This window comes from Cyrtonyx montezumae, unplaced genomic scaffold (assembly GCF_038088225.1).
Source record: "Cyrtonyx montezumae isolate F1298 unplaced genomic scaffold, pur_monq_1.0 scaffold_6, whole genome shotgun sequence".
Classification (NCBI taxonomy): domain Eukaryota; kingdom Metazoa; phylum Chordata; class Aves; order Galliformes; family Odontophoridae; genus Cyrtonyx; species Cyrtonyx montezumae.
In genome coordinates, this window is record NW_027072067.1 from 9,267,633 (window position 1) to 9,555,990 (window position 288,358).

At 36.7% G+C, this 288,358-nt stretch overlaps 1 protein-coding gene across 12 annotated transcripts; it reads right to left on the minus strand.

Moving 5' to 3' along the window:
• Window positions 1-18,819: 18,819 nt before the first annotated feature.
• Window positions 18,820-231,108, minus strand: ATP2B2 (ATPase plasma membrane Ca2+ transporting 2). 12 transcript variants are annotated; one of them, XM_065749605.1, is made up of 25 exons: window positions 230,383-231,108; window positions 173,777-174,259; window positions 124,840-125,037; window positions 105,250-105,507; window positions 104,154-104,279; window positions 99,193-99,318; window positions 97,488-97,520; window positions 95,914-96,009; window positions 89,889-89,930; window positions 88,068-88,232; window positions 85,645-85,859; window positions 83,759-84,001; window positions 68,886-69,127; window positions 68,076-68,310; window positions 62,563-62,742; window positions 61,458-61,545; window positions 55,247-55,353; window positions 54,338-54,529; window positions 45,778-45,991; window positions 42,779-42,990; window positions 39,733-39,840; window positions 36,281-36,463; window positions 30,594-30,765; window positions 26,841-26,896; window positions 22,804-22,890 (listed from the first exon to the last, which is right to left on the minus strand). In XM_065749605.1, exons 2-24 carry the CDS (start codon window positions 173,973-173,975, stop codon window positions 26,889-26,891), a joined length of 3,642 nt encoding a protein of 1,213 aa, XP_065605677.1. In that variant the 5' UTR covers window positions 173,976-174,259; window positions 230,383-231,108; the 3' UTR covers window positions 22,804-22,890; window positions 26,841-26,888. The 12 variants fall into 12 exon arrangements, with proteins under 12 accessions (XP_065605670.1, XP_065605669.1, XP_065605671.1 ...); XM_065749598.1 differs by lacking the exon at window positions 26,841-26,896 and having other exon boundaries at window positions 18,820-22,890; window positions 30,679-30,765; window positions 95,914-96,006; window positions 230,383-231,105; XM_065749597.1 differs by lacking the exon at window positions 26,841-26,896 and having other exon boundaries at window positions 18,820-22,890; window positions 30,679-30,765; window positions 230,383-231,105.
• Between the last annotated feature and the right edge of the window lie 57,250 nt (window positions 231,109-288,358).

Sequence of the window (288,358 nt, forward strand, 5' to 3'; positions counted from 1 at the left end):
AATTTCTAGTGGTGATCATAGATTTCACCACTGCATTTCATACAGTGTTGCTCTGCAGAATTTAAAGGTGAACAAGTAGCACAATAATTGAAAAAGTGATTGTAGCTATCTGTTTACCATGGAGAAGCAGTACTGTTAAAGAGAGGGTCTCAAGAATTAGTACATCATGTATATCCCTGTGCTTTCTGTTTAAGCTTAATTTGAGAAAAGGTAATTTCATCATTGAAGTTTATGTGCTATCTTATAGATCTCAATATTTGCCAACTCCTGATTTGATCTGTGTCATATTGATAATGATTCTTGTCTCTTGTGTTAATTATTTCACTCTCTTAACTATAAAATCTTGATATTTTCTGGTAACAGGAATGTTCCTACACCCATTACATTACTTTCTGAATCATTCAAATTTAGACATTTATGAATCATGTCCATGCATCCTGAAAGTAGTCAAGCTCCATACAACACAGCCATGATTCTCACACTTTTTGGTTTGCAATTGTTTCTCAGTAAATAGGAATAAACATGTTAACTGTGTACAATTCCCAGAGTTTTTCCTATAATAGTGAGTCTGAGCCTGAGATGAGTTATACTCTTGGAAAGTCATTTTGTCTTAGAATTGACTGTTGTCCAAGTACTAACCAGTGGCAGATATGGCTGATGCTGGGCAAAATAAAGTGCAGTGAGGACTGTAGTTCAGGAAGGCAACTCAAAAATGCCACCTTTTAGTCCCATCTGCCTCTGACACCATAGGTCAGTCTAGTAAGATAGGCATTACCTTCGTATTGCCTTTATTAAAGCAGGTACTAATTCCATCAGGTAGTGTAAAGATGAAGTATTTTGAAGTGAACAAAAAAAAATGTCATTTATATTGAAAAACAACCACGCACTCTTCCTGTATACTGAATTTTAAGAGCCCCAGAAGATAATAAATTGTTTGAAAACTGAAATAGTTTGATTCTTCAATTGAGTAAATTATCTTAGGACAAAGCAAGACTTAAATTAACTGTGTGTTACTCAAAAACTCATTGACAGAAGGCAGTGACCTTTCCATTAACCAAACTGCTGTGCTGTTTATTTTAGACAGTTGGTTTAATTTTCCTTTGCTTTCATTTTGATGTATCGAAGATCTCAACCCTCCAATATGTGCAATTTAAATTTTCATTGCTGATGACAAGTTTAAATTGAAAATAGTTTTGTAAAATTATTGGTGTCATTACGGGTAGCACAGAACAATGTAATTATCTGCAGAACAAATCATTAAAGCTACATCAGAAAGAAAACTGAAAATCAGCTGCAAAAGCAGACGTGCCTTACGAGCTCTGCAGCCTCATGAATGACTTAAATTAAGAGCTTGATCTGCTAGCATCACAAACTACTTCATTGTAAACTTCATCGGTCCTTTGTAATCCTTTAGTATATCAACAGAGCTTTGTGTAACTACTCGAGAAACCTGGAGCAACAGTACAACTGTATTCCTTTGCAATTAATTCATATAAGGCTATATTCAGCTTCTCTTGCTCCATTCTTATTTTTTAAAATTTTTTTTGGCCATGTTTTGTGTCATACTGGACAGTGTAGGGTATGCAAAACATTATGATTGTTCTTGACCATATTTTTTTTGCTATGAATTTACTTGTTGTAAGGTTCTGTAGTGTATCAGCTATCTTTAGGGTCCTGTAAGTTTCACACAAGAACTAAAAGGTAGCATTTAAAGCAAGACAAAATTTACAGCTTTTTTCTCCCTTCAGTCTAACATCTATCCAGTCAAATTGCAGAATGAAAAGAACTAGATGGGATGTTAAAATAAAAGACAGTATTTGTGATCAGCTTTCTGTAGGTTGGTGGGTGTGACATCTAAAACCATTTTCCTCCATCCATTTTGCTTGGGTTTCTCTTAAGCCTTAGCCCAGCAAGGAGTGAGGCAAGTTGGAGCATGGCTCATGGAACTGGGGATACAATGTCAGACAAAAGATGCTACTTCCTTTAGTTGCTCGTGGTACTCCCCTGTTTACAGTATAAATTTGATGTGCTCTAAAGAACAGCAATGGCTTGTACTACAAAACAGGGACCCCCATGAAGCAAGTACATAGACATCAGATGAATTGCCACTATACTGAGCCCTGTAGGCTTCGTGTAACTCCCCGCTTTGTGGGTATTATGCAATTCTAAACTTTCCAGTTTTTCTCCTTGTCAGCACATTCAATAGCCTTTGAATATACAAGCCCTCATGGCTAGGTTACTGGGACAGGAAGAAAGGCACAGTTTTCCCTGATGGCTTTGCTTCTGCCACCTACAAAACCATGCGCTTTGCACGCAGCTGGAAAGCATATACTTCTAAAAGAGATTTGAATAACAAAAAATTATTTTTCAAGGAAAACAAATCTTTTTTAGGACGTACTTGGTTTCTGTTTTATAATCCAAACATTCGATTATGGTAATGTTACTAAAAGAGCTAGTAAAGACCATAATCCAACATCACCCCCCCGTAAGCCTGAGGTAACAGGATTTTATACTTATTCCCATGCTTACATGTAGATTGATGTAAATATATATAATGTTGCGATTTTTGCTGCTTGAAAGGGCCATCAGAAACATCTACCTCAGTTTAACAAGGAAAAACAAGAGTGATTCAAGTTAGCTCCAACAGAGGTCTTATTCTTCAGCGAAATAAGATTGGGTATGGACTTGAATAAATTCAGCTTTAAACTCCAGCAGCCTGTGGGAGTCTGTGAATGGCTCATCATGTATTCAAGACACACTGCTAGATACAAATGCCAACCAACAGAGCTACAGTATACAGACCAGGATATTTTTCCATCTTAAAGCAGTGATTTACTTTCTAAAAATTGTACTAAAAGAAATCCTTCAAAGTCTGAGTACTCTACTTTGTGTTTTTTTCTTCATTTAATAGTATTTTCTTTACTTCCGCTTGATGTACTGACAGAATACTGGGATTTTTCATAAAATGTTCACAGAGAGAATTGAAACGATGGAGAAAAATTCTAGTTTATCTGCTGTGACCTTTCAGTTCTCTTCTAACTGGGTGAAATTAACTTTGCTGAGATTTCTTTAGAATGTCTACATGTAGGGAGGCTGCACTTCCCCACAGGAAAAAGCATGTGTTGTTTTGTTCCATGTTAATCAAGATTTTAGTACCAGCAGTACAAACCACTGCTAATCACCTGCAACATGCTTTAACATATGAGTAAAATGAAGCAGCTCCTGCTGCTGCAGAAATATCTGAGGTAGATTCCATAACAAAAGAAGAAAAATTAGACTGCTTTATTTATGAACTGAGCATGCTCCACTAGCACTGCATATCATATGATTCCTTGTTTCTAAGGGAACAACTATGATGCTGAGCACATACTTGCCTATGATGAACGTGGGGTGCTGTTTTTTCTATCAGAGCATTTCTTAATACATAAATAGGAAATTATTTGCTGCAATTGATTGAGATTGATTTGTGTTTGCAAATCTAATGTTAACATACGATGAGCATAGAAGGGCTTATTAATCTGCGTTGAAATTAACTGCAACAAAAATATATGCTTTGGCAGGGAGTTGGACTAGATGATCTCTAGACGTCCCTTCCAATCCCTGCAATTCTGTGACTCAACAATATGGTCAATTTAATTATATATGGGATGGAATTCCCTGTTTACAAAGGAACAGTGATTTTACACAATATATTTATATATTTATTTATGAAGAGCTATTCAAATTGTTCTGCTTCCATCAGCAGCTGATTCCAGCAAATACATCTAGATCACCTAGATCCTGCAGGTAGGGTAGCAGAGTAGTGGTGTTGCAAAGACAGAAATAAGCTTGATAGAAAGGATGACACCTGTGAACAAGATGGTACTTCTATCTGTCTGTTATTGTAGACTTAAAATAAAGAGGAAAAGATTTCCACTGGCATTTAACATAGTAGTTGACATGTGTCCCTCCCTGATTTGCAGGTGAGCTAATGATTAACTCAGCAGCTCGTAGACCTTCAGCCTTGAAATATAAAACAAGAAATAGTTTTTACAGTGTTAAAATTGTAGATTTGCAGTAATTAATTTGAATTAGTTGCTTGTTGAGATTTTGCATGCAAGGGACTGTGGGATTTCATTTATTTCCAGAATGCTCTGTCTGGTTTTTGTTTGTTTGTTTTGTTTTTGCCTGGTATGAGCATCGCTAGTACAATAAATGACATTATTAAATATTCCGCAGAGTATTAAATTAAATTGTAATTAAGGAGAAGAAACCTATTGAAACTGAAATAAATTGAAACTGATCATGAACTTTAATGAGTCTATAGCTCTGAAAAGAGACAAATTTACAAACCCTATTTTTAGGAGCATTTGTTAAGTGGACTATGAGGTTATCCAAGTATTCACTTATTTTAACACAGCATGTTTACAGCCTGAAAACAAATACTGTCAAGATCACTGTATCACCAAGACAGAAGGAGAAAGTAAAATTGAACCTATAACTTGGCAATTTTTCCATGCAGAAATGGACAGAAAGTGGGATGTCTTCCTACTGAATGGATCTGTTTTGGCTTAAAGAAATTTCTGCCTGAATAATGTTTCTGTTCAGCAATCCTAACCTGTGGTTCTGACAGCGGTTCAGGTGGTCCTAGAAGTAAACATATTCCTAAGGGTCAGCATCAACTGACAGAAAATCTGATCAGAGCTCTAAAGATAAGGAAGCAGTGCTTTTGTTTTACCAGGAGATGAAAGCAACAAGTACCAGTGTAACACCTTTGACCACTCATGAGAGTTGTAATTAAATGGACATATACAGATTTAGAAGTAGCTTGGACTTGCCTGTAAGGTTAGAAATCTGAAGGAAAAGCTTTTTCTTAAACCAGTGTTAGTGGGTGAGCAGTCATATCCTATTGGACGACTAGTGCTCAGAACTGAATGCAAAAATAGATTACTGGTACAGGTCTCAAACTGGCAAGAGAATGGGTAATGAAGTGGGTAATTACCTCATTTGCAAACCCAGACTGACTTGTTCACATGAAGATAAAATGCACTTGTTTCACTTGGCTCAGCCTGGGCTGTACTGAAGCCATCCGGGTTTCTCCAGACTCGGACAGCTGGGAGATTCTGTTCAGCCACACTCAGTGTGAGCCCACAGGGAAAAGGAGGGTTGCATCATTACGTGGAACGTGCTATAAAGGAGTCTCTCTTCTATTTTAGCTGTAAAAATCAGGAATACCTTGTAAAAGGATTCTCACAAGCACAGAAGTAGTATGATAACTAGACTTCTTTAAGACATCTTTAGTTGCCCATTACGATACCCTGATAAGAGCTGACTGGCACTCATAAGCCAAGCTGATGGCAGACACCTACTTGAAGGTAACATACTACACATCTGAAGGTGGTTTAGCTCTACCCTTAACTTCTACACCAAGATTTTTTCCTAAAAGGCTTTCTGATGACTTAAAAGGCTTTCTAACTGACTCAGAATTTTATTCTCCTCTGCTCTGTTCCACCCCCTTTCTTCCGTCTTTAAGAAGATACTTCCTAGTAATGTCTTCTACAGTAGGAAGGATTTTAACACACCAAGCAGGTTAGTTATGTTTGCACACAATGAAAATAAACATTTCTTCATGTATAATCAAACATAGCTCTGCACAAGTTTGAGGTTGATTTAATTTCTATTTTACAATACATGGATTCTTTAGCCTTAGATTTAGTTTTCTGCCTTACTCTAAGAATGATGAATGCTGCACAGGAGGCTATTAAATAAATTAATATCTGCCAAGAAGTCTTAGATTGAATTTCTGTTGTTATTGTACATCACATCTGACTGCAAACGCTTCCTGGCTTAACTCCAATTTGAAAGTTGATGTTGTAGTGAATATTAACTGCACCCTATTAACTAGTAGTCAGGGAGAGAGAATTATATCATTGCTTTAGGAAGGGACATTGAAGTCACAACACACATATAATCTTTAACCATACAGTTCATCTATTGTTCTCAGTCAAGGTGTCTGCTTAGATCAGGCCATCTAATTAAGTTTTCCTCTGAGTAAAGAGCCCCTCAGCAAGTTCTCTGTTTATTTTAAAGCCTACGTGATGAGTATTATAACATCTTTTATGGATAAGTTCTTGCTTCATTATGTTCTATTCATAAGAAGAGAATGTGCATGAAATTTAGAATATTTCATGAAGATCTTAGAAATATTGCTGTAAACCTTTTCACCTGAAGTTACTGGAGGTTGAATGTTAAAGTAAAAGCAGAGAATGATTCTGTGCAGTGGAATGGAAATCAGAAAACTCTTCAAAGCTCAAAACTTTGGAGTTTTTTAAGCAGTTACAGCTGCAAGATAATTACTTGCAGATTGATAATTCCATGGAGAACTGCAATGACTTTTGTTTTGCTTTGTTTCTGCTCAGAAATGACCACGTAGAAAATTTAAATGGGATTTCAACTGCTTTCTATGTAAAAATAAGTAAAAGCTTTCCCGTAGAAAATCTTATGCATGGATGTAATGCAGTAATAACTGAACTTGATGTATATTCTTGTAGGAAAATGTATTTCTTCTCCCTTTCTTTCTTATACTAAGAACATAATGCTTTCCTGATCTATAATCACAGATGAGACGTACTAAGATATGTGTTGCAGGAATAGACATTCCCAAACATTTTATTTTTTTACTTAAGGGTTTACCAGTCTTAGTAATTACTGAACTTTTAAATTATGAGTGCAAACAGAAATAGTCAGCTTTCTTTACAACAATATCGCCAACAGCAAACTGTACTCATTTTGGCTTTGCAAGAGCCCTCTGTCAAAACAATTATCCTGCTGATTGTTACCTTGAATGATCTTTAAACTACCCAGTTTTAAGAAATATACCAAATCTGGATCACATTCAGAACATAGAGGGAGCACGGACAGTTCTCAAGAACTGGTGATGAATTACTGGAAGACACCTGGAGAGTTCTAAGAGGGAAAACTTAATTCCCTAGCGTCTCTGAAATCAACTATACTGCAAGACTGGAAGTGCTTAGATCTGCAAACACTAGGCCTGCTGCATGGTTTTCTAGATAAGAGCAGAAACACTCAGGTTGCTACTGTCTTTTTCTCTTATTCTTCATCATGTTTTCTGTAAGCGTTCTTCTAAGATATACTTTAATCAGAGTAGATAACTCAATTTCTTCTCACTATTCACAAGTATTGCTCAGAAATGCTTTAGATATATGCCTTATATGTATATGTAAGTAAAAACAAATAGTGAAGGATAACCTTTTACTCTTCATACAAAAAGACTCAGTTTTGTAATTGCAACTACTCTTAAAGACTCCTCCTTTAAGAATTATCTTGTTTATTATATATGAGGCTTTTTGCTACATATATATTAACTACAGCTTAGAGCTGTTCAGTCTACCTGGCTGGACAGGCTGCAAAAGAGTCCAAACAAATCAAGCTGTAGAGAATAGGTTGAGTACTTGAGCAATTTAGGAATGGCCAACAGGTGTAAATGGGAATCAGTGAGAAAGCTAACAAACTCACTTGTTTTTTGGAGACTGCAATGTAGGAAAACAGAAATGAGCTTATTTCATATACATCAATTTTTCAAAATGAACTGCAACAAAAGCTTGGGCATACAAAAATTACCAAAACTACTTCCTTTATTTAACAAAAGCACACCCTGAACTCTTTGCCCATGAACAATAGCACTCCTGCCATATCTTGTGAGTGCTGATCAACTTTATAATACGTATTGATTTCATGTTATTTGAAACTCGACTTCTGGTAACTGATTATATTTATTCATTGAATATGACATTTCTAGTGACATCTTAAATCTTAATTCTATGCACTCTCATTTTTCTCCATACTTAATGTTTTAAGAATATTCATTAATTTTTAGGTATAATCAATAGCCTGTTCACTGCTGCAAATAGACTATAAACTTTCAGACACAGAGTACATAAATAATTGTGAGTTGTTATGTAAATCCAGTTTTATTTGTTTTTAGTAGATGAGATTGGAAGAACCTAAGGAGATAGTATAAAGGAAGGCTAAGCAGCCAGGAAGCAAAACTAGTGAAGGCACAGCTTCTGGGGACAAAACAGTACAAAAATCCCTGAACTTGTCTCAGACAGCTTTTCTGCTTTGCTTCCACCACTCCCAGCAATTTCATTGCAACTAGGACTTAGCAAGGGTATTTGTCTTATTCATTTTCAAGGCAGCCCAACCCAGAACAACAACAAAAAGCCTGGTGTGAAGGTTGGGGAGCAACCAGGCAACCCAGAGCAAAACAGAGAAGTATGGAGGCAAGGAGAAAGCTGAGTTCTGGGCTTAGCTGTGGTGAAAATGAAGGGCTACTCAGGCAGGAGTGGAGAAGGGAAACAGACCAACACTTCAGAGACAGAAGACGACAAATACAAGCTGATGGAATTGGCAGCAGGTACAGGAAGATAAGTTCCTTGTGGTCATTTGCAGCTCAGGTATTTTTTCAGAGTTGGATTTCATGTGATCAGACTTCCAAGAATATCTTGTTGCAGTTTATGTTTCAGTGATGCAGTTAACCACCATTCAGTGGACTTTTGCTCTTGCCATTGCAAACTCAATTGCACCATTTTCTTTCACCAAAAATATATCATTTGAGGAATAGCATCATTGTAAATTTAGTTTTTATAATTATAATCCATTATTATCATTTTCACCATTTGTATACCCTGTAGAGTGAGGATATCCATTGAATCTCAATTCATTCCATATCTACATGTTCATAACCTTGTGCCTTGCAACTGGATTTTAAATGCCACCATAATTTTGGATGAAACTTTTCTGGTATTTTGGATTTAGGTATTTTCATTTGGATCTCAAAGTTACTTTGTAATTTTGCTTTGGGTTTAAAACTATGTTGAAAATTGTCAGTCTTTCAAGAACTTGTAATATCTGAGACTAAATTCGGACTTTAAACACTTCATTTGAAGTCATCTGTCCCATATCAAATGATGATAAGGGAGAAATGCAAACCCTGAAATACAAACCAATCTTGATTCTGTACACTTTCAGAAACCACAGATAAGAAAATGAAATATCAGATACTGCTTTGGAATTATTTTGATTCTTCACTGGAGTAATTTATGGGAATAAATTTAAATACATAGGCTTTCAATTATACATATGTATACCTTCAGAATAAAAATTACGTTTCAAAATCTCACACACACAAAAAATACTTTTGATATGCAATCACTAGAAAACCGAAACACCTGCATCAAATATGAAGATTATAGATGCCAATATCTCAAGCAGAAATTATTTTTATTGATGATGATTGGCATGGAGTACTGAGATGTCTCTTTACAAAATGCTAGAAACACCTGAAGACAGCAGGATTCTAGCTACTGACATGGCAACAGGATGAAATAGATACCCCTGAGAAGCTTGTTAACTTATTAGGAAGTAGGAACATTTCTCAAGACTATTTCTAGCACAGCTTCTCAATGGTAGTAATTAGGCAGAATGCTTTTTATTAAACTTTTTTATGGTCTAGGGTGACACTATGTGGCTAATCTAAGCAGTGAAGTTTTAATTGCAAGTTATCTCTTGGAATAACTCAGAATGAAAGTGCTTAGCAGGCAAGGTTAGAGCACATCAATATTAAAACTGAAGCATAAGACAGTTATGAAATCTCAGATAAGCTCACTATCATCTTCATGGAAAATCACTGGGCTTTGAAAACCATGATCCCACAATCCTGCCTTACAGCGTATGGAACACTTAACCTGTGGTCTGACTCTAAGAAAAGTATTCATAGAATTTCTTGAGTTTATAAAGTTGTTCTGTTAATTCGACATAAGCTGTGCTTTAATGAGTCTAATAGGAAAAAACAGGAGGCACTATTCCTTGTCCAGCATCTTGATTTCTTTCTTCTCAGCACTAAGCTTGAAACTGATTTTCCCTAAACTGTGGTCTGAGTTATGTGCATTTTTTTCCCCTGGAGTGACTATTTAGACCTTTGTTTCTTTTATTTGTATTGCTTCCGTCTCCTCCATTCACAGAGATGCATACACTCACTATCCAATTGTACTAATAGCAGGCTGTGATCTTAGCCTATGTCCAGGGAAAATTCTCTTTATGTTAGTAAATACTCAAATCAGTTCCTCTTTAAGGTTTTTAAGCACACATCACTGTATTACCTGGAGAAAAAGGTCTCAGAGTGCATCCTCCAAGTGAGTACTGCAAGAGAGTCGCCATCAGTTTAAATTCCCCAAGCCTTGTCTCACAGCTTCATTTGCAGGCATGTGCTTTTAAAGTTCGGAGCATAAAAGAGTTTGAGCCTGCTACAGTGTCTTGTATCACTTAATACAGCAGTGTGTAATTCTGCGGTTTTGTATCACAGAATCCTGCTTAGTTTTCTCCTCCACCACCTCTTGACTCAAACTATGAGTGAGACAAATGTAATAGTGTTTATACTACTTTGCTTTCCCCAGAAGGTTGCTGAGATGTAAGATTTCCTTCAGAAACAGTGTGTCTGTTAGGGACTCAGAAGCTGCCCTAACCCAGACTGTCTCCCCAGCTGCTGCACTTGTTCTATTTTGAAACCACTTAACCTGCAGCTTCCTGAGCTCCACAGCCTGTTGCCCTTGCCATGCCTCTGGATGTTCTGTAACCATTCTTTAAGAAGTTATAAAATTCCTTTCTCTGGAGTAGTATTTGAGGTGTATTTATGCTACCAGAAGATGCAGTGCTCCTGCAATATGACGTGAATCACTTGCAGGAATTTCTAGATATGAAAAGGAGTATTATTTCAGTTTCATGTAAAAATAAGAATGACGTGATGAGCTTGCTTGTTTTTTCTTATCCTCGGGGTAGATAATTTCGTGAACTTTGGTGTAGAAAGTACAGAAATATTGAAGTCTTACAAATAGATCACTTTGTTAAGCTTTTCTGCAACCACATTTAAGCCAATTGGAAAGTGAAGATTATGAAAAAACAAATTGTTATCACTGCCATTTATGACCATCTGCATTGGTACTGAGCACAGCATTTTTCAGGAGAACAAAAATCTCCTGAATAAGTGCTTAAGCTAATGGTCTAATTTTTCTGTGTTAGTTTTATCTTGATAATCCATCTGCCACAAGAATAGTAGTAAAACAAACAAACAAGGCAAACTAACACAAAAAAACCAAAAACAACAAAATCCCACCCACATCAGGTTAGAAAGAAGTAAGAGGAAAATAAATAGAAAACCAAAGCAACTAGGAATTCTTAGTAGTTCATCCTTTTGATCTGAATAACTTTACCATTAAGGGGCTGTTTCAAAGCTCTGCGGTTTTCTGGGAATTACTGAAGCTTGAGCGCAGAATGTTTCAAGTGATAATCTGCTGGTTTTGTGATGGTGAAGGACTGTAAAAATGACATTAATGAGATTCATTTCTGATCTTGAGTGCCTTTTGTAGCTGTATTTTAACCTCTGCTGAGGGCACCAAGAATAGGTGAAGACAATTTCCATTCTATATAAATGAATAAAATTTGTTCTGAAATTGAGACTTGGAAAATTTATAGATTACTTATTCTCCATATGAAAGTGATAATGGAGAAGTAATTACTATAGGTAGGGCATTCATTAAACCTGCAGAGGAGTAGACAGAGAGAAACACTTGCACTTCAGTAACAGTGCACGGTAATGTTGTGCTACGTGGGCTGTAGAACCTGAGGAGAGTTTGATTGCTACTGATTTCACACTCTTGCTATGCATCATTATTTTTAACATATTCTTCGAACCTGGTGATTTGCTACCAGATCTATTTTCAATTCAATCTGAAAGGATTGAAACAGACCATTAACATTGCTGAGAATGCCCTCTCCCCTCATCAGTGCCTACACTGAAGGATTGAATCTGCATCTTAAAAACTGAGTGTGGGGAATCCATTACAGTGGTACAGTTTCCATCACAGCATCACCGTAGTGCCTGTATCCTGGAGCATTACAGCTATGCAACACTGTACAATACTCAAAAGAACTTGATAATATTAAAAAATTATTATCACCCAGCCATTGTTCTTTCAATGGAGCATCAGATTTTTCTCCTGTGGCTCTCAGCACAGCCTTGATATAACATTAGAAACATATGCAATCCAAATCTCCAGAGAAAAAGAGTTTCTAAAAAGATCAATCTCTAATTCAAATTCCCTTCAGTGCCCCTTGTACACAGAGAACCAGTTGTTGTAGGAAGTGACAGATACCTCGTAGAGGTTAATGCACATTGTTCAATGAGCCCTTGTGCCAGGCTGTGCATAATACAGCATCGGGTTTTTCAGTCACAAAGCTCTGAGGAACAGGCAGAAAGCATGGGGACAGAAGTAGGTTGCTATAGTTCTTGGAAATAGAATATTGATCCTCCCCTCCCTCCCTCAATTTTCCATGTCAAACAGTACATCTGTGTGTTCTGTCCAGAAAAGAGCTCTTATTTATTTATTTTGTTCAAAAATCCATTCCTGGTGTTTCTCTCTGGAACCAACACGTTAACCCTGTGCCAACAGTGAAAACTGAACTGCATACTTTCTTCATTTCTTAGTTTTAGTCTGAACAACAGACTGAAAAATGTAACATAGAAGTTCCTCCAACAAATAGAATATGACTTGGTAGGTTGAATTTGAATAACATCAGTGCCAAGAGAAGCACAAACCCACTATAACTGTTAGTTCCGAGAAAGAAGAAAAGGAAACAACCACCCACCTTTTCTACATCATTAATCTATGCTTCGCTTATAATCAATTATTACTGTTAGTTACACAGCACGGCTTTTCATGTTGAAAGTCTGTGCTTCCAAAACAGTGAGGATATCTGAGAAAGCAGCCAGCTAGGAAATTAAAGTCCAAACTTTAATGCACCCTGAACTGGCTTTCTGTCTATCGAGCAACATGACAGACAACATGAATAAAAAAACATGAATAGTCAGGGAGTCTTAAGTATAATGCCAATGAGAAAGCTTATGCTAGATTGAAGTTAGAGAAAAAACAACTACTAAAATAAGACATTTATCAGATCAGATGTGAAATAAAGAGAAACAGTAAGTACAAGATAGCTGACAGTGTACCAATATACAATAAAGCAATAAAATAAGAGACAAATTAAAAAAGCAAACATACTGTGTGAATTAAACAGGGAGGGGGCTCTATTGATGCAGTTACAGGATTTACAGATGTCACCAGAACGCTGCAGTAGCATCTTCCCAGCTTGCTCATTAACACACTGTGCATGTTAAAACTAATCTCAAAGGATAGATGTTTGAATAGATCTGAATTCCTCCCATGAGATTTTCCAAGAAATAAAAAACTATATGCCCTCATTTACCATGCACTTAATAACTTTACCTTGTCTTTAAATCAGTGCAGAGCTGCTCGTGCTGCAGTAGGTTCATTAGAGTAGCACAGAGTAGAATTGTTTTCTTCTTGCTCCATAACACACTCTCTGTTAACATGCTCATTTGCTATTTCATCAAGGCTTCATCTTAAGTACCTCCCATACCTGCAACCACTATTCAAGCCACCCTTCAATTTTTGGTGGACTTGAATCTTACTTTATCTGCAAAGTAGATAATTAATATAGCTAGTATCAGGCAGAACAGACCTCAGAGGTTTGGTCTTGGTAATTGCTTATAAGTACAGGACCATTAACAATACTTTACATTCTGGATAGCCAGTGCTTCTGCAGAGTATGGCTTCTAAAGGCAGCCATCTTGCACCTGCTCCTTGTGTTGATTAAGAAGTGCTAACAGTCCTCATGACAAGACTTCAAACACCTGTACTTTTGGCTGTAAATGCTCTTAAGCCACTGAACTCTTAAAGAGCTAGTGACTGCATTGGTTTCTTTAGTTTGCTTTTCTGTGCCTCTTCTTTTTACTGTGTTGAAATTGTCTTGGTTCAGGTCTGAACTGTGTTAGTTTGAAATAATATAGAACATTTTAAGAAAGACAGCATTTAAATGAGATGAGAAAATTGCTTTTCAATTTTCCACATTTAATAACTATTAAAACTGTGTATGGTATAAGGTATGACAAGCTCAGGAGTTTCATTCTTTGTTTGGTGTGTGATTCAAATAGCCTTTCAGCTTATAAACACCGTGAAGATATTATTTTTAAAAGATTCACCAAAAATAAAAAAAGAGCAGTAACCTAAATTTATAAAGGATTTAGATGAGAGAAAGATGCAGTTTGAATTCTTTTTTAAAGTAAACAAACATTATTTCAGAAATTTTGCAAACTGAAACTATTTAGAAATTTGTTCAGAGTTCATTTGTGTATTGTTTCAATGATTTTCAAAGGAGCACAGTAAGGGGACCAAATGGACAGTGCCATGCTGACACCATTTAATTGCAGCCTCAGAAGCAAACACTGTTTTATAAACTGCTGTCATGGTAAAAGCAGGATTTCTTCTCCCCTTTGTACATTATCACAACACTTTCTTTGTGATAAAATCTTTATGTATGAATTAGCTGTTTTCTGAGCCCAGGATAACATGATAACTAGGTGCTATTTTGTCAAGCTGTACATTTTTTTCTTCCTTTGATTAGATTTTTTTGGATGATGTTTTGTGGAAATAACTTCTAAGGAGAGGTCACTCAGTATGAGGTTTATTTCAGTTCCCCACCAAGTATCAGATAGCAGGAGATCTTGAAGAAAGTCTCTTTTAAATTTTTAATAAAGATGTGATTTGTGCAATATAGCAGTGCCTTGTATGAGCTACTGAACAGCATCTCAAATTGTAACAGCTTTGTCCCATTTCAGGATACAACAGAACCGAACATTTGAGCATAGAGAGTCTGTGGGGTCTTCAGTTATAAGCATGAATCTTAAGCAATCATTTCCTTGACTGTAAGTGACCAACGAAGTATTATTCCTCTGAATTCCTGAGTGATAGTTCAAAGTTGTATCAGTGCTGAAACTTGTAGTACCTGGTGTTTGAAAGAACGGCAGATTTCCTCTCTGATGTACTAACCCACAATTAGCATAGGAAAAGCTTTGCCAGAAGCAATAGCATAGATCAACCTGCACGTTTTATGGAACAAAATGTAATGAGAGCATCAGCTGGGCAGGAACACTAAGGAGACAAAGTGCTCCATCATTATTAGGTGGTGCTTCTAGCCTTAAACATGAAAATGGAAAGAAAGGCAACTGAATTATCTCTAAAGCATACTCAACCCATACATTTTTCCTTCATGTAATTTCATATAGGGAAAGTACAATTTTACCCAGGCTTCATGGGATAGAGGAGGCAATTGGGAAAAGATGCGTATTTCACTTAAAAGCATTTTCATCACCTTGGCTCATAGGAAAGAGCATAGAAAGTGTAATAGAAAAATAGTGAAAGCCACCAAATTCCTCACAAGAGGAGAACAGGACAATAAAAGCAACTAGAATTGATTTAATTTAATAGATTAAACCTTCCTCCTCCCCCCCCCCCCAAAAAAAAAATCCAAAATGCATATATGTAATCATAAATGGCTTTTGCAGATACAGCTGATGTAATGCCTCCTACTGTATTATTTTGTCCACAACATCAGAGGCAGATGTTGGTGGTGTAGGGGTGCAGGCCGAACCTTGCTGCCAGTATTCCATGACATGTGGTTACCATACAAGAGGTAACAGCTGAAGGGCAGTCTGGCAAAATGGTATCTGACATGGAAGTGTGTATGGAGCAAAGGTGTGTCAGTGAATTTCTCCTTGTGGAAAATATGGCACCCATTGGCTTTCATTGAGAATTGCTGAATATTTATGAGGACCAAACAGTGGATGTGAGCACAGGGGACTGCATGGGCCACATTTTCCCAGCAATTACACTATCATAGCAGCTGTGAAACAGTGGGTCACCTCCACTGGTGCAGATTTTTATGAGCATGGCACACAGTTATCACTGGTGAAAATGCAGAGCTAATGGTGTTGACTGTGTTGAAAAATACTGTTTCGTGGCTGAAAATTTGCTCTATCAAATAGTGTTATTGTGCTCTTTTTACATGATCTAGTTTCCATGTGAATAAATGGGAGGTATTATGATCGGAGTGACCTACGTATATCCTGGAGATCTGTGAGGAAGTGTATGCCCAGCCCTGCTCATACTTTTGGCAAAAATGCCAGTTAAAGAGAAGCATGTCAGTATTTTGTATTAGGCACCTCCCTAGCAGAAAACCAGCTTGCTTTACAGCAGCCATCAAGCAGTTTTGTGACTCTGCATTTTTTCTTTCAAACCATAATTCTCTGTGAGGCACTCGGAACCTTAGCAGTAAGGCAGACACTACTAAACGCTCTGTCTTTTGCAAAACAGACTATAGACATCTGTTCAACTCCCTTTGCTGTAGGCTTGCTAGAACTGCCATTTTAATCTGAAATAACTGGGGCTTTATGTTTTCCTGTCTCCATCTCATCAGTTTTTGTTGCTGGTTCTGTCCTGGCTCTAGCCTACAACAAACCATATGGTAAGTCCACCCATGAAACTGCCTGGAATGCAGCTGAAATTTTACAGCAGCAACAACAACAGTTTTCAGCAGATTGTGTGATCCAGTTCACCACGTAACTGCATGAAACCCTAGATCTGGCACATGAGGGAGCTTGTTAAACGTTTTGGTGGTATAGCAAGATCTCTGTGTTGAAGTAGGTTTGTATTGCAATCCTAAGTATTTGGCATGTTTGTGATACAAAGCGTTCTATTTGAATCCATTACCAGCCAAACTGAATACATTACTTATGTTCCCAATGGCAGGTAGTCATTGTAACTCGTATAAACTTCAACTTTTATAAAAGCCTTCCAAAAGATTATATTAATAATGATCATGTATTACACCTATGCAAAATAAGCATAAGAGGGCCTTCCTAGGTGATGTACTTTGATGACAAAGTACTTGCAATTTATTCATATGATTGGTCACCAAATAATGTTTATCTTATTTGATCTTTTTAGGAAATTATTTATATCTGAGATGACAGAAATATTCTATAAAGTTTTTCAAGAAAACTAGATAGCTTGCTTCTCAACTTTTCATAATCTCAATCTATGTTGTAAAAAATAAAGTCATTTAATTTTCTAAGTATCAACACTGCTTGTAACGGCTCAACCTGTAATCACTGTAAAACACACAAACACAGAGAGGAGAGGGAGGTGCTCTGTTGCATGGAAAGCAGAAAAAATTCATCACAGGTAGAATAAGTAGACAAGTACATTCCCTTACTAGGAATGTAATATTCCATTTGGTACCAGGCAAAAATGGTGTCCCAAACTGGCAGCATAAAGTAAGTTATTCCAAGTTCATTTGACGATACTGAAGAAAGCAATAAATATTCCCTTTGTTTTGTCTTTCCACATGCTGTCTTGTTTAATATATAAGTAGTTTGATTATAGGTACCAACCAATTATTATACTATAGAACTACACAAAATTAGACTGCAATATAGCTGTTAATGCCTGTTTGTAAAAATGAAAAACCCACCCTTTCTCTCTCATTCAGTAACTCTCATCAATGTGTAGTTGAACAAAACTGTGCATTACCTATGCAGATTTCATGTACTGATATTAGACACATGAATTGGTAGTTTATAATCCAAAGCAATTTACATGTCAGCCTGGTCCAGATCTGGACGGTGAACAAATTGTATTCCACCCTTGCCAGTGTCTCCTACTGCTGCAGGAGTACAAACATAAATAAGAAATATCTGCTGCTTACCTTTTTGCTGTTTCTCAAAAACAACTACAGTAATACCATGCAGCCAAAAGGAAGTGTAGTGTTGAAGCCCAGTCTCCCTACAGCCTGTGTTTGTGCACTGCTTTGAAGTTAACCAGTACTACAAGTTGTGGTATTTATTTTGTATCAGAGAATAATTGAAAATTTGGAAATCTTCTGGTTAGTCTTCTGGTCTGATTGTATGTTATGGGTAATAGCTGAGCAAGAGTTTTTTAGATCAGGATTTTGCATCTGGATGCCTAAACCTCACTTTGGCAACCTCAGCCTATTCATGAATTTGGACTTGAGCGGGAAAAGACAGAAAGCACTACTTCAGTATCTATTGGATTAGAACTCAATGACTCAATTAAACCAATAATAACCACTTAAGATTTTATTTCATTTCAGTATATAGTGAAATATAAATGCACCTGCTTTTTTTTTTTTGTTTCTCCTTCTGTTCTTTTTGCTTCTCCCTCACCTATTATTTATGAACTGTTTCCTCCAGCCCATCTCATGCAGCAGCACTCAGTGTACCAGCATACATGGTCAGTACATGATTTTCTGTCATCTAGGAGTGTATGACTACCCTCATTGACTTCCCAGCAGGATAGTTAGTATGGGTAAAAGAACTGCAAGAATAAAACCTGTAATCTTTATTTTGAATGAGGATGTGAGTTCCTTGTTATGTGCTAATAAGTTAAGTGCTTATGTACATTTCTGAATCTTCAGTTTGGTGCATAGGGAAAGAATCCTGCATATTCTCCTGAATTCATGACTCACTTCTATGCAGTGTTAAAAACATGTCACACTCTTGAAAAGGTACAGTAGCTAAAACAGATATCTGAAACTGGCAGAAGCTTAACATATATATGCATTTGTTTAGAACACTGAACAAGCTCAGTTCCCTTTCTTCCAAACACTTCAATACGTGGAAATTCTGGGCTGAGACTGAGCAGCAAAACTGGAAATCCAACATTTTTCCCTTGTATTATATATGCAGACATTTTAGGACAGGTCTTATCTGGCAGGACATGACCACTGGACTTAACCTCCAGTTTTTGGAGGTTTCAACGCTCATTTTTCTGATGGCAACAGAGAGGGAAAAAGATGCAAAAGCAGTTACGAGTAGAGGGTATGTCATATGGGCCAAAGTGATAGGAATACAGACTTAGATGCTCATTTTAGGGCCAACACTGAACTGTTTCATACACAAATTGACAGGGCCTTTTTTAATCCTATCCTCATCACCTATCTTATTCTGTACTTAACTAATTTCAGCTAAGTTCACTACAGCATTCACATGAGCCACTCCCACCACAGTGCACCACCACAGCATGGGGCAAGCTTTGTTCCACTGACTCCAAGTGAGGGAGGTACACAAAGCACTCCAGGCAGACTTAGCAACTGGGTGTAAGGAAGGCCTAAGGGAGCCAATGCAACCTGACTGGTAAGGAGGATTCTTAAGAGCCAATCCAGAACACATATACATGTTTACATTGTGCTAGTGGGAATCCAAAGCTAGAATTAATAACTTCAAATATTGAAGGTGACAATAAAGAAAGCTGTTACGTTCAGACCATTATTGTTCATGCTGCTTTGTGAATTTATTTCTTTAAATTTTCCACTTGTGCTCCTGCCAAGAGAGATCTATTAGACAGTAAGCAGCAAGAGTAAAACTTTATCATTTTGTTTCAAACTATAAAATAATTTACATCACATATTTTACTTACTTTTGTCTTTTTTTTTGTTGGTTTTTTTTTTTTTTTTTTTTGTTTTGAAACCACAAACATTCCAGCATCACACTGTAGGAATAAGAATAACAATAGAAAGCATAACCTTTTGCATAGTATTAAATGAACAGACAGAGTAAGTTCTTTATTTACAGTTATTGTCTAGATAAAAAAATTCATAAAAACAGATGAATGAACATATATTAATAACCCCTAGTGGGATGGATTGCCAATGTACCACTGTATTGTTGTCCACAAATCTCATGCTGCTAAGTACAGTACGTCGAGAGCGAGCATTTATATATTGCAGGGAATTTAACAAACTGATCATTTTGTTTTTTGATCCATTGTTCCCATCACAGAGAGGTCAAGCAATAAAAGAAAGGAATTGTGATGCACGACTTGTAGTTGAAAGGTCATAGCTATTCTGCTTTAAAAAAAATCTATTTTTTATCATATACATAAAGCACAGTCTCTGCTCACAAAAGCCCAAGTTATCTATGCATCTCAGTTTATATGTTTTACTATATATACACAGAATGCAGTGTTCATTCTCTTAACAGTTTTCAAGTCTGCAAATGGTACCTTAGGGAGGGATACTCCTACAGGAAAATTAAAAAAAAAAAAAGAAACCAAGAAAAAACATGAAGTTTGGAAAAAAAAAAAAAAGGCAAACAGTCAGTGTTAAAATGCTGAAAACAAATTGTTCCAGTATTAATAACTTTTGTAGATGTTCAAGTCCAAAGCTAGAGGCTTCCCTGTAAATAGATAACACTTTTTTTTTCCTTCTGAATATGATATCCCAAATAGGCCATAGAAACCCAATACATGTTATACAAAGGTTAGTCACCGTATTTACAAAGCAAAGAACAATCCTGACTTTCGATCACTTCGTTGCTAGGAATTAGATAAAATAATAATGTTTTCATGCTAGCTTTTTACTGTCAAGAAACGGGTAACTCTATCTGCTGAAAACAGTTGTATGCACCTCCCACGACCTGTTCTGTTGTTGAATGAAAAGTTTGGATCAGATAGCGAACTACGAGTTTGAGCCAAAAACATTCAAGCTTCTACACAAGAGTCCGGAAGCTGGCAATTCAAGCTGATTTGAGCTTTACCTGGCTGAATAGTCTTGATGCACCCTGAAAACATTTTAGTCAGTTCAGTCTGCAGTTTGGCCATGAGTCTAATCCTGATTAGGAGAGTTCTGGCTTGGTTTAGTTCTTGTGACTGCAGAGATGCACCATGTTATTAGCCAACCTTAAGACAACCAGTAATACCTTAAAACAAATCAATTTGTCAAGCTAGTTTGAGAGTGTTTTTCAACACATCTGGCATAGTCAATGGTGTAATTCAAAATACCTTTTGCACTGTACAATTATGGAAAAGATTATATGCTGAAAAGTCTCCAAGCAAACTTTATATTAAATACAAAAATTATTTATGAAAAATCTGTGATCCACAAAGTGCTTAGCATTCAAGTGGTTGACATAGCAATTATATAAGCTCAGAAATTTTAAGTTATTAGGGCTGTTACCATCTTGAAAAATGTATGTCACCCTCCTTACTGCAGGTTTTCAAAGTAGCTTTCTTTGTAGAAAGCTCAAAGTAAAACAATGTACTATGTTACAGTATACTGAGTGACTACAGGAAGACAAACTTGGTAAAAAAAAAATCACACTAAAAATCTCTCAATATACAATTAACAGTGTTTCATTCAGACCTAATAGTGCAGAAATGATATTTTCCTTAAAAAAAAAAAAAAAATCAAAGCAACAACCTACAGGGATTTTCATCCAAAATGCCAACAGCCCGTACCTCATAAGTAATAAGGAAATAAATGCCTATATTATAACTGAAAAGGATTAACACAATATGTCACAATATTTAAACATTAGTTTGATCTCCATGTAGACAAACCAAATATAACTTATTTTAAATCTGTTATTTATAAACTCAACTCAGTTTCACATATTATCTGTCTAAAAATATTTTTGGAAGCCATTGCCATATGCTTAAGGAATGAAACAGCCTCCATTCTCAAATGTTGCACCAAAACAAATTCAAGCAGTTTATCAGAGGAAAAAAAAAAAAAAAAGGAGAGAACCTGATCATTCTGATTTTTATTTGAAACAAAGGAAGCCTGTTTTACCTCCCTGTATATAGGATCACAATGCTACATCCAATGTCTTATTATATTTTGGCTTCTTTCTTATTTACTATCAATATCTACAATATTTAACAAAAAAAAACAAACAAAAAAAACCAACAAAAAAAACCCCAAAACAACAACAACAACAAAACAGGCAGAAATCAGAACGTGGTTGCAATAAAATATCCAGGGTGTGATATTACAGACGTTTTCAATGAGCTGAGCTGAGCCATTTTTATACTACTTCGGCAGGAAGTGCTTTCTTAACCCTACAAATAGTTAAGGATATTATCTACAGGTTTGTAAACAAATTACATTCTTTTTTAGGACATAAATAAGTTAAAATAGTCAGAGCAATTTGAGCAGAAACAAGGCAACATGCCAACAAAGAAACTTTATATATATATAACTGTATATATATATATAGATATATACATATATATAATTAATTATGTATATACTTATATGTATATATCTCTATATATAGTCTCATAAATGTTTAAGTTCCTCTGTCCAACTGGTGCAAATCTACTGTGCAAGTTAAGCTTTGCAACTTCAAAAAAGTTCTTTAAATTAATCTATACAATTGAGTCCATGCCACACAAGCATTTCAAAAAACTCACAGACCAGTGAATTGGATAAATAGCCGCAGAAAGAAGTCCTCTGCAGTTCCTGCTTAAGGAGGAAAAAATAAAAAATGGAGAAGAAAAAAAAAAGAAAGAAAAAGAAAGAAAGAAGGGCCAGAAGTGTGTACAGTACATTCATGCAGGATTTTTTTTTGTTTTGTTTTCTGAAAGGGAACAAGAAGGGGTATGTAAATCAGCCATTCATTCCTTCCCCAAAACCATTGTGATTAACAATTCATTCACTTGTCTCAGAGTGAATAAGAGTTCAAACAGCTTTTCAGCCAGCAATGTTTTTTTTAATATATATATTTATAGATTTCGGTTGCTGTGGTTGTTTATTTTATTTTATTTTACTTAATTTTTTTTTTCTTTTTTGCAGTGACCTTTTCAGCTAAAGTGATGTCTCCAGGCTATGTATTGGGCTTCCTGGACTAGAAGAGGTAGCTGATTTACTTGTGTCAGTTGTAAGATTTATTCCACTGTCGATAGCACTGTTGTTCTTGTTCAGCGAAGACGGTGGACTCGAGTTTTTCTTGAGAGCAGGGTCTTCTTCTAGGTCTGTGTCATCAATGAGTGGGATGTGGGGCTGGGAATCTTCTATCCTAAACTCAGGATGAGTCATAAAGTTGTGAATAGAGGTTCTAGATTCTGGTTTTTCTAAACCTTCATAGAGAGAGCTACGGAATGCCTTCACGACGCGGATCTAGGGGGAGAAAAGGAAAGAGGTGTCAGAGGTCACAACCTTTAAGGGCCAAAATATGTTAGAGAATACTTTGTGAAAGATGTAGCATATGGTTAGGGCAGTGCAGGCAGCTGAAGTCCATAGTCTCTGGATGTTATACGCATAAACGAGTGGCTCAGTTATGTGCATTTTGAATATCTGTATCAACTGCAATATTAAAATAAATCAAGTTTAAAGCCATCAAAGAACTGATGGGAAGTACTGGTTAAAGAAAGCGAACATCCACTCGTGTGGTACATCCCTAGTAAAAGACAAGCCATGTTAATTGTAATGCAAATGTAAAACCATGCATGTTGATAGTTTTGCAGTGAGTAAGTAGGAAGGCTTTTTTATTTAAAAAAGTCTCTTTTGTTTTGTTATAAAAAAACATTACATATAACAAATCACACTTCACAAACAGAAAAGCACAGAACACAGACACAGTTGGATGGGTACATATGAGACACACAGGAGCCAAGTGTAAAAATCATAAGTAATACCAATGTTTTAAAGCAAAATCTAAATGAATGCAGCCAAGAGCACAAAAAGCCAAGCAGACAAAATACTAAGCATAATCATGCTACCACAGGGAAAAAAAAAAATCACAGTTACCACAGAGATAACTTGCACACAACAACTACACTTGGAAGCCTGGATAATGTGAACATTGTATTGTTGAACCAACTTTTTTTTTTCCTTCATGCATATGTGAGGTAAACACTCGAGTATAGACCCACTGTTCTAGCCATTTAATATATAGAAAACATAATAATGTACTGATTGTTGGGTTGAATTGAATTGCATTGTTAAACAGCAAGCTCTTTCATTTTCTGTGTCTCAGTCGTAATACTCTTTGTAAAGTTAAAAGCTGAAAGTGACACAATTTATGCCATATATGCAGTCTTTAAACTAGGTCAGCAGACTTATGCCAGGATAAATCTAATGTTGTTAACCACCTGACAGTAAGAACACAGGTGAAAATAAACTACAAGGCTCAGCCCATTAGACTGTGAACAACAGTGCAAATTGCTTTCTCAGTAGGAAATGAACGGAGCAGTGAGGAGCATGGCAGAGTGGGGACACTAGTGCTCTGTGAGTGGGCAAAGGGAGGGATGCGGTCGTATCCCAGTGACCTACGGTTCTGAAGAGATGTGAAGGGTTGTGCTATGTGTTACTACTGAAAGAACATAATTGCTTGGAGGGGAGTGGGGGGGGGGCAGAGAGGAAAAAACAGAATGGCAAAAACGTGATCTGTTGGCAAATGTGTTATGACTAAATATGAGTTCTATCCTTCTACTTCCATGTAGTTCATGAGTGAGTTTTTAGCATTTCTTAAAGGGAAAACCAAAACACAGGCAGAGGCAGAAAAGGTGCAAGCAGGCATTGTGAAAGCTTTTCCAGGCACATTTGAAATGGTTGGTGGTAGGTATGTGTGTCATTTTACATGTGATTATGCTGCACATTTGGTTGGTTTAATATACCACTAGTTTGTAAAGCTTTATTTTCCCTCTATACTTTGATCTCTTTGAACTTCGTTCTTGTTTGTATTCTCTAAATTTCAATGTTCATCGTCTTTCAAAAATCCTAAGAGCAGAAGTCATGCCACAGAAGAGCACAGTTTGTGCCCTGAAATCATAAAGTGTATATAACATCTTATTTGAGGGAGCACCTGGAATTATAAATCAGGGCTTCATGCAAATTGAATCACTTTCAATTGTGCTTTTCTCTGTGATGGTTCTGTAGTGAACCAACAAGAGATTAATGTGCATTAGTAAATATATACAATTTGAACTCTTATTTCTATGAGTTGACATACTATTTCCCTCATTACCTGGGCCTTTCTATCTTCTATTTGAAAGTGCAAGGTAGTTTGTCTAAATGATGAAAATGTAGTGTGTTTGCCAAAACAATCGTTAAGGCATTTTACCAAACTGTCCTACTTGAAGTCAGGAATTTCTTTGTAACATGCCCAGTTTATAACATGGGCTGATACAGGGGTGTTTTCTGCATAGCTACCTACTATTTCTGCTATCTGAATGAAAATAATGACCCTCTCATTCAGTTGCAGCTTTTTGCTATATCTGATTAAACTAACAAAATATTTCATTCTCTTGAATATTGCCACATTTTATTGCACAGATTTAGGTTCTATTTGCCAGCTACATTCTTCTAAATAAAAGTAAATTAAATTTTCACTTAAAAATACAGGCTTGGGTTTTCATATTATGCTTGTAGAGATTTTGTAGAATTGAATAAAAGTAAAGCAGTGCTTCAGGCAACACAAGCTGCATTTAAACCTTTGCAGGCTAGCAAGTGAGGAACTTACTTCCATACAAGACTACGAGTTCAGCAGTAAAGAAACAACCACTGAAGCCACTGATAGTCTGCTTAATAAAATTGCAGAAACTGACTCAGAAAATGATACTGTAGGGAAAGCATGGATTTTAACCGTGCATCTATATTGCATTTATTCCCAAGACTGGGAATCTAAATTACATTTAATACCAAGCTTTTAGTCAATGTAAGTAGCTTGCTTGCATCTTACATAGCTGAGAGAAACCTACAGAATCAGATGGTGTTTGAAAACAAGTAGTGAAAACCTGCCCACCACGACCTGAATTCAATACTCTGCAGGGTCTGCTGTAAACCCACTGAAAGAAAACACTACAGTAACATCGTTTGGTTGGACTACATGTGTTTACACAGCAGTCTGCAAGTACATCATTTCAGAATGTACAATCAGCCAGCAGCTGCATTACTCAGAGTGGAGATCTCTGACAAGGTTTTGTCATGGAGTGTTCAAGTCCTGGGGGACCATTTAGATGTCACTGGCAAAAAGTTGACATGTTGATAGTGATTTTTAGTAAAACATAATAGCTTCAAACTCTTTTATAACTACTGATATATAAGTAGCTCATCTGATGAATACCACTGTAAAGTGCCAAATTTGGGCAAATCCCTAAAGCTGAGAATATATGAAGCTAGCTAGTTTTCTTCTCTAAGGATCTCTAGAAAACTGTCTTCTTAACATCCCTCTACAGTTTCAGAGTTTTGTATAGGTTTTCCATACATATTCAGGGTTTGCCACCTTGAATACAAAGTTGGCATTTTAATTTAAATACAATAACACTACCCTATTTAAGCTTAAACTGAAAAAGTACTGCTTACCCAGAGTTACATGGCCCAACAGCAATATATTTGTTTAATACACGCTTAAGGAAATTCAAGGTTACTTGAAGTAATACCTAGTGTTGAAAGGTTTAGGGACTCTGCTGAAGCAAAGCCCACAGTGTGGTTATTTTTTTTTGAAGATAAATTATAGCTGATGAACTTCAAAAAATGTTATGGTTGTACAGCATGTAAAATCAGGGACATACCCATGATGGATAGAACTGAGAGCATGTCTTTTTATGAACTACGTGAAGCTCATGTAAATGAGATTTCTTTATGATGCTGACAATGCCAAGGGAAGACAAACAGTGTGATACAGCTCCCTTTTCTCACAGTAATGGAGACAACAGAAAAAAATGAACTGCTTTTAAACGAAAGACTGTGGGAACAACAATTCAGGACATTTTTGACATGGCTCTAAGTTTCCACTTCTTTCTTCTCTGTAGCTGTAACAGAAAAAACTTGAGTTTCATCCCACCTTGACAGTTATATTTATTATACTGCATTAGGCAAGAAAAATAAAAGAAATAGAAATTTAGATACTACAGTTTTTTTTCCCCATCAGAAGAAAAGATGAAGTTCAGAATGTCACTCAAATACAACAATGTAGGCAAAATACACAAAGCCTCTTTATCATCTGCAGATCTGTTATGGTTGGTAGCGTGTGGGCTTATACTCGAATGTTTACCTGGCTTCATACAAGCCAAGTATCTTGAGTTTGGTTCACATTCATTTCAGGCTCAAGGTTAAAGACTCACAACCTCTTTTTATTTCACTCTCTCCTGCTGAACCCTTTTGTCCAATGTTCTCTAGCCCTCTGGGAAAACAAACACATTTAATATTCAGACAGTAGAGAGTAGGGCACTGCAAAAGCAAATAAATTCTAGACTGAAAGATCAGTAAAGTGATTAGTATAATATCGTAAACAAGAGGTCAGTTTTGCAAAGAGATGCCAACTCTTACATGTAACTGATACTATTCTATATTAAGACTATAATTACACTAATCAGAGAAAGTTTGGTCAAGTACTTTAGGATATGTGAAGCTTGGAGATACAAGGCATATCTGCTGTATGTTTGTTCTTGTTTATTTTGGATTCCTCTCTGTTTAAAGTGTGTAACATTAGATTAGGTACCCAAAGGATAAGATACTGTATGTATAGAAGTCACATGTAAATGTGACTATGATGTTCTGGATGCTTTCTCTCTATATAAATATGCCATAAATCCAGTAAGCATTGATGAAAAGTCAAACCACACACAGCAAGAGCGGAACAGAATAACCACGTTGTCTGTGAAAACCTCACTTCACAAAGTTTCACGTCTGTCACTCCACTGAATTTCAGAGCATGAGATCAGAAGTATGGCTTCCACTTTCCATAGCATCTCTCCTGCATTATAGAATTGATCCAAAGTTTTTTGGAGCCTAACAGTTTTTATCAGATTTTGTGAACTTAAATATAGAATACAATCCTTTTAAATAAATGATTTCTCTTTTAGGACTAAATTTTCTAGCCACAATGCATCCAATTGAGGACTTGGCTTTATATTTAGACTTAAAACATGGTTATTTTTCCTAAAGGGTACACAACAGTCAATTATGATTTTAGATTTGGGAAATCTTTGTGATAACCAGTGGAAACTTCAGAATTTCACTGTGATATCTCTGCCTCTATCAGCTGACAGATTAATAATGTCCCTAAATGCTGAAAGTTTTATAAACATTTTAGCTGCAGGTTTCATGTTCTGCTTGCTCCATTTCCTCATGTGACCACTAAACCCTGTTGCTATGGAAAGCATGTGGCAATTTCAGTAAGACTGGTTTGCCCAACTTGATCATCTGTGTTCTGAATTTAGGTCACTACTGGACTACTGGATTAATTTTGCTTTACATTTATTAAACCACGTGTTTTTTAATTAATAAAAATTGCTCCTATTTTTCTTCATGAGAAAATCTGATCCAAAGAATCTTCTGAGTTTTAGTTGTAAAGGCTGTTCATCTCTATCATTAGATTTATAGGAAACTAAATATGTAGGAAATAAAATATGAGCAAAAGCTGCTTAACAGTAATAATTTCTCAGCACAAGAATATCTGATTTACATGCACAACAGATCACAAAAAGTTAAGCCAAACTCTCCCTTTAAAAATATATATGTTAATGGAAGTATTATAATAAGCACTAGAATCAAGATTTGTGAATGATCTGTAATGAAATTTCTGGCAAAATTTGCAGATGTTAATGCTCACATGCCACTCTGAAGCAAATGTAACAGATGTAAAGCTTCCACCTAAAGACACAGCTTCCTGGCACGTCTGAGCAATTTTGGGTACTTACAAATTAAAGAGACAATGAAAAGCACCTTAGTTTTACTTGAGAATTAGTCATACTTTTCAGAAACAGTATATCCCTCCCCAAAACGTGAAACAGCAAAAAAGCAGCTTTTACCACACTATGCTTTTATTCCTTTTTTTTTTCTTTTTGGCTATAAAATGCTGAAAAATACACTTAAACAAACGTCGGAGGCCTGTATGATGGAAAAATACTGAGAATACTTCATGATAATTTGGTAAGATTTTAATTGCCTGCTAGAAACTCTTGAGTCGCCACTACATCTGTGTGTGCCATCTTTACAAGTGGCTTGTTTGATGTCATTGCTGCTAATGTTAATATTGCAAAAATTTGATACAGTAAAATATCCACTTCTAAAAATCTCAGTCAAATATGATAGCCCTCAATGGAACAAACCCAAAGGAACCTGAAAGCACAAAAACTGCAGCAGGCTCATGGTCTGGGAGGTTTCTTGTTGGTGTAGTTTTTCTTTTGATTGTTTTTCCCCAAATATATCCTATACTTAACAATATTTCTTATTTATAAACATTAAAGAAAGTGTTTTTGTGTATTTTTTTGTTTGTTAGTTTTAAGATTTCTGCAGCTTCTTCCACTTAGGAACATTATTAACTATATTGTCTATACAGGAATGGAGGGAAGGATGAAGAGCAGGGACAAAGGAATATTAAATATGTATCTTTCTTGGAAATTTTTAGCAATATTTTCTTGAAGAAATTCCCTAATGAAAATATAAACAACATTTGACAACTGAGTAAAAATAGATGAAGAATAACTTGTTTACTTTGTGTACAGTTAGACCCTCTGTCTAATTAACCCATGAACTAGCAAAGGCTTTAAAAGCATATACATGATTTTATACATAAGCTAACCATTGGTGTTCCAAATTTTGAGCTTCTAAAGTTAAAAAAACAACATTCATTTCCCCATTTCATCTGATTTTGCTTTCTCAGAAGAAAATGCATAAAGAATACACATTTTTTCATTCAGCAATTTTACTTTCAATCCTCAAAAGCTGGTAAAGCATAGCCTGGTATCCAAAACCACTTTTAACTCTGCCATGTAAGCATTTTCCAACGACAGAAGACAGTGTGTACATGTATGCATTCATGCATACAATACAGCAAAACCTGAGAAAATGGCCAGGACCATATTGAATACAGGCCCTTATTATTCTCATGGTTTCAATTTCCATAGTTTAATTAGAAATATTAGAATTTTTTATGGTAAAGCACCATTGGATGCTCTTATTTCTGCAGAATGTTTATATTTTGGACACCCTAAACTATGACTGAAGTATCCTTATAGTTGCAATGTGCAGTGCTCAAGTTCTCTGAGAATGAACAGCATCTCATACTGGGCCCCCTCAAGTATGATGCCCTTTTCTCTTTTCTATACTTTAAGGTTTTCCCTTGATATATGATATCTACCTTATTTTAAAAATTCCAAGAGATATGGAATGGCTTTACAATCAGAGATACAGTTATCCTACTATTCCTCTCATCCCACAGGAAAAATGTATTTAGAGCTTAATTCACTCTGAGCATCTGAGTGGAAAGAATTCAGTCCTGTTCTACTACGTATGTTTCAAGTGAGGAGCAGAAAATTAAACATATATGATCACTCTGTAACTAACAGTTTCTCAGAAAATGACAATTAAAAATATTTCAATTAAATTTGGATTTGGAAAGGTTTACCAGGTTCTAGAAGAGATTTAAAATATGAGCTTCCTCCTATTAACTTCAGCTCATAACCTAGTAAGACCTTTCTCAAGAAGCAATACTATTCAATTCTTAGTTGCTTTGCTGCAATGGAGAGAAAAGGAGGAGGATAAATTAACTGTTTTATATTTGCTAGATTTTGTAAGCAGTAGAAAAATATACAGAATGGCATTAGGAAAATATAACACAGAAATCTCGAACAGAATCTCCATGTATTGAACAAAAAATGACTAGAAATTACTGCTGTAACTGTAACTTAACATTAGCTTGGAATGAATGATTAAGAGCATCTACTGTACACAAAGTAATCTAGTTACGTGTGTCTGGGTATGTGTAAACTAATATAACATGACAAAATGGGAGAGTGCAAAGTAGCTCAGTCTCAAATGACTGCTACGTAAGTTGGCATCTCTGTAGATCTGATGCATTAAGAATACACACTCACGCCCAGCTGCAGCAGCAGATGTGCTGGTAGGAGAGGAAAGAGCATTGGATAACGATACGTGACTAGGGCTAGAAATATTGGTTACATCCTGGGTCTGGCTTGTGACGGAGGACTGTCTCCTTAGAGCCCCCTGAAAGGAAGTGCCACTCTTGAAAGTATTGACTACTTCGATCTGTAATGGAGGAAAGAATGAGACAAGTTGCTTAAAGTATGGATACAGTTGCAAAACTAACAGGAATAATAATGAAAAACAATAAATCAACCGTGCACACAGTTTAATTTCTATGGAAATAAATACTTTTCTAGGGTTCTTCTTAACGTTTTAGACATGAAATGGTCCAGTTTTTCTGCCTGAATAAAATGAAGCAGCTTGATAGGAGGCAATGAAGCTGCATGAATTTAAACGATTAGAAAATTTGAAATGAAAATACTAAAAAATGAAACCATTTTATTTATATGGGATAAGTGAATACAACTGGAATACTTGAAATAGCTAATGTCAACATTTTCCTACTGAGAATAAAATTGATTTGCTATTGCTTTTTAGGTGTTCCTCCAGAAAGAGAAAAGTTCAGTTCAAGGGAAGGGGGAAGCCTATAGAAATATTACAAATAAGACTGAATTTTGTCTACAAAACAAAAAAAAAACAAAAAAAAAACAACAAGGTTATCAGTATACTATCTTGATAAAATGTAAAGTACTCTGATAGTATACATTCTTCTATAAAGAAAGTTTGAGTAAATCAAACAGTGATAATGAAGGATGGTCAATTCTACTTACATAATGTAATTAATATTTTTTCTATATACAGTGCTTAAAATTAGACACAAAATTATGTTGAACCAGACTGAATATTCCAGTAAACAGAACTACCATTTTCTACTGTTATTTCCTTATGCATGTTGTAACCTACTGTTAGATGTGTCTTTTAATCATCAATTCAGAAGATGAGTTAAAAAAAAGGAAATTTCAATATCGTCTCTGTCACCAGAACACAGTAAAAAACAGGCTATAAACATCTGATGTATTTAAAACCAGGGATTGGCAGTAGATAACAGCTACAAAGCCCTAAATAACAGAATGTCCTCTTCATCACAGTAGTACAACCGCAACACAACAAAACAGTAACAGAATCCATTACAAGAATTCACCCATCTACATGTAAGAAGAAGGCCATTGTTTCCCCATTTTATCTTGCATCACAGAATTTTTTAAGAAATACAGCCTAGAAAGTAGTTGGGAAAAGGTAAAGTTTATCAACATTAACTTATTTATCAACATGAACTGCACAAACCTTGGTATAACCCCTCCTAAATTTTCTAAGTTGAGAGCATTATAATAAATTTGCTAACATTTTCTACTACAGCCAGTCTTATTAATAAATAAATTCATATGGCTTAATCTCTAATGGTATGGACACATCCTCTCCCATTGTCCTAAGTCTTTGGAGATCATTATTTTCCTTTATGTTTTCACAGAAATAACCACGTCAATGCCATCTGTAAAATGAATCAAGGGTTACTGGTACACAATCACCGTGATGTACTTCTACTAGACAAACATGAAACAGCCTTGTTCACTGACTCTTTGTTTTCCAATGAGAGTCTTAAATACAAGGTGCATTTAATGTGCACGCTGATGGATGTACAGGATTAAGCAGTCATGACAACATTTTGCAGCTTTCATCTCCATCTTTTCTGCAGCAAACTTCATTTTGAGCAGTTTTGTCCAATAAAAAGTACAGTTGCCATGTGGAATAAGGATGCAAGTGAATCAGTGGCATTTTGAAAACAGCATATGGTTCAAACCACTGGTTATATATGAAAGCATGTGAAATACTCACCTGAAATGTTTACTATACAAAAGTAGAATTACATACAAATCCTGAGATTTCATTATTAAACATACATAACAGAGCACTTTTCAAAAGAGAACATTCAAGAAAGATTTTAAAGGCATTCACTAAGAGCATGAACTGCACTGTGGAAGATAAAAGTGGTAGATCCTAAGCTGCAGATGTATAAATGGCTTTCCAATTTACTGAAAGACTCTAGTATGTAGGAATGAAAAGATAAGAGAAGGTCTGTATTTAGTAGTTTCTCCAGAGAACAAGAATTACAGGTGTGTAGTTTACTTTTTCTCCTGAAAGAAGTAACTACAGATCTTCATGGAGTGAATCTATAGGGAAAAAATGCTGACCATTTTAGAATTTTAAAGGTGAAACATACAGGGATGTATTCTGCCTGAAGCCAATGAAGAAGAAGAAAAGATCTTGGCCTCCAAAAGAGTTTACCTTCCAAAATCAGGAAACAACAAAGAAAGAGTTCACCCCAATAAATAAATACATAAAGAATGCATTTTACAATGAGATGCTTTTGTAATAACAGAAGACTGAATTTATTTAGAACAATTCAGATTGCTAGAAATGAGAAAGAAAAGCTAAGGTCCTGTATCATTTCAGTAGCAGTCTAGTTACATTAATTTCTGAAAAAAAAATAGAAGTATTTCTGAGCAGTTAACAAGACATATATACATTTGTCTTGTTTTTGTTCTCATTTTTAATTCTGTTCTTCATTTTTAATATTTAGGAAGCTTTTATTCCCTTTCTTTAGCCACATTAAGTAGATAACAAACTTTGTACTATAGAGAGAAAGAGGCTGAGGGAGAACACAGTCATTGTATTATGAAAATCTGATAGGTAACCTGAAAAGTTTTCAAACCTCCATACTTAACAATTTTTCCCTACTCTAGCATGAGGTAACTATAGGAACTTTTCAGTATACAATTTAAAAAGATGAAATGAACTTGTAGAATTTCAGAATGAAGAATTCTTGAGAACTGCAACAAAGAACTGGAAAGCATTGCTGAAATCTAGCAGAAAGAAGTCCTGACTTCAATGAAATTTGAGACCATTTCGTATCCTTATGAAGCTTGCAGAACTAGAACGAGTAATGCATGAAACTTCACATATTACCAGTCTTCTGAGAGAACTGTCTAATAATGAAACACTTCCAATCAGAAGACATCATGTGTTCACCCAGAGAGGACATAAATTTTAAGAAAATAAGATATCTAAATGAACAGAAGTAGACAAAATGAAAATAAGAAATACATAGTCCCTGTGACTTAGGTATGTGCATTTCTCATGCACTTTATTTCATGCATGTGCAGCATGAAATAGAGACATGTCTGGCATTTCAGTATGAAGAATCAACTGAAAATTCTTTCTCTAGTGCCTAGAGGAACCTGTGCATTGAGAGTATAAAAAAAAAATAAAAATCCCACAACAAAACCAGAAACAAAAAAGTCTTTATTATTGCAAAGTTTTTGTCAGTTTGGATGAGGTTTGTAACTTTCTTAGGAGTGAAGGTTTTTGTTGAATGCTGGAGCTTTATGTCCACAAAGGTCTGAATAGAAAATAAAAAAATAAACATCACCTATTATAAAGCACAAGTGTTTGACAGAAACTGGAATTTATTGAGATCTGTGTCTATGGCTTATCCCTAACCTTAACTGTCATCCTCTTATAGATAAAAGTGAGGGGATGCTCTACCTTCTTCTTTTGCATCTCCAGAAGTGCATTAGACATCAGAGGATTCTTGCAAATCCTCCAGCTCCCCAAGGATGCTACAGACATCCTCATCTTCTTCCATCAACTCTTCTTTAGATGGCTTCCTGGGAAACGTAGTACAAGTGTATGAATTCATTTGGATGGGCCACAACACACAGCACATCAAGATGCGCTCAAGGTCCATCCAACAGGGTATCTAATTTGACATGTATATAGGTTCATCACTCTCCAGTGGACATCTGGAAGCTGCATTTGGAACTCTTTTTGAGTGTGTTGGCCCGTTTCCTTTTTCCGTTATCATTCCACAGATGTGAAATGGATGTAAAAATCAAAGTCACTGAATAAACAAAATGAGAAAAACAATCACAGAGCCTTTTGGTAGGAGAGGAAGTAGTACATCCTACCAAAGATACATCTACAACTAAGAGCAGAGCAGAAACTAAGATGGATGTTAGCGAAGAAACATAATTAATTTCATTTTGTTTTAAGTAGTATAAAAGAATAATAATTTCTTTTTCTGTGAATTTAGTGGACAAAGATATGCAGAAGAACTAAAAGCTAGCTCTCAGACTAGAAAAAGAACTGAAAGGATGTAATTTTCTTTTTTGTGTTTGCAGTTGTTTACACTCACCACAACCAGAAAGACATCCTGACAGAAATGCCAACAGGCAACACTCCTCCTACAGCCATCAGGAAGAAAAGAATGCACATTTAGAGGTCATCTTTCCAAAATGATCACCACTACCAGGGCACTTGTTTTTAACCTTTGTGATAAGAGGAACTGTGACAATTCGAATTTTCTCTACTGATGAGTGCTCCTGACTCAATACAGGACTCAATATACATAACCCTAAAGCTGAAGATCCATATTTAATTACATAATCAGAAGCTCAGGAATTTTCTGAAATCCTTAACCTTTCTCTAACAGCAGTTTCCACTCCTTCCTTCTTCTTTTTGCTGTAATTCACTAAATAGATCTAACCATCCTAGTTTCAGTTAACTATCCCATTTTTCTAAAAGGCATGGCTGCATCTTTTCTCCAGGGAAAAAAAAAAGTAATACATATAACTGTATATAGAACAAAGGAGAAAGTACCATCCATCTCAAATTAAGACCAAAATGTCAAACACAAAATCTTCTTTGATATAAATATTTTTTAAAAGATTCTTTAAATAAAAACAGGAAGTACTTTCTTAATTATTCACCTCTTACTTTCTTGTAAGTATTATGCAAAACGTTCACAGAACCATCTGATATCACCAGGAACGCGTATCTTTAAAAGTTGCTCTCTTCTGCAAGCTGGTAGAGGTGTTAGAAAGACTAAAATGCTTTAAAAAATGCTACTTCACTGTAATAAAAAAGTGCAAAACAGTTCAAATAATTTTCTAGCATTTTTATCTAATAGCCTAAACTGCACTAAATCTAACAGTGTGTCTCAGTACATGTATTTAGTATAACATTCATCTGAGTCCTTTAATTTTGCTTCAAAAACATCATGGATTTTCGTATTTAAGGAAAGCTTAAAAAAACCCTCTAGAATATCATCCAGAGTAGCCAATGCATCTATTTCAGCATTCAATGGATGCTTAAGCCCTTACTACTTTAAATCCAGGAAGGACTAAGTAATTCCTGTTACATATATATATATATATACATAAATGTAACAAAAATCAAGAGATGCTTGACACTTTAGACCAAATATTTTTCCCCTATTGCATGAGGGGGAACAACAATACATTTTAAACAAAATAAAATGACACGTTTTAGAAAGCCTTCATACCATTTTGTTAGCCATAGCGAAAGCTAGCATTTTCCAAGTAGCACTGTTTTTTTCAGCTATCATCACTGAAGTAGAAAAACAAACGTCCACAGTAGTATCCAAAATGGTATTCCTATTTTTGAATATTATCTTTTTTATAATATTTACAGTTCCACTATACACACACTTTAGAAGTGTTCACCTATTTTACTACCTCATGTGATGCTCCATTGAAAACAGTAATTTCCAAGTACCATCATTCCAACACAGAAGCATTCTCTGTGGCTTTCTATAGCATCATCTTGTTTTGATCACAGATAACTCCTAGATCGTGGGGGAATTTACTTTTTTGCATACCTGGGTTTGGATTCTGTTAAGCCCTCTGAACCAGAGAATCTGTCCACGTCGAAGTTCTCTCTCTGCATGATCAATTTCTTCAACATCTTCATTGAGTTCTTCTTCAGGAACCTCCTCCTTTTCAGTGAGCCGCCCTGCCTCCTTTAAAAACTTTAGCCTACTTGTTGGGATGGTTGCAATGACCTAAAATTACAAAAAGCTGCTGAAAACATAAACCTAATTAAATAACAATAAGCTGCTAATTAAAAAAGAATCCCTAATTAAAAAAGAATCCTGATATTTTAATGTGATTTCTTCTCTTCCAGAAACGCATCAGACTTACATATTCATTATAGCACTTTACATTCATACAACTCCATTTTGAAAACAATCAGCATTATTTGCATCACTGAACCACATCAGAAATACATGGCTATGGAGCAAGTTTAAGGCTGGAAAGAAGTGATGTCTTTCCACCAAAAACTAAGGGAGGATGTGGGTATCTGAATGTAATTATTTAAAGGAAACTTCACAAAATGGATACAGTTGCAATTAGTGTTCAGGGATTGCTAATGACTAAAAACAGTCTAATGGCTGTTAATGTAAGCTGAAAATTAGCCTTATCTCATGCGTATAAGACTCTTCACACTAAAACTGGTTCAGGCATTCAGTTTCCCTTTGATTTGGAAAATCAAAATAGTTTTCTCAGCATGTAACAGAAGTGAGGTTTCTAATGGTGTAGCTCTGAATATCTTCCCGTGAGTTCTCTCTTACTTTCAGTCTTCATTAGTAATAAATTCAGTTCATGTCAGCCTATTTTCTTAGTCATTTTGGCTAAGTGGTCACTGGAAGTAATTAATAGAAGAGATGGCTCCTGAGTTTAGAAAATTGTAAATAGCAAAGTCAGACTGTGCTGAATATGATTGCTGTGGATAAATTTAAATGTTGTTATCTCGAGTAGTCATTTTTTTTTCTGATTTCTTCTGTCAGCTTGAATAGAAATAAAAACAGATGGCCATCTAAACATGACATTACCTAGAACAAAAAATTCTCTTTCAAAGTTAACTATTACATAGTTTTTAAAAAAATGCTGTAATTTTCTTATTTTTTCTTTTGTTTCAGTAGTGAGCAATCACATCTCTGAAGCCCAAATATTTGAAAATAAATGGAGTAAGCTGGAACAGAAAATAATTTTGAAGGTAAGAAACTACAGTTCTGGGACATTCAACAATGATGGAAGTTGATGTCTGGTGGATGAAAGTCTTATTCAGTTTGTGATAATGATTTTTTGGAGCCCTCTGGCATGTGGTATTGTCTAGACCACATAAGCCACAGCACAAACTAAACTAAGGTATTCAGAAAATGAAGAGTGTTGAAGGTACTCTATACAGCTGATAGTTGAAGGAAAATTGATGAAGAAGCACCTTATGCCTTTGGAAAGATGGAATGTATATTGCAAAGACACACAACAAGGCACTGTATATTTTCAGGATGAAAACAGACTGCTGATTTTTCTGAGGGTCCCTTTGAACTTTGTATACCACAACTCTATTTTTATTACATAACCGCTAAAGACGCATAAAGAAATGCCCAAAAGCTATGAAACCTTTTAAAATGTATTTTGGGCTGAAAAACATGAAAAGCTTGAAAAAGTAGTGATTGGCATGACACAAGTAAAGACAGCAGGAGTGAAAAAATAAAAGGTTAAGTGCTAGTCATTGCAGTGCTTTCTGAAACTGCTTTAGCTTCCCAGCTTTCAAAAAAATTTTATGTCAGTACTCTATATAAAGAAGTTACTTGCTATCTGATGAAACTGGTGTGGATGAAGGGCTTGCGAGACAGCATTCATAGAAACAACCATATTTGGTAGTGATTCTGTGCAATAGAACATAGCTCTCCTTTAGCCAGGCTGAATCCGCTGTAATTCTTCCCTTAGAGTGTTCATGTATTTTTTTGTTTGGTGCTTATTTTTACCTGCAGACACCAGCCTTGTTCAGGCAATGGCAGACTCAAGAGACTCAATGCAGATTAAGAAACTAAGTATTATTCTCAAGAAAACTACCATTTTGAAAAGCAATCAACAATTTTCAGAACATAACTTGAAATGTTCTAGAAGGACTTTGTTTTGAGAAGTCTTGCAGGCTACTTTTAGAAATCATTGTCACTCAAAGCAATGCAGATTTGCTTTCCAGAAATTCCTTTTAGAAGTCTGCAGAAACTCTTTTTAGATGTCCCAAATTTTACATCTAAAATTGGAAGTCTTGATTGGTTACAGTGGATTACAAGAACAGCAGGGTTAGGAGAAAGTGTTAGAGCAAAGGGCTAACAAATGTGTTATGCTCCACTGCAGAATTAATCTGAGGAGGAAAAGGCTGGCAAAAGGGAAGCACAAACTGTACGAACAGGACAAACAGAACTTTCCAAGGTTTAGCAAACTGATTTTGTACTCCCCACGTAACTTAATAACTTAAATTCTACCTTCAGATAGTAACTACATTAGTACAATCTAATAATGGTGATTTTCAGCAACGTATCTCTTAAAAGCTGTTGTGATTGAGCTTAATCTTTCAAAAAAAATCTGAAGTCCAGGCATCCTAAAAGCTTATGTAGTTGTTTTTTTCTCCATAATATATCAGTTTTGAAAGCTAGCATTAACTCATTACAATTCAACCAAATCACTTTCGTATTCAACAGCATCAGCAATTTCATGCTTGGCAAACTACCAGATCTATATGCATCTTTATATCTGAGAAGCAAAATGTTAACAATTTTTTCACTTTTGAAGATCTGTCAGGTGGCATCCACTTAAAGACATTAAAAGTACATTCAAAGATTAAAAAAGTACTATTATTACGTGCAGCCCAATTTTGTACATAAAATAATGTAATACTTTAACAAAACTGGTTGTAACTGTACTATTATAGATAGCTAATGAAACAACTTATCACATAGACACTTGTTTTTACATGTATATACAACTTCATACCAGCTAATGATGACACAGGTTTTAGCATAATTCATAAATGACATGTGAATAGAACTGGAATCTCTTTTCATCTCTTTTCACTTTCAAAAATTTGCCATGGCCAAACATACATTGCTTTGAGTCCTCTATAGCTGGGAAGCTTACAGTGCATTTGCTAAATGGTTTTATGTTTCTAAGTTGTGAATCGAATGCCTTTCACACAAAACACCGAGGATGATTTTTGTGATAGCACACCCTGCATAGGGAAAGAAAATATATAAAAATTAACAGAAATTAAAAGGAAAAATGGGATAAAATAGATTTATTTTTGAAGTAATTAGAGAGCTATTTGTATTTCAACCTGTGAAAAATATGATGTTCTGAGAAGGAAAGGGTAAAGTAGGATTATGAACTGTTTTTTGGTTTTTTTGTGTGTGACTTATGGCAAAACTTGTTCTTCGATTGGCTTATAAAAACAAAAGATATCTGCATATTCCTGGACGCTTACCTGACCCCATACAAGTTCTCCTAATCCAATAAATACACACCACATCCACTGGTCAAGCTGCAGGGGAGAACAGCTGAATGGTTTTCCTCCGAACTGGACAATTACTATCTACAAAGAAATGCAGAGAAGAGTTGTGGTGAATACTCTGCAGGAGTAGGGGATCCTTTCAGTGATGTTTTACCTGAGCTTTTTCTCTCACTTTGTATGCTTTACACCTCTGGCTCTTTGATTCCTCTGCCTCCTTGATTCCAGTAGAATAGTGAAATGCATCATTACAATTATTTACTTGACTGAATCTAAGGAACACTCAAACTCTAAATATTATCTTAAATTCCTATGGGGTCATTTTACACACATATATGGTACCATTTTAAGCTATGAGAAGTACATTTTTTTGAGACCATCCAGCAAAAGCTGCAGAATTGAACCACACAAACTTATGCACCCTGGAAAGAAGGTCAGAAACAGGCGCAGTAGTTCAGACTAAGGCTTCCTTGCCTAAGGACAGTCATATGTGAATGCCTTGGAAAAAAGAAAACAGGACTGCCCCCAGCTACAGCTTCTGAATATTCTTAGCCAGGGATATGTTAACACAGATGTAGTTTATTTTGGAATGGCCACCGCACAATAAACTTTTCTCTATGCCATTTTGTACACTTAAAGACATGCTATCATGATAGACCGGCACTATGCCAAAATTTAGTCCTGCTGGAGAAAGACAGTGGGAAAATCACACAAAGGAAGCACTTACTTATATTGTGCAGCAGACACAACCAGCATCCACAGAACCTGAACAAGTTTCTAAGCCTGGTTAGACTGAGAAGGTTTTGCTAACTGAAAATCAGATATTATTATTTTTTGTTAGCAGCGTTGCTACAAAATAATGAACCTTACAACACAATCCAGAGATTTAAACACTCAAGAGCTGCAAAATAATAGTTAAAAATCATTAGACTAGTCTGGTAAACAAACAACTAACGAACAATGAACAGCAACTCTTTCTATGTGAAGTGTAAATACACAGGAAGAAGGAAGGGAACAGAGAATGATAGGCAGTGGACAGGAAATGTTTGGACATAGTAAGGAAAAAGTAGATAAATAAATGTGAATATAATCCTAAACTTGAAAGAAACTACAATTTCACATTAAGAATTTTCCAGCAACTCTATGATAGTTATTTCATATTCTAAGCCATCTTCCTTCAATGCAAAAATCTTATTATTTTACTCTGAAAGCAGAAAAAAAGGATTATAATATAAAAGCAAACTACTTCTTTTTTAAGGAGAGGAGTGATAATTATCCCTTTATTTCTCAAGGTGCTATAGTGCTTCCAGAATAGTTTTCTAATTGTTAGGATGCTATGTTGTAGTAGACTCCATTTTTTTCCTCTGAACATTTTGCAATGCTGTTGATTTTTTTCAGAGAGGTTTTGGACAAGGATAGTTAGTGGAACTGCTGCACTCAAAGTTAAAATAAAGCCAATGAGCCTCTAGTCAGCAGAAAGTACAAAAAGGAATAGTAAATCAGTGTAAAATACTTCGTTGCTGTTTGTACTTCAAAAATATTTAATAATTTGTCCTAACAAATAAACACATATGGAATATAGTAAGTTTTAAGCATGAAATAAAAACAATTCTGCAATGTCCCATATACATCTAAATAGATCAAGGTGCTGGAGTTAATCAGCTTCTCTTTAGAACAAAATGATTGGCCCACATAGTTAGATATAACAACACAGAGAAAAAATTAGTAACTACTATTCTGACATTAATTCAGCAAACAACGAAGTTATATTTCCATAAGAGAATAAACAATAGAAAGAGTAACCTTTTATCACGCCGAGGAAAATTACCTGACTTTAAGACTGAAAAGCAAATAAGATTCACAGCCTGAAGTCTTAAACCACAATTTGCTTTTTAATTCACTGTCAGATTGCTAATCTATTGTTGAGAGCTGTGCTCGAAATACTTCAGCTGCTAGAAAATCAGTGAGGGATGAGTAAAATTTGTAACTGAAATGTGGCTGGTAGCTAGATAGCATTTTTTTGTCAGCCAGATAAAATTGAGTACAGTAATGACTACAACGAGGAAAACATTCTCAAGCATTTCCCATGACAAATAATGTAAAGATGCCTCTGAATTTGTCAGGCCTCTCCAGATGCATTGTGGTTCAGATTAGTAAATCCATGTTTTTGAGCTCACTGTTAAAGACCATCACTATCAAACTCTACCACCATACAATATTGTCCTTTCTTCCTTCCACATTTAGTTTACTAACTGGTTCCCTTTCTGTTTTCAAACTACTGCGGCCCAGATTGAAATTACTCTTTCCTTCTCCTTATTCCTTTAATGAGAAAAGTCGTGATACTGATGCTTTCCAGGATGCTGCTGCAGAACTGAGTGCTATCATCAACACATAAATAGTTCAATGCAGCAACTTTGAGGTCTGAAACAATGTCAAATCGAGTCAAGTACACGGTAGAGGGTAGTGAATGGATGGAGACTAAGCAGAATCAAAAATTAGGTCTTATGAAAGAAAATTTCCAAATGTTAAGAAGTGTATATTTCTGTAATTATATTTACATATGATTGGGCCAACAACCCTATGAGATGGACGTGAAGAATTACTATCATGGAGAAGTGCTATGAGAATAGCATTTGCCAATGACATTTAACTTCAGAAGAATGGATTAAAACTATATAATTGCAGCTTGTTTTTCTATTTATGGAGTGAATTAATGTAAAATACTTTGTTGCTCTTGGTTAGGATCATATTTAATAATATCTTCAAAAAAGTTAACAAACCATGATTGCTACTGTTATATCTTCAGATTAAGTTTTGATCTGGTGATAATGATCAACATTCATGTTGTATTAGTATGTCAACATAACATTTTCCATTATTGACAAATGTATTAAGAAAGTACATGAATCCAGTTGGTTTTATAATTACTGTGCCTCCTACATCTTTTCTATTAAATAGGCATAGAAAGAAGGGTCACCTAAATTTCTTTTGAATAGCTATTAATTCCTGACCAAATCATTACCTGAATAGCAAATGTACCCAGTACAATAGTGCAAAAAATAGGATTTCTGAAGATGCCATCAAAGACATTTCTCTCTCCATGGATTTTGCGTGCGTTGATTTCATTGAAAAGCTGCATCATGACAAAAGTGTTGAAGATAATGGTGTAGTGCTCTGAAGGAGGAGAGTGGAGTGGTGCATTCCTCCCACTGTCAATTTTAAACATTTTCTCACCTAGGTATAAGAGAAAAGTAAAGGTTTCCACTAGAATATAAAACAAAAAATTTTTATTTCCTTTGTTTGCTTTAGCTAGTCGCCTGCTTTGCTTAACTTTTACCTGTTGTCTTTCTGACCTTACTATCTATAGGCAAAATTCTGTACTCCAGAAAGCAAAAGACATCTAAAGTTCTTGAGCAGAAAGCTTTCCCAACGCTAACTTTTCTCTAAGAACTCAGTATACCTGCTCTCATAGTTTTCAGTAGTATTTTTTCTCTAACAAGCAGATATCCTTCTGATGTAGTGAGCACTTAAGACCCATTGTCAGTATTCTTCCATTTTCTCTACTATAATTAGAAGCAATCACTCTTCAACAGTTTTTAACCCATTTGCTAATACACTTGCCATAACTCATGGATATTAATGATAAAAACACAGGTACTCTTGATTGTAAATAGATTTGATTATTACTGTTCTGCTAAATCTGTTCTGAAACCAGAACATCAGGCACTGCTTTTTATTTTGATAACTTGATTTTCACTTTTAGATCTGACCTATAAAGAAGCAGGATACAGAGCATTATGAGTAATAGTAAAACAGAGATAAAATTTGAAAAAATACCTCATGGACCTCACTTCATATTGAAAAAGTTTGCAGACAATACACAGTTATTGAACAAGTTGTACACATGAAGTAAGAATTAGATGTTCATATGAATTAGAAAATAATGAAATAAAATAAGAGTAGAGGTTATCACACTATAACCCACTTTCATAACAAGTGCTGTATTAATAAAAGCAAATAAAAACATTAACATTTTCTGCTATCCCACTAGCACTATAGTCAGAATTTCTGAAGTAGGAAGAAAAGGTTTCTTAAGGTTTCCCCTTGACGTCATAATTCCATCAGCTGAGCTGACATTGTTTTTTTGCCTTGAGATATTTGAGCAGTTCATGTTGAAGTCACTGGGAATAATGAGCGTGGTTCCAAAGCAAGAATTTGGCTTATAACCTTTTGATGGAAAGTAGATTACTATATCAAAAATATATCAGTAACTCAATATAAGGCCACAAAAGTTGGACTCTGAGAGAGTAGAGATTTTTAAGCAGATTATAATTCTCCGAGATTACTAAATATTGGAAAATACACTCCTTAATAAATATAAAAGTTAATGACAGCAAACCATTTAATATTTTATCTTATATGCAGAGAAAAAGTCATTAAATCTATTTGTTTTCATTCAATATACACACAAACATACAAATAATTTCTTGAGAGAGTAGCTATCCTTAAGTTACTTATTGCACTGTCACTTAAATGGCATAGCAGAGGATGCTGCTACAAAAACAATGCAGTAAATCAAAATAGAAATTGTACTTATTAATTTGTGATCTATTTATTGAAGCACCGAATTTAGAACATCTCAGTAGAAAAATGACACTCTCAGAGCTCAGAAAGAAAAAGGCTGCACTTGCTAGGCTTCTGAGAAAATTAGCAATGGGTTTACTAGAGAAACACAAAAATAATTATGATAGGGGGAGAAAAGCCTGTTTTTCTTTTCATTGAGGTTCTGTATAAAGTATTTTAAGTGTTAAAACTCAACAAAAGATGAGTTAACAGACTTTTTTTTGTTGTTGTTGTTCCAAGATTGGAATCAAATGAATTAAAAAGACATTCTATGCCTGCTTCAGACAGTTTTTCAGACAGATGTCCTCAAAATCCACTGTAAGCTTTTCATAATATTAGGAAGCCTCTCTCTCCAAAACCTGGCACATTGATTTAAATATCACTATTGTAGATAGACCATCACCATCACCTCCTTTGAGGTGACATAAAGGGCCAATTTTGGGCAAGATGGAGCAAGGCTTTCAAAACAAATTAAAAAAAAAAAAAAAAAACTCTTAACATTTTCAGGACCAGAAATTTAAATTTACAGCTTACATGAAAGTCTGTATATAATGGAAAAAAAATAATCATCTGAAAGACAACACATGCAATTTAACCACAGTGACATCCTGTCAAGGACAAAATGTCCAATTGATACAATTATCAGCCCTTTGGGCAATTTCACTCATTGTTGTGGAGCAATAGTGATCTATTTTTAGCCCCTACACTTGCAACAAGAAACTACTCTGCAACAAGAAACACTCCTCCTCCTTCCTCTTTCACTTGAAAATACAAAGCATAAAAAAACATCAATTTCCAGCAATGTTTGAAAAGGAGTTCAAGATGAAAATAAGAAATTAGTTGTTTTTGTTTTTTTCAATATCTGTTTTCAAATTAAATGCTATAAAAGACCGTTATTTTTATCACCTAATACTGGTTACTGGCTTATCTATAAGACTTAAGATCAGCTTATTTCTTGACTACGTTTTGTTCCCTGATTACAGCTTCTCAAGACACTGCTAAAATGGGTCTTGATTTTGGTTGCTTTGTTGTTGTTGGACTTGTTCTTGTAGGTGTCCACTGAAGATAACAAGTTTCAAAATGAAATCCCAATGTAGGAGGAGCAGACTAGATACTCTGATTAAAATGTAACCTTCAATGTGACATTTTATAATGAAATTCTCTCAAATCTACACTTCGTTAGTAGGCAAAAAAAGCCATCTCAACAAGAGGAAAGAGAAGTGACTAAATCTCTCTATTGGGTCTCTACTGTTTCTCCTGATCCTAATCTCTTTACACAGTGCAACCCTGTTAGCTGTATAACCATGTGTATGTCCATTGAGTGGTTACATTTAAAGCCTTCTGACACCAGGCTACATGATCTAGATGCTTCTAAACCATGCAACATGCCTAACTTACCAACAAAAAGAAGTGTAAATATTAGAGTAAGCTGGTAGACAGCGTGGCCCAGAATGTTCTTCATCATGGTACGGGATATAAGAGGTTTATTCCTGCCATATGGCTTTCTTAGCAATAGAGCTTCTGTTGGAGGTTCAGTGGCCAAAGCAAGTGAGGCAAAAGTGTCCATAATTAGATTGACCCACAGCATCTGTACAGCTTTTAGAGGAGAGTCCTGTGGAGAAAAAATATAAAGTTACTTATTTCCTTGAAAAATAATTGTTGTCAGGTCATTTACTGTGACGTCATTTCCTCCTGTGCAACTGCAAGAAGTGCTGAAGACAAGATACTGAAATACTTGGACCTTTGGTTCACCTTACTATGACTGCTCTTTCATTGCCCAGACAAGATCAGAATCATAGGAAACAGTGATCAGAGCAAAAAGAAATTATTTCTCTCCAGTTATTTCAATCAACAATATTTACAACGACACAATTTTTATAAAGTCTAACATTAATAATTTATAATACATTTCATAATGCTGAAGTACGTGCTTCAAATTATAACTGAGTTTATGTAACTGCATAACACAAGTATAGCTTTCTTCCCTGGAAGAAAAATCATACTGAAGCAATTTACAAAGGAATGCTTCATTACTTGCATCTCACACCTGTACAAAAAAAGTACACAATTTTGGAATTGGCTTGAAATTATTAAAAAAATGATGAAACAATGGCTATGACATTTGAAGATGTTGCACATAAATAGGACCTTTTAAAAACATTTTTGATGAAAACCTCTGACATTTGAACTTAAAAAAATAATCAGAAACTCTTTTTTTTCCTTTTTCAAAAAGAAATCCTGAATAATCTATGGAATAACTGGATAGCAGATTAGAAAATACAGAACTAGAAAGAAAAAAGCATTTCTACTTATCAAAATAAAGCATCTAGTTCTTGAAACAGATCACCAGCCACTAGAAGGAGCTCTTTCCTCATTTAATTCAAGATAGAAAGCATCTACGGTCTTATTATAAAGGACTTTACCTTAAGTTAAAAATAATAATAATAATAATTAAATAACACTGGTCTCAGAAGAAATTGTAGATGGCTATTACACAGAATTATTTTTAATTCATTTGATCCGCTGTAAGGATAGGTTGTTGCAATTGCTTCAAGTGTCCTATCAGGAAAAATTAAGTCTGTTGCTTTTGGGTTTTTTTTGCTTGCTTGTTTTTGTAACAACTTCATATGCCTTTAAACAGAATATAAAATACGCAGCATTAGTTAAGACATGCATTCTCTTTCAAATAGAACCTTTACATGGAAATAGAACTCCCAAAGTAGTAAGATATCAGGATGACAAATTTTATAGTGGAAGGGAGTTAGTATAAAGTTTTAAAGTCTGAAGATCGCTATTTTTATGAGCACTTTAGCATCACAGAGTACTGAAACAAAGAAATGAATGAAGCAGCAAATAAAATAAATCAAATTCTAGAAAAAAAGCTTTATGAACTCTGCCCTTTTCCTCAAAGAGTTAAATATTCCCCTCACAACAAGAATGACATGAGTTTTACCTGGTGTAGGGAACCTGCTTTGTCAGGGCCGTTGGACTCCAAGGTCTCTTGAGATCCTTTCCAACCCCTGATTCTATGATTCTATGAAGGCCCTGGAGCGTGTCCAGAGAAGGGCAGCGAAGCTGGTGAAGGGCCTGGAGCACAAGTCTTACAAGGAGGAGCTGAGGGAGCTGGGATTGTTCAGTTTAGAGAAGAGGAGGCTCAGGGAGACCTTACTACTATCTATAATTGCCTGAAGGGAGGTTGTGGTGAGTTGGGCATGGCCTCTTCTCCTATGTAACCAGTGATAGGACTAGAGGGAAAGGCCTGAGGTAGCACTGGGGAAGATTCAGGTTGGATGTCAGAAAGAGTGGTCAGGTGCTGTAACGCACTGCCCAGGGAGGTGGTGGAGTCACCATCCCTGGAGGTGCTCAAGAAATGTTTACATGTTGTACTGAGGGACAGGGTTCAATGGGGAAATATTGGTGAGAGGTGGACATCTGAACTAGATGATCATGGAGGTCTTTTCCAACCTTGGTGATTCTATGATTCTGTGATTCCTTATTAATGAAATATGATTAAAGTATGAGTGCCAATATCAATTCAGTATCTCAAGAATGCATGAGGAAAATGGTCAGGTCTGTTGCGGATCTGGTTTATATTCCGACTCTCTCCTGAGTTAAGGTATTATTTCCTCTTGAAAAACATTTTTTATAGTCTTACAATTAAATATTAAAATTAAATCCATTAAAAAAAATAAACCCACCACATTCTTTTTTGGTGTATTCATAGGGATGGAAAATAGCAACCTGCCCTTTTATTCTTACAGCTTGAGTACACGAAGGATGGGTGGAAGATTAGCATTAATAGATTCTTGCCCTCTTGGTCATGGGTTGCATTAAATGGGCTTATCTGGAGATTCAGTTATTTATTTGATATGCAGCTGCAGAAAGAGGAAACATCTGTATCTAAAAGGCTAAAAGCTAAAACCACTTTTAGGAAAAACCTTACAAAAATTACGAGACTTCATTTATTTTAATTCATACTAGTTCACCTGCAAGTGTAGCAAAAGCTTCCAGCTGCCAGGGTTCATAGACCCTAGCCAGTATGTGGAGAAAAGGGAAAACATTTTCTCCTGAAGAACTGTCATATTTTTGCTGTTCTAGTAAGTGACTTTTCGCAGGAAACATTCCCTACATTGAGGCGTTACAGAAGCTGAATTTGCGAACTTCGTGTGCTGGCATATATGTCAGTAAAAACCGAATTTGTCTGTTATGCTTAATAAATAAGAGTCAAATGATCAGATGTCTATCAGAGCCTGACACATTTCTAGCACAATAAAAACTCAGATTCTTTCAGTCTCTAGATCACACAACTGTAATTGGCAGTCATCAGTTTTGGCAACAACACGTTCTCACCATTTCACACTGCCAATCACCTTGGGTGGCTATAGTGCCTCTAATAATTATCTATTATAGGCAGTGCTACACTGTTCAGTCAAGTGTAAAAGCTCATTCTAAGCTGAAGCCAAAACATTAAATACACATTAGTCTGGGCAGGAGGTGGAATGAAATTTCCACTGCAGCTCTACCTGATTTCTGATTAGTTGGTGGAAACTAAGGAAAATACATATCAGCTAAGGAGCCTAGTCTTTCATTACAGATTTTATTCACTTATGCTGCAAAAGAGGAAGGCAAAGCTAATGTCCTTTTTGCTGCATTTTAGTCACTGACTGGCTAGCAACGAATTCTTCATTTGTTTTCTGAAAACTATGGGGATGAAAGCTGTTTAAACTGCAAACCTCCCAAAATCATGACTTATTTGTCAAATTCCTTTCCACTTGACCTTGGAATAGGTTAGTATTGGCCTAGAGGTAAAAGGAAAACGTCCCTTAAGTCAATGATGTTACACTTCATCTTGGAAACACTTAGAAGTACAAATCACAAAAGGCTGGAAATAAACTATAAATGTTTTGTGACACACACAGTCTCTAAAATGTTAGAGCTTGTTACTTTTGATTTAGATGACAAGCTGTATGGGAATAAAAAGGTATTTTTACCCTTGCCCCTTTATTTCTACTTATCACAGAACACATGTATCCATTCATAAAAATAAGTACTTCTGGTAGTTTATGCATATAAATGTAAAAATAAAACAAACTCTTGCTTGCACTGCTAGCTCATTCTGTCTGTTAACTGAATGAGGTGACCATTGCTTCTGTGCCTTCCAAAAAGATTAAAATACCTAAAGTGTAAATACTTTATGCCACGCCTTTAAAAATTTTTCCAATAGCATTATTTTAGGATTTGTCAAATACAATTCTGCAGTAAAACATATAAATTGCTGTCTTACACATGCAAATATACATCATTCCCCTTTTTTAATAAGCTCTATAAAAACAGTAGGTGATTCATGCAGTAGTTCAGTGCTGCAGTGCTTTTTAATTAACATTTAATCTTCCAAACATAATGTCCTATAGAGTCACTGTTTTCAGTTCCTAATGTCTTTTAAAAAAATAAGTCTTTCTTTAGTACAAGAATAATAACTTGAATACAGAATGTTAAAACATGGTCTTTGTTCTATCTTTCTTAAATGCAACCTTTTGGAATAATTACATTGCCTCAACAGTTGGAAGTGGGGATAAAATTCTGCATAGATTTAAATTTGTTAGCTTAATACTTTCAGTAAAAAATGTTTCCACTTATCTGAACTACAATCTAAAATCTTATATTGTACATAGTGGTTTTTTTCTAACAGTTACAAATATAACAGCCTAAATATTTGCTTGATATTGTGAATGTTGGGGACTGGAAACAGCATGAAATTTCAGATGGAAATCTATGTGATGCTCAGAGATATGTAATAATGACTCATTTAAAGTACAACATTCACAATTGGTAGGGAGAGTTCCAAAAAGAACCCTCACTGAATGAATCAAAGGCCTTGCAGTCAGATTTTACCCAGAAATTGAAGTCAGATTATAAGAGTTTGTAGCTCATTAATCCACTGGAAAAATAAATCAATTGCTAAACTGGAAGAAAAACTACATGCAAACTGTTCAGGATGGCCATGCCCTAACCACTTAAAACACATGCATTGGATTATACACAGAGAAGGAAGCAATAGGTAAATTAATTAGATTACTTGAAAGATTAGGTGAATTAATCCTTCTGAGCTGTTCTGTGCCATGGAAACTGCACTGACCATTGCTCTGTGCTGTGTACACAATGGACACCTATGCAGCCACAGACTTAGGGATCTTGATTCAACTTTTAATCAGAGACTTTGTGAAGCTGAGTTTTCTTGTATGACCTACATATCAAAGCATTCACAGAACCACAACACAAAATTTCACGTTAACAGAACTCTTGTAGATTAAGCTGCTGTAAGCTGATGCAGGACACAGTCTAAACTACATCACTCTAAGGAGCAGCATCACTTTGGCAGCAGTCATTTAGGACGTGATTTCTGTCATTACGTAAATTCATGTTGGGACTGATGACGTAGGATAACAAATGACCATTTCCAGTAGTCCTATTTAGCCTGCATAATAGATTGTTCAATAGCCTGGTCCTTTATAATTCCTTTGTAAAATTGGAATTACATTGACTATCATATACATGTTGTATATATGAGTTAAACTACTGCATCAACAAAGGAGCACAAAGAAATATGGTAGGTAGTCTTGGCCAGTAGCACCTTGCTGAAGCAGGAATTGGGTAGATGAATAAATTAAAAATATGTTTGTTTGGCATTAAAAGAACTAAAAGCTAATCCCTGAAGTATAACTTGGCAAATTCATTGGTTTCATTTAGGTATATGAGAAAAATAATGCCTTGGATTCTGAAAACTACTTAAAACTACTAAACTACTGTTCAGACCCTGCTTGAGACGTTTCTGCTTGCCTCTCCATTGCACCCCTAAGGTGCTCTGAACCAATCTGATCAGCTGGAAATGCTCACTGGAGGTCTAGTTTTACTAGTAATAGTATTCAGACAAGTGGACTCTTTCATTAATACAGCGTTGCTGTAGTTTCAGGAGGATTTCTGCAGCCATGTAACCATATACACAAATTTACATACACACCAATGTAACTGCAGGATGAAGACTAAATACAATTCAGTATTTAGTTGTAAAACACAAGGCAAGTGAAAGAAAAATCAGTTGAAACAAAGATCTTATTATCTTTGCACTTCCTTTTAGTGCAAATAGAAAAGTCAAAGTAAGCATAAAAGAAGCTTAATACAGCTCAGTATCTCTGTGTGCTGTTTCTGAACTACAGAGAAAATTTCTGAAGAGAAGTTTTATCAAATTTCTCATTCTAAATTTGATAAAACCCACAAAAGGGAATCCTGGGTAATACTCATTAACCTGAGTGTTAGTCATGGACTAAAGTAAAATTCTATTCTCAATGTCAAACAAAGCCAAACTGACTACCTGAAAGCAAAGTAAAATTCAGTCTACTTTCATTTTGAAAATCGTAGAAAGCTGTATTGCTTTTTGGAAACACAGGATTTCAACCCTGTTTATTAAGAACGATTCAGTAAAAATAATTTAATACCTGTGTACAGTTTTGCAGGCTTCTATCCATGCACATCTAGCCTATTTTACCCGTGATTTTTCAGTACATTCATGCATTCTGTGCTAGAGCTATTTTCATAGCAACGAGAGAGTGCAGTATGTTCCCAAGTGTAATTTATAGTAGAGCTTACGAGCCAAACAAACATAATGCCCTTTCACTGCCTAGAATCTTAGAGTCAAAGCCTAACATAATAATGTTCATTCGTAAGGCAAGATCCTTGTTGAATGAGACTGAAATGAGAGCTGCTTGAGATTATCAGCAGTCAGCCAGTTCAGTGTAAACAGAACCACAGTGGAAATAACTGCTGCCTTTTTCCTAGTTTCGATTTTAGCTCCTTTCAGATATCTTCCTTTGAATTTACACTTTTACTGCCAAATTAATGAATTACATAAGAATCTCTTTGTGCAAAAATACACAATTCTAGGAGCTGCAACTAGAAAAAACGATCAACAGAAACTGTGAACTTAACAGTCTCAGTGATGGTCTTACAGACCACTGAGTTAATACAAACACACTGGGCCTGATCCAAATCCTTTTGGAAGCTGATAGAATGATTCAAAGGAAGAAAAAAGCTCTGGAAATAGAAAGAAGAACATGCTTGCATTAAACATACACTACACAAATACTCAATTTAAAATACTCTTTGTGTTGATTCAATAATATTTTCCTCTTCAAGAATGGAACAGAATTTTTCTTATTTAAGAACGCAAATTAATTTCTACTAGTGCTTTCAGAAAGCAATGCAAAATCACTGGACACTAACAAAAAAATCACCTTACATAAGTGTGTGTTGGCAGTGACTTAATGTCTATTAAAAAAAAGGCTCAAAAGGAATCAATCCCCTCATTTCAATTCTGGTACACTTACCATGTTGCTATTAGCACAGTTTTGTGTATTATTTAGTACAACTGATGAAATCTGGGAGGATTTACCTTCCACATCTTTGTTACTTATTCATGTAATTTCTGTTAGCAGCAAAAACCACTTTATAGCTGAACATCTTCGCAATATTCTTGTAAGCATTTTCCATGGGAAAATGAAATTTCAGACTTCTGCCTCAGTATCAGCAATTTTATCCCCATAGCACAGACTCAGTTGTGACAAGATGCATCATCAAGACATGGAGGCAGCATGGTAGGATACTTGTACTTAACACCTTGCAATTTTTACTTCTCAGAAAACCAATGTATGGAGGTTTCAGTGCTTCCTTTGTATAGAGTAAAAATATTTATTTCATTAGGACCACTTCTGCTTGCTTCAAAAAACAATTTCTGATTTCTCTTATAATCAATTAGTTCAGAGGAGAAAAATGACAACAGTTGCATCCATCCAGATGCTGTGTGGTGCCAGCAGGAGCTGGGAACTGGCAGTCTGCTCATATGCAGCACAGATAAGGCCTATAAATGTCTGCTAAGGCTTAGGAGAAGCCTGACCTCATGGTTTTACAAAGGTACATGAGTTTCTGGTTTCAAGAATTAATTCCATGATTGCAGTGTAAGTTTACCCCAGAGCAGAGCCAATAACTTATTCATTGTTCTGCTCAGGTGTGCATGAGGTACAATTCACCTGCTGAAACAGGTTATGTGTAGCTGCATGATGTACAGTACAGAAAAGCACCAGTGCATCTCAACCAGAAGAAGCCTTTTTTAATAGTATCTCTCTGCAGCATCTGAATACACATTAATTTACATGTGGGGGAGTCATAGCATTAAAAAACTCCTGGTTTCCTATTTTCTAATGAAGGACAAACCTTCACAATGCTCTAAATACCTCAAATTTTCTTGACATGTAAAAGAAAAAGAATAATCAAGAAGTTGCAATTTGTAGGAAAAAACATGGCATGCTTTTGTGAAGCAGCAATGAAAGACCTGTGCAGCAGGACTGCGATAAGACATTATTGTAGAGGGAGAAAAAGAGATCAAATTCTAATTGTAGGCATCTTTTAATTGCATTATTATTTGCACCTAAAATTAAAAAGACTTGCCTGAAAGCTACAAAATAATTATCCTTCAAAATGCTCCCTTGCTGGGATTACTTCTGTGTACTGCTATCCTTGAAAATAATAATCTTGTTTTATAATCTATCATTAAATACATACTTATTAATTAAGTATTGTGAAAGGAAAAGCAAAGTCACATAGCCTCTCTTTCCAAACCTTGACAGTTTCTGCCCTATCATCACAGACTCAGTCACAACAATAATATGTAACCAAAACCAGAGCATTTTACTTCCAAGATAAGATGGATTTTCTCACTTCCTTTTGTCAACAGCTATTTAACATTTATCAATTTGACTCTAAATGTATTAATTTTCAGAAGAACTTCAGAAAGAATGCTTTGCATTGAACAAAGTAAGAATTAAATGTATATCATCTTCAGTTAAGGAAAGATGTAGCTTAAAAGGATTTTGCCTCATGCTTTTAGTAAGGCTGAGGTTATCCTTACCTGGGTAATGCATGCTCCAGTGAAAGCCACTATCACAGCCACAATGTTAACAGTGAGCTGGAACTGCAGGAATTTGGAGATACTATCATACACATTACGTCCCCACATTACAGCCTTCACAATGCTACTGAAATTGTCATCTGTTAGGATGATATCTGAGGCCTCCTTTGCAACATCTGTTCCAGCAATACCCTGGAAAAATTGAGAATAAAATTACCAGAAAGTACAAAGACAAAACACAGATCTCTACATACTCAAAGTCATGCTTGCATAGAGTTACCCTACACTGTAACAGGGACTGCTGAGTATATTCTGTGCTTCATACTTCCTAAAATGTCAGCTAAATGAACTTACTTTTGAAAGTGAAAAAGGAAGCAGAAAAGGGCACTGATACAAAGTAGTGGAATTCCTATGATAACACTCCTGAATGCTGTGTATTATCAGCTTATTGACAAGCTAACTTTTGAGTTTTTCTTGTGCAGCATTTTTTTAATCACTGAGGATATCCTATTAATACATATGAACAGAAATGATGAAAATATAATTACGTATCTTAATATAAAATCTGTATTAGTATATGCTCAGAGTATGTTGGGAAGACATCTTTATATGTAGGACTGGATTTTAGCAAAGCAAATTAGTACTGCACTTTCAGGAAGAACATTGAGTTCATTTTTCTGTAGAGGGATTGGGTTCTACATAGTCACTATGCAAAATATTGATAAAGCATGAACACAAGCAAGTCCTATTAATCTATTATAGGAAATTGAAGGATTCTGCAGGAATGTAACCCACCCTCTCCAATATATTGCTTCATTTAGTATCTTTCTCAACACTTCAATAATGAAAAACTTCTTAACAGCAGATTTATGATGACACAGACATCAATGAATAAACTCAAGATTATACCATTGCAAAGCCAACATCAGCTTTCTTAAGTGCTGGTCCATCATTGGTTCCATCACCAGTCACAGCTACAACCTGCCTCTGCTCCACCTGTGTGCTGTCAATAATACCTGTAAAATACATATGCGTTTGTGTATGCATACATACATATATATATAACAGTTAGCAAGATAAAACTTCCCTGATATTTCTAAGCAGCATCTGTGTATCATAAACTTCATGATGCTACATAAATCTTACAGAGAATAGTTGATTTCAAGGGAAAATAATGATGAAAGGCATGTGATCAGTATTATATTCAACATCCCTATTAGCATTTTTATGAAAACATCTGATCCACAACCATCAAAACAACAACAAAATTTGCACAGACATCAAAGCATATATGGTCAGCTCATTATCTTCTTCTGGAAGGTTTCTATTATAGCTATGTATCACAGTAAATCCATTTCAGCCCATCTTCCTGATTAAACATCAGTGGAACTTTTTTGCTAAAGATTTAAGTTCATGTTGAAAGTTTTCCTAAACTGGCTCTTAACGATATTGTCTGTTTCACTGAGATGCCTTCTGGCAATCAGTAATCAGTGAATTTTATCAAGCTGGAACCAAATGACAATGATATGAGAAAATATAAAATAATTCTCTGAATTCTGAAGCTAAACGTTCTAATAAACAGTCGTACTAAAATAATTTCCACTTTCCTTTTGACAAATAATTTCAAACTGAAAATATTAAAGCAGCTGTGAATCAGTTTTCACCTGCCACAAACAAAACTATTTTCTACTTATTCAGAAGGATTACATACTTCTGCAGTCACAGAAGCAGCTCTGTGTTTTAAGAGGATGTAAATAATTACCTGCACATGCTTTTATTTCTGTGTTAGAATCTATGTGTCAACATATTAGGAATACAGGATTTCTGTGTAGGTAGCACAGGGGGAAAAACGACAACATTTCTTTTGCTAAAAATTTTGCACAAAGCCATACCATATACTCTAAAAACAATTATCAAAACCTACCAGTGTGAAAACCTTTCAACTGCTCTGGAGCAAAAATAATTCCCATATCTGAGAACCATCCAGAAATAGGAAATTGCAGATTACACAGCAATAGCAATCTTCTGGTGAAGTTAAGCCTTATCAGGCACGCAGAAGATTGCAATGCAGTATGGAAGCATTAAGTGTTCTGTATTTTTCTGTCTTATGAAAATCCAAAAAAAAAAAAAAAAAAAAAAAAGAGCATTCACTTTCTATTGGCACTATGAACTCAAATAAATGACATATTATTCTGATAAGATCTTCTAATGACAGCTTTCAGTTTGTTGGGGTGACTTGCTTTTGGTATTAATAAACAAACAGGAGTAACAGCTGCCACTACTGTTAAAAACATTTTTCCTGTCCTTCCTTCTTGCTATTGATATGATCTTTGATTTTAAATTAATTGTTTAAGCTTCTAAAGAAATTCATTAAAACCTTGACACTTCATGCTATTAACTGCTCCAAACAGGTAGAGTGCGTCTCCTCACAATTAGATTCCAAATGAGAGCACAGCCTTCATGAAGCTGAAGGGCTTTCAGGAAATGACTTCCTAATGGATATAAGCTGTGGCCGAATGTCAATGATCACACTACTCTGCTGCACATTTTTATCCATAAAAGCAAACTATGCAGCTGGGATGAGCCAAACACTCTCCAGAACACAGAACTGTATAATCAACAGTCACAGAAAGACGGAGATAAAATGTTCTTGGAGATGGTGGGTGAGATGCTGATGGTAACCATCTCAGTGACACGGTATCATCAGAACTATGTCAATATACGGTACAAAAGTATATAGCACTATTCATTCAAAGAGAGAAGGTCTTCAAGGAACTTCTCCTTTGTACATCAGACAAATTTCTAAAATGAAGCAGTAGCAATTATTTGGGATTCAGAAGATTTACCATAGCTACTCACAGCTATAGCCATGCTCCTTGACTTCTCAATATTATTTTAAATCTGTTTCTCCCCCTTTCTTCCTCACATCACTGTTGCACTCTTTTTTTTTCTTTTCTTTTGATGTCCTTTTTAATTTTTTAATAGTTATGATACATTTCAACAGTTTCACCTCAAGTGTTTTCTTCAGTATCAAGTAATATCCTAATAGAGATTTTACAAAAGCTGTAAAGACATAAAAGAGGGATGCCAGGGAAGGACTGCCCTTCTGCAGTCTTGAGCCGTGGAGAACGTTTGCTTTAGTGATTGGTGATCAGTGAAAAGTCTAAATAAGGGTATGACCTGACAGATTGCCAGTCACAGAATGCCCATTTCTACTAACTCATAATGGCCAAAAATAAACATCAGTATTAACTTCTCATGCCTAACAGTCAGGTAAATAGTACAAAATAAACTGTTGTACTCCAGTTAAATGCTTGCATACAGTATTTTAATCAAACACCTTTACAAGGTATATCAGGGGAATTCATAAATATTGGCAAAGCTTTCTCCCAAAACAGCTATTCACTGATCTGTGCTTTCATCTTAAGTTGTTTGGACACAATATTCTCTGCCAAAATTAGTTTTGTTCGGCATCTACAGGAATATACCTAGAGAATAACATGACAGTCTCTTCCACATACTAATTCTACTGATGCTGCAGGAATTTGGGAAACATACAGTGAGCTTCTTTAAGACATCCATTTGCCAGAGAAAGCAACTTGTTTCTGATGAGGGAAAATATTATATTTCTGGTTTTTGAAACAACCATGTATAGCCAAGAGGATCACTGTAAGTACAAATGTGCTATAAAAGACACCAGCACTGCATACACAGCTGGAGAGCATTCAAGGTGTACATGTGTTCAGGTGTTACTGATGCAGGAAAGTTGATCATCCCATACACATAAGCATATTTATCTTTGACAAGCCAAAGAATGACAGATGCAGTAATGTATTTTCATAGGCTTATGCTGTTGAGATTATTGTTTTATATTTCCTAACTTTCTCAAGCCTCATGTTCATCTAACAAGAATTTAGAAAATCTGTCTGTAAGAGAAAATTTAAATTCACTTAATTCACTTACTTACTTGCACAAACAAACTTTACAGGTCAATGTGAAAGCATTTAAAATAACACTGCAGACAGAATTGCTAACTGTTAAGTGAATATCATTGTTCATGACAGTAGAATATCAGAAAAAAATATGGCACAAATGCATGGATTTTTGTTCTGAGCATGTACCTTTATATCAGCCCTCTGACTGAATCATGAAGTTGAGAACTTCAAGTGATACAGTTTTTCTGTTTGTTTTTAAAAAAATTACTTACTGTCATAACATGTCTTAACTAAGGGTAATAATTTTTTTTAAATCTTTTTTTCTTTAAAGTTCTCTTTCTGCTTTTTAATCAAACAGCCTTACAAGAAAAGAGAACAGCTGGTTTTATTATCTATCATGGAAAAATAATTTCAACCAAATTTAAACATATCGGAAATCACAACTTCTTTTAACTTGTAAGCTGTATTTATTTTATCCTCTGTATCTTATGATGAGGGTGTTGTTTCCATCAGTAATAATCTGCTTCTTTTTCTTGTTTCAAAAATTAATATGACAATATTGAACTATTTCAGTAATACTATAGCAACACATGAATACAAATGACAGGCATTTCTATTTTTATATTTTGAAATAGGTTAAATGATATGAAATCATACACAAACTCCATAAGAAAATGCATTTCATTTGGATTGAAACATCTAAGAGAAATGTTTTTGTTTCTCTGAAACACTTTGTGATGCTAAATCACTTTGACATTTTTTTTCAGTCCACCTCTACTTCAAATACATAAATATTTGAGAGAACACTCTCTCCCCAGCCTTAAATGCTGAACCATGTGTTTCTCTAGTCCCTTAGCAATAGTAAAAACAAAAATGTAAAAGAAAATAATCCTTTTGCTGGGTGGGACTGCACTGTGTTATAGAGGAAAAAAAAATCCCTCCAGCAGTCCTATGTCATTAAAAATTAAATATAAAAAAAGTTTATTTTGTGATATGTGTTTTTACCCTAAAGCAGCTAGAATACTTCAAAGAAAAGAAAATTCTCTTGATCCCTCAAGTGTCTGAGAAAAACATAACATTTTAACAAGAAGCCCAAAACTAGAGAACATTTAAATAGTTTCTTGTAACTTTTAATGGCCCTCAGAGTATTAGCATCCAAAAAATTCCATCATGATTTCCATAGACTTGTTCTTGAACTTTGTTAGATATTTAATTGCTTTATCATTTGACCTTGTCACACCTTAGCAACATTAACAGTACTTACTGCATAAGGTTTCAGTAGTAGTAAATATATTTTGGATCGTCAAAGAACATATACTAAAGAATATCAATAATTTGTTGCTTATTTTTCTTTAGCTTTCATTGATTTCATTTTCTCTGGCAAAGGTTCTGCTTTCCTCTTAAGGGAAAATCCTGCATGATTCAAATAAGTCCTTCCAGGGGACTTTTTTAATCAACTCAATGAAACATAAATTGTTGTATGTTTCTGGAACAAATAAAACTATAATAGGCTTTACAAGTCACATCTATAATAGACATCTAATCTAATCACAGCTATAAGACAATATATTGCATGCAGTAGGGCAGCTAACTTAGTGCTGTTTGAATTCTGAAATGTAGAGCTAGTCATTATGTTGCCCAGACTAACCATCTCCAAACTTTTGATTGTGCAAAACTATCAGTAAAAACTGGAGCAAATGGCCCCAAAATATGTATATCATTTATAAAATGCACTCATACACTAACTACTATGCTAATATGTTAGACACATTAAAAAATACACAAAACATAAATTGAAAGTGATAAGATAGAGATGAAATGAACTTTTTTATTTATAAATGATAAAAGAAATATTTTCTTCCTACACCCCAGAGTTTGCCCTACGTTATCCCTGAGACAGGTGCACCCCACTTTGGAGACCACTGTTCTCAATGATGTGTCAAGAGGGTGAGTAACAGCAGTCTGTTTCCAGCTGCCTCATCTTGTGTGCTATACCAGAGCTTACATTTATCCTGGTACTGCTGAATGAACTTTGCTTCTTGAGTTCTTCACATACAGTGGTCCCAACCTCAGAGCCCAATTGATCCAATCTTCAAATTCTTAAGGGAGCATTTGTCATTCAGGCATTAAAAAAAATTACATCCAGATCAAGAACTTCTGTAATCAGTCACATATGGAGTCAGATCAAGACAATTTTGGCATATCAAAAGGAGAGAGCTAGAAATGATTTTCTACCTAAACATGAATTATTTAAGCAGTCAAGACAGCTGAAAAATCTTTCTGTGTCCAGAAATGATGCTATTCCTGATCAGAAATTTTCTGACTTATTAAGCTTTTGATTGTGAGATTAAAGATCAAGAGAATAAAATGTCAAGCCAGCACAAAGCATGAGATTTGAAAAAAGCTTCATAAAGAATGCTGCAAATAAATTCCTCTTTTAAAGGAGCATCCACCTACAAATGGCATGGTGATACAGTATGGATTCTATGGCACAGTTTTCATAGGACAAAAGCAGATTCTACAAAAAATACAGATGGAAGTTTAAAGGAAGCCTATGCAGATCCCACAAGTAGGAAGAAATAGACACCATCACTCAGTTTATGCCTACTGACGAGAATTCAGAAAGCTATTATTGTAATAAGAAAAGTTTTCATAGTTGAACACTAAAAATAACTGCAAAAACTGAGAAGCACAAAAACTGAGTGACAGTTGATTTACTCTAAATGAACTTGTTCCTAGGTTATTGTTGTTGGTTTTTTTAAATAAGTATTTTCAAAGAGAATCAAATCAACCCTTCCCTGTATTTGTAAGAAAAACTGCTCATTTTTCAACAATATTTTTCTAGCCAGCATAAACTCATTTTCCTTTCCCCACCAGATCCTCGTTCCAGTCCAATTAAAAGGTCTCAGGGCAAATAAGGGAATAATTTCACTTTACAGGAGGTTTACTGGTATTTCTGTTATTCCTTTTATTTTCCATTTGAAAGTTTAGGTAGAATATAAGCATAAGGGACGTATGTACAAAGAGATTTTTTCTTGCATTATGAATACAGCAGTGATGTGTAGTTGAGTCAGATACAGTTTAACAGTAAAATTTTTACAGTGTAAAAGATGTGTTGAGCCTTCTTCAGTAACTTTGGCATGACTTTACACACATGCTCACATTGGAAGGTGGTCTTCACTCACCTTTTACCAAAGTGTGTTTGTCTGTGGGAGATGACCGAGCAAGTACTCGAAGCTTTGGCCAGATTTTGTCAATCCGCTCTTGCTCAATCTGGAAAACAATAACACAAACAACAACATAACTGTTTGAAAAATGCAAAATATACTCGTGTCCGAGTAGAGGAGGATTCATTTTGGTAAGATCTGTATCTATTCTCCAAAAGCACAAAAAATTACAACAGACATCAACAGCAGCGGGATGAAAAAAGTCCTTTTATGTACTATCAGAAGTCATTTATTGATTAACACAGGTCAATTTTGTCACTGTATCTTATCTGCCTTATGCTCTTCACAGATAGTACCACTCAGAAATGTGGCGATGTAGGATGCTACACAGTTTCTCAAAGCTGATCAAACATGTTCACAGCTAAAAATGTGTTGTTTTAGTCTTCATTATAATCTAAGTTCTTCATTTTGTCAGTAATCATGGCAGAATTTTCTCTGTATACAGCAACTAGGACAAACCTGCAGCACACCCTTATGCTCCCCAGATTTCTTCAATGTAAGGAGTAAATGACTGCACTCAGATGTACACTAAGATACAGCATAGAGTTCACTTTTTCAAAGCTGGCTTCAATAGTCTAAGTCTTTTATATATGGAATTGAAAATTTGAAGAACATACTAAATTATTCAAATTGTTAGAGTGAGTGAAGGTAGTAGTACATGAATTACACAGTGTTATAAAGTGAGAATATCTGGTTTTCAGCATTTTCATGAGACTTAAACCTGTACAACTGACTTCCTTCTCCTCTTAGCTTATAAGCCTGTTTTTCTTATGCTTAGTTCTGAGTTTCTTGAAGGCTAGTGCTATGGTTCTAAAAAGTGCTGAATAAGTATAGCACATAACTTAGAGTGGTTCTGCATTATAAAAAGTAAAGATGGGATTTTTAAAAGTCTTTTTAAAAGTCTTTTAAATTGCAAAAGAATACTGCTAGAAAGAAGTACCAGTCTCTCCAAGTAGTCTTTATTGAAACAAGGTACACATCAGCACAGGATAAGGAGCATTTCAGTATTCTCACTATTGTTATGACATATTCTTAATACATATGGATTTTGCATATGAATTACCTCTCCTTTCTCATTTCGGATCCTTCTGTTGAACTCCTTCCCTTCAAGGCAAAGAAAGTCTTCTCCTGGATGAATGATTCCACATTTTATGGCAATGGCACGTGCTGTGTTGATATTGTCTCCAGTGACCATGCGGACCGTAATTCCAGCACGCTGGCACTTTCTTATGGCTTCTGGGACCTACAAAAGTAATATAACAGGGAAAGAAAATGTCAGATCAGCTGCCTAAAGATCTTTTGATTTTAGTATGACCAGGTGCATTCTGTAGCTTTTTTTTTCTTTTTTTTTTTTTTTTTAGCAATAAGGTACAGTATGAGGAGCCTAAGATATTCAATACGCATGAAAACATATACTGAGAATACAGTTACTTTGTACAGAAAAATAATATAACTTCAATTTAACTTCTGATCCAAATTTCCTCTCAAATAAGATCAAGTTTTTATAATTCAGCATTATTACTGTAATTTATGCATATCACCAGGTGGAATTATGGATATAAATGACTTCAGTTTTTCATGAATCATTTATTTCAAAAATTTAAAAACGAAGAATGATTTCACTCAGTTTTCTTCATGAAACTAACTTCTATTGTTGCACAGAATACATATCAGTGAGAGAATTCAGTATGTAACAGGGTATGTGTGATTAACATAAAAGCTGTACACTTACTTGATATCAATTTATTTAAAAATAAAAAGGTTTTTTTTTAATGGAAACATGTAATGAAAAGAATTTTCAATTTAAAATAACCATTAACAATTAAAAATAAAAACAAGACAACAACAAACCTTCTCAATTTAAGAAAGAACATCAAAATGAATATTGCTGACTACAGTACCAAAGTCTTCCTATAGTCAAGTGTTTAAGTTTAGTGCAATTTACTGATTATGACCTCTATCATAATGCTGAAGAACTCATCACTAATTAGGCTGGATTAACCTTGTCCATTACTGCAGAAATTATCAAGAAAAGGAGCCACCATTTACAACTGCTAATTTTGTGCTTTGCTAGGCATTTTCAGTTTCCCTATAGCTACAATGGACACTGCTGGGGGCAGCAAATTGCCTTTGATTGACAACCACCATTCTTATCCAGCGTGGCAAATACTCTATTTCTAATGAGTTCATGGGGCCAGAAAGGCTATACATATTGGACTGAATGTCGCATTAAAAACAAATATTATATACCCTTAAACCATACTGGAGATAATGATTATTCTAATCAGTGAGTACAATTTTCACACCATGTTTCTGCATCTCTATTAAAATACTTTTTCCTCAGGAAAAAAAATAGTGCTATTCACTTGAATCACTACATTAGAAATGCCTCCAACACTTCTAAATCAACTTAGCCAAATGCACATACACAGGAAATAATGGTGCATCTTGTCAGTTCTGTTCATTCCTCGTTAATAAATGAGAGGCAGTTAAGTGGCATCTATTTTCCAAAATTCCTTACTGAACACCTAGTTGAGGAACAGACCAATACCTTTCTCACTACTGTGAAAAATGCTTAATCCTTGGACTACACCCCCAGAAACACGCTGTTTGCAGAATGACTTTCCACACAGATGACAGAAGTAAGAGTAAAATTAAGGGTCAGAGGTTTATCTTCCCATTCCCTCATCTCTACTATCTGTAAAAATTCTTCCCATGACTTGCGTCATGGAAAAATTATTTGAACCACCTGAAGCCATTTTACATTATAATAGAGAATTCTGTGGGACAGAGACATCCAAGTCGAATATATTACTTAAGCAAATGACTTCTGATTTACCCAGTTTCCACAATAGTAATATTTAATACATCCCATTTGCCAAGTTGGAGTACCCTTAATATCCACTTAACTGTGGTGACCATCATGCATATAGGGTCACGACAGATTTAGATGACTGCCTCTAAATCCAGCACAGTATATGAACCATGAAGGAGAAAAATAAATTACAGTACAAACAGAAAAACAGAAATATTCACATAAAGCACCGGTCCTGTTAACCAAGGTCATGGGAGGACAACCTAGTTTCAAATACACCTCAAACTCACATATAGCTAGGGAAATAATTCCAGCTCCTACTTCTCTCATTTTTGGACAGCTGGTGGGTGGTATCTGACTTCCACTGTGTACAGTAATTATGCCTAAAATATTGTTCATATTTTTTAATGCTGTATGGATTAAAGAGTCTTGGCAGATAGAGTGGGCTGTGGAAGCAGATATTTTCCATCCGTTTGCAGAATTTAGGTACATAATTCAAATTTTTAAATTTTCCTTCTGCAAAGAAAACCTTTTAACGTACACATGCAAAGGTTATCTAGTGAACAAACACCTATCAAAATCAGGTGACAAATACATGAAATTTAGAAGCTATTTATATTCAATGTCTATAAGTAACAGATTGGAAGCATACCTTGACAAACTGGTATTAACCAGTACAGACTCATTATAGCCAATAAAGGCTGACAAAATAAACAGAAAAATCTCTGTAGGCACAAGGCATCATTTTGTTGGTTCTTTTACTGTAGATTTATCAAAGGAAAAAAAATGTAAAAAAGCAGCTAAATAGCAAGCAGGTAGTCCAGTGCTCGATACAAGTCACTGCTAACAATGCATCAGCTTGAGCCTGAATTTCATCAACCTAAGTAACCAAAGTATGCAAAATTCATGGGTGTCCAGTGGTTACACTCCAGTTAAAGCTTGTCAGTAGCCGGATACCATTGTTGAATAATTCAGCTTCTAATGCGTGGAAGGAAATGCAATGGCAAGAAAGACCCTGCACTATAATCAGAAATGGTGCAGTACTCTTACCTCATGCTAGCATGGCAATGCTGACACTATGGATATGCCAAACATGAATATTGGAACAGAGCCAGGGTGCATATGGCAAATAATCTTAAGTTAAAAAAAATAAAACAAAAAATCAAGTCTTTCCTAGTTAAAACATTAATGTAATTTAAGGGACACTGAAGGCTTTCAGGAGGGTAACCATAGATTGCTTTACTGGAATTACTTAATCTGCCATTTCTGACAGAATATATCCTGATATCCATGAATACTGAGAATATCCATAAAACAGAAGTAGTAATAGTAGTTCTTCTTTTTATGCTTTTTCCCCTTCAGAAAACACTTTGATAATTCATAAACTCCAATGGCGTCTCTATTTAATAGATGGAATTAATCCCAGCAAAACAATGTCATTTATTACAGCTCAATATCTTACTATTCACAGCTACAGTGGTAATTTGAGTGATACATAACTCCCACTAAGTCAGTTGTATCGTACAATTTTCTGAAATTCATGTTTTTATGCTGTCCTGGAGTTTTTTTTATCATTAACATTATAAAACATTCAAAAGGAATAAGGATAAAGATCCCCACAAAACAAAGCCCCCCCCAAAACAACTACAGATTTGTCCAACATATGGTAAAATTCTAAAATGATAAACACTTTATCATATTTCTTGCAATGAAAAAAAAGAAGTGTCACTACATATTTTTTACATTCATCTACAAGAAATTCAATACATTATTCAGATAATTTTCTAGAAATAAAATGTTTTACTACCTTGATCTTCTTTGATCCTTTAAATACTTTAGACTTGATCTCCTTGTTTGTATGAACGCTATTCATTTTTACCTCAAACTCCTAAGAAATTATTGCCTATGAAATGAGAGCAGCTTTCTCATAAAGTATGTTCATAGTAACCACATGAAAGGATAGTTTGCATCTATTTTTTAAATTAACTGCTAATTCTATTGCTACCCATTACCTCATGTTATACATAATCTGACTTAAAACTATTTTTGAACAACATAAACCATTTATCAGTTTTGGAGGTAAGGGGTTCATTGTTCCACTGGTCACTGACAGTTTGAAAACTTTCTGAGTTTAAATGCACATTAGCTAGAGCATTAGGAGTGGAATCCATGTACACAGAATATTTTAAGATTATTTTTTAATATTTTTCGTGATGCAATATCAAGTGTAGGGACAGATGGATTAGCAGCAAGAGACCATCTGATGACAGCTAAAGTGAATGCTGTTTATCTGATGACTGCAGAGGTAAAGATTTTATCATTGTTTTTGACTAATTAAGACTTACTTGATATGATACATTTCTCAATACCAAAAAAAAGCCAAGTATATCCATTATCATTCATAGTGCAGTAATGCAATTAGTGCCTGTAGGTGTAATTATATCATGCTAGTTACCTTCATTTATTTTCTAAAGTTACAGCACTCAAAAGTGTATAAAGGCCTAATTTAAAAATGACTCAGGGAAATAATTTTCCTTGCATGTCTAACATTGCCACCATTTCTCAGTGGATCAAACACAAAGATTTAGACATTATTAAAGAAAAAAAAAGCACCACGACAACAGTAAAAAAGACCAGAACTGGAACCAACATATGTTATGCAGAATCAGAACACCCCCTTTTTGTATAGGGAATTATGAGTAATCATTCCACGACCTTATTCCAGAGCAAACCCACAGTCATTAATCATCTACTGAAATAACCACACCCTCTCCAAGAATGATTTTCCTGGAGCAAAATGGGAGAGCATTTAATCACGCCCTCTCACCTGCAGTAGGTGTTGGGACTGATGCTCTCACATCATACTGCACAGCTGCGTGCCATGGTCACATGCTTCATAGTTGAGTCAGTGAATAAAAAATCAAAAGAAGATACTGCAATTGGCTACGTTTTGCGCTCTGCACTTTAAACTTTGGGGCTCAGTCATTTGGGGCTCAATATGCCATGACTGTAAAATCAAACTGATTCTCTACTGTCAGAATTAACTATCAAGGACCATACATTTTGATCAGAAACTAAGTTTTTACCTCCATGTGCCTTTTGTATTATTGTACTAATATAACTCACAAGTGTAGTAGTAGGTTAAGTCTCATTAAATACAAATATAGAATAATTTTCACCTACTTCTACTGTGCACATACCGATTTTCTCAGTTTACATGAATTTAAACTTTAGGCCCATCTTTGTAGCCATTTAAGAATAGCACTGATGAAATCTACAGTGTGTCCACAATAAAGCTTTTCCCTGTCCAAAGATAATACTTTCAAGTTTTCCCGAATAGCTATAAGTTACATTCTTAAGACAATTCACAAAGTGGCAGATGTTTTAGTAAAACACAAATCTCCAAGACTACACGTATTAACTGTGGAAAATATTGCACTGCAATTACAATCATGGCTATTAAAATCACTACACCTATTTGTTTCCACTTGCACCTCACCACATTGGTAGCACAATAAAACTTATGCCAATAGTTCTTCTGTACGAGAAGAACTCATCATGTACTCCTCCATGAGAGATACTTCAATAATTTCATTCCTCTAGCTCACAAAGACCTGTATTGCTAAATTTAAACTGAAGTTTTATCAAATTAATTATTTTTTCTTAATTAACTAAAGCTTGTTTTCAAAGTTCGCTACCATCTTTTTTGATTCATGTTTCATTCTCTAAGGAATACTTCATAATATAAGCATTTAATTTACCTCTGGCCTTACTGGATCTTCAATGCCAACAACACAAATGCAAGTCAGATCAGATAAAATGTCATTTTCATTGTCCCAGTCAGGTTCTGGGCTGCTGTTGAAGTCTCGGAATGCAACGCAGATAGTTCTCAATCCATCACAGGCCATTGGTTCAATCACTTTCTTCACCATTTCATCCCGGTCACGTGGTCTGAAGACACGAGGTTCACCAGCTGCATTAAGGATCCTGGAACATCTATTTTATTTAAATTAAAAATAAAAAATAAGGGGTTATTGGTTATTGTATATTTGCATGACTACTGAAAAGTACTTCTATGTATCAGCTCTTTTCAATCAACATCTTTCTTTATGTGCAAATTTTTGGATTAAACAAAAAGGATTCACTACTGAAACACTGTCAGGAAGAATTTGTCTGTTAGTTCTCATGGAGACACTAAGACCATTTCATCCATTACTTCCCCAAAACTCGTGTTATTAATGAGCTTGCTAAGAAATTGAAATATCCTTATTTTTCAAATATGTTTATGATCTGCTAGAAACTATTCAAAAACAACTGACTGTAGATGAAAAATACATCAAAAGATTAAAATTTCATGTTAGCCATTGGTAAGAAAAATATGTCAAATAATTTTGCAGGTTGGAGGTGGGGATCGAGGAGAACAGGAACAGCTTTATGCTGAAGTGTGTCATTTTTCTACTGTAATTAGCATATTACAAATACCAGAATTGCCAGCTATATCTTATTAGCATCAGATTGTTTTGCATCATTAAGATTTTGAAAAAACACGACAAGAAATCCATTGAACTTACTTCTTCAGAACAATTTCAGAAGCTCCTTTGCTGTACATTCGGAAACTACCATCTGGCATTTTAATGACGGTACTCATTGACTTTCTCACAGAGTTGAATGTGTAAACTTTATAAAGTTTCTCTTCAGGGATGAGGTTCCGAACAGGCTCATAATCCTGCTTCAGATCTAGGACAAACCCCAAGAGACCACATTCTGTCTTATTGCCTACCTGGCGAGGCAGGCCACCTTCTTTTTCTGGTGGCTGAAAGAAGAAAATAGCAGATATTAATTTCTATAAATCAGCTGTTCATAATGTTTTCTACCCAATTAATAACAAAGTTACAGTGTACAGTTTAAAATCTAAATTTTAAGTATGCAGTCATGTCCCTTCCAATTTCTAAAAACTACCCAAATACCTATGTTTGCATTTCTTTCCTTCTAAGTCAGCCACGGACAGCTGAAGAGATTCCGATGGCAGATCATTAAACATTTAATAACTTTCTTTAGGAACAATATAATCAATTCTTATTTATCACAAATAGAACGTTTGCTGTTTAGATTTAAAATTGTTTTGATGACTTTTGTTGATTTTAATGGTGAATTAAAGAGCTATCCTTTCTTCTAGCAGACAGTTCTTCATAGAAATTAAAGCTACATCTAATCATAACAGTAAATGTCCATGAAAATAGCATTTCCAACAACCTACTGAACAATAATTCTACTCTTAAAAACACTTGGAATCAAGATATGTTAGTGAACTGCTTCAGACAGTAAATGATTTATATGTTAAGAAAAAAAAAAGAGTAGGTTAATAATTCTGTAACTATGTTTTTGAGTACTTACAAGTATGAGGAAGGCTGTACTTTCCCATTAAACAAACAAACATATTTCACATAGAACTTTCTTAGAGGTGTAAATATCCCCAAATAAAAACTTCCTTTGTTATCAAGATTCCAGATAGACTTAAGGGGCTCATTTGTGAGCACTAAACTGATGATGATTTCAAATTTCTTCTACTCAATAGAATTAGAAAGGTGTTTACTTAAGCTATGAAAAGAAAAAAGTTCTTTCACAATTTTAATTTGCAAAGTATCATACCACTGCTAACTTTTGCATTTGATAAGAATAAACCATCAGTTTCAGTGTGACTTAAACACATGCCTCACATTTTGCAGAATATGAGCTGCATGACTATATTCAGAATTATATCTATGTTCTCACCATAAACTTTTAACTTCAGTCTACTTGTGAAATATCTGTGCGATGAGGAATAACACAGGGAATGTTAACTGAAATTGCAAATCTGTAAGCCTACAAAGATTTGAATTCTCGTAACAAAAGCTGCCACAAAGGGGGGAAATAGGAATTTTAGGGAATTATTAGTAAACATCCCAGATAAACACTTACTGCGGCTAGTTGAAAAGTGAATGACTGATAGATAACAATAACAGACCAGTATGGGAAAAAAAAAACACAAAACCACCACAAAAACAAACAAAAAAACCACCAGATTTACACAAGAACTGTATTTCCATCAGAAAAAAATCTGTACCTAGGGACAGATAGATTAATATTATTTCCTTATCAGGGAGAGTTGTATCTAATGCAAACAATACAGAACAAGAGTTAAAAATCTGGTCCCAATAAATTTATTCTTTCAGAAACAATTGCAACACTGATAGATTATATATGAGCCATCACCTCATCCATATGGGTCAGATTTGTATTACTATGACATTTTAGCATTACACCTCATGGTCAGTGTAAAACACACTTAAAAATATGCTAACATGGTACATTAGTTTTATTATACAGTATAGAAGACACCCTGCTATAATCCCATCACAGTGTGATGCAACTTCCTTTTGGATTCTTAAATTCACTTGGCAGAATCCCTGCCTTAAAACCCAATACAGTTAACATGCATTTCAAAGGATTGCTAAATTCAGTAGATATAAAAATTTCAGGTAGGCATCAACAAATTACCTTTCAAATACTATTTCATTTGAAGAAATTAGGTTAATTGTCGTAACATTGCAGGCATACAGTTCTTGAAACCTGCTAGGATCTTGAGGTTATTCAAAGTAGTGGATTTAATCAACTTCACTGCTTGGGTAGCAATGCTAGGACAAGTCAATTTCTCTACATATGTTACATCAAACTTTTTATTTTAACTCTAAATCCCCAGTAATGTTGAATTTTTTCTGCTGCTGAAGACAGTGAATCTTGATAATGACATAAATGTGAACATCATCAAGCTACTAGGAAATCCACGCTGGAAACCAATTAAATACATATAGATTTCTTTCCAATACAAAAACAGAACTGTACAAAAACCAGTTAATTTATACATATGATTTCATCATAAGCAGCTGTGAATGGATACTGAGAAAAAAAAAGTTAACCTATATTCCTCAGTATATAAAACTACTGAGAAAAAAAAAAGTTAACCCATATTCCTCAGTATATAAAACTACAGTCCTCCTAAAATTTGTTTTTGTTTGATCATGGAGCAGATCACATTTTCCTCAACTCAGTGGTCTAAAAATAGACTTCTTTTATTGATCATCTTTTGAATGCTAATACGTAAGTAAGCAAGGGGAAAAAAATACCAGTGAAAAGAAAATGAACAGACATTTCAGACAGGTTTCAAAATCTGCTAACAAGTGACCACCTCCCTCTAGAGCAGCTGCTGTCTCCATACTCTTTGTACGTTACATTAAAATAAAACATATGGTGATGAGAGCTGGCAAGTAGCACTTCCTTCCCTGTACTGTTTCAGCTGAAAATCTATAAGCCAAAACTAGTTTCCTTGAAGACTGTTCCTGACAATCCTTTGCAGAAGCTGCTGGCTGTTAAGACTTCATACCATGCTATATCTAAATGTATTATTTGCTGAAACCTGCAGTTCATGGCACCTGGAACACAATTAAAGGCTGCTCAAAGTGGTTACTTTTGAATTATTAACTAGGAATCAATTCATTGATTCAGAGAATGAAAATGCTTTCACACCATATGAGAGAAAGCCTTTGAAATGTGATTTGCAAAATAAAACAGAATGCAGTGGTTTTCCTGAGTTCAGCTCTATTGGAAATGGGTTGATCCAATGCTCCAATAAATAGTTACCACTAACCATTGTAAAATTTCTAATGTTTCTTCCAAGTCTTTACATTATTTATGTAAGAATAGTATTTCAATTTTAAGTATGTACTTACATGTAAAACAAAGATCAGGCAGACATTTAAAAATTTGTTAAAATAATCAAAACAGATCTCTAAGTCAAAGTATACCAACCTCAAAAGCTAGTATTGACTTAGTACTGAATTTGGATTTAAAAAGAAATTTTCAAAATTATTTCAATACAAAATCACTAGTAAAAATGGGTTAACAGGAAAAAAAAGATAAAATAGAGAACATATCTTATAAAAGTTTGTCATCTTTTAAAAACATACTAAGAAATTAGAAGGCTTTTTTTTTTTTTTTTTACCATGAAGCCTACTAAACTTCATTTTCTCATTGCCATTTCGATGTCATGCAAGTAAGGCCCATCTAGCCTTTCAAAATCAAAGTATTAGGGTTTCATTTATTATATGAAGTCTTCTATTGTTTCAGGTTATGCTTTTCTGTTCTAGAATAATGATGATGATAAATGTACCAATTTTATGAAAATAATAAACTAACTTTGCTAGTTTTGTCCTTACTGAATTGGACACAGAATAGACATTCACGTAGTCATATTCACAAGAGACAGAGGAAAATACATTTTTCAAATTAGGTTGTGAAAGATTTCCATTCTGTACTTTATTCAAAGAATCACAGGCTAGCTGATGTTTGAAGTGACCTCCAGAGGTCAACTTGTCCAGCCTTCCTTCACACACTGGGCCACCCTAGAGCCACTTACTCATCACCATGTCCAGCTGGCTTTAAATACGCCTGACAATGGAGAATCCACAACCCCCTTCAGTAACCTGTTTCAATAGCTCAGCCACCCTCCCCGTTAAAAAGATTTTCTGTTGTTCAGAGAGAACCTTCTGAGTTCCAGTTTCTACCCATTACCTCTTGCCCTGGACTGGGCATCACTGACAAGAGCCTGGCTCTATTCTTTGCTTCCTCCCTTCAGGGACTGATTAAGTGAGATGCCCCCGAGACTCTTCCAGCTGAGAAGTCCCAGCTCTCTAAGTGTTTCCTCATAGGAGAGATTCTTCAGTCCCTTCAGCATCTTTATGACCCTTCACTAGACTCTCTTCACTGGCAAAAATGTCTCTTGTACTATGGCAACCAACACTAGACAAAGCTCTCCAGATGCCTCAGTGCTGAGCAGAGAGAAAGAATCACCTCCAGCCTGCTGGCAAGACTTTGCCTAAAGTATCTGAGGACACCATTTACTTTCTTTGCTGCAAGACTTCCCACTTTCTGGGCAGACTACAATTCCATATTAATTATCCACATGACTAGGACAATACTAATTTAACCAAGTGCAAATATTTTATGAGAATTCTTTAAAAACCCTTTCATATAGGACAACAAACATATAGCATCCTGAAGATAAAATTCACTACAAATAGCTCTCATCAGCTCTATACTGTCAAAATGTTATGGATTTATTTAGAATAAAATAATTAAAAAAAATTAGAATAAAACATAGGTCTTTGTATCTTGTGCAGATTCTGATCCTTAATCTTCTTGAGGACAATTCTAGAATAATTAAGTGATGAGGAAGATCACAGTCTGTCCTCAAACTGTTTGGAATCTTAAGTAGTTTTTCACAAGAATGAGTAGTAAGTTAACTCTGCTTTACACAGAGCACTGAAAACAACATGTTAAATTATAGAGAATGCTTTTTGATAATATATTTGCCATTCGTAGTTACCACTGCAAGGTACAATCCTGCTGAAATTCAGTTAAAATAAAAAGTCAGTTTGAATTGAGGTCAGCATAAAGGGATTGAAAAAAGAACTTTTAACTTCTTTGAGCTGCTTGCATAACCGTTTTGGCATCAGAAGAAACAGACTGAGCTAACCTTATGTACATTCTGGTCTCACTCACTGGATTTAAAGCCCAACATTTAAAACTTTTGTGTTTTGTTTTTTTTTTTTGAATGGTTAAGTTAGATTAACGTAAATGTTCCCATTCATTTATGATGTCTGTTCATCAGAAAATAAAATTTCTCATTTATACCTTCAATAGGATTTTAAATACTTATACATTAAACCAACACAGCTCTCTTCCTTTTCTTCCTTTCAAACTCAAGCAGAACATTTCAATTCTACCCAATTTCATCTACATCCCTTTAGAAGTCTGATTTTGATCTCTTTGCTCCTAAATACATCTTTTTTTGTTGTTGTTCCATTACATAGTCATCATTTCAAAGCTTCTAACGTTACGTAGATTTGGGATTTGGTTTAGGAGAAAAAAAGTGCACCTCTTAATACATACTGTGTATGTTCTAGAAGCAAAGGGTGACAATCTAGATAAACTAAACCAAAAGCACTTGAAATGTGTTTCAGTAGTCTCAGGAGAGATCAAATCTGATGACTAAGATTAGATATGTAAACAATATTGTTTAATAACAGTTGTGCAGTTGTAAGGTGTTACTTAATACTAGTGGGCAGCAGAGCCCACTTTTCACTGAACCACACACTGTGTCTCCTTAATTACTACCTGCTAAATGCAGCCAGCAGTATCACATCACTTTGCCTGTCCTACAGTAAAACTGTGTATTGATATTGTCAAGCCTAAGTCAGGACTGTAAACCTTCTGCCAGTTCAAATTCTTAAAGCCATGAGATTACCTCCATATCCCTCATAGTTACTCACCAGGACAAACTGCTGAGCTCAGCTGCACTAGCAGAGTAGGAGAGAAGCAGTTCAAAAGACTGCCTTGTGACTCATCAGATGTGAGCTGCACCCTTTAGCTGACAAGAAGCAGGCTCCTCAGATGAGTGACAGCAGTGCCATTCAGCAGTGTGCCCAGCAAAGGACCCTACCTTGTTATTTAATCACCATTTAACTAACAGATCAGTTCAGGCTTTCTACTGAATTAGTTATAGGATCTTTTGACTCGTTACTGTATAGGTAATAAGAAACAATATATATGTACAATAGCTTCCCGCATCGGATTAGCATCATAAGTATTTAACATTTTTTCCTATTCTCTGAGGAGAGAGCTTGAAATGCTAAAAAAAAATTATTTAATTAATGCAATACCGTGGTTTCATGTAATTCTCATTTCTAGCACTTGAGATAGATACAGATTATTCAAACAAAACACGATATAAAACCTGCATATTTTTACATCTCTTGCTGCCTCAAATAATAGCAGTGCAATCACTGTATTAAAAGGGGCCAGCAGTAATTATGTAATGCAGCAAGCAGCATGACATTTCCTATCAGCACAGCAAAGTTAGGAGAGCAGCAGTGATGTGGCTCAGTGAATATGGACTCATTCTTGCTTCAGCTCACATAAGAGGAATAAGGAAAAAATGATTCTACCCATAAATTCCCCCAAGAACGTTATGAAAGACAAAATCATGCATGAAGAACAGACTGAAAGGCTGGTGTGACAGCCTCTGTACTCCCTCTCTGATCGACTGTTAGCCATTTTAACATACCAAAAGAGCTAATTCTTAATTTTAATAGCAAATAATTAAAATATCCTTTTAGCTTGAAAGACAAATTTACTTCTGATTCACTTGAATACAAAAGGCTACAGACAAAAAAATACTATAGCAACCATGAAAGATGTTTCTTCTTCACACTAGTTAATAGATTGATATAGCAGTCCTTTTTTTTTTTAACAGAAATACAAATTATTTGAGGCAGAAAGGTACTAGTCTCTGTTCTCAGAGATCATCTCGTCCATTACCATTTCCAAAACACTTCACCTACAAGCAGGTTTCTCAGGGCTGTGTCCAGTGATGTTCTGAATGTCTCTAAAAACTCTCTTGGCATCCCATTCCAAAGTCTGACTGTCCTGACTGTAAAGTACGTTTTCTTATCTTTAAATGATTTTTTTATTTCTGTGTTCTTCTTTCTGTGTTCATCACAGACACATTTGTACATTACATTACTGAGTAAAAAATGAACTCTTACTAACCATGAATAACACTACTGAATAATGATACACTTATGATTATGATACTCTAGCCTCAGTTTTTTTTCTCCACATTTGCTTCAAAACAGTCTTACTATATTTATTACATTGTCAGATCTTACTTGTCTGTATGAAAAGGCTTCCTCCTGTTATTGATCAAAATCTTTCATATCTTCCATAATAATCCAACTGAATTAAAATTTGACTCTCAAATTTTGAAAACAATACATTCAATTTCCAAATCTGAGACACTAAAGTCTCCACTCCTGCTTTTTTGTGCAGTCACTTCACAGGGAAGTGGCAATTGCTATATTTGTACCAGTGCTATTCCTGCTTTGTTTAAGCATAAGAACTGTTGACGAGTAACCTATATAATCAAAATAATTAAACACAACAATTGTTATTAACTAACTTTAATTAACAACTAATTTACTTTAAATATAGTCTAAGTACAAGGTTTCGCATAATGCTAGCTATTAAGAAAGATGCAAGACTATGCTTCTCCCCTATTAAGAAAATCTTCAGAGCACACAGCTGAGTGAGGAATGTGCCATTTCTAAACCAAAACTCAGCGTAATTAAGAACAGATTAACAGATTTCATAACTCTCAAATAATTTGTTCCACAATTTAGGAAAAAGTAGCTATATTTTCATGAATGACGAACAACTTGAACATTTTTCTTCAAATGCAAAAGAGAAATTGCACTTAATTGAAGAACTCTAATGTGTACCTCCATAATGACAACCAAGCATCTGTTACCTTGTTTTAGAACTATTAGGCTGAGGGCTTACTGTGTGCTGACATTAGACAGGTTTCATGAATCGTATGAACAGTTGCAGACATGGAAAACAGAAACAGGAGACAAACTACACAGTGGTGAGCTTATCAGACAGTGAGAATTCAATTTCAAGGAAGTGTCTGCAATTTAAAAATGTTATTTCCAAATTAGAAAAATTACTGGCAAATTGTGCTTTTGCTGGTATTAATAGCACTGATACATTGATGTGTTGTAAGGCAAGAACCTCATTTTTTAGCTTTGAGAAAGGAGAGAGACATTTTCTTTAGTTTAATAATGATCTCACCAGTAATCATCGATTTGGAAAACATCTTTCGAGTGTTTTTGATACAGGCTGTAGTAACCTATCAATGGTTCTTTCCCTAGAATTACAGGGCTTTCTCTCACCAAGGCTGTTTATGAAAACCTTACTCAGTGTTTCTGAACATGACACTATCAAAATGTTAATCTTCCTCCCTTTAAATTAAGGAATAAAGAATTAATGAAAGTTATATCATTGAATACTCTGAAATGCATCACCATCTATTCCATGTTATCTGTATACATACTTCTTTGAACTGGCATAACCTTCTCCGTGCCTTTTACTAAGTCAGAAGAGGGAAAACTTGTTGTGTGCTCTTGACATTAAACCATTGTTTTAAACTAAATTATTATCTGTAAAACCCTCACTAGAGAGCTGAGATAAGGATCATCCTGTCTAAGTATTTCATAATCACATCAAACAAAAGAAAATGCATGCCCTTTACATTTAAACATCAAAAGCTTTAATTTCAGAACAGAAATACAACTGTTTACTGGTAGCTGATTTGTGCCAGCAGTCTTTATCAAAACTTGCACAAGTTGCCAATACTTGGAAATTTCTACTTCTGCCTTTTAAATATAGCGCAGATAGAAAAACTGAACACTCAGAAAGACTGAGCCAAAGCAAAAATCAGTTTTACTACTTACTTTTTGGTTGCAGCATAAAAAATGTCAATAGTTTATGGAACTGAATTTACTAATTGTAAAGCAAATCTGCCCACATAAAAGGGAGTTTTTTTCACTTGACTTAAGCTACTGATTATAGCTTATCATAATTATAGATAATGTCTGTCAATAGTATTCATTTTCAGAGTAAGGAAAAGGGTTCTTGAAGCATCCATTTCTAAGTAAGTCTGAAAAGACTAGCAACAGCTATTTTGTTTATCAAACAAAATGTATTCATCCTCTTTATCCTTGCATGTATCAGCTGAAAGTATTTTTAATTTGGCTTTGGTTAGTTAGGGTTGTTGTTATTTTTTGGTTAAGCAAATGCATGAATTCAAGTGAATATAATACATTATAGCAATGCTTATCTAATATTTACTCAGAGGGATTTTTTTGCATGATTGATGGGGTAACGTTTGATATACATTATAAATTCTGTCCTCTGGCCAGTTCCTCTCCAGGATACCATGAATGATGCCTTTGCTGGGCAGAACAGCAGGCAGAGAGACTGCAGCCAATTTTCATTTGATTGTTCATTCAAAAGGAAATGGTAAAGGAATGATGGAGAGCTCGAACATCTTGTCCTTTCTTACAAGAAAATTCTCTAAGGACAACTTGTCCCTCACGTTTTAGAAACACAACTAGCAAACCATCACTGAACATTGAAATTCTTCTCTGGAGTGAAGGGAAGGTTAAAGTAACTTAATTCTCTGCTCACTTGAATGTAGAAACCACAGAAAAATATCACTGATATAAGAAATATGCACTGGAACTTTTTAACACACTCAACACTTTCATCCAGTATTTTGAACAATGAGCTACACCTACTGCCCTGCACTCGTTCATTAGCTCAGATGGATTTAAGTGCCACAGTACCTTCTTTAGAATTGCCAGTAGGCAGACATACTCTCACTGCGTTTGCCTTTACCTCTGAGACAGGTTAGAAATAGTAATAGGTTGGGATTAAAAAAAAACAAAACAAAAAAAACCTTCCTGAAATTTTAAAAACTTCCTTCGAGAAGCTGAATTTTCCCATGCAAAGTGTCTGCCCAAACAGATGTGTCACTTCTTCAGTGATGCTAGAGAACAATATAGTTCTGAATTTAAATACTCATGGAATCTTTTGAAAACCTTAGGAGTTCCATCTGCTGGACTCTTGACTGCAGAAAGGACTTTATGTAACATTCTGGGAATAAAAAGACAACCTACCCCAAACCGCACAATATATAACTATGTAACTTCTGTACTGAAGAGAATTAATGCTGTATTTCATTATGAAACACTATGTGGTGATTTGTCTTACAGTATTTTTAATAAGCCTTTTTGTGCATTGTTGTATGCTTATAAAACCACTGCCATTTTTATAAAGCTGGTATTATCACATGAAATTATTGCATTTCTGTTCCTGATGATAAGGAAAATCTACATTAAAACAGATTAGAGATTGAGAAAGTAATCTATTTCACAGAATCAAATGTGCCTGAAGTAAGTGGTTTATGTCCACTCACATAAAAACAAAAGCTCCCATCAAGAAAATCTGCTTTCTGATAACCCTATGAAGCGATAACTCTGTATTCTAGCCAGCATTAACTATGAGCTCCAAAGTGTGATGACTATCCCAGGGGGGCATGAAAAGAAGTACATATTAGAATCGTTCACTGTGCAACCCATTTTAGTAAAATAATTATTTTTAAATGGGTCCTAACAATGATCAGACTACTATGAGTAGTATTTATGTATCTAGATGAAAACACTTTGTAATACCATGCAGAAAAGGGGACGTCTAAAGCCTGCTTTCATCCACAGGCATGTTTGGAAATACCTGGCATTTATCCATATAAGTGAATCATCCTGCACCAGTGCAGGAACAGGGGAAGAGAAGAACATGAAGGTAACAGAAATAATGTAAAAGAAAATCCTATGCAAGGTAATAGAAAAACCTTCATTACAAGTTGAAAAAACTAATATACTCATTCTCATACAATTAAACGGAACCCCCCCCCCCAAAAAAAAAAAAAACCAGAAAAGAAAGAAAACAGCTATCATTCTTGTAACAAAAAGCTTTTAAGTGACTGTCTTGTTTATAACTGTGTAGTGATTAATTATTCTGACAGGAAAAAAATGACTCTGTAGTTAACAAATTGCGAAGGCAATCAAGGCTAGTATGAATAAGGCTTTATATATTCCTGTTTTCTCTAGTATGAAGAAAGAAAATAAATTTAATTCAACTGTATCATCAACTTTTAGCTAGTATGTCATCCTGCACTGTTCAGTGTAGGACTATTCATCCATCTTCTTTTCCCATATACATGTGTTATTAAAGCACGACAGTCATCTTTGATAAAGAAGAAGATAAGGAACTAAGGAAAAGACTTGTCTGCACTCACAGTCTGTCTATTGCCAGGTTCCTTTGTAACCATAGTTTACTGCATAAGAAGCACTTAGGAAAAGTAACTAGCTCTATCAGAGTGTTTGTAACATCCTCTGCATACAGTGTTTCAGCCATACTGTGGGGAAACCCAGCTTACCTCTGCCAACCCAGCCAGAAATGAAAAAATCCATCCTTCCATAGAGTGTAGCAATGTCAACAGCAGATTTACAGGCTGGCCCTGCTCTGATCTCCTGATCTCTGCTCCCTAATCCCACTTTGCCTAGGCAAATCCACCTCAAAGACAGTGGTGAAGGAGCTTTCTGTGCAGCTGATGCCATTCCAGTGCCCCACTTACAACTCTGAGGAGGCTTTATTAAAAAATGTCCTCTGCTCATGGGACAACACTCATGCATCCTGACTGCAGAAAGTGCACCACGGGGATAACATATCCTGTGCTGTACACATCCCCCTGGTCTTATCTATACACAGTTATCAACTCAGTAGCTCATTTTCTAAAAAAAATTGGCTGGAACTCTCGAAAAGTGGATTTCATGCTCCTCTTAGAAATAGAGAGCTTTAAATTGAGCAAGTAACCACCCCTTCACTTACCATCACTCACCAGTAAGATTCTAAACTCCTGTAAGACTTCATGTTTTCTTTCCTCATTTACCCAATCACCACTGCATGGCATTTGTACAACATTGCAAGAGACAGTTGCTGGCAGTGCTATCTGAGAAGTAACTTTGTGTAAGTAATACTGTTTATTTTCCACATCAGTAGTCAGATTGGCATTAGCCTTTTAATTTTAAATGGATCAAATGCAGCACTTAGCTAGAGACTGAGAAATGCTCAAGAAAATATTTTAATGCCATCACCTGAGCTCTTAAGAAACAAGAGGCTAAACAGTTTTGACAAATTTCTGCTACCAAGACAACACACTGAAAGCAGCCAACGACAGATTTACATTCCCAGTGTACTCTATAAAACACAGGAAGAAGGTTCAGGCCCCTTGCTCCAAGTTCTTGGCTGCAAAGCCAGCTGCCCAGGAGGCAGTCCCCAGTGCCATCACATGTGCTACGTTACAGATATTTCTGCTGTTTCTGATAGGTGCTTCTTACTGTTTACTAATTTCCAGGATTGTTATGTAAGGATAAAACAATCCATAGATCTGCCTTCACACAAAATGGCTGCCAAAGAGCACTCCTCCTGTGCCTGACTCAGTCTTAGAGATACTGAAATCTTGACTCTATATAAAGATGGAATATATTTTTGAGCATTGCCGGAGGAAAGAAAGCCAAGGCAAGAAAACCATTATAAAGGATGATCTGCTCAGACTGTCATCAAAATTAACTGAAATCCCTCAATTCCAAAAATACTCATAGAAACCTCTCTCAGGACAACGCATGAAGAAACTGCAATGCAGTAAGGTTGGGAATGGCACACAGCACAAAGGAGAGCACGCTGACTGTGCAGCAAATTACATAGGCAAACTCTCCTGCAGCAACCAACCACTGTGGTCCAACCACAGTCTAGCCACCTTTTTTTTTTCTTACATTCCAGGTTTACTCTTTTCCCTCACACTGTGCCCTCATTGTGACATTCTGCTTCCTGGAGTTCACATCCCTCCCTCCACTGCCACTTCTTCCCCAAACCTGATCTGCTTTTGAATATATCAACCCCTCCTGACAACAGATGAAGGAATAATCATTCTCACAGCCTTATTCAAGTCAACAGCTGGAGCTGCCAGTTATATTTGCTGCTTACTATTAATGGCAGGAACTACAGAAGGAATAATATAGAATTTAGGACACATCATTCACTCAATTTAATTTTTATTTTTTTTAACCATTTCCTTCCCCATTCTTAGCTTATTTTTGTATGTGTGTTTGTTGGGCAAGTATCTGTTTTAACTTGGAACACTATGAGCAGTAACAGAAGTTACATATAAAATAAGATCTAACATTCATATAAAATAAAAATAAATGGTGATTTATCTGTATTTTTTAATGCAAGAAACAAGTGCTTATGAAAAGGTTCAAAGAAGACCACAAGTAAAAATGTTTTTCCAATTTCCATTACCATAATAACTAAAACCGTAGCTAAAGGATAAAAGCTATGTTCTTATGGTTCTCAATAAAGAAGGGAATTCTAGTGACTTCCAACTGCAGTTTCATTGAGCATGATTGCCCTTGGCAAACAGCTGCAATAAACTATGGGATATTTTGCTGTTGCATCATTAAATACAAATTCTGCTATTTTCCGTTGTTAGTTATGGCATAATCTGATTTTTGGCTTTTGAGCCTGGTGTAAGAAATTAAACAAACAATCTTTCTTTAATTGTTAGGGACTCTTTCTATTCTGTTTTGAATACAAGACTTCACTTTACAGAGGATGGTGGACCTGTTGGATCCAGAGTGCATCCATTAAAAACAATTATATAAAACTATGCTATCGTTCAGTTAGAATAATTTCTTTTTAATTTCTCAGGGAACTTCAAATCTTGTTTTCAAAGCAGTGGTATTTTCTTTTTGTACTTATCGATGGTTCAATTGCCCCTTAATCAAAAGATAATGCAAGATGAAACACTTCCCATTCAGCAGAGAATATAGGTCCCATATTTGATCACTCTGAACAGTGTACAATTTACAGTGTACACATAACTACATAACTAATAATAGAATATGTAAAATTCAGTCATTATGACATATTATCATTCACCCTTTGGTTCTGAGCTGATACTCACTATTTGATTAAATATGCTTTAAGAATGAGTACACAGGCATGTGTTCAGTATTAACAAGAGAATAATTCTGCACCCTTTATCTTACTCCCCTCTGTATTTTTCTTCTATAAATTGTAGTGAATAACAGGTTAGAAATAATGCTTTTTATTTTAAACTTTAGCTTAAGCTTGCTATGACAACCACCTCCCCTGATACTGGAGTATTCTCCTGCAGTCCATACATCAAGGTTTGACCTTCTGATGCTGTAATAATAGCCACTAATTTTATACAGATATGTTCCAGTCATCACCTGATATGCATTCAGAGCAATTGTGATTTCCAGAGAATAAATGGTTGCATTTATTAATTTTGCATAGAATTGATCTCTGTGCAAAGTAATAAAAGAAAAAATCTATTGGAGCTGCAAAAGTTTTCAGTTTCTTATTAGCCATATACAGAAAATTCAAATGGTACATGCCACCAAGATTTTTCCATTTTGTTATCCTTCAATGAGTAAATGAAACACTTTGGGTTGTAATTCACTTGAAAATGTAATGAAAAAGAACTATGATCTCCACTAATTTAACCAATCCCATTTGTCTTCCTGAAGAATTAATTTAAGATTCTCACACACACAAAAATAATTGTACACATAGGAAGCCTCAATGAAAACAAGTTTTGTAAGTATAAAGATACCCGCGTGCAGACTGGACCATCCCAGTCTGTTGGTGGTAAAACCTTTGAAAATCTAGCACAGTCTTGTATGTACAAGTACAATCCTACTCTCAAAGAAAAAGCCCATGTATTTTTACTCTGCTCTCATTTTGAGGAATTCAACAGCATTTTACAATTCAAGCAGGATGTTAAGGAATTAATAATATTTAACCAAGTTACGACTCCTTCTACCATGTTTCATTTTATTGATAGAAAAAAAAAACTACTCACCAGAATTTTTGTAGTGTAAGCACTGTTGATAGCAATTGCATTAACCAGCAATTCAAGGGTCTTAGCAGGTACAGAATCGGGGTCAGGGATCTCTTTGTAGTGCACATCACCAATATAGGCTTGGACGACTGTCATCCGGTTGGTTGTTAGTGTCCCTGTTTTGTCAGAGCATATGGCTGTAGCATTACCCATAGTTTCACAGGCATCTAAGTGGCGGACCAGATTGTTATCCTTCATCATTTTCTGAGAAAAAGCAAAAAATGTAACTTCAAGATTTGCTTTGGCAAATCTTAAACATCAGTCATACAAAGAAAGAAAGTGTATATCTTCTTCACTAGCAGGTAATGCTCAATCCAAACTCTGTGTCCAGTAATCAGTGCTCTATTTACAGACAGTCAAGAAGTGAGCATCCCTGAAATAATTAATCTGATCAAATGAAATAGTTTCATCCTTTTTTCGTGGATATGTATCTTAAGGAACATGTAGAACAGCAAAGATTAGCTCAAGTACTGGAAATACTGAAGATAACTGGATTTTAAAAACAGTATGATTTACGAATATTAGAAAACTATGCAATTTTGTATACTTCCTTATTTTTTCTATTTTTTTTTTCAGCTGAACTCTTAAACCTACAAATCGATCAAGAATACTTTGTAGCATGAATAAGGTGACCTGGTAATTTAAAAAAATGGTATATGCACAGAATATGAATGGTTTTTGAGAAGCTATCCTGTAGATTTATTCATATTTATTTACTTTAACTTTGTGAAGTCTGGTCAAACTTTTTAGCCTTTATTTAATACCACTTCAAATGCCTATGTTATTTTGCAGCATACAGAGTGACTACACACCTTGCAAACCACCCAAACCAAAATAATCGGCGGTGACTAAAAAAAGCCACCACCATTCCACACTGCAAATTTTTCACAAGATGCACAGTCCTCCTGGAAGCATGTGTTGCCCTTATTAAAATGTTTTCAGTATTAAAAACCTCTGTGGCCAATCACCTGACCCTTACTTCCAGAGCAATATCTTATACTCACAGGAAATAGTATCACCAGGTGAAGGCAAAGATGTATTACTGACTGATGCTGCACACATAGTTACACAAGGATGGATGTGCTGCATTTATTGTGTGAAGGGCATGAGGAGAATGGGAAAATATTTTTAAAGCAGTTACACTCCTTACTGGCAAAATCACGTGGCCAAGATCTGCTCTTCTTATTCCTAATAAGATTTGACTACCTATAAATCAAGGAATTTCTTCATAATGTTCACATCTTATTTATCTGCTAAATGGACACAGACTACAGAACTTTCATCTGGGATTGCTATAGGGTTTATATAAAGCCCATGTGAATAAATTACTTTAGCAATCTGAGAAAACTCTTACAAAGAGAATAGAGTAATTCACAAATTTTAATCTTCTTTAATTTCCTGATAGAGGAATTTACTTTTGCTAAAAACAACAGTAATTACAGTTAAGAATTCTACTTCCTTTAAAAATAGAATCCTGAACAACTTCAAATCCTTTTCAAAACTTTTTACTATTGCAAAAGCAAGTTTGAAGACAACTGCATATTAAAAGACAACACTGTTTTCAAAGTAAACCCTGTTCAATAAATACCTGGTAACTTTGTAAACTAAGCAAGGATTTCTGTTTGAAATTTCTGCACTGTGTAGTTTTAGCAACTTGAGTTAGCGTACAAATACATTTTTATCAGAGGTACTTTCAAAGTAGTAAAGAAAATTTACTCTCAGTATCATTTTAATGACATTAATTTATAGGCCAACTTCAATCAAACCTAATAAAAGCTGACAAATAACCCACTAGTAAACTAGACAGAAAAGTATTTTTCTCCTGTAATTATTTGAATGTTTCTTACCTTTACAGAATAAGCCAAAGAAATAGTGACAGCAAGTGGAAGACCCTCAGGGACAGCAACCACAAGTACAGTAACACCAATAATGAAGAATTTAACAAAATACTGAACATAGACAGGAGTGCACTCGGGTAACCACTGTTTCTTTTTCACCACAAAAGTGTCAATGGCAAAATATAGTACCAAAATGATTACAGTGATGGCAGACATCACCAAACCTGTAAACAGAAATGAGCAATTACTACAAAGTAAGACATAGTTAAAAATATATGCAGTGAGAAATTTATATTTATTTTATACAAATTATTTTCTCACTCTTCATAGGAGTTTACATTACCACCATTACAAATAATGATACATTTTATAATGTAGAGTAAAATATTACTGTAGTACATTTACAGCAGAAAACATTATTACAGTAAGTTTACAAGAGCCATACACTCTAGTGAAGAGGGAAGTACTGCATTCTACAGAGCAGCTAAATGCTGCTACAGTAATTTCTGAGCACTGTCTCACTGCTGCCTTTAAATCTTACCAGTCAGTTCACAGTTATGCTGTTGCTTAAGCTAACTTTTTCAAGTTTAGTACATCACTATTCTATACATATTCAAACATCAGTTCATCATCTCTCTTTTTAAATACATTTATCTTAAGAGGCTTAAGAAAAGAAGTCTCTTCCTGTGATTTGCTGTTATCTCAAATGTTTCAGTCAGGGGTGTCCAGTTGGATACAATGAGCTAATATTGCAGAATTGTCCATTGAACAGTTATTTAAGTGGTCTCCTTGAAAATTTGATTAATACTAGTTCTTCCAAGGTTTTCATTTTCGAAGGAATATATGCAAATAGTGCATATTTTTGTAAAGAGAGGTTCAAAGGCATACAACACTGACAGTATTCCACAAGAGAAACTAATAAATATTTCGCAGAAGTCACAGAAGATCCTGGCTGGGAACTAAATATGCTCTCATACAGACTATGGTATGAAAGCATTTCTCATGCACAGTTTTGTTCCTGGATTAACGTGAGAAATAAAAACCAACTTTGCCTTGCTATTATTACTTTTTGACGTGCTCTGATGAAGAATGTAAGCCTGTTTTTCACAGTAAATTAATTTCTCCCTAATGAGATCATGAAATGAAAGGAAGATACTGTGAAATTTCATGTTGCGATTGAAGTTATCAATCAATCAATAAGGTAAATTAAAGGATTTTAAGGTTGACAGGTACATATTGATGACTCAGGGAAACCACCACTTAATATCTGAGGATAAAGAAAAATCTACTAACACATTATATAGGCAAATCCTTATAACAACTTAAGACATTCCCATAGATTGCCCAGTGTAGAAGGAAAAATAAGACAAATGAGATCATAATTTATTAACTTAATTCATATTACTTGCCACATAATTGTTAGAAAGATAAGTACAATTGCTTGAAAATTACAGAAGATACGTAGCAGTACTTAATGAAGAAAAATATGTAATCTAAGAATTTAACAATCTCAAGAAATCATGAGGTTTTATATCAATGTATACTGTTGTACAGCCAACAACAAAACAAGAGAAGCTTGAGGAATATGAAAGTGGGCAAAGCATGAAATTGAATACTTAAGAGATTTAAATGTAGATTCTGAGGCATATTCTGTTCAGGCAAAAAGACAGAAGTGGCTTTTTTTTTTATTCTGCAATCAAAGAAGTGTAATAAACTAAAAAGGAATTAGAAGGAATAGTAGGGATAAAAATCAGACTGGTGAAGAAGGATAAAGGTGGTTCAAGAGAATTAAGCTAGGAATGTGCTGTAGGACCACGGCCATGTATCTGGATGGAGATCGAGATCTCTTCAATGTCACTAGAAAAAAACAGTTACCAAACATTACAATGTTTTGAAAGACCTTAACTTTCTCCCTGCAATGGTGGAGAAGTGCCACTTTTTAACAGCATAGAGCAGATGGTACTGGGGACAACAGTCAACAGATGCATTACATTTGGATAGAAGGTTTAAACATGGATGTCAAGAAATAATAAACAGAATAATTGCAGAATTCATAAGTGGGAAATATTGTGAGAGTGACATTTTGAGATTATATTAGACATTCTATAGCTCTGTACTTAGAAGTTATAAGAGAAGAGGAAATTAAAATAACGTAATTATTGCATTTGGGAATATCAACTAAGCTACATTTCATTTTGATTCATATACTCATTACAATCCAAGTTGCCCAAAGCTTTCGGTTCTCGATTGTTAAATTTGAACTTTAGAAGATAAAAGATCTTCAGTACCACCTACTATCCTCAGAACTGTACTATGCCAGCCCATTTCTAAATGTTGCACTAATAAAGCACTACTCTTTCAAGAATAATTTGTTCAAAGCCCTTAGTGCTTAGTAATGATATACTGCTATTCAGTCAATTATCTCATCATACCTGCTTTGCCTATCTGGACTGCCAGCTTGGTCAGTTTTCCCTGAAGGACAGATTTTTCTTTCTTGTGCATGTTGGATTTCTTCTTGTCTTTGTCATCTCCTTCTCCCCCCTCAGCACTCTTCAGGGGCTGCATCTCCATGGCAGCAGCTCCATCCTGCTGCTTGGCTAATAATGCAGAACAAAGCTGTTACTTCAAAACTGTATTCCATTCTTTTTCTCAGTGTTGACAATTACTGAATTAAACTAGCAACAATCATTGTTGGAGCTGATGAATATAACTTAGCACAGAATTATCGTGTGCTCCCACAGCAGACAGATGCCCAAGTGAGGACCCAAAGAAGTTCCAGAGAGACACAAATATACAAGTGTACCACATGCCCTTCACAAAGGGGAATATGTATGTAATGCACTATCAAGTACAATGAAAATCACTAATTCTGGGTTGGTTTCCTTGTTTACCACCAACAATAATCTGTATTATACACATATATCGCTTAAAGTGTTCCAGAACACTTGTCAAGTAACAGTACATCAGCACTGCAGGATTTCCTAGAACAGCAGATCTCCAATATTTTGTCATATTGACTGACTATAAATTCTCTAAATTTTGGTCTATCCCGTAGACTACAATACAGACTTATAATCTTACTTTTAATTAAAGCATTTTAAAGGCAATGTGGATGCAGGGATGATCCATGCACCTGCTGCTCAATTCCATCTCAGTGACCAGTGGACCATAATTTGTGAATCACTATTCTAGAATAATACTAAACTTCAAAAAAAAAGTTTCCTTAGCATTCGTCATCAGATTGCCTGATCTGACCTTCAAGTCAGACAGCAATACCATCATCATTCTTCTGTAAAAAACAAGACCATAACTTTAAAGGCTAAAGCATCCTTTCTTGAAAGAATGCTAATGCTAATACAAGGAAACTTCAATTTAGTACCAAAGAGAAACAGATGCTTTTTAAAAGCAATGATGCTCTACAATTTGTTTATATGTATATGTCTCTTTGGTATAGAAAAAGAGAGAAAAGTAAATTAAACAGAATGAGATGAAACTGATCTGCTCAGGTTTGACATTCATGAACAATTTGTAGAAAATTATGCTTATTTGATTTGGAAATGTAACTTGTCTTAACCTTAACCCATACATATTTAGTATGGCTGTTAAATATTTCTGTACAACTAACAACGGAGTTTACCTGTTCTGTTTCTGATCCATTACCTTTGCAAAGTTTAGAATTTTCCAAGAAGGTTATTTGGCATAACCTAAAGAAGTCATGGTATCTGGTGTCTCTTATCTAATAAAAATGAAAGTTTAGTTTTGCTTCAGAGGAAGCAAAATCTTTACTTCCATGTCTTCCTGAGATTGTATAGCAAATAAGAAACACCTAACATTCTTAATCTTTCTTATCCTTATAGCAAACTTCTATACTGCAACATAACCCAAGGCATTACACTTCTATTTGTTATTTTATCTTCTCTGTATAAATAAAAATGTTTACACAACACCATTAAACAACAAACTCAACAAGACATATCAAAGAGAAGCTTGGAAACTCACTAATGATACATACCATACATAATTTGCACACAAAAATGAATTCAAATGAGCTTTGTGACATGAAAGTACCTTATATAATGATATCTTTCTTTCCTAAGAATCTGATACAACAAAATTCTATAAATTACAATGTCTTTGATAGGGCCATTTGTACACGTATGCAAAAAACACAGAATTTCATTTTATTTTTCAACAGAATCTAACTACATGCTAAACATAAAATCCACAACCTGCTTAATAGGAAAGAAGATTACCTTTGTTCTGGCTGTTCTCCATATTCCCATCCTGCATTTTGCCTATATGATGAAAAATTTCAACAGACAACAGACGGTAAACAATCTTCACCCAAGACAACATGAAAATGGGAATTTAAATAAAAAGGGCAGACAAAAGTAATGACAGTGTTACAGATACTATTTTATGATCAGTAGCCTTTGTTACATGTTTACTTAGAAGCATGGACAACATAAGGTGGATACATTAAGCAACTGCAAGTCAAGTTTAATGGTATAACATAAAATACTAATTATCATTAACTTTTGGAGCAAATTGTGTAAGTAGTGAGGATGAAGCTAATAAAAAGAATCCAGTGGAAAGCAGTGGAAATTTTCATAGAAAATGATAAAAAGAAATCCAGTGGAAAGTTTAATAATACTTCTGAACTGAAATTTCAGACATCTACAACTTAATAAAAGCAGAACTAAAAAACTGGCAAACACCACTATACAGCATGACCTTCTTAACGTCCACCAAAATTAAAATCAATTATTTCAGTAAATTAAGATAACATAAAATTATGTGTTAATAAACCTAAGCATAAAACTGTAAAATAAAATCTTTCTTATTTTTGCTATATTATTTAGCAAGTTACTTGTGTAAATATGATCATCCAGTATTGTCATTTATTCTAAAGAAATATGTAAAATTATTTCTTACTTCCAGTGTAATAATTTAGCTACATTTAGTTTTACCTTATTGAAACCATTTTGAAACTAGCTTTAAATTAAAAATGGCACAATACCAGTTAGAACACAGGAAACTCTGCTTTTAATAATAATTGGTAAACAAATTAAAGAGTATATAAAATTTACTGTTGGGATACCTTGTGAAACTTTCACAGTGATATAAAAATTAATCTCGTGTAATAAACTTCAAGTGTCCTGAATGGATGACATCATCACTTTGCAGTTAGTTATAATGCTCAATAAAAAATAGTATTAAGAAAAAGTAATAGTCAAAATATCTTAACAGGATTTTGACACATTCTAGTAAGAAATGTATCATAAAAGCTTGTTAAAACTCTTGGAATGTCACTGAAGACTCAACTGTCTTAAAAAGAGCAGAACTTTCTAAAAAGACTGAAAATGTCTATGACATTTTACCTCATACTTATTGGCATGATGCTGCAACCACTGAGAAATTCCAAAGTTTAGAATTACAGTAAAGGAAAGGATGTTTTGCTAAATATAATGACCTCAGTATTCATAAGGATTATAAAAGTATGCTGTTTAGCATGTCTATTTTTATCCTTGTTCTCACCTTGGATGAAATATGATTTTAAAAAACACGTGATACCCTTCTTCCAAAGACCTACATCTTGTCATAAGACATGAACCTATGACTATGAGCAAAATCAAATTTGTTCTCATTGTGAAATATGATCAAAATTTGTCACTTCATCTACTTATTGCAGTACAAAAAGAAAAAAAAAAACCCAGAAAAAAAACCCAATGAAACGAAAAACACCCACAAGTGCGTGGTTGAATTCGAAATCTCCCTGACTGCTTTTTCCCTGCCTGATGCTCTGCTTTATCATTCACTTCTCTGAGTACAACTAAAGCACTCTGATTACAGATTCTTTAACTAAAAAAATACAGTTTCCAATGTGCATCATGATATTTTGCTGTTGTCTATATTTGCTGTTTAATAGAGGTGAAATAACAGTCATAATGTGTTACACTAATGATTCCTCTATCCTGGCTACCTAAAAATACAAGGACAAAAAAATGGACCATCAGCGAACTCCTATTTAAGAGCAGCTACTGCACTTTGGTTAATATTTCAGGGACTGCTAGGGAGAATAAAGTGAGTTATTAGAACTAGTTATATTCAAATTACTTAGATAGAAAAACAAATAGATAATTATGGTAAAGAAAATAATACAGTAAAGGGAAGTAAATTATTTGGTTCCTCACATTCCCTCTAACTTCTTGAATCCTAAGACTGCAACTGACAAGTCTTAAGAAGGAAGTAAGAAATTAATGTGACAGAATCATTGCTATTGAGAAATCTTTTCTCCTTTCTGCTTGTGCTAGGACTAGAAATATTACCTGAATTGGGTGCAAGATTTAGAAAAAGAAAATTATACATAAATATTATGATTTTAATATGATTTTTAATATAAAAATCCTCAAAACCATATGTTTTTAACATAGTTTTGCAATTTCCTCCCCTTTTTGGGGAAATATGTAAATAAAGGTGACAGTGTGCCTTGAAATCTGGGGCAATTACTCTATTTTCCATGCAAAGATGAAAAATCAAAGTTCAGAAAAGACTACAGAGCCTCTTATATTTGTATTCTGTTGGTGCTTTGAAGCTTTTGAATTTAAATACAGAATGTTTTGCATGTTGCTTTTACCTCATGAAAATTTTCATCTCTTCACTTGGAACATACCCATGACATTACTACTGCCAGAGTTCTTACTCTAAAAAAAGTAAGCAAGAAAAACTCCCCTTTAACTACTACAGCTATTAACAAAGGAAGAATCAGTGAAACTAAATAATGAACTCCTACTGCTGGTATTAGAAGTTGCATGTTCACTGGAGGAACTGCTATAAAACACAGAGAGAAGCTAATCTAGTTTTATTCTCATGTACTGTGGTGAGTGAAAAAATACCTTTGATTTTCCAAAATGTCTCATTGTGCAACAGAAATGAGTTACAGCTCTCTTAATGCCAACTCAGTTATATTATACAACTAGGAAGAACAGATGTACATTGCAAATCTATATATAGGGGGGAAAGTGACGTCAAACAGACTTGAAGTAAAAAATTAGGAATTCTTTCATGAAGTATGATGACCCAATGCATTACTGTAACTGAGATTAACTATAAAAGAATAAACCTGATTTCACTGTATCAAGTGGGAGCTTAATTCTTTCATGCAGAGGGATCTAGGAATAATGCTGGCCTGTAATAAACACCACTTTCTCTAATCAAATCATATTTGTGATAACCAAGCTCTAAACAAACAGAGGTTGTTGCTGCCCATATTTAAAAAAAAACACACACATATATATATATACTACTTCTAAGCACAATACAAATATAAACTCGGGAATTTTCATGAATTATATCCATTCTGTAAATTTGTATCCTTTTAAGAACTGAGAATATTTGCTGGAAATACATATATATACATATAAAAACTAATAAGACCAAACTAACAATTATACATTTTTATTTCAACTGCTAGAACTCTACAGAATGTGCAGCAGTTCCTTCTACACAGCAGGAAGCCAACAACAGTATGTGTCAAAAGCCTATACGACTTTATCACTGTAAGCTCAGGGACTGCACATAAAAAGCATTTTTTCTGGGTCAACTGTATATTCACAAGTAAGATATAAATCAACTTATTTTAAATTGTGATATGTTGATTCTCAGCTAACAAGTAATAGCAGTTCTTGTGTTGTGTACTTATTCAGGTATATAATACGCCTTGGAGGATGACCTGCACAGGGGTATAAGCCATTAGGTACAACTGCTCATTCCCAGTTATACCTCAGGGAAAACTATAGGCATTATTGAAAAGTTTTGTTTCGTCTAGACTGGTTACAGAAATGTATCTCCTTCTCTTAGAATTTAATTCTTTCCTTTGTTTCTTCTCTCCACACTGCAAAAACACAACTATGATAGATGCTCTGAAAGTTATGCCTCCTATTTTAATATGTTGGCCCACAATGTCAGTGGCAGATGTTGGTAGGATGGCAGTAGAGGTTGAACCTTCCTGCCTATATTCCACTACATTTTGTTGCCATACAACAGACGGCAGCAGAGGGGCAGTCTGACAGAATGGCATCTGACACAGAAGTGCTTATGAAGCAAAGGAGTGGAACTGAATTCCTCCATGTGGAAAAACTATATATCCATTGACATTCTCTCATACTCAGTGAACATTTATGGAGACCAAACTGCAGACATGAGCACTGTAAGGTGATGGGCAGCAGTGGCAACAGCAAGAGTGTGTCATTTTGGCTGGTGCGGATTTTTATGAGCATGACATGAAGACTGCTGGCAATCACTGGTGAAAATGCAGAGCTAATGGCAGTCACTATGTTTTATAGCTGGGAATTTGCTCCATATTGTGCTCTTTCTATCTTTTGTAGTTTCATAGAAATAAATAGGAGGCATTTCTTTCAGAGCTACCAACATAAGTATTTTCTAACTCATTAACACTGCTGGTTAGAAAAATATATAATATAAACAGAAACCAGACTTGGGCAATTTCCTGGGGAATTTCAAAGAATTCAGATCCAACCATGCTTGCAGTCTCAGCTCTCCTCTGAACATACTGTCAGAAAAGTTGATTTATAGAAAGTTTCTTCTCTCCATGCTGATCAAAGATCTGCAGAATTAATCCAACTACCTTACCTTGGAGAAGTTAAAAGCAGAAACATACACTGTTCAATTACTGACTTCAACACTTTCCACTGAAAAGAACTGAGTACGTATCTTTTCCTAACTATAGCCCTAAGATAAACAGGGGTAGTTACTATTGTTTCCAATGGAAGAGGAGATAGAAAGTCCCATAGATACTTGATTCAACACACTGATTTAATATCCTTTGGCACTCAATTTCAATACTCAGTTCGGACACTAAGACAAAAAAATACTAGATATTTGTCATGCAGTAAAACTGTACTAACAGAGAGACTGGGTCAGAATAAATTAAGACTCATTTCTTCAGCTTACTGAACAGTGGTTTCCATCCAGCAAAGCAGTTAGGCAAATGCTTAACATAGTGTTCAGCCACTGCAGGCCTGAGACTAAATTTAATTCTGCAGTCTCCAGTGGGACAGAAGAAAGCAATACGGTAAGACTTGGTTTTGTGGGTGTTTTTGTTTTATGCACACAAAAGCGTGTAAGAATTTTAAATAAAGGAATACGAAAGAGTCCTAACTAATTTCCTGGTTTTCTGAGAAACCTGAAACTGTGGTGTTGGAACTAGGACCATCTGGGGATAAGAGAGGGATGGGACTTGTAGGTTTAATATCTTTTCTGATTTTGTCAAGTTATCCCACTAGTTTATCTAAGTAACTGTTTAGTACTTGCTATGTTAGAAACTAGCCTTACACAAATAACTACTGACCTGTAAAGGAAAAATTTCTGTTATCAACATGACGAAAAAAACAATGACTCATCAGTGTAGTTGGTGCTCTATCAGAGGGAAAGGGCTCTATAGCAAGCAAAGATTAAATGTACTCAATGAACAGAAAAATACATCTGTTCTAAGACTAGTATTCTAGACTAACACTGACCCAATTCCATTTAATACTGGAATTAGACTATTAGAAAAGTCTGAAATACCTGCATGCTACAAATGGGATCAAGAAGCTGTAGAAAGAGACAGAAAGAATTAACTACATATTTATATACTTAATCAGTGCAAACTAGCTCATAGATGCTCATGAGAGCATTTACAAATACCCACATGCTTCCCATTTCAGTCAGCCTCTTCTCAAAAAAGATGCTGACAGCAGCAGCTTTTTAATAAAATCACTGAAAGTTAAAATTGAGTCAGATTCCTGACCCCAGCATTATTTCTCAAAACTATGTGAAGGCTTTATGAATACTTATGAGAGTGCCACAGCAGAAGAAAAAGATGATACAATCCCTTCATCATGGCATTCTTCTTCAGGCCTGTGCAGATCAATGCATAGTTTTACAATGAAACTTTATGGACAGGCAACTCAAAAGTTTTGAAAATAATCTTAGTTAATTGAAGCTTTTAATTGCAATTCTAATCAATAGCAAAGAGTTCACAGTTTCTATTTGTTCCACCTCCATGCCTTATTAATTCCATGTGAATGAAATAATTCATTCATAGCATCTTTGTGGCATCTCTTATAAGCTATTGTAGAGTTTATGGAACAGGAGCACTCAGAGGGTAATGACATACACATAAAACATCTGTGTAGTTCACAGAGGAAAAAGGAAATCTTATATAGTTGGGAGAGAGATCCATCAAATAAAACAAGCTAGGTGATCTTGACGTACCATTGACTAAGCTGGCATTTGCATTATCAGTGGCATTTGCACCTGCTGCACCATCTGTAGCTGAAGGAGGGTGGGAGGAGGGATGGGAAGAATCTACTGAATAATAATGGATAAAAAACAAACAAAAAACAACAACAAAAAACAATAAATAATAATAACAAATGCACATGACAAAAGCAAAAGCATTAATGAAATACTGTGGCTTTGTTTTTGCCAAAATCAGTGTTTCAAATTAATCAACTTACTTGCCAAAAGCAAAACATCAATATAAAAAAAGCAAAAAAAAAATCATATATAAAAGAACAATAACCATTAAATAAACAAGAAAGACATTTAACAAAGCTGAGTATTGGTGAGAACTGACTATACATAGCATTATGTATGGTCCTTGATTTGACATTTTTTACTTAATTTAAAAAGATATGCAACTATTAAAAAAGGCTGAAATATTTCTCTTGAGTAAATGAACTTATGGGATGCATCAGGATTTTAAAAATGTGCAGCATACTACACAGTATATGCAACGTGACAGGTTGTATTTGATGTAACATTGCGTGCTTCAATACATTACTGCTGGCACAGCCTAGTTTTACATGGGCTGGCACAATCCATGTCATGTCATCATCAGTAAAAATATGCACTGATTTGAGTAGAAACACTAAGTTTTCCATACCGTGTGCAGAAATGTAGAAAAAGTATGGGGTCTTGGAAATTATAGCTTTGTGGAGAATAATGTGGTGTTTAAATTCAAATAATACACATTCTATAGTTGCCAGTTTTGAGGTAAAATGAAGGAAGTAATGGAATATGAAGTCCTCATTTTGTTTTCAGCCATTACCTGCATATTAGAGAAACTGCTCAAGCAACAGGTGGATGGGAAACTGGTAACTTTTTATTATTTTATTGTGGACTTTTAGAGTACAGAAGATGAATCTCTGTCCATAATAAAGTAAGTTTTACTTTGTTTCTGTTGGTCAGTTGATCACTAGTCATACACAAGTCCTACAATGAGTCCAGGCCAAGACTCTTGTACTTCCTCAGCTCTTAGCCTATAACGACTGTTCCATGCTGTACTGGTTTATTGTTCAAGAAAAATCATTTCCTTTTATTTAGAAATGGTAAATTGAGAGAAGAAAATAAACAGCATACAGGATTTAAAAGCACACCCTGTGTAAGCAATTCATGAAAATTTCAATTGAAAATGATTATTCTGATGATAACAACACTGTTTTGGTTACTCATACTTATTTTTCATTCCATTTGGATACTCATACTAACCAGCACAGCACGAACTGCTAATAGCAAATTACGCATTTCAGCATTTAATAAACTGTAATTTACACATGGAGATTAACTGCGTATTCAAGCTTAACATTAAGATTTGCAACATCAACAATGTGTGCACACATTAATGTTTGCCATGAGCAATCCTGTTGATTTGAAATTGTTCTTTAATTTAACTGGACTGATTAAAAGACAGTTATTTTGATCATTAGCTCAACTCTGATTTTCACCAAAGCTTGCTGGCTAAAAGCCTCATCCTTTCATCTGATGTGGTAGAATGCTTACTCTACCTGGAAGCTGATGTTCATCCTCCCGTTTCACACCTGTATGATGATTTTTACAAAATGTTAATGAACAATAAAAACATAAATAAAAACCCACATAAGACTGAAGCAAACAGTTATGACTGGTAGGATTTCAGAGAATTGAAGGTTTATATATGAGAGCGAAGGATCCACGTTTGGGCCTCAATCAGCAACCACCTTTGCATAGACACTTTCACACTAGCACAAATGTACAAGTAACACTACAAAATGAGGAGGAGCGTTCTTGGCATTGCAGTTGTATGCAATTGGATTAGGTGTCTACATGAAAAGATCTTACACGTCTCTTTCACTAGGCTATCCACAGTGAAACTACTAGAGAATCATCAGTGTCCTGAGCCAAATAATGGATAGCTAAACAAAGGACCTTAGGGCAGAGAGCTGTTTATGTTCAAGCAGATACAGAAGTTGCTCCTTCCCATCACCAATATCCTTACACACTGCCAAAACACATGCTGCCAGCTCTTGGACAATCTTTATCTGGGAGGCTTGCTTCAGTGACAGCAAGCTTAGACTAGAAGCTAGTCTGACACAAAAATGTTTTACTTTGGGAAGCCTTGGTCTTTCCAAAGTTCTGCAAACTTATCGTTCCTACCAGGGATTGTGCGTTTCTGTGTTTCAACACATAAAATGGGATTTCTGCAGAGAAACAAGGAGTAAAGTAAAACTGCTCACTGCACCTGTGCAGAACAGAAATCTTAGGCCATGAAAACAGTTTTGCATTGGTCTTCCTATCTTCGGCTACAAATCAAAAGGGTGGAAAAGAAATAGTAAAGGTGGAATAGCTCTGCCTGATAGGTAGAAATAAAACATTAACTAATGGCTGAAAGTATTTTATTGACTTTGAAAAGCATTAAAAAGTGAGGGAATGTTTAAAAGAAAATCATACTAATGGGCCCTCAAGCACATCTGAAAGAAAAATATTCTTAGAATAAAAATGGTTAAAAAATTAAAGTAGAAATAAAGTAGAAAGAAACAATTTAGGAAAAGACTGCATGGACTGGAAAGAACACATTGAATCACATTTCTGTTTAGTGTTCAACCTATAAATTAGCAATCACTTGTAACTTCTAACTATAGTAAGATCAAAAGTCTGAAGAAACTCCTTTGTCTACTGATACATGAAATCAAAGTTAAACTCTGTTAACTTTTACTGCTGTTTACTTCATTCTCTTATACTATTCTTAGTCTGATCTTTGGAAATTGCCTACAGTTACAAGTTAGTAAAAAGCCACATCTTCATTTTATTTCTGAAGCTCAAATTTCCTTCTCTGAGTTCTTAAAAGGAATAGTACATAAAAGCAAATGCAAAAGAGCAAAACCATTGCAAATTTAGGTGATTACTATCTATGTAGAAATATATGACAATGAGAATATGCCCATGTATTCCCTTACATTTAATTATATACTGAGAGTCTGCAATTTCACACTGGAAAAACACCTTGTTATCCAATGCATATTATTGGTTAACAGCTTTTGCTGTTTTTCCATGTGACATGCAATGACAAAAATGGGTACAAAAAAGTTTTTGAAATCTTTTTTGTTTGTTGGTGAGACTTTTTTGTTTGATTTATTTTATTCTGACAAGAATTGAGATTTCTGGCAACAAAAAGAAAAAAAGGACTTCTCGAGAGCTCGAGAGCATGTGCAGTGTTCATGTTGAGAAGTTTACCTTTTTTGTCTTTCTTTTCTTCTTCTTCTCCTCCAGCACCTAACAGAGTAAAGATGATGCCTGTCTGAGAATTCACACCCACAGCAGTTACAAGCATTCGTCCAGAGCCTTCCATGACGTGAGTACCTGAGAATATGGAATATAAGCATTTTTTATATATACACATATATTAACATACACACACACATGCATATATATAATATGAAAATTATAAAGAACAACCATTAAATACATTGTGTACTGCTTTTGAGAAACAACACATATTGAATTGAATTGAAAGTGCTAATTTACAGTTTTTATTCAAGCAAATGTAAGGAGCCTCTCAGAAAACTTCTGCTGTGAGTTGTGGAAACATAAACAAACTAAAGCTTCTTAGAAAGAGTCATGAGTATTTTGATCTAACATCTTGGGAAAAGATGTTATAACACTGGGTATTTTAAAAAAATTTTACAATTAAGGACAATGTACTGTTATGATATGTACTTAAAACCAATTACTAATAGGTTAATAATAATTAAAGCAAAAAAATAAAAAAAATAAAAATAAAAAGCCTGAAACCATATTTATACAGAGAAGAATTCTCAAACAGGTTCATTGCAAACTACCTCAGAATGGATTATAACATCTGAATTATGCATTTGCACTACTGAGCAATTACACAACGTTATTGATTTCTGATGGAGAATCTTACAGGTCATTCACATCTACTAAGCTTAAATGGGCATGGAAATATTTGTTCTCTATCCTTTTCTTAAAAAAGCATTTCATGGCATTAAATCTCATGTCCATGAATTTATTTCAATCAGCAATCTCATAAGGTGAAAAAGGGAACATTTCTCATTAAATAGATAAATATTAATACATATTTTATCTCTTCATAACCTTCTTTTGAAATGTTTTCTATTACTGTTCATTCACAACATCGTAAGTAATGCAACTGTATGTTATCAAAATCATTAAAGCAGAAACACAGAGCACACCTGTCAACATTAACCCTACTTTAAGAGCATAAATATCACAACATTAATAAAATTCAGCAGAAATGAGAAAAACAGTAACAAAGCCATTACTGATCAGATCTAACAGAAAACATGTATCTTAATGCATTGAAAAATGTTTCCATTGCTTTTCTGTGATACAATTTGTCCCTTTCACATGGCAGAGCAAAACCACAGCCACCCAAACAACCGAAACCAACCCACTTTTAAAGTCAAAAGAGCAGTAAATATCCTTAAGAGTTAGAATAGGCTTGAATGTAGAGGCTGAAGAAAGACAAAAAATGCCTGAAACTTTACTTGTAGCTTAAGAATGTCCTGGAAGGCCACCATTTAAAAATAACTTGCTTTTGTATACATATGTTTTGAAGCAATCTTCTATATTGGATTACAAAGGTGTACATAAATTATTAAAAAAAAAAAAATACAACACAACAAAAACAACAAAAAACAATGGGCATGAAAAACAGCTTCATTTAGACAACCACAACCCAGTACCATTTTCCAAGCTTACATATGCACAGCTGGAAAAGTATTGGAAAAGTATAAACATCTCAGGCTAAAATGCTTTACTGAGCCTTATAAACCTTTTCTTAGTCTTGTAAACATTATTCTAAAAAGTTAAGTTGCATAAAAATAAATGTACTCAGTAGTAATTTATCAGAAGAGTACATTTTGTTAGTGTTGTTGGAAGATTTATTTAGTACCTCAGATAAATAAAAGAGCTGAATTTCCTTTCATCTAAGCCTGGCTACTATGTTATTTAAGTGGTGCTATAATTCATTTACATTAGCTTGAATGGAGAAGAGAGCTTAATGAAATTGATTGGCTACTGTAACATGAGCGGAATTCTGCAACGAATGAATGTTTTTCACTTACTCTGTTCACTAAACATGTGCTTCAACTTCACGTGGAACAATTACATGGAACTCTTTCTCTCTTAAGGCTAGTTTTTCAATGTTAATAAAAGACATTTTTCCATGTGCTAAGTATCTAATTTAGTTGATAAATATTGAATATAGATAGAAAGTGAAGGAGAAAAGTTCTGTGAGGAAAGACATAATTAGATGACACAGTTAAGGAAGGTACATTGCAGCACATATATTTTCAGATTAAAAATGCAGTTAAATATGTGACTGCTCAGAAACCCTCAAATCAAGCAGTACTAGTGGAAGAGGTTAAAAACTGGTTCAAAAATAATAAAAAAGAATATGCCACTTTGGGGTGTTCATCTTGCTGCTTAGCTCCAGGAAGCTTGTGGTGAAGAAAAATTCTCTATCTGCAAGTCTAAAGAACTAGTTCTGGAAATTAAGAGGTAACTGAAGTTACTAACGAAGTGAAACAACCATCACACTATTCTCTACAAACAAATAAGTTTTACTGCAAAAACTCATCTGTATGTAATCTCAGCATATCCAAATAGTCTGGAACATATCACATTAGATGCTCTGTTCTGAAAACTTCTGCTTTGCAAAGCAGAAGCTCAGCGTCAAATATTTTTTGGCAAAGAAATAAGACAGAATCAGAACCATTTTTCTCCAGGCAATAACTGACCCGATTCCTTAATCAAGCTTCCTTTCTATTTCCATACCCTAACAAAGAACCATGACAAAGAGATTCCTTTATTTATTTGTTTCAAAGAAACAACTTTTAGATGTCAGTACTCAGTGCTGAAACTTAGGATAATGTAAGGTTCTACCAGTCTCATTTCATACTCTTTCATACCTCAATAAAATTAATCTAAGTAACTGCAAAGGCACTTCAAACAATTAACGTTATACTTTTGAAAATATTAACTATTACCACATGGTACTCCGAAATAATTCACTGTGTGCAACACTGAGGCCAGACTCATGTTAAGAACTTCTGTATATCGGATTTTGCTGAATTTCAGACTGTACAAAACTTCAAGGGTCTATCAATTTTCATCAAAGCAGTTGAGTATCAGGCAGTTGTTCATCTTTTGGCTGATAGACACCCACGCTCAGTGCAAAGAAATTTAACGTTATCACTGTTTTGTTAATGCTGATGACTGTTGATATGGTTACGTATGCTACACTATGTGTGCAAATCTCTATAATAGAGACCTCAAAGGAGGAAAATGTTTTAGACGTAAGTACAGTGGATTGATTTCAGGTACATTAGTGTTTATAATGCTATTTTTGTCTTCCCAGGTGGTACCAAGTGTAGCTATATACAGATGGAAATGAACCCTCTGGTTTAGTCAGCACTTGTACTCTTAGCATTGTTTCTCAAGTATAGTAAATGACAATCTGGATAATTAAACAGGACATTAAGCACAGAAACTCATTTAGTTTAATTATGTCATTTAAACCAATAGAATATTAAAAATCTTGTTTCAGGTGCCTACAGTGAGAATAACGCTTTCTGATTCAGGGTGTTAATCTGTCAACAGATTTAGACTCACAGAAACAAACTATGGCTGCCACTCAGATGGAACCTTTCTTCAGCTGTTCCCATGTCAAACCTGAACTGTTTTCATTTCCAGCAGATGACTGAGGGACAACAGTGGCAAGCATCAGCCCAATCATCTTTTTCTAAATTTGAAAGCCTAGCTGGAGGGAGCTCACCAATGCCCTCAAGTGTAAAGAAGAGAGGAAAAATGGAGGCCTCTTTACAGGAATTTTTGTCTCTTTATTTTATTTTTTTAATTTTTATTAAACTATGGGCCTATGCTAACATCCAGCAGGAATTCAATTTTTAAACTCACTGGGAAATATGTGTGGCATGGTGGATTTCCACTTTTTTTATTTATGAGCTATTTCCAGAGAGCATATCAGGTCCAGTATCACTGACATTAAATTTTGAATTTCATCTCAGAAGAAGGTGATGTTTTACATTACAGAATCTCAAGTAATCATATCTACTCATAAGCAAATAGTGTTCAAGGATTTTCTAACAGAGCATGAGTATAATTTCATTAGAAGTATGGAACAGAGGGTTGTGTAGCTCTTGTTAAAATATCACACTAATCATCTTTTTTTTTTTTTTTTTTTGTAATTACAATAGTGAAGGAAATTCTATATAAAGACAGAACATTTTAACAATGCCATAAAACTGCAAAACCAAACTTCTCTCATTCTAGCAAGAGCTCTGAAAAGCAAGAAAAAACCTAACTCAACTACTTTCCCTTTCTCTTCCCTTCATGTCTTTCAGAGCAATACCTTTGTGTTTTTTCCACAGTAAATGAACTCTGGGTATCCAAAAAGATATCATTTAATTCAGGAATCTGTGAGAGTAAATCAACCAGATGGGAAAGAGAAGTCTTCCCATGAATAGAGTTCAAATGTACTTCAAAATATTATTTCAGATAATAATATACTGATGATCATGGTGAAACCAGCAGACTGTTATTTTGAAATCAAATTCCAGCTGAAATCTATTATCAACCGATCCATTTAGAATTAAAAACAAATGAACAAAAAGCATTTTATTTAACTGATTTATTTGTATTACAAAATGCAAATATTATGAATAACGAACTTATCTCAACCATTATGGACCATAAATGTGAATATTTTAGTGTATTTCAGGTTTTTTTCTAACCACAGTTATCATTTTTTTCCCTATTATTTCTAGCATAAATAATTTTAAAGCCTCTTTCAAGAGGCTTTAAAAGGCTGTAAAACTTAATGGTTAAATTAAAGCTGGTATACAATGAATTGAAACAATTTTTACTTCCTAGGATAATGCTTTCTTTTTCATCTAAAAATGTTCATTATTTTCTCAATTCATAAAAAAAATGCCACCATCAGAAATAATTGCATAAAATCAAAAAGTAATAGCATGTCTCTTGTTGAAAACAGGCAAGGTCAATGTCCGAGTTCAAAAGATCAGCTGTATCTAGGTTACCAAAACTTGATGTTGTGGAAAAACACATCAAAACCAAACATGAACAAAGCAGTGCATAGAAGATAAACTCAGCAAGAACTGAAGAAAGTTTACCTGACAGTAGCATTGGATCTTTGTCAACAGATTTGCGGACTTGGTCTGACTCTCCAGTCAAAGAACTTTCATCAATTTTAAGATCATTTCCTTGAATAAATATCCCATCGGCAGGTAGGAGATCCCCTTTAAGTAAGAATATGGTAATGGAAAACCACAGGATTTTTAGTAAGTGTTTTTATAATTACATATTTTTAATGTAAAATTACAAGAAACAATAATCATTTTAAATGGTAAAATGAAAGCAAAGGTGAAAGAAGTAAAACCATAATGGTCCATGTTAACCATGTTACTGCAGTCCCATAGGGACAAGCACTTAGATTGCAAATGCTTCTTGCTTAATGCGACCCCAAGAATCAGAATGCATTACACTTAACATATGCTGAACATAATCATCAGTGAGACTGAGAGGAATGATCTTTTTAACATGTCAACAAGGTTTCTCTGCCAGACTTCATAAGAACAAACAGCAGTAATAGACAGCCTTCCTCTCCCAAGAAGCCTGCAGCTAAGCCCAGGAGAGATTTGATGCCTGGTGGAACAGGCCTTTTTCTGGGCATTTTCCTATAATGGTCTTCCTGCTCACTGGAGAATGGCAGGAGGGGAGGCCCATACAGTATATGATTATAAGGCATCCATCCACTAGTAACACTCAGTTTGGGGAGAATTACAGGATCCACAGTTTTGGAGAGACCTACAAAGAATGCATAAGGGCACAATTCCATAACAAAGTATATAAAAATACATCCTCATATTCATAACTGGACATAATTTAAAAAATCCAAATATTCTAAACATGCATGAAAGAGAATTATCACTGCATGATCAGTTTTTTGCTTGTCAGGGAAAGAAAGAGAAGATTACAAAAATAAAATTTATTACCAAGCGCAGTTTTATTGCAAGTACCTTGGGCTGAGTTATTCTTTTGCCCCAACAGTATCATTACTGTCATACTATGGACAACAACGACACCAAATAATCCTGTCTTTTCTATTAGTTCCAGTGAATGATTCCCAAATATACTTTATTCTGTTAGAAAGGGGGAAGAGGAATATATAAACTTGAAAAAAATAGTCATATGGTTGAGAAAACTTACCATATTTCACCTGTGCAATGTCACCAACTACTATCTCTGCCACTGGGATTTGGATAACCTGTCCACCTCGGACAACAGTAAATTTCTGTTCCTGCTCAATACGACTTTGAAGCCCACGAAACTGTTTCTCCTTGCTCCAGTCATTAAAGGCAGTGACAAGTACAACACAGATAACAGACAGCAGGATGGCAGCACCTTCAATCCAGCCAGCTTCAGCCTCACCTTCATCTTCAGCTCCTCCTGTTGCAGTGCCACACCCTGCAAAGATAATTTTAAGAATCGGTCAGGCAAGCAAAGATCAGGTTTATCACATTTATCACAAGGAAATCTTGCTGTGAAATGGCAAGATTTAAGGAAAAAAAATTAAGGAATAGAATTATTTTTAAGTACTATCTGCTGAACAGTGAATACAGAGTAAGAGAATAAGAGAAACAGAATAGAGAAAAAGTAGAAATAAAGTTGTTTGAGGAAATGAGTAAGAAAAAAACACAAAATAAATATTAGATCTTTTAGTTTTTCTACTAAGCAAGTAGTTATCCTTGGTAAATACAGAATAAACCAATGGATAAAGAAGGCATAGACTCTGCTACCTAGGAGGACTGAAAACTGAAAGCTTACTTTTGGAATATTCACCACCTGTCACTCGATGAAATTAACAAGCACTTTTATTTCTATTTTTAATATATAAATATTTTCCCATAACATAAGCATCATAATGCATTAGCCAGCTAAATAATTACCATGTGTGAACCGTAACAAAATTACTAAAACAATCAGGTATATCAAAGACTGAACATCTACTAAATGATCAGGAGAATATTAAGATAAACTTTTTTTTACCACGTTTGCTGTAATTTAAACTTGGACCTAATCTAAATGTAAAGCAAAGGACTTCTTCCCAAAAGAAGGCTTTCTTTGCAGGGTTGCCCTTAGACTGATGGACCACATCTCTATACGCAGTATAAAATTATAACCTTGAGCTGCTCAGTCAGACTTGCAATTTGCAAACTTCCAGGTACAACTTCTTTATTTAGCACATACTACTTGTGGGAAAGACAAATGAAATTTGTCCTGTTTAACCTTTAAATCATCTTAAGTGGTCCATGTTAGATGTTAGATTTCTTATCCAAATCAGTAGATTCACTTTTGCCTCAAGTAGATTAAGCTGTTTCCCAGAACATATAATTCTGTTTTAGCAAATACAAGGCAAAATTTTACCACTCATTTTCCACTAAGTATGATTCAGAAGTATTAAGAATATCCTTTTCTTTTTAACAGCTTGCTTCCTCTCCTATTTCTCACAAAAGAAACACTGCCTAATCAAACCACAACGACTGATCTTATCTCCTTTCTGGATTTTAAAATCCTCACTGGTTGAAATTTAATCCAGCTCGTATAAAAGTGAACATAAGCATTGTTTCTTATCATGATCCCTTAGTCCAGGGTAGCTAATGACAGTAATAGGCAGATCAACTCTCAAGGGTAATTCTATGGGGTGGAACTTGTTTACCTTATTCTGTAGCATGCCTTGCTATGCTTTCACTGAAAACTTCTTTGATTTCTGCATAAAGATTACTGATACAGGATGAAGTTCAACAAGACCAAATGCTGGGTCCTGCACACTGGACACAGCAACTCCAAGCAATGCTACAGGCTTGGGGCACAGTGGCTGGAAGACTATTTAGCCTGGAGAAGAGAAGGCTCAGAAGAGACCTTATCTCTCTCTACATCTACATGAAAGGATGCTGTGGTGAGGTGAGTTCAGCCTCTTCTCCCATGTAACTTAGTTAGAGGACTAGAGGAAATAGCCTCAAATTGTACCAGAGGAGGTTGAGGTTGGATATTAGGAAAAATTTCTTCTTTGTAAGGGTAGTCAGGTGCTGGAATGAGCTGTCCAAGGAGGAGGTAGAGTCACAGTCCCTGAAAGTGTTCAAGAAACATTCAGATGTACTAAGAAATATGGTTTAGTGGGAAATACTGGTGGTAGGTGGATAGATCTGGATGATCTTCGATGTCTTTTCCAACCTTAAGGATTCTATGATTGAACTAGATGATCTTTTAAGTCACTTTTAACCCAAGTCATTTGATGAATATTGTTCCCAGTATCTTTGTAAAACCAGAAAAACTAGTCTAACGCAGAATGTAAATAATATCAGACGCTATCATTAAGATGAAAGGAACCATGTTTACCTGTCTCATAGATTATGCACAAGAAGAGAACATGCTTCACTCTCCGTTTATGGCAGAAGAAACATTCATAGGAAAAAAAGAAATGTGGAGAAAACAGACAGAACTTAAACCTAGTTCTTTGAAAGCATCCCTAAATTCAACCAGCTTCTGTACTGAATGATGATTCACAATTCTAGCTTTCGAAGAGCTGAGAAAATTCTCCTAAACCTTATGGAAATCATACGAGTTTAAATGCGCTCCACTTATTTTCTGTTGATTCAGTCAGACAACACTAAGTTCAGATGGAAGAAAGTCATGGAAGGAATTATTAGAGAGAGAGGCAGGAGTAGGGAAATTAATTGATACACATGGTCAAAACCAGAAGTTAGTATTATAGGTGGATGGAAGAAACTGTTATTTAGCTTATGGATTTTAGAATCCTTATTGGTTGAGATTCAGTCTATTTTCTATAAATACATTATAAGTATTGCTTCTTACAGTGAACCGTTTGTCCATGTTATCTGACATAACAGCACATACTGTTACCCACAGAGGCAATAGTTAGCAAGAGGCAGAACATTTACACTGTACTTATTTAATAAAACTCAAGACTATAAAAGTAAACCAGGATTACAAGGAACATAAATTGATTTCTTTTTTTGTCAGAGGACTCGAACTCAGGACCACAATTTTAAATACCATGACAAGGTTAATGGTACAGAAATGGGCATCTCACTCATTGACATGCTGCAGTACAGCCCACAGGCTGACCAAGACACTGAAGTAGCATGAATGAGCATATTCTTGTCTGTTCTCACTGATTACCTTACTTAATCCCAAATATCAGATGAATGGTGGTTCTCATCTATCAAAAGAAAAAAGAAAAACAAAATATGCATTCTGTAGTCTCAAGCATCTAATGCTTATTGTAAAGGCTCACATAACCCCTAAAAACTTGGTTAAGATCTAAGATTGCTGTTATGCTTTCACAGGAGAGTACATGGTTCCTGATGTTACTGAAAAATATGCCTGTGATTTCATTTTGGAAAGGTGCAGAACAGAAAAGATCACCCATGTATTTTTAATGCACATATGTGTGATTTGTTATAGGGTTTTATTCCAAAACAGTAAATACTGAAGTACTCATTTAAAATTATTTTTAACATGGGTCCTATCTGTAAAGAAACAATTCCAAAAATGTAAACAATGTTAATTGATTTTAACATGAAGCTGTTTTCTACCATAGCTATGAACATATGCTGTATGTGTGTCATTGCCAAAAGTCTCATTCTCATGAGACGGAAAATACATACTCAGTTTGAAAGTGTGATTTCACAGATTTGACTGCAAGTAAAGACTGTAAAGGGTTTTAACTTCCTCAGCAGATGAAGTCACAAAATGGATTCGTTTATTCAGAAAGAGAATGCAGGAACACACGAGTGAGACAAAGCCCCTGCGGAGCAGTGGGAGGACCTGACAGGATGGCCTCACAGAGCATTCAGAGATACAAAAAGGGATTAATATTACTGTGACCTTCAGAAATTTTCTCAGAGGAACGTTACCAGAATTTCGTTTAAAAAAAAAAAAAAGGAGAAAAAAGGGAATTTTCAGAGATTAAAATCTGATGAGAAATAGGTCAGCAAAAATGGTTGAAAGAGTTTTCTACAGAAAAGAGATGAAGAGAAGATAGAATCTGAAGGTAAAGAAGATTCAGGAAAATAAGGGGGAAGTAATTCAAACCAGAACATGTGGTGGGTTCACCTGAAGTTGCAGCAACTTGGGTTTCAGTCTCATCAGACTGCTAGTAACCTGGGTGCAAAAGCTATGGGCTAAAAAAGACACCTGGGAGCCTGGAAAGCTGAGCACTCAGCCTGTGCTGTGCCCTTTGAAGCATTTACCTAAATGCCAGTCACTTCAAAATTAGCCAAACGCCTATTCTGCATTTGCTTGATTTTCATTGTATGGAACACTTCAGGAACTGAAAACAGGACAGAGAGGCACAGGGTATTAAAAGGGAGCTGTTGGACAGAAAAGATTTGAATACAGCGGTATCAAAAGGAAAAGGTGAGAAAGGACACAGATGTACAAGAGGAGGTTAAAGCATATAAAAAAAAGAAAGCACAGAACTTCCCTGTGACCAGCAGGAAAAAAATTATTCAACTGATATTAATCACTTGAATTTGGTGAAAGCAAGAAAAGAGGAAAGGAAAAAAAAAGCAAAAGGCTACACTAGTAACCAGAGAGTCATGAAACCTGCCATTCTAGCAGGCTCATTTCCTGATGGAATGTTTTTAAACTAGCTAACCTCATATCAATATAGATATTTCTCAAAAAATCTTCCAAATCGGGGCCAGTACTAAAAGATGCATATAAGCAATGCAAAGGTAAAAAGATATGTCTCTGATTTGTAATGAGATTCCTAATAGTCATGAGGAGTTTCTTAAAGCCACTTTGAGTACAATTATAATTACAAACCATGTAGTCTTTCCATAATTCTTAAACTAAAAAAAAAAAGATATTAAAAAAAAACAACTCCATGAACATCTGTATTCCTGTCCCAACCTACAGCACATACCTCTCAGTTACTCATTTCAACCTACACATTTCTATTTTTAAGCTGAGAATACCTTGTGGCATTTAAATTCCCTAGGAAAATCTCATACCACCCCCAGAAGTAATTTTTGTCAGTCAAATTGGTTTTGCCATCAAAAAGACAACAGTTGCCAGGATAAAAACTTGCCATTTAATACCTTTCAGTAAAAGTCATTTTTCCTCAGCTGAGATTCCAGCACTGATATTACTAAATCAAATTGAGTAGTTCTAAGTTACAGCTTTTTTCATTAATAGAGCTAACCTCACTACTAACATTGTAAGTGATGATTCTTTGTTTATCATATTCAATCAAATAGGAAAAGGAACAAAAAAAAATTCCCAAAGTATTCAGTAAACATCCAACTCCATTCACGTAGAAGGTTTTCATGTGTAACAGACACTGTAATGGTTATTTCAAAAAATCTCCTTCCTGTGCCCTATCATTTGCTGCATCATGATTCCAAAGAGTGACTGCCATCCACCAAAGGACCAGCATCCCCCTCCCAACATCTCGTGCACCCCCAGCTGCTGAACTGCCTCCAACACAGGCACAGAGCAGGGCAGAAAGGGCACGGCAGAGCCATAGCTAACAGCAAAGATGCAGAAGTTATTACAGCTTCAAAACAGAAAACTTTCACGCATTTCAGGTTTATAGTGCTTGAGTATTCACTATAAGTGATTTTGGATGCTTATTTGGAAATGGTATCAGAAATTTTCTCTTTATGATATTTTATTTAGTTATGTAAGGACTACAGTGAGGTACAAAAAAAAAAAACAGAAAAAGAAAAGAAAAATAGACCCTGCCCCTGTGGGTTAGTTATGTAAGCATCAACTTTAGAATTCAATATTAAATATTTACACATATTCAACATAGTCATGTAAGAAAACAAATCTGTAAGACCTAAATGCATATACATTCACACATTCCTCAGCCTGATCACAAGCATTTGTGAGCTGAGGAATGCTCCTTTCAATCAACTCAGCATTATTCCTTAATCACCCAACTTCAATAGACATAATATGTCAAAAGCAAGGTTCTTCTGACTAGCACCAAAGCAATGCTTTCTGCAAATATCAGCTGAAGGAATGGGGTCCCAACTCCACCAAAGGCAACAGAAGGGAAGAGGACCATACAACTATTTCTATAATACCTCACATTCAGTCTTGCTTTGTTATGTTATTAACACATGAATTTTAATCCCAAATTCTGCTCTTAGGGGGTTGCAAGGTAAAGCCTTGATATCTGATTGCTTGAGTTTGACTGTAAATTGTTCAGAGCCAAAAACATCTTGAAAACATGGCCACATATTCAATGGGTAAAACACAGTATACAAATGTAAGACCAAGGCCAAGAAAGACACTCTCTGTGATGACTAATAGGAATTCAAATGCAGTTACTCAACAATACTTCTAAGGTCATATCCTAGCAAAGTTTTATCATGGGATTAACTTCTTCCTGGAAAATAAGTGAGAATATTTTATATTTCATCCCAAAGTTCTAAATCTCATTACCTCATGTCCCCAGTTGAGAGTTAAGTGGTGCTTGGCAGCATGGAAATCTATCTAATGAGCAATATCTAAAAGCAGCCCAGTTTTGGCAACGATCTCTATGCATCTCTAATGAAGGGAAGGTATCTATGGGACTTCGTTTTTTGCAGTCTGACACAGATTTGCAGAAGCCAGATGAAGGTCACTTTACATTATGAAACAATTGTTTAATTTGCTAGTCCCATATGACACAACGTGCACTTTTTGCACTTCACAAGTTCTTAATGTGTTGTTCCTGAAGCCAGCTCACATCTGATATTTGTGTCATTCATCAGTGTCACTGACATCCAGTAATCAATTTGCTCCCTAAGCACACTCTGTGAACAGGATAGAACAGACATTTTCAATACAGTTGAGCAGAACTGGAGGGAAAGCACTCCTCTGGACAAACGCCTGGCTCCAGAAAACATGTTCCACTTAATCCCATCTGTATTTTACAACTGATATCTTTTCTTTTTTTTTAATCTGAATTTACAATGTATGTAGTACTGTTTTCATACTTCTTTTAAACTTATCAGTTCTTGGGCAGAATGACCCTTAAATATTTCCAGATTGCGATAAAAATGTTAATTTACTGAAAAAAGGGGGGAGGGGAAGAGAGGGAGAAGGTAAGAGAAATCCCACCACCACAATAGGAAAACAGAAGAAGACAAGGCTCTGGAAGAGCAGAACCCCACTTGTTCTATTTCATTATTAAAAAATAAAATAAAATTTGAGTCCAAAGGAAGCAGTGGGAAAACAGTCACAGACTGCATACCCAGCCAGGAATATCGGCTCTGAGAATCAGTAAGCTTGTGCTCAGGAAGTCTGAGAAAATGCAATACCTACTGCATAAAATTTTAGTGCATCTTTAAATACTTCAGAAGTAGGCCACTTCTGAGCTTTTTTAAATATCACAAAAAAAAAAAAAAACCCAAAACCCCAGCATATTACAAAACATCCAATGCAATATATTTTCATCTCAGAACTTATAGAAGAGCAATTACATTCACTTAATTATCTTTTCAGGAAACGTTTGCTGTGTAATTCAGTACAAATTTGCAAAACAAGTGTTTTCACACATCATCAAAAATACTTATCCCACAATAATAAACAATCATAAACATTTCACATGCATTACTAAATTATGAATAAACATTTTCTTGAAAAAGACAAAATGATGAAATTTAGGAGAAGATTGTTTACTTAATTCTGCAGGTAATTTATTAATTGATGCTAATCTGGAGAATCAAGGACTTTCAGCCACACACTAAGGTTCCTAGTACAGTGAGCACATTCCATGAGGCCTCTGAAGGCTTTGTCTACCCTAGGAAAGCTATTCTGCAATCATTAAAAAAAGGGTATAGTAAAGGTATAGCTTCTAAACAGCATATATATCTGTTAGCAAAGCCTACAACTACTCCATTAAAAATATATACTTATTATTTATCTCTGTCTATAGAGATATTTAAAAAATACATTTGTCAGAAACAAGCATTTCAATATAACCTACTACAAATATCAACATCTATAATGAAATTTCTGGGGTAAAGTTGAAGGTTTCTTTGCACTCACACAGAACATATAAAAATGAAGTCATGAAATTCTCCTTAAGTCCCTTTTCAAAGAATGCAGATGAGATCTATGAGTCGTAACCTTAATGACACCCGCTCAAAAAGTTTAGACTGATTGACATGAAAAACCCTGAGAAAAATGGAAGACTTTGATTCAATTGCAAAACAGAAGAAAAGCATCTACCAAACATCTGAAATATAATTTTGTTTAATGGACAGTCTTGATACCGACCATGAGGGTTTCTGGGGACAACTCTCAACTGATTCAGAAAAGTGCTCAAGTTTACATTGAATCAAAAAGAGGACAAAACATTTTACACCAATGAAGAACATGGGGCACAAATAAAGGACTAATTTTGGATGATGTTACTCAAATTTTAGAACGGTGAGAAAACTGAACGCAAATGACAAACTCAAATTGAAAGATATAAGTACTAAAGTGAATTAACAACAGAGTAGAATATGGTCTCACAGAACTGCATGAGTTTTGAATCACTTTACTGGACTCCTAATATAAACTGCACTGGCTGACTTGCAGTAAAAAAAAGAAGGGAAAAGAAAGCCTTTTTTTCATGACAATGTATTGTAAAATCATACTTGGAATAGGTTATTATGCCAATGTAAATATATATATATGAATAAAAAAAGACTGGAAGAAATTAGAATTTCTCTATGAAACATGAATGGGCCACTTTGGGCCTGAACACACTCCTGCAGAAAGAGAAAACATAGCACATTTGGAGTTCCAGCTACCTAAGCATTCCTTGTACAAGCAAGCCAGAAAGCAAAAGCTGTGGTCATTTTAAATTAGGTTCCAGAAACAGGAAGATTGGTCCCATTAGTCAGGGAGCAGTCCCTGAATATCTCCAGTTCTCCCTAAATACAGTCAGATGGAGAGGAACAATCAAACGGTTCCTCAGCTACCATGCCTCTTACAGGTCACTGAAAGCACCAGGCTGAAAACAGCAGGAAATGTGAAAGATCCATGAAAATACATAAATGCTTATCTGCAAAACTGGCTATCAGTAAGGAACTTAACTTTAAATAGACCTTTCCCCAAGAATAAACTTAAGAAAAAAACAAAAACATATTTCCCAAATACATAAACATATTGTGAGCTTTCTTGCTTATTCTTCTTCTATTCAACCCTTATAAACGAAGCCTGCTCTTTTTCTGCCTAAGGCAGAATAATTAGAAGACCAAATTGTTAAAGGAAGTTTTAGGCTGGCATGTGCCTGCAAAACTACAGCTCATACTGTTACATCGTGCTCTGGTTATGTTCTAACAAAGACAAAATGTACTTCCAAAAATGCTTCTTTTCTATTTTCTTGCTTCGAAATGAGATGTGCTAACAAATATGATTTCAGAGACAGACCACATTTAACAACAAAAATGCTACCAAAAACTTGCAAGACTACATTGAAAAGTTGACTTTGTCTAGGAAACCTAACAGGTCATCGGGGCTTCTGAACAAAACCAAACGGGAACACAGCTTGAATTTGTGATTTCTGGCTGATGCACTCCTTCATACATCCTAGACCACTCACAAAGCAACTGTTAAATTCACGTAACAGATAAGCCCTGCAGAGAAAGCATGTGGTTACTAAGAATAGGTTTCTGGTTTTAATAGGCCTCTTCAAAGTAATTTGTGGATACTTAGAGGTCCACAGACCACAGCCTGAAAGCCACTGATGAAGACAATTTGCAACTTAGTAAGCTTAAACAAGCTAGCCCAGCTAAGGTACTGCAAAATCAGAAAATTAAACCAGTGCTCTTTTCAGCTTAGGCAACAATAATGTGCTATGGAACCAGGTCCTGAAACACCTCCACCTCTTTCAGTGCTGTAACACCATCATTCCTCAGGCATTTTCATGAGAACAAAAGAACCAGGCTGAGTTAGATATGGAAGATTTATTGACCCCGATCACAAAACCAGCTCATAAACTGCAGTGTTCATTATTATATTAAATCCCTTATATTCATTACTTTGTGCTGTAAACTCTAAGAGGTGAAAATTCATATAAATAAAAGATTAAACACCATATCATAATGTCTTGTATCAGAAAGCAGTAAAAAGTTGCATCAACACTAGCAAATACTATGCCCATATAACAGTAGATTTACAGCACAAACCTAGGTGCTAAGGAAATATGTTTATGGCCCACATTTTTTCAGTTTATTTTTTATACAAAAGTGAACATCTAGTCTATGCACTCCCAAGAAGTATTCTACAATATGAACCCAAGCATGTTAACTGCATACAAACTGGAGATGTATCTAAAGTACTCTAGGAATCCAAATGAAAGTGTTAAAGTACATTCAAGCAAAGCAAACTAAAGCTCCATGTAGTCAGAATATCCTCCATTTAGAATATAAATTTTACATATGAATTTTGGTTTAAAACATGTATGAGTTTCTTGAAAACTCTAAAACCCTATGTATACTTAACAGGAAGAGGATGAACTACTTATGCAATAACAGAAACAAACTGGAATCAATTGCTTAAATTGATAATTTTCTGACAAGAGATTTTTTATATATTATATGCATACATATACACACACATCTGTAATAGCTGGACATTCCGACCTGCTCTGTTCTGTTCCTGGATATGTACAAGCCACAGTACAATTGAGGGCAGGGATTAACAAGTAAGATACTTTCTCATTCTTTCACTATAAGGAACAGATTGGGCTAATGTCAAGAGAAGCCAGATGCTGCTTCACCTTATCCTAGCTTGGGGAAGAAGGTTAAGTGGTGGGGTTCTGGCAGAACAAGCTGCTAGTAAGAGGGCAAATACTCCTGTTTCTCCTGCTTTCCAGGATGCCAAAAGCTTCATCAATTGTCACAACAGACAGTTCAGACATATAAAAAAATCCTTTTGCAATGTCATGCTTTAACTTTTATGAAGTTGTACTGATAAATCTGAAATTAATCTATACTTGAGATTCATCCAGTCTACATAAAAGTACTATTTCCAAATAGCTGCACTTCTATCATCTCAGCTTTTCTTGAATTTTTATCCTTGGACATCACAATTAAAACCTCTAGAGTACTGACAGCTGGAACAGTGTTATTCGGTAGCAAAGATGATACGGATCCCTATTGGGAGATATCAGCTTTTAGTGTTGCAATGCCCTTACATCCCCTTCGTTCAACCTGTTTTTTTCCATTGATTTAGTATTCTTCAGTACCTGAAGAAGATTATGTAACACTCACAGGAAAATATACACACTAGGATTTTACAGTACAAAATCATTTGAAAGCTGAGCAAGACAGGAGGAGATTCCAAGCATGTTCTAATTAAGTACTGCAATGAAATGATGTTAGAAATAAAACACTCTAAAGGCCTACCTGGTTTGGTGTAAAATTGTACTGTGCTATGCCAATGGCTGGCAATCCTGAAAAATTACAGCGAGTGCTTATAGCCTGCAAATAGCAAAGATAAAGAATACTGAAACGCTGCTAGATATCCCTGCTGTGCCAACGGTGATTAGTTGACACTGACTGCAAGGATTAGAAGACAGTTCAGTTGTTGCCTTGACCTTTTGAGATGTACAAGAGATTTAAAAATGTTTGCTAATTATTGTCAGCTTTACCAGCTGCAACAGAATTCAGAAAATATTTTAAGTAATTGTTCAGGGATGCAGGGTTAGTTCGATTTTTCTTTTACTTTCATAATTCATGAAGCAGGAAGGCAAACCAGAATTCAAATCACTGCAAAGTACTAAAATTAATGGCATTCACCTCATTTCTTTGTAAAAAAAACTTCACATTTTCTACATTTCTTCTTGCTTTGTGGAAAAGACGTAAAGAGATAATGGATTTTCACTGTACAAAACCATTGCTAGACCACTGTTTTTTCAACGAGCACAAGAGCAGAGCCCTGCACCTAGAGAGGAATAACCACACTCTTCAGTACAGCCTAGGGGCTGACTTACCAGAGAGGAGCTCTGCAGAGAAGGACCTGGGCGTCCTGTTGGCCAGCAGGTTGCCTGTGAGCCTGCACTGTGCCCTTGTGTTCAGAAAGGCCAATGGTATCCTTGGGTTCGTTAAAGAGAGTGGGGCCAGCAGTGTGAAAGAGGTGATCCTCCTCATCTGATCTACCCTGGCAAGGCCACATCTGGAGTACTGCACCTAGTTTTGAGCTCCTCAGTTCAAGAAAGAGAACTTTAGAGAGAGTCCAGCAAACGGCTACAGAGATGATGAGGGGCCTGGAGCATCTCCCTTACAAAAAAAGGCTGAGAGACCTGGGGTTGTTCAGCCTGGAGAAGACTGAGAGTGGATCTTACCTATGCTTACAAATATCTAAATGGGTGGGTGTCAAGTAATCGGGGCAGGCCCTTTTCAGTGGTGCCCATCAACATAACAAAGGGCAATAAGCACAAACTGGAATGTGGGAAGTTGCATATGAACATTAGAAAGAACTTCTTTACTTTAAGGGTGACAAAGCACTGGAACAGGCTGCCCAGAGAGGTGGTGAAGTCTCAGGAGATACTCAACGCCTGCCTGGGTGCCTTCCTGTGCTACCTACTCCAGGGAATCTGCTCTAGCAAAGGGTTGGATTAAATGATCTCCAGATCACAGATCTCCCTGTGATTTTGTGACATTATGAGCCATACAAAGATTTTCTACTGCTCATTTCTTCTGTAAAGGTAATACAAATGATCAGTATTAATATGAAACAATATGTTTGCTTTTGGCAGGAACTGATTGTTCTTTACCACAGAATTCAACAATACCAAGTACCGTTTCCAACACCAGATGAGCTGGTAGTGCTCCTGCAGAGCTAAACCTGGTATTTGTTATATATCCAATGTTTGCTTCCTGCCCAAATGACACCTGTGTGTTTCTTCTGAGCCAGTATGCATGTGCATAAACAAAAGAGTATTTCAGGGTTTCCCCAACAGGGTTTTTTTATTTAAAGTTGATTTCAACAAAAAATATATTAAATTTATGGAATCCCCAAAAGTGAGAAAAAAACAACACAGAAGAATCTACTTTTTAGGAAGGGAGTACAGAAAGTTTGTTATCTGAGCAATAATTCAAATTAATATTTTTTTTCCTGTGAGAGCAGGAAAAAATATTAAGAATTGAATCCTAAAGGAGTGACAGACCTGAAAACACTAAAACAAATACAGTTCTGTCACAAATGTTGGCAAAGAAAAAAAAGAATCAAAGCAAATCACATAAAAAGGCTAGAAAGAGAGAACAGTTTTTGTCAAATCTATGGTCAAGCTGTCCCACTGTTCATGGCCACTCAGAAAGTGTCTTTTTCCTTATTTTCCTGTGCTGACAGAACAACAGAGCCAGTCTGCTCTTCTTCTAAGCCCAGCATTCATCTACATGGGGATGTGGCAAAGTGATGCACTGCTCTCTTTCCAAACAGAAAGGAAACACAAATCTCTTGCATGCCAATAAATTGAAGAAATTAACCTCTAAGAGTTGTCCCTGGGGCAATACAGCTGTGAGCCATTATTCCGTGTGATGGGGCCAAGGTTTTTCTTGGCTTTTTGTTTGTTTGTTTGATCCTTCCCCTTCTCCACTGTCCTATATTCTTAACATGCATCTGATATCAGCTGATTTGGCATGGCAGGTGGAGATTTATAGTTGCATCCTCCAACACACGAAAAATCTCTCTATATTCAGAGAAAAGCATACAGATGATGAACCCTTCATATAAATCCAATGATCATAAGAAGCAGGTATAGGAGCTTGGTTGATTTTGCAAATATAGACAACGCATGAGTGAAAATTACCCCTTGAGCTATAAACAAATAAAGAAAAAACAATTTATGTGAACAGTTCGAAGCGGGATGAGAAACTCCAGGTGGTTATACCTGCAAACGCAGAATATTGAACAGACTTCTTAACAGAGACCTTAGAGTTGTATCAGAAAAGCAGTACCTCTTATTTTCCCTTGGGGCAGGGAATGCCTGCTGTGTTTCCAGAGCTAAATTCCCAGTAGAAGGCTAGAAGGCATGCAAAAAGCAGTCATATCACAAACTGATCTAAGGAAAGATAAGCATTTGGATCACAGAACAACATAGCCTGCAATAATAGCATCTTGAAATGTTTTGAAGGAATGATGTCTTAATTACATGTTAGTAATTTTTTTTCTTTTTAATACAAGAAATTATCTAACACATGTAGGTGCTAGGAAACTCAGACAATGCAGATCTTTATGACATAACCTTAGTAAAAACCCAGCAGAGCACCTACTGCAGCTGCTCTGCTCCAGAAGAATTTGTAGGGAACTTGCAAGTAGGGTTGGATCGACCTAAATCAGAAGTCTTTAAAAAATTTACACCAGTACAGACTCCAAACTGGACAGAAATCCATGCTAGCTAGTATTCAGTTCAGCACTTGCCTTCCTAAGGTTTCTTGTGAGCTGCATTATTCATTTACAGATATGAATATATAGGCTTTTTTTTTTTACTTCCTTCTGCAGATACTTTCACTAATCCAAACCTCTCCCATTGTGACTTATTTCCACAGAATTACTCAATATGATGATGCATCAAGTCTTTTTACTCAAGTCTTTGCTGGCAGCAACATGAGAGGACAGTTTTGGATCTTAAGCAACAGATCTGTACAAAATGAGGGTTAGTTGCTTGTTTAGTTTTGCTCCCTTAAGACTGATTCTTAAGAGTTATCTAAACAGCACACAACCATCCTTCCTTCTGTAAGTAGGTACATTTATACTTGTGTGGCAATCCCAAAACTGACAGGTCTGTTTCTATAACCAGATGGGATGATTCCCACAACTGGAATGTGGCTATTGATGGCCACAAGATGTTCAGAAGGGACAGGAGTGGAAGGAGGGGAGTCAGTGCTGCCCTCTACATCAAGGAACGAATATTGTGTGAAGAACAGACCCTGAAGAATGGCCACACACAAGTAGAAAGCCTATGGATGAGAGTTAGAGGCAGTGGCAACAAAGGAAGGTGCCTGAGGTCTACTACAGGCCAAATGATCAAGGGAGCATGCTGATGAAGCTTTTTTTGTCCAGCATCCAGGACACATCGTGATCATGGCTCTTGTCCTGCTGGGGGACTTCAATCACCCTGACATCTGCTGGAAAAGTAGCACAGCAAGCTGAGGCAATCCAGGAGGCTCCTGGAATGTATCAAGGATATCTTCCTGAAGCAGGTAATAGACAGCCTCATTGGGGAGAATGCAGTGCTGTACCTGTTGCTCACCAATGCTAATCAACCAATTAGTGACACCGGGATTATAGGCTGCCTGGGCTGTAGCAGCCATGCAGTGGTGGAGTTCACACTCCTGAAAGATACCAGTCAGGCAAAGAGAACTCTTGATTTTAAGAAAGCCAAATTCCAGCCCTTCAGGGACTTGGTCGACAAAGCCCCATGGAAATCTGTCTTCAAGGATAAGGGAGCAGAGCAGAGCTGTCAAATCTTTAAGGAGGCTCTTCCTAGGGCCAAAGTGCTCTCTATTTCCAGGTGCAGAAAATCATAACAGAAAGGCAAGAGACTGGCATGGCTGAACCAGGACCTCTGATCAAATTGGAAAGCAAGCAGAAAATGCACAGGCAGTGGAAGCAGGGAAATGTAATCTAGGAGGAGTATAGGGACACTGCTAGGCTGTGTAGGGATGGGGTCAAGTAGGTCAAGGCCCAGGTGAAACTGGACTTGGCCAGCTGCACAAAGAAAGACATGAAAGTTTTTTTTGTAGGCACATCAACTGGAAAAGGAAGGTCCAGGAGGGTGTACCTTCCCTAATGAGCAACATAGGCAGGCTGGTAACAGTGGACAAAAAGGAGGCTGAGGTATTCAACAACTTTTTTGCCTCAGTCCTCACTAGCAACTGCTCTACACACAGTTCTCAAAAGTGGATGGTTCAGGAGGTGGGAACTGAGGGGAGCATTGCCCCTCCCATTTTAAGCAAAGATCATATTTGTGACTACCTGAGGAGCCTGAACATCCATAAGTTCATGGGTCCCAATGAGATTAATCCCTGAGTCCTGACAGAACTGGCTGGCATAGTTGCCAGTAAAAGATCATCAGGTGTTGACATCAGCGTATTCTGCAACAGAAGCCACGTATGATATAAAGCCTGATAAACAGTAAACAAGGGAAAGGATTCAAGGCTTAGAAGTTGGTAGTGAAGGTGTTACCAGCAGACTGAAAAATTTCAACCAGTTCAGTGTCGGTACAGATGCAGAAAGCAGCAAGTCTGGGCAGCACTGCTGGCCTGCAGGGACAACAGTGGGAGGGTCGCTCCAGAGAGCACTGAAGAATTACAAATGACAATTAAGTCATTCCTGCAACAAGAACTGATGAAAAGTTTCAGCAGAAACTAAGGGGAAAGAGTTACAAAAAGAAAAAAAAACAACAACAAAAAAAATCAGACCTATGAGTGACTGAAAGCAGCACTGCATGTTCTCACTCCCCTAGGGGATTTCTGGCTAAGTCTGAGCTCTCTTTCTCAAAGATTTTTTTCATTTCTACAAGCCATGTAATGGTCTGAGACGACAGCACAGCTCAAGCAGCGGTTCTTTCTGTTCCTATACAGTCCTGGACTAACTTATCTATAAAGCAAAAATAGATAAATAAATAAAAATACAAAACATAAAACCATGAAGCCAGGATCCCATATCTTCGATGAATACTCTTTGCAAATCACTGGCTCACTATTACGTTTACTCAGCCTATAATCTATTAACCCAGGACACTGAAGGATTTTCTTCGGAGGAATGAAGTATTTTTAACTTGCCACATTTTAACTCCTCACATCCCTATGTGAACAACACTGCAGCAGCAATTTTCTCTCAGTACAGGTTTACTGAAATACAGAAAAAAATTTGCACTTTTTTGAAAGAATGGAAAAAATGTCACAGGGCTGACGATAATTTATGTAGAAGTTCTCAATTGCTCCTGTCAGACGGTGAAAGGGAATGCAAAGCAGATTACAAAAACAGCAGCACAGCTTCTGATAACAAGTTCTTGAAACTTTCACTCTTAGTGGGAAATGTGAAAATAGAGCTGAAGTGGCTTCTGGAGAAGCAATAAAGCCAACTACACTATTATGTAGTTATTCATGTAGATCAGATTTTGTGATTGCAGCATGAAAAGAAATAATGCTTTCCAACATTTGTTCACATTTTAAATGAGGATTGAAAAAAACAAAGAAGTACAGGAACAAAAAGTTCATGTACTTTGAACAGTAGATTACTACTGCTACCAGGTACGAGTCTGGTTGATGAAGATAGTTACTGGTACTTCAAAACCACAGAAGTTTGACTTATTTTCAATAGCATAAATTGAATGGAACTCAGAAAATAATAATCTACTTACTTTACTCAAGAGAATACCAAACTGTTTTGAGATTAGGAAATGCAACCATACTGCAGTCAGAGGACTTAAACGTTGGTAATGTATCAACATCTATGGTATCAAACAGAAAAAAATGTCTACTAGCCCACAAACTCTAAAAGTTAGAGCATACATATGCCTAATACAGTAAAACACAGTAATGTATACATACATTGCAATAAATCAGAAAAGGTTCTTGAAGCAATTTATGCACTCAGATAATTTTGGATGTGTGTATTCAAGCACATCAAGAAGAAAATATTTTGCACTTAAACTACAGAACCCACTTAAATACTAACTCAGTTACAGGTGCAAAACATAAAGTAGGATTCAAGCATCTAGAAGGAAAGTGTTATCTAAAAAATTGCTATTCTAAAAAGTTAAATGTGACTTCAACTTATCATATTAGCTAATAAAGCCATTGGTAGGTAAAGTTTGAGATTTATGAAAGGCATAGAAATACATTAGGTACATGGGCAGCATATACATATGCTAAATAAAAAAAAAATAGACAAGATGGTGTTTAGAATTGTTGTCTCAAAGTCACTCAATTTCATGTTGTTATTTAAAAACACACCAAATCTCAAATCATCAGGAATGAGGGAAATGGCACTCTTCCCTTGCCACTCCCAATCCTACAATGCTGCAAGGCATGTGGCTGGGCACTGGTGGTACCTGCCTGCTCATAAACGTGTCCTTGGAAAGGACATCTACTAATAAGTATCCGTGCATCAGCTTAAATTACACTGATTTTAAAATAAGAGAATCTCCTATACATTTGGAATTACTCAAACAAACAAACACACACACATACACACACAAAAGGACTTAAAAAAATTCAAAGGACCAAATTCAAAATGAGTTCCAGAAGCTGGATTACATAATATTATCTACATTGATCTATTCTCCCTGTGCAAAGCACGGCAAAAATCCTCTAGGAAAACAATTCTATAATGATGGGGAAACCAGAGCCATTGAATGGAAACACTGTGCTGTGGGAAAACATGAATACGTTTTCCCAGGTTGCACTGCTGAGCCATTCCAGAATTTCAGATGTGTCACACATTCCCATGGGAGAGGAAACATTTTAAATATTGCATTAAACCAAAACAGCAATAGTAATAATAATCTGATATAAAATCATAATCTGATGGCACAAGTCCTCTTGTCTTAGAACCCTGTACCTATCCTGTTTTCAGAATTATTTCGCTACTAAATCTTTACACTAAGAGAGCAGTCTGCACATTTGTGCCTAAGAAGGAAGTTTACAGGCTTTAATTCTAATTTTGTAAACCATCATTTGTGGTTTACGATGTCCCCAGGGTATCTTATTATATCCAGTTATGAGGTAATAAAAATAATGTTTTCTTCAGTTAGAAAAAAAAAAAAAAAGAAACCCTACCTCCTTTCCCTTCTAATGCCTAAATCAAACACCTGCTGAAGACAATAATAACATAAAGTGAGAAAGCAACAAAAGCTTCATGATCATATATTAAAGATAAACAATAGTAAGTGTGCTACTAGTGCTGTGCAGAGCTACGTGCTTATTCTGTTTGTGAATGGGAAAGGAAAAAGGAAGGGTCTTCAAGGAAAGTAGCCAAAGGAAACTGAAGCAAATGTAAAAAGCATTTCAAGGCTATATTTAGGAGAAGGCATTCTTCATACATTTGCCAAGCTATTCACGTCATTTCACACAGCAGGTTTTATCCAGCTTTATAAGTCTATGAGAGAGCAGGAAAGAAAAAAATCTGAATCATTTGCCAGAAATGGAAATCTCACATTTATGCAGAGGAATGAATATTTTAAGCGTATGAATTCCAGAGTACTTTCCAAAGGAGGGAGAGGAAAAAAAGAATAAAAAGGAGGGGAGAGGGTCTTTGATAAAGTTACTAAAGATACTGCAGAAATAACATGACATAGCATAGCCTCCACTGCTCTTTGTTGAGTTGTGGGTTCACGAGCCTCAGCAACACCACTGAAAATACTGACATGAGTGAATTTCACAGAGTCCAAGTCCTGCCCAGGTCTGCATATGCAGGATCATCAGTTACGTAAGCAATTACATCTTTCTGCTCTATAATGCATTCAGCAATAATCTAAGATTAATAAACACCAACCACAAGCTCAAATGTGAAAACAGTAAGAAACACTCCAGTTTCGTGAGATTATTATGATTTTTAGCTCTCTTAGCATGTGGCATGAAGTTCAGTGGTTTGCATAAAGAAATGTCAAGCACGCAAATAATGCGTCACTACCACTTATGATGGAAATAGAAGCAAACAAAATGGTGAGTTCCTCTTCATGACCTTCTGGAGGGTAGGGTTGAAGCAATTGGAGACACAGGACATTCTTTTACTTAAACTCATGAAATGAATTCAATCAAAAGTTTTTACCTTCATTCCCTTCTCCAGGTGGCTGATAAAATGAAAGCCCCAAAGATATGATGGCTGCAATTTCCAAGATAATGAGAGTCACATCCTGCAGCGCTTCCCACACTAGCTGTAAGAATGTTTTTGGCTTCTTTGGGGGTATGAAGTTTTTTCCAAAAATAAGCTTTCGTTTTTCTAGATCTGCAGCAGTGCCAGCTAACCCTGTAAATTAAAAAAAAAAAGAAAAAAAGAAAAAAGAAAAAAAGTAATTAAAATTGCAGTGAAATATAAAGTAACTGCTTTTGTTTTTTAATATATTACAGAATAAATTAAAATATATTTAAAATAATTTTAAAATAAATTATTACAGTAGGAATAAAACAAGTTTTACCACCCATGGCAAATTAACAGATTTACCACTTGAATTTTGTTTTGAAAGAGGATTTGTCACTACTTTCTGAAAAAGGCCTTTATTTAGTACAAATTCCTGTCAGTTTTAATCTTAAACAAGTCTGTGAATGGCAGGCTTACTTTAATAAGTCCTATATAGGTAGATAAAAAATTACATATGTGTAAGGAATGACTTCTGTATATAATCATAAGGTCAATCTAAGTTATATTTGAGAAGCTACATCTGGGATGAGGCTGGAATGGCTGTTGGCAGCTTTCAGTAATACCAGAAGCAGCAGCATGTCTTTGTTCTGACCTCAGGTCAGTGACCTCAAAGAAAAACTCAATAAAGCATGTCATGTTCTTCAAAGCAACTGCTCTCAGTGCATATGTACTGTCACATAATTGCTGGAATGAACTGCATCAATTTTTTTTCCCCCTGAAGAGACAGCCACAGTGACAGTACATTTATGTAAAGAAAAAGGAAACAAAGGTTCCTTAAATCTGTATTGATGTTTGGATTTTTTCATGACACTTCAAATTCTGGATACAGTGTAAGAATGTGATAGTAGGTGTTCTGAGTTGCCTTTCACTTAGGTGCTTTGTTTTTGTTTCTGTTTTAATTACATTGAGTATGTGCATGTCTAGCACCTTTTTTTGTAAAAAAAGCTACAAAATACAAGTATTAGGGCAGAAGCAGCATGTAGAACAGCAGTAAAGCAAGTGGTTACATATATCTGTAAGATAATATTGATACCAGTAGGAACACTTATAGTCTGTAGGATCTGAATGCAATTAGCAATGTCAAATTGTTCATGCTTATTCAGGATGAGCTGACAGAATGAAAATAGGTGAGGGTTTAACCAACGAAAATAGGCGAGGTTGACCCAAGAAGGATACAAAGCTGCCTGCACGAGAGCAAGAACCATCCCACAATGTAAAGGATTCCCATCATCCCCCTCCTCACGCAGTTCAGGGTAACTCCTTTTCTCCTCTAAGAAACGTGACTCCTGCGGGGCCTGTGAGGAACTGGCAGCCCTGTTAGGAGCAGCCCCAGGATGCCAAGCAGAAGGAGCGAGGATGTGAGCACACTAACAGCACTCAGCTCTGCATCTCCTCCATTCAGGAGGGGTGCAGCTGTTCCCAGTACCGCAGCACATGCATGTCAGTAGAATACCTGTTGGATGAAAGCACCCAGCACTAAGCTAATGCACTGCTTCTCTGAACACATCAATCCTGCCATAATACAGCAAAAGACGTTGACTCACCTTTCACTTGAAGTATATAATTACAACTGCTGTGTAGCTCCTGGCTCTTGACTAACTCATCAAACTTTCATTTCACCTTCAGCTTCTCAGAAACACTATCCTCTCCCAGATAAAGGCATGCTGTAGTTATTACCTCACCCAATTTAATTTTCAGTACCTACTGCAAAGTGAGAGTACAACAGACAGGTTCCAGCTGCTATAAACATGCCTGTGACCATCTCCACAATTCACACAACCGCACACCGAACTTCTCAGCTCCTCCATGAGTACTCATTCAGCTTCCAATGTGGGGTAAAGGCTTTGCCCCCATGAAATGTGAACTGCAGATGAACACCCATTTGGGTAGGCTGCACTGTGAACCACTGCAGATCAGAGAAGTTAGGACAATGTGCGTAAGAGATCAGAAAAGGCACTCACTCCTGACGGGATGTGATGCAGTGACAGTCCTTTAGGAGAAACGAAAACAAAGCCAGTTTTATCAGCTTCCAGAGAGCTGCAAAGTCCTTGAATACAAAACAGGCTTTTCACTAAAAATGGCACACACAATTTGCACTATTTTCCCAAAACATATCCATAATACAGAAATGACTTCATATGTTAAGGGGCAAATTCATTAACAACATTGAGAGGGTAGGAATTTTGTGCAGAAATGTTTGTACCATAAGCAGACAGGAAAAAGATGTCTGAAACAGGGGGACCTCAAACGTTTTGGAAAGCAGAAGGAAAAAGCACCTGCAGAAGGACTGTTTTCCAACACACAACATATGTGCACAGCAGTGGGTGAGCTCTGGCAGGTGAGCAGATGACTGGTTGCTCAACAGCATGACAGGGATGGGTGATACAGCACAGGAAATAGTGGACGTGTTTTTGAACAATCCTTATTACATTTGCCACATATGATGGATTCACCATTTCACAAAGCGTGTTATATATGTATGGTCTCCTGACAGTAAAGTGTTTCCATTCTCCTGTGGCCTGGCCATCACTCTAAAAACCATATTCAGCAAAATTTGTTTGGGATTTTTTTTTTCCTTTCATTTTTTTTTCTCTGAATGCCAGAAACTGACAAACTCCCGTACTTAAGGAGCAAAAGTAAAGGAGAGCATGAAGAAATCTGAAGATCAATGATAAAGACACCGTAACAGTCCTAAGCATTACTGCAGAGATAAGGTCAGAAAGGGACTACAAAATACACAGAGCAGTCCATGTTATACAGAGTTACAGCTAGGGGAGTTGAGAATCAAAGGCAAAGATCTTCATTTTACAAAAGCTTCCACTATGATTAGTAATCTGTGCTGCTGTCAGCAGATGGTACACAGGGGTATTCCTTATATCTCTTAAAGAATCTGCTTTGTTTTATTCAGAAAAGGTGTCTTGGGCAGGACAAACTCTGCAGCTTGAAGAGGACTAGAGGTCACTCACGCTTTCTGTGGCACTGGCAGATCTGTAGGACGCTGCTTCCCAGCTAGCGCACACTGCCGGGCAGTACAGATGGTGGAAACGTCAATTAGCACAGCAAGAGCTGCAAGTGGACATCTGTCCTCTCTATTACTGTGAACGAGGAGATGGCATTCCTGCTGCTAGATTTGCTTTTTTGTCCTCCCTTTATTACACATACTGACTTCATTATTGTTCTTGAATTTTTTTCTTCTTTTCCATTCGTTGCTTAATCTGTGTATTGACTGCTGTGACAATAATGAAAGAATAGCACAGATGAGAGCAATTGGAAATATCATTTCTATATGAGGAGACAAAACATCTCAGGAAGTGGATAAGTATCAGTAGGGATGAGAAAATTTAATGGAGATATTGGTTCTGACTTCAGAATTCATGTGTTCCTGTATTCAGTATGATATGTCACACAGTGGTTGCTTATAAATTCACACATCCACACAAAGATAATTAAAAAAATATACTTTTGTACAGTGAGGCTATGCAACACTTCTCTGCTTGGCCAAAGTGTTTTAAAACGATTATGCAGTTTTTGTATTGAATTTATCCACAATTAGCATGCATATGTTTAGTAAATACTGTTAATATTGACTACTGACATATTAAGCACTTAAAAAATTTTTCAAGGCTTGTTTCCAAAACTTTTCCCAAAAATTTGTCTGAACTCTGAGGACAAAAATGTGATTACATAGAAAATCTTTTCTGTGACGTGCAGTATATTAATTTCTTCTTTCATCTAGCTTGCCTTTGTAACACACATTTACTTATTTTTTTTAATTGTTGCTGTTTCAAAGGGAAAGATAGATTAAAAACCTGGAGAAACAACAATTAATGTTTTTTCTCTGTTCCTTATCTACAACTGCCAGCTACTGAACACTGAATATAAAACCCATTAATGCTTCCTGAAAAATCATAGTTCTCTTGACAATCATCTCCACTGCAACCAAATGGAGCATCACAAACAGGATGATTTTGATGATGCAAAACCAGCAAAATCACACTGCTGCTGAAGTAGCAATTCAGGAGAAAAAAAATATATGTAACATAAAGCTTAAGTGAATGATTAGAATGGTTCATATCCACTTGAACTATGAAATGAAGAACCAGGTTAAGAACACCCAACGCACAACTATTTGAACAGTGAACTCCACTGACAATTACATACAGCACGCATGAGTACGTCCTGTGGCAGCACAGACCTACATTTCATCTCAAGTTCCTCCCAGCCAACTCTCAAAATCCATTCTCAAATGGTGAGCATTTCTTGCATGACATTATCTCCACATTCACTGAAACTAAAAATTAAATGAAGTACCACCTAGGAAATCATTTAACTTACTTTGGCTTGTTTCAGCAGTTCCAATTATTCCTCATTCAACTCTGAAATCATCCCTGCCACTACTACTGCTCTGTAACCCCTCAGAGTACAGCTTGCCCAGCTCCACTGACATCTATAGCTCTTACATAAATTCTCTGAAATCCAGTAGGAATTATAAATATTTGCTCATTTACTGCTGTTTTAATGCAGAGAAGTCAAACTCACAATCTCATTCTACATTTTTAATGGGATTCTGTTCTCTGGCTTTGGAAGCAAATTCTGTGCACTGCACCTCCTCTCTCTTGGCAAATCTAGGCATAACAGCAGGCCTTCTTTTCTTCTGCTTCCATCTACAAAGTGTTATCTTGTCAGTGAAATCGCTTAGTAAAATTTTCAGTTTAGATAAGTACCTAGTAACCAGCAGATTTAGGTTCAGAAATCCTCCTTTCATAACCCTCCCTACGTTAAGAAACAGGTGAGGCAAGGAACCACAGGCAGTAAACTGTGACTATTGTTATGGTTTTGATCAAAGGCTAAGGAACCTGTATTTTTTGTCTTATGTATAATGATGTCATCAAGCACAACATGATGTAGTGCAACAGTTGTAAACACTACAACCTAGGGTTGTAGTTAAAGGGTGTGTAAGCAAAAACACCACCTGCTTTGCTACTAGGTATGCAAAAAAACATACCTTGTATTAGACCACCTGCCTCACTGGCAGTGGCACAGGATGTGCATATCTTTATACTACAAAGATATCAGACAAAGTGAATATATGCAAACATATAATGGATTTCTCCATCTCCTCCCACTTGTATCATACATCTTACTTGAAAAATTCTTAGATCAGTCCATCTTAAAACCAGTAACAAGATGCCACTTTCTCAGTAGGAGAGTATAGAAGGAAAAATTCTACTGTTTCCAGCAAGCTGAATTTGAATTTCACCAGTGAATTTCACCTCAATAGACAATCGCTTTCTTCTAATCTCAAAACAACGGACTGTGAAGTATAATAACCTCATTACCTGCTTTCTTTAATATCACCTGCTTATATTTGTTTACATAAATTAAGAAATTGGTCTAGAATTTAAAAGCCTTTGGAATCACAAGCCATCGAGCTCATGTCCTGAATGCTTAAGCTGCTGATGCTGCTACTTCAACAATTCCAACTGGCAGTGCTGCCTGCAGGCCTTTACACGACTTACAGCCCCCTTGAGTCAAATGCCTTTCAGTCAGAGCTGACCAGCCAGCACACAGAGAGGTGCACAGAGGTGGCAGAACCAGAAATGAATTAACAGCCACTCCAGCTCCGCATTAACCATCCTACTCTTCACATCTCACAGCAATAACCAGCCAAGTCACCATGTCCTGGCCTTCGGAGTTCTGCTGTGGCCACAGCTGCAGTAGGGGGACCACCCCTCAGCATCAGTAAAGCTTCAAGCTGACTACAAGTACCCTCGTGAAAGTCTTTATCATTATGGTTGCAATCAACAACTAGCACTCTGAAGTCACACAAGCTACAAAACATCTTTAAAAACATGTGTTTTGGTCTTGTTGTTAGGCAGTGTTGTTTTTGGGTTTTTTTTTTAAATAAACTAACTGAAGATCTTAACACTTTTATGGATATACTAATTAGTCAAATGTAAACACCAGGAACAGATATATTATTTCTCCTACTTTATTTTTCTATTATCTGAAGAGAAGAAGCTATTAAACAGGAACAAATAATTTACCTACAATTGCTGATAACAACAATACAGAAATTGTTTCAAAAACTGACTGCAATACAGCTAAAAAAGGCACATATCTAAAAATTATGCTAAAATTTCATAATAATCTAACAACTAGACTTACGTGCAGGACATCACCATCAAGGCAACAGGCAAGGCACCACGTATTAAAGGCAAGATCTGAAGCCTAACAGATGGCCAATATTTGCCTTGCCTAAACAGACACCAAAAAAGCTCCTATGAAGGCTGATAAAAGTGTTCAGTGAGAGTTAAAGTATAAAAGCAGAGGAATTGATTAGGATTTCTTATTTACTAAAGTAATGATGTCAGAGGGAGAACAGATGTTGAGAAGGAAAGAGAATTCCACCAGAAATTATTTCTTCAGCTCTTACTCTGGTCAGTAATGATTGCACCATTTACATATCTCACTCTGGGTATCTTGGATGCTTTAATTTGCTCTGTTGAGGTAGTACCAGGTGCAACAAAGGCAATAGTTTCAATAGTTTCAGTACTGCATAAGAAGTGGCTATTTCAAGGAAGTTGATAGAAAGTGTAAGGGAAATACTATCAAAATGATACTACCATACTGTTAAAATGGTGAGTTATGATTGCTCCAGATCACTTGAGAGTTTTTTCTTGCCTTTATTGTTTATATTAAGTATTTCTTACAACAGCTTAAAACAGCACTCTATGGCTATCCTATAGTATCACCCAGAAAAAGCACTAACACAGATCAGGTAATTGCAGGGAAAAACAACCATGTGAGTTTAACAGAGGAGACCCAAGGCATCAGACAAGAAAAAGAGCAGCAAGTAAATGAGCCCATAAGAAAACTAAGTTGAAAGCCTTCTGTAATTAATACACTGTCATAGCCTCTCACCATCACTCTCACTGGACCTCTGCAAAAAAAAAAAAAATCACTTCTTTACTTCACATGTATTGTGAGCAGAATTGTACGGGAAAGACAGAAAGGGAAAAAAAGTCCCCGAGATCAAGTGGTGATTCCTAGAGCCAAATCTCCAACTGCATGGGTGCCCTATTCTTACTGTCAACAGCTAGTGATACTGAGCCTGGGCCCTGCAGCTATTAGGTAACCTCAGCAAAGAGATGCAGAATTACAAGAACATCCATTACAGATGTAGTGAAGCCTACGGATCATAAAGATTAAAAACTGATTTTTTTCACATTTCTTATCACAGTGCAACTTCAAGTCACTTGAAGTTTTGCAAGTAAAACATTACAATCAAAGCATATGCATGTAAATGAACTGTTCCAGAAACTGTGGACATTTGACCATGAAATTAAACACAGCTGAATATAGAATATCCTGAGTTGGAAGTGACGCATAAGGATCACCAAGTTCCCAGCTCCACATAGTACCACCTAAAATCCAAACCCTGAGAGCTGTCCAGATGCCTCCTGAGCTTGGGCAGCTCGGGGCTGAGCCCACCGCCCTCTGGTGAAGAGCCTTCTCCCAGCACCCCTGACCCTCCCCTAACAGCTCTGCGCTCTCCGCTCAGGTCCTGACACTGATACCAGAGGGAAAGGCAAACAGTGACATAGCTTAACATATGTTCCCATCACAACAACAGTATAGAAAAGAGGTTTCTTGTAGATGAGGCCAGGAACCTGTAGGTTAAGGCACCTAACTTTCTTAACATATATTTAAATACATAATACAATAAAATAATCTTACTTTCTGAAGAAATGCATATTATTGTGATGTCCATAAGGGAAACAAAATGAAAAACCTAAAAATCCACTTTGTTAAGTCTGCTTCCACAGCATGATTCTCTCCCCTCCCACCCTTACTTCAAAAAAATAAATAAACCAGATAGCAGTGAGCTGTGTTTGTCTGAGGTGTTACCTCCAAGGGCTGCTACTTGGCAGCTTTTAATTCCATTGCTATCTTTGTCAGTGTCATCTGCTTTTCCTGTGAGCAATGTCATCTCGTCAGCTGCACAGCAACTGTACTTGCTTCAAGCTGTGCCTTTGCGAGAGGCAGAGCACTTGCTACAGCCTATCTTAAGCTGCCATTTATCTGAGGGAGTATTCAAGGTATCTAAAAAAAAAAAGAGAACACGAGTGCTATGATCATTATACCATCTGCAAGCCGTGTTAAATGCCACTACTGCTCCTGCATGTGACAATGATGTCACTTAAAAGCACAATGCTCAACTTGTGAGAAGATGGTAAGAAAAAAAGATGCATTTTGAATACCCAATGGACTACTCCCATTGCCTGGGAGTCCTAGAATTGTCAGACCTTGGAAACCTCAAGCAGCACAACCACCACAAGCTCCCTGTCACCTACATAACAGTGCGGTTCACTCAACATTACCATTTCTGTGCACTTCAAAAACAAGTGGGACCCACACTCAAGATCATCATCTGCCTCTCCTCTAAGCAGAGCATAAATTGGAATGAACCATAAGAATGAAAGGAGCTGTAAAAATTTCATCCAACACCTGAATATCTCACAACTCAACACACAGATACAGTCAAGCTTAAAAGTCTGGAAAAAGCACTGGTATTTTTAAGCAAATCCAAGAAGATCCCTATTACCTCATTTTCTAAATGCATTATAAAAGGTGTGAAGAGAAGTGAGTCTCAAGATCTTCCAGCCTATTTGGTAATTAGTTAATTCATCTCCTGAAAGCTGCCCGGGTGAGAAGTGCACCAGAGCAGAGCATGGGATCAGCAGCAGTGATTAAGTCAGGCTGATGGTACTATTAGAACAGAATTGATGTTATTCCTTCAAAGCTTTTTAGCTTTAGGTGTATAATACAAGAAGATGCCATTTTTTTCTTTAATACTGTAAGAAGTGACAGTTTCCTTGACTCTTATTTGTGAATGACTAGCAAATATAAATGGTGACCAAAGCAATCTCAAATGCTATGTGGGATATGCCATTATTGTATTTGGATATCCTCATGCAAGAGAACTCATTCGTATATCCACATGCAAGGTACACAACACCCACAGACTTTTCCTATTTTAGCACATTAAAAAGCCCAAAGAATAGACTCTCTCAATATGAAGCATATATTGTCAATCACCTTGATTATCCCTTAGTATAATTAACCTTATCTGAATGCAGTAATCACTAATGAAATTCTCCAAATTATTTTCTAGTACAAAGCAGATACTAAATTAAATTGTAAATAAGTACCTCAAGGAAGGAGCTCCTTGTCACCAGCTGCTATGAGTGTAAGGCAGAACCAGTCAAGGACACCACGTATTTTTATGCAGAACAAACCGGTCCCACTTCAGTATCAAATCGTCATAGAAATATTCAAGACTTAACCAATGCTAGCTCCTAAGTTTTCTCCATAGATGGATTGTGAAGGAATAAATAAATCTCACTAACCTGCTTTCTAGTATTTATTGAATATATAACTTCCTCTGGATATTCTGAAGAAAACTGAGATGCTGACCTGCATCTTGTCTTGCATCTTCTGGCAGGGGTGAAGTGGAAACCCTCTCATTTGGAGGGACATCCAATTAACTACAGCAACTGAACAGGGAAAGCTCAGACCCTTGGGTATTCAGGGTCGCAGAGGCAAGCACCAGACAAGGAGTAAGCATGCAGTGTGGATACACCCTAGGAAATTTCTGAAAAAAGGCAACTCCACATCCAGACCTCACTTCCCATTGATGACAGAAGTCAGAAACATTTTAGAGATACAAAGGATTCTGTGTGGAGTTCAAGAAATATAAAAAAGCGCTGAATATTGCTCAATTACAAAGAAATAGAGAGGTTGTGGAGTCTCCTTCTCTGAAGATATTAAATCCTGCCTGGATGTGGTCCTGGGCAATGTGATCTAGGTAACCCTGCTTGAAGCACGGGCATTGGACTAGACGATCTCAAGTGGTCCCATTCCAGCTTTAGCCATTCTGTGAATTTCTGTTCAAGGAGTCAGCAAAATGGAAAGGATTTGTATTTGAATCTCTTGATTTACTTGATCATAATATTTATGCATTCTTTATGTTAAAAATGACTTTTACTATTTTGTCTTGGATCGTTTGAAAAGTTGAATACTTTGAGTGTCGTTTGGCAAGAATGTTTCCAAGAGAGGGTAATAAGGCAACTGTGCATCAAAGCCCTGGCAGAGGTGTGCTCTCATTACAAATGCTTACAAATTTAGACACATTAGCAGAAATAAAAATATTAAACTGTATCATATGTTAACAATCAGCCTTCAGCAGCTGCAGCAAATAAAGGAAGATCACATTTTCTTAACGCTCCCCAATAAACCCTACTGTTACTAATTAATCGTTACTAAATATTTGGAAGCTTAACTTTTTATTTAATATGAAATCTCAAATTAGAAGTTGTTTAATCAATATATGGCTTTACCATTTTCATTGCATATGTGTTTTCTATGTTTACACTGTGGTAGCTATTCGATTTAAATTCCAGCCCATTAATTCATTGCTTTGCTTAATCGAGCTCAACTGGGAAGAGTCACTCTTAAACCAAAACAAAACATCCATACAAAGAGTTAATCCACAGCGGTCAATCAGGAATAGATGCTCAAAAATAAATCCACAGGATGAAAATAAGCAAATCAATTTGAGTTTGATTTGAACCAGATTCACTTCAGTTTCAAAGCTGCTGCTGAAGACATATACTTCCCCATGCCACAACTATGGCAATACAATTATTTGGAGTTGAAGCCGTATATCATACAGAAGGAGAACGTGGCCATTTACCAAAATAGATGAAAATTCTTGCAAATAAGAGAAACAAGAATACTGAGAAACAGAGAAGTAACAAAAGGAGATGTCAAAACTGGGCAGAATTCTAGGCACTCTTTCCATCATGTTTTAACACAGACATATATTTATAGTTAGTCACTGCTTAAGGACTCCATTAAATTCCCTGCTGATCTCATAGAGAGCGTGCACACTTAACTACAGGTGAGAGCATACAAGCAGGGTGACAGAAACGTGACAATTTTTTTTCTAATGTGACAACTATTGTATCAGTGGAGTGGTGTCATAATTTGGAATTTATCTTAGAAGACAAGCAAAGTGTATGGACTAATTAAGACACGGTCCATCTTAAGACCACAAACAGTCTTCATCTCTGGTCTGAAGGTCTAAGTGAAAGAGCAAAGGATCTCAAGGCCAACTGTAGGAAACACGTGGCAGTCACCAGTACAGTTTGTTTATATGCATGTAAAATCTCACAGTAGTAGCTCAGTTCATAAGTAAAGCTATGGGACTCAATAGTTAATCAATATTAGTCATTACAAAGCCATACACAGATACTGGGTAAGTCAGATTTTTTTTTTTAATACTTTTTAGTTAAGAGAGTGTTTCCAAGCACCAATTTGTATTTCACTGAAAGATGGAGGAAAGAAGTAATCCCAATTACGCTCCCACCAAGAAAAGAAGCGTTTAAAATGTTTATGACCTAACTAGAGCTGTTAGTTTATTCTTCAATAACTCACTGAAAATTGTATTTTAATTTTCATATGCTTCTCTTTAGGCAACAAAATTAGAATGGGCTTTTCTTTGTAAGCTCCTTAATTGTGCTTATTTTTCTTCTATGGTTTCTGCCTCACACAAAATATTTTGTCCAAATTCATGGTAAGGTGGGATGTCCAAAATTTATGCAGATTACTACCAGCCATAGCAAAAAGTTGTTGGGGAAATTGGCAATCTTCTAAAAACCTGGAATGTTCCAGAAAAGCAGGATACAATTCGAGAGTACTTTGTCAACCATGCAACCATTTTCTTTATAGCTGCAATGCAGCATTCTTTTCAGGTCTTTTCATCTCACTTAAAGGATAAAATAACCCAACTGCCTACTCTGTTCCATCATTACTCATTAATGAAGAGACTGGGCCTAGAGGATTGTCATTGCAGGATTAAAAAAAAGGTTCATTAATACATCCCTTAAGCATGGCACACATTAACACAAAACAAGATATAAAAACATGAAAATCAGAAACTTTTAAAGCCTGATTTAGTAACCTTTAGAGAACATCATCAGTTACAATATTACTGGCAACATACTATAATATTATAAAATAATTTTGATTAATGTAGAAGGTGCAAACTCCTTGAAATGCTTTTCAGTGAGATGAGCAGCAGGGCTAAGGCTGCAGCCATTCCTTTCAGGCGGAGTTTTAGAGCACGCATTTATTTTGTACAGGTTATGTAAGTGGTGAGCAGAGATGAACTGAATGGTCGGGCTGAAAAATTCAGGACACTCAAAAGGCAGACTTCCCCCACCCTCCCCTCATCTATTGCCCTAATTATTCTATGCCTTCTGTTAAACTTATTTATATTTTTCCCTGTTTTCCTATTTGCCTCCTACATCCTTTCCTCTTCCTGAAGCTCATCTTGCAGATTTTCCCTCTTCCTTTTGTATACTTCTTCACAGTCCATACCTTCCCCTTTGTTTTATCTCAAAGAAACAAATGGCTTTGATAAATATCAGATAGCTCTTTCTTTTTCCCTCTCAGTTTCTACTGCTCAATACCTCTCTGAAACTTCTTACTCACTTTAGGGAAATTGCATACTTTCTGGACCACAACTATTTCTTAGCTTACACAGCTGTATTTATTTACTTATTCAAATGAGGAGCGTGAGTAAAAAATACATAAAATTTTGAAGGGCAGTATGTTGCAATACTCACATACTGTCAGAATTGATGCTTTCCAAGATGGCTCTGAGATGCTATGTATTTATTCATTGCAGACTTAAGAATGACATTCAAGAAAAGCTCTTTTATGGAAATGAAACACTGCTCTCAGGAGTTAGAAAATCTCAAGAAAAATACTTGATTTGTTTAATGATTACAAAAAGTAGAATCCAACAACAAAAAAAAACCCTCAAAAGGAAGTCTATTATGTGAGACTATTAATACCAAATACCAATATTACACTCAATTTATGTGCCCTCAAAATGTTAGAACTTACTGGAAAAATGAGCAGTTCTTGTTATTATGGAAACAGGAAGCAAGCTTATACAACATAAGAAGCCAGCACTAATCTTTCAACTTCCTGAGCATTGTTTGTGTCAATCTATCTGCAATTAAGCTTAGTGCATATGAAGTTCACTGGCTGCTGAAGCTTGGAGGACTGATATAGCTCAGGACAGGTAACTCAAGCTCTTTCTACATTGACCTACCAAACTCCGACCTATTAAGACCTGTCTAGTAAAAGTGAGAAGGGATTACAATTTCATTCAGAGCTTGATATCTGAGCAATTCATTGACAAGGGTACCAATTATGTTCAATCCCGTCACCTTTCCCCCTACTTCTGGGCTGGACTGATTTGCCATGAAATGGTAATCCTGCATCATGCTGAATTTGATAACAGTGACCTAAGATGAAATGTTTTGGGTCTTGAAAATGAGCCCTAATTCATCCAGTTTGTTAATGTGTTGTAATTCTGACATTATAAAACCATAGTTTTAGTCTATGCATGAGTATCTACCACACTCTTGTTTACACACAGTCATGGTAATGTACTTAAAAACTTAAGGCCGTTATCAGCATCAATGAAAACAAATGTGATAATGCTACTTGGTAATGCTTTACAGAAATGTTGGATCAGTAAAATGCGAAGTACGTATGGAGAAGCTAGGTGACCACACTAACTGATGCAAAACCATCAGTCCAGTCCACCTACCATGCTTGAATCTTATAAAGTTGTTAAATAACAATGTACACGAACGTGTTCAATAAAGAAAAATACAGCAACTAGTGCATCTACACCCAACTGAAAATAATACAGATCAATTCCCCTCTCTCCCCCTCCCCCCACAAAGAAAAAACAAAACTAAACGCTGGTGCTTGCTCCACACACAAGGAGCCCTTCCCCTCAGCTATGTATGCAGGGACCTCCCCTCTCCAGCACAGCAGCATACCGTGCTTGCTAGGACCAGGGTGCCACAGCAAAAGAAATGCAATCTTTTTTTTATTTAAAATTGTTGGAAACTTTTTTAAGTGCCAATGCCAGGCTGACAAGGTTACTGAGTCTTCATGTGAATCCCCTACTCTGCAAACTGGTCTGCATCTTTACATTCTTTCCTTCACTATGGTTTCACTGTATGTTTTCTCTATGAGCTTTTTCTCCTCCTGAATCTGGCCTGCATCTGCTGTGCTTTACATAATACTGTTTTGTGCAAAGTCATAGGACCCAATTACAAAATTTCAGCAGGAAACTGCATCCAAACATTTTGCTTTAACTGATTTGAAGGGATTCTGGTTTCTCTATCGAGGCCTCAGCTTCATAACATGGAATTCCTTGACTCTGAAGGCAGTCAAACTGGTTCTGATTCCTAGCATTATAAAGCTGCTGCCTTAAACACCCTTGACTTGTCCTTGAAATGGCTTTCTGCAGCCATGACTCACTCTGCTACAGCACTCATTTCACTGGCAGAAAATTGAGCTGAGTGACACAGAGCTAAGCATGAAGGGACGTCTCTATGCAAGGGACAGCAGTGAGATTCCTGAGGCATGAGGAAGGAACACAAAGCAGTCAAAGCATTCTCGCTATTTAAGAAAAGAAAAAGAAAAAAAAAAAAGGATATTTACAATTTTATTTTCCTGGCTTCAAACACACACCCTCAATACACGATTTCATTTGTGTGTAGGAAAAAAATCACACAGCCAAGCTTTCCCCTTACAAGCATCCATTTAAGGGTGAAAAGTGTACAGCATGAAGTATTTGAATCATACAAGCATTAGGACAAAAAAACAAATTACAAAAAAACAGGTAATTTAGCTGTTTGCAGGCTACTTTTCTCTTCACGTACCACATCAGTATGTTACCGGTTGGATATTTGCTCTTCAGAAAGAAACCCCTCTGATATTGTATTGTATTTATTTAAAGTTTGGGATATAATTTTCTCAGTGATAGAAAATAGAGGACCAAATGTTCTTGTGCTACGGTAAATCACAAACATTTGTTTGAATAGGAAAATTCCGAATGGAATTTGCCTTCAGATAGCTCAAGCACAATGTCTAGAAACTGTAGTTACAGGCAGAACAGAGAAAGCTTTCTGGAACATATTTACCTGAAAATCATGCATGGTCATTAGTCTGTTTGTTTCCCAATGCACATTAATAACTTCAGATGGGTGTGGTTATTGCTGAAGCTTCCTGTATTCTCTCCCACTTCTATGCCCACTAAGTGTTGATAAATGATGATTAAACATTAGTCGACCACCTGGCACAGTGGGGTTCTGAATCATAATCAGAGACCAACAGAACACAAGCATATTGGAAAAGTAAACAATTTACATCTCAATTTGGCATAGCTAGTGCTATACACAAGTCACTGTGGATATCTGAGTTCTTAAACTTTTGCTAACATTCACAAAATAGCAATTCAAACCCAAGCATAAGGTACCTCGTTTCCCCTGCCCAACCTAAGAGCAGCTCCTGAGCCAGCCTGGAACGTTTCCAGCTCTATTTGCTTGCACAGAAGACCAACAGCTATGTTGACACTGAAAACCAGAGGCAACAAACAACCAGGAACTAGAGGGTGGCAACAGTCACACCTTCAAGCATCTAACTGTGCGCTCACAGGCACCTATCTCATCCAGCACCAGTGCTACCAAAAGGACTGAAATTAAAAATATCATTCCGTACCATTCCAGTGGCAACCATAGGTTTACATCTTAATGGTCTGTACAAACTCCAGTGATGGTCAAAAGGTTCTGTTTATCCTTACAGCAAAGATTGTTTATCCTCACAGCAAATGCAGCTACATGCTCTTTGCCTGTACATGTTTGCATAACAGAGTGCTCAGCTATTAGCAGTAGGGTAATTCTTGACCCTTTCTGATGTTTTGAATTTTCCTGAAGTTTTAGTTCTGCAAGAGTAATGTATATGGATTACATCAAGTTTACACAATAAATGTCACAACGTAGATCATAGATCAAAAGTATTTGTTCTTCCTTAACTTATGTCTTTCACATAATTATCCCTTTATGTACACAGAGACAGAATATATACAAATGTGGAAAATCAGGGATACCTATGTGATGATGCAAGGGTAGGTGGGAACTACAGCTATGAGCACTGAAAACAAATGCGAAACAAAGCTGAGTTAAGGACTCTGGGTTAGACTCAATAGATATGTATGCATGGCAAAAGCCACTTAAATGCAATCATATATATATATTTTTTTTAAAGCTATGCTTATCCAAACTGAGACTGTATCTTTGAATTAAAGGAGTCTCTGGTGAAAACAAGTCTCCAGAGAATGGAACTGCCATCTATGGGTTTCACTGGGTCAATTTGTTTTTTCCAAGCACACAGCTTCTGTGGCTCATCATCAGCAAACCAGTTTAACACTGAAATCTAGTGGAGTCCAACTAGAATTAGTGGACAAGCAAGAGAAGGAAACATTTGCCCAATTTTTAAGGCTTACACTTTGTAACATGAATCACAAAACTAAGGGTGAATAAAGATGCTATTTTTATAGACACTGAATTCAGTTTGGCACTTCTGTTGTTGAGGGTTCATTGGACAGAAAGGATATAACTGCTTTTGAAACTCTCAGAAAATTAAATGTAATCTACCTTCCAGTTATTTCTAAAATTATAAGCAGTCAAGAGACTGCATTAAAGATTCTTTTTATTTTGACTTTCTTCATGCCATAAAATTTCTGATCTGGAAAAACTCTGAGACCTCTAGGAATGATAAGTACAAAAGCATTATCTTTAAATTATGTCAGAAAATAATAAAACTGACTTACAGAAGTGAATCTGAGAAATTAACTTACATGTGGATTGGGATTTAACTAATTGTGGAAATACTTATAACACAATGGGGTTTCTTTGTTGGTTTGTTTTTTCCCTACCCCACTCTACTACATATCTCAGAATAATTCTCATTTCGGATTAATTCAGCTTTTGAATCATCATCATGTTTAACAGACTGATTTTAGAGCTACTGCTCGCAGCCCGCACCCAATTTTGAAACATAAAAATTCTATATCAGGAAGAACAACACTTTAAAAAGTAAAGTAGAATTTCTTCATTGTTCTTTTTCTTCAATTGCTACATGAATGTAAGTGACCTGGCCTTCCTTTTTTTTTTTATCAGCAGACTAACAAAACATGTACCCAAGCATTTTTGGCAGCTTCCAACACACACACACACACACACACACACACACACACACACACATACACACACACACAAAAAAAAAAAAAAAGCATAGGAAGATACCACAGAGGTTGCTATGTTTTGACTTAATTTAATACTTTTGTACAAAAGTCCCAGGCTAGTCTGAAGAATTAGAAAGCAATCAGGCCTCTATTACTGTGTTCTCCAACTGTTATTTCCCCAATATATTTTTCTGATGTTCTGTGCCTTTATCTCCTCTTCTAGTTAACTATTATATGTTGACATTTTTATGCCTGATGTTAAGAAAACTAGTTAAAATAGAAGTTTAGGTATTACCTGCCACTGTTCAGAAGTCTTCAAAAATCTGTGTGACAGCAGAGCAGGACTGAGTACATCCAAACCTAGCAGCACATCTGCTTGGGCTTTCTTAACCTTGGTACAGATGCTAAAGCATCCAAAGAAGTCATGAGAGCCTTTGCAGTTGCCATAAATCTCGAAACCATAATGAACAATACTTAAAAATAGTGCTAACTTCTATTAGATCAGATTCTAAGCTCTTATAAAAGTGACTAAATGAAATCATTTACACAGTTACAATTACAGAATAAGCCTTACTTATTACTTTGAGAGTCCAGAGATCCTAAGCAGAAGGAGTAAGTCATAAATAAACAGATTTGCCTTAAGATACAATGTCCCCAGGGTATATCAATGCTATTCTATTATATATCCTTATAGGTCTCAAAAAAGCAGCTATGGAAAAAACAAGATGTGCTTAAAAGTTTTGTGTGACTGCCCTGTATGGCTAAGATGAGTCATAAACTACCTAAATTCCTTTTACAAAGGATACAGGTAATTACACAGTTCTGTATGAAGATAAATTCTGCAAGGCAAGATTCTGCATCTGACATGGAAACTGCCAGTCCATTCTGCCTTTTCCATTTACAAAAACAGCTCAAAACTTAAATTAATCAAATTGTTTATAACAAAACCCTAAGAAACACATCCAGTTTTAAACACCTGTTGAGTAAAGTTCACTTCAAATATTTCTTACTGTGCAGTTATGGTCCAAATATCTGCTTTATATGACATTTCAACTCCTGTTACATAGGTCTTAATAAGCTAAATTGATATGTTTAAGATAAGTTTTGGGCTCTGGCTAAATCTCATTTCCTATGAATTTACAAGCTGAAAATAAAAATGAGGATGCAGAGTTGAGCAGCAGTAACTCCACAGCACACGCCAACACAATCACTCCAATCTCTGAGTAGATAATGTTCTGATCCAGCTCATCCTACCCCTTTCACTCCATTCAGTGGTCAAGCTGCATTTAGAACAAAAAAAAGTGACAGAGAGCTGCCAAGTACCTCTCCTTGGCTCTGTTACCATTCCAGCCTATAAAAAGGCAGAAAATATTTTTGGTCAGAACTCAAATTGCTGTCAAGTTTTATTAGACTTCGCTGCATTAACTTCAAATCGTAAAAGAAGAAAGTCCAAATTCTGCAGCAGCTGAACACTCATAAACCTCAGTGTTGTTTTGAAATGGAAGTCAAGTTTCTAGGAATCTGTTAGATGGGGTATCACTGGGATGTGGGGGCTCTGTAGAAGCAGTATCAAACATCCCTGTGGTGCTGAGAAGACTGTAGTACTCTCAGCGTAAAACCTTTCACCATTACCAAGGATATACTTGTATATTCATCCCTTTCAGGCAACCATAAACAGTCAACAAAAGGAAGGAAAACGATACCCAAATATACAAGCAGGTTAAGTCACACCATCTGAATGCACCCAATTCCAGGAGAGGCAGTAACACTCCTCAAAGCTGCTCCAGCCTCTGCAGACCAGGCAGAGGCTGTAATTAAAATACTGGCTTAGTTCACGATGGTCTCTTTGGTATCTTCTAGCCCTAAGCGGACTGAGTACTCAATGAAAATCAGTCTTCTCCCACCGTGCCATAGCCCAGCCAGTTCTCCAGGATGTGAAATCACCCTTCAGCAGAAGGGAATGATGGGCCGTCTACGGGCGCTGCGTCAGTGTAGGATCGGCCAGAGTCTAGAATAAGTGTGATCATCCCGTAGGAAACTGCAAGCTCACTGGGATTTGCTGAACATGAATCTTGATGCTCTGTCAACTGATCATTTCATACTCAACTAAAGGGGAAGGAGCAGGGCCTGAGCTGGAGCCGAAGTGGTGAAATGGCTCCACATGGGAGCCAGACACTGGCTCAGCTCAAACACTTCGATGTCCTTTTGGAAAGAATGCAAAAGGGCACAGACAATTTTAAATGAGAGTAATTCAGCAGCTGAACCTGATGCCTTCTTTTTCCACCCTGTAGGCAGCAGCCTGTGCCTACCAACCAGCCTATGGAAGTTGACATATGTCACTGTCACAGAGTGGCACCAGCTCCTGCCTCTGTGCTACCTGACAAAGTCATCTCGAGATTTCTCATGGAAATCAGAAACTTCCAAGTCCTTTACCAAATTAAAAATGGTAGCAGTTCTGATGACAGGGTACAGAAGATGACAGCAGCATTCACATCCAGTGCCCTCATATAGCTCACGCAGCCCCTGTGGCCGGGTAGCATTACAGCTGCTGCAGATCGGGTAAGCAAAGCCCAGTGGAACCCGAGCTGGGTGGAAACTTCCCCGGGCTCCCGAAGCAGGCAGGTTTTGCTAGAGAAGAAAATGCTGGCACACCTGCTTTCTGAGACACCATGTCAGACAGGTTTAACGAATCTATGAACTACAGGAAAATGCTAGGAAACTACTTGTAAGCACTGAAAGCTTTCGGTGGCCTTAAGAGAATTGGGAAGGAAGAGGGACAGAGCACACTGCTCTGCCAGCAAGCTCTCCAAGCGAAGGACCCACCTTTGCAGTGGAGGCCTTGACAAGAACATGTGCAGTTTTAAATCCTTCCAGTGGAGGACAGTGGTTCATAACAGAAGGATTTTAATGGCTGGATTTCATCTGGCAAGTTATCTGCTTCCTCGCCGGCTGTGCACAGAGGTGTGCTCGCCAGGTCTCGGGGAGCTAAGTGCAGCAAGCCCTGCCATGGGCTCTGCTGCCCGTGCGAACACACAGCACAAGGTTTGCTTCAAGCTGACCTGGAGCTTTACAGCAATCACAATTTGGGCATCTGAAACTGAAGTTACATCAAAGTCATAGCATACCATCACAACAAGGACATTTTGAACCAGTATGTAGAACACTAGAATATTTCAAGAAGTTTTTGAACTCTGTCAGATTGGAAATATATCAATTTAACTGTACAATACAGTGATTTTCTGGCCAAGGTTGTACTGCTTTAAAGGTTTGATTTCCACCGGGAAAAATATCTTATGTAATATTTAATATTTGAAATAAAATGCTGAGAAGGCATGGATCTTAATTATTTAGCTTCTGACACATACCCTCCCTTTAAAAATTCAGTGTCTGACTGCAGATCAGAAAGACTTCCCCATGAATAAGTTATCTTCTCTGAAGCTGTAGCAAATTTCAAAAAGTATTCCAGCGGTTCTCAGCTCATCAGAGGAAGCACAGTACTATTAAAATGTAAAACAATATGTATTTGAATATATTTAAAGACACCGAAGCATCAGAGATCGCTGGGATTCCATTAAGGGGGCTCAGAGAGCACACCTGAGGAAGACGACATGACTTCTCCTGCCCCAAGTATTCTCTCTCCCACAAATCACACACAGGATTAAGGACATAACTGTAGTCTTCCTTATCTGCAAGAGACCTGTTTCTGCAGTATCTCCTAAATGGAAAGCATTCTAAATTAATTAAATAAACCTCAAGAGACAGTAAACTAATTATTCTGGGCATACATAAGATGCCGTTGGGTTAATCTTTATGAACACAAGTGAGTTAAATTTATATTGACATACTGGGGCAAATTTATTATCAGAGAAATTAACTTCAGTGGAGTTAGGCCAGGAGTAAATTTTTCTTTGTAAAGTAGAAATAGGTCTGTCAGCTGAATGTCAAGATTTACTGCACTTTTACTATGAAGCAGATTTACTATGAAAATTGTACATAAAAGATTCTTGTATTTAAAGGAGTAATCTTGCATACTCATGTGCTTCAAAAATGCACAAAAGTATTTTTTGTTTAACCACCAAATAGTTGGGTTGTTGCATGTGACCACTTTCATATGAACACTAACTTCAGCACAGAGGATGCAAGGACAGCTTAGCTATGCAAACAGCTTATTCCTGAAGCTACCTGAAGCTTCTTTATCATGTCCAAAGATGATGTGCAAGAAGAAGACACCATACTTAAGACAAAATCTATTATGACTACCATAAAACGTCCTTTGTCTATATTTAAACCCCAAAAGTATTTCAGAAAGAGCATCTTAGGGAAATTTTCATCTACTCCACTGGTAGAGTTTCTGCCATTAATTGCATTTCACTCAGTGGTATTTGAGAGAATAATACTTTTTGAATTACTATTCACTGAAATAACAAATGATGAATGCACAAATGTATGTCGTATTATTTTTTAAATTATTTTGTACAGAGGAACAAAACTCAAAGCTATAGCTGCTACTTTCATTAAGAAATAAACAGCCTAAAAACACTAATTAGCACAAAGCTAAGTGATGGATCTGGGTCTCCATTTGTGTATTAAAAGCCCATCAGTCTAAGAGACAACTTGTCTCCAGGCTCCCTCATCTAGAAGATGGCCACCTACACTCACCGTGCAGTCAGCAGCTGTGCTAATGGAGCCAGCACTCCCCTTCATGCCCAGTGCAACAGCCATGGTCAGCGTTGTGGTGAACTCCGTAGCTCAGAGCTCAGCAGTTCTGACTCGCCTACAAAACCTGTTTACAAATGAATTCTAAGCCAACTGCCTGGAATTCAGGAGCATGCCACGTTAATAAACTGGGCATACTAAAATTACACGAAAATGTAACCTTAGTATGATCTGTTTAATGTTTAGCAGTATCTTATTTTAACTTATCAAGTTCTGCTTTTTATTTCCCTCTTCTTATAAGCATTTTAAACTGAAATCTGTTTTCAGCATGGCCACATGAGACTAGAGAAGTGCCCAAGGGCAAACCAAAACAGGCTCTGAATCAGGCTGCAACTATTTGGAGACAGAGTTCTTGAGATCTGGCATCGCTCCTTTGAAACAAAGAAAACTCCCTTGACACAAAGAAAATGCTTCATATTATTAAGACTTTCTGAACTATTAATAACCAAATAACACCCTTCTTCTGGAATTCATTCTTAATAAATCTAAACTTCTCAACTATTAAAGTTATCAAGTTAACTTGTATTTCAGGAGGACTTCCTTCAATGTGGGTACGAGACTGCAGCACAGAAAAATTAATCAGAAGTCAGTCTGACTGTAGGACAACACAACACGCAGAAATTACCACCACTACATCTTATGTAGTAACCAAGACAAAGGAGACATGAGGCAGGGAGATTAATTCCACTGGCATTAGGGGTCATCTTCACCCAGTGTACCTCTATGCTTGCCAGTACTTTCCTAATAGCTTCAAGTACATGAAGTTAGAATCTCACTTAGGCCTATTCTAATCACTATCTCTCCAAATGTATCATATGAGTGTGGCTTTAAATACCTCAGTGAAAAGCAGCAAATTAAATTACATTAGGGAAACATCCAAAATTACTAGTTTTAAAATCAAAATCCCCACTGCAGAGTATTATGGTGATCACTGAGAAAATTGCTATAAAAGCCAGAAGGCTGTTTCTTAGCAGTACCAAGAGGATCTTCTCCATTGTTCCATCAAGATTCGCAGCAGTCTCAGAAATGTTTTGCTTTTTCTGAGGTTCATCACTGCAGTACAGCTGCTGCTTCAGTCACTGAAAAGTGTCAGCCTCCTGGAGAGTCTTAATTTAGTAAATGGCAATTTTAGAGGGTGGGGGGAGTATCATTACAAAGTGAAGCCTTGCTATTTGGATGTCAAATTGCACAAAACCACACTGCTCTTTGATTATGTTTATAAATTGTATTCAAATAAAAAACAAAATCATTACTGAATTACTCTGCTTAGCCTAGATATCAATATTTTAGCTGAGGTAGCCATTAACACTCTTATTTTTCAGTGCATTCTAAAAGAAAAAGTATATTTCACATTTTCAGATAAGAGATCTTCCTTCTTCTACTGAAATATCATGTTATGCCATTCCCTAACACCCCTCCCAGTAAAGCTAAAGGCATGGTTCACCTTAGAGATGGCATGGAAGGAGGAAACATAAGCTGCTAGTGTTCATCAGAAGTAACCAAGACCCAAGGGAACAGTAACTCATTTGAGAAGCAGCAGTTTCCTAATTACATTTTATTAAGAGGAATGTTCCCTAATAAAAATTACTGTGAGCATCGATACCGAAACCATTCTTCCATCTCTAATATTAAAGTGTTGTCAGTGCTCTAAGTGCCAGTTGACTATACAAAATGACAAGTATCCAGGCACATCCCTTGCAACAACTGGCATCTGCTTTGGAGTCATTTTAGTTGGTTTGAATGGCACTAATTAGATGTAGTTACATATAAATGACATCCCAAAGACTTGACACAATAAACATTGCTATCTAGTGCCATTCATTTGCTCTACCCATTCAGATATACACAGTATTTAGGATAATTTCCATGTTCACTGCCACCTTTATCCCACAAATAAGGTCATGAGACAGACAAACAACAAATACATGAAGCAAAACATGGAAGTTGAATACGTAATAAGTTATCAAATGCTCATGAAAACATCTAGGACAGGGTTTTGTTGTGACAGAGTTGTGAATGCACCTCTGAGGATCAGTGGACTGTCTCCCTACCTAACCTCACGAAGCAGCCATGAAGGGTTCCTCACACCCACTTCTCAGTAAAGATCTACTGGCCAGATGACTTTATAAACCCTATCAGAAATTCCTAGCCATTCCTGTGTTGTACATGAACGAAACTGTGCTTGTGAAAAATAAAGATGTTTCTATTTTCCCATGGGTACAATACCAGGAAGGATAATTAAGACAGGAGCTACCAAGAGAAACTTCTCAATTTTTCTCCCTCCGACTAGGATGCCCTGTTTCCGTGCATACAATTGGCAGGGCAATTTGTACAGCAAAACACTTCATAGGCTCAGAAAAGCAGATAAATCTGAGAACATGCTGAAGGTCCTTCACAGCCATTTCAAGTTGTTAGGAAGATCTTACAACATCAGTCATGGGCAGGTCTACCACATCTATAAGATGCAGGAAGTGCCCTGTCCAGCAGAGAGCACAGCAGCAGCTAATTACACATCCGCATTCCGTCCTGACAGACATTTGGAGCTGTGAGACAGAAGGTCTATGACACAGAGACAGCATTTTAAACAGCCACATTTCAGATCATTACAAGATGTAGCTGCCACACAAATATGCAGCAATCACCTGGGGAACTGTCTTGATTTTCATCAACCTATGTTTTTGGCATCCAATAGTTCAGTTTAGATTTCCAGCTTTATTTTTTAATACCTATTCTTTTGCATGGTGCCTTTTACCATACCTCATAGCAACTGCTTCACAACTGTAGAGTCGCACGTTATTTTCAAACACCTTCAAATAGTTCCACTGATAAAATAACTCATCATTAATGTGATTTCAGAAATCCAGAGAGTCTTCTAAGGCGTAACCTTTAACACCAATTGCAAATACACAATAGAAAATAAAATCAAGACGACAAAATGAAATCAGGAATGTTCAATGCAGTGTGAAATTCCTAGCAAGCAGCATATTACCAAAGAATAAGGTGTTCACTAAATGACTAGAAGCAGCTTAAAATTTTATTTTTTGCTGATGATAATTATGGAATCACATTTTGTCCAGGTTTGTAGAAGATGCAAGGAGAACAACCCTATCAGATAGCATCCAAAACAGTACAGGCACAGAAGAGTACTGTGTTCACAAAATTCTGCATCTCTTACAGCATCTTTTGAACATTTGCATGCAGTGCTTCATTTTCATCTCTTTCAGATGAAATGAAAAAGGTAAAGTTCTTTTCTTAAATATTTCCTTGCTTTAAAGGTTTGTGTGCTTCTAAGAGTCTGACAAGAGGCCTTCAGAGCCTTCATTTGTTGAGGTCACAGCATAAAAGCAAAACTCTCTGCAACACTAGGCAATGTCAAGGTGTAACAAAAGAGGATGAATAGTGTCTTGATTATTTTTTGTGTGGACCTGCAAGTATCACAGAGCACGGAAGGATTTAACAAAACAATGACAGACAAAACACTTCTCAGGCTCTAATTAATTCCTATCCAGAACAGAGCCAGCTAACACTCGACCTTCTTTTAACTTAACACTCAGTTTAGCTCCATGTATGAGCAATTCGTTTCCAAACTAAACTATTTGATTGTGTACTTAGATTTAAGCATACCCACAGCATGTGCTTTCAATTAGGAAAATGGCCAAACAATTTCTGAAGGTTGCACGAGGCATTCCTAATATAGACTACATACAGGATGTGATCGTGCTGATGTCAAACTTCCTCAAGAAAGCCTTTACCTAATGCAATTGTAGAGATGCAAAAAATAGTCAGAATAGCAATGTCATAGTTTTGAGAAAGTTTCATGGTTCTGCACCAGGATTGCCCTTCTGCCCTTGGCACAGCAGCACTTGATAGCATCAGAAATAAGCACAGAGCTTTACAGCAGGAAGCAATAGTCAGCGCAGGTACAGTGAGGTGAAGGATGCCCATGTCCTCATACCAGGATCTCCAGACTTCGCTCAGGGAGCTCTGCAGCTTTCCCCTACCTCTGAGACATTTCCGTCCAACCCTGTTATCTAAAAAGCTGTAAACGTAAATCAAGGGCTCAAAAAGTTGCAACCATATTTACACACCTCACTGTGTGAAGAGATACGTAAGTAATAATCTTTAAGAGCCTGAGTCCATTAGATGATCTAGTAAAACAACTGTAATCAAATCTTGCTTTTTCCTACCAGATATTTATAACAACTGTTCTGCATCTCTATTAAAAGCAGACAAGTCCTCACCAAAAATAAAAATGTGTTTTTCTGCTTCTGAGCTTATGCAATGCATATGCCAGAAGTGTGCACTCTATGTTTTATTTATAAGTCAGCTGCTCGTAAAGGACTTTCCAAATTCTTTGTCATCAATAACTGTGTAATCTTTGGAGTGCAAAAGTGGTTATTGAGTCTTAGGAGAAGAGACACCTAGTATAAAGCTCTTCTCGTTACAGTAATGGGAGGATGTACCATAACTGCTCTTCTTTTATAAATTCTGCTTTCTAAATAACTATCAGCCAATCTTGATATTTCCAAAACTATACAGGTACTTGAGCTGTTAACTCAATGTTGTTGCAGTCTTGCAGTATATTTTACTAAATACAAAATGAAAGGATGCTAAAAATTGCTCAAAAAAATCTATTTTACTAAACTTGATGGCTAGACAGATAGATAATTTTCAGTATCCTAAAAACAAGTATGGCTATGGTTCCCTGGAAAAGTCATTTTCAGTCCATTTCTTCCTGATGTAGTTGCCTCTCCTTCCACTGAAAGATCAGTCTTGAAGAAAGATCAGTATTTGTACATTGAAGTTCTTGTTTGTTTTTTTTATTAAAATCATTATTTCATTAAGGCAACTACTGGGATGATATCAAATAAATAGCTCTGTTTGCTTGTTCATTAAACTTATTGTGATCCAATCAACCAGCAAATACTTTATCCCCAATGCATTAATATAATGTCCTAAATACATGAGAATATTTTAGGAAATAGGAGCTTAACAATTGGTTCTAACTGAATTCATTCTGCCTATGAAGACAGAATTCTATTTAAGAGACTATTAATCGCTTTTTACTTTTAACATCCTGTTAGGATTTATATTACAACACATTAATTTCTAAATCTTTTATCTTTGATTGAGATTGCCAAATGAACAAGTGAAGTGTGCTCCAGTATACATATAGGTCCACAGAAGTTAAGTATGTATACAAGTCAAAAGACAGAAGGGTTATTCATCTTTTATCTTCGTGAAACACATGGATGTTTCACAGAAAACCGGATATATGAAATGGACTCAAAAAGCTTAACTGCACATCAATCCTTTCAAGTACCTATGGGTTATAGCATAAAGCATGTCCATAATTACTCAATTGTGCAAACAATGAGTATTTTATTCTGTGGCAGAAGATATCAAAGTTAAGAGACAGAGCATTCTGTTTCACATTGATTATTCATTAACGCAAATAAGATGAACACTAAAAGTTGCATAAATGCAAATTTGAGAGAACAGATCTCACTCTTTCATGAATTTGCATTGAACTTCCAATTGTGAAGCTGTTATTCTAAAAGAAGGAATAAAAATATCATGCTTGAAACAAAGTTGCAGGAGACAACTTGCATTCTTATGAGCACTTACCATACGGCTGTATGCTATGCTGTACTGCTTTTGAGGAAAGTCTATCAGCCACAGTCCTATACACCTACAGGACACTAAACAACACTATCGTTTGTACAGAAACTCCCCAGTTAGAATAACTTTGCAAATGCTTTCCTTAGAGACTTTGGAAACAACCACTCACTCCACACAGCATCTCCTCCCTATTCACTAAACCAGCTCAGCTTACAAGGCCCATCTTCCTTCCCTGGCAATTAAGGGAACCAGGTTAACAAGCCCTCTGAATATATTCAAGCTGTGACCATTAGTAAAAGCTCTGGTACTTCTGCATTCTGCACATAGAGTAACAGGGAATGAGGCACTGACCTTGCCACTGCACAGAATAAATTCTAAATATAGCATGATTTCTAGGTACTCCAATGTTTTTTCACCAGTTAACTGCTAATGCCTGACACTAGGCAAGTATTATCCTGAGGCACTATTGTTTTTAGATTGTTTTTGTGTTTGTTTTTTCTCTTTTTTGCCCTCTTATTACAGGCTAGAAGAAAATTGGTAAAAATTTAAGATGGCATTTGGCTTGATTCCCTGGGTACATCCGATAGGGGGTAAGCTAAAAGACCATTAGGGCAAGTGGTGGAAGCTAACAGTTTCACTTTTGCAAGTCAGGCTTTGTTTCTCTATCTCAGCTATTGTTTTGTTGTTTAATTTGCTGTTATTGTTTCCAGATAAAATATGTGTATTTTTAATTACAATTGTATCAATATTCAGGATACTGCCTCTACAGAGCTAAATGGTGGAAGAAAAGACCCATAAAATAATAGATTGTGCACTAAAAATACTTCTGAAGAGAGAGAGGGGGAAGAGTTCAGAGATGTCCAGAAAAGGTTTGCATATGTTAAATCAAATGTAGAGGCATATTATTTAAGAAGTATCTCAGTGTTACCAAATAATAACAGTTGTTGCTATAAGGGGGATATATATAACCTTTATTCTCCAACTTCTTCCCTGCAATTTTACTAGCTGCATAATCAGGCTCTTGTTGAAGCAACTTCTAACTTCTCCTTTTTTGGTAAGGTTTAGAGATAACGAAATAACACCGCTCTCCTCTGTTCCCCCACTGCTGCTGCAGAAAACATCCTGTCTACCATGAATAGCCAGCTGAAGCACCATTTTAAAATAATGGCCAACTTCGCACATAGCTGTTCTTTCCCATGTAACTATCAGGAAAACTTTAAGGAAAAAATATCCTCTTCATCATTTCCCAGCATTCAGATCCTCCAAGCAACCAGCCTCCCTCTTAGGTCCAATGTTTTTCCCTTCACAACCCCGATGGGCCAGAGCTCTGACAGCAGCTCAGCCCTCTGCACGTGCCAGTCTCTCCCCACAGCTGTTCCTAGGTGCCTGGGCAGGACTCTTGTGTGCTGATGTGGACTTTGATGTTTCTTTTTTGGGATTCTGCATTTGTGTTGCATTTAACATCTGAAACTACTCTAAACTCTTCTGTTACACTTAAGCATCAATAAAGAGCTATTTTGGATGAACACTATTGTAGAAACAGATAATTTCCTGCTTCCTTCATGAAGATGCTCAGTGCCTTTTTTCCACTTGGCAAATGCTTTCAAGTACATCCATGTTTCCTGCAGACAGTGGAGTGCTCCATGAAGCAGACCTGAGCTCTTAACCAGCTCAGGTACACAGCAGGACAGCATGACAAAAAAATTCAAAGGCAAACCGCTCAAGTACTTCTGCTACTCTGGGATGCATTAAAAAGAGCATGGCCAGCAGGTCGAGGGAGGTGATCCTCCCCCTCTACTCTGCCCTGGTGAGGCCTCATCTGGAATACTGTGTCCAGTTCTGGGCTCGCCAGTATAAAAAAGACAGGGATCTCTTGGACAGAGCCCAGCGGAGGGCCACAAAGATGGTGAAGGGCCTGGAGGATCTCCCCTTTGAAGAAAGGCTAAGTGAACTGGGTCTCTTTAGCCTTGAGAAAAGAAGACTGAGAGGGGACCTGATCCAGGTTCATAAATGTCTGAGGTATGGGGGACAAAGTGGCGAGGCCAGACTCTTTTCAGCAGTGTGTGGAGACAGGACAAGAGGGAACGGACAGAAACTGCAGCACAGGAGGTTCTGCACGAATGTGCGCAAGAACTTCTTTACGGTGAGGGTGACGGAGCACTGGCACAGGCTGCACAGGGGGGCTGTGGAGTCTCCTTCTCTGGAGATATTCAAGACCCACCTGGATGCCTACCTGTGCGACCTGCTGTAGGGAACTGCTTTGGCAGGGGGTTGGACTCGATGATCTCTAGAGGTCCCTTCCAACACCTATGATTCCATGATTCTACTCTGATGAGCTTTGTAAGGCTTGTGCTAGATAAAGCACAAATGCCTCATGCTACCCTAAATACCCTACATTATGAAAAACAGATCTCAGCTGTATTAATTTTGGCCTTAAACTCACACTACTTGTGCTGAAGGTTGTCTTCTACTGTAAACATTTGATGTAAAGTGCTAAAAGGAAACAAAAATGATACAATCCTGGATTACAAAAGCCTATAAAAATTCCCTAACTAAAGATTTGTGATTTATATTCAGTAATGACCTCTCAATTTCGACTTCCCATAATTCAGGAAAGGCTGAGGGCAGAGGGTTTGTTTCCTTGAATAAGTGTATGTTTCTCTTATAAATGAATTAAGGAAATAATCTGTTTTCCTGAAGAATATACAACATAAGCTACCCTGCAGTGCACTGGAAATTTTCGGCTATATTCACCTCTGTACCACACCACTAGCACATCAATTTGTTTCCTTTAGAAACAGGATTTGGGGAACACACCATAGAACTAAACAGAAAACTGTTACAGGATTCATCAGACTTAAGAATCGTCTCACAAGTGTTCAGAATTAAAACTTTTGGAGCAAAGGCTACGTCAAGAACAGGGACAGTACTTCCATTTGACTCTGGCAATACTGTATTAAGTTGTTGTTTACTACAACAGCAGGATGTAAAAATTCTTCTCTTTTTGTACACACCATGGTTTACTTGCATGTTGATCACTTAAAAGACTAACAGTAGTATCTGTTTTGGAATTCAAGAGCTCCGAGCATTTCTCAAACACTAGAATCATGGATTTTGTCAGAAAGACATCATACTTCAATATTTTTTAGTGTTCTTTAAAAGTTAAAAAAAAAAAATAGAAAAAAACAACACTTCATGGTTTTCAGCAAGTGTCCCACTAATTTTCTCACCACTGGATCTAACATTAAAATATCAACAGTTGCTTTAATTCTGCAGATAAAAATATGAAAGTGTGCCTTGTGATGCATCACTGAGAAAAGAACACTTCCATTTCAAAATATCCCCAACCTACACTTTCAAAGCAACATGGGATTAATTCTTTTACAAAACTAATCTGAATTCTAAAAAGAAGTTCTGGTTCTTCCAAAATCACCACTTTATCTACTACTATACTCTTCATAACAATATACAAGGGTTGTATTCTCTGCTTGTTTCCATCCTACAAACAAAATTGCTTAAAACTACTTCCATATATTGTAGTAAAATGAAAAACCACAGTTCATCTCTTATTACTGAACAACTTGAAAATCAGAATTAATCCAAAATTTGTTTCCTACACCTAACAGATAAATGCTTTTACTAAGTTAATGAAGACCATGACATTTCTGTTGCCATTTCACTGCAATCCAACATAAGCTTAACCCATGAATAATGTATTAATTTATACATAAACTACTTAAAATTCTGATCTCCCCAAAACAAACATTGAGGAATGAAATTCAGTCACTGTTAGATGACCAAAACATGCCTGAAAAAAACATCCAGGGACAATCTTGAGTCATAAGAAAAATATTTTAAAACTCAGATGCGAAACATCTAATTCAAGAGCAATCCCTGTTATATCAGACACCTTATATAATCTCTTCTTGGTTTCAGAGAGCAATAAACTGCAATACATGGACAGCCTGAGAAGACTGCAAAAACAATTTTCCTCTTCTTCCAGAATATTACTGTAGTTTCCTCAGATGAATTCAAGTTAAAATTGTCACACATATAGATCATATACATCAAGCAGCAATGTAAAGCAGACCAGAGGCAGCTGATGACTTGGGAAGCAGCACATTTAAATGTACAGTTCCTAAAACTCAGCAGCACTCCCTTCAAAATTCCATAATTTAGAATGCAGAGATTACATACATACTTAGAATAGAGGAGGAAGTAAAAACCCATTTTGATTAGAATTAGATGAAAACCATCATTTTCAACATGGTCTATACAAAACAGTCAAAATATAAGATGCTTCCAGGAAAGGCTCTGAAGAATAATTTGTAACCACTACACTGTTGAGTTTGTCCAATGGAACAATTAGCATCTATGAAAGCCTAAAGTTTTCCAGCTCTTTTATTATTCCCTATAGAACCACTAAGGAAAAATGACAACATCTTGAGAACCAACACCATATGGTGGTCATGCAGATATATAACTTGATTACTTTGCTTTTAAAGTATTCTCAGATTCAGACACATTAAATCAGCTGGTGTGGCTTGACAAAAAATGCTTCCAAAGGACTATGCTTGAAGTAAAATTTCACAGATGTTACCAGTTCAACTGCCCCTGTCCCTGTGAGACTGTGATGGTAAACCTGGATCCAGAAACAGTAGGTAGTGCCCTTTTCTGTAAAGCAAAAATGAGTGCCTGTATCTATCTTTTTACCTGTTCCTACCCAGTGAGGCCAAAGGCTACCCCTAGTTGTATCCATATCCATTTCAGAACTTGAATTAATGCAAAGTTGCTCTGAAGTTTGGAGTAGATTAATTGCATGTGGACAGCTACAGATTTTGTAAACAAGTTGTTTTCATTTTTCAGGTCAATAGAAGTGCACATAAAAATAAAGACATGTCAGACAGCCAAAGTTATTCAGTAGCACAGGACAACTCTCACCCATCAAGCATACAAACAGAATTAATGTCATTGTACTATATGCTAGGCAGAGCTTTAAAATCCTGATATGGAAAACCATGGCTCAAAAGTTTGAATGGACAAACTCAAACGTAACCGAAATTGTGGCATACATTCAAAATTATTTCTGTCCCAAAATATAGTTAACTGTCTGAATGTTGCCTTGGCTTGCTAGTCATCTTACAGTTCTTCTTAGAGGTTTGCAAATGCTAGCTGAACTCTTACATTTTACATTTGTTTCAGGTTTTGTTTTATGATTGATTATAAAATTCCCAATTCCTGTGTCCATGAGCACAAAGTTCTGTCAGAACCTCATTCAAAGAGCCTGCATTGTGTCAGATTGACAAATGCAACAGTTACTGAAAAGAAAAAAAAGAAGCTGCTTTATATGTGTTTCCATTAAGAATATGGAACTTACAAAGCACAAGTACCACCTTAAAAAATTGGGCTAATATTTCCACTACTTGAAGAGCACATAGCTATCTCTGTTTAGGCTGCAATGTTCTAAACCAAATTCATTCCTAGTACTAAACATCAATAAGATTTAAAATTAAATCCATATCTGTCTTACATCAAATGCATGTTGTGCATTTGTAGACAATTCCTTCAAATATGGCAGTCTGGCTAGTTTTGTTCATACTGGCTCCTAAACATCCCATATCCTTGAGGAGAGCGGTTGCCCATGTTTCACACTGGAGATAAAAGTTCGGGAATCTTGTCTTTCCTTCCTAAGTTTCATCTTCTTCCTCCTTGTGCAACAACATAAAATGACACAGAGGTTTCTAGTTCTCTGGAAATGGTAAAACAGGTCACCTTCTGTAGGTTACTCCACCTTTTAAGTAACTATCCATTCTAATAGAATTTAAAATATTTAATTCAATAACATTTAATATTCAATTTTGCTTCCAGAAGCTCCCAGGAATCTAGAATTCTTAAGTATATCAATAATTTTATTTTCCAAGACTACAAAGAAGATGGAGAGAAACAAGGAGTAACGCTGATAATACTTGAAAATGTTACCTTTCAGAGCCATGTATTATGACATCATCACCTGGAGAAATTTACTAGCATTGCCAGTGTTTACAGAAGATACTCCAGAGTGATGGATGAAATTTTCATTGAACTTGAACATAAATCTCTTTATGCACACCTGGACTGAAGAAAAATGCATATTTATTCTAAGACATTGGAAATCAAACTCCAAGTCAGAAACAATTTTTAAGAATGACTGATAGGATATTAAGTTATACTGAGTAGAACATAACTAAGAAAATGCGACACTGGGGAAAATCCATTTTACCCTTGCCAGAAATACCTTATGATAAAATTTCCATTAGTTGCTAGCCTAGCACTTGCTTCTTTATTTAGACAACCTTGTCTTTTAGGACTCCTTCATTAGAATAACTGAAAACGAAAGTAGTCAGCTTCCCAGGTGTTGTCAAGTTAACATTAAGCAGTTGCTGATTCAGGTCTATAGAAAGGTCAGACTGTTGGGTAAATGTTGACCCGGTCTCAAATATCTATATTTTCCACTCTTCCCAGAAGGATTAGAGTGAAACACCGAGCATGATGCCCAGAAGGATGAGAATGAACAGCAGAGTTCAGAAGTAAATTGCAATAGATTCCCAGATGAAAAGTAGATCCAAGCAAGCAAACTCTCACTTAATAACTTCAAGCAACGTCTAGATGATAAAAACACAGCTGTATGTAAAGGTCTAGGTGTATTTCATCCTCTTGATGAACAAATCCCTCTAGAAGATCGAAATTCTGCCTCTCCCTAGTGAGCCACTGTCACCTTAGACACAGCCCTGTTGCACAAAATATTTAACCAAATAAAATCTGAGCAATAACGTTCCCTATTAAGAAGGGAATTTATTGGACCATGTTTTGCTCCAGTAAGTCCTACAGACTATTAATGACCTTGATAGTGTAATGTTGATAGCAGTTTCAAACTTCCCAGTTAGCTCCATATGATTAATACTCTGTATCTGAGAATTCGACATTGTCTTAAGTAATAAGCCAAGAACACAATTTTGCCTGTATTAATTAAACTCACTGAAGATAAGATCACTCTAACAGTGGACTCTTTACAAGTACTTGTCCTTTTACTCCCTCTAAAAGAACACCCAAAGAGGAACAAAAACTGGTGCAGTGTTAGATCTGCCATTACTTTTCCTGTTGAACATCTCCCAGCTCAGTATAAGCTATATAATAAGACTGTAGCTTTTGATAAATTGAATGAATGTATTAATTAATGTTGCCTGCCAGCTCACCTTACTTACACATACTGACTCAATATCAAATAGAGCATCAGGTGTTCACCTCTGAAAAGACACGAGCATGCTTATTAATTAGCTTTGCTTGCCAACTTCCTTTAACGAGTTGTTGGATTATTGAATAAACTGCAGTCTTTGGCTTATCAGAAAAATTGGTAAGGTTACTTTGTACTGAGACTAGCATTTCAGTGCTAGACCATTATGTAAGTCTGTCCTACTGCCAACATGTGCTATACATACTGAATAGAAACATGTTTGAATCCTGAGATCAGTGACATACTAGTGAGTGCTGATTTACTCCCACTTCCTAGCACCTCATTCTCTATTTACCTCATCTTTACTAATGATAAAACTTCCACTCAGATGAAGACCATGGTATTTTTGCACACATCTGTTTATTCAAACAATATTTCTCAATTTTATACTCAATAATCACTGAAGATTTTCTAAAATTTGCCTTATGATATTGGATAGTGAATAGGAAAGTGTGAGCACTGATGCTCATGCAGAAGCAAAGCTCTCGCAACAAACTTTGATTTGTAAAGAACTCATTAACTGTGTCTCTGTTGACCAGTAGAAACCATTTGGCTTATTTCATGTTACACACTGAACCCAGTACAATTAATTAAGCTTCTATAAATTATTATTCCAGAGTTCCTCCTGGTGCTCAAAACCAAAATTATCTTGAGCACTTTTCAGAAAGCGCCTTCAGTAAAAAATAGTCTATAAATAAAGAAATTTTAAGATAAAGTGTGAATATCTAGTTGTATCATTATACCTTATCTACTTCATTCTTTTCCTATCAAAACCACAATGACCATAATATTAAAGACTTCTGACAACTCATTATTTTTCTTTAAAAATAATTACATCTTGATTTCTTGGAGTAGATAGATTCTTAGAAAAGACTAAGGTCTCAAAGCACCATAATCCATTAATTTTAACTATATTATAAAACTTTATCAGTTAAAAAGACTTTGCCATAAATACAGTGAATGTTAAATTAATAATAATCAGTGCTATAAAGTATTTAAAATTCTTCTGATATGCTTAAAACTCAAAATTGAAGTTATCTTGCTTAAGGAGAAAATAGAATTTTCCACTGATTTGAATAAAATAAGGCTGAAGTCAGGAAACAACAAAAAAAAAACAATTTTTTTGTGTCTGAAAACAGCCTCAGCCTGATGAGTTCAGCGTGAATTATTCTATGCAGTGAAAATTTGTAGAAGTGTTCAACATGCCTTTTTTTTCCCCTATTTTTATTTTTCCCTCCAAAGATTTGTAAATGAGTAGCATTACAATTTAAAACAGTACTTAACTCACTATATAATTCACTGGGTTTTTTTTAAGCCACAACCCAAGTTTGACAATAAATGTTAGCCCTAAAACAATTTCAACAGAAATCTGGTGGGTAACATTTATATAATACGACCTAGTTACTCATTTTGTACACCCAGTTCAATAGTATTAACTATAATTAATAACTCTAGCATAATTATTTAGTCATGCAGAGATATTTGCCTTTAATAATCAACATTAAATCCAATTCCAAAGTTGTATATTTAATGCAGTGATAATCAAACCATTAAAGAGGGTAAACCAAGCAGATAAAGAAGACACAATTCTGCCAAAAGGCCCAAGTTCAAGTAGCAAAAATCCCCTTCACACAAAGTCCTGACCCTCACCTAAATCTCCTCCCCCAGCAAAGATGTACCAAGTAAAGGGCACACTGCCTGGAAGCAGTTTGACTCCAAGCAGTTGTTGGCCCAGCAAGGTTACCTGAACTCCCAGGGGCAGCTGGAAGTAGAGAACAGCCACTATCAATTGTTAGCATTAAACTACCTCATCATGTTTCCGAATAAGAACCAGTTTTGGTCTGTTCCTTTCCTTCAGCCTCTCAAATAAAAAAGGAACTTGCAGAAGTTCTTATTGCCAAGGCAACCTCAGCACTGCAAGACATCTGAGGACTTCAGAAGTCACTCAAATAAAATTCAGAACTTCTAAGCAACGGTGATGGAAAAACACAAGTTAAACTGCTCAAAGCAAGAGTGAGAGCTAAGAGAGAAGGGAGGTCTCACTAAATCATGACATAAGAGCAACCCAACCCAACAAGCTGAGGAAATTCCAAACTGCATCCCAGATTTGGGACATGAATTTTAAATATTTATTTGAACTCATTTATAACTCAATTTGCTCCCACCACATGAACATGACCAGACAGAAAAGATGACAGGCTTGCAAAAGCACTCCTCTGATTCTTCAGGGAACTATGCCAGCAAACGCCCTCGCATAGCAAACAGTGGCTGTGAGCAACTGCTGAGAGTGTGGACAGCATCACCATGGAGGAGCATTTCACATCCGTACAGCAAGGTGAGAAGGCCCTTAGAGCATCTGCTGAGCACGGGAAGGGTCACAGGAGAGAAGAGCAGAGCAGGAGACACATAGGGATGTTTACATACTGGAAATTCGATTGATTGCCACCGCACAGCAAGCAGCAGCATATTTACTCTGTAATTTTAAGCTGCCAGCTGCAGCAGCGTTAATGTTAGCATCAATACCTCTGGAAAAGTGGGACAGCAGAATGCACTGCCAGCATCTCACGGCAAAATATTCCACACTGATATCTCTCTGTTAAACAGGATTAACATCAGGAATTAAAAATAACATCTCCGTTTGGGGGGGGGAGGAACTGATTTCACCTTAAGAGTCACTGCATGCTGGTAATGCTGAAACAGTTAGCAACCTTACAAAAGCTACTTTTAAATCACTTCCAACTGTGCAGACCTTTGCTCAAGCATACTCTTCAGGGTTCAAGACAAAAATCTTTGATTATTCCAAGACATTTATATGCCAATACAAATACTTGTACAAGGTTATTACAATTTGTAAACAGTATTTTGGAGCAATAGCGCATATGTACGTTAAAGAATTGGGTGTATTCTTTGTCCTCTACCAAGAGGTCAATTGAACACAGTCAGTAAGACAGCTTAATGACTTCAGCCACCCAATACTTCACAGTGACTTCAACTATACTACAGCATTATATCAAAACTATCCAGTGGAAAAAACTCATTGAAGGAAACAGAACTAATCCTTGCACAGCCAATCACCTATTCAGCTACAACTCAAAGACTCTTTGAGAAGACTCTGTACCTTCTGATGTTGAGCAGATCATACATAAAACATTTGTGTTTTGTGAACCTAGGCCTTTTGACACAACTGTGTGTGATGGGTTTAGATAACAGTTATGCAATTTCAAGTTAAGGTTTTTAACTTCATGTATAGTATCACATCAGTTTTCATGTTTATCAGCAGAAAATGTAGCAGAAGGTGTAATTTAATCTCATCACCTTCCTTGGGAACAAAATCCTAACAATATTTATAATTATTTTCCTTAGCTCTCCTGTAAAGTTCTAGAATCTATTTATGGAGGCCTTCAGCACATAAATCTTAGAAGCACTGGTGACTGACAAGGCCAGCAACAAAAACAAGAAATATACCTTCAAAGAGACAGCCACAGCGCTCATGTATCACACTTGATGCATCCATAATCACTGATAATTTAGGTTTATGCTTCCTTTCAGTGCATTATTTTTAAGTCTGAAAAGTAATTGTTCCACACTCCTGGCTAAGCACCCGTTCTTCAGTTAGTTTCACATCTACGTCAGCAACACAGGAGACGGGTCACTGCTGTCAGACCGCCCTCGCACCTGCACAACTCACTGGCTTGAGAAAACAATAGAACAAAGGAAAGTCCAAGGAGGGAGCAAGCACTCCACTGTCACCATGTGAGATGCATACGAAGTCAGGAGTGTGAGCACATCTTAATACCTATATAGTTTTTCAGCTGCACTCCATACATTTGGAGCAAGCAGGGATGAAGTGGTTTAAGTTTTTCAAGATTTTTCTTTAACCAAACCTAGACATACTGCACAGAGTTAACGATACCTAAAACAGCAGTGGAGAGTCTGACTAGCATTATAACCTTTTTAAGCAATTACACTAACAGGATTGTTTTATTTTTATTTTTAACCATGACAGATGTCTGTATGTTTTCATGGGATAGAATTCAACTGCAGACCTGGAACTTTGAGGAAAGGCACGTAATTTGGCTGCAGTTCTGCAATACTACAAACATCATGGTGACTGACTGCCCTGAGAAACCATGCAACTGTCATGAACCTTCTTGGCAAAGTAGAGGGATGATGTAATGAACAACTCTATAGCCAAATTTCTGGTTTTGTCTTTTTAATGAATGCAAAAACACTTTTAAGGTGCAATTAAAAAATAAACAGCAACTCTGTCATTCCTTCTTATGTTGGAAGGAGGGAATGCAACATAAATGAAGTGTGGCAAGCACAGGGGAACTCACAGCACTCCAAAATTTGCTATTCACTATTGCAAAATAAGGCAATAACTCAAACTGCTAGGAAAATTGTGAAAAAGTGCATTTGCTGTATAGAGCTTAAGTGAGAATCAACTGAGTGCCTAGAATAATGTATCCTAAGTGGTAAGAATGCAATTTAATAGTTACACTTCAATTTTTTTGCATCTTTAGAACATCACCATAAATCTGTCTTACTACATTAATGCTAACAAGATCCTCAACAAACAATATTCGATCTGTAGCATTAGAGGAGCTATGGCCTCATATGAAGTCAAAGTCAAGAAAGTTTAATGTTTTTAATTTTTTTAACTCTTCTCTCTCATTCTTTTGCAACTGCTTCAAAGACAAGCTCTCCTTTTCAAGCATACCAGTAAAGAGATGGACCATCCTCTATCTTCCCTAATCTCTGATACTTATCAGAGAAAAAAAAATAAATGGCAGCCTTTGAATAGTTCTTGAGGTTTGGTTCAACCCTCTTCCTACTATTCATTTTCTCAGCCATTCAGTGTCTTACAGACCTACATTCAAGCTGTCCTAATACCAGAATATGTGATGCTTTTGGGGAGAAGAGTAATATAAAATGCAAAAGGAATAAACAAGAAAGTTGCACAGCCTATGGAAGCTCAGGTTATTTAGTCTTATGTGAATTATTGCAATGATTCAGCTTACAAGCCACATGGGAAAAGAGTATCTGCAGTCCCTAAGGAATTCTGTCTGAAAGTTGAAAGGAAACAAGGGCTAGTTAGTTATTGTTACAGAAATAGCAGCTACATACACCCAGCTATTTCCATTATACAACAGAAATAATCTGCATTTAATATAATCCATGGTTAGATTGCCAAATTCTGGACTGGTAATAAGGATGGGAGACTATAATGCATTGTTTTACTTGCCTCAAGGCAAGGATAAGGAATGAGATTCCTAATAGCATACAGAGAGGAATATTTTTGCTTTATAATTTTAAAAGACAGTTACTAAACAGTGTTGTGAGCTATGTCAGACCAAACCATTCACTGTTGGTGAAAACGGATTGTATGTCAGAGTTGATAATCAATTTCTCAAAATGCATGGGAAAAGTCTGCTTTGTCTTTATCTGCAACTGCAATGTTTTCTAGAACACCTACAGAGGTGTGGGAAAAGATGACTGGAAGCCGAAAGAAGTCATTTCCAGAGATATTTAAGAAAAAAAAAAAGACAGGTCAGAAATAGTGACTGCATCACATTAAAGGAAATCAGTACTGAGAAAATGCAGATCTGTTTGTATTGGAAGCACAGTTAGTTGACTGCCAAAAGAGCATCTCTTTGGCTTCATTTTCCACTCACCTTTATAAATAAGAGACATGTCAAACACCATAATCCTTTTCTTCTGAAAGACTTCTTGGAAAACAGATGGAAACAGTAAATTTGATCAGTCTAGATTTGAAGGCTAAGCAGCAATTGCAAAAGGGAGGCAGGAAATCATTACTGCATCTGACATGCTATTCTTATCCCAAGTCTGTTCATACCAGTTATCATCAAAAGAAAAATGACTAAGCCATCCAATCATAGTGGAACTACAGCTACTGAACTTGGACTTGCTTGTTGAAAGTCACAGGCCCAGCAGTAAAACTTTTAAATATTTTATCCAAACTTCTTTTTCCACTCTTCAGTATACCAAAATCCTCTTTCATGAAAACAGAAACGCAATGCTGACTTTTAAGGAAGTGTTAAGGATTGCAAGGAATTGGTTGTCATCTGCCCAGCCTACACATCCTCCCCACAGAGACTTCACTAGCGAAGTTTTCCAAATCCGTTGGCTCAGCTGGAAGCAATGCTGCTGCTAACCAATGACATATTGCAAAAAGTTTGGAAATACTTAATGGAGATGCAGGTAAGTGTGTTGCCTTTAAATTTTAAAGTAGAATTCTAAAGGGAGCACTTTCAGCACCCCTTTAAGCATCAGCTGAGACAAGTGTTTAGGGCCTGTGCTCATCTCTTCTCTAGCATGGTGACAGAAGGACAGAAGCACTACATGCCAACTGTTTGCCTTCATAGGACACTTACAAAATAAGGCAAAAAAAAAAATGCCTTTAGGATCTCTCTGATGTACTGCAAAGACAAACCTTAATTTCATCAAGGGCAAACTGGTTGCATCGATTGGATTATTCATTTGGCATAATGGACTTTGCTTTCTTCCTGCAGCTTTCTCAAATCAAGAACAAAATGAAGATAAATCAGCTCTCTCTCTAGGCTGACACTCGCTATATATTTATAGATTTCAAAGCCCTGCAATACAATAGAAGTGAGGTATTCATTACACATGAATTTCCTTGTTACTCAGGCTGCACAGAGAATGTAGATGCTTTCTAAGGAAAGGCTGCAGCACAGGTCAGCAGCAGCTCCCACTTCTCTCCTCCCTATAGGACTTTTTCACTGCTACCAATCACTCCAGCTTTTTCTTTATCATCACACAGACCGCTTTGATGCACATGCACACAGGCATACAAAAAAAACCCACCTCTTTGATCCTCCAAGCAAAGGACTAATTGCCTTTTTGTGAGGGAGTACCACTAACATGATCTTACTTTGCAATCTCAACGACTGACGTAATTGTCAAAGTTTATGAAATCAAAAAATTATTTCCACCATCATTATGGGCTCTATTGCTAGTAAGTTAAAAGACCTGGCCTCATCTCCTCCCATGCAATAAATGAACCAGTTACGCCAGTGAGTTCAGACCGCTACTTCAAAGAATGAGACTACGCATATATCAACTGCTTCATATAACAGCAACTTTCCACCACTTGTTATTTTGTAAAGCAGGAATGATACACTGTATTGAATCGCTGTATTCGGATCAAGGAGAAAACCATGGCACAACACATTAGGGCAAACACTAACATACTGAGAAAGGGGGAAGGAATTACCATCCTGGGCTGACTTGTTTTTGACTTACACCGAAGTCATTGCAATTGAGCTAATTATCACGACGAACCTTTTACATCTGTGCAAAATATTACATCTGTTTAACATTCAGCTCATCTGAGGTGCAACAGCAAAATGCATGCCTGCTGTCTGCAACCTGCATATGTTTACTGTGCTGTCTTAAAGGCAGAGGGATTCAGCTTGCATTATTTCTTAGTGTTACACCTGCTGAAGTAAGATCATCAAGTGAATGGCTGATCTCTTGGGTAATCGCGCAAATAAACAAGAACCAGACCCAGAAAAATCTCTGATAATTCTTAATATAGCAGGTAGAATACATTCACTTGCTTTCTTCCTTTCCTAAAGTTTAAAGCAATGCAGTTTCACACAGAGAAGCTTTTTGCAAAGCATTTAGGAATCTCAAAGGAGCAGGTGAACTAGCTTGTATTTATTTTAAAAGCTTCATGGGGAAAACACATCCCGTAATATTTCTCTAGTTTTCTAAAAGTCAATGAACAAAGCCAAAGTAAATCAGCAAGTGGCACAGCATGCCAAAAACTAGAAACAAAATGAGCAACTAAATTATACTTATCACTTAGAAAAATCTAAGCCTTTCATTTGAGATGTTTATGTTTGGGTAACCTTTGGAAGAATGTTTGCTGTTCCATTACACAAACAATGGAAATATGAGATAAGGAAAATAACAGCAGTTGCCAAGAATGCTTCATGCACTTGTATCAAGCCATTAAACATGCAGATATCATTTTATAGATGTATAAGATACTGCTTACAACAGGAGCGTCCAATGCACAGAACCAGTTCATCTGGCCCCAGGGCCCATGGGGGTCCCCGAGGCACGTAGCAGAAATCCTCAAAGTGGAGCTCTCCCATCCCACTGTGCTGGGACACCCACCAAGGCACAGAGATGTGAGAGCCAACTTCAAGTCCACTAAGGCCAAGTATTGCAACTTTAACAGGCACATTATATACTGCGTGCCAAAGCAGAACCCCATGCTTTACATGCAGTACTAACACTCAGCCATCTTGACTAGATGTTTTCCATCTGTTCCCAGTCTTGAAAGACTTATTGTCACAATGACAGTTAATGTGGACTTGGGTCAGGCCCAATGTTTCCGCACAGAACAGACAAGCAAAGAGCCAGATAAACAATAAACACTCTGCAGCCAATGATCATTGCAGTCCCCAGATGTTAACAGAGATGGAGAGTCCCCTGCACATCCCATTCACCACTTCCATCCACACAGGGCAGGTATACCCAGGCTGCCCCCATCAGGACCCCTAAGCTACAAGTAGTATAGAACTGACTGGGGATGCTGAGGATACCCTGGCTGTATGCAGGGGCCCTGTGAGGTGCTCTTTGGGGCAGTAAGCATTTATTTAAGTACAAAGAAGTTTCGAGGCAACACAAGTTCTTACAAGCTCAACCAAGTTTCATACTGCAAGAACAACAAGGTAAAACAGGAGCCCAAAGTTCACTGGTCTTTCCCACCACCCCATTCAAGGAAGGAAAGAAAGCATTGTAAAAGATACTCTTACAGGCATGAACTGTCACAATAATGAAGGCTTTTTGTCATGAGGGAGAACTGTCATTGTTTAAACCAAGGCTTCCATGTGGGAAAAACATAAGGACTAGGTGTGTACTTGGACTTTGGTGTGGGTGTGTTGCCAAATTGGCCTGACCTATAAGTTCTGTTTCGACACCACAATTTAGGACAAGGAGTTGGACAGCATGATGTTCCAGAGAGAGGATCAGAAGTTCCTGTTTAGAATGCACTGTTTAGTGCAAGAAGCTGCACTGAAGTCCTTCAAAGTACTTTGGCTCAATTTCCCTGCCAAATTCTTGAGATGGGAGAGCTGTTGACATAACTTTTTTTTTTTTAATTATCTTATTTTTTAATCATCGCAAGAGTAGAATATTCATAGAATCATATAATATTTAGAGTTGGAAAGGACCCTTAAAGGCCATCTAGTCCAACTGCCCTGCACTGAACAGGGACACCTATAGCTTCATCAGGTGCTCAGAGCCCATCCAGCCTGACCTTGGACATCTCCAGGGAAAGGGCCTTCCACCATCTCTCTGGGCAACCTGTGCCAGAGCCTCACCAGCTTTATTGTAAAATAACTTCTTCCTTATGCTCAATCTGAAGTCACCCTCTTTATTTTGAAACTATTTCTCCTTTCACAATGAGTTTTCACAGTGTGGAGTTACAGAATTCAATTTCTGTCAATCCACTATTTTTATTTCTATGTTAAAATCAATTATATCTTATCTTTCATTCTTTTCTCTGATTGTAAATACCTGAACCTCATTTAACATAAGTAACTGAGTAAATAAGTGGTGGCCCCAAATAAAATTCCATACATACTAAGCAAGATTACCTTCAAAACAGTACATTAAGTACACTACATCTACATCTAGTAGGTACTAAAAGTGACCAAGTTACCTGATTGTACTCAGTCTTGCTTTATTTTTTTACCTCAGTTAAAACTGTGAAATGCTTTCTAGACTGCATTAATGAAAACCGACTACAGTTAGTTTAATTGGTACTAGCAATATTTGCCCATATAACAAACAAGAAGACTGTTATGGCAATATAACGTCAACATCTACACTAAAAATATTATCATTTAACTGGCAATTGGTACTTTCTCTTGACATGAAACCTTTTTACAGTTTCCTAAGAGAACTACAGTTAAAAATACTTTAAAAAAAAATCAACTTGCATTTTTCATATTAACAGTAGGCTCCAATGGCTCACATCTGAAATGCTCTCACACTCCACCACACCACCTCTGGAAACTTCATCTACCTGATAACTACTTAACACAGACAAAACAACTTCTACAGTGCTGTAACATGATCAGCAATATGCAACATTTTTTGGAATTCCTGTTTCAGCCCTGAGAAAACAAATTTTACCAAGGTAAAATATATATATATATATATATCATTATGCACAGCTTCATATTTCATGCATACTGGAAATTATTACAGCCAAGTTCTAAGCAAAAAATGTAAGTCAGTTACTAACATTCTTACAAGGAATATTTTTGTATTATGAAGGGAATGTAGTTAAGCAATTTAATGTAAACTGGTGCATATTACATAAAACTGGATAAAGAACAGTTAACATTAATTTCAGGAAATAATATATTCCTGTCTTACCTATTTGGTATTCATCCAACTAACTCATCACATTTTACCAGTTATTCTTTGTAATGTATCACAAATGCTTAAGAGGGCCTCAGATACTCAGACAGCAGAGAAAATTATACAACTGCCATCCCAGCTCCACCCAATGGGAGAGTCAACATTGTTTTGAAAAATGGCACATAGCTAGATCCTCTTTATTTTCTGTATTATTAGAATAATGAAAGTGAAACTAATCTGAACATAAATATTTTAAAAGAAAATTCAAGGAGACGTGTAGCTGTATTTTTTCATACTACAGATTTTCACTGGTTTTGAGAAGATTGCTTCTAGGAGCATTGGTAGCTTTTCATTATAATATAATCACTTTAGTGCTGGAAATCCCCTAGGCATAACTGAGAGCTGAGATCCGTACTGTATCTATACTTAGAAAACAGATCAAAGACGATTTAAGACTGAAGCCTTGTAATCCATAACACCATGAATTCATTCATCATGCAGAAGACTCAAAAATCAGCAGACTTAATATCAACTGAATTCAGAAATAAGTTCAGAAAACACTGCTAAGTACTGGCACAGCAGCCTAACATTTAAGTTACGCATAATGCCTTACCTTGAGAAGTTCAAGGCCCACAAAACAAAGTCTCAAAAAGGCACATCCAGTATAACTGAATGATTCTACCAGTTCACAGGTAGTACATCCCATACTAACATGGGAAATTAATTCCTGAATAAAACACTGGACTAATTTCTGCTTTTTACTTTCAAAATACTGAGTAAGCCAAAAATTTCAGATTAGACCAAATTGAAAGGTGCCTGCTTCCAGGATTTTGTTCCCTTCTGTTCCAGTAGTTACTAATGCCACACTTTATGATGAAAATAAATTCTGAAAGAGCTTACAAAACAAGGAAAACCAAATTCAACACTTAAGTCCTTCACACAGTTTAATTCGTATTTACCCAGGACTTCTGCTCAGCAAGATCTAGGGCTTATTAAAAGAAGCAGCAGCACTCAGCAGTAACGTGTATTCAATTATTTTTGCATAAAACTGTAAAAGCCATAGCACTCCAAACTATAACAACCAAAACCAGTGGGAGTTCAATTAGCTTTGCTTCATCCTCCCACTCAATCCTCCCATAAGAAAAAGGAGGGTGGGTGGTTGAAGAAGTGACTTGCAAGCATTAAGGCAAGGTATGGGACTCCATAGCAACATGCCTTAGAGAATCCAAGGCTTGCTCCTCATGGCACTGAAATAAATAAATAAAACCAACTCTATGGGAGCACCTGTTACATACATCAGTAATTTATCTGTAACTTGTGCCTATTTGATATTAAAATTCCCCTTCCATACAATAACTTATTTTGTTTCCTTCCTCTTAGAACAGTCATTTCTTCAAGAATATCCTCTGTACTGTAGTGTGACATTCTTATATTTTTGTACTCAGATACAAGAACAGTAATGGCTACAGATTTATGTCTAAACAAACAATTGACATAAGCCTGCGAAGTTTTTCTATTTAATTTAGTAGTTCGGTGAGTAGGAATGGTGATAGGAGGATGGTTGGACTAGATGACCTTGTAGGTCCTTTCCAACCTAATGTATCTGTGAATCTATGATCTATTCTTATAGACGCTTTCCTCTCAAATGAAAATTTACACATTCAACATAACATTTTAGAGACATTCTCTCTTACTAGTCTTTTTCCATGGAAAACAGAAATAAAACCAAAGCTTAGTGTGGCTGGGAACATCTACACTACGATCTAATTTGAATTTAAAACCCAGCAGAGTCTTCATGATTCCAAGGCTATGCTGATTGCCATTTGAAGCTGGAAACGTTTTTCCCTAATGCACAAGTGATGAAGCGTATGTAAGGCTCAGAGGAAAGTTACCTTATCTAAAGTATCAGATATAGATTACTGCTGGAGTCAGCATGCCACACTAGTTGGATCCATGCACTCTGTTCCAATATGAGGAATTAAGTTTCCCTGATGTCACAAATTGAACAGATAAGGCAATTAACATTTCCTTTGAAGTTCACATTGACCTGGTAGCCACCAGAACAAGCTGGCAGAACTTAAGTGAAGTCACTGAAGTGCTCTTGGCTCACCCAAACTGAGACTTCATCTTTGGTGTTCTACAAACTACTGAGAAATATTGAACATGCTGAATCCCAAGTGGAATATATTTAAGTCAATCTTTATTATGTTATGTAAAAACAGGGATTCTGCACTTCTGTCTGGAATTCTCATCAGGGATATATCAGAACTGCTGCACGTTCCCTGAGGAGTCAATTATCTAGTGTGCAACAGCCCTTAGGTCCTTGTCTAGAAAACTGATGGACATCTGGAAATCTCAGACAGGTGACACACCCATTTTCTCACCTCTCCTCTCCCAGAAAGAGTGACCTCTGGGTAGGACAAGGTATTTGGGGAAAATGAGAAAATGAAAGATTATTTTTAAAATAATTAGTGACAAGTGGAGTCTTTTTAGAATACAAGATGGCACATGAATGCTGAGGCACTGTCACAGTTTTGTTGTTCGCTTTTAAACAAAATTGATTTAATAATCCCTTTCTGAAAAAGCACTATTCACAGCTTCACATTCAGATATCTAAAAATTCTGAGATTGTATGAGATCAAGGGTAGGGTCATGAAAAATTTACTGGATGATTAGGTATCGATAGTCACTCCTTTGGGACTCTTCAACTTGCAGTATCACATAATGTGACACTATAAATTACACAGTTTACATGTTTGTAATAAGACCAATAAATCAAGACTTTCAAGCATTGAAACAGAGGAAATAACTAAGTGATTAATTTTTAACAGAAAGAAGCAAAGCTAACATTTCTATCTAAATGAAAAAGAAAACTTAAGATGAACACTGTGACTATAAGAAAAGAATTGCATTATAGATTGAAAGACAGTGTAATTTCCAAAAGTGTTAATATCTTTGAATGTGGAAATACAATGATGGCATTGAAAACCAGACAAATGATTGGTAGAGAATTCCAGAGGCACTCAGAAGAATAGATACTGAGAAGTTATGAACGGCATCATTAAATATAAGAAATTAGGATGCATAATTATTAATATAAAAGCAGCCCAGCCAATAAGAAGATTAACATATTTATGTGTTGGCAATTATTAAAATTTCCTGTGGTGATATACTAAGTCACAATCAGTAACCACAAAATATACATATTACATACTGATCTAAAAAGCAACATAACTCATAAGTTAACTTTATATTCTCAAGATGTGTAAATACCTAGAAACTCTAAGCAACTAGTCTGCACCTTCTTACTCCTTCCCAATGTATATATGTTAAAGTCTCTTTACTATATCATAAAAGAAGTGCTGATTTTTTTTGTCTGCATTTCAAAGAAATAATGCATTTACCTGTCCAAATAAGCAACAATTTTTATTCTCAGGCTATCCTCAGCAATAGGTAGAGAGAAAGGAGTGACGTCCTCTTCTTTCCCTGAAAAGTTCTCTTTTGTTTTATTGTTGTTCAGGACAAATAACAGCATGATGAGAATTAAAGGTTTAAAACATTTCTCAAACTCTCTGGAGAGAATTTATGCAAAATCCCCTGATTCTACTGAAGGAAAAGACGCTTACCTTCTGTTGGTGATGTCTTCAGATGCCTGCAGAGCCCCTCTGTTTCCCCATATGTCTCTTTAATTTTTACCACTGCTTCTGTTCCTCGGAGTTCCATGAGGGAGCGCAGTTCTTGCAGGGTGCACCCAAATTCTCCTGCATGGTTGGCCTCATTTCTTTGGTTCTTGGAATAAAAATCACTATTTGTCATGTCACCCATGATTACTGATTATATTGCTCCACTTGTTAGTGTTGATAGAAGCTTAAAATTGTTTAAAAACTGAAGGAGAGGAATCTCAAATTCCAGCCTAGGATTAAAAACAATCCAGCATGTGTCCAGTGAGCGATGTGGAGAATGCCTCTGGTGTGCAAGGTGCCCCTGGCCGACTAGTGGTCCGCAGAATGGCTGCTTTCAAGGCTGCAGACCAGCTCCACTCCATTCACCATTTCCCATTATGCAGCACCCAGGCTGTAGAATCTACATGGTCATTTCTTCCTCTGGACCTTTGGGAACAAACAGAAAGTACTCATTAGAAGGGCGAGCAACGATGCTTCACAAGGATGAATTCAAATTCATTGTCTCTATCACTGCAATTTAACTTGTCATTTATAGAAGAACACTGCACAGATGTCCTGTGAAATGCTGCAGGTGGTCAAAGCAAGCATCGACAACAAGGATACCTCTAGCTCTTAGGTAAAGCTCTCTACTGTTAAAGCACCGATAGCAGCGTCGCTTACTTTAATCAAGTCCCAAGTGCAACTGTGAAATGAGATGGTTCGTTAATATTAATGAGCAAGTGCTTCGTCCAGCACACTAGAGATGTGCCTCCACTGCGTGTGCTGGTTCATACAGCCACAGCAATCATCCAGCTGACAAGAACACAGGAGTTCTCAAAGGCAGTAAAATAACAAAAAGTTAAACCATTAGTTCTTATAATGGGATAAGGTAGAAGTATTTTTCAGTAAAAGGACAGGATAGAGATATCCCTTAGAAATTCAGAATCCATTTACATACATTACATCTTGCAGCCTCACCTGCTGATTAAGCAAATCTACCCTAGAAAAGTGACAAAAACTGAAGTGTGGCACTGTGAACTGCTGGAGCTGCAGCACAGGGGAGAGGCAACTTGGGGCTGCCTTTCCCTGTACTGCCCACAGCCTGCTCAGCCATAGGCCTGCTAGCATCCCACGCGCATACACAGCCATACATTTGCAGTTTTCTGCTTTTACCATGTATAGCATTGAGAAAGCCACATTTGGACTATCTGGGAGGCAGCTGACTACTTGCTAAAATCAGCCTTTAAACTATTTCCCCATCCTATATTCTAATGAAGTTGGTTTAAATACTGCTGAAAGCAGCTATTATATTTGGCACCATTTTAACAGAGATTAAAGGTTTCGTTTTTGCCTCAAGTGGATGAGTGCCTGCACACTGTTAAATCTTTAGGCCTTGGAATCGTTTTCTTGTGATGAAAAAGGCCTTTCAAAGAACTCCTGCAGACATTTGATATGGACTTGTCAGCCTCAATCTTCTAGGTACAGCATTGCACTGTGGATATGAGTGCCCACAAAGAGGATTCCAAAGTGTTTAAAGTCCCAGTGTTACATTTGTGCACCAGATATAATCTCCTACCCACACACAGATAACTCATAGGTTCAGTATTTCCACCAAACTAACTCCATTACCATTGCCCTGCATGTGAGAAAGATCAAGCCCACTGTATCATTAATTCCTCCTTGCCTCCAATGACATTATCTGTGCTGGAGCTGTCTGATAGACCTTCAGACAAACTTCAGACTACCAGTGCTCACATTCTCACAGTAACAGATAACATTCCTATGATTTTTTTTTTTTTTGAAAGAAAAAAAAAAACAAAAACAAGAATTTATAATATTAGGGGATGCAGTTAAAATGGCAGGCAACTGCTGCATCTTTCTTCCACCCTTCCAATTCATTGCCAGACATTCTGGTGCTAAGAGATACTGTCAGCTCTGATTTCATATATTACTTTTCAAGAAAAGAATTTCCGCACAAAGCATGGCTTGCAGTGAGAAGTAGAGAAACTGGGAGCAGCAATGAAAATGGACTTTTATTTGACAAGGAGATATCCTGCTCTATCAACAGCACTCAGCCTTCCATGCTTGTATGCCAGACAGCAGTCACAGGAACAGTTAATTTCATGATAATTCCTTACATTCAGCATGCACAAAAGGCCTTCGTTATCGCTTTATCTGTTTATAAACAGGATGGATCATTATTCTGAACAGAAATAGCATCAGCCTGTAGCATTATTTTGAAAAAAAAAATGGCAAGATGCAGAAGTAGTCACAGATGTCCTGTAAAACAGACTTCATCCCAAGAGGCACTGAATCACCACAGCTTCTGCTGACAATAACCTCCCACCACTTGTTTCTTAAATAATTTCAGACTCTTCCCAGGTTCAAGTATGGCAAGTTGTTGCTAACATTTACACCAAAAAGCAAACTAAGATTTGGTCATGGCAAAGGATATCTATGAATATATTATGAAGAAAGGAGGCATCAATCATAACTGCTAAAATGATAGTCTGCTATTTATTTCCAGTGGGCAGAAAAAAAATCTATTCCAGAGATTAGTATACCCAAAGATCATGAATGCTCAGTGCCTAAAACAGCTACAGTATTACAAAAAAAGCAACAGAAGCATACCATTCACCTAACAGACAGCTGCTAAGGTGTCTGTTATTATTATATCATCAGTGATGTAAAGGTACTGAATACGGTGTCAATCACGTTTTCTGTATGTTTCTTTTCTGTGGGATGTGTCCACCTCTCTCATGCAAAACATTTCCTTTGACCAACTGTGCCATCCCTGTATATTAATATTTTTGTTTCTATTCCTAGGAATTTCACTTGTAATTTACCAGCCACAACAAGATAGCAATACTGCTTTTTAGCACGTGCTTGCTAATTCTGCATTTGCCTGCTTAATTTTTCATTTCACCTTCAATTAAATATTGATCAATAAACAACAAATACGAAGGCTGTGCTTCCTCCAGTGCTCTGAAAACAAATCCCTCAAAGTTCGAGCTCTTCATGATACACCTAATGCTGTGACACCAGGGAAACACCATCTCACGTTTTTGAAAGGCAGATGGTAAAATATAGGAAGCACAAAGCATGACTAACATTACTCACTGATAATGCATTTCTCTAATCCAGTGGAACAAGATATGCCAAGCTTCATCTGATCCTTCAAACTCTTTTATGAAAAGCCCAGGAACCCTGCCAGATGGCGTACCAGGTTAGCCACGACCACATGGCCAATATGTGGTTAATTTTCCTTTAACAAAAGCTTAGAAATAGAAAACTTGAGGTTGATATATGGCAATATTTCTCCATCGGTTGGGCTACAGGACTTATGTCACTAGAACAGATTAAATGACTCCAAGTGGGTGAAATGTAGAAACTCTACAAGAAATCCAACTACCGCACCAGGCTTGGGTAGGGTCTTTTCTTTGCAGTTTGGAAGGGTCTCACCATTGCCAATGACAACAACCTGCAGAGAAACCAAACCTCCACAGGTAAGTTCAGCAAAAGACACAAAAACCTCCCTCCTGTTACTGAAAAACTAGATTTTACACATAGTGTCATAGTGCCAGTCACATGGTTATCTCCTTTTCCTTACCAGTGCTTCTGAAATAAACTTTAGAAACAAGAAATCTGAGTAAACATTTTACAGAAAGTGCAGTTTGGAAACAACTGTGGGAAATAAATACATATATATATATACGTATGTACATACACACACACACACCTTCCAACAAGATGGACTTCAAGTAACAAAAGACTTCAGACTAGAAAGACTGAGTAAAATAATGCTTTCATTTTTCTCATTTAAAAAGACAAAATAAAAATCTCCATCCTGATAAGCATTTTTATTTTTGTTGTACAAGTACACTGCAAACTACAACATCCCCCTTCTTCCCCCAGTAGCTGCATCTTGGAGTGCAGACTTCCATTCCTGTAGAGCCAAAGACAAATATTTTTCATCTTTTAGCTGCTTAAAGGAAACGCATGCCAATTAAAACAGAAGCTATTTGGATGAGCTAACTGTAGCCCCGCTGGGAAAACTACACTCTGATTCCCTGAATCAGGAAAAGTCCCATCTTGGAAGCTTGCAAATATTTTCACAGTGTATTAGAACGATTTCTAAGATATCATCACCATGTATTCTGATATCTGATTTTATCTGGTCTTTTATCAGCATAGACTTAGTGGTAAGATAGCAAGCCAGCTCATTAGTTTCACCAGATCAGAACTGCAAAACCTGTATTTCACAGTTGTTAAAGGTCTGGGCAAAACCCAGATTTTATGACAACTCCAAAAACTCAGGCTGTATCCGTAATTAAACTGTTTTCTCCAAAACCATTATCTAAGATTATATTGACTCAGATGTCAAAATCTGATGATGAAGGAATTCCTTGCCCTTACAGAAGGATAAAGAGGTAATCACTTCTTAATGGGTTGGCAGAAGAATAACCAGGGCAGAGGTCAGCTGAGCTGAGATGCTATTCACTCATTCTGCAGTCGGGAAGAGGGCACACAGGTCTGGTTCCCCTCTAATTAAGCCAAGGGAATTAGCAGTACCCTGCCTGCTGCTTGCAGTGTTACCATCACACTAGGGATTGTTATTTGGCTGTAGATATGATGCCAACTGCTCCTTTGGGACCTACACTGGGAAAAATGCTGGAAGCATCACATTTTACATAATAGTAGGTTTTTGAAAAGATTTCTCTATATCCATGCTATTTGAGATTTTACTCCTTGATAAAACAGAATTAAGAGATTTTTCCCAGGAATCTCAGCAAAATAGGCTGAGTGGTTTGGGGGTTTTTTTTAGGTTTTTTTTTAAACAGTTCCTCAGTCCTTGATGGGCTACATGGGTAGAACAAGGCCAGCAACAGGATGCCAGAAAGCTACAGGGGATTCAAGACTCATGGCAGTAGCTGAGAAAGAAAACCATACCCTGCTCTAGAGAAGTCTCGAGATGAAATACAGCCAGTTGTAGCCCAGTTGCACCACCTCATAAATTGTACCGATCTTCTGTGTCAAAAACAAAATGTTCATCTATTTGGGAAAATTATCTTTGCAGACCAGCAGGAGAAATGCTCATCTACCTAAGCAGTCAATGAAATTAATCAAAAGCACCCAAACAGGCTCACTCTCAAACTCACGTTTAAAAGAGATATTGATTATTAAGTTTAATTATTAGGTATGTGCAAATTGCAGCAGGAAGGAAAAACACTGAATAAAAGAAGATTGGCACCTTCACAAGTGTGAAGATTTTGTTTAAAACCAGCAAGCCAAAAGTAGATGAAGAGAGAAAAACTGAACCTTGCAATGTTGTGTTAAAATATCCTATCTTCAACACTACATAAGCTAACGCAACTTGAAATTCATTAAGAAAAGCAGTAAATAATTCAGCCATGATGAGCATCCAGGTATCTGAGTGTTCCAAGTACAAAAAATATATATATATAATTCCAACTGTTACGCAAATTTGCTGATTCCTGCTCCCCCCCCAACATACCAGTACGCTAACAGAAAGTTAAAACAATTGTGACATGAAACTACCTCTAGTGTCCTGTTAAGATGTGCAGTCATTCAGGCTGTTTTCTACCACTACTCATGTAAATGGTTACAACAAAGCCAAATGAACTACTGACAGGAAGAAAAATACTATTAAAGGAATCAATTCAGTCCCATTAAAGTCAATGAAATTACTCTATCAATGACCTCTGGGGGATTGGATCAGGCCCTGTAGATGAAATCCTGCCCTCACTGATGCCAGAATTTCACTCTTTATGAATTCTGTTTGTAGAGGGACTGCAATGAGAAACCAAATCACGTTCATAATCGCCCGCTGCAGAGCACTAGCTGGAGTTACAAAATATTCTTGGCTTCACTGTGCAACACTATCAAACCTGCTGGCTTCAGGCAGGTCTGAATGGGATCAGAAGGGTAACCTGCAGCCAGTGCCCCAGCTGTTACAGAGCCCTACACATCATTAACCATGTTTAAAGAAGTAAAATTATTTCCTATGCAAAGATATTTTTCAGTGATGTCTGTACTGGCCACAAGTTTAAGAATTCTCTCTTGTTTCTTGCATAATTTTTTCATTTGTTTGTTTTCAGTGACAAAATGAAAAGTTATTTTTCACTAGTTATTTATCCTCCCAAAACTAATTCTACACTGCAAAGCAGTTACAGGGTTACTTTCATTCTCTACCTTCCTTTACCACACACATTCCTGCAATCTGGAGTTGTACATTCAGCACTGAACAAAGACCCATTCTCTATCCCCTATAAGCTTTAAAAAATCCCTGTTTTCACGTGGAGTTGCACTGATTTTGTACAGAGATGAATACAGCACAGTTGCTTCAATGAAGGCCAACTTCCAAAATATATTATCAATTAATCTAAAACACAGCTAGACAAAAAAACTAAGATATTCAGACTACCACTAAATAAACAAAAAAAAAAAATCAAAGTCAAATGCACTGAAAACAATAGCTGATTAAATGGCCTCTCTATCTAATCATCATGCCTCAATATTAACTCAAATACAGTAGTACAAACTGGCACTGTTCTTAGTAATTACACTGCACATCTCAACCTCACTTTTACCATCTTTAATTCTTAAGAAACATTCAACGGGGACTTTTTGTCTTAAATCTTGAGAGTAATAAAGTAAATCCTATAAATGTCTGAATCATCCGTTAGCACATTAATCAATAAGCAACAGTTCTTATTCATTGGCCTCCCTGGCCTCTACATTTCAGAAGAACAATTCCTGGAGGTTTATTGCACCATTCCTCTACCAATGCATATCTGCAATACAAACAGTTCCCTCAGGGGCTGCTCCAACCTATTACTTATTTGGTGGGCTTTTAGAAGAAGGTCAAAGTATTTCCAGTGCTGGTTAGCATCATATGCTAATATAATAGTGGTCTCAAATACTTACAAGATACCAGAATGTCACTTTACTTTAAAATAAGCTGAAAATATATTGAGGCCTTTTCAAGAAGAGTACATATGTACTTTCCAGGAAGCAGTGCATATTAATGTCATGCATAATTTTGATTCATTATTTTAGTAAAAAAATTGACAAGTACCACATATATATATATATATAAGGGATGAGCCTATAGGTTAACAAAGAGAGCAAAAGCTGAGGGAGACCTCGATCAGTCAGCTGCAGCATGAAGCACTTTCTCATGTCCTGCTCTGAACTCCTGAGGTTACAGGGCCCAAACCAAATTTTTCTCTGTCAGCTGTCATTTCTTTACATCAGCTCAAATTGCCATGATGAAACTAGAATAAAAATCTGAACATACGTCAGCAGAAAGGGCATGATATACAGGTCAGTGGTCTCTGGAACTGGTAAAAAGTTAGGAAGACAGGCAGCATGCAAAAATCCTGTTAAAGTCTATTTTACATCTGTTTAAATAGTAATGTTCCTGGCATGGATGACTACTTAGGAATTAGTTTCTTCTAGAACACACTGGAAATAATTCACAGTGTATAGTATTCAAACACAAAAATAAATCCAAATTTTCTATTTCTTCTAATGAAGAAGACCTCTCAGGTTTTAACATCTAATTCCAAACTACTGTAGTATGATCAGTCTTGACACTCACAACCTAAGAAAAAAGTTTAAAATTCTACATAGCAAACCAAGGTAAACTATCCAGGGAAAAAGAACCAGAAAAAATGGATTTGCTGTGGCATTTCTTCTCTTCTTCTGTCAGCATCAATCACATAACTAGCAATGAACAGGCCTGGTTGACTACACTTGGCCACATCACTCTTTAAAAGAACGTAAAGAGAATCAGAGCACATAAATAGACCTTAGCCAAAATAAAGGAGAGCCACTGTACAGCCTTGCCAGAACAGAATCAGATTACTGCATTTAGCCAATAGCTTTTCATTTTCAGCCTTATATATAAAATACCACAATTTATCTGAGTGGCTTCAAAACTAATACCAAATGAGAAAATCTTATTTGTGTGGGGTATTAACAATTTTCTGAAAGTGTTAACCCTGAGTTATTAGTTAAGAAAAAGAAAAAAGTCCTTTGCTAGCACCAGGTCCAGCCAACATGGAGAGCAAGACAGCAGAGTGGCAGCTGAAGTCAGACGTTACTGTCAGTCAGAAGTTAGCATATGAGTCTACAGCAAATGAAATGTTAGCATATGATTCAGATCTCCATGGAAAACATCTGGACAACGGGAAAATAAATAAATAAAACAGAAAACCACCAAACTTATCCTGTAGTCTAATCTGTATTCATGGTTCTACCTTCTGTTCCCTTGGTTGCCTATCAGAAGCATTATTATATTTATATTATGTCTTACTAACATAAAATATATACTATTTTTATTTATAGTAAGAATACTCTTTAACTTCCTCTTTTAAAAAGCCAAAAGATTTATTTATTTTTTTTTTTTGCAGAATATCTGAGTATTTTGTTCTTGACATTAGATACAATTCTCTAAAATGGTGGAAGAGAGACAAAATTATAATTAACAGCTCTGTAGGATGCTGTAAGGACCACTGAAGACACTTTTTCTTTGTTCTCTGCACATTTTAAGGCAGAAGACTATTTGCAATTCTTCTGACCTGACCCACAAAATCCTTACCCACAACAAAAGAACATCAGCCACCTTGAGCACTTCACTGTCAGCTGCCTTTTTAAATATTCTTAGACAACATGCCCCACTGAACAGGGCACAGTCCCACTAGGCACCAGTCACAGATACTCCTACTACCCTACCATATACCACTAAACATTATGCCACCACAGATATGCAAGCTTTCCCTAATGCTCAGATCATTCCCACATTCATCCTCAGAATCAGCGGGCAGCCTGGGAAAGCATAACAAGTTTGAATTCAAACATTACAAAGTTATGACTTCATGACAAATGAGGCTACCAGAACTGTAAAGCCACCAGCACACAAGGTTCCTATTAAACGCAGCACCTGCTTAAATCTCCTTTCTGCCACTGAGCTCCCAATGCCCAGTTATGCAAGCACAAGCACTGAAGAAAAATAATCCTTTAGCTTTACTACATCTTACGGAAAATAAGTTAGATAGCAGAAGTTAAACACTTCCTATCTTAAAAATCGTGTTTCTATCATACTCCAAAAGAATTCAACTGAAATAATCTTCACAGTTACATAAAATTAAAAAGATGAGATGACCCGTTACCGCTACCAAACACAGACCTCAATCTTGAGAGCTTTGAATTCCAGATTCAAATACAAACATTCTTCTGCACACACAGGTTTTGCGCACAGTATGGAGTTAGAACAATATACTGCAACTGAAAGAAGGATTTGCTTCAAACCTTTTCCCAGCTCCTTAAGAGAGAAGACAAAAGAATCAGAAGGGACCGAGCAAGCACCTTATCCATCCCCTGTCTAACAGGAGAACCCAGAGCTCCTGCATTTTTCCAGCACACATGGCAGGTCGTCAGCTCGCTTATTTCTATCACCTGACATGAAAACCAGATGTGATTGCTTGGCTTTTTAATCAGGGTTGAAGAAAGGGAGGCACCGAGGTAACAACAGAATCTAAAATTTTAATCAATAAGAAAATCAAATAGAAACATTTGTTCTCCTTGGTGATATACAACCATAAACATTTTAACTGCAATGAAATAGAAGTGGGGCTACTGGAGAGATAAGTCAGCACCACATAAATCCATGTGAAAGGACAAGTGAGGGGAAAAAAATCCCTGCAAGGACTCGATTTTTTTCAGCCAAGGTCGCTCTTAAGAAAGAGAACAGCCAAAAGAAGGTTTTAAATCTCAGTGGGCATCAGCTGAAAGATGTACAGCAATGTTCTGCTGTGATTTTAAATAGGACATTCACCTAGGAATGAAAGTACATCAGTCAACTCTATCATAATACAACATTTTTTGCTAAATGCTCTCTACACGGACTGCATGGAGAATCAAAAAGATGTTTAGAAAAAGAATTGACATATTACAGTTTTACAGAAAATTGCATTGCTCCTTTCACCTGAGAACAGCTGAGGAAGTCCAGAAGCATTCAGCACCAGTGGAAGAAAGCTAAAGGAGTAAACCTGAGAGCTGCAGTGGGGCAGTCTGGCCAAGGGCTGTGTGCAGAGATGGCAGTGCTCTGCAGCCCCTGCGGGCAGGCAGCAAACCCCCAACCCCAGGGAGGGGCTTTCTGTACATGCACGTGTATACAAAAACTGGCACTAAACACTCATCTATCCTAAAAATTAATCAGAAAGAATACAAAGAGTTTTGGGAGCAACGTTTCAGAAGTAAACTGGTCCTTACATGCAGCTTCAAGGAAAGCGTTAATTTTAGCAAGCAGTTCTGAAAGAAAAGACAATGTTCTTCCCTCAAAAACATACACGGTACAGACACTACTCCTCTTCTGCTTCATAGCAGCAACATTTGGAAAACTACTTAACCTTTCTATTTTTATCTGGATGCATTCAAATTACCAATAATGTACAACATGCTGTAACAAAACCACTGATGTAGGGTATAATTTTCCCTCAAGCACATTATCCTCACTGGTGGCTCAGAAAAAATAAGCTGATAAACAGCAGCACACATCAATTGATGGATAAAAAGTGATCACAGCTATGCAGAACGCTGCTGCCCAACCTTAAAATCATACAATTAGCCAAAAATATATAAGCACTAGGGCAGGACATAGGAACAGCCATACATTGTCTAGGGGGTCACACTAAAAATCCTCCCACAAATCCTCCTCCTGCACATTTTTAAATAGACCATCAGATTATCGCCTCACAATTTAGCTATTAACACACAGATTTATTTTAAAGCCATCATCATGCCTGGTACTTTTATTAAAAACCTTCTTCCTTGTCAGGTTCAATCGGGATCTCATCCTAACCATGATGAGCTTTTAATTTTCTGTTCTACTAATAGCAACTTAAAAATAAAATGTTCTCTTTAGAAACTATTGTGCTGTAACTTCTTTAGGGGCTGCACAGGGGAACAGAGAAATTAATCTTCTCACTCTGCACATTTGTTATCTGCATATATGGAAGAAACAGAACAAGAAATGGGAATTTTCTCAATAGCCAAGGTATAACTCCACACAAGTGCTCTGACTGGCTACAGAGGAGCAGCAGGGAGTTATCAAAATACAGGAAATAAATAGTTTAAGAGTTTCTATGTAGGTTCTGAGTCCTCTTAGCTACTCTCTTGCAGGTCATCACTGGATAATAGATTAATTAATGACATAATTAGCTGCAGGATACATACCCTATCCAGCAAAAGCCTTCAGCAGATACTCACATTTCAGCACAAGTGGGGCCCTCGTTATCTCCCTGGCGGCTGAGAGGAGATGAGCCAGGTGCACATGCTGCAGCACTCACTGACAGCATCATACTGCAATGCTGCTTTTGCTGGCAAGGAGTTACAGCAGGAATATCAAGTCCTGGGCTATCGACGGGAGAGCCCTAATACATGCATAAAAGGAAAAAGACAGTAACTGTGCTCGGGTGCCTGCTTACACCAGTGGAAGACAGGAAAGAGCCCGCTATACATCAGCACTGCAGAAATCACCGGCGCTGGCTTTCCCACAACCCTCTCCAACCTGCCCAACTGAACAGCTTGCAAACTGCCTGTTTTGGGTACGCGTGCTGCTGCACAGCCAAGGCAGGGGCTGCTTTCAGATGTAGTTTCTGTAACTGTCTAAATAAAAGCTTATGACCTTTCTTTTAGGATATGGGCCTTGCCACAGCTATTCAAGCCTATCTTTATCTAAAGATTGGAACACTGAAATGTGTTTTAATGAGGGATAAACTGAGACCATCTGGATGTCTCAGCTGCTACAGAGCATGATTGTTTGCTGATTTTAACCGTGTCTCTTGCAGAGAACATAGACCTGTTTTGCACAAAGTGCACTAACTCAGCTTGATTTCTCCTCGTAATCAAATGTGTTGATCTAAAATCTATTTCCAGCAAATTGCTCATCTCTTTTGAGAACAGCTCCTTCCTCATCTCCTAACTGTGGTGATAGGGATAAGTAGAGACAATGGAGATAAAAAGGTGTATTTGTAAGAGGCTAACAGAGGGCCTGCTCATTGAAGTCTTCAATTTTGGAATCCAACCGCCATTTATTTGTGACAAGAACTGCTAACTTTTTAGATGGTATGTTAAAGCCCAGAGTTAAAAATAAATAAATATTAAAAAAAAATTATAAACAAAATTGGCTATTTATTCGTTACTGTTGTAGACTGTTGGCATTAGGTCAATTTGCATTTACGTACATTTTTCAAATCAAATCAAATAAACATGGGACAGAACCCAAGTCTCCTGTGATCCCACTGATTTTTCCACATCAGAAGACTACGGGCACTAATGTTCTGCAAAATACTCCAATTTCTAAAAATCTTTTTCAAATTTCACTAATGCTTTTGACAAAAATCATTACTTTATGCTGGGGGTGCATTTGTGTGCAATGACTTCACCAAAATAACTCAGCCAAAATGCACCATTAATGATTTTAGAGTTCAGCATTATTTAAATTAAGTGTTATAAATTATGCATTCATCTGAACTGATACCTCTAACTTCAGATTCCAAGCAGATTTGAAAACAAAAAGAATGAAACCAACAACTGTTCTTGCAAACAAAATTACTCTATGGACAATGAGATGTTAAGAAATTTAGCATATTTTTTCTTTATCTTTCTACATCTACATAAAGCTTCTGCAAAAAACTTGGTTATGCTTCTACAAAAGCAAGCCCACCCAGAACATTCTGGGTTGTGACTAGAAAGTGGTTATTTGATATCAAGTCTTGCCTCCATCTCCTACCATCTATCAACAAATGTCCAAAAGGGAATTTCTGGAAGTTCCTTGAGATATTTGGTAGAAATATCCCCCTAAGATGCCAAGATAGATCGATTAATCCAATTTTTTATGCTTCATTTAGTACCATAGTACACTGCTTTATTGATTTGTTGGGCTCCTAACTCTTCCAGGGATAAGTATGGCTACAAATATATCAGTCAGTTGTTACAATACTTCCAATTCTCAATTCTAAATCAGAATTGTTTTGATAAATCTCAGAATCCTTCATGTTAACTAAACTTCTGAAATTCAGCTATAATTAATGATTATCACAGATTTGCCAGAAAGTCAGAACTCTTAATATGACACCAAATCCACAAGATAAGGGTTCCAAAAGAAATGTATTACATCATCACAGTTGTGGATACATTTAGAAATTACAAGTAAAATCCCTCCCTCTACAGATAGTGGGAACATATTTCCCAGACTTTCTCACAAGTGTTGAATAAGCCTGTAACACAGCAAACTCAGTAAAATCATTAATTACATCTATATAGGATATTGTGTGCTAGGAGTAACAACCTAACACAACTGAGTCTTAACACTGGGATTTCTATCATTAACCTTAGGACACTAAAAACTCAAAACCCCTCAACTGTTTTAATACCCAATATCTGCAATTAAACAAAATGGTAATGCAATTGTTTCCACTGTTTCCATTATAAACCAGTCCTATATGTTTCGAAGGGAAGCAAATCCACACTGCTTGAAAACACACTTGTTTTCCTTAGCTAGGTTTAATGGGCCCATCAGAAATAATTCACACATCAGAGACTTGAAATTACCATACTTCCAATAATTTTACATAGGTTTTTTTAACCAGAAGGAGGGATAGTACTCTTCAGTATATTCTGTACAATAATGAAAATAAACTATTGTCAATTCACCACAAACCTTTCTGTGTTTTAATGGAATTCAACTCTAAAAATGGTAACAAGTTTTTCTCAGAAAATGCACAAAACTATTTCAAAACATAACCAAGATCCTTTATTTGCATGCACCTAACCCAAATGCTATCACAAAATACATAAGCAGTCAGTTCTTGACTTCAGTGAGAAACTCAGCCAAGGCGGGGATTAACACAACACCAACTTGTTCTAGAGGCTGTTTAAAGTTAGTAAATCAATGCAAAGTACTTTCAGAAGTATTTTAAATAAGCATAGCTTTATTCACATATGTTTGCCTGTCTGTTGTTTTGCCTTCTTTGCAAATGAACAGAAAATACTTCCTCAGATATATGCCTTAAAAACCTGATGCTTATCTTCTTTTCCATGACTTCTTGTAGGAATGAAACTTAGCAAGTTCTAAAATAACAATTAAAAAAAAAAAAGTTCCCATTTCCAAAAGTGAATTTTAGCACTTGGGAGTATACATTTATGGACATAAAACGCTATAGAAGACATTTCCATTTCAATAACAGCTACTCAAATGACCTTCAAGAAATTATAGAAACAGTAATAATGTAAATCTATGATCTAAATGTTATCATTTGTCAAAGCTGCACTTCCCTAGACTTCCCATGACTGCCAAAACCACGTACACCTCACCTTAACAGACTGAAAAATATTCTTGTAGCACTGTGTACCCATACTCTTCATTTACATCACAGTCAAAAGGCAATGACACAAGAAAAATATGTGTACACTGTTTATCTGTTTCTTTGGTTGACCTGATCTGCCACTTGTAAGCACACAAGAACGACAGCTTATTTGCTGAATCTGTTTACCCCACTGTCATTCAAGATGTAGTACAACACATAAATAGGCAATAGTCAGGTTAATATAATTGAGGATGAAGTTCAGAGAGACATGAAGTCATGCCAGAATTGCCACATGCTTATTCTCTTATGATTAAAACATCCCCAGGGTTCTACTGGCATAAAGCACCCAAATCAAAGATGCACAGGAGCCAAAGGATCAACAGACATGAGCTTTTGCTTTTCAGAATGGCTCACCAATTTGAAAGGAACAAACATGAATCATGCGAAAATAAGTTGCCATTTTAATTGCATAAGCAAGGCTGGTGGATTTGTCATTGCTTTTGACAGATTTTTTTTTCCCAGAGTCACATTATAACCAGAGCTACGTTCCTATTGCATAAGACAACTCATGCATCAGATTGAAAGCCCAGCACATAAAACAGAAACTCCTGACACAGCCTTCTTTCTTTCTCTTCAGTGATATAACTTCCATGGCTCCCTGCTATTCCTGAAGAGATTAGAAAGACACTGTCCAAACACAGGAAAAGTAAATAAGGAACAAATCAGTGACTGAAGAGGACTCAGCACCACAGGACAGGCAAGCTAAACCACATTTCTTTGTACCAGCATTGCTTTTCACAACACAGACAAAATGGATGTGCACATTACAGAGGACATGCTCTGTAGAAATCTGAACATCATTATCACAAGATTACGTACTAAACAGTATAGAAATATGGCTGATTTAACAATCCGAAGTCTTTCAGTCCACTTTCAAGTTATTAATAATCTCAGTACTAAAATCTGGAAAGAATTTCCTAGTGAATAATTTTACCTTTTTCAAGTTGTCAAGAAAAATAGAGCGCAGTTTTAGTGGTGCAAAAGGACTTATCAAATTTACCATTACCTGTAATGTTTTACAGGTCTATACATAATGCATAGAGACAGAAATGCTGTGCTGAAGCCAGAACAGCACCACAGCCACCTCCGACCACCTTTGGGGCACCATTTGGTATAAAGATAAGTGACAATAGTCCTACATTCAAGCCTAAAGCAAACAGGTATCATTAGTGGAGTTACACTCAAACTATTTCTGTGTACGTGCAGAGTTTATCTTCGCCTTTTCTCTAGCCTAGATTTTGATTTCCCATAAGTGGCCAGTGTTGGCCTAATTCTGTTCCCATTTCCATCAGTTGGATCCTTACCATCAACTTCAAACACAATGTATTTAACCCAATATTGTTTGTTTGGGTAAACTTAACATTAAAAGATTTCTCAGCAAGGTCCACAGCCAGATGACATTGTTATATCCTACACTAACATTTTTAGCTTGAGCAACACTGCAGTTCTGAAGCACAAGCTACAAGTGCCCATTTTTATTGTATGCTGGTTCAGTTTGCAGAACACTTTTGGTGCTCAAGAATTAGATTTCCTTCAGAGAAAATGAAGTGGATGCCCTGATATAGTCTCACACAAAGAACACTCAGAACATACAGACTTGACACAGCTGCAGGTCTCTGTAAAGCTTCCAGTCACATGTGAGCACTTTCAGTCCAAAGGTTTAGACTAAAACCAGATCCAAGCAAAACCCCAAGCTTCCACAGCTGTAGGGGTCTCAGCACTGTTTGCTTCAAGCTATTGATCTGCTTATAATGCACCAGATAATTTGCTGATGTTGGCACTTTTCAAACTCTCTCTATCCTATCTCTATAATCTTTTTATTTCCTATGCCATCCTAAATAATTCACTCAGCATTACTAATGATCATGACCTCCTGCGTCCTATCCACAGATTCCTATTTAAAGCTCACAGATTACCTTTCTGAATTATGGACGCAGAAATAGGCAGCTACGTTTGACTTTTACTGTTTAAAATTCTCTTAAGAGATGATTTGTTTAGCAGTGCATTTACTGCCACTTTGCATCAAGTAAACTTCCATCTGCAAACAAGTGTTCTTATCCTTTGCCTATGCATTAGAACTACAGTCAAACGTAAGCACCCGTGAATCTGGTAAGGGGAAACTACAGAAACAGCCCCTTACATAAAGGTCAAAATTTTTAAATCAAATTGCCTATATAGGAAGAAAAGCACCATTTCAGGTTTTTCAACTTTTATAGAAGGACGAAGCATTACATTAGGTTCATGTGTAAATGCTACAACCATAATTAAAGGACTTGGACTGAAAGACTTGTTTTAAAAGACCTCAGCAGAGAAAGAGTAACCCCAACATACTGAATCACAGACACTTAACAGGAAGATAAGTCACATATTGCTGTTAATACACAGTTCAGTGTTTCAGGCCAGCTAAAGTTCCCTCAAACCATTATATCCTGACAGTTTTGGGAACCTCCTGGCTGAAGGAGCATCTCACTCTGCCAGTCAGGCACACGCGGGCTTCAGGATTGAAGTCTTGTGGCTGTTGGATCTGCAGCTGCAAAATCAACCTGCTCTCTGCTCCCACCCCGACCTAGGCACTGCCTCTACACTGTCTGGTGATCCTATCCACTAAGGCTTCTAAAGAATGAAGTGAAACATCTGTAAGGCCGCAGAATTGTACTGTACTTTATCTAGCAATTTTCCCTTAAAAAGGGAGGGATTAACAGTTACCTACCAGTTTTCATCCCGGTAACTGCAATTTGCCCACCTAGCATTTTAAAAGCATCAACTTCATGTTCAGTATATATTTTATCATAGCTCATGTTTTTTTCTTTTTCTACACTTCACTCTCAGACATAGGACATTATAACAAGGTTATTATTATATGTATTCACCAAACAGAAGGTGACACTTCCAGGAAGACTGCTTTAATAACAGTAAATTAGTAAAAGCACTGCAGAAACAATTGTCAAGTTCTCTTGTGTAGCAGACAAGAGTCAGTCAACATCTTTTTCTTATTACCTTAACTTTAATATAATTTAACAAAGTAAATGGAAAACTCATCTGGAAATTTAGGGCAGGTCACTTGTCACTGTTGCAAGCAACTCCATAATTAATTGTAAAAAGGAAGAGTTCTGGCACTGCACCTCTAAAGTTTTTGGAATTCCTTATGAAAGACAAGAAGGTGCTGCTTCCTTTCCTCCTCTCCTGTTCCTGTACCTTCAACATCCACATGAATTCCACTTGCTGGAATCAAGTGAAGAGAATACGAGCAAATACAAATCCATTATATACAGATATTAAAAATATAAAAAAGAATGGCAATTCCATCAGACTGAAAGAATCACCCATAACAACCATTAAGTGTGAACTGATATTTGAAATCTGTGCTCCCGTGTGCCAGAAGACCCACCTGCATAACACTTGCTAGCTGGGTGAGACTCAGGAAAACACCAGCACAGACTTCATGCATTCCTATTCTGAAAATTAATTTGAAATTAAAGATTGTTGTGTTTTTTGTTTTTTGGGGTTTTTTTCCGAATCACAAAGCCTTAGAATAGGCTGAGTTGGAAGTGATCTCTGGATGTCACCTAGTCCAAACTCAATATTCAAAGCAGGGACAAATTTAGCCCTGGAATAGCTCGCACAGGGCCACAGGGCCGTGTCCAGCTGAGCTCTGGTCATACCAGAGAGACCCATTCTGGATCTGTTCCCATAATGAACCATCCTATTGCTGAAAGAATTCTTTACATTTAATGAGGATTTCCTTTGCTGCAGTTTATATTCAGTGCCTCACATTATTTTGTTAGTATTTCTCCAAGAAGAGTATGGATTTACCTTATTTTAAAATCCTATTCTGAGTAACTGAATTAAGCAATGAAATCAAATCCATCCAGGTCTTCTCTTCTCCAGTCACAACTGCAGTTCTCTCAGCTGCTGCTTGCATGCCATGTGCTCCCCATCACCACAACCCCACCCAGACACCCTGTAAGTTAGTGCCTGCTCCACACTGGGGAGGTACAGGTTGGAAGAGCTCCAGCTGCAACCTCAAGAGTTTTTTTAATAAAGGGGGGAGGGAAAAAGAGTGCAGCTGATATTTTAAGGGGCTTAATGCCCAGATTTTGGCTCAAGAATCATGGAGATAGAATTTAAGTGTGACCTGCCAGACTAAATTGCTGTTATTGCTTATACAATGCTATTGTTTATACAATGCCTCAGAGAGTAAATAAAGTTTGGATAGACCCTGCCAAAAGTCACTGAGAACACAATTTTCAGAATTAAGGATATATAAGGATGCATAAGGATTCTGGAGAAAAAAAAGAAAGAAAGAAAGAAAGAAAGAAAAAAGCTCATAATGAAGCAATTTAATTGCTCAAAAAATAAACCTAAAGTGTATTTTCAGAAACAAATCAGAATCTCAAGGTCAAATGTTGTACATGGAGATTAACTACATATCTTACACACAGGATTATTCACATAAAAGATTATTTCAAGAACCGATTTCCTTCAGGCCACAAGGTACAGTAATTAAGGGACTTAACTCCAATCCAGGAAGGAGTCTGAGATATTTAGAAATTTTCATTCTTAATGCTAACCAGACAGCCTTATTAAAAACAATTATTTTTTTAATATCAGGGGAAAAAAAAACCACAAACAAACAAACAAACCTGTTTGCTACCTAGCAGGTCACATTATTACCCAAAATAATCTTTGCAATACTCCATTCTGCAGTAATGGAAGCTATACACTATACAAGAGAAAGAAATACCTAAAACTGAGGTTTTAGGATCAACGTAGGACACCTTGAAATCATTAGTTTCACTTATCTATACCTTTTTAATAGATGCAGTTCAAACAATGAGCATTTGGTAAAGACACATACAGACAAATGCAAATCAGAGCAGCTTTCAGAGATTAACTCAATCCCTGAAGGGTGCTGCTGAGAGAAAAATCTGAATCACTATGAGGTGGGTGAGAATCACAAGCAAGAGGAAGACTGAGAAATGAAGGAGTCTTTAAAGTATTTAAAGAAGAGATATTTAAACCTCTTCCAAATAACTGTAACCCAATGAGAGAAGATAAGGAAAGACTGATATTGATACAGGCCTTCACCCTGGGATCTGGATGAAAGAAAATCTGATGATATTGCTTTGTAGCATGGCTTTCCTATGCTGTCTTAGGTTACAAGCATCCTCATCTCTGCTCCTCAGATGCCTATATACTGTCAAATCTTGCCAAGTACAGAGTAGTTTGGCTGCATTCTCCAAATATGAACATCATAATAGTCTGCCTAGATAGTTCCAAAAAAACCAGAAACGCTAAACATTAAAAACATAACAGAGAATGCAGATGTCTGTGTATGTGGTGATTCAGGATCACAGAGAATATTTTCAAATTTATCATGTATGCTAGCCAAAAACATATATTCTGAGGAAATGACTGGACAGTGGATAATAGTAGTCTTTGAAAGGTAAATCCAACTAAGATTAGATTTGGGCAACCTAGTAACCCAAGAGAAGTTTGAGAAATAATAATTGAATAGCTTTCTAAGGCACTCCAAAATGCATTTTCTGTTATGATGCATATGGATTTTACAACACTTACAAATCCCATTAGCAGCAATGAGAAGTCTAGGACTTAATCCACATGACACATTATCACTGAAATGTTCCCCATTTAATTAATAAAGAAAATGCAAATACTCTTTTCAGTTGATTTTTACAAACATTAAATACCTTATGAATTGTTTCACAGATGCTTTTAGTATTGCACATAGGCTCCAGCATGATCATTCCTGCACCTCAGCTGAAATCTGGTCCCTTAATTAACAGCAACTGTTAAGAATTGACATTTCTTTTTCCATATTAGCAGTATACCTTCCTCACAAAGACTCAAAACTCTTTGAGGGCTTCATATCTTCACTAAGCAATTACAGCTCGTTCATGTTCTATTTTGTGGTTACAACAGTTTTTTTAACCTTGAGAAAATTTTGCATCATTATTCTAATTACAAGAAGTGGGAGTATATGAAATACTTCTAACAAAGAAAAGAAACTGAGATGGCAGATAGATGAAATTTTATGCTGAAAAATGACACAAGTTGAAGTAATGAAATACTATCACTGTGACTTACCCAGGTTAAGTCAGCTGCTCTAAAGTAAAAAAAAAAAAAAAAAAAAAAAGCTACCTTATTTTAATCTAGTTCTGGTGCTGTCAATTCAAAGCCAGGTATAGTATTGTTACAAATTAAAGCTACAGAAATTGTTGTTGTTGCTTTTTAAATCACAATTGCTATAAAACAAAGACAAGCACAATGTACGTATTAGTGACACATTTAGACTACCAAACCCAGCAAAGGAGACCTTTCCCTGTGTCCTGACATGCAGACATGATGAAAATGGCACTTCGTTTCCTATGTAATTTACACTTTAGCTAATAAGACCAAACACGACTATGGTGCACTTCAGTACTAAGATGTTTACAAAAGGTCCTGGAAGGTGGGCTGCCTATGGAGCATTCCACAGCTGTATGTGGATCCCAACATGCCTAAGTTCTCAGTGCCATAACACTTCACCAGTTTATTGTTTAAGCTCTCAAATACATTGAGGTGTCTGTACTAAAGAAACTGGAAAGTTTTTACTTAAAATACACAACTAGGCAGGATTTTCTCAGGTATTGGAAGCTTCAGTGAAACACAACATGAACCTTACATGCATACCTGCTCTGAGGGGGAAGAACTGAGACATCACAGTGATCTCTTCCTCGGAAGAAGCCTCTAGATACATATGCAACTGGAGACGTCTTAGCACATTTAAACTATTGTGTGAATCCATGTTTCAACTCTTCCTTTCTTCTAGAAGCAGGGATTTCTCTATGTTGCACTTCTGTAACCCCTTACATAATCCCAGGACTTCTTTATTTTAAAATACGTATAAGATATTCTGAGTTTGAATACTGAAATAACCAAGTAGTCAAACAAATCTGAATGCTTCTTAAACCCACTTTTCTTTTTTGACAACTGTCTGAGAACAGAGTGCAGTGAGCTGCTCCTCCTTCCAATTCAGGCTCAGCCTTTGTGGCAATTCCTACTCGCACACCAACAGTTGCAGCCTGCTCTGTCCATTCAAGTGAAAAGGGACCATGTACATGGTTTGGCTGTCCCATTCTCATAACTAATTACTAGCTACAGTGCTACATGGAAGTTATAGAAAGGGATAACAGAACATACTTTCACACAGAGAACACACTGTCAATGTGACTTACATTTAGAACTAGAAAGACTTTTTATTGATACTGCGCTTCCCCCCAGGAACGGGAGCTGCAGTACCCCTACGTTTCACACCATTTTCTGATGAAAGCCCAGGTAGCTGGGATGCCCTGAGTCCATGTGAAGCTCTGGGGTTGCTTGTGTATCTGGTTGACATGGGATTTTTCTGAAATTAGAACACTGCCCCATTTTCAATAAAGCCTACAAAATTCCCGGGTTGTCCCTATTAGCAAGGACACTCCTTGAAAATTAGGACAGCAGATAACCTGAAAGAAGGAGGGTAATTAGTCACATCTCCACAACCTTTTCTCCTAAAGAAACAGTGATAAAAGTAAACTCATATTAGAATATCTTTAAATGCATTATTATGCAATACTAGTTACATAACCCTGCTTTATCAACTTTGGGTATTTTCAGGCAGAATGCAGTTTCACAGACTTGCCCACATACAAGCATTTTTAAAAGAATGGATCGTCTCTCTCAGAGGGGATGAAAAAGCTCTGGTCTTAGATACATTTTCAGCTAAATTGATAAATGGCAGATTGCTTGCCTGTATATCAGACGTAATGTGAAGCCTTAAAAAAAACATGTATTTTTGAAAATCCCTTTTCAGCTAAATCTTTTCAGAGAAGTTATAAAATTCATCTAGGCATTTGCAAATCCAAATGCATCAGCCTATCAAGACGTTCTGTACCATTTGCATTTCAGCTAAAACTGAATTGTGAATGTATTCAAAATCCAAGTACAAGCAGAATTTGATGGCATAAAACATGACAACCTGCAAAATGGTGCTGTATTTTATCAAAAATAATTCTTTTATCTTCTTTCCTCAACCCCTACTTCCAATTAGGAGCAGGAAATTGATATGTTACGTGTTCTCCTAAAATATTTAGTCTAATTTTATTCATTTAACAGGCTTGGTTAGTTCATGCAGAAATATAATCTCCAAAATAAATATCTGAATATTGTGTTTAATAGTGCCTAAGCTCAAGTTAAAGACAAATAAAATTCACAGCTACCAAATGAGTCTGAAAGTAAGAAAAGAATGAAACAACAGCACATGGGAAATTCTGACAAGAGAAATTCTGGTCCTGAATGCATTTTTAAAAAGTTATGCTCAAATATAAAGTAGGTACATTTTCATTACATAAATTTCACAATGTATAATCATTATTTCATAACGTTCATTAATAAGCTTTTTTTTTCCATTCCAAGTATTTTCTTTTGATGCCATGTAATACTGAACATTTATTGTTGGCTATGAATTTCAGAAAAAAAACACATTTATAAGCTAAAATATATGCTACATAATAATTTTTAGCAATAACATCAGCAGTTTCTTAACATTTAGAGAGAACATCACTAGGTAATAAATCCTGGAAAAATAGGAACAGTTTTGTTTTTCTTTTACATAGATGGTCCTGTTATGACAAACTTTTTCTAATCCTATTTTCTAAAATTAAAACATAGGGACATTTTCAAAGCAATTATCATATGCCTTCTGGCTCTGCAAACTAATTCCCTTTCACTCGCCCACATATCTGCCTCATGACTTAAGAGTAACTGGAGTTACCACTCCTTATACACACACTGCTTGTGTACCTTCCCCCAGAATACAAAATACTGTTTAGACAGCATAAAATTATCCTGAGGGACAGCAAAGCACAGCAGAAAAGTTACCGTTAAAAGCATTAGGCTCCCATACCTGAAATCCTCCGACCACTGGGATTGTATTACTGAATGAGGAGATAAATTATGCAAGTGAGGCACAGCTACCCATTACAGCAAGAAGGCATAAATGACCATAATATGATGTACTTACCTAAGGCTAACTCCAGAGCAGTCTGAACACATGTCAGGAGAGACACACCTTTCCTGCAAGGGGAGCACACTCTCTCCACCCCCCTATAGATTTCTCTCTTCCCTCCCTCCCTCCCTCCTCTCCTGCCTGCTCACTAACTAGATGAGCAGAGGCAGGAGAAGCTCTGCGTTCCTGAGTGCAACACACAGCACAGGGGAACACAAAGCACAGAGGAGAAAGCAAGAAGAGGTAATTGCTTTCTTTTATTAACAAATCCCAAAGAATAAAGTGACATTTCTATAGTTTTCCATTCTAGACCATTTAAGCTGTCTTGCAGAATTGACTAGCTAGCAAAGGGAGTCAGCAAAGAAAGTGGCCACTGGGTTCCTTTGCCCTGGCAGTTCCCATTCTCCTAAAGTTTTAATGCACAATGCCTGCTCATGAGAGTAAAGATGGGGCTCTGTGCACACCTCAGGCTACAGAGACAGAGAAAAGACAGTTTTTAATTGTGTTCAAAATTAAGCAAAATGCTCAACGCCCACTGAAGCTGAAAGTGTACACAGGAAATAATGACTTTTCAAAACCACTATCAAGATATGCTACCAAATAGCTAGGAAGCTAATGGAGTTCCAGGCAGTTTTATTTTAAAATATTTTCTATGAAAAGGAAGACTAATAGCAAGAACAGTCTGCACAATAAAGCCAGGTACCTCACAAGTTATCCGTCCTGGAAATATTCTGGCAAACAAGTGGTAGTAGGTTAAACAGAAGGCAGGTCAAGCAAAAGATCAGTGTGAACCCGGGCCTCCCTCTTGCTGAAGCCCTGACACATGGTTCTGACACCTTTCTAAGTTCCTCTCCCCACTTTTGTAAAGCCTGACAAAAACCGAACTGCAACTGCATATGTTGTATACATACACACCTATTCATGCACACACGGTCTCTGTGTTGGCAATGTCTGCTCTCAACATCCACCACTTACTCCATGGTTTGCCTTTCATCAGGTGCAATGCACCTGAGCAACACACTGATGAGTGCCTCCACGTCAACACAAAAGAGGCTGTTTTGCACAACAACCACCTAATACTATTTTAACATTAAAACACCAAGCTTTTGAAAGCCATTAATTTCTCACAGATAAACATTCTAAACCCATCACTGAAAGACAGAACTGTGATTAGGAAAATAAAAAGAAAAAAATATAAAATATACAAAGAAAAGCAGGCTTTTAGTGAAGTTTTTTTCTTTCTCTCTTTTTTTTTTAATTATCCTCAAATGATCTCAGTAAAAGTTACTGCATTTTAATGGATGTAAGCTATATTTATCACCCTGCTATGGAGAAGTGACAAAATGAATTGCTGGTGCCCTTAAGTGACAATTTTTTGCATCCGCATCCGTGCAGCTGAACATATTCTCCTATATCTCCTATATTATACTAATAAACATCTTGCAATACAGTCTGGAAGAATGATACTCCTATATATAAAGATAAGCATTGTTGGATCTAATTCTACGGATTAATGGATTCTTGACTGACCAGCATTAAATTCTGATCTCACAGGAAGATACCTCCAGTTAAGGGACAGAACAGACTGAGATTCTTAGTTTCATAAGTGAAGAAAAAAAAGACTCCAAAAAAGGTAACTTAACATTATTTTTTTAACATAATGTAAAAATACTTCAAAATGTTGCAGTAAGAAAATTTGGTACTACAGAACTTGTTACATTTAAGACATTAAAATGATTAAAAATAAAATAAAATTACACTTTTTTTAAAAAAGCAGTTGTGTGCAGCATCCATAAAATATTCTTAAGTAATAAGAAGAAATTGCTGTAAGATGACTCATTTCTTAAAGTGATAAATATGATAAAGATTTGTGGTAGGAATCAACCTAATTATCTACTTAACATCACACATTTCTATTCAGGCTTCATGCTTATAAATGAACTTGAGCAAGAAAGCAGTGCAATAGACTGATGAGTTTTGTATCCTTATACATTCAGAATGTTACAGCAAGTCTGCCTTTTAAATAACGGAAGTGAAATACACATCTTAGCACGTTTTACTGGTGTACTGCAAATATTCTCTTCTGATTTGCATTAAAAACACAGGCATATCCTGAAAAATAATTCTGTTCCATAGCTGCTTACCCTTAAACCCAATTTCCCAAACTACAGCATTTGCTGCTAAGAGGGGAGCTTGCTCTGTCACTCATTGCCACTCACTCCAGTGATGCACAGGCAAACTTATACCATTCACATCTTCCTGGTTTCTCTGACAAGAAACTCTACAGAGGATTTGCCCCTGTTGTGCAGCAAACTGTGCAGATTATTTAGAGCAGACAAAAATTAACCAGTAAATATATCACATGATTATTCAAAGCCCAAATGGCACTGTGACCTGCAGGAACAGAGTGAACCCGGCACAGCCAACCAAGACACAACCGTGCCCCACGCATGTGAACAATGAGTGCTTGTGCTCAGAGGAGGCTGTGCCCACACAGGGACAGGGGAGCGGCACTTCAAGGCAAACACCGCAGGCACCAACATTTATCCAAATAAATGCTTTCTGGTGTCATTCCCATCTTCAAGAATATTAATGTTTTCTAGCAGCCCCTCTGAACCTGATCAGAGGAGTCTGAATGTAAGAATGAAATTATTAACAATGAAGATTGTTCACCTTTATAAAACTTACGATACTTTATAATACATCAAGTCGAGGAGATAAATATATCAACAGGGGCAGATGCTAAAACTTAAAGGAAATGACAGAAGTTTGTCTCACAGTATATGAAATGGGCTTTTGAGACCAGTACAAGGTACTACTTCTGGAAAGTCATTGTTGCCACTCTCTTAATGTATGTATAAAGCTCAGAGTAACTGAATGTTACACTCACACCATATTTGAATAATAATGTTTGACAGATATATGCAACTTGCCCTTTTTTGAATCTTTTAAGAATCATGACCCCAAAATTTAATCCTTCATTAAGTTTTATTAATCGTTTGTGCAAGAAAACGTGAAGGGGAAGTAAGAACCAAATGAATCATGCACACAACAGAACTGTGAAATAATGAATTCAGCAATGCAAAACCAAAAACAGTGGGCAGACTTACTTGAATTTCCATAAAATTACCTGTATTTACTTAAATTTCACAATGGAATTTCAAATTTAAGAACAAAACATATCATTTTAAAAAGCACTTAAAACACATTAGGATTTTTTTGAGAAAAACTGCCTACTCAAGGCCTGAAATAAAAAGCAGGTTTGATTAAATCAATATGGCTGCATTCATTACAGTCTCAGAGGTGACCTTTACATCCAATCTTCCATTTCTCATCTTCCGAGCAATTTTCCTTACACCAATTATTTTTCAGCAGCAAGAACCATGAATTATGAAAACGGCTACTAGGTAGGCACCTCATAAGCTAGTGACCTTCTGAAAATCACTACTGAGCTCTGCATTTAATACCCAAGTGTCTGCTGTACCCCAGCACTCCTCAAATATCTGTCCTAAACAACACAATTCAAAAGCAGTGCATGTAAAGGAATTAAGCCTTACCTATAGAAAGGTTAAAAACACTCATCTCTACAGATTCGTTGTGCTATTGCAGCAGTATTTAAGACACAGCGCTGCAGTTTGTTTTTTAGACATGCAGATAGCAAGCAAGCAGTAATATTTTATGAAGGTGTCAAGTTGCTGCCCCACAAGGCAGCCATTACTTCTCAAGACTTTACCAAGTGCAAAAACCTTTAATACAGTGTTGAACATCATTATAAAAAACTAACAGACAAACACAAATGTTTAAAATTCTGCATCTTTACACAGGTCAGATGAACCTCCTATTCTGAGCAATGGCATGGAATTCTGAGGTATTCACGAGTACTCACTAACAGGGCTTCATCAGCAAGAGGAACTTTCAGCTGCAGCTTGAAAACATGCAGAAAGCCAAGGTAGCAATATTGTGCCCCAAGGTGCCAATTAGGAACTAATCCATTACATTTTAGAGGGAAACGTGAAATAGGGAGAATTTTATTTGCCATAAAATTAGGTTCACAAGCTAGACAAAACTGCCTTGTTCTACTGATTACAAGAGTTGCATCAATCTGAACCCATGAAGGATCAAGACCCCAAAATGTGATCCAATTACCTTCACTATGTTTTATCAATCACTTGCTATTAGTAATTTTCAAGACAGATTAATGTAAAGGAATAAAATGGAACCAAACCAAATCTATTTCAGTTTCTGCAACCTGCACACATTTTTTTATGCATCAGACTGTCCAAATCCATAATAAGAGTTTAATTATTAAGGCAAACACTCTCTCAAGTAATTTTATGGATCTTGATTCATCCAAATGTACGTGCCACGACAAAGTTTTCTGTAATATAGGAATTTTCTACTTGCAAGCCATTTCAAAAATACATTTGCTACCTCGTAAATTACTTTTTATCAGGGGAACCATACAGATGTCCTAAGTGCTTTATTTGCTTTTTAGGTAGATAAAATAATGAAACTAAGTCACACAACCCCTTTGAACTTCTGCAACACAGACATAATTATAAGCCTGTGTTCAATCTCTTAAATCAACAGAATCATATTTAAGTATTTTTTGTACTTTTGTGCTTGTGCTATTCTCACAGTCTCACATCATCCCCCACTATACTTACTCCATAATTATAACAATGAAAATATACAGGCTATACCATAACATCCCAAATGTTTGAGCAGAATGAACAAAACTTTAAAAATGTGCTCCTCTGGTTTAGGAAGGACTACTAAACCAAGATAGCAAGCCTTCTTCAAAGAGTGACGTAGAGTCCCCACAACATGTTCAAGCTGATATACTATGACTCCAGGAAGAGAATCAGCACACTATGTACATGCACAGATAACTGTATAATCATTAAGGTTGGAAAAGACCACTAAGATCATTTAGCCTAACTGCCAATCCATCCTCACTAACCATATCCCTCAGCATGTAAAAATATCTCTCTGCACCAGAAAATTGCAAGTGAGACATCTCAATACAAGCAAGACTCATCTTCACAGAACCTGTAAGGACCTGAGATGTGCAAGGAACCTGACAAATGCTCCTCGACCAACCCAGCAAAGTCCAAAGACCAGCACATAACACATAGCTCATCCAAATGGGATTTACAAGATTAGATTTCTGGAACAGTGCAAGTCACTGAAAGTTTTCAGATTCCTCTCAGCTTTTAGGGCAGCAGAAGACATTCAGCTTACAAAGCTGATAAGCCCTGTAATGATGACTTGCAAACAAATCTAAGAAAATTAAACAGTAGCTCCTCATTGAGTAATTATGTGCTTAGTTCAGTTAAATGAACACAGAGCAGTCTGTCTGTGTTTATTAACATCTGCTTTGCTTTTATTATCAAGTAACAATTGCATTATAAGAAATTCTGACCCTTTCCCAAAGAGGGAGATTAAAAAAAAAAAGGCTAAGGTAGTCTAAACAAAAGAGAATTCTTGACTGGATTTATACGACCAGCAATGGCAAAGCTCAACATATGTAATTTCTGGAGAAGAAAGCTTTGTAGTGAATTGAGCAGTACAACTGTCCTATTTAAGATGATATTTATATTTAACTGATCAAGGAGTCTAATAACTACTTACCCTTCATCAAATGCAGTATAACTGTTTCTCTGAATACAGTGCATAAGTTTTCTCTAGTTTTTGCATGGAGTTCAGGGACATTCAGCACTTACATGGACAAGCAAGAGAGAATGAAGACTGGAAGCACCCCTACTATGGTCCTTCGTATATTACAGATTCAGAATGATTACTGTTTAATAAATTATCGCATTTATTTGAAATTCAGGTATGTTACTCTGCAGGTATGTTATTTCCCAGAGTCACTATTTAAACCTTTTCTCCTTCACACATGACCTAAGAAATAGATAATGACCTGGGGGAAAATCCAAACACATTAATGAAAACCAGCAGCAGAAGGGCATCTTGTCTTCTCTTGCATCAAACCATTTGCATTAGTGGAAATCAAAGTCCAGCATCATCTTGAAAATTAGAATATTATTGGTCCAGCAGAACTTCAGTAATATATAAGAGAATTAAAACATCATCTGTTTCGTATTTAGGTATGAAAAACCAGAAAGAAAAGTCACGCTTTAAATTTCAGATTGACTCTAGCAAAGTTTACACATATGAAGTTATGATTACTCTGCATCTTTAATATTTCAGTAAGCTCACTCTGAACAGTAGGGCTAATTTTCAGTTCACCGGGTAGAACTGAGAAATGCACAAGACAATAATTTCTTGCTGAGACTTAAGATTAGCATGAATCCATTCCATATTAATATATGAAAATGAGCATATTAATAATATACTTTACTTTCTTCCTAGCTTTCCCTCTCCGTTTGTATCAGTTGCATAAGCATTTTAGTAAAAATTATATATAGAAAAGGAAATTATGACCAATATAACTTAAAAATAAGGTTGAAAAACCTGCTAAATCAGTCTCCAGTAAAAAGAGAAAATCTTAAAACTACTTACAAAAATTATTCTTAAAAAAGGCTAGAATGTCTCAAAAAAATCACTTTTTGTACAGTACTTTATATTCAGTAGCTGTATCAATGATCTGTAGAATACCTTATATATTCTAAGACTGAAACAATACATTTGATTTATATACAATGAAAAGTAATACTGTAAAGTAGAAGCTTTATCATTATCAAGAACACTTATGCATAAAGCATTTATAATTATTTTAAATTTATTTATAAATAATGAGTGAATGACAATGATATGGAAATTTTTTCTCAATCTTTGAGGAACTGCATTAATGTCCTTTTATATTTATTTTACCCACAAAATTGCCAAAAATAAGAAAAGAGAGCGTAAAACAGGAAAAGCTATTTCTAAAGATACTCTCATCTTTGAATCATAAGTTCAGCATGAGTTGCTGCTCAAGGCAATTCATACAGGCCCACAGCATTTCCACAGTGGTAAAGTGACATAAATACTTTCACAATGGCCCGAAGGTATTCCCTTCACACTTCTAATGTACACGGGCATGGGTTTTCCTTCAATGAAAGAACATTTTTATCACAGAGAAGCAGATATTTTCAACACATTTTTCACCTTTTTTACTCTGTGAGAGAAATGTGTTATTTTGCAAGCTATTCAGCTTGTGCAGGTAAAATTGTCTTTATAAAAAAAAAGTGCTAATGCATGACATGACATATAGTTACACTAGTCATGGGACATATTTTTGTCTGGTCTTTGGATTCAAAATTTTTTCCTACTTGAGCTACCATCCAGTAATTTGCTTCTAATTTAGAAGGAGGAGCCTGAGCAAACTAGAACACGATCACACAGTAAGCTTTCCTGTTGAGGCCAAAGCAGAGAACTGCAGCACTGATAAATACCAATAATGGAGTTTTATTTTTATTTTTTTTCCCCAATGCTGAATTTGTGCCTACATTGTTTTAAAAGCAGACACCAAAAACAGCCATCCCTTCCTGTTTTTCATACCAGGAAGAAAATAGTAAATGTGAAAACAACCTCTATCCACATTAACATGAAAAATTTGCATTTTGGCTATTTGTTGGGGTTTTTTTTTAATGTTACATTATGAACTGTACAAACATGGCCTCCACAGACGGAATCATAAATTGCATTCTGTACGAACTACCTAAAATGCTGAACTTCACAAACTGTTTCTCTTGCAGATGTAAAAGCAGCAAAAAAAATGCCCTAAGGAATCATTGGCAAGAGCACAGTGAAGAGATGTGCCAAAGAGATGGGTCAAAGTTTCTTTGTTGCAGTGTGTAAAATGAATGCCTTAATATTTGTCCCAGCAAATACTGGATGTTCATAATTGTGGTAAGACTCACGGTGTTTCCCCATGGCACCAGAGCCCCTTCAGAACACATCCTGACCTGTATGAAATACAAGGGAAAAGAAGCAGAGGGAGGGTGGGCTCCTACTCTCACAGGCAAGACTTGAAGGTACATCATCTCACTAAACAGGAACGGATGGTCCTACACGTCCCCTGCCTCCCCCAGATCATTTGTTTCACACCTCCTAGAGCAGAATGTGAGGCACAGCACAAATCTTCACATGCTTCTCTGATTAGATGGGCACAGTGCACTGCAAGCACGGCTTATTAATAGAGCAGGGCTCAGAATGTGAGGAAAACTACAAAATAAAGGATGCTATGTATGGATGAATTTACTGCAAAAACATTGATGATTGACACAAAGCTTGACATTTTTCTATTTCTGCTAGATTATAGCAATGGTGCAAACTCCCCCAATACCTAGGCTAACCTGTAAAGTTGTCATATGATAGAGGAGCAGATTCAGTCCTCCAGATGACCCTGATTCCTTGGCTGAGGTGAAGAAGTTATTTGGTTTGGTTATTTTTTAGCAGAATTGGAACAAGATTCTCCTCAAGCTATGAAATTAAGACATTTGGACATTCTGAGTGTGAGCTACTCAAAAGCTGCATGCAGCAGTTCAAACACTGCTACTGACTTCAATATCCAATCTATCATGTGTAGCATGAATGGGTTACAGCATTCTAACCACGTCGCTAATTTGCTATACAAAACCACACATTAATGCAGATTTTAAAACCAACCTATTCCTTGGCAACTCATGAGAAATAAGGCCACAATTACTTATCTGACAAAGCAGCATCTCAGAAAGTGGCATTTATTTGTAATGACCTACTGCTTCCCTGTTTGTACCATCCACCAATGTTGCTTCTGATCCTTAAGCTGGGAAAAGCAGACTTCAAAACAGCCCCTTCTCATGTCCGCTTGGCAGTTGGACTACATGATTTTCATGGTTGTCTCCAACCTTAATGATTCTGTGATTCTATGATTCTCACCACCAGGATTTTAAATTCCAGAATTATTCTTCCTGAATAATAGTAATGCCTCGAATTTGTTTTAGAATAGAAATAACTGGTTCATCTCTTGCTCAGTGTTATTCATGAATAGTTACTTTCACTTTGGTTTGTTCTTTACAGTAATTTGAATCATTTTACATTTTCTTTATTTGGTTTTAAATATTTTCATAACGTTTCTCTTTGCTGGTTATGTTCAGTTTCTTGATAAAAATCTGCAGACATGTCAAACAGTATGACTTCACTGCAGGAAATTTCAAGATCCTCTATGCCCTTGAAGCATGACTAGCATGAAGATTTCTTGGTTCATTTTTAAACATTGTAGATACCAGCCTAGTCTTGCTTCTGTGTTTACAAGTAGTCCGTGGGCTTTTCTTGGACAAATAGGATGCAATCTACCACATTCTTACTGCAAAAGTTATAATGATTTTTGTTGCTTTGGAAAGAAACAGCACAAATGCATGAGGAGAAAGTTGCACTTGCCACTAATAACAGTGTTACATCAAAGCAGTGAAATGACATGCCACGAAAAGGGCACAAAGACTGCATGCTCTGCCTGCCTGTCACCCTGGGCAGCAGCTAAACTCACCAGCCTCTTCTCCAGTGCCATCTTGCCTGCTAACCAGGTCTGCACCTTCACACGCCAAAGCACAGAAGGTCATGGTGTCAGCTACGCTATCTCTTCAGCTAGCAGCACTTCAACTGAATCGTGATGAACTGACAGATTGTCAAGAGTCTTAGTGGTACCCGAGGTCATGCCCCTTTGAGATTGAAGAGAGATGACCTCCTGGTCTCACTCAGACCCCAGGGCTGACCTCATAGGCATGAGGGAGCAGGAGGTGTCTGGAGGCAGCTATTTGGGGCTCATTACAATATCGATGTCAACCTCAAAGGAACTGCCAAATACACTTAATCCTTTGGGCTGAAAACACCTTCCAAACTGAAAGCCTATTTATCTCAATCATATTTAAGCAAAGGTGACTGTTGTTTTCTTGTCCTTAGAGAAATCTCTGGAGTTCTTTGCATGGTTAACTTGAAAACTGATCAATGCTGCGCAGCACCCCTTCATTTTAGTCTATTTATACACCACTTAATGGCTCCTTTACTTCCCACATCAGAATAAATTACCAATAAACACTGCGTTAATCTGTTTACTACATCCTGCTCATTTCATTTAGATTGGGCAAAACATCTATAAGAGCTTAGACATTCTTTCTGCCAAAGTGCTGGGAGAACAAAACTTATCATGCCCAAGCGTGCACAAGGCTAAAACCAACATTCCACATTGTGACTCACATCGTAGTTAAGCTTCATTTATATTGTCTATTAAGAAACTGATACTTCAGTTCATTTATATAAGAGACATATATACTGTGTGATTTCCACCGAGAGCATCGTTCTTGCAGGAAGAAACATAAAAACGGCTTTCACCTGAATTTTTGCAACACTGTATTGACCAGGGAGGTATTTGAAGAACGTTTAGACATTGTGTTGAGGGCCAAGGTTTAGAGAGAACTATTGGTGATAGGTGGACGGTTGGACTGGATGATCTTGTAGGTCTTTTCCAACCTTAATGATTCTATGACTTATCATTGAAACAGCCTTACTAATTCAAAAATGAGTGCAACATAATATATCTTGTACCCGACTGGAAAAGCCATTCAGCATTTTCCAAAGGAATCACAACGATAAACATGGCAACTTCAAGGAACTGTTGCATGTACTCAGGTGGGTATACTGAAAAACTATGCAAATAGATTTAATGCTCTTCTATTCCACACAATATTTAGATAATTTACAACATCCGCATGAGGTATATTAATCAGTATAGGGGAAAAAACATTGTGATGCCTGTAGTGCTCCACACTATCATGCAGAATGTATCTATTTTTTATATTTTTAGATCATTTTTCTGAGAATAATTTTTCATAGAATATCCTCTATGTCCTATATGATCCTGTGATGAGACTTTCATACTGCTCCAGAATAAAAAGAAAGAAAACAGAACAAAACTGAAAAAGTCAACTAAAACAATTATGAATTACATCGAAGTGTGAAGTCACTGCTAAAACAAAATTGTTATGTTTAGAACCCAAAAGAAACAAAATGCAAGCATTATAAAACAGAATAAAATGCATCATTGTACATCAATAACTGCATAACATTAATTAGAGCAAAAATTATGCTAGCTACTCCTCTGTCAGAAATCCAGGAATCTTTAGAAATCACTTAAGAAGAGAACAGAAATCACTCGGGAGTTCTAACAACAGAAATGACTACAAACTCTCATAAATGATGTCAGCCTTTGCTAATAAATAAAGAATTGCACCAATAATCTTGCAAGGACTTCACCAGCAGATAGGATTTATTAGAGAAAGGTCAGTAATTGCAAATCTAATCATACTGATCTGGTAGTCAGTTCTATTTCTGAATACTTAAAAATAAATATACTGTACACTGCAGGAACTCGAGAGCTTTTGATGAAAAGCTGGGTAACTAATTTACTTCCTCTCACTGTCTTCCTTCCTTTTGTGCTGATTGCTGTCCATCAATCAGAAAGGTAAAGAATTTAAAGTTAGTCTCAATAAAATCTAATCTGATCCATTCAGTCTCATTCTTTACATAAAAATCGAATGGAGTTTACTGTTTTTAATCTCTCAAGTAAATCATCAGACAGACGTACCTAAAAAATATCTAAAATGCTGTTATTATTAATTCCATTACCACCAGGTAATCTAGGATAAAATTTGGAAACAGTAATCTTTGACCTACAGATGAAACCTGAATAGAAGTTGGGACAAGAAGGTAGCCAGCTCAGCAGAAAATGATGTTGCCAGGAAATGAAACCTTTCAAACACTGCAAAATGGACTCATGAAAAAACTGAGAAAAACAGTAACTAGAGTAGGGCATCCATCTTTCACCCTAGACTTGGTTTCTGTGGAAGAATTACAGAAACTAAGCAGCAGAAAGCACGTTTCCCTTTGTTTAGGTTTCCCAACAAAATTCAGGAATTTATTCAAAGACAACTTCCTGATCAACACGAAAACAGGGACTAGAAATCAACCCAGATCAAAACTAAACCTCAGGAGTCCACAAACGGCAATGGTTTTTGTTTGTTTGTTTGTTTGTTTTCTTAGCATATAATCCTAAGAAAAATTTGGTATACCTCAAAACAAAAGTATGATAATTTTCACGTCTACTACACATCCGCAGCAAATGGCAGGAGCCAAGGGACAAGGTGACAATGCAAACAGGAGGCATCTGTCTCTGCAATACTGTTCTCATCAGGAACTCTGTGTGTCTGGAAAAAACAAAACAACAACAAAAACAAAAAACAGGTTCTTCAAGCCCAGCCAACTTCTGCATTTCCTGTGTTGCTGTCAAACACCTGTGTTTGCTTTGAATTACCCAATCAGCTGCTTTGCAGAAGTCCAAAATAAATTTTCTGAAAGGCTGCAGCAGTCTAGATGACACAGGGTTTTGTCTTCCTCACAGTGTCACTCACACTGTTTATTTTCCCTACATAATTGTTGTATCTGTGGGTGTAATGTAGTTGATTTAGACAGTGAGTTTTGGAATCCTCCTGCTATCTGGCAGCTAAAGCAAGTTGCAGTCTTCCATTTGCAGAGTCAAGGGAGACGTCAAGCATGCAGAAAATACAGAGTTTCATTCCAAGCAAAGCTGCCTATGTCTGACCTTACTCTGAGAGACACTGGAAACAAAACCACTCACAAATCAGTGCAGCAGTACCACCCTGGTCAGAAAGCAGGATATTCATTGCAAGATTTCCCATGAAAAATTGTGTGACTCAGCCCACCAAAGCCAGTGTGTAGTTATTAGGCTGCCCCTGGGTCTCATTTTTGGGTGCTATATTGTTCACCCGTTCAGTGAATGTATATGAGAAGAAAAACAGTTCAAACCAGAAAGACGTGTAAGAAGAAATATACAGTGCTTGATGGTACTGTACATCATTCAGCCCCTATAACAATTCCCAGAAACTGTCATTGTCAAAAAGCTTCAATACCAGCCCCATTCTTAAGGCTTTCAATTCCCACAGCCAGGTGATGTATTTTTCACTAACTGTCTTATAAACACACACCCAGCCAGATAACTTTGCTTCTCTGATTGCTTTTCCAATTGGACCCACACTGAAGTTAGAATTCATCATTTCAGATTTCAGAAAAAAATTCTGACATCTTTCTAGGAGAATGCTGACCAAAAAAAAAAAAAAAAGAGATTTCTAAAGATTCCAACATCTCACTCATGGTTTATTGCTGGCAAATTTGCTATTTTACACAGACCAATCTGAAATAAATAAATGTTCATGCATTGGTTCTGCAGTGAACTTTTCATTGGTTCACGGGAAAGAACAGAGCGCTCCAGTGACAAGCACTGGGACTGAATTCAAAGGCTTGAAACAGCAGCTGCACTCTGATTTCAGAGATAAACCTGCACTGGCTGAAAGTATGCTACCAGATAAAAAACTGAAAAAGTGGTATGTTAGACAAGGGTATATTATACATGCTGTAATGCTATCTTATAGGCATACAAACTTTTCATTTTTCGTATTATGTTTTTACACAATCCATCTTTACTTGACGAATAGGACTGTATAAACACAGAAGTGGAATTTGCTAAAAAGTAGCAACGACATTGTTCCTATCCCTATTTCTAAGAAAGGATATTCATTTAAGCAGTGTAGCTTATGTGTAGCAATGCAGCTACATCTCACTGTTATATCAATAAACACACCCATCCACAGAGTAAATTCAGTACCAAATATTAGGTAGCAGCAAATCTTAAGAGTTGGTTATTTCTCATAAAGATCAAGGTTAATGACATCAAGTAGATATTTACAGAAATCATATCACACAGAGGCTTTCAGAACTTATTAACCAGGTGTCATCTATTTTCCTAATCCAACAATTGGTATTGAGCAAAAAACGGTTTTGGTTATCTACTGAACAAATTTCTGATAAATAACTTTCATTCATTTACGCTACAGTAACAGACGTAATTGAGCAATAACATCAAATTATTTTGGGCCTAGTATAATAAACACAATTTGAAGTATTTCCCATTTATAACAGGTGAATTATAACACTCTGTATGTATACATACCTGAGACCATTACCCACTTCTATATTTAACATACTAGGATGAAGTATATAGCATTTGTATTAAAACAAGTAGATCTTCAGAAATACAGTTTCACTACTGCTTTACTGCAGAAGATGCACATTTTTGTCCTAATTTTTATTATTTACACAATGGCAATATTAGAGGTTATGCTCACAAAATAAGTTCCCTTCTCCATAAATTGATCAAAACAGATCTCCTTATCATTTAGCATACTTTCCCCAGTAAATGAGGCTTTGTACTACTGTTTATCCCCTGAATCACTTTGAGTTCAGCCACCAGTTACAACCAATTTGATGGGAGAGAACTCATGACTATTTAGGTTCTACCACTGTCCTGAACAGCTGAAAGTCTCTTTAAGTCTGATCAGGAGGAGGAAGCCTCATTAGCACAGATACTGATGGAAAAGTTGTAACATAGCCGTTCTTATTGCCTTACCAAACAGGCAGAGCTCACACATCCTCAGCAGCAGAGGTGTCCATCAGTCCCAGCAGTAGGCAGGGTGAGGTTAGACACTGCAGGGAAGGGAGAAGAGGGTGGACAGGCACCACGGGAGGATATGGCTATCAGAAGGGACCCTTACAGATGGAGATAGATCAAATGGAAAAGTGTACAGGGGAAGACAAAACACTGTAATGGGATGAGGATATCATGGCATAGAAATTGAGGAAGATAGCATAGAATGAGTAGGTAACCTCAATAATTGTTTTGCTTGTGAAACAACTTACTTAGCCTTATATTTTCATGAAATAATAGTTCTCTCATGTTAGCTACAATCTAAGACACTGGGAATAAAACACAGGTAAAAGTTACAAAATAGATTTCTATTAATATTTATATTGAAATGTTTCTAGTGCTTCTTATATGAGTTGAAGGATGAGAATTTGATTGTCAATCAGAAAGTTACTTTAAATAGAACAGCTGTTTTAGATTTTCAAACTGATTTCAATTTAGAAGACTTCAGCTTGGCTTCAGTTTGAAGCTCTACTTTCTTCTTCAAATTTTGCAAACACATGTGCCTATCCCCAAAGGCAGATGAGTTTGCTCAACCAGCCTTTTATCCCTTCACTGAGTATATGGATGATACTAAACTCACAAAAAATGTACAGTACAATCAGAACTATAACAGAAGATGCTGCACTACCTGCCTCTTCCCCCACCAGCTTTAATAATATTCATGAGCACCAACTGTTTTCAGCTCAAGTCCAACAGCAATCATAAAGAAAAAAAAAACCTGCACATCAAGACTAAGTAGAAGAAAAATGCTGAGTAGCAGCTGTCAGAGAGTGGGAGGACAGAGACTGAAATGAGAGAAGAAACTGCCAATACCTTTTAAGGTATCCTTGTCTAAGAAAATGAAATTCAAACTGAATCTCTTCTCTTAAAGTCATTTTTTCACTCTTTTAAATTGCTTCAATTAAGTGAACAACTATTCATTATGGGATTTTAATATATAAGTTCTTTCCTAGAAAATCTATCAAAAGGTTTGCAGGAAAAAATCTCCATCTTTGTAGACAGTGTAGTCCAATGAGTAATACAAAGAACATTTCTGTACAAATACAAACCCGTATACAAACATATTTCATGGACTGAGAACACCATACATGTGCCTGAAGTAGTATTTCACATCCCCTTCTCTCACCCTCTCTCTCAAAAAAAGGACATGATTGTACCCGATGACTTTGTCACTTTGACACTGTTACAAAGTTTTGATTTAATACTTCATTATATTTTATCACATTGATGCTTAACTTAATTTCTACTAAACCATTCAAACTTGGGCAGGTAATTCACCAAGAATTCCTTTAAAACAAATGAATTTTTATATCCATCTATGCATGGATAAGTATGCAAAATATTTATATATGTATGCATATGTAAGTACCCATACATACACACAGAGAGAAAGGGTGAAATAAAAAGCAATAAAAAACATTAAAGAGCGCAACAGAATGCCCAAGAGATGACATTGTCACTAGAGCTGATGATGAAATCTCCTATTACATCTCTCAGATGGTCTAACTCAATGCACTTCCCCCTGATCTGGCAAGATTTTGGAATTACATATCTCTTCCTGCTACACACCAGCATAAAGTACCTCAACAGCTGTAAGAGTAGCTGGACGAAGGTGTTTGTTTTCAAATATCCAGCTTTAATTCTCATCACGTCCAACATCTGAGTCAAAACCTATTTTACTGAAATAATTAGAAAGGAATCACAATCCCATAACCTTTCAAAAAAACAAAGGTGTGGCTTCAACAACACATACCAAGATATTTAAGATGATGCCGATGCACAATTTGTTATTATCTTATAAATGATCTGATGTCTTGTGCTCAAAACATCATAAGCTATTTTCTGTATTTGCATGTGCTTTCTTCAGATCATTTTCAAAAGTAGTCTTCTCACACAACTGCACACTAAAAAAATAGTAACTACAAACCCCAGTTCCATTTCCAGTGCATACTCTGTTTTCCATTCTCCCTGTCATCTACCAGCCATCCAAAAACCAGGCATCTTTATCTAACTTCAATTCCAATTGCTATTATTTTGTTTTAATTAAATTTCTAGCTAAATCTTCACAAAAATTAAAGATAACTTAAAAAAAAAAAAAAAGAGGAAAAGAAAAAGACAACAAAAGATGAAATGTAACATGAGTTGAATACATTCTATGGCATTGCTTGAACTCACAAGGTTTTTCTGATTATGAAGAAGCAAGGAATTTTTCCAAAGAGCAAACAAAATCAAGGTCAAAGAGAAGAAATGCACACCCTTATCTGCTACCATTGTAACAGGCTATATTCTTCACGTGAAAGAAATAGGAATAAGAAGACCTAACCGTAAATTCAAAGTGGTTGCTACATTTCATGGACAAAACGATAAAGACAATTAAGAAAGGACTTCTGAATCAATCACTCAACTGCCCAGGCAGAAATTGCTGCTGAACAGTCAAAGGAGAAGATAGGAAGAGAGCACCACTCCAAAATATTAACATACAAATAAAGCTTTTGATTGACCTAATGCCATTTGCATGTTAAAAAATGAGCATCACCAAAGATATATTATAGCTACATATTTTAAAGTACAGCCATAAGTGCATGAAATTACATGTCTCATCTGGAGAATGATTTGACTAGTAGTCCACTACATTTTACTTGTTATACTTTCCAAATATTTTTCTACTGCAGATGTGCATATAGTAGTCTAAAATTTTCTTCAGAAAACACTATTACTAAGAAAAGACTGTAAAAAAAATCTGATGGCCAAGTTATGTATGTTTTAAACACATATTAAACATTAAAGCATATCGCACATTCAAATTGCACCTCTTAAAACCGAGTGTGGTTTGCATCAATATTCAAATGCACACAGCACCATCCATTCAAAACCCAAAATGGAGTAATTATGAGAACTCTGCAATAGAAAGTCTGTTGAATCCATTATCCAAGAAAGACATTAAAACAAATGGTTTTTGAAGCAGCATATGAAACAAAACACAATCCAGCTGTGTCAACCAGAAATTTATTTCTCTTTAGACTAGAGATATGCCTGAAATGTAGATTTGAGTTACTTCCCTCTCTCCTTCTTTAACATGGAATACTTATGGATTGGCTGTAAAATTTTTCACTCTATTATTTCAGCTATTTTAGCTTTTATGCACCTGCTTCTTCTATATGGACTGCTTTGTGTTGTGTAACTCAACCAGAAAAAATAATCTGAGTTAAAACTCCTTAAAATAGACATGACTGAAAAAATCACGCCATAAAAAACAGTAAATTGGACAGTTGAAGTCGAGTCTGAAATACTTTAAATAAACCTAGTCTATGCACTGAGCTAATAATATATATCTTAACATAGTTCTAATTAACTCAGGTACTTTCTCTTTTCTTTAACCTCTCTGAATGTTTCACCAGTCATGAAACTAATTACTACATAGGACACTGCCAGTTGATATTAGTGATACCTATTCATGCGCACAATGACTTACAAATATACTCTAATGTGGAGTATCTCAGAACCACACCATGTTTTTTGGAGGCCACGGGGCTAATGTGATCTTTTCGGAAAAAGTAAGGGATTGATACTTACTCAGCTTATATTTAGGACTTACACTATTATACAGTTTCAGAAACATTTTCTCTAGAAAGCAAGTGGGACAAACTACATAGCCTCTTGAGGACAAATATTGCTCTCTGGATAAATCTACTGATTAAAATCCTTAATCAGGCCATCAAAAGCTACAAGTGTTCAATTAGATACATTTCTACCAGCACAACCAATACCTGAAAATAATCCTGAAATTCAGCATCACTTTTCTGTGCATGTATCTCCCAGCAAAGGGCGGCATGCTTGCCAGTCCCTCGACAGAGAATAGTACAGTGTGAGTCACTGTGCTTGAGTTTTGTCCAGCTCTGTTCTTTAGGTTTGCTACAGCAGCCCCACTAACTCCTGATAACACACAGTTAAAAATCTTCTTGGCACAACGTTAGCAAACAATTCTGCAGCATCATACCACACTACTTGCCCTTGATTAAAAACATTTGCTGGAATTGAGGTTATTTTGTTTGAGTTGCAACCAAGTACATCGCTTTGCGTTAATCTCTGTGAATGATTAATACACACCAATTTTAATTTAAAAATAATATTAATAGTAATCAATAACTTACACATAGTAAGAGAATATTTAATGATTCTCACAAAATAAGATTTTAGCTCGACTGCTTGGTGGCACCATGCTTGATTAATCAAATATCAAATTCTCATTTTAGCATCCAAAAAACTTTTTGTCAAACACCAGTTTTTGAGAATAACTGGATGCTACATAACAGTGGCTGAAACTGAAGATCAGGTATTTTATTTACTGGAAAAAAAAAAAAGTCCTAGGCTTTTTTAACCAGTCGTCTCTAATGTTAAGCAATACTGTTAAAGATCCAAATAAATATAAAATGGTTGTTATAATCAACAGATAATTGAGATGAAGGATAGAAACTAAACACACCCGGAATAACAGGCATATTCATAAAGACTGGAATGTATCCAGGAGCTCAAGAGAACTGTTACGCTCCACAGAAGAAGAGTCAAAATATTGCTTTGAAAAACTGCATTAGATTATATTTTTATTTCTTTCTCTGAAGATGTATATAATACCAGAAATACCAAAATATTATGCCCAGTATTTTTTTGCAGCAGACTTCACAGGAACCATCAAAATGTAGTAACTAATATTTACAGAGAACACGAATAACTTTAATTTACTATAATTTAAATATTGAGGTTTTACCCAACCTCTTGCATTGCTCCACCTTGAAAAGCATGTGTCTACAAACAATACACCCTGTAGGACCAAATACTTGCATATCATTAGTATTTCTACAATGCGGCATTATGAAAATATTCCATTGCAAAGCATCTTAATCTAGCTTTTGCCTCTTCATTTCTACTAATGAAATCATCTGTCCTATCAGCTCATAATCACTGCAAATGTATTCAAGAACATCTTAAAAATGCAGAGAAGTACTAAAGCAGCAGCACTCACACCTTTATCATGAGTCTTCCTTATACTAAGCAAATATAATGTCTGCAAACTTAATTTGAGAAACAGCAGTTTTCCTTGATTTCAGATGAAGTTGTATACACTCAGAAACCAAAAGGATCACAGTTTTGCCCTGGCGCATAATTGCTGTGTTTTTTTTGTCGTTGTTTTTGTTGTTGTTTTTTGGATTTTTTTTTTGGTCTGGAGACCTGCTCAGAACTCCTCTTTACAAAGAAAGAGGAAGTAAACAGAACCATATTCTCTTGCTACTGGTAGTTGGCTTGCACTTCAGGTAAAGAAATTCAGTAATTCCGGTGCTCGCATTCTGTACCACTGGGTTCTGAAGATGGCCGCTATCTCTGGCCTGTATATTGCATCTCTTCTCCTGCTGGGTCCTTCACCTGCCTTCAGCAAGGCTTGCTAAAACAGATTGCTAACAGCTTTACTGCCAGCAAGACCTTCACTGGAGATGCAGCTTGCATGAGTCACAGCGTCCTTGTGCTGCTCTTGCTTACGCCATTTGGCACAGCAGTTTAAATATACAGCAAAAAGTCCTAAGACCCTGCTGGCTGCTGCTCTAATGGGGGGCTCTCTGCCATCAGGGCTGCTACAAGGGCTAGTCTCAAGCAATTAGAACAGGATATCTTTATTAGCAAAACAAAAAACTTCCGCGTGCATCAAGCAGTTCCTTTGGTTTTCTTCCTATCTTGAAGAATCACATTTACTAATCCGCAACCTTTCTGAATCACTGAAGAGAATTAGAAAAATTTACTCTATTGTTAACTACTTGTAGAAAATAATTTAAATAATAGTAAAAATTAACATTTTGCTATTGCCACAGAACTAGGTATGGTAGTAATATTATTATTTTTACTATAATTATGGATATTATAAAATGAAAAAGGTTGTAAAAAAAGTGGTTTTTTTTCATTTATTTTTCTGTAGGGATTACTGTGTTCCAACACAAACAAGCATGTTAATAGTAAAAGAAAAAATATCCTGCAAAAACTTTTGTTCAAGATTTTCACTACCCATGCTTGCTTTGATCTCCGAGATATCAGACAAAAGAATTTCTTGGTATTCTTAAATCTCCTTTACTTGGAAACCAAGAATTTCTGAAAACCAAAGCCAACTACTTTCAGCCACTAGTCAGGTGTGTTCTGCAGCCTATACAGAATGACTTAACAACAAGCACAATAAAAAGAGCTGCGTTCAAGTCTGTATTTAAGTCTGTTTCTAGAATAAGGCATTTTATAATGGTTTTTACACTGAACTTAAGTGGACTGAAATCTTATATTAGGTTTGTGAATACTACTTGAAACATTTAACAAGAATTCTTGAACTCTATAACAGGGTTTTTTAATCTTGTAAAAGATTATTTCTTCTCTAATAAGAAGGTGGCTTTTTTAAAGTCCATTTACAAACATAATAAACATACTGGGTGTTTAAATGCTTCCAAAGTATGTTATGCATTAAAAGCATGTCTACCATCTAAGAACAAGAATTTGTTCAAAATGCAGACCATCTGAGTAAGACTAGCCCCAACACAATTTCTGAATGAAATTCCCTTGGAAAAAATATATAGATTTCTAATAATCTGTTGCTTCATGTTGAGCTATACCTAAAGGATTTTGTAGACATGCCATCAGTCAGACTGCTTTTGAGAAAAATACTGAGTTCTCAGAAACATTTTTTACACTACCACTTGGACACTCACAAAGGCAATCGCTTTCTCTTGCCAGCACTCAGATTTTATGTAACGCACCCAAGCTTTTACATTTATTCAGAATACAAAACCGTTGTTCAATTTGGCACATGTTTAGTTTTTAAATATGAATTAGAATACTTCAAAGAAGAAAACTGAGTTGTGAAACATTTCCATCAGAAGCTGAGTATGGATTAAAATTATTTGGCTTCCAAAGAAAAATTAGATGATGTTTAATTTAGTTTATTTATGAAATTGTATTTGTTCAATTCAAATACGTAATCTCCTTTGAGACAGTTCAGCTTTACAAAATCATAATCTGTTCCTATATCTCTATTAGTTGTGATTTATTCTGATTCATTCCTTTGTTGAATAATGTCAATGAAAACAGCTGAAGCTGGAGATCAACAAGCAGCAAAAACCAATACAACCACCAGTCTGAAGAAAGGGGAAAGACTGAGACTGTCAAACAAGAAAGTCTGAGCCAAAGACCTCTTGGGAGACAATGGCTGTGAAGAAAACCAAGCTCAGGGCCTTGGCGGTCAGGCTGAGCTAGCATGACCTCAGTTCTCAACAACTCATCTCGAAAAGTCAAAAATTACATTTCTTCTTTGGTTATATATTTATGAGAGATGAAGAGCTAAGATCAGCCTTGTTAAGCTTTGATGACAATGCTTAAAATGGGTAAACCACTGCTAAAGACAATGGGTACGTGTGGGTATTATGGATCTGTGAAGGACAAATTGATAGCCACTGGATTACTGCACATACATTGTAAGAAGGCATATAAGAATGTATAGGAGTAACTTTAAAATCACAAATACACTCACATCTACACAATCAGACCACACAGATGTACCATGAAAGCCTTCTTCCAATGCGGGCATCACAGCATCTTATTGTAAATGCCAGCAAAGCACTCTAGGGGAGATTTTGGTTCACAAGATAGGCAGAAAAATTTGCCACAATTAACAGAGACTCTCAGAAATATCCTAATTACAGCAAAAACTTTTCCATCCTCTAAGCAGCTCCAAACACCTCTAAACAAGTGTCATTGGTCTACATACTATTTTTCATAGGACCACTCCTTATGAGCAGTCACTTTATACCATCCTCTGCCTTTCCCATGGAAGCTCATCAATCCTTACCTTTAGTCATGTAATAATATTTTCAGGGAGAGCCTTTAAAAAAATTTAAAAAGAAGAGTTACAGACTCCTCGTATTTCCTAAACTGAATGCAACATATTTTCATCAAGCCTTTCTTTATAAGCATCACCACAAACATTTAAGTGCTACGTAAATTAATGGAGCAAGTGGTTTGTTCCATGCTTGGCCTAATCTTTTGCAGGAATGAATTCCATAGCTCCCAAGAAATCTTTCTCTGAAGCAATTACAAGTTCTTCCCTTTTTATTACTGCAGTGGGACTTCATTGCTATAAAAAGGCAGAGCCATGGGAGTGAAAGTCAAATCCATATAAAATTTTGAATTAACTAAGGCCTCATGTATTGAGGCTCTATCTTCGCTGGAAAGCAAATGCAAAAAGCAGACCAACACAGTAACGTGTTGCTAGCACTCCTGAGTAACTTCCAAGCAGACTATTTGGCAGCTGGCATGAAAGCTTCTAGAGTACAAGCTGTAAGGTCAAACAAGAATTACTGAGGAAGGGAGTGGATCCTATGTGTGGGAGGGAGTACAAAATTGTTATTGTTTGCAAGCGAAGCACTGAAAGAATAACTTGAATGGAATTCAACTATACAATAAACAACAAAAAGAGGCTTCAAACAACTGCTGTATAACCAAGGTGCTTTTACAAAATATATATCTCTGTATACACACTAGATATAAACTGTATTATTTACATATACTAGAACAGCTACAAAAGTGTTGCCTCCTATTTTATTACGCTGATCCATGAGGTCAGAGGCATATGGTAGTAGTATGGCAGTACAGGTTGAACCTTCCCACCAATTTTGGTTACATTTTATTGTTATATGAGAGGTGGCAGCCAAGGGGCAATCTGGCAAAACAGAAGCACATATGAAGCAAGGGGTGTCACTGAATTCCTCCGCACAGAAAGACTGCTGAATGTTTATGGAGACCAAACAATGGAAGTGAGTGCAGTGAGGCAGTTGGTGTTTCATTTCAGCAGTGGAAACAGTAACATTGGGTCACCTCTGTTGGTTGAGATTTTGACATGAACAGCATGCAGGCTCTTGTTCATTGCTGGTGAAAATGCAGAGCTAATGGTGGTGACCACACTGAAAAACAGTGTTTTGTAGCTGAGAATTTTTCTATCAAATAGTGCTATTGTGCTCTTTGTGCCTGTTGTCATTTTCATGGAAATATATTGGAGGCATTACTTTCAGAGTGACCTATGTAAATTACATATAATTTTTTAAATATATATATATATATGAGAGAGAGCTTTTTTTTCTTTCCCATTCTATGCTGAAGAATTTATCTCCTTCCTAATTCATCAATGGTCAGAAGTCTTCTCAAGTAACTATCAAAACGAAAAAGATAAACCTGTCCTAATCAGTAGAAAATTCTTATGGAGTTTCCAGCTTGTGCTACAAGTCTTCAGCACTGAGTATACCACTTCAGTCCTTAGGACAGTGTTGCAGTCCTCAGGTCATGCCTCTGCAGAGGTTAGGCATCATATTTTACTTAATGTAATAAATCTGGCACATAAGCTTTATGCAGAATCATAGACTATAATCTTCTTTGATTCCTGTTGACCACAGATCTCAAGAATGGGCTATCAGTGGTATCAGCTCCCAGACAAAGTGCCCTGATTTAAAGCAATAATATGTATGTATATTTCTAGTTACTTTATCATGTGTTCTTTCACAATATGAGTTTTATTAACTGTCCTTCACTCAGGGTTTTGCAATTAAGGTTTCAAAAATGCTGCTATTTATCTTATTGGTAATAAAGCCTTTAGAAATTACACGCCCTGTATCTACAGCTTCCATCTGTTCCAGATAAGATAAAGGAGAACAGTATTTCCTTAAAAGGAAACTGGACCTGATTAAGAAATGAGGTTTTTTTCTTTTTTCATATAAGTTTTTAAAAAAAAATCATCCCCAAAAATACTTTTCTAGCATTAAAGATATCCTCTTAATCCAAAAAAGATATGCAAATGAGACTTGTATGTTAAGACCTCATGCACTCAATTTGAATGCTTCAAAAGGTTCAAGAAAAATGACACTTCAGATGTCTGCCATTTTCTCATTCGTTCCTTTCCTTCCTCAGTTCTAGTATCAGAAATATGCCTTCAGATTAAAACTTCTAAATGTGTTTCTAAACTAGAAAAAAGAGGACAAGGGCAGGGAAGAGGACACTTAATTTATTATCTTCTCACATTAGAGCTACAGGGAACCTTAATGATATACCAAGCTATAAAACCTGTAGTTTGTACTATATTAATCATCTGTCTACATGAGAAGTCAGATAAATATATAATCCTATTTCTGCATTGCAGATTTTGTATGTCTCTTCTTCTGTTTTTGTTTTTTCCCTTTTTCTTTTTTGTAAGCATTCCTTCAGACTCAGGTGAGAAATCTGTAACAAGCATGGAAAGGCATAAAAATACAGTTCATTAAAATTTATGTTAAGATGAGATAACTAAAGAAATAGATAGCAATTCAATCTCTGCAGCAGAGGGTAGAGTGTGAGCACAATCCATCTCTGTTAATTCACCCTGCCATCCCCAAGGTCATTTGTGTCACCATTCACAGACAGAGGCTGTCCCCCAGCCTGGTCATGAGCCCATTCCCACCTGCGTACAGAAGGAGCTGCACTGAGACAGGCTGTGGCCATCTCTACCTATATCTCACTGCTGCATCACAAACTTCTAGAAAAGTGGTATTTCCTTTTTGTGTCTCCCCCTTTTCAGCCCATACAAGAAAATAAATTCTATCCCTGCACTTTTTATACCTGTTTATGATATTTAAGCATTATGCAGAGAACACAGAAAACCCCATTACTAATTTTGACAAATCAAAACAAAATTTAAAATCCAACTGCATAACAAAGGGCTGCACATATAGTGGCGCATACATATAAATTGGGCACCCCCCATATACAGATGCTTAGTAATAAAACATCAGCTCACAGTCCTTATGTTCTGAAGGAGAGTTCTTGGCTCAGCAAAGGAACATCATGTCAGTGCTTGGTTGAAAACAAAGGCAGGCCCCTTTGCCATGCCCCTCCATGGCTAGAAGGCCTGGCCAGTCCTGTGCTAAACAGTGCAGACAGGGGAGAAGAGGCATCAAACACTTGGTATGAGCCAAAGAAAGTACCCTACAGAACTCAGAGAGTGTGCTCCCAAATATAATGAGAAAATAAGGATGTTTAATGCGCAGAAATCAAGTATATAATTGCTTGAGCAATCATACTGCTCCAATGGTTTGTTGGCATTTTCAGCCACCTTATTCAGTAATACTGGTTTAGCATTACCACCTTATCCCACAGCAATTGGCATAACGATTTCCCTTCATAGCATTACAGAGGTAACCACTCCAGATATAATAAATATGTCCTCCTTGGATAAAGCATAATTTATAGTAAATCTAAAACCGCACAGAATTCTTCAAATTTCACAGGTTAGCTTAACTACTCATTGCAAGGCATTTCTTTCAGTATGTGGAGAGAGGGGACAATTGCATTTCACTGTGAAAAGTATGCAAAATGATTTCATTGTGCTTGCATTTCACTGTTCTCTCAATATCAAACATCAGTGGGTATATTTAGAACAGGCAAAATCTTCATTATAATTCAAGCTGAGGAAAGGCATGTAGTAAGCATACAGCATAAAATTAAATGGTCCTCCTCAGCCAGGACAAGTATCTTCCTAAACTAGCTTAAAAAGGACACAAATCAACGCTGCCTTCTGACATTCAAGATCACACGTTTCCCAGGAAGGCTGGAACAGTTTATTGGGAACACCGCTCTCTTCTAATTACCTGTGTGACACAAACTGTACTGTTCTGAAAGACAAGCCATAATAGTAGCAGCATTTTTACTGTGCTTCATCAGCACTGGTTTTTGTCAAGGTTAGTTAGATGCTGAGCACAACCATTATAATATATTCAACCATTCTACTGCAACAAAGACTGCAGATGGTAATGTGTGCTTTCAAAAGGCAATGGCCAAAGGCAATAAAGGCAACAGGAATGGAGACCCTCACCATTTATAATTAAGAAATGTGCTACACTGGTAGGTGAAAAAAGGGTTAAACTGAGTAACTGAATGAAGCAGATAAAGTATGTGGGTACATCTGTCAAAAACGTCACATCCTCAAGCAACCTGATTTTTGCTGGCTGCAGCTGGTTGTAGAAGTTGATAATACCTGGACTAAATACCAATGGCACATAACAGTACTGAAGAGAGATCACACAGAGATACTACTGGGCTTGTGAAAACCAGAGCCCTCAAGCTCCAGAAGGAAGGGGAGGCTTAGCAAAAGTGCTCCCCAAAGAAGCAGTAAGAAAGGAATTTAAAAACAAAAGTGAAGACTGCATGAATGACCTTGAAATATGGGCAGGCTCCAGACATCACAGAGATGCATAGAGACAAATGCCAGGGGATGCCCAGGACAAGCTGTGTGAGAGATCAAGTAGGGTAAAACATCCATCCCGACGGATCTTGAATAAACCACTGGTATCCAGATCCCACATTTGCTGACATTTCCTATCTTACCCATGACAACTGGCTAGCTCATGTTTCTTGGACGGAGTACTGTTTTACTGAAAGCAGGCTCTCACCCCTGGTCAGTGGGAGTCTACACTTGTGTATCTTCATCTGCTGAATCAGCTTCGATCAGCCTGCTGGCTAATGGGAAAATTTGAGGCATTTCTATTTACATGTTTAGCAGAACATTCATGACTGACCAAACAGTCGGCTCAATCACTGTTTTAATTACAGCGGCTGACTGCTGTGTCTAGCAAGGTAGGTACTCTGTTATCATCAGACTTTGGCTGGGGTATGCAGATGGAGAAATCCTTGAAGACATTTAAGACCTATCTCATTCTAAAACAAAGTACAAAGTTTGCGCTGAATTGGAGTATGGAGCACAACTCAAATCAGGGGATGGAAGATAACTCATTCTGAAGAGAGCTCATGCTAAGTAAAACTCCTCAAAAGAGATGCATGTATGAGGAGTGTCGTTTGCTTCAAACACTGAACTACTTCCAGAGCTGGGAAAGCCAGAGCCAGACATGACTTAAATACCTCTTTGCCCAGCACGTAACATTTAAGCATCTTCCTCATCCTACTTCCTTAATTTCTGTGATAGAATTCTCAGCAAGATGCAAAGCATCAAAGCATATTGGACTAAAACTCATTTTATTTTTAATTCATTTCATATGGTTTTATTTTTAACGCACTTTAATTAAAATGCATTGAATGAAATTATCAATTTGAAATTATTTCACCAGCTGTGAGCTTTCATTCTTTAGTATATAAAATACTGTTTAGTAAACCTTAATCACCAATTTCTCACTTTAGTTCTCAAGTCTATATACATAACAAAATGCATCTGGGATGCAGAAGTGATGCACTGGACTTCAGTACTGCATCTTTCATGGTCTTAATTCTAAACATATCCAGGATAATGACTATATATATTTTTTACAGCATGCTCCTTCCTTTCTGGGCTAAATTCTGAAATCCTAAAATTGTAGTTCCATTTTAACCCCAAAACACTCAAGGAAAGGCATTTTGGCCTAAGCAAGCATGTATCTTCATATAGTTTTACTTCTGTTACTTCAGAAATTTGCTTCTTAGCACACCAGCATTCATTAGCAATCAAGAAAAAATATAGGCATATGTCTGAAAAAGGATCATCTAGTGAAGAATGAATACACTGAAGCCTTTCCTTTACTTCCCATTGACTTCTTGTGATGCAATTGCCTAATGTCTTCATTACTCAGATGATATGACAGAGTGCTCCCTTCACAAGATCACAGATGATCCACATCAGGGAGGAATGGCTGGTGCCACCAGAGAGATCTGCTGCCATTCAGAGACCTCGATGCAGTGAAGCAACAAGCAAACAGGAATCTCAGAAAGCCCAGCAAAGGGAAGTACAAAGTTCTCTCTGAGAAGGAAACAGCTCCAGGAAGGACCAGCAGGGCCAACAAGTAGGAAAGCAGCTCTGGAGAAAAGGGCATAGGAATCCTGGTAGGCACAAAGCTGACAGCAAAGAAGGCCAACAGAGCATCCTGGTCTGCATTACACAGAGGGCAGACAGCGTGTCAAGGGAGGTGTTTTTTCCTCCTACTCAGCACTGCTGGGACATTTGGATTGCTGTGACCAGTGCTGGGCACGCAAAGCAAGAGACAGACACTTCCTGGAGGGTCTTCAGTGAAGGGACAAAAGGACAATTATGTGACTGGAACATCTCAAATGGCACTTGGAGGCTGAGAGCAAGGGCTGCCCAGCCTGGAAGAGAGAAGGCTCAGGGGGGAACTTTATCAAAGTGTTTAAGTACCTGATGAGAGGGAGCAAAGAAGATACTGCTAGACTCTTCTCAGTGGTGCCCCATGAAAAAAATCTGGGTCAAACTCTGGAACAGGCTGCAAAGTCTCCGTCCTCCCAGACACTCAAAATGTGACCAGACATCACCTTGAGTAACCCCTCTCTGAACCTGTTCTGGGACAGGTAGCTGGACCAGACAATCTCCAGAGGTGCCTACCAACCTCAATTATTCTGAATCTGTGGCTCTGTGAAACCAGTTAACTTCTCAGCCTATTTCACCATCTTCATTCGTGGAAAGGAAACAATAGATAGAAACTGGAAAGCTTTCAGAATAATTTGCAGTAATTTCTGTTGGTCCTCTTCTGCATTTTTACAGGAATCTCCAATAGGACATCTCTCTTAGCCTGGTGCACAGGCCTTACAATCTCTAACTGCAATGGCTACTTTACAAATATTTTGTAACTTGGTTACCATTTCTCAACTGTGCAAAATCTGACATTTAAGTGGGCATCCCACATCACTCTTCAGTCTTCATATTTGATTGACTTAAAATATTCTAAAGGAGTATGTCTTGCTCTCTGCAGTGATGCCAGCCAGCATCCTAAAACCACTTTCAGGCTACAGAGCTATTTTAGAAAATGCTTCGTTTTTTAGAAAATTGTAATAAAAAGTGTATTTGTAATTTGTAATAAAATTAAGCACATTGATTCTTTTTCAACAACTTTAAATCTTCATATTTAATACATAAAATAGGATCATAGATCAAGAAAAACAGGAAAGCAAGCATGTTTTCTCTCTCTAGACATGAATAAAATCTGTAAAACTTCAAACAAGACCCCACAGCTCTTAAAACTGTACAATGTTTGTGCTCCGTACAAAGATATAAAAATTACAAGAAAATGCTATTGATCATCTTCATTGCTTTATGTAAGAAACCAAAGCCTAGAGGATTTTATCATATACAAACACTTGCATATAAAAATCCAGCACACAAAATATAATCCACCTTGGAAGAAATACTGTTCTATTATGCAACCGTTCCACTGAGGATATATAATCTCTGAATATAATGTATGGATCTGTGATACATAGGGATACATTCTATACAGTCTTGAAATATTGAGCATCCACACTGTGCATGATAAAGCCCTGGCAAGCTGAATCTAAGCTGAGATTTGCTAATGGCAAGCACAACGCCTGGACTGCAGGTGCTGCAGAGGCAGCAGAACTATCCCGGTCACAGAGATTTCTGTTGCTAGATTTGCAAATGAGCCATACTGCCAGGGAGCCTCCATTCAGAGTACATTCATTGCTATCTTCCTGCCTCAACAAGAAAAGGAAATTAATGGAAACATGAGACAGACTGTATTAAGCTTTAGCAACACATTTTAATATATGAATTAAGCAAAAAACCCTCTAGAGCTGATGGTTTCATAATAATCATCCCTAGCCTTTTTTTATAACCCTGTTTCAATTTGCTTATTTAAATTATCTAGAAATATGTAATTTTAATCGTGATATTTTTACAGTTGATCAGATAACATATGAGCGTAACGAATTTTAGTTCAGCAATCAGCCAGAAATACATAGGGAGCAATACCTGCTGAATTCCAGTGAATTATAATATCCTTCTTTGTTTCTCCTTGAAAATATAATGAAAAAACTTGCAAAAGCTAAGCTTATTCTCCACAAGATTTCACATTAGGGTGAACCAAATAAACTGCCTTCTTCCCTTCAGAACATTATTTTAAGTCTGACCTGTGAAACTATTTACATTTATTAAAAGGAGCTGGGTTCAATTCACAGAACTATCAGCTGCTGTAGTCCTACTGCAGTATAATGAGCTTTAGTGAACGTTACAGATAGGTACAAGGTCATGACTTCTACATTTATTTCAAAATGTAATAAGGAATTCTTACACGTATAACTCACATTTGAAAATACAAACTGCAGGATGAAAATTTATAAAAAGGTAACACTTCTAATGTTCTTACATATTAGCATAATATATTTTTACATTTTCAGAATGCAAACAATTTTTTTTTCTCTATCATTAGAAAAATGTTTGCATCACAAATTGTAGAGCATAAGATAAGCTGCATGTTTTTTTCCTGCTGGGAAAGGAGAAAAAAGGGCAAAATAAACCTTTGAAACTCTTTCCTAGATACATGATATAAAATTTAAAAGAAAAATGCACTTGGAAATGTCATTTCATGGAAGCACTTAAAAGAGCAGTACGATATCTAGTTCAGCATTACCACATCTTCTGTAACCTGTACTAAGAAGTATGAAACTCTACCAAGCTCTGTCAAGGTACATGCATGAAGCCTTTTTATATATGCAAAAAGCACAAGATATCATTCAGCTTCCAATGCCAACGGAAAAAAAATGACCTTTTCTGTGAAAATGTGAGTGTATTTACCATTGATGTGCTGGGCCAAAAATCAATTCTCTACAGAAATATAAAAAGAAAAATGGAAAAGATGAGAAAGGGGGTGCAAAAAAAAAAAAAAAGCAAGGTAAAAGAAAGATGCTCATACTGCATTACTATACACAACTTATCTACCAGCCCTAATTTATTGCCTTATTCACAAACTTACTCATTTTAACAGCACCACAAGGAAAATATGAAACGCTTCTTCACAGGTAGCAATTTTGAGTAAAATGAGAGGAACATGAACAAAGTAAAAGCTGTATGTGATCAAAGACCTGCTGGATACCTGAGTCAAACAGTTATTTCAGAGCAAGGTACAAGAGCTAGTCATGCATATGGATGATCTCTCACAAATTAAATGCTAATTGGGAATGCATCTTGACATAAAAATGTGGACTGAGAAGTAGATCTGTAATCTTCTTTTACTAAGCAAAGACTAACAGAAAGCCTTCATCATCAATTTCTTACTGCATACATCTAATATTAACCACCAAGCCTGGAAATAAAAGTACAGTTTTATTTCTATCAGGTATGCCAGCTATCTTTCAGCCATCCGCATTTGTGTAACAGCTCTGCAATCCTGTAACAGTCCCCAGCAGAACATACTAAGGAGGTCAAATGACCAGAAGTCCTTGTAAGTAGCAGCATTTTGGACTCATATGAATGGGAAAATTAACAGTTTTACCATGAAGGAATATCCATATCCATAGCAACTTCAATACTTACCTTCCTGAAGATACAGAAAGCATGAGGCTAAGCATCTGCTCCTGTCTGCCCCAGTGCTCCAGGACTGCCCACAGTCATGGTCTCAGCAGCACCCAACACACAATGCCCCGGCAGCTCCCCCAGCTTGCACAGGACAACTCCAGGCCAGCAAATGAGGGGCTCAGAAAGGACTCGACCACTGGCCCGGACAGAGGAGCTGCCAGCACCGCAGACAGGGATCAGCTGCACAGAATCTCCCTTTACATAATAGGAAATGACTCCTCTGATCTTATGGTTTCTGTTAAAGCGCTCTGTGTTTCACGAGCAGCCGAAAGCTTTGCCATGCAGCATGCAGGGATTTGGGGCCGATGCCCCTTTTTTTTTTTAAACATGTATGTATCTGTAAGAATGATCAGTTATTGGACCATACACCACAGAAAGCCTTTCCCCATCTTCCCACAGAAAACATTATGCAGGCTCAAAAGAAATTACATAAATTTCTCTCTTCCTCAAGGAGTATTTTCTAATCAATTTCAATAGAAATGCACTGCACTCCTTTGTTGTTTTGTTGGGTTTTTTTTGTTGATATTCTGTGTGCCCTTCACTTGCAAGCACGCACACTGAAAAACTGCAAGCAGCTCTATAAATAAACCCAGCTAAGGATTACATACTTTCCTAACAAGAAATGCCTTTACCTACCATAAAATAACATTAAAGTTACAAAAAGTCAAACTGCACTACTCATATTTTAGTCTTTTCTGTATGTCCGATTGTTACCCGCAGTGATAAAAGCAAAATCTCATCCACGTGTTATCCTCATCAATACATAACAGATTTAATCAAAATTAAGCCCATTTGTTTAAAAAGACAACAGCATACTGAATTTTCAACCTACAAAACCTCACTGAATTATTTCTGATGCAAGAATGCCTTTCAGCAATGCAGCTTCTGACTGACCTTACAGAATATTCCACACAAGTTGAAGCGTTACCTTTGCAGAGATTCACAGGGCACAAACCAAAACCCAATGCATCACTCAGACCCGCTCTCCACACCATTTTCTCATCAGCTTGTGCCTTCCCGAGAAGCAAATTGCCAAATAAACAAGCTCGGAACAGAAAGGGGAATTTTTTTTTTTTTTTTTTTTATTCTCATGCTGTGGATGTCGCTACTTACTTGGCTAAGATATCATCACAAATCCAAAATGATTTCAATTACACAGCGCAGTAATCACCGTTCGGCATCTGTAAGGGATTGACAAGCGGAGCTCCACTAGCGGAGTCCCTCTGCAGACCGTACCATCGCGCTGTGCAGGTGGGGAGGCAGCCAGCCTGCTGCCAGAGCATCGCGCTGCCAGCGCCGCTGATGTTTATTGCCTGCAGCTTCCCACTGCTAAAGAAGGCAGGCAAACGGCAGACGTCGTAGGGAAGGAAAATGTTTCTCTGAAAGAAAAATGGACTGAACCACCATGTTGTTGTTTGTGATTTTAATACTTCCCTTGGGATAATGACAAAAACGGAAGATGGCAAACTACCAGGAAGATGCCACTTACGCAGAAACGGGAGAAACCTTCAAGGACAAGGACTGCCGTGTCCTGTCACTGTCACTGGGGAGAAAGGGGCAGCGGGGGAGGCCGTGCCCGGAGGGGCTGGGGGCGAGGCGGGCACAAACCCACTGCCCCTGCAGAGCTGTGCCGGCTGTCGCCGCGGCCACACGCCTACCAGGTCGGGAACTACTTGTACCGCGGGCAGCAAATGCAACAAACATCCCTCTCCCCGGTTATCTCACATTCATCTTTCACAAAGATGCAGCTCTCTTCCTCTCTTGTCTTCTCCTTCTGCTTATGTAAGAGCCAAAGTTAATCATAATGAAAATATTAAGAAATTATTTTAGGGCTGTGATGTGATTTTATGCTGCATTTTTGCTTCTGCCATGCCCTCCAGGAGCCTAAATCCCACGCAGGAGAAACATGCCAAAGGCCCTCAGCTTCCATCTGATCCAGTCACATCAGCACACCCTGCAAAACTACACACACATACCACAGAAGCTTTCTGCTTTGAATTTCTTAAATTATATAAACTATAGCACTCTGCTTCATGACAATGAGTTTGGCACTTTCTGAGGAATCAGAGCATTTTATTTTATTTTATTTTATTCTGAGCTCCGTAGTAACTGTTCTGTGTTTCTGCTTTAGAAAAATCTACCTATTATGTTGAAATATTACACACGTAGGGTTCTGAAATGCTAATGGCTGTTTATTTCAGTGGAAGAATCTGTTATAGCTGTGCAAAAAAAAAAAAATAAATAAATACAAGCACTAAAAATAAAAGACATCAGTCCCTTAAAAGAAAGATACCATTTTCTAACTAACTGAGGTTGTTTTTTTCCAAAGTAAATAACGGCAGGTACATGCACCATGTTCACAAACTGTGACTTCAGATGCTGTACCTCAAACCACTCCATCCTGAGAGTGACTAAGTACAGTCCTGTTTCTCTTCAACTATGTTTAAAACAGCATATATGGAAGTTGTGAGCTTTTCCATAGCATCCTAGGACAGCAGTGCTTCGTGACTTCGCTCTGTCTTGGACAGAACAAGCCAACTGTGAGCAGGCACACCTCCCCAAGCACTCACAGGAGTAGCTGTGCTCTGCTCTGTCATCCTGCCTTACTCTCTGCTCAGAATATCAATTCAGTCGGTTAAACCAAAAGTCTGCACTGCACTGCACCAAAATGGAAGCTATTAAAAAAAAAAAAAAACACAGCTAGGATCATTGATCAGGGAGTTTCATCTATGCTGATTTCTTTTTTTAAATGAAGTGAAATTTAAATCAGAGCTGGGATCAATACAGATTTTTTTCCTGTGAAACTGCCTTTCTCATTAGAAAGCTACAGGCAATTAGATGCATGTCAGGCCACTATACGCAGTGACTTTGGGTTATATTAAGCACAGACGTGTCCCCTTTTTCTGAGCAAGTACAAACTGCAGCTTTAGGGAGCATGAAGTGCAGACTCTAAACTGAATTCCAGTACTAAACCAAACAGTAACAGAACAAAAAAGTATCGTACTTAAGCTGTGTTGTGCTTCGGTTCAGATCCCCAAATGCTGGTGACCTCTACTGCTCTGCCAGGAAAGCAAGAAGGCACTAAGGTCATCTGCAGGTACATAGCTACTAGAATTCATTTTTTCTGTAAAAGGTTTATAAAAAATTTTGAAAGGTCTAAAAGGTTGATGGACACTGTAATAAAATATATGAAAGTAGATTGTTTTAAACTGTATTTCTTGTATGAAGAAAGGAATAGGGAATAGTATGAAGAAATTAAACACAGTAGAAGAACCTGCTCCATACATTTACCTATTGCCAGTTAGAGGACTGCAGTTCACAGCCACATGTCATACCACACGAACTTCATACCATACTACATGATCAGGAAACACTCTAAGTCTTATTCTGGTTAACGCAGAAGAGACAAGGCAATTTGAAGAACAGGAAAATAAAAATAGGTATATATTAAAAGGGGAAGAAAAATACTAGTTCGAACTTATATTGTGAACCTAGTCCAACAAAACACATTTTCTGAACTATTTAACCTCTTTGCTAGGCTCAAAATTTTGAAGCTGCTTGTCAGTGCTTGGGACATTTTACTGCTAGCGTTGGTGCCATCTTCACCACAGCACTGCCTGCCATGCTGCTGCCACCTGTGCTGCAGGAGCCAGCACCAGAAGTTTATGGTTAGTAGATGGCAGAGATTGAAGGAGTAACAGCCAAACTTCTGGGAGTAACAGCCAAACTCCCATGTCATGGCACTGTGCACAACACTGGGAGTTCACCTGGGTTTTGAATCAAGAAGCTATGAATTGAAAGTCACCTTCTGTTTGTCCTTACCTAAAGCTACTAAGTGCAAAGGCTGCCTGCAGTGAAGTTCCTGCTGCAGGGCTCAGTGAGCTGTCCTTCAAGGTACAGAACCACTCAGCATAAGGAATACCTGCTCTACAGTTCAAGTATCTTACAAGAAATGCTAAAAATAGCAATACCAGTCCCAGAAATAGGCCATCTATTAAATAGTAATAATAGAAAAAGGCTTTTTTTTTTTAAGAAGAAAACTGTGAAACAAAGCAACAGCTTTCTAATTTGCCTTTCTGCATTTGCAACTCAGAATGGCTATACTGTCAGCAAGCATTGAGATCTCATAAAATTAAATACAAAGCACTACAAAACAACATAACATCAGAACAGTGCCCCTTTCCTGAAATGAAGGTTGTTCATGTGTCCTCACACTCATTACAGCATCCAGTGGCATATTATTGAGCCTCATAAGAAAAACCTTAGCACCTTCACTTGAGGGCAAGCAGCAGAAGTGGAGCAGGAACACTGGAAGAAGAACAGAAAGATGTTTCTTGGGACTAACCTTACAAAGCTCCACGACAATGCTTGCAGGATGTGAAAGAGACTTCAGCTGTTGAGCTTGATACACAACCCAGGAAACTGCTTTACCAGTAAAACCTCAACTGGCCACTCAGAAAGTTCAGAGACTAGAGAAAGATTCTACCAAATCTACGGAGAGAAGAATGCCCTTCCGTATGTGCTGATGATGGACATCATGAGCACATTTCAAGACCTTTATGAGATAATTAATGACAGGAAACACAGTAACATTATTTAATTCCTCTTTCCAGATCTTGAGGAGTAAGACCTCCTTTTTGGTAAGGCTGTTCAATCAAAGGAACAGCACTGGAAAACTATCAGCACATTTGTAATACTTTTCTAATCACAACCCAGATACTTGAACTGGAACAGCAGACTGGCAGTCTTTCATATTTTTAAAGCTCATTTGCTACATTTTAAAAACAGGAATTAAATCTGTTTTCAGACTCAGTGTTTCTCCAGTTTTGCAACACTGTGCAGTACTATTTCTGCAAGGAAACAGTTTGCATTTCCTAACTGTGCAAACACATTATCCTAGGAATCAAAATGACCTAATAAAAGTACAGGAGAGACACCTCAGAGCATTCGAATTCAAGGACTTGCCCTGCTGTTTCTTGTCTCTGGGATGTTAGTAGGTCACTTAATCCCACTGTGCTTCCATTTCCCTAACTATAAAATAAGTATACTCACTAGTTTAAGTTACAGTAGTTATAAGTTGCTTGGGTCGTTAACCCTTTCCTGCCTTTGGGGAAAGGGTATTTCAAATACCTGAGTCTATTCTCTGAGGCACCAAAGTTTAGGAGGTAAGCATACATTAAAGACATGTATTAGACAAATCACTTCCTCATATGACTGATGAACTGTCATGGTCCACACCAGTTCACTTTCTACATTGGAATCTGAATTTTCTCAGTATCTGAAAGCAAAGCTACCTGACAGCCACCACCACAGTTACCTCCATTTTCCGTCAATCTCTGCCATCTACTAACCATAAACACACTTCTTTTTTCTTCCTTTCCTTATCAGCATGACCAAGAATAGCAGATATACCACAAGGTTAGGCTGGCACTGCTGTCCCCCTTCCTCGGCACTGATGCTCAGACTCTCAGGATCACCTGAGTGAGAAGAAAGGTCAGAGGCCTATTCGGAAAGAACCAAACTTAAGAGAAGCAGAGCCTACAGGAAGAACATTAATGAGCATGAGCTTCCCAATAAAGTTCAAGTAAACCTGGCTCACTGCCACTGCCTAACCACAGCAACAACAAAGTTCCCACTAGAGCAGCAACTTTAGATTCTCCTCCATATGAGTGATCTGTATTTTCCAGAGTAAGCATCTACAACATCTGATACAGCTAAACCTAAATACACAGCTAACATCAGCTCCTTTGTGCTCTGAACACTCTAAGATAGCAGTGTTTTTATATCTGGGGTGGCAGCTACAGGAAAAATGGGGACAGACTTTTTAGCAGGGTCTGTGGTGAATGGGAGATGGCTTCAAGAGGGTAGATTTTGGTTGGATGTAAGGAAAAAGTATTTTACAGCGAGGGTGGTGATGCACTAGAACAGGTTGCCCAGAGATGTGGTTGACGCCCCTTCCCTAGAGTTTTTCAACGTGAGGCTGGATAAGGCCCTGGGCAGCCTGATCTAGTTGTGTATGTCCCTCTTCATTGCAGGGGAGTTGGACTAGATGGCCTCTAGATGTCCTTTCCAACTCTAAGGATTCTATGATTCTAAGATGCCCCTAAAATATGAAAATAGTACAATAGAAGCATTTCACCTTTTTTTAGTTGAAGACAGAATCTTCATTATCACATGCAGGTGAGGAAAACTACATTTAACAGTCAGAAGAAATAATAACCAGTAAAGTGGCCTACCAAGAGCTTTAACAAATAATCTTATGAAGGTGAATCAAGTTTCAGAAACTTCAATATGCTTATGAAGCACTCCTTCAATTCAGTGTGCATTTCAGCTCTGTAAGTGTGCCAGTCTTTGGAAAAGGACTTGTGTCAAATGTCTGTTTACTTAAGATAATATATTTGCACTGGTAGAGAGACAAAAGAAACCTGTGGCTTTCTACCATATGATTTCTCTCATTTGTGCCCTGGAAAGCACTCTTACACTTCCTTGCCACAATAGTATCTTATTTATTTATGTTGTCACCATTGGAGATCATGGGCTGTCACACTACTGGGAGGATATGGATATTTTAAATGATAGGGATCTTACAACTAACAAGGACTACATTCATTCACATTAGACTGCATATTTCAAGCAGCATACTTTTCAGATAAGTAAAGATAATAGGTTTGACATTTTGTATATAGAGACTGCATACATGGATCCACCTCCGTTTCACCAAAACTAATCTTCCAGGGAGTATAGAAACGTTTAGAATATGAACTTCTTCTAGTACCACTGATAGAAAATACAACAATAAGTTCCTAAAGGCTGTTTTTCCTTCTTACTGGCCAGTGCTTTGTACAGGAAACCATGCATCTTCAGTTGGAAAAGTATATACAAAGTTAGCATGCATTTGAAGAGCATCCTTTACCATGAAACTGCCTACCATCTACAATATGAATATCAGTTTCAAGCTTTAAGTACCAGCTTTACATAGCTAGGTCACACTATAACCTCAGATTCCACCTTAAGGAAGAAAACTGGCATACTAAAATTATTTAATTGTTACACAATCATATTTCAGAAAGATTAGACAGTAATACATAATAGCAGAGAATTAAAATGCAAATGAAGTACAACCTGTTAATATTTAGAAAATGCATCCTTCAAGACATTCTTTAAGTCTTCCTTCTTCAGTATATGCATGTTCATACATACCTTGATATCCTTACTGTAAATCTCATTAGACTGACATAGTAGCTACAGGTGTAGCTACAGGTGTAGCTACTATGAGGTATGTATCTGCATTATTTAATATATTACTCTAGTAAAAGCAAATGATTAACATAAAATGATAATAGCAGTGGGACAAGGTTCAATCATTCTCAAGAATTAAAAATATAATAAAATTTTAACAAGCTATTAAGTAACAGCTTTCAATAGCTCAGTGAATAACGCAGCTAGTATATATGCTTTTTTTCTATAAATAAATCACACTGGGGGAATTATTCCTCTTGGGTTTGATGTTTTCTTTCCCCCTAGTATAACAAGATAAGAGTCTATGTATAGCTTATTGGGTAAGGCAATCTGACCTGCTAAGCTTTGTTAAGCCGCACGTATCTGACCTGTTTGGTGAGTGCTCATGATCATCCCACACTCAACGTGCATACTCGCACAGCTCCAGTATGTGCTGAGGTCCCATAGCCACTGGGGCACACAGTGTGGCTGTCCCAAAGTCCCCTGCTGTCAGCCTATCCTTGCTGGAGCCACAAGGGCCAGTTAAACAACATGCAGCTCTTGAGGTTCCTCATCATGGAAAAGAAACTGGAGCGTGGCTGTCATATAAATTACTGCTAACCTCCAACACTCTTCCCTGTACCACAGGCTCTAGCCTTGAACCAACCAGCCAGTCTGTGATAGCTGGCAGCACAGCACTCCCAGGCAGCTCCTACTGTTCTTCCATAGGCACCCAAGACCTGGCTCCTGTGTTCTGAGAGGCTTTACTGGTGCTGGCTAGCATGCATTGGGATGCTCCAAAACATTTTATCCTGGTCCCATCCTTTACCTACTTAACAGCATTTGAGAGAACAGCAGCAATGTGGCCAAACCAGAAAAGAAGTGGTAACACCACCATATCAATTCCACCGTATCCTTCCACTTTCACAAGAACACCTGGAGACCTCTCACGAAACCCACTCCAGGAATTCAAATAACTTGAGTCAAATTTGAATCTGAAATTATTTTGAAGACGGTGGTTTTCATTTGTTAGAACACTACCATGAGTTCATATTCACATTCATACATAGATTTGAAATAAGAATTCAAATTCTTCAGCAAAGGGATCCAGCACTATCTGGCATGGAGAACATGCAACAACTGTGGCAAAGATTAAGAGTTATTCCAGAATGAACCAGGCTACCTAGTGCAGAACTCCACATATAAACAGAAATGTTACTGTAGGAAAAAATCTACAAAATCTCACTCAAACGATACTCTTTTGTGCTTCTCCTTCTTTTTTTTTCTCCATTTGATTCCAATGACATGGAGCATTCCAGAATAAACACATCCTCACACTAATTTACTCCAGAGGAGCTGCATGTATGGGCAAGCCATGGACATGTCACTTTTTTGGTTTGGCTGTCCTGACAAATGCCTACAGCATACAAATATCATTATTAAGACTTTGTTCACAAGAAAGCAGAACTGAACAGGGCTCCAGTGACAAGCTAAATCATGTCTGGCAAACCACTAATGTGACTACACACAGAAATATTTGCTAGTATTTCCGTAAGTGAAATAATCCTTCAAACTATGCACTGTTATAATAATCTTTCACCAGAAACATTCATGTGTTGCAGATAACTATATTCCCAGTTAACAGAAAAGTTCTATTCCTTCAGAAAGAGAAGAAATATATATATATATATATATATAATGTTTCTATTTGGTTATAAACGGGTCAAGAAAGGATTAATGGGGAAACAAAGTACACTACGATCTCCTCCCCCGGGATGCTCTAGAGTAGCCAGACAACACAAGCTTGAACTCAGAGACCCAGAAAGAATGGACCAGAAGCACTCTCCTTACTTCTAAGCTGCAGTGAAGCACATCAAGGTCTAACTGATCAGAGAGCACAGACTGGAAGGTCTGAATGAACAGCTGACTAGATTTTAACTGCTCTCAGATACAGATGTTTTGATCTTCACTCAAAAAAAAAAAACCAAATTTACAAACTAGGACTGTGCTTTCAATGGAGGAAGAAATCAACAGCTAGTTTTGAGCACAGAGAACAGATAACATGTTCCATATGCATGGAAAAAAAGATGATGATGTCTTTTACCATGGATCATTTGACAGCTGATGTCACAGACAAAGCTACACAAACCACGTGGAAGTGTCCCAGGACAAGCATGTAGATTCAGGAGCCCAGAAATCTGGGCAATTGTTCAGAAGTTGTCCTTATAGATAGCTGACATCACTGCTGCTCTTTTGCAGAGGTAAAACACAGCCATTATCTCTTTCTGCAGCAAATTAATCTGTTGGACATCTTAATGTGCAATGATAAAGCTGTAGACCACCACCATGAAACCCCTAGAGCCTGCCAATTTGATGCTGACATAAGCTGCCGAAATTCTTGTTCTCTGGTTTATGCTCTTGTCCAATGGATGTGTGAAGTTCATACTAGCATCTGAATTGCCAGAAACACACAGAGAACGGGTAAAAATCAAACACCGTAAATGATTAGTAAATAAATACAAGTGCTTCACTGGAAGGTTAAGACATACAATGTATTTAAATTGTAACTCCTAAGAGGGGTACAAGAGGAAAAAAAATTCACACAAACTAGTAAAAGCAAGAAAAACATCATTCTTTTCCCCTTCTCAAACCTTTAAAAGGCATTTTTTGTGTGGACTGTTAAGGGTCTGATAAATTTAAGACCACTAAGGTTTCATCTGCCACTTCATCTTAGGAATTTTGGAAGTGCCCTGCACTATCAGATAAGCAGCTGCTACTCAAATTCTACTTAAAATAGCACTAGTTCATAGAAATTCATCTATTTGTACAGACTCTTTAATTTTTGTAGACAAAGTACCTATTTTATAACACAACATTCTCCTGCAGAGATAAACTACATGCCGTTCTGTATGTGTTGTTGACTTGCTGTCTAAGGCAGACATTCCAGCCTCTAAAAATTTATAGCTTCTATGGTTATTTTCAGAAGATTAAGGAAAAAAAGAAGATAAACAATGCATATACTTGTATAAAATTTTAAATATTGAAAATACATGTAAGGTTCAGATTAAGACCTATTTTTCTTGAACACAAACTTCAGTGCTCAACGACGTTAGCTGACTTTGAGAATAAAATAAATTTTGCAGTCTTCCATCATACACTCAACTTAGTTCAGTAAAGACATCAAAATATCCCATGTTCACATACCATGAAACAGTTAAACGCAGATATTCCATATTAATTATATTTAATACTCCTAACTTCGATTTGTGGAGAGGAAAATTAGGTTTCCTGGGAGCTGCTGTAGCCTCCAAACATTATCTTATTTGCACGCAACAGAAATGCTTACAGAGTTATATTTAGATAAAGCAGTGATGATAACTCTCAGTATTCTATTTGTAAAATTAATTCCCACTGAGGGCTTTTTCCCCTTGGTATTTCATTGATCCTACCTCAGGAATAACAGCAGAAAACTATACAACTAGGAGAGAAAGTAATAATAGATATAATAAAATGCAATTCAGAATTTTGTTTTTCACATTTGAAACATAGCAAATTTCTTAAATAGAGCTTCTGTGAAATAGAAAAGATGACTCAAATTCAAACTTTTCCAAACCACTGAGATGATATACAGCAGCCCTGACTTTTAAATAATTAATTCTGTAAAGAAACATCTAAATGCTAAGCTCAAATATCCTCTAAATAAGGCAAAGATTCTCAAACATTTTATGTAAGCTGAATGTTAGCCTTTGGTTTTTCCTGTTTTATGAAAATCCTGGGGTCCTCTTAATTACTGATCACACACAACACTGCATTCCCAATGCTGGCAGCAGCCCACAGTGCCACCTGAAGCGTTTGCTTTCATTTGCCTCAGCATTTGGTTGGTGTGTTTTAGCTGACGCCGCTGAAGCAGCCTTCAAGAGCTCTAAATTGTTTCAGTGCTGCCCAAGAGGTTGCTCTTCAGCAACCTGATCTTTCTGCCATTCAATGCACTCAGCATAGCAAGTAACACCTTCAGTTCCCAAAAGCTATTGCATTTGCTTTACAGAACAGATTGCACATTCGCAAGCTTAAATGGAAAAAATTCAGTGCAACTGTACACGACACTGTACAGGATCAATCTGGATACCTATTACTCAAACTAATAAACATACAGTATTCTAAATCCCAGTTCCTAAGTTTGCAATGCACAACGGAACGCAAATCAATCCACATAATCCAGATGAGTTTTCAAAAAGAAAAAATACAGATGTAAGATTTTTTTTTTGTCATTAAAAATGTCAATGAGCCATTTCTCGTGTCTACCTTCCAAAGGAGATGGGAAAACTTTACTGTAACGGCTTTTCTTCCACTTCTTCCCTGCAGAATTACAAAAAAAAAACAACCAAACCCAAGTCTTGAAAGAAGAGCTTCATTTTACATCATTTACTTTCTCCCAATCTAAACTAAAAATGAATTAAATAGAACCATACAAAAATAATCTGCAAATCTATCACATATTTAAGAATCAAGATAAGTTGATTTCCTTTAGAATATAAAGGCTACAAAACCAACTGATGAAAAGAGAGACCACCATGTGCCAAAGGAACTTTTCCATTTTACAACAATAGATTATAAAAGTTTTAAATAAATGATACTAAATATCACTAACATCAAACTTTATCTTTCATTCCTAGGCAGTCAGGTACTAAGACACAAAAATAACGACTGTTCCTCTCTTGTCCTATTGTTCACACATGAAGTACGGGTGCATCTGCTCTACATGGAGGGTAGGACAGTTTCCAAGTTAATACTGTGTGCATCTTACAAGAAAAAAATGCATAGAAAAATTAAACTACCTGAAATCCTTCAATATGTTGTTTATAGAATGCATAGGAAAAACATGAATCATAAATATTAAAGATCTATAAAGGCAATAAAGTAATAATCTATACAACAATATTTATTTTATGCTGTTTTTGGGTGCTATGCTTTCATAATTATAATTACCACAAACAAAAGGACTGTCATCCTGAGTTTTTCTATCCCTGACAATACCGATAAAAGGAACTCTGCTCAAACACAACCAGTAAGCTGTGCAGTACTTGTTCTCTTGGAATTAATCTAGAACAATTCAAAGATTTACCAGTGGACATGCACAACAGTGTTAAGTTTAACAGATCTTTATAAAGAGGTAATGGTAACTAATAGATGTTCCAATGTCATTTATCTTTTTTTTAAACATCTTGATATCTCAAAATGGTAAAAAGATAAAGCATCAGCTGTTCTTAGTAATCTCAAGCCAATAGCCAATCTTTTGTGAATATGGAGCAAATGATATGCTATTCAACACTTCTCAGTTCAGATCCTTCACTCCAAGCCTCACTCACTCCACCCTTCACCTGTAAATAACCATCTCTCGCATTTATAAACTCAAATCTGATCCCTGTGAAGATCTCTCTCAGATCTCCTACACCCTACTTACATAAAATGCTGCCTCTCTTTCCATCACCAGACAATCATCTCAAGCTCAACGAGACTACAGAGATGTATATTTAGCTGTAAAAGAATGAAAGTTCACAGAGCTTATGCTCAGTTATATCATACTGAAAAATGCTTAAGTGAAGTACTGAGCAATTAATTTGTGCTAAACTTCAGGCTGTCTCAATTATATTACTCAAGACAGAAGTTTAAATCTAGTTTTGTCATTCCTACCTAAAAGCAACTCAGATATGTCCTCAAGAAAAGCCCTTCATCCATTCAACAACCCTATTGCTCACAACTCTGGTCCCAGCAAGGTCTCCAACCAGGACAACGCTTCCACCTCTGAGCTCAGTTCAACTCCTCACACTGAAGCTACCGAAAAGATATTTTTTCTAAATCCTACCTCTCAAAGGGCTTCTTCTCCTCCCCACACTAGCTGAGGCTCTCTTGAGATCCACAGCTCATATTTGCGCATCAACTTTCTCCACCGAACCAAAAGCAGGGACTCGTGCCGTCCAGCAGTTCCAGCTGCTGGAAGCAGGGTTGGTTCACAGCTTCATGAAGAAAGCTTCCCCATCTGAGTATTACTGACAGCTTGTGATTGCAATAAACTTAGCCAAAAACCACAACAGGCAGTTTAAAATCCCAGACTGATTATCCACTGAAGAAAGGAACACACAATATTTTTGACAGTAAACATTTCCTTACAGTGCCTATGGTAAAATAAGATTTTTAGATAGGAAGGTGACCATGTTTAACAGCATTAGCTCAGGACTAGGAGGATCTAGATTCAATTTCAGCATCCAACGTAGATTGTGCCTATAACCTTGACCAAGTGATTTAGTTTCACTGTGTCTGTTTCCTCTTTCTGCATATTGCAGACTAACCCTCAAACATACAGTGAGGACAAACAGAAGGCTGCTAAATAATCATTCAATTAAAGTTAAGATATTTCATAGACAGAGGAAATCTACAGCATAAATATAAAATAAATATGAAGTAACCAAACCAATATAGAATTGTATTAAATTCTATTGGACTGCAGCAAAAATTCAGGGGTGTAAACTCCTCTGCACTTTCCCAAATGTAATTAGATGGAGATGAGAAAGACTACACACCTTTTTCAGTGAGTTCTTAGGAACACTGAACTTCTTCTCTTATTTTCACATATGTGAGAAGTCTCAAAACTGTTCAAGAAGCTTCATCTCATTTTTATTAACACACATTCTAGCCAGTTTTCAGGACATAAATTTTTCAGGTGTGAAAGAACTACTGCTCCAGCTAGCCCAGTTCTTCTGTATGACCTTGTTAAACAACTCGAAACAACTTCTTACCTTTCCATATTCATTGCTCCTTGAAACTTCCTAATCTGTTCTATGCAGATATAGAAAAGAACAGTAACTAGTTACTCAGATTTCAAGCAGCACTTCTTCAAACAGACAACCTCTCCAGAATGCACACAGTACTTCTGTTGTATGAACGTGAAATCACACCAAGAGTACGTCCTCAAAATCCTCTATACATATTGTGCCTCTGGAACTCCAGAGAAAGCTCCAGTTTCACAGTTTTTGATAAGATTTTTGTTGTTTTTATTCCTGTCACCTTTTCCAGTTGTTTCTCCCTTCAGCTATAAGCCAAAGCACTGATTTGAAGAGCTTGTTTTACCTATATGGCCACTATTTAAATATTAAAACCATAGCTAACAGTAGCAGCCTTGCTTTCTAAGGAGAAGAACTTCCAAACTTATTGGCTCATGCACTACCTACTAGTGGCAGCAAGAGATCACCCTCTGCATCACCACAATGTGATACTCTCCTTAACCCCAGACTGGCAGTGTGATGCCCTCACATGTGCCCACTGCCCTCGCATGCCGGCTCACCTACCAGCCTGCCCACAGGCAGCACCAGAGCCCCATGAGAGCCACTAACATGGAACTGTGACAAGGCTGCAGAGAGAGAGCAGCTTCCCTGCAACAGCAGCAAATCAGGCCAACCCACCACGGAGAGGAACAGCCTGCAGGAAGGCATTTAATCTGTGCAGACAGAACTAGGAGCTGCCACTCCGGCACACCCCTTTGAAGTGTACCAGTAGTGACGTTAGTACCACAGTTTAGAATCCTCTGCTCCATAAACATAAAACTCCCCCAGAAAAGATGAGTAACAGACCTATTAAACATTTTAAACTGAAAATACATGGAATACACTGTAATGCCAGTGCCCAGACTGCTGCTGTCATCGCATTTCTCTACAGAGCTTACAGCTTGCAATCTAAGGTACATGGCCTTTTATTTGTTAAGACATCCATCCTGAAATAAAATCCTTGGCTTCTGGCTACAGGACTCTGCTTAAAGACAGACAAAGATAGAAGCAAGGAATTTTTATCTCTGTCCTTTGTTTCAAATCAACACAATATAGGAAGGAAAACAAAATGTAAAAGTTTTTATAATTGTTTCAGTGCAGATTTCAGGAGAAGCATCTAGACTGTGAGCTCAGCTACTCCTGGCTGGAAACCTCCAGAATTAGGTAGGGCATGGTGGAGTACCTTTCCCCCCATTACATATTTCCTGGCAGGCTGATCTACTTCGTCCTTGTAAACAAAATTTAGATTAGATAAAATTTGTATTCTCTCTTCCACAAAAATGCAAGCACTGCTAGATGAAAGTGTAGATTGCTTGGGATGTTCTTATTAACTTTTTATTTCTTGTACTATGTTCCCTCTTTGAATGCACTGGTACTGTGCAAGAGAACGTGATATCGACCAAGAAAACCTTCTTCCCTTTTTCCTTCAGTTAACCTCTGCAGTGTCATTTCTTCCAGGCAGTACTGCCTGGTAAGAGACAACAAACCTGTTCTCATATAACAGAGGTCTGAGTGGTTATTACTAGGTGATCATCAAATAACTGATAAGGAGTAATTGGCCAAATCTTTCTGCAGGAACAGCACAGAAGCCAGAAAAAAAAATGTATTCTGGTTCAAGGTCCCCTTTTATTTGGGTACAGCTTCATCGATACTTTGTTCGTACTTTTTACTTCCTGTACCTATGGCAGAGAAAGTGAATATCTCTTGTTTTCTTGCTGAGCAGCGAGTCTGCAACTCCTATTTCCTTAATTATCCACTCTGTAGTGTGCAGTGAGGGCTTGAAAGACTTATGGCCCCGTTCAGCTCTGACCCACGATGTTAAACCAACTGACGTCAAATGAAATTAGGTCAGCATGAAAGTGCTACTGAAGGAGAACAAAATCCTGTATCTCGTTACTCTCCTTGAAACAGCAACCACACATCAGGCACACTATTTTCCATGTTCCATCCTGTATGGTTGTGGTAATTTGGATTTTCTTCAACTCAGCTGAGCAAGCGTGGGGGAGGAGGAGGAGGAGGAAAAGGTGCTAATCTCTCTAGAAAGCAGCACTTGATACCAAGTGTGTAGGTGATAATGACTACTTCTAGGGAACTGACATAATACCAAGCATTTACAGTATAGTGAAACTTTACTGTAATAGGAGTGAATGTCCAATGAAGCGATTAATTCATGATTTTTATTCTATCACACCACATGAGACCCACAATATAATTAACTCTGAAGTGACTCTACAGTTGTTCATATACCCACAGTGAGAAATGGCATAATCTCAGTTTGTTGTCCAGAAAGCAGAAAAGAAGGTATATTTCACCTTTCTTCAATTCTCCAAGATTGGAAATTTCAGCTATTAAATTAAAAGTAGAATGAAAGAACACACAAACACACAAGAAACAAATTTTAAATGAATCAAAACAATATGACATTCCCCAGCTCTCCACAAGTCATCTACATAAATAAGATAAAACCATCCTAACAGAGAGAAAGAAAGCTGCAATAGCTTTATTTACATATAAACAGTTGTGCAGCTATAAACATAATTCACACAAACATGAAATATGGATAAACCATAAGCAGAGCTTTGGAATACACTTTAGGTCTCCACTTCAAATGACAACTGCATTATCTTTCACCTTTTAACACGTCCACTAAACTCACTAACTTATGCCATCCTTATTCTTGATATACTAAAAACATCTCCGTCTTTTTTATTATTATTTCTTTTAAGTCTGGACCAAAACTCAAGATATATTTGCACAAAGTGTGCCTAAGCTTTAGTACAAAACTAAAAATTAACTAGGAGTATGCAACTTTACACAGCCTACCATAAATGCCATTCATGGTGCAACAATACTAACTGAACCATGTCCTCTTTTGAAATCTACAAATGTTTGCTGGAGAATTGTATGTCTCATCATAGGAAATCTCAGCTTAAGTTTTGCCAAGTAAAAACACTAACGCAAGGCTCTTTGCTGAAGCATGACTTGTTTTGAGATAGAAATTTCCTCTGATCCTGCTTATTTTACTGTTCAAATATTGTTTTTTCCCAAGATTCTTGCCTCGATTCTTTACTCTCATCTTGGATGTCTAAATTTTTATTGTACTACTGAGTTATTTGGCACATGAAGAATGAGGTTAAGTGGTAAATGATTACCTTATCTTTGCAAGATGAATTAGGCCTAGGCACAAAGGTGCCAAAAGTAATTAGATGTGGTCACATAAGAATCACAAAGTTAACCTCTGCACAACTACTCTGCACAGAGTCGTATGGTTGCTGGTGTTCATCAAGTTTCTGGGCACTCAGATTTCCTCATACGTAAGTAACAAATAAACCTTGTCATCCACATTCAGGTCTTTGTGAAAGCTACATAGCTCATTTATCCGTGAAGTCTCACAAAATCCATGTGGACTTTTGTTTCAACTTATTTTTCTCCTTGGACATAGGTTCCACAGGTTCCTTATGATGCTGTTTTACAACACAGAGTATTTTGGTTCTGATGTTAAGTACCTTTTTTAGATAGCAAACTTGCTGAAAAGCTGAGTACAGCCAAGCAGATCTAACAAGTTCCTGCTGACAGGGAGCAGTGTACAGCTCCCTTTGTACCCTCCTCAGGCTCTCTGCTTCCCATGCATGACCACTGGGGCTTGCTCTGACCTCAGTGAGAGACATTTCAGAGAGCAGGATCTATGAAATATTTATTTCAAGCCTCCTTACATACCACTAAAAATGTTTCTGCTATTTTTTTCATCCCTAGAAAGCTCACCATAGGGTTAAACACAAGGAAGAAACATCAGGGAGAAAGAGGATTCACTTTCTAATTCTGTCTCCAAATATTTTTTCAAGGATCTTAATTGTAACTCTTGGACGTTATAAGATTTTCCTTTTAATTCAAATGTAGTTAAAAGGTCATTAAGAACAGAACATCTATAAGGTATAGAACCAAATGTTAAAATTACATACAATCTAATGCTGACCCTGGAAAAAATGGAGCAAATCTACTCCAAGTACAAATAAATAAATAAATAAAACCACCAACCTGACACTTCTGATCCTGTTTTCTAAACTTCAGATAAGGTACTGAGGAACAGACCTTCAGGCCCTCAGTATCCCAACACTTTCTATCCAATCTCAGTCAGTTCTGTGTGGTTTCCACCCCAGAGTTGGGGCTTTCTTGCAGCCTAGGCCCATCGGATTATTTGTAGAGCTCACATCCCCCCGAAGAAAGGACTCACAGCAGCTGAAAGCTGAGTGCGAGACAAGACTGAGTACAGCTGCATAGGAGCTGAAATTAAAAAGGCCAACATCCAGCTTTTACAACATCTGGAGCCGTGATGGAGCACCAGTCTGACGGACATGTTCTTGCCCACATCAATCCCACCGAGCCTTACAGACAAGGCTAATAACAAGGTAAATAACTACCTTCCACGAGGAGGTAATTATTCTACTGACAGTAATTTTTAACTGACCACAGAGTCTCTCTGAATTCAAGCTATTATATTGAACTGTAATGTCCCAGTGGACAACATCTATGTGGAGTGCACATTTACCATGAAAGATCAAACAAATCACTTTAGTCCATGAAACTCCATGGTTTGTACAGGTGACAAAAAAGTAAATTTTCCATGTCTCTCAGAAATTACAGATATCTGGCCAGTTATTTGGCCAATAGTTGAGATAAGTTCATAAGTTCATAAGTTCATAAGTTCATAAGGTTGGAAAGGACCTATAAGATCATCTAGTCCAACCATCCTCCTATCACTATCTCTACCCAACTACTAAATTAAGTCCTTAAGCACCTCATCTAAACGCTTCTTGAACAGCGCTAGGGATGGTGCCTCAACCACCTCCCTAGGCAGGCCATTCCAGTGCCTGACCACTCTTTCAGAATGAGATTATCTCATTTTCTTTTATTTACTACTACTAATGAAGCCAAATGCTCCCAGTCACTAACAATTCCTCTCAGCACCATGTATTCTGCACCAAGTTTTAATAAGCACTGTTTACATTGATTTAAAAAAGAAAGAATACATATAAAAAGGTCCATTGCAAACCCTGCCACATTTCCCAACAGGGCTGCAAAACTAAAAAAAAGGTTCCCTGAATCCTATTTCAAAGAATCCAGATTTAAAATTGCTACACTGTTATCAGTGATAGGGAAACAGTTTCACAAAAGCCAAAGAAATGCCCACCAGTGTTTACAAACCTAAGAAATTTAACAGCAGCACAGTTATTACATTCTGGGGGGCTGAAGCGGCTGCTTTGACAGGAGCAGGCTGCCCCAGTTTCACTGGTACCTGCCCAGAACTGCATCCCACAGCTCTGAAGCAGTGAGGCTCTTCATCTGCAGCAAGGCAAAGCAGGAGGCTGACATCTGCAGACTGTGGGTCTGCTCTTGTGACTAGCTCGTTCTGTGACTAATTCCGGGTGTATCTTGCAGCCAGGCAACACCACCTCTCTGTGAAACCTGCTTTGCTCTGCCTCAGCAAAGAGTGGGGACAAAGTTGTCTCAGATTTCCCAGTTTCCTCCCTTGTGCAGGAAGAATGCAAGAATACTCTAAGCAAGAAGGAAGAAGATGGATGAGCTTCCAAAGCTTCTCCTGCATCTGAGTTTGGATTGTTCAAAGAATTCAATTCCTTTAAACAGAACTGAAGAATACCATGTATATATGCATGTATCACAAAATAGGAGACTAAGCAACAGCCAGCTCCAATTCCTGAAATGCTAAAATGTATCTGTCTCTTTCACAGTCAACAGAGAGCATCTTTGGAAAAATAGCAGGTGACAAAGACAGAATGAGTAAGTAAATCAATGCCTAACTATTACTTTCTAGGAAATTATGCCCTTCTTTAGACAAAACTCTGCTTTTAAGATATCTTTTCAGCAGGAAACAAGGTCACCAAAAACCTTACACTAAAAAAGTAGTAGTAAATATAACACAGAAACTTGGTGTAGTAGAAAAAAGGAAATTTGCTTTTTTCCCCACATCCCTCACATTAAATAATGAAACCATACAAAGGCTTTCTTATACCATATTAATTGGAGTGCATATATTTTCTGATATTCATCATACAATCTAAAAATATGTTCTATTTGACCACTGACTCAAATGAATATCCTCTAATCCTTTCCAGGTACAAATATGAAATCAAAGGAGAAATGCAACTTCCACAGGGACCCAAACAGTCTTTCTAAAATGCTCTGTGCAAACATAAGGATTTCAACAACACTTCAGAAGACTTTTGACCTCCTGCTCTTTCAAATCAGCTGCAGTAAAAGATTCCATTCTGCAGCAGGAGTTCTCTCCGTAGAACACTTTGCATAAAACATTAAGAACTTTCAGGATAACTTCCTTTTATTTTTTTTTTAATATGAATTAAAAGGCTACTTTAGAAATAGACAAAAATTTAAAAAATTGAATTTTAAGGGCTATTGAAAAGAGCTGTTAAATCCTGGATTTCAGAGCTACTCAAAAGTCTTCTAGAGGTGTTGTGGTCAATAATAATACTGTCTTAGTTTTCAAAATTCAAAGAACAATGTAACTCCTGCACCAAACAATCTACAGCCAACTTTATAGCAGAAGATTACAAGTTTATTTATAAATTAAGGGTTGAAAAACAGCAGAATATTTGCAGTGAATGTACTTCCTAATTAGAAACATTGAGAACTCCTGGCAGAAATCTTTTTTCTTCAAATTGTTCCTCTGGTTAGCAGAGCAGTTTGATGAAGAATTAAGAGGTATGATATTTAATCACTGAATCATAGAATTGTTTCAGTTGGAAGGGACCCTTAAGGGTCAACTAGTCCAACTCCCCTGCAATGAATGGGGACACTTACAGCTCCATCAGGTGCTCAGTGCCCCTCCAGCCTGACCTTGGATGTGTCCAAGGATGATACACTCACCACCTCTCTGGGCATCCTGTGCCAGTGCCTCACTGCCCTTATCATAAAAAACTTCTTCCTCATATCCAATCAAAATCTCTTCTCTTTCAGTTTGAAACCATTTCCCCTTGTCCCATCAGAACAGACTCTGACTCCTTCTTCCTTATAGCCTCACTTTCAGTGAAAGGCCACGCTCAGGTCTCCCAGGAGCCTTCTCTTCTACAACTATGCCATGGTTTGCTAGTAGTGTGGTGGCTTCCAAATCCCCTTGATATGAAATCATATCAATTACATAGATATTGGAAACTACACATAAAGTTAGAACATTATGTGGTTGCCATTGTGAAATTCTTGGTAACAATTCCCTCATTTCAAGAATGCATTATTAGAAGAAAAATCTCTTACAGCAAGTCACTTCACTGCAGCTGATAACCGCAAAATGGAGCTGCACTATTATGCATAGAAACAAAGCAAATTGTACTTGAGACCAGTTCATTCTTTCCACATAGAAAACTAGAAAACCTGTCTGCTTTGAGCAGAAAGACCAGCCTTTGCAGATCTGGCTACTCTCTGCCACCATTCACCGTGGTATCTCCAATTCCACCTGCAATGCAGTGACTTCAAGGTGTCTTTACAGCTTATTTTACATACTGCTTCCACTGGTGAACAGAGGATTTAATTTTCTTAAAGTCTACCAGGTATTTTTGTAAATGCCATTTTAAATCAAGAAATAAAATGTTGCAATATCATAAAAAGAAATAGCACACGAAAGACTTGGAAACTTGATTTTTTCTAAATCCAAACCTTCTTTCACCAATTTAGACTGCACGTATGTACCAGTATTCAAAACACAGGAGTACACTGAGTAGATCAGTCACTTTCACAACACGACAAAAAGAGTTATTCGCTCCTCTGAGCTTCCTCCCTCTTTGTTCACCTTTAAATATTTTGTCAGAATACATATTTACTACAACAAATACGTCTTGAATAGAAGAACAACTGTGAAAAGAACTGGAATACAAAAAAATACTAAAGGAAGTACTTACAACAATATTTCTGCACAGAATTGGAGCTACCATCTGTTCACAAAAAAGTGAATATTCATAACTGACTGGTCAAACTGTGCAAAGGCATTTACTTCATGTATTTCATCAGGACTTTTGCCTGAACTGAATTGTATCTACAGCTTATAAGTAAATAAAAAACCCAGAGTTCTAGAGAGATCAAACTTTCCCTTAATATGTAATGTTAATAGTCTGAATGAAAAAGCTAATGAATTGCTAACTGAAATAATACTTTTATACATTACTTCTTTCTGCATAGAGAAATTTGGATTATTTCTTGATAATCACGAGAACAAAACCCGATATAAATTTCATGAAATCCATTCATTTTTTTACTCAAAGATGATAGAAAATTTTTTCAACATATTATTTTTAAAACATGTAGAAAGAAAAAATGCATCTCAATTTTAGGGATGTATTCACGTATTTTAGAAATATCTATTTTCATCATTGCATTTTAACTTCATTGTGACATTGAATTTTTACACACAACTTCAATTTAAAGATAGTGCCTGCAGTAATCAAAATTGCTGCTAACCAGTGCAAGATGTACATTTCTTTAAAGAAGCCCATTTTCTAATAAGTCCAGCTTTCCTGACTGACTCTTCAGGAACCTAAGCCCCATAAAGTCCTCCTGCATGAATACAAAGGAAGATTCTGTCCTCTCTCTTCCTTTTCTCTCCACTTTTTCCCCCCAGAAGTGTGAGAAAATATGTAGAAGTTATCTTTTGCCTTGTTGCCTTTTCTTTATTTCTGTTTTAGCAGGTTTGAACATCTGGGGCTTAAAGCCAAAGTTGAGTTCTCACGCAATCCACAGCATTCCTCCATTTCACAAATAGCTGATCACCATTCTCACTCTTGAGCTCTTTCCATGTTTTCCCTACAGTATGCTCAAAGTACATCCTTTCTAAAAAAATCCAAATGACAGACCCCTGATCAAGTTTTATGGATTTTCATTTAAATAGATAAGTGGAGGAGGTATAAACTAGCATTTTCCCATCCGTTTTATATAAAGCTGTATCTAAAACGATGCGTGCACCACCAAAATAGCAGTTTAAAATGAATCATCCATAGCAGTTTCCAACTTCTTTTAAAAAAGAAGGATCAAACTGCCAGTGTAAAAGCTTTGGAAATGCCTTATAACAAGAGATAGCAAGATGTAGACACAAAACAACTTAAAAATACATATTTAAATTATTTTTAATGTATTTTATGAACATTATCTATTTTATTCAAATTTGAAAACAGAATTAATGAAAGCTTTGTTGTACATAAAATTAAGGGAAAAACGGAAGCACTATCATAAGGGTCAAGACTTACACAGCAAATCAAAGGATTAAAATGAGTCTCCAGATGGAAGACAACTAGAGCTTAAGTAAGTTTTCAATCTTACTAGACCTCGGCTGCTGATGAACTACAGAAGTGCACAAATGAAAAGGCACATAAATGTCCACGTGTATTCACATGTATGCATGAGTGGGGAAAAAAACAAGGAAGAAGCATAAACTGCATTTTATATGCTCAATATTATAAATGTTTATAATCATTTCAGAGGATGTTCTATTTCTGCCATTCTTATTTCACTTACAAATTGCAATAAAATGATTTTTTTAGCTTGCAGGGCTTTTTTTTTTTTCCTTTCCTTTCCTTTCTCCTTTTCCTTAAATTTCATTTTATTACTAGTGTGTGTTTTCTCAAAATTAATTCAAATTCCATGAAGCCATGATAGAAAATTCTCTTACCCTTAGTAATCTCCAGTCTTAACTATTGCAATCCCCTTCTCACTTTAGCTTTTGTAAATCCCAATTTGCTATCCCTTAATTCTATACTAAAACGCTCGGTAAAACAATTGTGCTGGCTTGCATCATCCTTTTTTTCCTCCTATTTCTTTATTCCTCACAACTGCATAAAACAAGTCACTGCAAGACTCTTCCACTGCCATTAAGCTGGATATATCCATGCCTTCTTCTGCAGCAATGTCCTTAACTGCTCGTTTAGTACAGTTTTCAGCAACCAGTAGCTGTTCTCTGTTTTCTAAAGACAATCCCACTAACCTCTATTAAATCCCTCTTCAGATTTCAGTAGCTCTCCAATGACCACTGAGGAGCCGCTCAGGATTACTACAAACTCTGGTTCAAATGCAACTCCTGCCCCAGACAACTTGTTGTGAACTGGTTACAGTAACAAGAAGTTCCCTTGCTACTCAAAGTCATTCCACAAAGAAAGGATCTGCTATTAACCCTTGACAGAAACTGGGTATAATTACTTGCTTATTTTCAGAAGTGCCACTTCACAGGATTTGGAGAAAAGCTTAAGAGAAAAACTAAGATCCAGCACCACCCACAAGCTCACCACCTTGCAAAGTATGTGCTTTATTTTTATTTCATCCATAAAGCACATTGACAAGTAGAAATGTGTGCACGCTAAAAGAAGTAAGGGAGGAAACAGAAGAAAGAGTTTAGTTGTTAAAAGTTACGTCTATGCCCATTGGGCACAGATTTCATTTCCATTTCAGTGCAGTTTCTCAAGCAAGGCTGACAGAGACATTTACAGTAGTGAATCATGCTACTCCAGCAAGGCTGTGTGCCATGTCTCTGGGGACCTGTGGGATGATGGAGAAAGAAAGAATTCCTTGGAATGAGGTTTGGCAAGAAAATAAAAATAAAATAAATAAAAATAATACAAGCAAGGGAGTAGACCTATCTCATGAGAGTGAGGCTGGCATGACAGAAAGTGACAAAAATTATACAGAGACTGGGCAAGAAGGGCCCATCAAGGACATTCATATAACCTTTTCAGTACTGCCATAGAATCTTCCAGAAACACCTAACAGAAGCAGTTTATAATGTCTATGCAAGTTATTCTTTGCTCTCTCTCTCTCTTTTTTTTTTTTTTTTTACTGGCATTACTTGCCAGTAACCTCACTGACAAATATCAGTTGAATTACTGCTTGCCAGACAGCAGCAGTTTTACCTATGGTACCAGCTCATCTCCAGTACATTGCTCATGCCAGCTGCTGCAGTAGAATTCAGCACAGAGAATCAAACGCATTTCTTCTCTTTCCTCCTACAGTTTTTAAGCTATACATCTGCTGTTGCTAAGTTGTTTTTTTGTGGGTTTTTTTTTTTTTTTTTTTGATGCTGGAAATCCAGAACGATTTACAAGTGCCTCTCATATTCACATATGCTTCTTCTTATCACACTAATATTTCCATGGTCTTAATCCTTGCTCCAGATGATACTGATGGAGAAAAGAATCTACTTGATACAGATGAGGAGCTGGAAAACTGTTCCTGTGATACAAATGCAGTTCTATTTTAAAACTGAAGGTGGAAAAAATCATTTAAAGGGCAATAGTAAAATAAATATTTGCATTTATGAGCCAACAATTAGAGCAATTCATGGTTCTCTTCTTGGCACAGAAGAATGTTTCTATGAAAATTTAACATAGAGTAGTAAACCTCTGCTTATGTTCTTAACAAAAAATCTCAACTGTTCTAAATAAAAAAGTGCAGAAAATGACATAAGAAAATGTTTATCACAATCTGAATAAAAAGTTGTAATCTCTTCTAAATTTCACCTCCATTCAGACAAATCACTTTGAACTGCACCTCAGCATTTTCAGTGTACTTTCATTTTCAGGGAATTAAAAAAAATCATGGCAAAGTTTACCAACACATTCTCTTGCACTTAACTCCAAACCAGCTCAGTGCTGGTACCAGGATCTGGTGCACAGAACGATTTGGGCCAAGTTAAAATCAGCTAGAGGCAGCAATTTGCACAGCTATCAGATGATTAAGCTTTGCGGGACACGCAAATGATATGTAGATATTCCATAGCAGCTAATCAAAACTAAAGCTTGAGAAAGCAGCAAAAAGCTCATAATGAAGAAATACATTCCACCACAGGTGGCAGGAAATTGTAGCTACCGATAATAAGTGTTACAGGGCTCAAGCAAAGAAAAAAATAATATAAGCAGGAAGGAAAAATATTGATAGGACCAAAAAACCCTCTCAGAGCACTCTCCTACAATCTTTCACAAGAATCAAGAGAAGCAGTAAGTGATAAGTTTGCATTTTATGTAAGACCTTGCATGGAAACGTATTCTTAAATATTTTGCGAGCTTAAGTAGCTGGCTGCAGACCACGTGTAGCTTGCATACATAAAAAGCAAAGCATCACTTCAGTCAGTACTGAAGCACTGACATCTGCAGAGAAAGATTACGGAGACATCTCAAACCAGGCCTAACAATAAGTCACTTGGCCCACCCAAACATGCAGTGCCAAGAACACGACTGAGAACCCCTGAGGTATAAAGCCTGTATCTCAGGGGGCACCAAGGTGCATAGGGAAGTGTGGCCCTGCTGCTTTCCCCATCCTTCCACTTTCTGCCACCTTGGGCAAAGAGAGACAGGAAGAGCAGTGGACTACACAAGCCTGCAAAAGTTGGCAAGGTCCAAAAAAACATTCAAGAATGAAAGTAATATTATTGGCTTTGATGAACTCCCCAGGGGAAAAATTGATCAGACTTCAATAGAAGATGTTTAGATCAGACTGAAAGCGAATTGAGAATTTTTCTACAAAAAATTAAACTAAACTAAACTTACAGGGCAGGCTGACAAAGAGCACCAAAGTCACTGAGGAGAAAATCCCGTGCCTTAATAAAACCAGCTGGGGTTAGGAGGGGGCTGGCTTCCTGTCTCTGTGGGATGTATTCACTTGGCAGTTTCTCCCTGAAAAGGGGAAATTTAACACAGGAATCAGTGAGAAAGCAGACGAATCAGCAAAGTAGGCTCAGGCAGGGTCATGAAAGGAAACATTCGCTCTTTTGTAAGATCAAAAGAATTAAAAAATGCAGAAAGGATTTTTACCTTCAGAAAGGCATTTACCTAGCCTTTAAGGGGTAAATGTAGTATGTTATATGTGTCAAGCGAGATTTGGCACGTAGCATTTGAAACAGTGAATAAAGTCAAACCTTAACACGTCTCCTTTCTGACATTTAGTTTCTACATATTAGCATTTGAATTGTACTCAGCACTCCGTGGTGTCACATTAAGGAAATACATTTGAATGCTTTGTATAGAAGGAGAAGGAATAAAAAGCATTAACCTGGGTTCTGAGAGCTCTAGAAAGAGAAGTCAGCAGAAATCCAGTAATATTCTTACAAAATCTGTACAATGAAAAAGTCTGCTAAGAAAAAAAATCTAAATCAACAAACAGCAGGTGTGAATTCCACATTTTTGTACATCGATTGTGTCTGTTCATCAACTGCAAACAATCTATTGGGATTAGCAAGGATTGCTTCCAGGTCAACACAGAACCTGTCCATTTGCAGCTCCTGTCCAGAGAATGCTGTGTTCTCCTCCACAGAAGGAGGATGAGCAGGTTCGTGGCCCATACCACTGCAAGGTTTACTGAGGAGAAGTCCATGAAGTTTACTGAGCAGAAGCCCTATACCAGAACTAGAGACTCTTCTGTCAACCTCTCACTGAGTGTAGTTATGTGGTAATTACCACTGCAGACCTCTCAAAATAACAGATTTGAAATCAAGTATTAATGGTATGATTATAAAATGTCATTGATTTAAGATAATAGGAAAAAATTAATTAAAGGAGCTCAGTTTTCCAGAATCTGGGAGAGGGTTCAAGTAAATGCACACATACTAGCATTTGTAACCTAGCTGTACAACAAAATAAGATAACTGTAGAGGTGTTTGCAGACAGAGAAGTGCTCTATGTTTGTATGTTGTGAATCAATGATGCCGTTTGGCATATAATAAATGAAAGAAAACAGAACATATTCCTCTTCTCCTTAAAAACACAGAACATGTTCCCAGGAAATGTAACAGAAAAAGGACAAGACTATCTGACATTAAACGTAAGAAACTGATTTTGTTGGCACATATGTGATCACTAGGAGTGAGCTGATATGTGCCCACCACAGCCATGCTGAATAGAATGAAATAAGAATAGGAATAACTTGTTTTGCTGTTATGGTTATTTCCCTCCAGTGTAGATAGAATAAGTTACAACAGCAAAAGGTCATGATAATTTCTTGAACTGCCAAGAGTCTCATTCACTTCCCTGGTGCCTTGCATGTGCAGCCAAGACACTGACATGCAGACGTGGCTGCAGCTGGTGCTGCAGATGAAGCCATTTCCTCAGCTTCTTCATTCTCAGATATAACTGGCAGTTAATTTCTACTAAGTACAGAAACAACACAGCAGCCCATAGCACCTTCCTTAACAAACATTAGAAGTGTGTATGATTTCATATTGGGCACGTTTCAGAGAGGACAACAGCTGCAATCACCTTAGTGACTCTTATGAAAAAGAAAGTAACCCTTAGGAACTTGACTCAACAGACAAAATCTCCCACACAGATGAGCACTGCCTCCCAGTCAATGTTATTGGAAGCTTCTATTGACATTTAGCACACTCATTACAGGTGCCATGTACACAATCATCAGTGGAAAAAAGCCTTTATGGAAATGCAATCTCAGTTCCAGTTTTGAGGAAGGTAAACAGCAGTGAAATCCGGGTATTGTCAGATTATAAACCCATTGTCTTTCCAATAGTGTTATTTAAGAGGCTTAAGACAAAGTATTTGTTGGGAATATTTTTGGTCTTTTATTGCTTTTAATTATAAATGCACACTGTGTTGTGTGATTGTGCATGGCTGCTTGCCTACCATGATGTAACTGAAAACTACAGCATATAGTGATATATAAATTATTTGTAATGTATATATATATAATACGTGTGTGCATAAAATATTGTAAGGAATAACAAAATAACAAAACTGAAGAGCTTTTTTTTTCTTTCCCTAAAGAAATAAAGAAAATCCTTATGGGTAAGACTTTATTTAAATATCATAATGGCTAAGAAAGTTCCCCAGCTAGTAAATCTGTCTTACCTGTTTAGTCTGTTACAGACATTTAACTACCTGACACCTAAAGGGTTGCAAACCATTTGTTTTATGAGAGTTTTCAAAAACAATATGGCTTCAAGCTCTAGGATTTTGAAAGACCAGCACAATATCTGGTCTGCACTGCTTACAGTACCCACTAAAATCCTTCATTAAAGCAACAGAGACAAACTGCTGTAATCCAAAAGAAATGATGTCAGTAAAGTGCAATGCTTAAAACACCACCTCCCCTTCTACTCTGCCCTGGTGAGGCCTCACCTGGAATACTGTGTCCAGTTCTGGGCTCTCCGGTACAAGAAAAACAGGGACCTCCTGGAGAGAGTCCAATGGAAGGCCACAAAGATGATAAAGGCCCTGACACACCTCTCTTATGAGGAAAGGCTGAAACATCTGGGGCTGTGCAGCCTTAAAAAAAGAAGACTCAGATGGGATCTGATCCATGTCTATAAATACTGAGGAGCAGGAGGCAAAGGAATGAGGCCGGACTCTTCTCAGCAGTGTGTGGTGATAGGATGAGGGGAAATGGTCACAAACTGAAGCATAGGAAGTTCCACACAAATGTGCATGAACTTCTTTACAGAGAGCGTGACAGAGCACTGGCATAGGCTGCCCAGGGGGGTTATGGAGTCTCCTTCTCTGTAGACATTCAAGACACACCTGGACACCTACCTGTGTAACCTGCTAGGGAGCTGCTTTGGCAGGGGGTTGGGACTAGAGGATCTCTGATTCCGTGATTCTGTGAATAATGCTACAATTGACACTGAATTACAACTGTATTTTCACTCTGTCAGTTAAAGAGCCCATCAATGAACATTTATATGTATGTGAGAACTATACATACACTATCAACCTAACAGAAATTCAATGCAAAATTTGAGACAAAAGAGTAAACCCTTTAATAATTTGTATTCATATATAAAGATTATGTGTCATTTTTAATAAAGTTGTTCAAGTGCCAGTTTGCATAACATTGCACTTCCTGTAAGTTTTGTCACAGAAGTTACTTTCAACTTTTTTAATCTACAGCATAAAAGCAAATAAATTATCTAAAGTTAGCTCTTATAGTCCTCTTTGCAGCACTTAGACAGAACTTAAGCTCCATGCTATGGAAAGCTTCCACAATCACTTATAGAAAACTTCAAAAGCCCCTTTTTTCCATGCAGTTGCTATTCATTTCTTTGTGTCTTTCTATGTCAAGCTTTAAATCCGCTTTTGCACATCCCTTAGTAGAGGAAGTGTTCTGAAGACAGAAAAAGAAACCCAGAACTATGGGACAATAGTGAGATGGGGTATTCTAAGTTTCCTATGTTTTTGTACTAGAAAAAGAGCAAATGTGATTCTCTTTTTTTTCCTCCTAGCAACATGTTTATCAATCTCACTGCCACACTGGAAATATATTTACTGTAGTCACAAAGCAAATTTGTTCAGACATCTTGTAATCATCAACAACGAAAGTCATATTTTGCTGTGTAAAACTATTTAGGAGTAAATGCTTATTATTTTTTATTTAATCATTCCACTGTTTCATAAGCCAAGACTTACTATAGTAGATAGTGAGTGCTATTGCCCTTTTTCTATAATAATTTGAATATTTTACATTATTTTCCCTTCTTGATTACTAAACCCAGAGGTGTTAAACAGAACTGCAGATTATATGCTTACAATACCACTTAGAATACATTTCAAGCATTTACTGTTCAACAAAAAATCCAGAATAAATATCTGCCTTTTCCTTTCACTTTGAAAATGATGGAACTTTTATCCATTCAGAGCAAGCCAGGCAACTTCATTTTAACATGTTTAAAAAGCTCATCCAACCCACGCTGCCTGACTTCTAGAGGAGTTTTAACTGAAGCAATGCTTGAAATAACCTGGTGCTGTCCTTCTCCTGATAGTGCTGCTTGCATTCCTGATAGTCTAAGCAGAGCTTTATGTAAACTTAGTGCTTCCAAAATTTAACACAGAAAACCAATTACAGAAGTGAAAAGTCAGTGCTAAGGCAGAACAGATTCTTAGAACTGGACAAGGAAAACGTAAGATTCATACCACACATAGTATGACAACAAGTGTATTGCACTTCACCTGTATTTAGTACTCTTCTATTTTTATTATGTTTCAGTTCACGCAGTTTATGCAAAGTATTCAAAAGACTAAAAAAAAGTTTGGCCATGCAGTGTTACTGCTGGAACTTTCATTTATGTTTTCCAATGGTTGAATTGCTGACAATGAGGTCGACACTTTACCTGTGGTGTTTTTTTGTTTGTTTTTTGTTTTTTTTCAGTTAAGAATAAATACGCATTTTTATAAAGACTAAAATTTTTGGAGTGGAAAAATATTGTCTAAATTAAGTAGAGAGGAACCATTTCTTAGTCCAAAATCTTAGGGTGTTAGGAGAGAAACAGGGAGGAAACACAAGCTCTATTTGAACTATCTTTGTGTAGTTATCATTAAGTGGCACTGCAATCTTTGTACTGGCTTTACAGTCCCTGTCTTGTGTTTCATTTCAGCAGTGCCCATTACATAATCCATTTTCAATGCAGTCAAGTGCTGCAATACATTTGTCACAGCCACTAATCCCACACTTTACACAACTCAGTGTAAAGAGAAAGTAGACTGATCTTGCAAAATTAGGGAAGCTCTCCTTAGATGATCTGAAAACCTAAAGTAGCATTGTTACATGGAAGGAATCTCTGATCAGTAGTACTGTGAAGCAGAGCACTTCTGCTTCCTTGGCTGGTGACATTAAACTGAAAATCACAATCTTATTTGTCAATATGAGTTGAACTCTTTAGGAATTTTCTTTTTCAATTTCCTAGGATTTCTATTACCTTACGAGTTTTGTTTTAATTTTTGAAGAAAAAAAACTACGTACAGTACTGTCGTCTTCTAAAATGCAAGAGTGCTTCACAAACAGGGTTCCAAGTCACAGAACCAGCTGGGTCGTCTTGAGTTGGTCAATCAGTCTGGATTTAAAAAATGTAAAAAAGAGAAGAGGTAATTAGACTTGACAAACCACAGAGAATTAAGCAAATTATTTGAACAACCATCCTCTGTCATAAATAGTTACAGACATAATCCAGTAAAATAACATGATAAAAAAAAGTTCAGTGACCAACAATCTACATGAAGAGCACAGAACGATGAGTCTCAGCCCCAACTCTCTCTCAGTCTTACCCTATTATCAGTGCTGTTGCCTTTATCTCATGTACATAAATAAGCAGTACTTTAAGTGCACCTAATCCTTTGAAGACTTTCAACTGGTTGTATTGTCATCATTTTCAAAAATAGATAGCATATTGAAAAAGCCAAGTCTAACCTGCAGCACTTCAAGCTGCACAGCTGCTCCAGAACAGCTGCCCTTCGAGATTAATAGCCAGCATTCATAGGGCGAACGCAGAATGTTAACCAGGAGGGCAAGGATAAAGGGCTGAAAGTGGGAAGGGAAGCTGAAAGCCAAGAAATAGATGAGAAGAAAAAGGCAAACAGCAAGAAAACCAGACAGCACTCATCACTAGCTTCAGTATCTGCTGCTCTTCCCTGTATATGAGAAGGGCAGGAAGAGAAAATGCAAAAGAAATTTGTGTCAGGCATGAGATGATACAGGGGAGTGGCTGCAGAGGATGACAGGCTGGGTGCAGAGAGTGGAGGCAACCCCATGCACATCTGACAGGGAGCGTCTGCATGTGTCAGTACGTGAGAGCAGAAGAGGTGGGCAGCAGGAAGCAGAGGGGAGGCAGTTTCCTAGTTTTCTCTGCAGGACATAAGAACCTGGAGGTGTGTAGCTCAGAGACCTTTAAGTCAGTATGTTGAAGTCATTCCAAATGAATGACATTCTGACATGCAAATAGACACTCAAGAAGGAATATTAAGATCACAGGCAGCATTCTGCAAGGAAGAGGTCCTGCTGAATACAACTATTCTGTATGCAAACATTTCAACACCACACCATAAAGACAGGATTAAAAACATTCAGTTTGCAAACACTGGGTTGTTAACGCCCTTTGTACTCTATATGGAACACCTTTTATTACCCGCAAAGATCTCCCCACATAACACCAGTAACACCACACCTGCTTCTCCCTGGATTAGCAGCACAGAGTGAGCTTCCCCAGGGCTCTGCCCCTGTAGTTAAAGATACCGGGTCCTGGGGAACATTTAACCATATCCAATTTTCACCTTAAGCCTAAGTGAAAGTACAAACCATCCAAATATATCCAACTTTCATATTGCTCCATTCAATTTGCATGGCTTATTTCAGGAATAACAACACTTCTTATGTGTTCTAGGTAAGTTTTGTTTAATGTAATTTATCTGGGAATTTCAGGACATGGACATTATTATTTTTAAAACTATATCTAACTTTATTTTGAAGATTAAGGTTACAATGTGCCAGGACCAAGTGTTCCAGAATTTCTAGATTTTCTCCTCTCTCATGTCTGTAAAAATGAGAGTGGGATGGAAAACAGATGTATTTAATGTAAAGACATTCAGAGACCTCATACAGCACCTGTCACGTAACATGGAGACAGTAATGAGGGAAGAAATCTTATCCAAACCTCGACCAATTTGGAATCTCACTGTACTCGAGATAAATAGACGTGTACATATTTTACTCTTTTTTTAAACTCCAAATAACTCCTCTAGTTTTGTGCACAATGAAGTTTTCCAGTCAGCGTTTTGTCCCTTTCCTCAGCAGATCTTCAGAAACCACTTTGCCATTACAGTAACAAAGAAGGAAAGAGCTGAAGTGAAAGAACACATTGAACAGGCATGCTAGAATCCAAGAACATAATTATAACCCAAGTTATACACAAGTTTTTGCTTACCAAAGTAAATACAACTATTAGGACAGGTTCCTAGCCAGGCCCTTACTGCCAGAGAATACCACCAGGTGGCAAGATTGCAAAATAAAGATTAAAAAAAGCCCAAACCATTCCGGTAATGTACTCTGTGAGCACTGTTCCAAGGACCCCTGGCTGGGGAACAAGTGTTTTGTGAGGACTTGGCTAAGTGCTTACCTCCTTGCACAGCTCCATAAGATGTTTGAATATTGCTTCTTCACACTTTGTGCAGCCAATTTACTTACAATTACGTTAGTTAAACTCAACACAGATTTCCTATTAGATGAAATAAGGAATTGTGACCAACAGCTGTACTCCTGTAAGGAGCTTCATCTTTAGACCATTTTCCATCTGCAGTTACTGTCCCTAAGACTGGTTTTACCCTTTCTGAAAGGGCTTAACTTCTTTTGTGACTGCACAGATCTCTACATTTACATGACAATAGAACACAACAAAGATAGATAATGAAATTATTTTGCAACAAGAAAAAAAAATACATGAAATACACTTTTAATCAGCTAAATTATTTCCCATCATATTTTAATTTATCATGTTATACCTCAATTACCTACAAACCAAGAGATGCTACAGCAACTGTTATGACCTACCATAACAAGAGCATGTGTTATACATAGATAGGCTCAGTCTAACAATTTTAATTTTACATACAGTACATTTTACTTTGACATTTTAATCCACATTTAAGAAAAATGTAATGTCTCAAAAACTATTCAGGAATTAGTTACTGTAACACTTCACTCCAGATCACAAAGGACACAATGTAAGCACACAGCCCAGCATTATACAATTTCCGTACAAATACTTATGCACACATATGGAAAAAAAAGGAAATAATTTTGGTCGTGCTTAATCTGCCATGCAACTAAACAGAGAACCAAACTGTACAGCTAAATGAGATGACAAACACCTCCAGCTGACCCTAACATACACAAGAAAATGATTCCAGAACTATTCTAGGCATCTTTTTTTTTTCCTTCCATTTGTAGTGTGGCATCTGCTTAATAATATACAGCTACACTTCACAACTGTTTAAAATATTGTCATTATCCCTTGAGCTATAAGAAATTACGTAGGTGTAAAATAATCAGAATGTCAAGTACATTGAATGTCAAGCATAAATAAGAACCAAAATTGGAATCTCTCAAAGATGCTAGCACTCCCACAGTTGGGGAAAAAGTGTTAACTTTGATTACCACCATTTCAGACTTGTGTTATTTTACGAAGAAGACTTATTTGCCCTAATGACATGTAACAACTTGAATGTTGATTTGGTGTTAGAAAATGCAAATAAATATTATCTCAGTCAACAGGAAAATTTTCTGCACCAAAACAGAATTTTATCTGGGACTCTTCAATTCAGACAATTCAGGATATTGTTATTAAAAAAAAAAAAAAAAACACTCGAGGGAAAAAAGGGAGGGATGAGTAATACAGGAACCTGTATTACATGGGAGGGCACCAAAAATATAAACTGTAAAATAAACTTCCAAGATATAAAATGTTCCATCACTCATCAGAAAGAAATAATCCACCAAATTTGTTCAATCCGCTTTTAATTCTGGAATTCAATCACATGAAGAGCTAAAAAATCAAGCACTCTTTCCCCAGAGCACATACACTAACAGTAATTCTAAAATGGAGCTATATAAAACCTAAGATGGGCTGGAAACTTATTCAAGAAGAGATTTTGTTTGAACTAAGTCCATGCTTTGCACCATGCAAAGCACAGTCGCAACAACAATTTAGGCCTCTGAATAAGAATTAAAGCATTTCAAAATACATCAAACCACAATGCACGCTATCCTGTGATTACATTGCCAACACCTATTACTAGCTCCTCAAGGAAAAATCAAACAATCTCACAGATAGCTAACTGCTGCTCTAACATGCACATTCCCTTCCATATTTCCTATATGAAGCACAAGACCAAAGCAGCCTTGCAGCATTTAAGAATGGCTCTACACAGCAGGTTTCAACTGTGAAATTCCCTGAGCACTCTATGGCATTGGATGAGCCATGATCCCATCACTGAAGGATGTAAATGGCAAGAACATTTCACAAAACACTGAGGTACTTAGATACTCATGTTGAAGAGATTCATACGCTTGGACAGAAGCAGAATAGAAACCTTCTAAACTCTGCTTGTCTCAACTCTACTCATATTCTTTCAGCCATTGAGGCTCTCTTCTGGGAAAAGCAATAACAAAATCAATTGATTGACAAACGGATCAAGAGATATTGGACTCACTAATATTGGATAACACCAAATCACTTCGTCTCAGCCACATGAAGCTGTCAGCCAGCAGTAATAATGAAATGGATTCTGATTTGATTTGCAGTCATCAAGAGTCAAGGTTAAAATTCTTCCATATAAACATTTCCTAGCTGCATTCTCAGTAGGCAAAAGACAAAATGTGCAGTAGAATTGAAATGAGTTTTTCTGTTATAAAAACGTATAACATTTCATGTATCTATCAGTGTGTGTTTCTCCATATTTCAGGATTTCTAGATTTTAAGAGAAAACTCACACTCATGAAGCTATGTCATTCTACAACCAGCTTACAGAATTAGAGCAACAAGTATTTACTACCGTGGATTAAGAAATTAAGGCTCTATTCACTGCTAGCACTTGCTAACATGTTATTTCCTTACATTCAATAGCACTATGATTACCATTCCAACTTAAATCCACACTTCTAAAACAAAATGAAAGAAGAAATTATGACATATAAAGGTATTCATAACACCAATTAACCCCTAAAGAATTTGTTGATTTTGTTATTTGACTTCAGAAACAGTATATAAATGTAGAAAAATATATATACATGTAAAATTAGCCACTGCCATACAGCTAAACACCTACACTTCAGGTCTTCAGAAAAAACATTTTAGCTTTCAAGGGAGTAATATCCCAGTTCCAGGCTCAGATATATTCATATAAAAAACAAAATCATCTTCAACTGTTCAAAAACCCTCTCCAATGGACTTACTCTATAAAAAGCAATCTTACTGAGAGTACATATACCTGATTTATTTCAGGAAACCAAACAAAAATAACAAGAGTGCCACCTATCCTTCCTTATGAATATTAGAAGTTGCCATGCACTGGCCTTGCTATAAAAACCCAGCAATGTAAAATCTGACAGTTAAGAAAGTATAGATCTCTCCATCTGGGTAGAAGTGTGTTTAAAAAGCAAAAAGGAAAGTTACATGTTGCATGTGAAGGCAGGATGAAAAACAAAGAGAAAATAAGGAATGGTAAAATAAATAAATAAATCACATTAGCTATCAAGAATATAAAATCCACAAGATGAAAACTATATTTTAAAGCTTCCAGTTGCACTTTGGGCTTTACTAAAGTTTTATGAATATATGTAGGTTTGCACATAACATAGAATCAGCAAGCTTAATCTAAAACAAGCTTCTGTACATGAGCAGCAACAGCCAGTTAATAGGCAAGACTGAGGTAGTGGAGCAGGGTGGACTGGGGCTTGTTTTCTGATTGCATGAGATTACAGGAGTTATCTGAGTAATTCAGGCTGGTAAACCTGACCCTGAGAGGAAAATGAGTAGAAGTCCTTAAAAGCATGAAATAAACACGTAGATAAACACCTTGTACTAGGGTGGAAAGTCAGTTTCCCTTTTCTGTAAAGACAAGTCATGCTTCACATTCTTCCAGGGTAAAAGCACATAAATGAGGGAGTTTTACTTGGATCTCTATTTGGAACTATTAATTTCCAATAAACACCTGAAGGATTTTAAAAATGTCTTTCTCAGAAACTGTTGTAAGAAATCTAAGCCACTTTGAGAAATGAAGAAGGGCTTTGCTTTCAGGAAATGTATGGTCAGCAGATGGAAAGCAGAGCAGGCATAAGTGAGGCTGTCTCTCTGCAGCAGATCCTGGGCAGAGCTCCCCACGCAGCCACGATGTGCTCCAGGGCTTGCATGTTCACAGGGAAAGGCAAAGCTAAGGGCAGACACAAAGCCAAAGCTAAAAACCACGAAGAAGTGCAAAAACACTCAAGCATTCTGCATGCAAAGAATTATCCTCTCCTCTCAAGACAGACAAAAACAAAGCAATGTTGTGCTAAAGGCATCCTTACACAGCAGACATGGCTGCCTGTGGGCTGCATGGAAATGTCTCCCAAGAAGCAATATTTCTGTCAAGTGGGTAGGTACTGACAGCCCAACACTCACACTGAGCTTCCATGGCAAAGGTGTGCCACCAGGCACCAAGAAGCACTGCTCACCAAACAGATCCCCAACAGAAAGGCATTCAGGATAAACAAAACACAGTGACTAGCTGAGAGTTAATGGAGATTCCTTCAAACCTGTCAGAATCTGTCACAATTTTAACACCATCACTCCCCAATTGCTTGTTAAGCAATTGCTTTTAGGAGGTGGTCCAAATGACATTGCAACCTCTCCAATAGGTAAATAAAAACATTAATAGGTACCAAGCCTAACAGAAGAAGATCTGCAGAAATGGTGCCATGGACTGTTCTTCAGAGAAAATAGACAATGACCATTGATCCACTGGGGGACTTTTGCTCTGGTGTTTTGTACCACATCAGCAAAGTCCTTAAGTGTAATTACAGCTCTGTACAATAACAGCATGCATAGTATTTCAGTCTCATTCAGCTCTATTTGGAATCACATCCAACACATTCTAAACTGTGCTCCAGTTACTGTATTAAAAAATCTGCCGTATATTCTTCTGAGAAGTTTCAGAAGGATGCTATTAATAAGTACTGAAATAAATACAAAAAGGGTAGAAAAGCAGAACTGTGGCAAATATTTCCCATTAACTTGTGCATATGGTTTCACTCAAAACAAATTTGCTTGCAAAATAAAAAACATGTTTATGTAATATTAACTTGTTATATTCAAACTGACTGTAAGTTTGCAGTAGGGCCACTTTGATTTAGGCACTGTAAAATTTTAAGTTGGAAGGAATGGAATTTAAATCCATATGGAAATAATGGCTGTAAAATCCTGGGGGGGGTGAGAGGGGAGTTTATTTATAGGGGGAAAAAAATGTGTAGAATGTCAAGCCCAAGGAAAAAGCAGGAAGCCTGGGATCCAGCCATCCCCTCATGCGAAGATTTTTAAGACTGATTAATGATTTCCACTATTGTTCAAAGCTACTAAACCTGCTGTACTGAGTCTCCCTTTTTGGCCATCGCTTAACGTATTATGCATGTTGAGAAGGGTGCACCTTGGCCTTTTTCCTAGTCCACTGTGCACAAATATAAGCACCTGCATAACTGAAACAAAAACACGCACACAAAGAAAGAAGCTTCAAACCTTTTAGCAGTGAGAATTAGAACTTCAGCAGTTTACCAGGTGTGCAGACTGTTACTCACTTGGTAGTGCTGGTGCCTGGATGGGCCTGCTACTACAGCCCTCTCCTCAGGAGTATCTGCATTTTGGCTGCAAAGCAAGTTATGTCAAGTTCACACACATTTGTAACATTACAGAATTACATGAGGAATTTAAGTGACTTAAAGATCCCTATAAGGCAGCAGGGGACAGATATGCAAAAAAAACAGATCACTTGGTCAGATATGTTACTGTGAATACTACCACAGCACTGAGTGGCTGCCTGAAACAGTACTTCTAAGCAACTTTATAAATACAACTTCATGCCTACATGAAATAAACAACATGAGAAACCTGTTGTAAATGTTTTTTTGTTTGGTTTTTTTTCCTAGGCATTTACCTGCTTTGGAACTTCAATTAGCCTTCATGCTTCGTGTAACTTAAGTGAAACCGATACATGACAGTACCACAAATACTGCAGTGTAAGGTTGTTAGCACATACACATTATTATTATACATACACATTAAAGTAGTCCAACCTATGGAAAGTTAACATTAGCTCCCCCAAAACAGAGGGGCTGACTAATTGCACTTCCCATCCCCTGGCAGGAGTGGGCAGTATGTCACTAAGCACTCCATCAGCGCAACCCAGGAGCTATCTGCCACAGGGCACAAGACGGAGCTGCCACATGAGAGCAGCTGCAGGTCACAGCCACTCCCAAACCCTCAGCCTGCCCCATGTGGCACTTGGAGGGTGCAGCCATTTGGGGAAGCTCACAGGACCTCAAGGGCAATTCCTCTTACTCACATATAACATGCAACAGCACCAGTGAGACCATGGACCACTCACCCTGGGCTGCCAGCACACCATTGTATCAACTCTGCTGTGGGGTTTTACAGGAACTAAGGAAAGAAAAAGTGGGAAAATGAAACAGCTCAATAGACAAGTGCGTTCTGCAGCTCCAGTGAGAAGAGGTGCAGTGCACACCTACACTCCTCAGGTTGGAGTGACATGAGTTCTTTGTCAGGATCGTGCATATTTAAAGAACAGCATAAGATAAAAGATGAGGAGGAATAGCAGAAGCGTGAACCTCCATAGCAAATGGTTCAGTGGTGGAAGAAAGACAAGTACATTCGGCACTGTTGCTCCAACTCTCAGCTCCTTCCCAGGGTCAGGCACTGGTCACTATAGTCACAGGGCCTCCTTGAGGCTGTTTTTTTTCTCGTCCGTGTCTAAAGCAGTATGTTCCAGATATCACACCAGAAGTCATCTCTGAATAAATGTGATATCTAAGTATTTTTAAAGGTTTTCTGCAAAGCTTCATTTTACTGAAGACAGTTTTAGGCTCCTGCTTCCTTGCAGCCATTCCCATCTGCTCTGCAGGAGGCACCTCTTCAATCTTTCTTCCTCAGACTGCTCAAAGACACCAGCACAACAAACCCTTTTCAGCAAGCTGCTGCAGATTGCTGAAGGACGGCCTTACAAAAAGCTCATCAGCTTGACCTGGCTATTATAATCACCAGTAATAACTTATGCATCTCATGTGAAACTCCATCCTATTCCCCACTCGGTACTATTGATCTTCTAAACAGCATTCCTAAGCCAAAATGAACCACTCAGAAATACCCAGTTCATTTATTTCCAATTACTTTAAACTGGCTCAGAAGAAGATAGGCAAATTGTATTGGCCTCTAATACAAAGATTCTGTTCCAGATTTCTAGTACATGAAAGAGTCTCTGTTCAAGTCTCCATACATATAATCATACTTGCATATACTCTTCCTTTGAAATTAGCACCTAAAACTAAACCACAAAAAAAATGCAGCTTCCTTATCCTGTAGGATCTTTTTACATGTTTAACTCCTCAAGAGTTTGCTATAAAGGAGGCAAAGAAACCTAACACTACAGTAAATTAAAAATCAACCCCCTTGACTTTGTTATAGGAAGAAAAGAAAAAAACATCCAGCCCTGCCAATAAGAAAAATTTTGTTTGGTAACCACTCTGGGCTACAGCCCCTATCTCCCATACTCCCAAGCACACCCACCTGGTGCAGTCAGGCACCGTGCACCTACTGGCCCTTGCTATTTTTTACAAAGGCAGTATGAAGGGCTGCCAGGTTGGCAAGTACTCCCCTACACCTGAAAAAGCAAAGCCCAGCTCCACCCAGCTTCTGGTGCTCCCTTGCCTAATGCTGTAGCAGCAATTGCAGGAGCAGACATGCTCCCCCAAAACTATCAGTTCAAGTTTTCCTTCCCAACCTGACATGTGAAATATATTCATTTGCTACATCAATGCCAGTCACAGTTTACAATTTTTTTCCATTCTTTCCAACTTCCTGGGAAACAGCAGCCCTTCCACCAGCTTTCTGAACATCACATCTATGTTGAACATCACAGCAGAGCTGTGGTACAAGGGGAAAATGCTAGTCAGCCTGGGATAGCACGCTGTGCCTTCCCACTTTACTTAAGGTACATATTGCTGTGAAACCGCAGGTGTCTACCAATTCTCTCACAGATAAATCCAAAAGCAGTTCAAGGTCTTGATCTTAATAGTTTAAACAACCCTATTTCTTTACAGAGTGAGTTTAGTCTGAAGCATCATGCTGACATTTCCCTGAGAAGGATGTAGGATTTGGGAGGAAAATATAGGAAGGACATGAACTAAATTTGCTGATGAGACAAAGACACAAAGCGACTACTTATAAAGAAAGACATCTCCAGGAAGCTCCCATCCTCTTCAGGAATATATCAGTATCAAAATTGGAACTGGAAATGAAGTTTTGTTCATTGGCAATCTCCTCCCACCACATATTATTGCCCCTATCTCCTCACTGATAGCAATGTTTTGACCCTGAAAAGACTGATTTCATGTAAGAGTGAAAGCTAGCAACATAAATAGCACTTTATAAGTGACAGATAGATATGCACTGCAGTCTAAACATTAAATAAAAGACAGCTATAGATAGAGCCCAAGGCATCATGTCTATCATGTGAACACCATTAATTGCAGACAACACTAAAAGAAAGGACAAACGCATAAGAGGAAGGTTAGACAAAAACATGTAACTCCCTGGTTATTAACAAAACGATGATTTCTATACCACATACAACGTATCAGTGCTTTCTAACTCAAAGATGAAAACAGGCCTATTACAAACAGTTTGTTTCTGGTTCACTTAGGGCAATTAGACAATCTTGTACTTGATGGCACTGATGCACACAAGCAACCAAGGACTCATTCTGTTGGCAGAACTGTATGGAAGAGCTTAAAGACGTCACTGCTTATGTTCTGATTAGCAAAATGCATTGCTAATAGCCTTGTATTGTCAGTTGTGACCATTTGGAACCATGCGTCATTCTCTGCCCTAATCCTAATATTCACTAAAATAACATCTTAAAACATTCCAATTATTAATCAGAAGAATCACTTAAAATCATTGAACTAATGTGATGCAAAGATTAGATTTTAATTCGCTCCTAATTTTTAATCGTAAAAGTCTTAGTGCATGATTTCAAACAATAATATAAAAGTACTTATTTAGACACAAAATAAAATTGTTTCCATTTAATTACGTCTTACCTTACCAAAAAGGAGGGAAAGGAAGAAGGAGCAAAAGGAAAAAAGAAATAAAAAGAAGGAAAAAAAAGGAAAAGAGAACAGAGAAAAGAGAAAACAAGAAAAAAATAAAAAGAAAAAGAAAAGAAAAGAACTTAGCTTGCTTATCAGAAAATTCACTAATTTCCCAAACACGTGAAAATGCAAATCTCTACTGAAAGTGGTATGGAAAACCTGATCTTAAAATAATAGCTGAATTTGTTCTTTGGGTTTGTTTTGTTTTGTTTTTGAGAAAATTTAGACAACTCTGTGCTTGTATTGAATCTAAATATAATTGCAATACATCATGCAAGATAACTCTCATAGGAGAGATGACATATCGGTAGCAACCAGACCCTGATGTGGATTAGAATAATGGGAAAGACAGAGGATGAAGAAAATAGAGCTCTCTTCTGCATAACATTTTTCATGCACACTGTACATCAACACAATCAAACAACACAGTCACCTTGTTGAATAATGAATAACAAAATGAAAAGAAAATTAAGGAACAGTAAGCAAGGGAGAAAAGATTCAAGCTGACATTTCCAATGAGAGGAAGTCACCAAGAGGTTCACAGCAACTGCTCCAGATGGCAGGAGCTATTTTGGCCAGACTACCTGGCTCGGACGGGAGCTCCAGTTAGGTAAACAGAAGGGGGCAGGAAGAAGGAAAGGAACAAAGGAAAATAACTGTAACTGAAAATGGAATTTTTACCCTGCAGCCCTCCAAGTCAGAACCTTGTCAATAACAAAGTTACAAAACAAAACAGAGACTCCCAAGGAAAAGGAAACCAATTACCACCGAAGATTATGGACATAGAAATTCCTTTTGGCCAATGTATGAATTAATTATCTCTCTCATGCCTGGATTTCTATAAACATAATTAAATTGACAACATTTGTGAGCAAATCTTACATGTGCTTTGGGCAACATAAAGCATCTTACCACCTAATTGTTTGTATTCTTCATCTGTACTTTCACTGCCAACCTCCCTTACAGTACCGGGAAGAAAAGTCCTTTATATTTACTTATCTACTTATTGTTTGTTTGCCTCACAGCACAATGCATATTCCAGCTGTCAAGAGTGATTTCCTTTCTCACTGAGCAAGTACTCTTAACACTGATTTTCTCCTTTATTTACTACTATTAGACAATGATTATACGGTTACAGATAATGGGAACGCGGGCAGGTTGGAGTGCATCAGATGTATCTCTAGGCAGGAATCCTAGTTTTATGAAACACAAAAATACTCTTTATGTAAGCCCAACTCAGGGTTGCTATGAGTTGGCTTTGGGACATAGGTGACAAAACTGCAACTGAAGAAAAGCATAATAATGGACAGTGAGAACTTTATGTGACCACAAACCTATCTGGTATGTGAAAATAACGCTAAGAAGAGGACTGCTTTAAATAGTATCACAGAATATCAGTTAAGAACATGAATTTGCCTTATTTCTTACATCCTGATGCCTTCTGAAGCTCTTTGTATTCTATTGCAGAGTACTTAATGTGAGAAACAGAATGCAAAGTCAGAAAACGTAAAACAAGCCCAGAAATGACCTCAAGTACATTTTGTATATGCAGTCATTATCTGAAAGGCACATGAGAGCAAAATGCAGCTATGGAGAGAAACCCATGGTTAAATAAACTATCAGAAGCAGGTATGCTGATCCACAGATTGAGTCAGTTGCAGAATGCCTATTTTTCCCAACATTTTAATTTAGGTGCTGGAATTGTACAGACTCCAGGGGTCTCACAAACAGCCCACTCCTCTGACCCTGCATTCTGCAGCCCAGACACATAGAGGCACAGATGCTCGTTAAAGAAAGGGTAAAGCCCTGAGTAGCTCCTGTCAGAGCAGCTGATGTAGCACTAAAGAAGGTCTTCTGCTTAGTAGGCACATGGCAGAATAAAAATTCGTGTATATTACAGATAGTAGGAAGCCAGAACTAAGAGACAGCATAGCAGTTTCTAATTATCTAAATGATAGCAAGGCAAGGACTGCTGCAGAAGCCACACTGGATGTAACGACACGCCTTTACATGCACCCAAATAAAGTCGAGGCCCTTTTTCACTGAGGAATTTACATAGTGCTGGCTTTCAGCTGCACTCAGGCTCCTAATTGCTGGATACCTAAAGGAATTTATGCCTAGATAAGCACCGATTAAAACTTCAAAAAATTCTTAGCTTTCTCATTCTAACCACTAGGTATCAGCAAAGGGATTTAACGTTCTCAGCTGAACTACATTATTCTGCTTGTCACATTGCAGGGCCCGATTGCACAAAAACCCAAACCTTGATGCATTCTACAGGTGGTTAAGTGCACGTTAATGTTAATCAAGAGGGCCACTCATAAAATGGCCAAAGCTTCTTTGAAAATACAACAATATCTTAGAAGCTGTTAAACTGAGGAGAGTTAAAATTCAAGCAAGCTCTGATCCCAAAAGGAGCTACATCCGCTGCAAAAGCTGAAAAGAAAAATCAGAAAGGTGTTTCGTGCAGCCCCTTGCAAGTTCACTGAATACCAGCACAAAGCAATAAACTAGAGAATGAAAAACAAAGTATCAGGATAATTTAATAAAAGATGGAACAATGTGAAAAAAACATCAGCTTTCAAGGAACAGGCAGAGCAAACATTTGAATACAATAGTTAGCTTTAAAGAAACCATTATATCATACAAATCGGAAAATGTATGGGATGATATCAACTGCAGAAAATTGAAGTTTTGAAAAGATGTAAAGGAAATGCAGGTAAATACCATTCTGTTATTATTAACATAATAGAATGCAACAGGAAATAGAAAAGCACCATCAACATGAATTAAAGAATGGGCAATATAAAGCTATTGCCAATATATCAGGAAGATGAACGGAAAAAATACAGCTCTGTTTCTTTAAGTAAATAGAAAAATAACGAATCCTTAAATACAAACCTAAGCTCTGATTTTTTTAACTAAGTCATGTAATGATTTTAAACAGCTTTAAATACGAAATCACATCAGTTTTGTTTGTTATTAAACATCTCAAATAAATGAGCATTAAGGATACACAGTTTAGCATTTTATGATAATCACCACGTATTTTCTACTGTTATTGAAAAGCATAATTGGACACTATACCATCAGAAAAAGGTACTACCTACTAGCTAAAAATAACGCTAAGATTATTAAATCAAAACCTGTACACAGAACAAGGTTCTGAGATTAAAGGTCAGTGCATTCTCTACAGAATATGTATAGAAAAGGAAAGAAATCTGGAATGATAAAAGAAATACAGGTTATAAAAAAGAAAGAGCTAAGTTTTTAAGTAAAAAATCAACACGAATTATACTCCACATACTGTCAAGATAATTACAGAATGGTTAGGAAAGATATAGACCTTTCATTATTCTAGCTCTTTGGGATATAGATTGCTCCATGCTACTGCAATAGAATAAATAAATTCAACTAAATTAGGTAAAAATAATTTTAAAGTTCGGCCAGAGAAAATACCAGTATAATGACAAGCAATTGAGTAGAAACTGTTCTTAAGGAACTATGAATTACGAGCGTAGAGTGTTTATACAACTAAGAGCAGAAAGAAATAAAGCAAAAGCCTTCCAAGTAGCTCAGTTAATGAAGCCTTGCTTGCATAGCTGCAGTCTGATAAAATGCAAGCTTTAAACAGAGCCTTTACAAATTAGTGACTTTTCATAAGGCCTTATTCCAAAGCAGGTTTTGGGTATTGAATGGGGAGCAGCACTTCCTCTTAGGGCTGTTTTCTCCTCCTTTAGCCCCATCATCTGTTTTCACTGCTGGCAGGAACTCCATGTTTTTTGTGTCTCTACCTGCCTGCCAAATAAACTAAAACTGTCCAAAGGAGTCAAGAATAACCAAAGAGCAGGGAAAGAGGATGAATGCAAAGACACACAGATTTCATTTGAATGTTTCTGAGGGGAGCAGCTGCCAAACCTTTGCAGCTCCTCCTTACTCATTTCATCTTCTCCCTCTGCATTCTCCCTCTGCCTACCCCAGTTATAAGCACAGACTAAGCTGGGAAAGCAATCTAGGTTTCAGGAATGAATCATGTCTCAACGTATCTCTTGGTGGGATTCTGTTCCCTTTGGAAACTCAGCAAGAAATCATACATATGCAATAGAAATCTCAACGAACTGGATTTGTTATAAGACTAGAAAACTCAATTAAAACAATCTCTTCTTCTTATCTACACAAGCTTTTTTTGCACAAGATAAAAATAAGCCACTTTTGTCTTATTAACAATGAGGACAAAGAAGGCAAATGGTCACAATGAACTTGTCAAGCCTTTGCAGCACCTCAGTGTGAGGGAAGATACCCTACTTTCCGAAGCAGCTTTCTTCACACTCACCATTTTCTGGTAACAGATGGGAGGCTGAAGATAGAAAGAATAGTTTATGCCTAGCACCGAGGGAGAGATTGATAAAAAGAAGTCTCAACAGTGAGATTCCGTAAATCTCTGCAGGAATCTTTAAAAAAATAACAACAACTAGATACTGTCCTCCTCAGAAAGTTTGAAAATTTAAATAAAGACATAACATAAAGGCAAAAGAACTAAGACTTTTCCTGCTATTGCCTAGGTTCTAAGTGGCTGAGCTGAACAATCTGTGCCTCTCGTGCCCTGTGCTCTTCTGCTGTACCTACTTCTACTCACTCATTTTGCTAATTGCCTATGAGTTCTGATAGAAAAGTAGCCAGATGAAGTAATGTTGTCCTTATAGGTTCATAGGTTCATTAGGTTGGAAAGAACCTACACGATCATCTAGTCCAACCATCCTCCTATCACCATCCCTACCCACTGAACTACTAAATCAAATCCCTTAGCACCTCATCTAAACGCTTCTTTATGGATCTAAAAGAGTTCTGTTACAAAAAATAAGCTGCCACCAGCTTAAAACTAAAAGATATGTTTTTGTGTAAGAGCAAAAACATTTAGACTAATCCTTAATCCTAAACACCTATCCTGATTAGTTTCTTTACCAGGTAGTCAGGATTTCAGTAGTTCTGAGGCACTGATGGCAAAATATTATATAATTATACTATTGTATAGCAGCGTAGCACTGTGATGCATTCTAAGCATACTTTCTGACAGTTTAAATTCTGCCATCAAAAGCCATAGTTTTCAAGTTTTGATGATACAGTAAAAATAACACCAATCTTGAATTTCAGATGATCTTTCCTTTCTACAGGATCAAATAATGTTTACTACTGGCGCACAAGAGTATATATCAACAGTTACTAAAAAAGAAGTTCACAATCCAAGGTGAATTCAACACCTTTAAACTTTGATATTCAAGGAAAATAAAACGTAACAAGCATTAAATAAGAAAAATCAAACATATCTAGCTTACCTTCACTTTTCACTTACATTTAAGAAATACAAAAATAGTTTAAAAGTTTATTAACATCTAGATGACAAACCACCATGATTTTTATATTTACATCTCTGTGTATGCACATGTGCCTTTCATTATATGGTTACACATAACATTTCTAGAAATACTGCCACTAAAACACTGAAAACATTCACAGCACCTCATCTACTCCCAACTTGAAATTCAGATTGAAACGGAAACAAATTTGGGATAAATTCTTTGGTTTTGTTGACAGTAAGTAATTAAGCAGGAGGGAGCTGCTTTGCTCCCTGGTGCTACTGTTCATACACTTGTTCATACTGCACGTCCTGCAGAAATTGTTAACACCTCAGGTAGGATGGAATGATGCTTGTGTAATACTGATTTTAGAGTGAGATTGATCACTTCTGTTTATCCAACAGCAGATGTCTGCCACCTACAAAAGAGATAATTGTCCTTTTTTTTTTGTTGTTGTTGTTAATTTGTTTAGTAAAAACTACCTTAAGATCTTTGGTGTCAGTAGACATATCTTTGGCATAATCACATGATAACCTTCCAGTTATAATTCACCTGGAAAGACAGCACTGAAGAGAAATATCAGGGACATGCTCTAGTATAAATACCAAACTCTGCTACTTCATCAAGAATCTGACATTCCTAATATTTGAGACCTGATAGTTATGGATGTTCAGACCTCCAACTTGTGCAATTGCCAATACACTTTTCTGAGTTTTACAGCAAAAGGTATAAGAGGATGGAATCAGTTATTTCCTTTCAGTGCATATCCCAAGAAACAGCTGAGATAATTGAAAAAAAATATATATTGTATTTCTATACTCTAAAGTAAAAAGCCTCCATTTGTCTTCTCCCTAAAAGAAAAGAGGTCATTACCAACAGAGCAGGATGGTAATAAGGGTGAGAACACTCCTGAGAAGGCTTAGTAGGTACACAATTGCAAAACAATTTTTAAGCAGAAGCGTGAAGATAATCAAGTTCTTCAGTTTAGAATTCTCAGGATTTCCATCTATATGTGTATTTATTAAAATCCAGAATTAGTCAGAGACAAAGCTTTACTGAAAGGCATGTTGCTTATTCTTGTTATTTCTCAACAAACACAAAGTGCTCAACAGAAAACTAGAAATCAAATACCTTCATATATAAAGAGTTTTGTAAAAAAAATATTAAACAAAATACATACTGAATGTACAGTAATGAAGTGCATCTCCTTCCTTTCAGGAAGCTAACTTTAACCTCATCAGACTTGAGAAATCTACACAGATCTGGATGAAATACAGGAACAATAACATGAGGTGTCAGTGATTGTAGGAATACAGCTGATTCATCTCTTGCTCAGTAACGTGAGCATACAAGAATCCACACTACAGCAAGATTGTCACAGGCATCTAACACCAAGTTGAAAAGTTCTTTCTTGGAACCACTGCACTGAACCATCAATTGAGACAAGCAATGAAAAAAATAAAAAAGATTGTTTATCTGTGAACAGAGAGGTATATCAAGTCCCTAGTAATAACAGATACAAAACTAACAAAGACAAGTATATAATGTGGCTTTATAATCATATGTTTTGAACTCAGAGTCACTTGAATTGGAAGAGACCTTAATAATCATCTAGTAACAACTAACATCCTAGGTAAGTTTGCCATCCACCCACTAGATGAAGCTGTCCAGCCCCTCCAGCCTGGTCGTGAATGCCTCCAGGGATGGGGCATTCATAGCCTTTCTCAGCAAGCTGCGCCATCAACTCACCACTCTCCAAGTAAAGAATTTCCTCCTAACATCTAATCTAAATCTCCCCTCTTGTAGCTTAAAACCACTCTTCCTTGTTCTATCACTATCATCCTTCAAGTCCATCTGTCCTCAATTTGTAAATAAGGATGTGTTGTGGGATCATGTTAAAGGCCTTGACAGGTCCAGGAAGACAACATCAGTTGCCCTTCCTTTGTCCACCAATGCTGTCAACTTCATCATAGAAGGCTATCATATTGGTCAGGCACAGTCTGCCCTTGGTGGAGCCATGCTGGCTGTCTCAAATCACCTCCTCATCTTGCATGTGCCCTAATGTAACTTCCAGGAGGATCTACTCCATGATCTTCCCAGGCACAAAGGTGAGGCATACCAATCTGATGTTTCCCATATCTTCTTTTCTCCCTTTCTTAAAAACAAGAGTGCTATTTCCCTTTTTCCAGCTACTGGGGACTTCTCCTGGCAACCATGACTTTGTTGAGAGCTAAAATTTACCATCCTTATGAACTGTTCTGTAGTATTACTATGAAGAAAATGTAAACTAGTTTAATCTCAATGTCTCTAAATTTATTGAAATAGCCTTGGTATAAAAAGAAAGAAGTTTTCTAACAAATTTGTTGATAAAGAAACATTACCAACATATTTCTAAGTAGAAAAGATAGCGTTTCAAATCTTTATAGATCTATCTTTAATCATTCTGAATTAAGTTTCCCTCATTTCTTGTCTGAAGTCTAAAAGAAAGCGATACAAAACACTTGCAAGGTTAACCTTGACCATGAAATAGATTATGAGACCATTTAATTCAGAGGTCTCTCATTAAGAAACCTCTACATGTAATCTATCAGAGCAATGAAAACAGCCCAACACTTCTGGACTGGTCCTGAACAAAGGACAAGATTCAGAATGGGTACTCCTTGAAGTGAACACTGTGCTCTCAATACAGACTCCCTTTATTTCCTGCAAAAGCCACCAATTTCTAATTACAACTATCATACGAGTTGATTATAATGATTTTGAGAGTGCCTGGAATTTTCCCAGTAATCTTTCCAAATACAGCCAAGTTCACTTGGCAATCACTGGGCTGATTACAAGGAACAATGTTAATGGAGAGCTGAGTCCTCACCTGAATAATTAGGAGGAACTTCCATAAGCAAAAATGACTTCATTTCTTGTTTTCTTTCACACTTCGTGCCCAGGTCACCACTGGTGAGCATCAGTGAGTGACACAGTTAGCAGCACTGCAATTTACCAGGTTGAAGCAAGGCTGCAGAGCTTGGACCTGCATTATGAAGGCTGAACAACTTTTGAGCAAATTCTTATGTCTTCCCTTTTACTCACTGGGAATTTTCAAGTAAATTCACTTATTGTTAGCAATTAAATCCTAAAAGTGAAGGTACTCCATGCTCAGTTATTAAATAAGGAAATGAGCAAGTATACATAGCTTTCCTCTTTCAAAAAATATCTTCTTTTCATTATAACTTGAAGCCATTTGGAGTGCAATACTGTGACAGATACAGATGATGAAGTTTTACTGGCAACATGATAAAGTTCACATAAATATTTCATATCAAAAAATGAGAAAAGCCTCAAGTATTTTCATTTGATCCAAAAAAGACGCTTGATATGCAGATTTTGCTTCATTTATGAATAAATGAAAGCGGCATACCATTAACAACTCAAGGTGGGAGTTGGAAGTTAAAGTTAACCTGAGTTACCAGCACAGCATACACCAACACAAGATGACTTTGCAAAAAGTTCAAGGGAACTTTATTAAAAAATATTAAGAAAAACTTAAATCATGAAAAGAAGTTCTGCTATTTTCAATGTTGCAGTGCTTCTTTTAAATGTTATCAAAATAGAGGTAATTAGGTTGGCATTATCTTACAGTGCATAAAAGCTTCCGTAATTTTCATTTGTATAGATGTTTAACCTCCATCTTCACACTTCTAAAGTGAACAGTCTTCTTAATTTCTTATTACGTAAGATATCAAATGCAACAGGAAATAGAGAATAAAGCAAATCTAAAAATAAGAAAAAATATTTAAAAAATCAGTTTTACTTAATATTTTATAGAAAGTTACTTAGTATTTTATAAAGAGTAACTTGACAGCCATACTGAAAGTAATAATAAAAGCTATCAACTTAAAATTGTATTTTTTGGCATAAGGACCTGAAGATGCAAAAGCTAAGTTGCTACAGAATATGTCTGACTAGCAGAAAACAAAAAAAATATATAAATGCTGTACAACTGACTTTTCAGCTACTAGTAGATGAGAACAGTAACATTGTTTGCATTAAGTAAAAGAAGTTTTTATAATAATTTGAAATCCAATAAAATTAACTGCAGTATCAGAAAGCACTCAGGTGCATGAGGTACATGACACAATACATCTACTATCATATTAGTAAGACATTTCCATTTATTTGCACAGTAATAAGCTTCTTTTTGATGTCCTTAAAGTTAAATAAGGTAGGTATTCTAAAGATCTACACTCTTATGCAGCTCAGCACTAGCTATTCTTGATCAGGAAAAAAAAGAGTAAAAGATGAAATTAGGAATATTAGAATGTTTCTAAGAAGCCTCTTTGTATTTAATTATAGTGATCCTTCAGCACCAGCTAGGGCAAATAAGAAAAATGTATTTAAGTAAATGAGAATAATCAATATTGACATACAACACTTATTCTAATGTTGAGCTTTTATGTCCAGCTATAGATAATTCAGTATAATTTATACTTTTTCTAGACCTTGAAATTGGCTTTTCTGACAGAAACATGGGTAAGTGTTCACCTTGCAGTGACATATTAAAAGCACATCTCAGATAGCTTCTACATAAATATCAGGTCCCTACCAGCAGAAGCCATTCCACGATTCAATAATAACATCCTCCATACTTGCATCTTCTTGAGTTATGTCTTGTCATGAAAAGTGTGATGTTAATTAGGATATGATGTAAGCAGTCAATTTTTGTCCTTTCCCAGTCATCACTACACTGGATAACAGCACTTAAATACACACCTGTTTACTGACTGAAAGTTACTTTAATTGATTGACTGTCAACTAGCATAATTGAATTTTAGTTATTTATATTATCCACTTCGAAACCAAACTATAATACAATAGCTGTTTATCCTGTGGTAGCAAACGTAAAATCTTTTATTTGTAGCCAGCTGATGATTATACCAAAAGACATCAGCAGCTTTCACAAATTCTGAATTCCTTTCTATTGGCTGCAGCACGTAAATGGAGGAGATAATATGCAGGTTCTGGAGAAAACCCAGCTTGAAGAATGTGATTTCTTTAGGATGGAGAGTCAGCAACATCTTGTTAGACTGTAATATGTTTAACACCTGATGTTATACATTTATATTCATGCTAGGTATTCTAAGGATCAGTGCTGTTCTGTAATGCACAACAAAGAGAATATAAATCTAGCTTCAAGGTATCACTTCTTGCACCACTATTTTGCATATATTTTTTTTGTGATTGATTAGTCAAAGCACGCAAATTCCCACATTTTGAAAACATGCAAAATTAACATGTTATACTTGAGGCACAGGAATCAGTAATTTATTGAAAATGCTGTTAATTGTCATTTATACACTTATTTTTTAACTCGAATATTCTAAATTGAATTATTCTTGTACTTAACAGTAAATTACATTGCAGAGCAGGTGCGAATGAGCCTAAACACATGCATTATGTCCAGAATAGAGTAGCTAAGGCAAATACAGGATGGCACACAAGGAAAAGAAAACTTAAGTCAAGATACAGCTATGTGTTACTGTACCATCAGTATCTGCAGTCTCCTAGGTGAAACAGGCTATCCTATTTTAAAAGCAAGTGGACTCAAGTCCACACTTTTAAAGCTGTTATAAACTAAGCAGTACTTGACAGTTGAGAATTTACAGATCCTAATTTTAGAAACATCATATGGATAGGATCCAATAAGACTGAAGTAGCGTAACCTACAATGAGATGCAAAGGGGAACAGCTGAAAATCTCAGCTTCTTCCTAAGAAAAACAAAGCATCTTAGTTTCCAGAAGAAATCATAGATAACAAAGGTGTTTCTTTTCTTGTGGTTTTTTTTCCATTTCTTTTCACTTTGTGTTCAAGAATCACAAACACAAAAAAATAGGATGAATCGAGAAGAAAGTCATGCTCACTATTTTAAAAATCTCATTTTAAAACCAATTTAATGACACTTGCAAACACTTAATGGTGAGTTTTCCATGCTAGAACTACCAGCACTTGACTTGTAAATGTATTACTAGTACATGTAGGCACCTAAAAATTTTTCCAACAACCATGGATAGTTGGATTTGTCAGTTAGTTAAAGAGTGAAACAACACAACAGCAGTGATATTCCCATTAAAAAAAAAAAAAAGTTTTTATGTGAAAACCTACTCTTGTCTAAATAATCTAGACACAAGCAGAAATATTCATCAAATACTGCTACTTGTACTGAAGCTTGCTATATGCAAGCAAAGACTGTCCTTCGAGTTCTGTGCATGCAGGAAACAGCTTGGTCTTACTCTGCAGAACATTGAGGATCCATGCAATGGGGACTCCTGGGGGGCTGTAGTGATTTTAGGCAAGCTCTGCCACTGCACAGCAGATCCACCAGAAAAGTGGATCTAGGGTAATAGAGAACCATTAGCTCCCATCAACAATTTCTGGCAAACACTACCTGACTTAAACTGCCATTCAAGAAGGTGGAAGTATTAATTAAGATGGAAATGACAAATGCAATGTTCTCTTCAAGAGTGATGGCCAATACATTTGGACCACTATACTTCCCTTTTTTGATTGGTGGATTATTCTTTTCCATTTTCTATCTATAGTTATTACTGGCAGCAGAAAGCCAGCTCTTTTGTCCACTACCTTTTGGATAACCAATTCATTTTTCTGAAATCATTCTGATCATAAAACAGAACTCCATGCCATTTTATATTGGTTTTTTATATGCATGGACGTTGTCCTGGAACAAAATACTGACTTTTCATTAATTATCTAAGGTTGAGTCATAAGGTACTTCAGGAGAAGCTATAAAGGAAATCCACTGTCCTTATACCATTTTTTCAACCTTCTCTGACCAAATAAAATTGTTACAGTGTAAGTGTAAAAGGAAAAAAAAAACAAAAAAAAAATTGATATAGTTTTCATTACAACTATGTTTTAAAAATTTCACCAGCATTCCTTATTCTGCACACATTTCTATGAATATTTTTTGGTCAGATATTTTCTTGAATTAGATGAGAAAATATACCAAGCTAATACCTACCTATGCCAAAAATGCAATTTAAAAAGAGAGCTTATCAATGGTTTATTTAATAGTGCATCCTGGCTTCAGCAGTGGCAGTAACAAATGCTTTGGAGGAAAACTGATGCTAATAAGAGAAGTCTGAGAAGTTTGCCATCTGGTAACCCATCTACATGAAAGGGTTGCTTAACTGATCTCTAGCTCTTCCTACACAATGTATGTAAAGTTTAATTGTAGCAAACCTTCAAATGAAAGCAGAGTACATAGATTAAAAATAATGAAAGAAGCAATTTACTTCAGATTAATGAAATTTTATGTAATTGCTCCTAATTAAAATTATTCTACAAGTAGAAAATAAAAGCATCTATTAATTCTCTGCATACACTAAATTTAGAAATCAACTGAGTAGCTTATTCACAGTATTTACTATAATTATTGCAATACTTTTGTAACTTTAATGATTTAAAAGTTTTCGGACTCGATATTAAATAATGGTTTCTGCTGCAGAAAGCAAAATAATCTTTCAAACTCCCAGTGCTCTCATACTCGGAATGTGACTCACTACATTTACATTTTGTGAAAGTACATGTAGGAGTGAAAGCACTTATGTATTATCAAGAAATATGACATTATAATCCCATGAAGTTAGCACTTATAGAAAAAAAATAAAACTGTTGCCATTCTCTTCCACACCTGAATGTAAAGTGAATAACTTCCATTAACTTTACCTTCTATTAACTTTATAATGAAAAAGGATGCTTAACATTTTTGCATATATTTTTGATTTCATATTTAACACAAGGTTTTTTAATAATGTTAACTTACCTGAAGAACATTTTTGTATTTGAAACTATTCACTGGTTTGTTTCAAATCTGGCACGCATACACACGCAAAAAGGATAAAATTAGTGGGTAAAAAAAATGTTCTGCAGACATCTTTACTATATAAATCAACCAAAATTTGTCCATGAAAGGTCATTTCTGTATTTTCTCTGTTTCTCTTTCTTATTCTCTCTTCCCTTTTTAACTGCTTAGCTTCTCACATGGATCTTCAAACACCAATGGATCAACAAAGGAAACATAAGATTTAATATGCCATATTTTGCTGAAATTTGCTAACTGAAATCTTAGAGACATTATTAATTTCTGCTTCTGAACATTAGTGGATAGGCCATTTCTTTTTAGTAATTCTCTAATACTCAAACTACAGTCTATCATAAGAGGGCTATGTTTTATCTATTTCAAAGGAATATTGCATTAACTTATAGTGCAACCACCCTATGTAGTCAACCACACTAAGACTTGACATATACCCCTGTCGATAAAGAAACAGTGAAGTGGGAGAAAAGAACACAGGAATGTGGGTCTAAATTCAACTGTGAATCCCTCACGGCTGAAGTACGTAGGAACAGTAACAAGAGTTGAGAGATGACTTTCAGCTTTGATGGAGTGCTTTTTCAAACCCCCTCCCCACTCACCTCATGAAGAGAAGCTATGGAAATCAGGAAAAAAACTATAATACAAAGAACTGGGTTGTAAAGTTGAAGTTTGATTAGAACAAAAACCTTAAAATAAACAATGCGCAGGAAGTGACGTGGCTAGAGCCTAAAAGTTTGGTAGCTTTTGAAAATGAACTTAAGAGGAGCTGCTTCTGGAAACTGTGGGACAGATTAAGAAATAACCACAAGCAGCTCCTTTTCAAACAGAGAGACTCATCTTTCTAGAATTTCAGGAAGCCACTGATTGTAGAGCCCAAGGGACTCTTTTTTAAGCTCTGGGTGGGTGAGGAACGTTAAGAAAAGTTAACAATTTGATGGCATGTTTCCATTGATTTCTTCAAAGAAACCTGTCCAAAGAGCACTGCCCAAGAAAGCCCTGGACAGCCACCTGTGGGCATAGGCATACAAAAGAAACACCTGAGCAGTGCACTATCAAAAATTTCACCATTTTAGCAAGATAGATTCTCTCTGTCAGTAAAATAGCTTTTACTTTTGGAAATTAAACTCAAACCAAATTGCTATCAAAAGATGATAATTTATGGGCTGGCCATGAAGTAAGGGCCTTGGGGCAATAAGGGCATTCATAGCAGTAGCACACAGTAAATTACTTTTCCCCCCAGTGTCTTACTTCTTTGTGTTAAAACAGTGCACTGTTACACCTCTTTAAATTCAAAACTTTCTAAGGTTAAAAACAGGTAACTAGGAAAAGGGAAAGGAAAATGTATTGTAGTGAGGAAAAGGGCTACAGAAAACAAATGCAGAGGAGAAAATTAAAAAGGTACCAAGACTGAAGGCAGGAATAAATGAGTTAAATTGGGGAAACAATTACTAAAGTGTCTGTTTAGAATATCTGAGAACTAAAGCTTTGAAAATGCACTGTTACATGGAAAACTCTGTAGTGCCAAGAGGATACTCCCAATGAAAAAGTTTTTCCTAACTCCAGCAATTCACTAACAAATCATCAATAAAGTTTCAATTTCCCCGGGCACCTTAGTAGCACTTTTTCAACGTTAATAATAGGCCATTTTATTCCCCCAGTTGATTTCTAACTTCTAATTAGGTTCTAATTCATAATGTAACTTTCCATTCTGATAGACTGTATTCTTCAGGAAATAGGAATTTATCTTCCTCAGCTAAAAGCTTTTACAGTCAAGATTGCTGACTTATGTTCTTCAGACTGCTCATTTACCATCTTCCTCAAGCTATTCTAAAATATATCAATTTTAATTATAATGATTGAAACATTCTGGGTTGCCCATATCTGCTTACTCTTCCCAGCTGGCAATGAACAGCTCGATTCTGGAAACATTTCCTATCTAAGGCAAGAATCTGTAATGTTCCATGAATTATTATCTCAGGCCGCATCAGAAAACTCTCGATAACAATGATCTTATCTTTAATACTGCCTCTCAAGGCTTCAACATGGAACAACTTCACTGCACGTCAGTGAAGAGCAAGGTATCACAAAATGCAATCTCTTTTGAATGGGGTTCCGATCTTAATTCTCCTAGAGATGGACTGCTGTAGTATTTCACTCTCTATAGACTTACATACAATTTCCTCTACCAAACTAGAAAATAAAAATAAAAGAAATCTGCTACTTTTTCATTGTGATTCTTATTCAATTTCCTACTGCACAAAATTGATTATTAGTCTGGTATCTCTGAAAAGCCTTGTGATCTTAAACACAGTAGAAAAATAACTGGGAGCTGAACAAGAACTGGGAGTGGAATAGAATTTGCTTAGACCAGAAACTGGAGTATTACAGAATTAGAACAGCTTAAGGGTAGAAATCAGGAGCAGGACATAACTGCAACAATGATGAGAGCAGGACTGTTCATCAGTGCCCCTCCAGCTGCATTGCAGCACACCACCAGCAGCCTGGGATTCTGGCAGCAGCAGCACCATGCCCAGCAGTACTCAGCACCTGGGGAAGCTCCCCATGCACAGAGCTGTGTCGGTGCAGAAACACCTCGGGATCCTCCCACTTGCTAAAGCTGCACAAAGGACAAAGTCACTGGAAATGTTATTCTTTTGGTTTTTCATCAAATGAAAACTGAGCTTATGAACGTGCCCAGTAAATTTTCCTGTCATGTTTCAGTTTAAGTAGCTTTGTTTGAGATGTCAGCAAAAGACACAGTCAAGTAAGAAAGAATTATAACATATTTTTCCTCCTGTGACATATAGCGCTGCTCAGATGGGATTGACAAGTGATATAACACTTGAATATTCATCCTGAGCCACAAAGGTTAGAAAGCATTGCTTCACTTCATTAGCATTCTCACTTGAACCGAACATTCACATCAATGCAAGGAAACAATCCAATGCCATTATTTGAGCTCATATATTTGAAAGAGCAACATACATCATTCATGCCTGCAACTAACAAACACACTGTTCTCCTTTAGTTTACTCGTGTCATGAGCAAATGGGATGGAAATCTAATTGTCTGCCACAAAACATACACAGCATATAGCAAAAAAAATTTCTCATTACAGTTTGATATT

Coding starts and splice junctions, on each gene's coding strand:
- ATP2B2 (XM_065749597.1), bottom strand. CDS start 173,975: ATGGGTGACATGACAAATAGTGATTTTTATTCCAAGAACCAAAGAAAT. Junction 84,002..85,644: donor CTTTGGCTTATTCTGTAAAG/GTAAGAAACATT, acceptor GCTTTTTCTCAG/AAAATGATGAAGGATAACAA. Junction 68,311..68,885: donor TCTGAAATTGTTCTGAAGAA/GTAAGTTCAATG, acceptor TAAATAAAATAG/ATGTTCCAGGATCCTTAATG.